The sequence below is a fragment of the Phacochoerus africanus genome, chromosome 1 (assembly GCF_016906955.1).
Source record: "Phacochoerus africanus isolate WHEZ1 chromosome 1, ROS_Pafr_v1, whole genome shotgun sequence".
Lineage (NCBI taxonomy): Eukaryota > Metazoa > Chordata > Mammalia > Artiodactyla > Suidae > Phacochoerus > Phacochoerus africanus.
The window spans coordinates 153291565-153532212 of record NC_062544.1 but is presented as its reverse complement, the minus strand read 5'-3'; the positions used below and the strand labels follow the sequence as shown (position 1 = coordinate 153532212).

Sequence of the window (240648 nt, the reverse complement as noted above, 5' to 3'; positions counted from 1 at the left end):
CATGGTGTTGTTATCCCAAAGTGGTGTACCTACAGTGGGACTACCTGTACTCCTTTTGGTCTCCCAGGGATGCCCCATGTGGAGGACTTACTTCCACTCATCATAATCTCCAGCAGCCTGCTCAGATCACCTTGAAAATAGGTAATGGTGATGGAAAATTTTTAAAAAATTTAAAAAAAAGGAGTTCCCGTCGTGGCGCAGTGGTTAACGAATCCGACTAGGAACCATGAGGTTGCGGGTTCCGTCCCTGCCCTTGCTCAGTGGGTTAACGATCCGGTGTTGCCGTGAGCTGTGGTGTAGGTTGCAGACGCGGCTCGGATCCCGCGTTGCTGTGGCTCTGGCGTAGGCCGGTGGCTACCGTTCCGATTCCACCCCTAGCCTGGGAACCTCCATATGCCGCGGGAGCGGCCCAAGAAATAGCAACAACAACAACAACAACAACAATAACAACAACAACAAAAGACAAAAAAAATAAAAAATAAAAAATAAATAGATATGGTGGAATTCCCATTGTGGCTCAGTGGGTTAAGAAGCCGACTAGTTTCCTTGAGGATTTGGGTTCAATCCCTGGTGTGGTGTTAGGCAAGCGGCTATGTAGTTCATAGATGCCCCTGGATCCCATGCTGCTGTTGTGGAGTCTGGTGTAAGCCGGAAGCTGCAGCTCCAATTCCATCCCTAGCCTGGGAACTTCCATATGCCGCAGGTGGGGCCCTAAAAAGAAAAAAGGGAAATAAAAATACATAAATAAAACCATTGTTAAGAAGGATGGCTATTTTTTTTAAGCTTATATCCCTGAAAATAAGAACTGCTGTTTCTTATCGCTATGCATTTTTAAAATAAATTTCCTAGGTTGCTACCCCTCAGTCCCTACTGCATAGAATTCTGGAGGCACTCCCCCCCCCGCCCCCAAATTTAGGGCCGCACTAGGGGCATATGGAAGTTTCCAGAGTACAGGTTGAATGGGAATTGCAGCTGCCAGCCTACATCACAGCCACACTGGATCCTTAACCCGCTGAGTGGGGCTAGGGATTGAACCTGCATCTTCATGGATACTATCGGGTTCCTTACCACTAAGCCACAAGGGGAACTTCCTGGAGGCACTTCTAATAAAAGGAAGTCATCTCTGCCAGAACAGGAATCCTGTATCCATCATTTGGGTGGGTGGGTGGAGGATCTCAGCGCTAACTTGCTGACTGTGTGATTAACAGCCCCCTACAGCTGTGAGGAACTAATGAAACTGCAATAGACTGAGATCCTCAACCACAAAACCAGCAGGCATGGTCTGGGTCATCTCTTGACACCTCCCTCAGATTCCCTGTGCTTCTCCACATGGGCTTTCTCCCTGTGCCTCAGGTGTGTCAAACCCATTCCTGCCTTAAGGTCTTTGCATTTTCTGTTTACTCAGCCTAGATGTTCTTCCCTGTCTAGCAAATCTAGCTTTTTCTTATCAACCAGGCTTGGCTTAAATGTTACTTTTAGTGAAGTAACAAAAATAAAACAATTTAATAACAAATGTGATGTCCTTTAGTCAAGGGAAGTGTTTGTAGATTGGAAGTATGCAGTGCCTCACATGCAGTGATGCATTCTTCCAGACAGATGTTCGGGCAAGACTGAGTTTCACAAACCGTTAGAAGCAGCAACATGGTCATGCTGGGGTTGCATATCTGATCTTAGAAGGATCAAGGAACAAGGAAATAAGTATAGAGCCCAGAGTTGGCTTGGAATTTGGGGATTTCCTGACTTGATAGGCTATTTCTGGTCAAGAGGAGCATTTACAGGAAGACAAAAGTTCAGTTTGCTGCTGGGGCACCATGGCCAAGAGCATCTCTATCTTGGGTCTAGAAATTTATTTCAATATTTCTTAAAGAACGTTTTGCTCTCTATCCAAAACGAAGTAGTCACCAGATTCTATCGAATTGTATGTATTCTAGTTCCTTCATGACACAGTTATTGCTATTTGCAATTATCTTCTATAAATACTGGTTTACTTGTTTATTGCCTGTGCTCCCCTCCCCATCACCAACAGAAGAATGTGAGGAAGGGTCCTCTTCACTCTATTCACAGCTCTGTCTTCAGCGTCTGTCACTCACGGTGTCTGGCTCTTAATAGGCACACAGTATATTTTTACTGAATGAGTGAGCAATTCAGACACATCACAAATGAAGCATGTAAATGACCCTAATTTGCTTTCCCTCTTATCCCTTCATTGTGTAAGCCAGCTTGAACTGTGGTTTTTATTGCTTGCAATGAAAAGTATCTTAACAAATAAAAATATTTCAGGGTTATGATGTTAGGTGCAGAAAAATTCATGACTCATACTTTTCTTAATAGAGTACAAATTTTTTAAACATAAAATATCCTTTTTTGTCCTTGTTACTTCTTCGGCCCTTAAATTCTATTTTTCCAAATATCACTGTGGCCAAAACTACTTTCTTTTGATATTTGTATACATATTTTCCATCCTTTTATTTTCAACATATATTTGTCTTTTTTTCCCACTGATCTCTTGGGGCGGGATATAACCTCATTAATAATCACCTCTTATCCCTTATAAGTTCTTAATTAACTGAAGACAGATTCAAGAAATCAGATGATAGGGCCAAGAAAGTAGATTAGTGGTTGCCTTGGGCTGAGGAGCAGGGGAGAAAATGGAGAAGCTGGGGAGTGGGGGATAAGGGTCACAGGATTTATCTTGAGGATAAAAATGTTTAAAATTTCTGGTGATTGAGGCACAACTCTGTGAATATACTAAAAGTTTTTGAATTCATAAGACTTTCATACTTTAAATTCATACCTTCAATGGGTGCACTGAATGCCATGTGAATTATAATTTAAATAGTTGTTAAAGAAAGAAAATATGAATAAAATGATTAGAAAACTATAAAATAGAACTGAGATATGTGAAGTATTGTTGCCAAAACATATTTATATATAAAACACTATATATAACATAAATTATTATATACAAATATTATATATAATTATTGTACTTAATACTATATAATTAACGCTATAAATATATTTCTATGTATACACACATGTGTCTATGAATAAGAAAATTTCCTGAAATATGGCACAATAGGTAAAGAGGCAGAAAATATGATAGATAATAAACCAAAAAATCAGTCCATGAGGTTGAAATGTCTGTCCAGTAGGAGTGTCAAAAATACAGAAGAAAAGGGATAAAAATAGGAATATAATAGTAAGAGCAGGAGACAATGTCCCAGAACTGAATTGTGTGAGACTTCGGTCCAGAATGGCCCTTCAATGGATCAAAAAGAATCATCTGTCAACAGCACAAAATTTCAGAATATCGTAATAGAAACATCATATGAGCTCCAAAAAAGGTGGGTGCAGGGAGGTGTATTTGGCAACACTAGGTGCTAGGAGGAAAAGGAACGTGGCCCCTAAATTTGAGAGGAACATTAATTTTGGACAAAGACCTCTAAACAAGCCAATGTTTAAAGGCAAAATAAAGATGTTTTAGACTTGGAAGGACTCATGAAGTCGACCTTGCAGAGAGCACTTCTCAGAACATTATCTGAGGCTTCCCTCACTCACAAATGAGTTGCTGATCCTTGAGAAAATGCTCCAGGAGGACAAGGAGAGTCCATCCTAGGAGGTTAGTGAAAGGAAGCCTTGTGTGAAGCCAGCCAGTCGTCTTACAGAGCTGACATCTTTCAAAGAGAAAGACGTCTCTTTGACGTGGTTTGGTTCAAAGAGAAGGAGGAAATGTCCAAAAGAAAACCAGAGACTTTGAAGCAGCCCCTCATGCTGCTGCAGAAGGCTCAGCAGTCCAGTTTGTAAAGATGCGTAGTAGGAGGCTGCTTTCCTGACACGGAGCCCCAGGGGCAGAGGGCAGGGGGAATGACCCACAGAGACACAGCTACTCCTTTGGGTGACCTTGAGCAAGTTCAGGAAGGGCAGAAGAATAAACCAAGCCTGTGGGCGGGTCAGTTAGCCCTTGCTGCATAACGATCCCCAGATGTAGTCCCTTCGGATGACCTGTAGCGGGGCTTAGGATCCGAAGGGCAGATCTGCTTTCCTGAGCTGGGATCTATAGGGTTTGTCAGCTGTGAGTCAGCAGATGACCTCCTCACTGATCTCAGTGGGGCTTCCTAGCAGGTCTGGAGACAGCTGGAAAAGCCCAGCTGACTCATCCTATAGTAGCCTGCCTAGTCCAGAGATCCCAGAGAGACAGGAGGCATGCCTCCTGGGGCCTCATCTTGGAACCAGAACACCTTCACTTCTGCCACACTCTGTGGACAAAAGGGCCAGCGGGAAACACACACTCATGTCTTGATGGGAGGGGCACCATCACAGCAGTGAGGACGTGTGCACAGGGAGGGGTGAAAAAAACGGGGCTACTTCTGAGGACAGTCTACACAGAGAAAGAAAATAAGGATTTGGGGGAGGGGTGGGCAGAAAGGGGTCTCTCTTCCTAGAGGGGCTCTCTGGGCCCTGAGCATGGATGGGGCATCTCCCAGATCAGAACTCCTGGCGTTCAAGGGAGCTGAGACGACACAGCAGGTGTTTGCTCCCTGTCTCCCACTCCTAGAGAAGCCTTTGGTCAGACCCAGTGTGGCTCCCCAGAGCTAAGGCAGCCAGCAGGACTCAGATCACCCTGGAGCAAAGACTCCCTCTCCAGAACACATGGAGGCAGCAGAGGGTCAGGCTGAGGCTCCATGGGGAAGGAAGAGCAGCCCCCTCCCTCGGAGTTGATCTTTCCAGAAAGCGGCCAGGGAGGGTCTTGAGGGTAATGGAAATGCCTGTTCAGGCGGAAACTTAAAATTATGCAGCTGCTCCCAGTCCCTGAGTGGAGACCCCAAGTCACTTGGGAACAGAGTTTGCCTTACTATCTTCTGAGTTACCTTAAGTTATATAAATGGAAGTCAGGCCGGCAGGTCAAATATAGATATATATAGATACAGTTTTTTGGTTTTTTGTTTGTTTTGAGAAAGGGTGTAAACAGAGTTTCTTTGGCTTGGAAAATTCCTACCCCTCCAAAGTGTGCTGGGACGGTGGCAGATGCGCACCAGCCTGCCAGGAAAAGGGGGTTGGGGACTGAGCTCCCTAAGGTCCCTGGGGAAAGAGTGGCCACGGCTCTGGAGGGTAATTCTCTCCGGAGTAGAGCAGAGTCTGCTGGTGGGCGGTCGCCCAGCCCACCTCTCGGCAGGGCGGCCCTTCCTGCACTGGGGCGGGAGGGGTCGGCCTGGATCTGGAGGGGTCGGGGGTGGAAGGGGAAGGCGGCGCTGTCTCTGCACAGCCCTTGCGACTCTTGAACAGGTCAGGCGGCCTCAACAGAACCTCCATCAGTGAGAGAAAGGCGGGAACCCAAGTGGACGCCAGAAAAGAGCTGCGCTCCCTGTGGTCCGTTCCTACGCAGGCTACGCAGGCCCTCCTTCAGCCTGCATTCAGTTCCCTGGGCCTCCAAGCACTTGCGGGGACCTTCCGCGCGGCCCGCCCCGCATCACTTCCCCAGCGGCCACTAGGTGGCAGTGGCCGCCAGGGGAGCGGGCTGCGCAGGTCGCTTCCTCTCTGGGCACCTGTGCTCACCTGGGCGTCTCCCGCCCTCTAGGGGGCGGCCCCCAGCAGAATGTATCCGCGCTCAGCGATCCTCGCTCCGGGTTGGATTTTGGGAATGGTATGAGCACGCTGCGTGAAGCGCAGAGAGTGAAGGAGCTGACGATGGCTCCGAGAGCACATCCTTTCTGCTGTCTTGGCTGCTTTCCAGCTGTGAGATACCAAATGTCACCCCGTTTCCCTAGAGGGATCTCAGGGATGTGACCAGGAAGTGACAGAGCTGGCTGTGTTCTGCGGAGGGCTCACTGACCCCTCTTTTCCTTCTCCTCCCAGGGACTGGTAATGGCCTTCCAAAATTGGAGACACTCTGGCCTCTGATTTGGTACCTATTTACTGGCAGGAATAATTTCACTTAAGAGAAGGCATTTTATTGTTCAACCATAGAGGTGTGGTCTGCCGGCTAAAGATGCAGAGTAATAGTTACTGGAGATCTGACTGGTTTCTAGCGTCTAATTTTGGAGGCCAGTAATTAATTGCTGGTTTTTAGATTCATGGTGATTTTACTTCTATATTTTCCTCTCTTGCAGCATTATTTGTGCTTCTTGTCTGGTGATGGGCGAGAATTTCCTGAAAGGAGGGGTTGGTGTGCTTCTCCCTGCCTTTGCCTTTCTTCTTTTTAACAGCTACAAGAATTAGTGTCTAAATAAAATCCACCAACAGGAATGCGTACATACTGCTGCTTTGTGACTCTGACAGATGGTAGTGACGGGCAGCAAGCCTGTAGAATAGAAAACCTATAAAACAAGCTCAAAGCACCTTTCCTTTGTCAAGTTGTGATGAAGGATATCCATACACTCAGGGAAGCAGACTCAACCAGCCAGGAAGAGCGGGTGGATTTCTTAGGTCTGGCAGACAGGATGTTTATAACACACACGAGACTGAAATTCTAAGTTGCAAAGACATCAGGGCTGGGCTTGGAGGAAGATCTTGGGTTTTCTCCATTTACGGAGTCTATGAATTTGATGCTATCCTGTGTTTATCCCAGCTTCAGAAAAACAGAAGATACAAACTTGAATCTTATGAAATGCAGAAAGGGGAATTCTCCCAGGTCCAATGAGTGGAATTTTGGGACTCATCCTGCAGGGGTGGGGCTGGGGCTAGAAGTTTCTGTCCATACCACCAAGAGCCTTTGGGCCAACCGTACTCATCCACACTCAAGTCCTCTAATAGCCAAGAAAGGCCAGCCACGAACTCTCAGCAGAGCACACAGGAGCCACCTGGGGCAGACTTCCTCACCTGCCTGCCACCTCCACCTGTGCCCATGCTGGGCTTTCCTCTCTTGGCCCCTTCTACAGATTGGCCAATTGATCTTATTTTCTTGGCTCAACCCTTGGACTTTGGAGGGATGTTCACATATTCTGGCTTCCCCTCCTCCTCTTTCTCCCCCTGGGGAGGACACTGCAACCTGGTTTGGGCTCCCAAGGCCCCACCAACAAATTCCCTAATGGGGCCCCCAAGCCAACCTATAAAGCAGGGGTCAGTGAGTTAACCGCTCTGGAGCAGTGGGAGGGGTTGGGGGGAGGGGAGAGAAAGGAGGATGGAAGGCAAGGGTCTGAAGTCTTGAAGGTGGCCTATTCCCATCAGACACAGCTGACATGAACCCTCTGATCAGTTTCCATTTCAGCATCAGAGTTGCTAACTGCTGAGATCCGTTTGCAAATCCGTGAGATGATGTGAAAATCTGAACAGGAGTACCAAGAGAGCCTTTCCACGGTGTTCTCTAAATAGTAACACCAGGGAAGAGTGAGGGATCAAATTTTATAGAGAAAACAGGACAGGAATTTTGAATAAGTGTAATTAATGGCTTCAGAGAGCTGCACTAGGAATTGCTTTTCTTAAAAAAAAAAAAAAAAAAAGAACGTTGGAGTTCCCATCATGGCTCAGTGGTTAACGAATCCGACTAGGAACCATGAGGTTGCGGGTTCGATTCCTGCCCTTGCTCAGTGGGTTAAGGATCCGGCGTTGCCGTGAGCTGTGGTGTAGGTTGCAGATGTGGCTCAGATCCTGCGTTGCTGTGGCTCTGGTGTAGACCAGTGGCTATAGCTCCAATTCAACCCCTAGCCTGGGAACCTCCATGTGCCGCAAGAGCGGCCCCCCCCCTCCCCCGCCAAAAAACAAAACGTTAAGAATTTGATTGCCAAATAGGAAAAACAAAAGCTCAATAGGTGGCCTGAAAAATGTAATACTCAACAGTTGTACAACAACAACAACAACAAAAATGTAATACTCACCTCATAGAAAACCTAAGTGAGGAATTATCATAAAAGTACAAAGAAATAGAAAGCATGAAATAAAAGGTACAGGGATGATAGAAAAATTGAAGGGGTTCCCGTTGTGGAGCAGTGGGTTAATGATTGAGTCTCTGTGGTGTTGCCAGTTCGATCTCCCACCTGCCTGGTGTTGCCACAGCTGTGGTGTAGGTCACAGATGTGGCTCAGATTTGATTCCCTGGCCCAGGAACTTCCATATGCCATGGTGAGGCCAAAAAAGGAAAAAAAGGAAAATTGTAAAAGATATCAAACAGGAGTTCTGGAAAGAGAGAATGAAGAGACTAGAAGGGAAGAGATTTTCTAAGACATGATAGAGGAAATTCTCCCCAAACTGAAGACATGCAGGAATGCTCAGAATGACAGGGCCCCTCAGGAGATCAATACAATAACAGAGCAAAACCTTCAAAGTGCTGAGGGGAAGTCACTTGGTGCCTCTAACTTTATATGGAGCCGAATTATTACACAGCTAGATATTTTCAGGCACACGAGAAGCCAAACAGTTAAAGCCCACAGACATTATATAAAGGCAAACCAATGCTAGGTGATGAGCTGTGGCAAGAAGAAAAGTCAACTTGTGCAAAGCAATAGAGTACACAAACGGTGATAAACCAAACAATCAAAGCAGTTTTTAAAGAGTAAATGAGTGTTGATTGCTTAAAGATAGAGATTTTAAATAACAATGTGGTATACCATTGGAAAACTGCTGATGGTGTCCTCAGCTAGCTGTTCACACCCACCCAGGCATGTACCCAAAAGGAGTGCTCATACCTTTTCCATCTGTCAGGTGTCAGAATGTTCAGGGCATCATGGTTCCCAAGCCCCACATATCAGGACCAACAGGTATGCTCATTGTGGGAGAGACCGCCTGTGGTACCATCAAAGAATGGAATATCATGCAGCACATGGACCACTTCCACAGGCTTCTGTGGGGAGGAGTCTCAGGGGCCTGACACTGAGCAAAATCCAGACACAAGGGACTAGATACTGTGATTTGAACACACAAAGTTGAGAGACTTTGCATACTGACTCATGGTGGAAGCCAGCACTGTAATTTACCTATAGACAGGATGATGGGAGGCTTGATACAGGCTTTTTGAGAACAGGCAGTGTGCTGCATTGTTCTGAGTCCTGTTTGCAGGGATATGTTCACCTAGGAAAATTCATCAATTTGTGCCCTTAGGATTTGGGCACATAAAAGTATATCTGTTACAGTTTATTTATTTATTTACTTATTTGGCCTCTCCATAGCATGTGGAGTTCCTGTGCCAGAGATCAGATCTGAGCCATAGTTATGACTTAAGTCACAGCTGCATAGCCATTATCCCAGGCTGGGGATTAAACCTGTATCCCAGCTCTCCTACGATGTTGTGCCACAGTAGGAACTCCTGTCTGTTATACTTAAATGAAAGCAATAAATAATCACAGAACAGAAATTTTAGGGAACTGGTAAATGGAGCAGAGGGAAGGAGGACTGTGTTGGTTGTCTGATGTTTTGTGGGGTAATTTAACCACAGATAATATTTTATAAATATAACCTTAAGCATTTTAAAAAGTGAAACTTTTTTTAAATTCATCTTTTATAACAAAATTAAGAAAGGGGGAAAGGGGAGTTCCTGTTGTGGCTAAGGGGTTAGTGAGCCTGACTAGCAACAGTGAGGATGTGGGTTCTATCCCTGGCCTCACTCAGTGGGTTAAGGATTGGGGGTTGCTGTCAGCTGTAGTGTAGGTTGTAGATGTGGCTTGGACTGAGCATTGCTGTGGCTCTGTCTTAGGCCAGCTGCCACAGTTCTGATTGGACTCCTAGCCTGGGAACCTCCATACGCCGTGGGTACAGCCCAAAGACAAAAAGACCAAATAAATAAATAAATAAATAAAAAGAAAGAGGGGAAAGAAACAACTAAAAAGCATAATACACAAAAGAAAAAACAGTGGAACAAACAATTCTAATAACATCAGTTATCACAATAGATGTGAATGGGTTAAATTAATTAACTAAAAGAAAAAACTCTAATTGAATAAAAGTACAAACTATGTGAAACATATCTAAAAGAAACAATCCAGGAGAAATGAAAGTGAAGGAAAGAAAACGATAATAAAACAAAAAAGATGGTATTAGTAAATTAAGAAATGGAATTCAAGGTCAAAGCATTTAAAAATAAAAGAAAGGGATATGTCATGCTGAAGAAAGGGAACAGTCCACAAGGAAACTAATGATCATTTTACTGCACTTAAAGCACAACGTCAAAATAAACAGAGCAGAAAGCCAACAGAACTACAAATAGGAAAAAATCAGATCCTCTATAATAGTGTGCAATTTTGACAAAACTCTCATAGAAATAAGTAAAAAGAGGATCTAAATAAACCAAGTAATGAGCTTCACCTAATTACCCTTCTGCTCAACTGACAGATTACATATTCTTTTAACCACAAATAGAATATCCTGAAAACAGACCTGTGTGAGGCCATAAAGGAAATCTTAATAAAGTTCAAAAGCTGTTGTTATTTAGGCCGATGGAAAGGCAATAAAATAGTTAACAAAAAATGTTCATAACTCTTGAATTAAAGGGAAAATAAAAATATGTAATGTATGAACCATTTATTTCTGAATGACCATACATGTACCATATCACAGAATCTGTTTTTCTGCCATAGCAATACTCAAAGGAAAAAACATGACTTAAATGCATTATTAGAAAACAAAAAAGATTGAAAATTAATTAAACTTGCAAATCAAGAAATTATTTTAAAGAGTTTTTAAAAATCCAAAAAAGTGTAATGGTGGCTTTAGTACGAAAGTAGAAATGAAATACAAACAAAAACAATGCAGTTGGTCAATGAAATAGATGTTTCATGAGAGAAAAGAAGACAGGCTCAGGAAAACAAAGCTATATGCTGTTTTCATAAACACAGATGCAAAACACCTAAATAAACTGCCATATAGAACAGAAACCCAGGGCCACAGAAATGGGGGGCCACCCATAAGGTCATGCTTGGGAATCATGCTGTCTTTGTTTCAATCTCAATGTATTTCCGTCCCTGTCTGCTTCCCCACCTCCACCCAACTCCCTCTCTCTAGGTCTGTGTATCCGCCAACTTCTCATCTTTTTGGACATTGTTCTAAATGTGTAAATATGGTGGGGGGAGATTTTTCGTCTTTTTATGGCTGCACCTGAGGTATACGGAAGTTCCCAGGCTAGGGGTCAAAATGGAGCCACAGCTGCCGGCCTACACCACGACCACAGCAACCTGGGATCTGAGCCGCGTGTTTGACCTACACCACAGCTCACAGCAACGCCAGATCCTAACCCAGTGAGCAAAGCCTGGGACTGAACCTGCGTCCTCATACATACCAGTCAGATCCTTTTCAGCTGAACCATGATGGGAACTCCCTCTTCGGAATATTTTTATTTGTGAATCTTTTGGCCTTTGTTCTCTAATTTGTTTTTTGTTTTTTTTTTAGGTTCACGTTTTTTGTTTCTTTGTGACTAGATATTTCGGTGAAAATGACTTTTTTTTATCACTTTGGTTTTTAATTTTTTTCTCTATTTCTCTCCCTTAATTGTTAAAAATATCAAAAATAAGCAAAAGTTATGTTTTCACTAACTCAATGTGTTCCTTCTTCTGAACTTTAAGTCATGATGAAAGGAATTTTTTTTTTTTTGTCTTTTTTCCATTTTCTTGGGCCACTCCCGTGGCATATGGAGGTTCCCAGGCTAGGGGTCGAATCGGAGCTGTAGCCACCAGCCTACGCCAGAGCCACAGCAACGCGGGATCCGAGCCACATCTGCAACCTACACCACAGCTCACGGCAACGCCAGATCCTTAACCCACTGAGCAAGGGCAGGGATCAAACCCGCAACCTCATGGTTCCTAGTCGGGTTCGTTAACCACTGTGCCACGACGAGAACTCTGAAAGGAATATTTTAAAGTACAATATATTAAATTAAGTTTTTATTTTTTAAAATTAGTAAATTCAGGGGAGTTCCTCTCATGGCTCAGTGGCTAGTGAACCTGACTGGCATCCATGGGGACTCAGGTTCAATCCCTGGCCTTGCTCAGTGGGTTAAGGATCCAGCATTGCCATGAGCTGTGGTATAGGCTACAAACGTGGCTCAGATCCCATGTTGTTGTGGTTGTGGTGTAGGCCGGCAGCTGTGGCTCCAATTTGACCCCTAGCCTGGGAACCTCCATACGCCGTGGATGCGGCCCTAAAAAAAGACAAAAGACAAAGAAAAAAAAATTAGCAAATTCAATTTGGCAATATACTCAGAGACATCTCAGGAATGCAAATATGTATCCAACTTTAGAAAAAAAATCTACCAGTTTAAATCACTGCTTTACTAGAACACAAGAAAGCCCCACAACTATGTTCATATAGAACACACTTTTGGAAATATTCAACATACATGCTGTCATGATCAAAAACAAAGCTTCTAGCAAATTAGGTTTTTTTCTTAATATGATAAAAGGCATTGGACCCCTACAGTAATCATCACCACTTGATAATGAAATAAAGAGACAATGTTACTACTATTGCGCTACTGAACCTTTTCACTGGCAATTCTAGCCGGTATTATATAATACAAGGGAAAATGTCATTAACACTGGAAAAAAGGAACAAAACTGAGATTATCTGCAGACCACACGATCATCTACCTAGAAAATTCTCAAGAGCATCAATTGGGAAACCAATAAGAGAGTTTAGCAGTGCAGCCAGATATAAGATCAGCATAGAAAAATCAATAGCTTAATTACATAGTAGCAAAAACCAATTAGAAAATGAAATGAAAAATGAACTCATTTTTAAAAGCAACAAATTCCATAAAATATCTAGAGAGAAACCTAATAAGAATGTCTACCTACTACATAAAGAAAGCTGCCAAAGTTTCCTGAACAGCCTTCAAGAGGCGTTGGCTATGGCAGTTCTCCCATAAATTAATCCATCAATCTAGCGGAGCTGCAGCTGAGGTCTCGGGAAGCCTGCTAATGGCTGTTGACAAGATGATTTCTTTCCCCAAGAAGGAAAATCTCCAGAGGTGGTCAAGAAAACTTGAGAAGAGAAAAACAGTAAGGACACTTTCCTTGTCAGATATCCAAATATCTGATAAAGCTATAGCAGTTAAATCAGTGGTGAGTTGCTATAAAGAACAGAGAAATAAACCTAGAAATGGACCATGTACATATGGAAGACAGGTTTTTGTTTGTTGCTTTTTAGGGCTGCACCCATAGCACATGGAAGTTCCTAGGCTAGGGGTCAAAGCAGAGCTACAGCTGCTGGACTATGCCACAGCCACAATGTGGGATCCGAGCCGAGTCTGCGACCTACACCATACCTCATGGCAATGCTGGATCCCTGACTCATTCAGCAAGGCTAGGGATTAAACCCACATCCTCATGGATACTAGTCAGATTTGTTTCCACTGTGCCACAACGGGAACTCCTGCAAGACAGGTTTTTTTATCATGAAGTTGATTTTAAAACATTTTTTTTTTTTTTTTTTGGCCATGCCTGTTTCATGTGGAAGTGCCTGGGCCAGGGACTGAACTCACACCACAGCAGTAACAACTGGATCATTAACCCACCGAGCTACAAGAGAATTCCATGACCACACGATCAGTAGCAAAAACAATAAGATATTCAATAAATGACAGCAGCTATCTGCATAAAAGTCTATCTAAATAACTGGCTATTTTATGAAAACATTCTATCCAGCATAACCCCATAGCATAATGAAAATAAACTACAAATGGTTTTAAAAGGTAAACACTTAAAAAACTGTTTACAATCTCAGTAGGAGGTATTCCTAATACATAAAATCTGCAAGCCGAAAAAGGGCATGGGTTAGATATTTGAGTGAAAAAAAATTAAACTTGTCAAAAAATGATCTACAGGTAATAAACAAGTGGTAGGTGGGAGAAATAGAGCACCTGCAAAAGACGAGTGACATGTGGACTACATACAAGCGCCTGCAAACCAATAGCAAAAGGACCCATGGCTCCTGCGGGGGGATCAGGGGGCATGCATGGGCTGTCCCCCCTTCCCCTGCTAACAGCAGCAAAAGGTAGAAAAGTGTTTGGCCAATCAGGTAACAAGGATCAGCAATGAACTCTCTGAGGAATCATGTCAATCTGTAGCTCTTATTACAGTGCAACGTTATTCCTTCAAGTCTGTGTGTACATCTTACAGAATTCATAAAACTCTGGAAGAGTCCTATGGGGGCGGGGGTGCAGCTGCAGCAGGTGCCAGGCTGGTTGTCCCATCAGGGTTGGGAGTGGGACTAGCAGGGTGCCCAGCCCCAGGCCAGGAGCCCCCTTTTCCCTCCTAGAAATGGGTTCTTCATCTGAGGTGTCTGGACCAGGGTTCAAACGCTGTCTCTGCCTCCTTCCAGCTGTGTGACCTCAGGCAAGTCAGGCACCCTGAGCCTCAATTTGGCAAGCTTCTGGGGATGAGGGGCAGCATAATAAGAACCAGTGATAACTGAGTGTTGCCTCTTTGCCAGGTGTCATTTGGGGTCCATGACAGGTATTAACTCAGGTAATCCCACGTCGGCCCTACAGGTAGGTACTGTGCTTAGGCCTGATTTACATATGGGAAAACTGAGACAGAGGGAGGCAAAGTAACTTGCTGGAGATCTCACAGCTGGGGCTGATATGAAGGTCATCACTTGTATTCATTTCTTGCAATGTGGAATAATTCACTCACTAGCAGGAGAAACATCCATTCACTCACTCAGATATCTTAGTATCTGCTCCATCCCAGGCCCCTCATTCATCCGTGATGAATGAGTAGACACCATTCCTCTTCTCCAAAGCTTTTATCTCAGGAAGCGCACATACTGTGGGTGGTACTGGTTGAGACCAACCATAAACAAATAACTAAGCACTAAATATCCAGGAATAATGTTCCTTTCAGGAGGAAGAAGATAAAACCTAGCAGTGAGAGTTGGGAAGGGTGGCCTGGATGGGTGAGGCGGGGAGGTGCATGACATCCCAGGGGAGTGGCAGGGCCAGGTCAAGTCTGCTGGCCCTGAAGCCCCTGAAGCCTGGTCTGGGGCCCACTGCCACCTTGCTATAGTTCCAAGGCCCACTGGGTCTTGTGGAGCCAACCTGTCTTCCCACTGAGATGGAGGCACCCACAGTGCTCACCCAAGGAACTGGGACAAAGGGCTATAGACCTCGGGCTCCAGGGTGCCCTCTCTGGCCTGTCCTGGGTGTTCTGCCCCTCAAGAAGCAGCCCTTCAGGCCAAACCTGAAGCGAAAACTCGGAGAAGCAGAAAAGAAACCAGGCTCTGGGGAAGCTTCTCCAACCTGCTGCTTGAGTAACGTGTGCTATGCAGTTAATCCTTCTTCTCCTGATGCTTTGCCCATACCAGGCGCTGCCTGGGTTCCGAAGAGCTGGTGGCCCAGCAGCGGCCATAGTGGCAGGAGCCGCCTCTCCTCTCCCAGCTCCCACATGCTCACAGGGCACTGCCCATGGCTGCCCCATCCTGAAGGAAGTGGGGCTGCTGGAGGGTCTTTGCAGACTTGGACTTCAAGCCTGGGGAACTGGTCTAAAGCAGCTGGGAACACCCTGCCCCCTCAGTTGGGGCCTGGCCCAGGGCAGGGTAACCCTGGGCTGCAGGAAAGATGGGCTTCTGGGAAAGACCACTTTGTGTGAGGGGGCACGACCTCATCAGCCCCTTCCTCCACAGTGGCGGGTGTGATGCCTGGAGCTGAGGATAACACCCCGATGCCAGAAGAGATGTTGCCAGCCTGCTGGGCAGATGGAGGGGAGGAGCCTCCATCCTTGCTGGACCCAGCCCCTCACTGTTGAGTCCCCACAGGGAGAAGCATGCACTCCACAGGTGGCAGGCCTGGGGGAGAGGGGAGCCCCTAAAAACACCCCAGGAGTGCTTTGTCAGCCCTGTCCCTCTTTGTGGACACTCAAGGCTTTGAGGGCCGGGCAGTGGCTCCCTCAAATCAGGTGGCACTGTCCACATGCAGAGAAGACTAGGTTTCAGGGATGGGCTTCCTCATCAACTGCCATGGTGACTCCAAAGATAGGGGGTGGAAAAGTGCCCCAGAGCACGGCTCAGACCCCTCCCCAGGCCCCAAGTCAAGAGTTCTCCCCTGTCTATGGCTTCTGGGGTGGAATGCTGTACCCAGCTTGGAAGGCTTCCAACCCCCTGACCCAACCAGCCTTTCTGGAGTTTTCCCACCACAGCCCATTCTCCTTCTGCCCTGGGCCCTGGCGCTTCCTTCCTAGTGCCACCGCCAGCCAACCGTTTTCTAAGGGGTCTCTACTGATGGTCCAACGATGGATTTGGGGGAAGTCAGTCTTGTCGGCTTCAACACACACACTTTTGTATGAAATGACCTTATCCAATTCAAAGCCACTGGTGGCTGAGGCTCACTTTAGTGATATTAAATACACAGAAAGGAAGAGAAGCTTCTACCACATAGGACAGAACACAATCTATCCATCTGCAACTTGTGACCATCACCCCTTCCCCAGTTTCCTCTTCCTACCAGTTTTCTGTCTTTCCTCCCTCCTTCGCTGAGCTGGCTCTGCCCCTATCCTGAACCTCTACCTCCCCAAACCCACACCCACACAACAAATGCCTCAATGCCAGCCTGAAGGGTACGAATGCCTGGAATGCAGCTGCTCTTATTCTTCAGGCCTCTAAGTGGTGGGAACAGGGGGCTGGAATCATGCCCGTCCTACAGATGAGGAGCCTGAGGCTCTGATGGGAAGAGTCACAGAAACCTCAGAGATGCCCCCCACACTAGGACCCCAGTCCTTCAACCACTCCTCCTAGTGTCCCAACCATCGGAGCTGTCCACACGAGTGTCACCCTTCTCAGTAGGGCTCCACTCCTCCCCAGTGGTCCCAAACTTCAGCCCAGGAGGAGTTAGTGTCAGCACACAGAGAGAGGGAAAAGGTAAGGTGAGTGAAGAGCAGCAACCACTTGCCTTCAAACGTACATCCATGCCAGCATTGCTGGGGGACAGTCTTAGTGCCAGGAAACACCTTCTTAAGGCAGAAGATCCATGGAACGTAGTTATTGCTTGGCTGAAGACGTGTGAATGTGGTATCACGATTCTGGTTCATAAGATGTCCCAATGCAATCTTTCAGCGTGTCAAGTTTGTTATTACCCGTACATCTTTCTTACGTGGACCTTCTCAGAAAACAGGGGATCAATGGGTGTTCACTTGACAGTTGCGCATGATGTCCCTAGTGCTTAGATGTTTTTCCTTTCTACTCGAAGACAGCACCTCCCAGCTCTTGCAAATGGGAGCGACCATTGGCCTGAACAGTTAGTGGATGTGAACACAAGTGACGGTCCTGGAGGCAGGAAAAGCTAAGGCTCACTTATCCTGCTGAGTTGGCCAAGGAAGCCACACATCCAGACATGCAGGTGAAGTAGGGAGCTTCTGGTGGCCAGGACAGCCATGTCCTACACCCACATTTTGCCTGAGTGACAAACACATTATGTTGTTAGCCCTCTACCCAAAGTATTTTCAACTTATTACTGAGATATAATATCCATACTGTAAAGTGCCTAGATGTTAAGTGTACAGCTTGGTGAGTATTGATAAATGTATAGATCATGTAACCACTATCCAAAGTTTTATCTCCCTGTCAATTTCATCCCCCTTCCCAGAAAAGTGTTTTTTGTAGTTCCCAGAAGACAAGTCTTGCACTTATTTGGCCAAATCTATTCCTACATGTTCCATCCTTCTTGATGCTATTTTAAGTGCAACTGTAGTAATTTCCTCTTTTCTATGTTCATGGTAAGGACGCAGAATCAGAACTGATTTTCATATATTGTTCTTATATCCTGCAACCTTGCTGAACTTATTAGCTCTATTGAGTGTGCATGTGAACTCCTTAGAATTTTCATGAATCAGATCATGTCATCCACAAATAGAGATTATTACTTCTTCCTTCCCAATCCTTTTTTCTTTTTGGCTGTGCTTGTGGCATGTAGAAGCTACTGGGCCAGGGCTTGAATCCCTCCCCACAGCAATGACAACACTGGATCCTTAACCCACTGCACAACAGAACGCCTCCTTTCCAATGTTTTATTTCATTTTCTTATCTAATTGCCCTGGCTAGAAACTCCAGTGCAATGATGAAGAGAAATTGCGAAAGCAGACATCCTTGACGTTTCCTTGATCTTACAGAAAAAGCTTCCTTTTGGCTTTTAACAAGGACAAAGTAAATTACTTTTCTACTCTGCCAGCCCTTTTCTTCTTCTAAAGAAAGTCACCTCACACAATTCCCTCTCCACTCACCTCCTATACTGGTTGCCAAGGTGTTGTTTCCAAAATAAAAAAAACAAACAAACCTTTCAATAATAATAGCTATCATGGAATGAGTTCAGAGTCTAAGCTCCCGGCAATTACTCCACATAACATTGGCACTACTCTTCTATCAGCAAACCAAGGGGCCCAGTCTAGAAAGAGGCAGAGCTCAGCTGTGCACCTCATCTCTGCTCTCTTCAGCACTGTGCTGTTGTCCAGGTACTGGATGGCTCAACAGCCATACAACCAGAGTGAGGTCACAAGGTTGCCTTCAGCTCCAAGGGAGAAGTGAACCTGGGGAGGGAAGTATTTTTCATTTCTTCAAGTGTAGGACTTTATTTCTTGTTCATTATTCTGAAATTTCAAGCCCACAGAACCAATGAAATAATATAATGGATTACCATATGTATTTTACCTAGATTCATCTATTGTTAACATTTTTCATGAATCATCTGAGTGTGTGTTGCAGACACTGACATTCCACCTCAATTAATTCCAAATGCATCTTCCAAGAATAAGAAATTAACATTAATTCAATAACATCACCTAGGACACCATTCCTTATCTAAAACTTTCCCAGTGATCTGAAGTACCTTTTTACAGTTTTGCTGTTGCTGTCATTATAATCCAGGATCTAATCAGGATTCACCTCTGTATCTGTTATGCTCTTTCACGTCTTTTAAACTTGTTAGGTTTTTCATGACATTAGGCTTCTGGAAGAGCCCAGGACCGCTGTGTTGTAGGCCTCACATTCTGGATTTGTCTGGTTGTTTCCTCATGTCTGGATTCAGGTCATGCATGTTGTGACAACACTCCAAAGGGGAAGCTGTGTGTCCCTTACATCTCTTGGGGAGGGACATCATGTCAAGTCCCACTCTTTGTGATGCTAAATTCAGCCATCTGGCTAAAGAGGTGACTTCCACATTGTCTCATTCTAACAGTTTTCTCTTTGTGATGGCTCAGAAATCTGTGGAGGACTTGGGGGTCCTGTGAATATCCTGTTTCCTGACCCCCTATCACTCAACAGCTTGTGGTACCATTAATAATTTCTGCTTGATTCAGGTAATTCACTGAGGATTGCAAAATGGCAATTTTTATCTCACAGTGATTTGCTGGCGTTCTTTTTTAAAGAGGTTCCCCCCCACCAATCTCTTCTTACACAGCCCATTTCTTTCAACAGATGGACTACTGGATTTTTTTTTTAAAAAAACGAACTGTTATAAGTTCAATTGGTCAAATTGCTATAGTGCTCGTAGTCCCAAGTTCGGCCAGTGGGAGCCTAGGCACAAATTTATCTAACCAGGCTCACTGATGAACTGGGTTCTGTTCTAAGGAAGGAGCCTGGGTATAGGGCAACAACAAGTGGGCCCATCACAACACCTCGCCTCCCTGAAGCCTGTTTCCAGGCCCTTAGACAGAGGAAATACTCTCTCAGGATGGTTTCCAGGGCAAAATGAATTGGTCGTGCCAGGTTGAGCCTGGCAACAGGTGCTCAAACCATGAATTTCTCTTCCCTTCCTTTCCTCACTACTGCCTTTATTAAAATCCTCACCTTTTGATTCATAATGTCACATTCTCTTCACCTGTTTGCACTTGAGTTTTCTCTGTGATGTAGGAATTCACAATTTACTGGGTGGTCATGACGTTTAGCTCTGCTGGGGTCGGTGTGCCCCCCACTTTCAGTCCTGTGGGAGTCCCATTCTCTCCCGGCATCTGCACGTGATGGGGGTGGGGGGCCACACAGCCTCAGCCTCACCTGTGGCTCAGACTCTTGTTTTACTCATTTAGTTCAGTGGTTACTTGCTTCATCATCTGACTCAGAAGTAAATCCATCCCTTTCCTCGTTTTTTATAACCCCCTTTTTCAGTCACAGGGTGTTGAGGAGACCTTGGAAAAGTGTGGAACGTGGTGGATGCTGAAAGTGTCCTTTTCAGGTTTTTCACCAGCCGGTGAGGCCATCTCCTGGCTGCCAAGAGCTCACATATGCCCTCTTCCCTGGGGAGCCACCCTGGGGTGCTAATGACCAAGTGCTGCGGGGGACAGAAGGCCAGCCCCTTGCCTCCCAGCAGGATCAATTCTGGACGTAATTTGTGCTCTGAGAGCCGTGGGGGTGACTTGAAGCCACCACCAGCTCTTGACATCTTCGCTTTCTCCTGAAGCATCCCCCCCATAAACCTCTTGCACCAGAATCCCCATCTCAGCCTCTGCTTATAGTGAAGAAACAGATGAAGGGATGGAGAGAGATTTGCAAATTAAAGTATCCTGAAGGAAACCAGCTGATGTCTTTGCTCATAACCCCCCTAGCGCCCCTACCCCACGTCCAAGGCCAAGCTGTGGTCATCTCGAAGCGTCTCTCTCTCTTCCACACTGTCCTCCTTACCCCTGCGTCCAAGTTCTAAAAGGCTCCAAATGATTCTTTTCTTGGAGCAGTCGGCTGTTTCCCAGTTCATGATCCCAACTCGGCCCCAGGCCCACTTTGGCGAATCAAAGCCAGTCGGCAGCTCAGAGAACAAATGGGCTTCGTTCAGGGCACGGCAGAGGGCAGGGCACTTCGTTCAGGGCACTCGGAGCCGCCTGAGTGTCCGTAAGCCTAGGACCACGCGCTGTCCTCCGTGGGCCTTTAGGAAGCACTGGGGCCGCTCCCCAGGCCCGCGGCTCTGCCCCTTCCGCTCTCCGGCCGCGCTGAACTGCTCCTCCCTCCGCCAAGCGGAGCCCTTCTTGCCGGGCCCCAGAGGCGGAGCTCCAGCTCCGAAGGTAAAGCAAGCGCCTCCCGCCAGCTTCTCGCCGGGCAGCGAGACGCCGCCGTTTTCCTCGGCGTCCAGAAGGCTCAACAGGCCGCTCGCCGACTGTTCACCATTCCCTCCATCCCGGGTGTCCTCGGCCGGTCAGCTCTCCCCGGCTGCTCCGCACGGTTTGCTGACGAACCTGCAGCGCCTCGGCCGGCTCGGCGCTGTCCTTTCCCCCTATGCCGGCTCGGCGCTGTCCTTTCCCCCTCTGCTCGGCGGGTCAGCAAGCCTCCCAACCCGCGGTCCGGCCACGCACAGTCCCGGCTCCTGCGCCTGGTCCAGCCGGCGCCGCCGCCAGACTACAACCGCCACAATGCCTTGCGGCCCGCCCGCGATTGGCTGAGCCCGGCGGCGGAGCCCAATAGGACGCTGCGTTGTTGGCAGGTGGCGCCGTACGGAAGCGCCGGCGCGCCAGAGCCGCCTCCCGCCATGGGCAGCGCGGAAAGCAGCGAGGGCCGCAGGGCGTCTTTCGGGATGGACGAGGAGGAGCGGGTCCGGGTGCTGCAGGGCATCCGGGTGAGCGGGCGGCCGGAGGGCGGGCGTGGAGGCGCCGGGCGTTCCTCGGCGGCGAGAGGGACGCGACCTGGGAGCGCGCCCGTAGGCTCGGCCGCTGCCAGGTGGGAGGAGGAGCGGACGCCGGGGCGGGGCCTGTTGTCGGGACCCGGATTCTATGCCCTCGCTGCCCGGGGACGCCACGCCTGTACGAGGACGACGAGCCGCTTACCTCTCCCACAGCTTCCCGTGCCAGTGCCCCCCTTCCCCTCTCCCGCCCCTGTTCACTGGCCTCAGGGCCTTCTTGCCCCTTGGGTTGCCGGTCTGTTGGGCACACGACCTCCGCACGAGCTGTGTCGGCTCGTGCGTTCTTGTGGGAGCTCAGATGTCACCTCAGTATCTTTCCCTGACCATTCAGTCTAAAGTGGCGGCCCCCCACTCCCATCCCCGCGGTTTCACAGTTGTTTTTGTCCGAGCGCTCATCACCATGAGAAATTTCTATTGATACTTGACTTTCCTGTTGTGTTTCCCGCTGCTGGGTAAGCTCCAAGGCTCTTGCCTGACTCCAGACCCTATCCCCAGAGTCTAGAGGAAGAATAAAAGCAGCTCACATCCGAGTGCTTAGTGGGGATCTTTTCATTTAATTCTCAACAGCCCTTTAGAAGTAGGATTCGGTTTGCTCATTTTATGGATTGAGGACCAGGCACTGAGGTACTTAGCCAAGGTCACCTGAGCAACAAGCTGGCGAGCTGGGTTCGAGCTCCGCTGACTCAGTGTCCTGTTGGTTCGGTGCCCTGCTTCCTGCATCTGTGCCTGGCACAAGGCTGGTGCTTTGTAAACCATTGCTAAATGATTAAATGGATGAACCCAGTGAAGCAGGTACGGAGCTTAGGTGAATTAGTTGATTATGGAGGTGGCTCAGAAAAGGACATTAGGAAGTCTGACTTCCAGATAGATGCTCATTAGTTGTGTGACCTGGGATGAACAACTTATCTTTTGAGTCTCAATCACCACATCTTTTAAAAAATGAGAGGAGGCTATAATAATTCCAGATGCAACCTAGGGTAAGACGATGTATGTGGACATGTTTAGGAAAAGTGCAGAGTGTTTGTGGGGGCCTCTTAGCGTAGCTTATTTAGTGCTTGCTAGGTGTTATCTAGTCTTGATCTGGCTCGTTGCAAAGACAGAATGAGGAGAAAATGTCTGTTGGAAGGTGAGAGGCAGTAGCTGAATCAGAATATAGAAAGGTTCTCTGGGTGCTGTCTGGGCCCTCTCCCACTGTTGTCACCTACATTGGGGAGTGTTGGAAAATTCAGTCAGTCACAGTTTTCTAAGGGGATGTCCCCTAAATTAAAGGAACATCATCTTTTTTTGGGTCTTATATCAGACGGGCATTTTGTTTCTAGGTCTTAGCAGTTCTGCAAAGACTGAATTCTCTTTTAAAATGGAGACTTAGGCTTAGCGACATTAAGGAACATGTCCAAGGTGTTACTTTTGGGACTTTAATCATTTGGGTACAAGAAACATCCTTTTCTCACTACTACAAGCCCCCTCCCATATGCAAGGCAATGTGAAGGTTGTGTAACAGCTCCTAGCTGTCCTGATAGGGTGCAGGTTCTATCAAGACTTAAAACAAGAGGGAGCTTTGGGGCAGACCCATCAGAGATTATAAGTGCCTTGTCCAGAGGCGTACAATTGGGGGCATGGCCCCATGCTATGAGAGCCCTTTGCTTTCTTCCTTCTCTTTCCTCTGTTCCTTCTGTCCACTCCTGACCCTGGCTTGAGAGAGGGAGACAAGAGAGAGGAGGTGATGGCAATTCAGAGTTGGTGTGAAGATTTTTCTGCAAAGTGGCTTGAGATTTGGGGAGTCCACCTTGCCTTAAAGCAAGCAAGTAAAAAATTACTGGACAAGATCATTGAATGAACCAAAGGAGAAGTTCATTTAATAGAAGGTAGATGCCACAACAGAGCATTTGCCTGCTACTTCAGAGAAGGTTACATTTTTTTTTTTCCTTCTAATGGCCGCACCTGTGGCATATGAAAGTTCCCAAGCAAGGGGTTGAGTTGGAGCTCCAACTTATACCACAGCCACAGCAACACTGGATCCCAGCTGCATCTGCCACCTACCTGCAGCTTGCAGCAAGGCTGGATCCTTGACCCACTCACTGAGTGAGGCCAAGGATTGAATCTGAATCTTCAGAGAGACAACATTGATCTCTTAACCTGCTGAGTCACAACAGGAGCTCCTTTTTTTTCCTTTTAGGTTAAATATTCTTAAAGGCCCCTTGTATGTCATCCCCTAGCCTGGAAAGTACTCTTAATTTCCTTAAAATTAAATGCCTTGCTAGTTTGCACACTTATTTGCATAAATTTACATATTTACTCCAAGATCTAATTCCGAGGAAGGTAAAAGAAATTTAAGTAATGCAAAATGCTGTGTTCAGCTCCATTGTTCAGAGCAAGCATGTGTGAAATACATAAAGATTTCACTTCAGCCAGTATGTTTAATCTCCAGTAAGAGATTATAGCACCTGGGTGTGACTGTCCTCTGCCCCACGTACAGCCGTCTTTGGTGATTCAGCTGGAGTCGGCTGCTTGTCAACATCCAGACTCCTTGCTGTTCTCCGTCCTTTGCCTTCCAACCGTTCAGCTCCCTCTGCTCTTCCCAAGTCACTTCCCGAGGCTGCTGCTTCAGCTGTGTCCTCAGGCTCATCACACGCTCAAGTCTACTCTGCCTTTGCTCGTCACTCCACTGAGGCATGTGTGGACCAATGCTGAGGGGAAGACCCAGGAAGAGGTAGTAGAATCAGTCCTCAGTGTGAGCACACTGAGGAGCCGTGTGTCCCAGCACTACATGTGGCTACCGCTTACTGCTGCCCCAGCAGTTCCTACTGTGACCTGGGCCTGGCCTTGCAGAGATGACGGCACAAACTACAGTGTCCTGCCCCCATGGAGACCTCAGCCCAGGAGTGGAAACTGACTGATAGAAAGAAAAGAGACAAGAATAAAACAGCACGAGGGAATGGAAGAGGTTGTGAAGAGTTATGCAGCTCCTTGCTCGAGGTGGGCTGGTGAGATGCTGCTGCTCTGTGGAGCTGAAGATGACCATGGGCCTGAGCCCAAGGAGAAGCCTGTCTCTTCTGGGCTGAGTGGTTTAAAGACAGCATCTCAGCTGGTCCCTAGGCTGACCTTGTGAGCTGTCATCCCCATCAGAGGCAAAGAAACAGCTTCAAGGAAGTGAAGCAACCTATTGGTCCCAGCAAGTTGGTGGTAGAGCTGGAAGCTCAGACTTTCCATCTCTGTAAGCCTGTGTCCTTGGCAGCCACTCGGAGCTTGGGGTGGTGGAGAAAGCTAGCCAGTAATGAGGTCCTGAGTGCCAGGCAGGGTTGTCTCTACATTGTCCTGGAGGCAACATTGTGGTTCTCTAATCCAGAATGGAGCATTGGAAAGATTTTAGCTGATGGCGACTTTTTCTCTCTCTTTTTTTTTTTTTTTGCTTTTCTGAGCTGCACTCATGGCACATGGAGGTCCCAGGCTAGGGGTCCAATCGGAGCTATAGCTTCCATCCTACACCAGAGCCACAGCAATATCAGGTCCGAGCCACGTCTGTGACCTGCACTACAGCTCACAGCAACGCCAGATCCTTAACCCACTGAGCAAGGCCAGGGATTGAACCCGCAACCTCATGGTTCCTAGTCCGATTTGTTTCCACTGAGCCATAACGGGAACTCTTTTTCCTTTTAAAAATGGCTTTATTGAAGTGTATTTTCCATATAAAATTCACCCATTTCAGTGATTTTTTTTTTAAAGCAAATTTAGAGTTGAGCAGCTGTCATCACAATGGGATTTTAGAACATTTACAAGGGCGCAGTGGTTAACGAATCCGACTAGGAACCATGAGGTTGCGGGTTCGGTCCCTGCCCTTGCTCAGTGGGTTAACGATCCAGCGTTGCCGTGAGCTGTGGTGTAGGTTGCAGACGCAGCTCGGATCCCGCATTGCTGTGGCTCTGGCGTAGGCCGGTGGCTTCAGGTCCGATTCCACCCCTAGCCTGGGAACCTCCATATGCCGCAGGAGCGGCCCAAGAAATAGCAAAAAGACAAAAAAAAAAAAAAAACATTTACAAGGCCTAAAAGGATCCCTTGTTGGTTTACAGTCACTCCCACTTCCAGCCCCAGTTTACCACTAATCCTTCTGTCTCTCTGTGTTGCCTTTTCCAGATATTTCATGTAAAGACATTGTGCATCTTTTACGTCTGGCTTCCTTTACTTAGTACAGTGTGCTTGGCACTGGTTCATCAAGGTTGTGGTGTGTATTAGTAGTTCCTTTTTATTGCTGAATAGCATCTCATTTATGGACAGTCTGCATTTTGTTTATGGAGTCAAACAAGGATGGAGTGTTTCTAGTTCTTGACTATTGCAAAGAATGCTGCTGTCAACATTTTCGTTCTTTTTTTTGTAGGTTGTCTCATTTCTCTTAGCTGGATACCTGAGAGTAAAATTGCTGGGTCATTCTGTTTATGAATTTGGTGACTTACTAGGTTTAACTTTTTAAGAAACTGTTGAATGTTTTCTAAAGTGGCTGAACCATTTTACATTCCTCCAGCAGTATGTAAGGGTTCCAGTTTCTCCATATCCTCATTAACCCTTGTTTTCGTCTTCTGGTTATAGCAGTTCTAGTGGGTGTGACATGTTACCTCACTGTGGTTTGAATTTGCATTCCCTAATAACTAATCATACTGAATGTTTCTTGTGTGCTTATTTGCCACCCACATATTTTCTTTGGTGAAATGTGTATTCAAATATTTTGCCTACTTTTAATACCTCTTAATAGGATTATTTGTCTTTATTATTGAGTTGGAAGATTTCTTCATGCTGCTTTACAAGCCCTTATCATATTATGATTTGCAAATATTTTCTCCCAATCTGTGGCTTTTGTCATTTTCTTCTTCCCCCCCCCCCCTTTTTTTTTTTAGGGCTGAACCCACAGCACATGGAAATTCCCAGGCTAGGGCTGAATGGGAGCTACAGCTGCCAGCTTACGCCACAGCCACAGCAACTCGGGATCCAAGCTGCGTCTGTGACCTACACCGAAGCTCACGACAATGCTGGATCCCTGACCCACTGAGCGAGGCCAAAGATTGAACCTGTATCCTCATGGGTACTAGTTGGATTCATTTCTGCTGCGCTACAACGGGAACTCCTTTTCATTTTCTTTCTTTTTTTTTTTTTCTCTTTTTGTTGTTGTTGTTGTTGTTGTTGTTATTGCTATTTCTTGGGCCGCTCCCGCGGCATATGGAGGTTCCCAGGCTAGGGGTTGAATCGGAGCTGTAGCCACCAGCCTACGCCAGAGCCACAGCAACTTGGGATCCGAGCCGCGTCTGCGACCTACACCACAGCTCACGGCAACGCCAGATCGTCAACCCACTGAGCAAGGCCAGGGACCGAACCCGCAACCTCATGGTTCCTAGTTGGATTCGTTAACCACTGCGCCATGACGGGAACTCCCTCCTTTTCATTTTCTTAATGCTGTCTTTGAAGTGCAAACATTTGTAATTTTGATGAAGTTTAATATATTAATTTTTTTAAGGATTGTGCTTTGGTATTATATTTCAGAAATCTATGCCAAACTAAAGGTTATTGAAATTTTCTCCATGGAGTTCCCATCGTGGCTCAGTGGTTAACGAATCCGACTAGGAACCATGAGGTTACAGGTTCAATCCCTGGCCTTGCTCAGTGGGTTAAGGATCCAGCGTTGCTGTGAGCTGTGGTATAGGTCGCAGACGTGGCTCGGATCCTGCGTTGCTGTGGCTATGGTGTAGGCCGGCAGCTACAGCTTCTATTAGACCCCTAGCTTGGGAACCTCCATATGCTGAGGGTGCGGCCTTAGAAAAGGCAAAAAGACAAAAAAAAAAGGGAAAATTTCTCCTATGCTTTCTTCTAAGAATTTTATGGTTTTGACTTTTATACTTAAGACTGTGATCCATTTTGAGTTTTTGTATATGACTTTATGTAAGGGTTGGCAAAGTTTTTCTGGAGATGACCAGTTGGTAAATATTTTCTGCTTTGCTGACCTGAGGTCTTTATCACTACTGCTCACCTCTGCCGTTTTAGGGTGAAAGTAGCCATAGACAATATGAATGGGTGTGGCTGTTTCGATAAATTTTATTTATAAAATCAAGTGTTAAGTTGGATTTGGCTTGAGTACTAGAGCTTGGTGAACTCTGGTTTAAATCCATCTTTTTTGTATGCAGTATTTTAATTTTTCCAATCTCCATTTTTGAGGAGACTATCCTTTTCCCATTTGAATTACCTTGGGACCTTGATGAACATTGGTTGACCGTGAACATAAGAGTTTATTTCTGGACTCCCAATTCTTTTGAGAATTCCATTGGTCTGTAGGCTATGTCTGTCTTTTTGCTAGTGCAACACTATCATGATGTTGTAGCTTTGTGGGAAATTTCAAAATTAGGAAGTATAAGGCTCTAATTTTGTTCTTTTTTTCAAGATTGTTTTGCTGTTTTATGTCCTTTTATACTTCCATGTACACTTTAGGATCAATTTGTCAGCTGTGAAAAAGCCTATTGGGATTTTGATGGGGTTTGTGTTGAATCTATAAGATTACCTTGGGGAGAATTGCCATTTTAACAATATGGAGTTTCCAATCTGAGAATATGAAATCTTTTCATTAATTTGGATCTTTTATTTAAAGTTTTTCCCAGCAATGTTTTTACTTTCAGTGTACAGGTCCTACAGTGAAAAAAAAATTATTCCAAATTATTTTCTTTCTGATGCTCTTATGAATGGAATTGTTTCCTTAATTTAATTTGTGGATTCTTCATTGCTAGCATGTGGAAATACAGTTGATTTTTGTATGTTGATCTTGTGTCTTGCAACCTTGCTGTACTCCTTTACTAGTTGTAGTATTTGTGTGTGTGTATTCCATAGGATTTTATGTAGGTAGGATCATGCTGTCTACAAAACGAAGACATTTTTACCTTTCCCTTTCTAGTCTGGATGCACCTTTTTTTCTTGCCTTATTGCATTGGGTAGAACCTCTTGTACAGTATTGAGCAGAAGTGGTGAGAGTACATGTCTTCGCCATGTTTCTGCACTTAGGGAGGACACTTGGTCTTCCACAACTGAGTGTATTAGCTGTAGGTTTTTCATAGATGCTCTTTATCAGAATGATGATTTTATTTATCAGTATTCTCCATCACCCCTTCCTCTCTGTCCTGTTTTTCTTTTGTAAGCTCTTGGAGTGCAGAGGCTTCTTTATTAGCCTCTGGATCATTAGTATGTGCATTTTGGATTGCACGCTCAGACTAGAGAATTGGTGATTGTTTTTTACCCAAGCTGGACAACTGCCGCGTGTGAATCTTACTCTTCTGCTTCTTACTCTTTCCAGGCTTTAACACAAACTTGCACCACATGCATGTGGCAGAATTCCTTTTTCACCTGCTGTTGCCCAGTGACGTGCTTCTTAAATGTCTCAGTGTGAACGTCAGCGCTTCTCATTCTGTAGCTTTATATCACAACGTTTGTCTTCACGTTGCTTAGGGTTAGTGTGGGGACCAGGGATCCCAGAGGACCTGGCCTGGAGCCCTGACTTGCACAGGGGTGTGTCTCTCTCCTTATACACAGGCCAGGCCAAGCTCAGGAGGTGTTTCCCAATGGGCTTGGTCATGAAACCTCCTCACTCTTTCCCAGCTCTGTGCTCTACCTGGCTGACCATTTGGCGTGTGCCATGGATGGGCCACAACAGGAAAAGCAGGAAGCCAGCCTGGTTCTCCCGGCTTTGCATTAAGCACACCGGTGCAACAGGGCATCACGTCCCCCAGTGCCACTCGGGTGCCGTTCCCAGGCTGGGCCCTTTCCTTGGTGCTCCCCAAACACTGCATCTTCTGGAGGTGAGGTATCTGGAAACCGTAGGGGCCAATCCTTCAGGGAAGCAGAGCACATGGTCCCTCCTCCTGGCCCATAGTTCCTGAGGGGAGGATGGTTCTTGGCTCCAGACAGATACTCTGTGAATGAGGGCGGATGCAGCAACGTCCTGGAGCATCTCTGAGCATCCTTTGAACCCCTGTTTGGTGGTGCTGCAGCATAACCAGTAATAGCATTAGCATGTGAGCGCTCATCCCTCCCCAAGGTGAAACTCCATGGTGGTACCACAGCTTCGCCCAGTACAGCACAGAGGATAACCCCAGCGTCCTCTCATTGTGTGGAGGCTTGTTGATTCTGTCCAGGACCCCTTGGCTTCCACCACCTGCTCTTTCCCGAGGCCCTGATTCCCAGGATCCCAACCATGTCTCTTCAGAGTGCTCCCTAGCTCAGCCCTCCTTCCCTTATGTACCATGCCTCGGCCATCTCTTTTTGTCTGGATTCTAAATACCCAGCCAGACCTGTCCCGACGCCACTGGCAGTGTCCCCTGCAAGTCTCCTGGGCACCTGTAGTCCAGTGCATCCTCTGGGCTCACTGTGCCCCCACTCCCACCTCTTGCTGCCTTCTTAGAAACCTTTCTTCCTTAAGTGCAGAGGGCCATCCAGACAGCCCTCATCCAGGAAGCTGGATCCCATGTGCCCTTTTTCTCTCCATATGAGGACAACTCTGAGCCTACCTTCCAGATTTTCTGTTTTACTGTCTCCTCTTTGCTCTCACTGAGTCTGTCTCAGTCAGGCCCACCCCAGCTTCCTTGACTGTCTGATAAATTGTTCTTTTCTCCCAACAGGCTTGCCTCCTACAAATCTGGTGCTAGGGTAATGTGTTTTTAAAAGGTAAACTTCACTTTTGTGTAGGTTTTGGGAAATGGTGATAAAATCCAGACAGTTCATTGGAGGTTCATAGGGAAAAAGGACACCTCCTTTCCGTGTCCAGCGACTTCGCTCTCAGGTGGCCCCCGCCAGCTTGTGGTGTCTATAACTATTCAGACTGAAGCCAGCAGTGTGACCCTTCACTTACCATCCTTATGTGCTTCTCCTAGCCTCTGGGTTAAATGCAGATTTCTTGGCCTCACTCCTGCGGCCCTCCGTATACCAGCACCACCTCTCCTGTCACTGCCTGCCCTGCAGGGGGGAATACACACTCCTGCTGTGCTACGTCTTGCTTCTGTGTGGTGATTCTGTCCCCTTTCTCTCTTTGCTTAGACCAGACTCCTCAGGGCCAGCTCAGTGTTCCCTTCACTGGTCACCCTCCTGGGTCCGGGCAGCTCTGCCCTGTACACACCTGGTGAGCAGGACTGCTGCTACTGATCTCTGGCCCCAGCACCTGAACTGGAACTGAACTTGGACAGAGGCTCCATGTTTCTTAAGGGAAACCACCAGCCCAAAAACTTTGTGGTATTAATTGATAACATTTAAAACTTGGAGGCTGTACATAAATTCAGTTGTTAGCTTTTTTGGGGGGTAATATGAAAGTCTCAGTGTTTCCATGTGGCAACATCTGCTGGATCTGCCAGGCAGCACCCCCCACCCCCCGCCTCCAGGGCTGTGCTCTCACCCTGCCACCACCTCATCCTTGCACTGCTTCTGTCTTGTTAGGCCCCCTGCCAGACCCAGGGCCTTGGTGTTTGCCAGGCTTTGTGGGGTCTCAGGGCTCTTCTGATCCAAACACTTGGATTTAAATCTGTGCACCTAATTTCATCTCACAGAAAACAGAAGAAACAGCCGACAGAATTTCCAAGGCAACGGCTACAGGCAAAGCGGAGGAGTCTTCTTAAGAGTCATAGAGTCTGGCAGTACCTCCCAGGCTGGGTGTCTGGGCACCAGGGGCCGCTGGCAGTCCTGACCCACCTGGGAGCTGCCTGGCGCTCAGCCTGCCCCGAAGGGGGAATAGGGGCTGCACGCCAGTCCTCAGAAGGTAGGTCCTTGGAGACGATGTGTAAGTGGCCACCAGGGACTTGGATGGGCTGCCTCTGCACCTCAGCCCTGCATCCCATGTGAGGACTGAGGATAGTCACCTGAAGGACATCAGAGCCCTCACTGATGTGGAGAATAATGCTCAGGAGCAGCGTCTCAGAAGTATCTGGATGAGGAGCACTCTTGGCCTGAAAAGGTGCTGTTTCCTAATTTAAGTGGCTGCCTGTTCTTGAATGCCTGTGTGCTCCCCTTCTCCCTCCCAGGGCTCAGTAAAGCACCACAGACGCAGGCAAGGCGATGTGCAGATCTTTTGTTTTGTTGAGTTGGCACTCCTCTGCACTGGTGACTTGTCCCCTTGCTGCCTGTTGCCACCTGCACTGTCCGTGTCACCACCTGCACTGTCCCATCAGCTGCCCAGCTTTGGCCCTAGTCTTGGTTCTGGCAGTTAGGACTCTGTAGTCTTGGGTGAGTTGTCACTTCCTGGCATTCAGTCTTTCATCTGTCCAGTGGGTGTGGGCTTGGCCAAGGTCCTGGCACGTGGAGGTGCTCGCAGGGCTGTCTTTAGCGCTGTCCTTACATGGGAGCCACTGGCCCTCTGCTGGGGTGAGTTACCCCCACAGCCAAGAGTGTGGGGAAGGTTCCTTCTCCCTCTGGTCTGCCTGGCGAGGCCCTGATTTCTTTGTCCGGATGCAGCTCCTGCCATTACCCCTGCCCATGTGCTGTGTGTGTTTGCCTGTGGAGCAGAGCTGCTGGGACAGACCCAGGACACGCACACACAGTGGTTCTGGGCTCGGCAAGGATGCACCCTCTCCAGCGAGCTGGGCTGTCATCTGCTCCTCATCCATTCCTTCCAGGCATCTTCTGGCAGAATGCATCTTATGTTTGCATGCCAGCTGTTCCCAGTTTCTCGTGGGTCCTTTCAGGCTGTCCTAGGCCTCCACAACAAGCTCACCTTCCCCTTTGGCTGTAGGAATGAGGTCACTGTGTGAACCATGCTGTAGACACACCTCATGCCTGCCAGCATGTCCGGGCAAATGCCATGTGTCTGGTCACTTCACCGTGTGGTCCTCTCTCCCCCCAGCATTCTCTGACTCCTGCCTCCGGGAGCTTTTCCCCTTTCTGGGCTTTGCCACCTGTTCTCTCGGCTCCTTACGGACTGCAGCTTCCTCTCTGTCATCATGAACAGAACCTCTGGCTCTCCTCGAGTGACCTTTCTCCATTGGGCTGGACCTCGGCTTCTCTGGGTGCTGCCCTTGCTGTGCTTGGGCCTTCTCTCTCTGGAAGCCCTCTGCCACCTCCTTCCTCGTCTGACCGCGGGCTCTCTGAGGACAACAGTGTCTCTGTCGTGTCTGCACTCTCCGCCCCCACTCCCCCAGAGTGGTTACGGTCCGGGCCTGCAGTCAGTGTTTACACAGTCCACGTGTTGAGTGATCCCTCCAGCATATCAGCATGCCAGGCACCCAGGACATGGCCAGAGCCTAGCAGGATCTCTGCTGCCCTGAGCTGTGTTCAGGGGAAGAGGGGCTGCAGGGTCACAACCTCACACGTAGGAGACACAGGAAGAGTCTTCTTCCATGGCTGAGTCCCTGGGACCTACATGGGGTTGCTGGGCTTCTAGTAGCCTCTGTTCTTGTCCCTTCATGGCCCTACCCGCCCATGATGCTAGTGGGGCTCCTCCCTTGCTCCTGTGCTGGGGTGGGTCAGGGAGCTGGCTTTGTTCCTTGGGAGAGGGGCTGGGTAGCCTGCCTGCAGCTGGTGGCCTGTGGCAAGCACAAGGCCTTCCTGCTGCTGTGGGGGGTGACAGTGTCCTGCTCCCTGGGCCTGGCAGGGCATGGCCGTGGTGGCTATGACTAGGACTTCCTCACTCCTGGCATTCCTGTGTCCAGAGATGGATGGATGAGGCCACTTGGGCTTTTAAAGCAGCCCCTTCTCCCAGCCTTTTGCTCCCGGGGCTGCGAGGTTTATAGGCTGGATGGCTGATGAGGAAAGCCTCTAATCCTGCTTTGGGACCATGCCCTGAACTCAGCTGCTCCTACCACCATGGCTCTCATGGGCCATGAGAGACAGAGGGAGGAGCCCTCATCTCTTTTCAGGCTCTGAGATATTGCCATGACTGGTGCAGGTGCCAGCCACCTGCACCTCGGTGGTGGCATGGAAGGTCCTTCTGTTCAGAGTCCCTGAGTTACTCCAGGCCTACATTTGAGCCATAGGACATCAGTGCCAGAGGGCACTTTGCCACGAGTCTGTCAGTTTCACTTTGGGTAGGTTGCAGAGCGGGAGGGAGGTTCTGCAGCTGCACGTGGAACCGAACCACCAGTTCCAGGGTCCTGGGCGCTGCCAGTCCTTGTTCTTGACTGGTCTCATGTTTTTGCATACCTAGGGTGTGCCTGGCGGGGGTGGGGGGAGGGGGCGTAGTGTCCTCTGTGTCCCATTTCACACGACCACTGACCTGACCATGCTGGTTTGATTGTGCTGGTTTGCTCTGTGGCCTTTGCTGTGCACAGCACCCCCTGCCCCAGCCTCGTCATCCTCATGACAGTGTGTACCATGAGTAACATCTGCCTCACAGGTGAGGACATTGCCTCCCAAGTGGAGTCCCCTGCCCAAGGTCGTGTGGCTAATAAGTGGCTTCGCTGGGACTCAAACCCAGGCCTGTGTGACACCAAGCACTGACTCCTGGGCAGCCTGTGAGCCCTGTTCCCCAAGTGGAGTGGGGAAGGTGGGTGAGGAGCCTGTGGGGCCCTGCAGCCAGGTGTGGGTGGGTGCCTCTGTCCTTGTGCTTCTCTGGAGTTGGCCCTCCACCTCCTGGCCACACAGGACTCTTCCTGGCCAACTCTGATGGCACAGTGACCTGGGCCTCTGGCACTGAGTTCCCAGGCCTGTGTGGCTCTGGGGGCCTCCATCCTGGTTCTGTTGGTGCGGGAAGCACTGCCCAGATGGTGTTTATTCTCGCGTGACTGCTGTGTGTGTATGTGTGTTTGTTGATTAAAAATATTACTTGCTTATTTTGTAGCAACATTAAAAAATATTTCAAATCTCTTCCTGCCGGCGAGAAGCTTGCCAATGTTTTCCTTACTTAGCCCCTCACTCACCAGGTGGAACAGCTCAGTCGATGCCCCTCTCCTCCTCCCTCACCATAGCTCCTCTGGCCCTTGGGTCACATTTGAGCTTCTGACCTCAGTCTGCCTCTGGCCTGGTCAGCAGGTCCACGTCTCTCACACTGGCCTCATACAGGCCTGGACAGGCCAGACCCAGGTCAACGTCTTCCCCTCCTCTTGGCCCTGACGTGAATGTGGCTGGGCCTCCTTGCTCATGGGTGGGAGTCTTGTATCAGTACCATCTCGGGGGGTGGGGGTCTTCCTGCAGCCACCCCGCGTGTGCTCATCCATGCAGGACTGCTGTATATTCTTCCTAGCACTTACCACTAACATGCTTCACAGAATTTTTTTTTTTTTTTTTGCTTTTTTAGGGCTGCACATTAGGCATATGGAAGCTCCCAAGCTAGGGGTCAAATCAGAGGTACAGCTGCCAGCCTGTACCACAGCCACAGCAATGTGGAATCTAGGACCTACGCCACAGCTTACAATAATGCTGGATCCTTAACCCCCTGAGTGAGGCCGGGGATTGAATCTGCATCCTGATGGAACTAGTCAGGCTCTTTACTGCTGAGCTACAACAGGAACTCCCGCTTCACAGATTAATAAGACACATTTTTGAAATGGAGATACCATATAATTGGTGGAAAACCCCCACCTCTTACCCTTTTGTAATCAGAACCCAGTCTCCCCCTCTACCAAGCTCAAGGCCACCAGTCAATTTTTTGTCTCGAGATTTGCATATTGTGGGTATCTCAAATGAGTGGACTTTTGTATCTGGCTTACTTCACTGAGCATGGTGCTTTCAGATTCTTCATTGTGTAGCCTGTGTCAGTGTTTCATTCCTTTTTATGGCTGATAATATTCCATTATTTTTATTTACCCGTCTGTCAGTTGATGGGCATTTGGATTGTTTGCACCTTTGGCTGTTATGGGTAATGCTGATGTGAACATTTATGTCCAAATCAGTGTGAATGTGTGTCTCCATGTCTCTTGAGTAGGTGCCTTGGAGTAGAATTGCTGGATCAGATGGTAACTCTGTGTTAAACTTTTGAGGAACTTCCAGACTGTTTTCCATGTGGCCGCACCATTTTTTTTGCCACCAGCAGTGTATGAGGGTTCTGACTTCTCTGTATATTTGCCAACACTTGTTACGGCACGACTTTTTAATTATAGACATTGTCTTGGATGGAAAGTGCTATCTCATTGTGGTTTGAGTTTGCATTTCTCTCATGATTAAAGCTATTGAGCATCTTTTCATGTCTTTGTTGGTCATTTGTATATCTTCTTTGGAGAAATGACTTCAAATCCTTTGCCCATTTTTAATTGGGTTATTTTTCTTTGTATTAATGAGTTGGAGTTGTTTACGTAGTCTAGTTACATATCCCTTTTCTGATGCAAATTTACAAATAGTTTTTCATTCTGTGGGTTGTCTTTTTGATTTGCTTGGTTGTGTTCTTTGATACAACACGTTTTAATTTTGATGAGGTTCAGTATATCTATATTTTCTTTGCTCGTATTGTTGGCGTCATATCTCCAAATTCACGGCCAAAGCCAAGTTCATAAAGATTTACTTCTGTGTTTTCTTCCAAGAGTTTCATTGTTTTAACTCCTACATTTAGGCCTTTTGAATTGGGTTTTGTATATGGTGTGTGGGAGGGTCTAGCCTTAATCTCCTGAGTGTGGATGTCCAGTTGTCCCAGCCCCGTCTGTTGAAGAGACCAGTCTTTCTCCATTAAATGGTTTTGGCACCTTGCCAGTCAGTCGACCACAGATACATAGGTTTATTTCTGGGCTCTCGGTTTTCCACTGCTGTGCATGCTTGGTCTCCTCTTGTCCTATAATCATAACTTAGCTACTTGATTTGTATAGTACTAGAAGGACCCTATTACTGTTGTTGTAAAAAGCAATAGTTGTGGAGTTCCCGTCGTGGCGCAGTGGTTAACGAATCCGACTGGGAACCATGAGGTTGCGGGTTCGGTCCCTGCCCTTGCTCAGTGGGTTGGGGATCCGGCGTTGCCGTGAGCTGTGGTGTAGGTTGTAGACGCGGCTTGGATCCCGCCTTGCTGTGGCTCTGGCGTAGGCCAGTGGCTACAGCTCCGATTCGACCCCTAGCCTGGGAGCCTCCATGTGCCGCAGATGCGGCCCACAGAAGTAGCAAAAAGACAAAGAAAAAAAAAAAGCAATAGTTGCTTAAAAAAATACTCAAACATTAAAACACAGAAGTGCTGAAAGGGAACATCTCGTGTATTCTCTGAGCAGATGTGTGCATTTAGGGGTGTGTGGGTGTGGACGTATTTGCACCGCAGTCTGCCTCTTTATAATTGTGCATCTCTTTTTTTTCCAAAACTGAGATACGCAAAGTAGTCTTGGTCTTGAAGGACTAAGCAGTAGTGCCCTTCTGTGACAGGTACACATGGCTTAGCTGTCCTTTCTCGAGGCTTCTGTGGTTCTTCATAGAAGATGTGCCGACTTTTCTCTAACCACGGCCTGCCCCTTTCTCTGCGCACACAGACACTCTCCTCTCCTGGGTACCTGGAGTGGAGCTGCTGATCAGGGGCTTGTCCTGAAGCCATTTTATTGTCTCCTCTCAGCTGTGGTTTATGATGCCTTGTGTGTAAATACTAACATAAACTCTTAGAGGTTTTTATTCTGGATTCATCCCTACTTGCTATTTCATTTCAGTAAACTGTTTTATGACACCCTCTTGCCTGTTTCACTTCCCCTACAAATGAAGGAACATTTGGGTTATCAGGCTTCACTAGGGGAGCAAAGGTGGGGGCAGTCAGGCCAGGTTGGATTTTCCGCTGTGAGGGTGAGGTGGTGGGGGGCTCCCAGGGGAGGGAGAGGTATTTAGGACCCATCAGGATGAGGCAGGTTGGATGTGGCAGAGGCATAGCTATTGTGACCCAGGCATGAAGGAGGGGGCAAATGAAACTTACCTTGGGAGGGGCCCAGAAGACCCTGTGGTGGAGGGACCTGGGCAGGGGGTGTCTGGGAAGGGTCAGACCTAGGCAGCTGGAGACCAGCTGGGGTGGGGGCTGGGGTGGGTACTGATGAGATGAATTTGGGGCAGTAAGACAAGGGAGAACCCAGGGTCCACCGAGTGTGAGTGGGTGGCAGGTGAAGCTGGAAGGCCAGCAGGGGCCAGGCTGTGCTCTGTGCAATCCGCCGGGGCCCCACCAGCCATGGCATTAACCTGGGAGGCAGTGAGTGGGCTGGCTTGAGGTTTCTGAGTAGAATTCCATCCTCTGTTGGGGTTGGTCCTTGAGAAAGTGGCTAGAGGGGATTCTCGCCTTCCAGAGGGTTCTATGATGTAACTTTCCCTCCATCCCCCCCCAGCTGTCTGAGAGTGTGGTGACCCGCATGAAGAACTCTAGCCAGTCTGCCAGAACAGGGCCGCCGGCTCCTCCACCTGCTGCCCTTGGCTCCTCCAGAGGCCTGGACACAGGTAGGAGGGCAGTGGTTCTGGGGTGGGGGTGGGGTTGGGAGGCTCCACATGCAGTGCTCAGAGCACTGACCTCATGTCCTAGGGTTCTGGACCGGCTCTTGGGTGGTTCACCCTGGGTTTCTGGGAGGGCCGTCACCTTGTGCCCCCCTCACCAGGCCCCCAAGCCTGCTGTTGCTGGAGCCAGGCTTGAAGCTCGCTTGTCCCTCCTGTGTCTGCCACCAGTGAAGGAGCCTCTGCTTTTCTCCAAGTAGCAAACACCAAGGCACAGAAACGGTTAAGAATGGGGAACTCAAGGTACAAAAATATTAAGACACTATGAACTAGGGAGGTCCTCAGACAGCCGATTAATAACTGCTATTTGTTGATGAGGATCTGGGTCTTATTGTCACCCATAACTGATGTGCCTGTTTTAAATCCAGGGGCTGGAGGAGCTTGCTCCTGACAGAGTTTCCTTCTCCACTCTTTGCAGACTGTAAAGTGTCCAGACCGGAGTGTGGCCGTGGCTGGCAGCCCTCAGGGGCGGAAGTGAGTCCCCTCAGGAGGTAAGCTGAGTGCCCACACGCTGTGGCTCTGCAGTCTGGCCCTGTGCTCCTCCCTCTCTGGGTCCCTATTCTTTGCCTAAAGCCTGGAGTGTTTGTGTCACACTTAGGGGGACACCAACCCTGTGGTTGAGGTGGAACTGGTTCTAGTGTGAAGATAAACACCCAGGGCTGTGGAGTTGGTTCAGTTGCAAAGCCAGGACTAGGTGGCTGAGTGGCCACACTCCTGGCTTGTGTGCATGTAGCCCTGTTTAGAGGACACCTCAAGGTCACCGTGGCTCCTCCACAGGCTGGCTGCAGGGTACAGATGACCTGCCACTGGTTTGGCCACAGCCCTGGAGGGCAGTTGACCTGGGGCTGCTCCCCGCTGTGGGGCTGGTGGCACAGCGGCCGAGGCAGAGGCCCCCCGAATACAGGACGTATCCCAATTCTGCTACCTGCTCGCTATGTGACCCTGGAATGTCCCCGTGAGTCTCCAGGCCTTGAAGAAGGCAGAGCTGAGCGCCCTCATTGGGTGTGGTCTTGGGGCTACATGTTATGCACAGCACTTAGCGCAGGACCCAGGCTGGTCTGAGGGATGGTGCCCATGGCCTGAAGGACCCATAGCTGGACGGCTCCCTCCACAGGTCAGCCAGGCCATGGCTCTTCTGTGGTTGTGGGTAAGACCCACCTTCTAAGCATGTCTACTCCCTAATCCCAAGAGGCCTTTCTGAAATACTTTTAAACATTTAAAAAATGTTCAGCTAGCACAAGCTAATTCAAGACTTGGGATATATGTAAAGAGGGGACATCACCATAGCTTTCTTATCTCTTTTTAATATTTGGGAGTATTGCTTTCAAATGCCTTCTTTCTTCTAGTTTAGGATTGTTTTTTCAGGATCATATAAAATTTTATATCTTGCTGTTTGTACCCAGTCTTATAATTATCTTCCACTTGTCACACCTGTTCATAAGGGTTTTCACTGCGGAAGGTGCTGTCCTTGGGTCCTCAGTGGAGCTAGCCCACAACACACCCAAGAGCATGTCTGGTGAGGACGCCATGCCTGTCACCTGCTCCTGGGCCGAACTGGTGCTGCCTATCTCACTGTGTGCAGATCTACACCCTAATCAGTAATACTCCTAAGACGACCTCAGTGCCAGTAACTTTTTTTCTCTTTAGAATGATTGTATAGGAGGAGTCAAAGCAGATGGGAGGGTAGGGACAAGAAGACAGTGAAGGTTCAAAGCCAAGGCTGCTGCTAAGCCTTCTTGCACCGGCAGAGTGGGGAGGTGGGCACTGAGCAGGGGCTGGAGTGGCGGGTCGAACTTCTCATTTGGCGTTTGGCTGTCTGATTCTTCACCTGGCTCCTGATCTCTTGTTCGAGAGTGTCACTGTCCCCTCACCTTGGGGACTGTCCCTCGTGCCTGAGCCTGGCTAGCTGGCCTGGGAGTCCCCAGCCCTCAGGTCCCAGGGCCTGGGTGGCTGAAGGGAGCATGCAGACCCTTCCTTGGCTGCTGTCTGCATCTGTTTCTCCCATCTCTTCTGGCACAGGTGTGAAGAGGAGCTGGCCACGGGTCAGGGCCAGCTGCCCCATGTGGCCGTGAGGGAGGGAGAGGCGGCCCTGCGGCGGGAGGAGATCAGTGTGGACCAGGAGAAGCAGAGGTCAGCCCGGATGGTGAGTGCGGGGGAAGAAGAGGCCAGTCCAGAGCCTGACCGGTCCCCAGCCCAGCTGCTTCTTTGCTGAGAGGGTATCTTTCCAGGGACTGGGGCGATAATTCCCGCAGCCTTGGCGCTTATCTGCTCTGCGGCTCTGGGCTGTGGTTCCCATCTCTGTGGGCCTCAGGTTTGTACATTAAGGGCTGGATGGTTGGCTGCTGGTTCCCAGAGCCTCGCAGTTCTAAGTTTTGCAGGAAGTGTCTGCCAGGAGGGTGTAGCGGGAGGACGCTGTGAGCTTCGGACATGTAGCACTCGAGAGGGAGAAGGGGGAGGAGGAAAGAGGTAATTTCAGAGGCAGGCAGCCTGGGTGCAGAGCCTCACTGCTCTCCCTGGGGGCCTGGGAGGCTGGCAATGGTTGTAGTGCTCATACATGGGCTTTCCTGTGTTTAGAGGGGCTGTGGCAGCTGGGGCCTGACAGCTGATTGCTGGTATAATTCTCTGTGCACTTAGCTGAGGGTCTTTCTGCTGTGGATATAGGCTGTTTCCCAGCCCAAGAAGTCATGGTCCCCCAGGGCTCATGGGGCCTGACAAGCCTCTGCTTGGGAAGGAGGAGGACTTTCCTCTCATGTCCCCTTGGCCTGGATGGCTCCAGGGTCCAAGGCCAGCTCTTAGCAGGGGGACCCTGGAGGCTCTATGACTGGAGCTGGGGCTCTTCTCTATCATGTTTGGGTGCCAGGGTGGGCATCTGGACAGAATTAGGACTGTCAGTGGCATCAATCCTGCCAATTCCATTGTGCGGGGGTGTCCCCACACATCCAGGGAATGCTCGGCACCAGCTGGGTGTTTGATGCTGTTCCCAGAGATGGCAGTACAGTCCACAGGTGGAGGGCTTTGTCCCACAAGGTTCCCCGATCTGACACTATGTACCTGGTGCCAGCACAGACCCCGCAGGCTGTGTCCCACAATGTCCCCACAAGGTTTCCCCTAGACACCCACCTCAAGTCCAGGTTGTCCTGGGTGCTTCTGACCTGGGGAGACCTCTGGGGCAGGGAGAAGCCAGGCGAGGACAGGCATTTAGTGGGGCAGGCAGCCAAACTCTGGCCCAGGACGTGAAGGGTTAATGGAAGTGGCACCTGGGACAGTGGTGGCCAGGACACCTCTGCCCTGCTGTTGCCTGCCCGGGAGATGCTGCCCCACCACCCAGGCTGCCCACCTGGAGGCTGTGCCTGGAGGGAGGAGCCTCCTCAAGGGGCAGGGCACCCATCTTGGGTTGGGTATGGGTTTCTTTACCCCAGGGGTAACTGACCCGAGCCCCCAGACGTCTGGATGGACATTTTCGCTGCTCCAGAGTTCTGAGGGCTGGTGGAGCCAGTGGCTGCCTCACTTTGGAAGCATTTGCTCTGACTTGCTGGGTGTCCGCTTTTTTCACTGTTTGGCATCTATTTCCTTGTACACTTTGCACCCTGTGCCTTTTGGGAGCTTGCCTGCCTCCTGATGCTCTGTGTCCCTGGGCAGGATCGCAGCTTTTGCTGTCCCTGCCGTAAAACAAGGTCTGGTTACAGGGCCTGGGGGCAGTCAGAGCCCGGCCCCCGGACTGACCGTCGTGACTGAAGGGAGGCCAGTTGGGAGGCCAGGCACCACCTTGCTCACCCCTGGTTGCCTTCTTTGGGGTTAGAGTGCCCGTTGATAACTCTGTGCAGCTTAGCTGCAGGCAGGGTTTGCTGCTGGGCCCACGGCAGGTGACAGGACCCGTCCCAGGCATCCGCAGGGCAGAGGTGTCCTGGCCACGGTGTCCCCTCTGTTGGGTCGGTGTGTTTGCAGCAGCTTTTAGTGGAAGCAGTTTCAAAATAGTTATTGGGAGAATTTAAATGAGGAAGAGGCAGGAGAAAGACCTGAGTGGAGCAGACAGGACTTTCCCTCCTTGCGGGCAGAGAGGGCATGCTTGCGGCCCAGGGAGTGCTGCCATCTTCATTGCCTCCTGCCCTAGCCTGGCGCCCGCCTGGGCCTTGCATCGCCGGCTCCCTCCTGCTGTGCTGAGTGCACCCTGACATTGCATGTGCGCTTGTTCTGACTCTTACCGTGTGGGTTTTCAGTTCTCTTCTGCGTGGAGCTTGTTATTGGGACAAGTTCATAAAACTAACGACAAGGAGAGGTAATAATTTTTATAAGCTACTTTTGATGACCAGAGCGTCCCCATTTCCTATCTAGCGCCAAAGCGAATGGGTTTTGAGTATTGAGGTGCATTCCTGCCATGTGTGGGCTGGGGGTCCTGGGTGTGGGGAGCTGTGGTGAGTGAGCTTCCTTCTGAGTTGGGAGCAAGTTTGGCATCCAGATCAAATGTCCCGGAGGGGAACATGGAGTGAGCTGTGGTTTCTTGGCTGAGTCTTCCAATGGCAGAGCTTTAAAGACCCCGTGGTTGGAGCAGTGAAGGCCTGGCAGAGTGTGGGATTTAGGACCTTGCCTGCTGGATTCCTGACACATGTTATTAGGAGTGTGAACCTGCTGTACCCCTGATAGGAAGCAAAAACCTCATCTCTTTCCTCTTCCAGTGAGTGCTTCTCTTATCACGTGATGTGTATGTGTTCTCTGTGCCACCAGACGTTAGGCGCTGGGTTAGTTGCTTGACGAATGTAAATCAGGCAGAGTTCTGTCCCCGAGAGGCTTTTCTCACAAGTGACTATACAGTGTTCAGGTTTCCTCCTGCCACGAGAGCCTGGAAGAGGGGTGACACGTGAGAGAAGCCTATCAGGAGGAGTGTGAGGGGGAGTGTGGGGGACCAGGCTGGTGTCCAGGGAGTGGTGGGGGCACAGGCGGGAGAGGCCCCTCCTACGGAGCCTGGGGGAGGGTTTCCCTGGTCCTCAGAGGAGACACTGTGAAGGGAGAGCACGGGGGTCCTGAGTCAGTCCTTGCAGAAACACTGGGCTAGACTCATGGCCCTGACCTTGGAGTTTGGGTGAGAAGGGCCTGGACCTGCAGGCCCAGAGCTAGCTCCTGGACTTGTGGGGGAGCCAGGGGCCCCACAGTGGGTCTTGGTCCTTTTTGCTGCTGGGCCCTGAGGGATGTGGCGTGTCCCATGGGTGACGTAGCTCCCACAGTCCTCAGGGCAAGGGCCGTGCTGTTGAAATGTGCTCTGGGTAACTCACAGCCCGTCCCGAGGCAGCTCCTGCCCACATGGACGCCTTTGTCAAACTCTTGGGCCTCAGAGGCAGGCAGGAGCCTTTTGGGGACAGCTAGGAAAGAGCTGGCTCTCTGCCGGAGGGGCCCTGGGAGAGCCTGGGCATTGGGGGACAGGGGATGATAAACTGTCACGAGCCAGCAGGGTGGCCAGGTGGCAGCACCAACCCCCAGCAGGGACCTGGGTTGTGTGACGCCCGGACCCTTGGTCTCTAGCCCATGCAATGTTGGAGACATGAGGCAGGAGCGGGAAGAAACCTTGTCCAGGTGGTTGGACTCCCCGGCCAGCCTGAGCACAGGGGAGAGGGGCTGCTGTGCCAGTGCCAGTGCTGCCCCTATTGCTGGATGCCCTGTGGGCACTTGTTTCCTCTCCAGCTGGCCAGCCCACCAAGGCCCTGTGCTGTGTCGCGTTTTTCACCAGCTAGAAGGTGAGGTGGGGGCAGAGTGCGAGCAGGATGAGGTGACCCCAGCAGAGTCTGGAGAGCCTGTGGCCTTTCTCTCTAAAGTGGCCACTGCTCTTGGACTTAAGGCGAGAAGCAGGGTTAGGGGTCCTGCTCCCAGTGGCTCCGGTGTGGGTTGAGAGACCTGCATTCAGTGCCCTCATGCCAACAGCTGGCACTCCAGGGCTTCAGAGCCAGGCCCTCTCCCAGGCTTGCTGGTGCCTGCCTCGCCTCCTGCCTGTGACCTGGGCCCTGTGCCTGTAGGGGCCAGAAGTCCTCTTGGCCTCTGACTCTCCAGCAGACAGTTGCTTTGGTTCCTTCCTGGTGTCAGTGCTTTTCATGAGCCTTGGTGGGCTGGCACATCTGTGGGAATGCCCGTGCGCCAGGCTGGGCTCCAGGGCTGGCGGTGGGCGGGTGTGGGGCTCTAGGGACAGCCTTCTGCTTCTGCTGCCAGCCTCAGTTAGGCTCCTGGGTCTCTGTGCCCCAGCATGCCTCGGGTGCTTTGGTTCCTTCCTGGTATCAGTGCTGTTCACAGGGCCTTGGTGGGCTGGCACATCTGCGGGAATGCCCATGCACCAGGCAGGGCTCCAGGGCTGGCAGTGGGTGGGTGTAGGGCTCTAGGGACAGCCTTCTGCTTCTGCTGCCAGCCTCAGTTAGGCTCCCAGGTCTCTGTGCCCCAGCATGCCTCGGGTCCTGGGCTACAGCCTCCCCTGGAAAAGCACAGCCATGGAGGGAGTCCTGGGTGTCTGTTGGTCAGTGGGGGGAGACCTGGGTGTGTGTTGGGCATTGGGCCAGAGGTGACATCTTGCTGTCCTCTTGTTTTGGGGCCTGGCTGAGAGGTTGGGCCTTTTGTCTTGAGTAGGTCTCCTGTTGGCATGGGGAGACCTAACTGTCCCTCATGCTGGCACCCAATGCTGGCAGCCCTGCTCTTCCCCATCTCCTCTCAGGGAGCAGTGCCCAGCACCCCTGCATTCCATGCAAGCCTTCTACCCAACCCATCTTGGCAGCAGTGTGCTTCCTTTTGCTGCCCCTGGAGTGGAGTTGGGTCAGCACCTGCCCACTTCTCTAGGATGCCTGCAGGGCTGGGGAGAGGGGATGGTGTGGGTTATTTTGTGTTTCTTTATGGTTGATTCACATAGTCTTTGGGGAGCTGCTGTTCTGCTTTCTCCTCTCTGTGGAAAAGGATCTCAGGTTTGTGACAAGCAGACTGTGTCTGCCGCTTGGGCAGATGCCATTGCTGGATCCTGCAGGGTAGGGAGGGGACAGGGGTTGTTGGGCTGACAGATGGCAGTGGGACGGGAGAAAGTCTCCCATCTCTCCCTCACCTGATCTGTGCAGGGGCCACACCAGGCCCCTCACTGTGGGCTTTTTTTTTTTTTTTTTTGTCTTTTTACAGCTGCACTCTTGGCATATGGATGTTACCAGGCTAGGGGTTGAATCAGAGCTACAGGTGCCTGCCCATGCCACAGCCACAGCAACGTGGGATCTGAGCCATGTCTGTGACCCACACCACAGCTCACAGCAACACCGGATACTTAACCCACTGTACAAGGCCAGGGATCGAACCTGTGTCCTCATGGATACTAATTGAAATCATTAATGCTGAGTCATGACAGGAACTCCACCTTGGGCATCTTGGTTAGAGTGACGTGTGCTCACCTGGAGGGTGACCGTATGGGAAGCCTAGGTGCAGTGGTTCAACCATGGGGTGTGTTTACTTCCATCACAAGTCGGCGGGGCCTGGTGTGGTAGGGGCAGTAGGTCCACACACCAGGAGGGCCCCTGGTCCTCCTCCCCCTCCATCCCCACAGCCTCCAAGCCAGTGGCTCTCCTCGTGGCTCCAGGGTGACTCCTGTGCCTGCAGGTACCATGTCAGTTTTCAGTTGGCCCAGAGCCTTTTCTGTTGTTTTCTGTGGGAGGGATGCCCTCCCCTGGGGTCTCCTCGGCAGAACTGGGCCACAGGGTGGCCCATAGCTGAAAGCAGAGCTATGTTGGTCATTTCAGCTGGGTACCTGACCACCCCTCAAACCAGGGTTATGCTAGTAAAGATGGGATGGGATGGGATGCTGGTCCGGTGGCGGGCTTGAATGAGCCCTGCTGTGGACCTGGGCACAGAGTCACAGGACCACTGCTGCCTCTGCTGGGAACATGGGGAGCTGTGGGATGGCAGAGCCTCCTGCGGTGGGACAGGGGAGGAGCACTCCTGGAGGTGGAGGTGGGAGTTGCTCTGCACCACACAGGGCAGAGGGCACACTGCACAGAGGGCAGGCGTGATGGCTGCCAGGTGTGCTAAGGTGGTGACTTCTTTCCCTGTCCTTTATTCTGCAGCAGAACTTCACGCCTTCGCCCTCCGAGCTTTTGGGGGCTTGGAGAGGAGGGGCTGTGTGCTTATCCATGCCCAGAAGGGGGTATTTTCCAGAGCCCTGGGCTCTGGGGACCCTGCGGAAGTCCCTTGCCTGCACTCTTGGTGTTTTGGTGGTGTCAGTGCACCCCACAGCCACTGGCAACCCCCCCCCCCCCACACACAGATTAGCCAGAGGGGTTTCTGGAGGATTCTGGTGCCCTGCAGTTTTCTATGACCAGGAGTTGGGGAGGGCTGCTAGAGGGCTGGCGAGTGGGTGACTGGTGAGGCCTTTCTCTGGTGCTCCTTGCTCCTGGGCCCTGGCCCTCTCTGCACCTCCCCTGACACCTGGCAGCTTCTCCACACGGCTGCTTCTGTCCTCTCCCCTCCTGTCCCTGGGCTGTTGGTGCTGGATAGCCTCTGTTCCTGGGGCTCGGGGTGGCGGGGAGCGGCTGGTGGGACACGGTCGCATCTTAGCTTGAACTGACCCACATGGGAAGTTCACGAGGAGCTGTGAGTACGTGGCAGGTGCTTCCTTGTCCCTTGTCCCCTGCTGTGGGCTGCCATCATCTTGGCGCCAGAGTGGAGGGTGCCCAGTCTCAGCACTGCTGCTGAGCTGCTCTGCCTCAAAACTCCTCTGTGTCCCTTGCACCCCTGTTGTGCACTCCACCTGTAGGCCACCCTCCTGTCCTCCTGGGAGCCATGCTCCAGTGAGACAGACGGACGTGAGAAGTGAACACTCAGTGGCTCACCGACTAGGGTGTGTGATGCTGCTGGTGGGCCAGGAGCTGGGGGACAGCAGGACCTTCTCTGGGGAGCCCTCCTGGGAGCCAAGGCCTGGAGGAGCCAGAGAAGGATGCTGGCCAGGGGCAGGGGTGTGACAGGAACTGAGAAATGGGCAGGGCTGGCTGCCAAGGGGCTTATGGGCCGTGTGGGGCATGTGGCTTGGAGGCAGGAGGGGCTTGGGAAGGTCTCAGGAGGTTCTGTGTGGGAAGTTGAGTCCAGAGAGCAGAGGCACCTGGGTCACAACGGGAAGGTGCCATGAGTCCTGCTGAGAGGCCATGGTGACCTGGACAAAGGACAGAGGCCGGTGGTGGGAGGGATCCAGAGGGAGGATGGGCCAGCAGGTGGGAGGAGGAAGCAGGGGTGTGTGCCCCCCTGGCCTCCCATCTGAGAGCTGGTGAGCTGTCATAGGTGGTCACAGCGTCCAGGAGGGTGGAGATGAGGATGTAAGGAGAGGCCCCCAGGTGCATCTGCCCCTCCGGGTAACAGTCTGGGGTGGTGTTAGTCCACAGTTCTCTCCTGGGAGAGGGCAGGGCCACCTAGTCCTCTCATGCCAGGACCTGGGTGCCCTCCTGGATGAGCCTTGTTGCCAGATGTGGCCTTGTGCAAGGGGCCCCACAGAGCCCCATCTTCTTGTGACGTCGCGACCTCTGCCCAGGGCCTGCTCTTCATAGGCGCTGGCGGGAGTATCCCTCCAACTCAGCATGTACAGATCGGCTATCTCCCCAGACCTGACTTCCGTCACTCACCACCGCCATGCTGTTGAGACGGCTTCATTCTGTGGGTCCAGCATGACCAGGGCAGATATGGTGCCAGCGGCTCTGCTCAGATGTTTGTGGAGCTATTTCTTGGAGCAGGGCTGTTCTTACAGAGCGCACAGTTTTTGACTTCCCCTTCCCAGTGGCCACTGGCTGTCCAGGCATCTGAGACCTCAGATGTGTACCTGTTGTTTGGATCTGTTGGGAGACTGGGGGGAGGCACGCAGCTCTTCCCAGGCCATCTGTGCCTTGGGTTCTGGCCAGGCCTCTCAGAGGGATGGTGTCTCCAGCGGTTCATTTGGAGTCAAAAGAGGGGATATCCCAGAGCTGGGGACTGCCTCTGGGAGATGGATCAGGACGAGGAGCAGGATAAGGTCAGGTCCAAGCTGGCCTGGCTGCTGGTGCTGGAGGCTCACTGGAGGGCCTGGCCCTGATTGAGCATGGTGGCCTCTGGGACGTGAGGCCCATATATTAGCCCCCCAGCTTCCTCACAGGCCTTCCCCTGAGGGAGGACCTACCAGCCTTAGTGCTCACTCCCTTTGCCATGAGCCTAAGCATCCTGCATTCTGGTTAAAGGCAGCCCATTAGCGCTGTCCCATCTGTCACCACAGAAAGTTCTGTGAGTAAGTGGGCAGCTGTCCTCCATGAAATTCCTGCAGAGACTCAAAACACCATTCAGGCTCCACCTTTGCCCTCTTACCCAGAAGATGCAGCTGACCCAGGGCAGCTGGTGCTCAGTGCTGGCCCCCGAGCCTCTGAGGGAGCAGAGTGCCGTGGGGGTGGTCTCTCTTCCTTGCCTCTGGTTTTCCCTGGACCCCAGGGCTGGGGAAGGGCTTGCGTGCACTGTCTTCAGTGGGGCCCTGCAGAGCTGTGGGCTGTGCCTGCCTCACCTGTTTCACCCTCCTAGACTCTCTCCCTTGGCCCCTGTCCCTGCCCCCTGGAGGAGATGGGCTCTCTGGCCAGAACAGTCTTGGGTTTTAGATTTCGGGGTGGAGAGTTTAGAGGTTTGGGTTGTGTCTAGCAGCTGGAATTGGAGGCTGTGGCCTGGCCTGGATGTAGGAGCCAGACTGCCTGGGACCTGTCCTTCATCCTGGCTGTTCTCCCTGGTGGTCACTTTATCTGTCATCGTCCCTCCCAGTAAAGGGGGACATTGGTTGTCCTGGTCCCTAGATTGTCTGTAGAGTCCTGAGAAAATCCCTGAAGGTGCTCAGGGGGTGCTTGGCACACGGCTGCCTCCACCACCCCTCACGCCCACCTGTCCTGCTGGCCCCGAAGCCTGGAGCAGAAGGATGGCAGCTGTGGCTGCTGCCCTTGGTAAAGGAGCCTCTTCCTGTCCTGCGAGTTGGGCCACGAGGTGGCAGTCCTGAGCCACTTGCTGGCCTGGAGAGGCCTGGGCAGGTGGGAGGCCCTTGCCCAGGACAAGTGCTGTTGAGGGGGGATCTAGCTGAGGGCTCCAGAGGCCCCTGACCTGCCTGACCTACTCCTGTCCCATCTCCCGCTGGGCAACCTAGGCTTTTACCTGTGTCTGTGCCACAGGCTTACCTTGGTGGTGCTGCCTGGGGCTGGTGCAGAGCCCGAGGGGCTGCCCAGTGGGATGGGGCGCCAGCTGCCTGGGTCAGGGCTCCCCTCTTCTGTGTATTCTCACCCATAAAGTCTCTGATGCTTGTGCAGGAAGATCCATGGGGTTAGATGAGAGATGGGAAGCATTGGGGTTTCCTGACAGGCTGGGCCCAGGCTCTCAGCCACAGGCTGCTGTGCTTTGGAGCAGGTTATGTTGCTGCTTTCCTTGCCAGGTTCTGAGGGCAAGGCCGGAGTCCGTGGATCCCTTCTGATTGGCAGGCGGGAGGGGAGATAGGGTTCCCAGGGGCTAGCGTACTGTCCCTCATCCTTGGGTCCCTTTGGAAAAACAGCAGATTCGGGCTTTGCTGTGGGTGGATGGACACCGCTGTTTGGGCAGCTGTGGGATTTGTCAGGGCCCAGAGAAAGTGGCTAACAGTGATGGCTGGAACGTCCCTGGCGAATAGCTGTCGGGTTTAAGGAACCTCAAGTTGGCTGACTTCCCTGGTCGGTTTTGCTGGAGGCAGAGGAGGAGGCCTTCTTGCAGGGTGCGTGTGTTCCGGGGAGGGGGTGCGTTCCCAAGCGTGCTGCAGCCCGCCCGCATGCCTGCCATAGCTGCGCCTTGCAGGCCATTGGCTGCCACTGTGGTGGGGTGTGTGTCGACACCAGTGGGCCTGGTGGAAGCAGCTTCCAGGAGAGCCTGCGGAGTCTCTGGGTGCTAGTGGGGCCTTGGTTTTCTTCTCCCAGGTGGAGATCAGCCCGCTCCCACCTCCCTTTGCCTTTCCCCTCTTTCTGGCTGACAGGCACCCTGCCCAGAGCCTTCATAGGCTACCTTTCCCCACCAGTGGGTGGAGGCAGGGGCTTGCATGCTGGTGCTTCAGGTGCCAGCCCTCCCAGACTAGGGCCACCTGGGAGATCAGTAGGGCAGCCGGGAGCTCCTTGGGGACACCTCCCTGAGGGGTAGGAGGCAGGGGTTGCTGCCCTGAAGGTGCTGTACAGATTTTAGGTGGAGAGTGCACAGTAGCAGCACCAGGGCGCTGGGTTTTAACCTCCGCTTATAGGTAAAGGCAGTCCGTGAAGTAGTCAGGGCAGATAGCGCGGTCTCTGAGTCATAGTCTGAACAGACCTAAGAGGGAGGTACTGAATTGTAGAAAAATGCAAAGCATCCCGTCTGTTACCTAAGCCAGTTGTGTGGCCTCTGTGAAGTGTCTCTGGGCGTTGGTGTTCCCATCTGGATCACGGGACAGAAGTGCCTTCTTCAGAGTGGTTGTGGGGCTGGAGTGACACGTTCCGGTGCTGTTCCCTCCTGGGGATGGAGCAGCACCCGGCCACAGGGAGTGTCCATACTGCCGTGCACGGTTGTGCCAGGGCACCCAGTGGCCCCCACCCTGGGCTGATCTCCTAGTAAGGTGCTGACTGTTGGTGGATGGGGAGCTGGGGCAAGGAGGCTGGCCTGTGCAGGGACATTCTCCCTGGGGTTTCCTCTAGTGCAGGCTGCTCACCTGCCCAAGTGCCAGTCCTGTGTGCCCACCCCACTGGTTCTCAGGGTGAATTGGTTTCTGCCTGTGTCAGTGCTTCCAGAGCCCCCAGGCCGCTCTCTTCAAGATGATGCACCTCACATGAGTTTTGTTTGAAGCCACCACAGCGTCCACCTTCCACCTTTTCTAGAAGGTCACGTTAGAAGAGGTGGAGGAGGGCACCTGCAGCCTTCTGGTCTTAGAGGCCATCCCTTGGAAGGGCCCCAGGTAAGCAGCTGGTGGCAGATGAGGACATGGCCACCAGGAGGAAGTAAGGCTGCTGCCAGTCTTCCTGGGTCTGGCCTCTTGTGGAGGAGGTAGGGAGGGGTCATATTCTAGACCCCTGGGGAAGGCAGTCTGCAGGGGGTCAGCGCCTTCACAGAGAAGGTGGAGGATGGCTTGTCGGGAACAGGTGGAGCGGGGCAGAGTTGAGGAGGGTCAGGGTCAGAAGAAGTTCTGGGGGGAGTGACTTGAGGCAGCTCTTGCAGTGTCTGTGCTGGCCAGTACACGGTGTCCTACCTCGGTAGCCAGAGATGTACACAGTGGATCTTTGGAGCTGGGAATAGGTTTCAAACCCATCTCGCTCAGTCCTATTGCTGAGTAGGGGTATGAGGCCCAGATGACGTCGCACTCCTGTCCAGAGACCTGAGCTGGTGTGCCTTCTGAACCCCTTGGCATGTGTCTCAGGCCCCCTTGGCCATGGGGTTGTCTCTGAGGCCCTGCTGCACACTGGCCTGGGGAGGCGTCTCTCACACGTTCTTTGAAATGTCGAGGTCTCACTGCGCTCCTCAGGGGTTCTGCACTGAATCTGGATTTGAGTTGCTGTAGCTCTTTTTTTGGCAGCCTGATTATTTAGGCCTGACAGGTAGGCACAACTGTCTCATGAAATGCAGATATATTTGTGTGGCTTGGGAGAAAAATGGAACATTCCCTTAGTTTAAAAAAAGAACACTGGTCATTCCTTTTATTCATAAACTCTGTTTTAAAATTTGTTGTCATTAAATATATGAAATGGAAACGAAGCATTACTTGGACCTTGTAGCTGTGAACTGCTCAGGTATTAGGTGCTGCGGTGCATCTGACAGGTGTGCACGCCCAGGTTGTGTGTTGCAGATGCCACGCCTCCTGATGCTGGGTCCTGAGCTGGGTGCTCCACCTGTGTCTCTCACCAGGCCCAGTCCTGTTTCACAGGCTTCAAGGGAGAGGGCTCCAGGTGATGTCCCTCCAGGCATGACCAGCCACCCTCTGCTTCACCCACCCTCTCCGTGCACTGGAATCTGGGGCAGGGGGTGGGAAGGGGAAGGGAAGAAGGGGGATGCAAAGGCAGCAGAAGCCTCTGTTAGTTCTGTTAAATACGCTTTCTTCTGAGAATCAATAGTTTTTGTAAAAGGAGGAAGATGAATGTGATTATATTGCTTCTCTTTGTCTGCAGAAGACCCTCTGGGCTGCTGGAGAACCAGCATCCTTGTGTGTTGTGTGTGGGGGGGTGGGGGTGGCACCTCTTTACCCTCATCCTTTTCTGTGAGGCCTCCTCCCACTGGGGTGTAAGTCTGCCGGCCATGGAGTTGGTGTCTCCCATTTCATTCGCGTTGTGTCCCCTTGGCAAACCCAGGGCCCTTCCATGCTTGTCAGGCATGCATGTAGGCTGGAAGGCCCAAAGTTGCTGTCTCTCCCTCTCATGACGTCGTACACTCCCCTGTCCCTGCAAGCACACTGCTGTCCCGTGCTTTCTGTGTTGGCACTGGGGCGCCTCATGGACGGGACAGAGTTCTGTTGACGGAAAAAAAAAAAAAAAAAAAGCCCAACCTATAAGGTGAGAGTTCTGTTTTATTGGGTGGACATTCTGAGGACTTAAGCGTGGGACACAGCATCTCAGATAAGGCTGAGATGGCTCTGAGGAGGCTGCGGGAGCAGAATATACAGGAGGTTTTGTAACAAAAGACTGGGTTAGCAGAGCATTGAAAGATCCCTGTTAATAAAAGAAAACCAGGTGTTTCAGGTTAAGGAATGAAACGCTTTTCTGAGTGTGGAAAGAGGCAAGTCAGGGCTCACTGACATCATTCCTGTGATGTGCAGCTCAGCTCTCTGGGGCCTGCATCCTGTCTTCCTACCCTGAGTCTCCTCAGGGGCCACTGTCAGGGTGGCTGCAGTGGCTGAGGGCTTGGCAGCAGGCAGGCTGTTTGTCTCCACCCGCGCCCCCTCAGGGCTCACTGTTGGGCAGCTGCAGCATCCCATGTTTGCTGATGTGAGCTCGCAGTTCCTACCCATGTAGAGCTGTGTTGGGTGGCAGGCACACAGCAGGCCCATGGAGAACAAGTCAGGTGGTGAGCATCTTGAAGCAAGCCAGGCTGGTGTAAGGAGCGGAGGGTAGGTGTGCTTTTCTCTTTTCACTGAGTCCTGTTCATGCAACACATTTTAAAGTTAAGTCAGTGCACTTCCTGAGTTGACATTCTTGTGGAGCCATTGCCTCTCCACAGTTTCAGAACAGGTTTGTCACCCCTGAGGGCCTGTCAGGGTGCTGTTTTGTATGGGGTAGTGATGTTCGAGAGCCAAGTAAGGAAGTGACCAGCGAATGTGGGGCTGGAGCTTTCCTGGTGGAGGAGCTGGAGAGTGGGGTGGAGAACTGGCCTGGGGAGCATGGGGACCAGCAGGGAGGACTGTGAGCTGGTCAGCCAAGTAGGGGAGTGCATGGTGGCCAGGCCGGTGGGCCTGTGAGGCCAGCACAGGAGATCATGTGCTGGGCATGCAACAGGCCCACTAGGTGCAGTGTCCTCCCCGTCTGCCTCCCTGGGCCTCGACTGATCAGAGCTCTTGTTTGTCTGAGTCTGGTAACCTGCTTGTGTCCTGTGAGGGGCAGCAGGGCTGTGTGACATGAGTGTTTCAGTGTCTTTCTAGGCCTGTAGGCTGGCTGGTGATTACGCATCTCCACCTCTTCCTCCTGTTTGTCTCCCCATGGATAACAGTCTCAAAAATCAAACAGCATGCGTGCTTTCCTTGATAAAATTGCAGGTTGTACTTTGCTTTAAGGAAACGCGATCTGACCTGTTTGGTGGAGGTCCAGGGAAAGAGACCTAAAATTAGCAGGGTTGGGGGGCAAGGAGGAATCAGGGCTGCTCTGTGAAGCCGGTCCTAACGGCGAGGGCTGCATGGATCGAGAGTAAATGGGGGGATGAACAGACTCCTTGACCTACCTCAGCCCTGACCAGGAGGGCTCCTCCGAGGTCCAGTGGGAAATGCTGCTCTTAGGCAGCCTGAGCCTCTTGGGGGATACTGTGAGCTGGCTCAAGCCAGAAGCCTCAGCTGGTTTTGAGAAAGGTTTCCATGGACGGGGCCTGGAAGCTGCAGGGACAGGTGAATGCTGACATTGAGGCTTACTTGGCCCCCTGTGGGTGGCCTGCTGCTGCCAGGAGTGAGCCCAGGGGTGTTGAGCTGGAGCACCGGGTTCATAGGAATTTGCAGGTGTCAGCATCTACTCTCACATAAAGAAGAGGAAGGAGTTGGAAGAGAAAGAGGGTCTGTGTGATCCCAAGAGAACAAATCTAAAGGCTGTGGTCTGTCCACAGCCCTCGGGCCTTCCCACTGTGCTTGCGTGAACCTCCCCTCAGGACTTGGGGGAATGCAGGTTGTTGGGAAGTTTTTGAGCTGGAATTCAGCACAGGCAGAACTCTTCCAAGCCCTCAGTGGTCCTGTTGGGAACTTAAGCTTGTCATCTGTAAAACAGGCCACCAGCAGCTGCTGCTCCATGTTGGTGGGGAGCTTGACAGTCTTGAGTAAAAGGCCCAGCTAAATAGAAGAGAGCCTTGGTGAATCGACGGGTCTGCCCACGCCCTTTGGCAGTGATGTCCCATGTCGCCTCCAGCCTGTAGCTGTCTGCTCTTTGTAGCTTGTGTAATGCCATTAACCACACCCCTTCCTTGTGCTACATGCCTGTGTTTAATTGTGTAAATGGCATCACAAATCACAGTGGTGTTGAACTGCATCTCATTTCTCAGAGTGAATCAGAGCATGTTCCCCTGTGTCTCAGTGACCATCCGTCCCGTGGGAGGTGGGTGCCATGCAGGGTGACAAGAAGGGTGTGGAAAGGCTCTCAGCAGTGACTTTTCTCTCTCTGCTCCAGATGTGGGGTTTGTGTCTCTATCAGGCCAGTTCACTGCTCATTCCTTCTTAGCAGGTGGCTTTTGTTCCCAAGTGCTCTTCAGGCCTGGGTTGGAAAGGAGGTGTATGTCTACTGGGGTGGGTAGCCAGCACGGTGTCCTACAGCGGCCACTGTGGGAGGGCTGCTTTGACCCTGGCTCAGCTCAGGACTGGTGTGTCTTCCGAGGAGTTTGACTAGTGTCAGTGATGTTATAGTTTAGGCTCCTTCTCTCTGGATCCATCTCCAGTAAAGGGGAGGGGCTGACCTCCCTCCGTGGACCCAGTGTTGTGATTCATGCTCCCTGCACCCTTTTCTCAGCCCTCCAGCTTACTTATGTCTTCCTGTCCTTCCTGCAGCCCAGGCCTGCTGGGCCCTGAGTCCCACCGTTTCTCTTTCAGTTCTTCTGGATGTATACCCGGAAAAGTGGGATTGCTGATCATATGGGAATTCTATTTTTAATATTGTGAGGCACTGCCATGCTGTTTTCTATAGCAGTGGTAGCATTTTATATTCTTACCAAGCAGAGTATGCGGGTTCCAATTTCTCTACTTCCTCACTAACATTTATTCTTTTCCGTTTCTGTTTTGTTTTTTATAGCCATCCCTGTAGTAGGTGTGAAGTGGTATTTTGTAGTTTTGACCTCATTTCTTTAATAACTAAGTATGTTAAGTATCTTTTAATGTACTTCTTGGGCATTTATATGTCTTCTTTGGAGAAATGTCTCCTTAGGTTCTTCTGCCCGTTTTAAATTTGGCTGCTTTTCATCATTGAGTTGTGGGAGTTCTTGCTATATTCTAGATACAAGTCCCTAATCAGGGGTATGATTTGTAAACATTTCCTTCCATTCAGTAGATTGTCCTTTCACTTCCTGATAATGTCCTCTGATACAAAACGTTTTTAATTTCAGTAAAGTCCAACTTTAATTTTTCTCTTGTTGCTCATGCTTTTAGTGTTGCATCTAAATTTATTTCCAACTAAAAAGTCATGAAGATTACCCCTCTGTTTTTGTCTAAGAATTTTATGGTCTTGATCACTGGTCCATTTTGAGTTAATTTTTTTATTGTATGAGGTAGGGGTCGAATTTCATCCTTTTGCAGGTGGATATCCAGCTGTGTCAGCACCACCTGTTGAAGGCACCATTCTTTCTCCATTGGATCATCTTTGCGCCCTTGTGCCAGGTCAATTGTCCACACACATATGGGGTTATTTCTGGACTTTCAGTTCTCTTCCATTGGCTTATGTCTCTCCTTATGCCAGTATCACACTGTTTTAATTATGGTAGCTTTGTAATAAGTCTTGAAATTGCAAAGTATGAATTTTTCACATTTGTTTTTCTTTTTCAGGGTTGTTTTGGCTATTCAGTTACTCCTGTAATTCCATATCATTTTATGGGTTGGTTTTCCATTAGCAGGAAAAAAAAAGATGTTGGAATTTTAAAAAATTAAAACTTTTTTTTTTTTTTTTTGCTTTTTAGGACCGTACTTGCGGCACATGGAAGTTTCCAGGCTAGGGGTTAAATTGGAGCTGCAGCTGATGGCTTGTGCCACAGCCACAGCAACACAGGATCTGAGCTGTGTCTGTGACCTACACCATAGCTCACAGCAATGCTGGATACTTAACCCACTGAGTGAGGCCAGGGATTGAACCTGCATCTTCGTGGATACCAGTCAGGTTTGTTACTGCTGAGCCACAATGTGAACTCCAAAAGATGCTGGAATTCTGATAAGGATTGTATTGAATCTGAAGACTGCTTTGGGTGGCTTGTTTGTTTCCTAATGCTGCTGTCACAAAGTACCACAAGCTAAGATGGCTTAAAAAAATAAACGAAAGTGTTCTCCGGACCATGTTCTGTCTGAAGAAGCTCAGAAAGAATCTGTTCCATGCCTTTCTCTTACCTTCTGGTGTTTGTTGGACATCTTTTTTTTTTAGGGCCACACCCACGGCATATGGAGGTTCCCAGGCTAGGGGTATAATCAGAGCTATACAATTGCCAGCCTGTGCCACAGCCACAGCAACTCGGGATCCTAGCTGAGTCTGCAACCTAAACCACAGCTTATGGCAATGCTGGATCTTTAACCCACTGAGCGAGGCCAGGGATTGAACCCGTAACCTCAGGGCTCCTAGTCAGATTTATTTCTGTAGCACTATGCTAGGAACTCCTGGACATCCTTAATGTTCCTTAGCTCGTAGCTACTTAACTTTAGTCTCTTTCTTCATCCTCACAGGACAGTCTTCCCTCTGTTTCCATCTTCTTGTAAGGACACCAGTCATATTGGATTTAGGACCCACCCTGATCCAATGTGACTTCATCTTAACTAGTTACATCTGAAAAGACACTTTTTCCAAATAAGTCTACATTCTAAAGTTCTGGTGGATATGAATTTCAGGAGGATACTATTGAAAAACTGTTAGTATTAACATCTTACTGATATTAATTCTTTCTAAACATGACCATGAAGTGCTTTTACATTTATCGAAGTCATTGAAATTTTTTTCAGCAGTATTTTGTAGTTTTCAGTGTACAAGTCTTTCATATCCTTGTTAAATTTATTCGTAGGTTTTTTATTCCTTTAAATGTGGTTGTAAATGAAATTGTTTTCTTAATTTTATTTTTGGATTATTCTTTGCTCGTATATAGGAATGCATCTGGTATTTCATTGTTGGTACTGTACCCTACAACTATGCTGAATTAATTTTTTAGTTCTAATAGCTTTAGAACTAAATACAGCTTTAGCTAACAGAACTAATAGCTAATAGAAGTATCCTCCTATTCCTAACTTTTCTGAGAATTTTTATTAGGAAGAAGTGTTGGATTTTGTCAAATGCCTTTTCTGTATCAACTCAGATGATTGTGTTTTTCCCCTTTGTTCTTTTAATGTGATGTATTATTTTGATTGATTTTCCTCATGTTGAACCAGCCTTGCATTCCTAGTATAAATCTATTTGGTCATGGTGTATAATTCGTATACTTTGATGTTGGGTTTGGCTTGCTAGTATTTTCTTGTGTATTTTGCCTCAATAATCATAAAGGATATTGGCCTGTTTTCTTTTTTTGTGATGATGTTTTCTGGCTTTGGTGTCAGAGTTATGCTGGCTCCATAGAATTAGTTAGGAAGTGTTTCTTCCTCTTCAGTTTTTTTTTTTTTTTTTTTTTTAAGAGTTTAAGAAGGATTAGAGTTAAATCTTCTCCTAATGTTTGGTAGAATTCACCCATGAAGCTATCTGATCCTCAACTTTTCTTTGTTGGAAGGTTTTGATTACTGACTTAATCTCTTTACTTGTGATAGGTCTTTTGAGTTGTTTTTTTTTTTTTTTTTTTTTTTTTTAAACTCAGTTTAAGCAGTTTGTGTGTTGCTAGGAATTTGTCCATTTCTTCCAGGTTACCTGATTTGTTGGCATACAATTGTTTATAATACTTTTTTTTAATCCTTTTTGTTTTTGTAGAATTATTCCCCACTTTCATTTCTTGTTTTAGTTATTTGTATCTACTTCCTTTTATTCTTTGCCAGTCTAGCAAAAAGTTTGTCAATTTTGTAATCTTTTCCAAGAACCACCCTTTAATTTAGTTGATTATTTTATTCTCTTCTGTTTTGTTTCTTCTATTTCTAATCTTTACTATCACCTTCTTCCTGTTAGCTTTGGTGTTAGTTGCTCTTTTATTTCTTATTCCTCAAGGTGTAAGCTTACATTATTGATTTGGGATCTTTATTCTATTTTAATGAAAGCATATATGCTATAATTTCTCTCTGAATACTACCCTCACTACATTTCATAAATTTTGGTGTGTTGTGTTTTTATCTTCATTCATATCAAAGTATTTTTTAATTTCCCTTCTGTTTTCTTCTTTGGCCCATTGGTTAAGATTGTGTTGTGTGTTTAATTTCCACATAACTGCACATTTTTCAGTTTTCCTTTTCTTGTTGATTTCTGGCTTAATTCCACTATGGTCAGAGAAGATACTTTCTATGATTTCAGTCTTTTATTTTGTTTTTTTGTTTTTGCTTTTTAGGGCTGCACCCACGGCATATGGAGATTCCCAGGCCAGGGATCGAATTGGAGCTACTGCTGCTGGCCTACAGCACAGCCACAGCAACATCAGATCTGAGCAGTATCTGCGACCTACACCACAGCTCACAGCAATGCCAGATCCTTAACCCACTGAGCGAGGCCAGGGATTGAACTCACGACTTCGTTGTTCCTAGTTGGATTTGTTTCCGCTGTGCCACAATAGGAACTCCTCAGTCTTTTAAAATGAGATTTGTTTTGTGGCCTAATATAAGGTCTATGGTGGAGTGTTCTATGTATGTCTCTAAGGTGCAATTGCTTTGTAGTGTTGTTCAAGCCCTCTATTTTCTTATTGATCTGCTGTCTAAATCATCTAGTTATGATTGAAAATATAACTATTGAAGTCTCCAACTATTATTGTAGATCTGTATATTTCTGTATTTCTCCCTTTTAGTCTGTTGACCTTTGCTTTATATACTTTAGGGCTCTGTTATTTGATGCTTTTTTTTTTTTTTTGGTTCTTAGGGCTGCACTTGCAGCATATGGAAGTTCCTGGGCTAGAGGTCCAATCAGAGCTGCAGCTGCCAGCCTATGCTACAGATGCCAAATCCAAGCTGTGTCTGTGACCTACACCACAGCTCATGGCAACACTGGATCCTTAACCCACTGAACAAGGCCAGGGATCAAAACTGCATCCTCTTGGATACTAGTTGGGTTCATTTCTGCTGAGCCACAGTGGGAACTCCTGATGCATATATGTTTTTAATTGCTCTATATTCTTGATGAATTGACTCTTTATCATTAATCCTCCATTGTTTCTTGTGACTATTTTTGACTTAAAGTTTATTTATTTTTGATTTATTATAGCAACCCAGCTCTTTTGCATATCACTTATTTTTTTCATTCTTTCAGTTTTCACTTATGTGTCTTTGGGTGTAAGGTAATTCTTTTGTAGACAGGATAGAGTTGGGCCATATTTTTCCTCTATTTTTGCCAGTGTTGGCCTGTTGATTGGCCTGTATGTTTACATGTAAGATAATTCCCTAGAAGAAGGAACTTAATTATGCCATTTTGCTCTTTGTCTTCTGTATGATTTATAGCTGTTTTTAACTCCCATTTCTTCCATTAGTTTTGTTTTTAGTTGATTTTTTATGTAGTGAACCATTTTGACTTCTTTCTCATTGCTTTTTGTAGTCATTCTTTATACATTTTCTTTGTTGTTACTATGGAGATTGCATTTAACATCCTAAATTTATAACAATCTAATTGAATTGATACCAACTTCAATAGCATGTATAAACCCTGCTCCTAGTTCATAGTGATGGAAGGTGGGACAGAGGTTACCGGGACCTATGGGAAAGAAAGAGGAGAAGTTATTGTTTAGTCAATATAGAGCTTTTCTTTGAGATGATGAAAAAGTTCTGGAAATAGGGTGATAGTATATCCCATTTTGAATATACTTATTGCCACTGAAACTTTGCACTTAAAACTGGTAGAACAGTAAATTTTGTTGTATATATTTTATTGCAATGAAAAGTTAAAAAATTGCTTCTATACAGCTCTATCCCCACTTTATATTATTATGGTCACAGTTATATTTTTATACATTGTGTATCCAATTACAGATTTATAATAATTATTTTTTACACATTTGCCTTTGAAATCACCTAGGAAGTAAAAAATAGTTACAGACCAGAAACCTGACAGTACTGGCTTTTATATTCGTACATGTATTTACCTTAACTGGAGGTGTTATTTCTTCATGCAGCTTCCAGTTATTCTTTAGCATCTCTTCACTGAAACCTGAGGGACTCCCTGCAGCATTTCTTGTGGGGCAAGTTAGTGATAATGAACTGGCTCAGATTTTGCTCATGTAGGAATGTCTTAATTTCTCCAGTTTTTTTCTTTTTGCCTCCCAGTGGCATATGGAGTTCTTCGGCCAGAGATCAGACCTGAACTGCAGTTGACCTATGCCAAAGCTGTGGCAATGTCAGATCCTTTAATCCATTCTTCCAGGCTGGGGATTGAACCTACATCCTGGCACTTCAAGAGATGCTGCCAATCTTGTTGTGCCACAGTGGGGACTCCTCTCCTTCATTTTTGAAGTATGTTTTTTCTTGGTTGAAAGGTTTTTTTCCCCCTTTCAATACTTTAAATGCGTCTTCCCATTGTCTTCTGGACTCCATGACTTCTCTAAGAAATCAGCTGTGAATCTTTTTGAGGATCCCTCGTGTATAACAAGTCACTTCTCTCACAGCATTCAAATTTTTCTCTTTGTTTGTTGCTTCAGTAGTTTGATTATGTATCTTTTTTTCCCCCACACTCATTGACTATGGAAGTTCCCAGGCCAGGGGTTGAATATGAGCCACAGCTGGAGCAATGCTGGATCTTTAACCCACTGCACCAGACTGGGGTTCAAACCCATGATGCCACAGAGACAACACTGGATCCTTAACCCACTGTACCATGGTGGGAATTCCCTGATTATAATATGTCTTGGTGTGGGTGTCTTTGAATTCATCATTCTTGAAACTTATTGAGGTTTTTTGAGCTTTTTGGATTTGTAAATTCATATATTTCATCAATTTGGGGGAGTTTTAGCCATTACTTTTTCAGATGTCCTTTCTCTCCTTTCTCTGTTTCTTCTCCTACTGAGACTCCAGTAATGCAAATGGTAGTGACCCACAGGCTCCTGAGGCTTTGTTCACTTTTCTTCCTTCCTCTCAGACTCAATAATTTCAGTTGTCCTATTGTCACACTTGCTGATTCTTTCTTCTACTTGCTCAGGTGTGCTGTTAAACCCTTTTAATAAATTTTCATTTCAACTACAGATTTTTGTTATAGTTGTTGCTTTTTAGGGCCCCACCTGCAGCATATGGAGGTTCTCAGGCTAGGGGTCAAATTGGAGCTACGGTTGACAGCCTACACCACAGCAATATGGGCTCTGAGCCATGTCTAGACCTACACCACAGCTCACAGCAACTACTGAGCCTGGCCAGGAATTGAACCCACATCCTCATGAATGCTAGTTGGATTTGTTTCCACTGACCATAATCGGAACTCCTGCTATAGAATTTTTGGTTGGTACTTTTATATAGTTCCTATATCTTTCATAGATATTCTCATTTTATTTATCTCATTTTCCTGATTTTCTTAGTTGTATGTCCATGTTTTCCTTTATCTCTTTGAACATTTTCAAATAAGTATTGTTTAGTAAGTCTGATGTCTGAGCTTTCTTGGGGACTGTTTCTATTGATTAATTTTGTTCCTTGAAAGGGCTATACTTTCTTGTTTCTTTGTATGCCTTTGAATTTTTGTTGAATACTGGACATTTGAATATGATAATATTATAACTTTGGAAAGCAGATTTTTCCTCTTTCCTGGGGTTTGCATTTTTTCTTTTTAAGTCCACAGTAATCCATTCGTTTAGTGACTTTTCCAAAGTATTTGTGCAAAGACTCTATTCCTTGTGTGTAGTTACTGAAATCTCTGTTCCATTAGCTTGTGTTCAGCTAATGTCTTCACAAAATTTTTCTTTAATTTAAACGAAGGGATTAAAACCAAAAGCCTTCCCCTTCCACAGTTCCTGGTCAGTCAGTGCCATTTCACATGACTATCTACAGCTTTCATTGAGTGGGGTTGCGTTTTCCAATCTAGACTTCAGGTCAGCTCATCAGGCACAAACTGCACATGTTCCCTTTAGAGGGGAAGGATCGGGGGGGAATGTCCTGTGTGAATCATTGTTTTTGTTGCTCAGCTCGAGGTGAAGTGGTTGGCCTGTGTTTGGGGCCATGTCATAGAAAAAACACTGATATTCAGCCCTAGACTTGTACTTGTGGGAGTAATGATACACACACGCTAAGATACAGGGTGGCCTGTGGTGGCTTACTGTCTGTGCACACAGGGCTGCCCCGTGCCTGCTCCATGTGGGTTCAATGTGGCCAGTCATGGCTGCCCTTTGGCAGAATCTCCAGCTCCTCCCTGGGCACTTGTGCTGTAAATGTGACACCTCCACCTTCCCTGAGAATGACCCCAGACCAGACAGCTCCTGTAAAGTGTATGCCCTGGATTTTCAGTGTGTTCTTAGAGCATGTCACCATCACATTTTCATCACTGCAGAGAAACACTCTGCCTGCCAGCAGGCCCTCAGCGGCCTGTCCTTGCACGTCTACCTTTTCCTGGTGTGTCTCCACATGGCCCTCATGTCTGGCTCATCATTTAGCCTCATGCTTTCTGAATGTGTCAGCATTTCATTCCTTTTTAATGCTAAATCAGCTCATCATGTGATTATGCCACATTTTATGTGCACTAATCATCACTGGACATTTGGGTGGTTTGCTTAGCTATCAGGGTAACTGACACACATTTGTGCACAGGTTCTTCTGTAGCCGTGTGTTTTCACTTCTCTTGAGTGTCTGTCTAGGGCTGGGATTGCTGGGTAGGAGGTCAGCTATGTGTTTGACCTTTTGAGGAATGGCCTTGTCTTCCCAGGTGGACGACTGTACCTTTTTACATCCCCTGGCAGCATAAGAGTGTCTGGTCTCCCCACACCTTCTCCAGCACTGGTTGTCATGCAGTTCTGAGAATAGCCGTCCTGGTGGGTGTGAAGTGGTACCTCACTGTGGTTTTGGTTTGCATTTTCTTAATGGCTACTGCTGTTGAATAGCTTTTCATGTGCTTATTAGCCATTTGTATGTCTTCCTTAGAGGAATGTCATATCATTTGTCCATTTTTAATTGGGTGATTTGTCTTCTTTATTGTCCAATTGTATGAGTTCTTTGTATATTGTTCTTTTTTTTTTTTTTTTTTGGCTGTGCCCACGGCATGTAGAAGTCCCAGACCCAGGATGGAACCTGCACCACTGCAGCAAGCCAGGCTGGATCCTTAACCTGCTGCACCACGACAAACTTTCCTTTATATATTCTGGGAAGTAATCTTTGATGAGATGTAGGATCTGCAGAATTTTTCTCCCATGTGTAGATGTCTTTTCACTTATTTTGAAGCACAAAATTTTTAATTTTGATGAGGTCCAGTTTATCTATTTTTTTTTCTTTGTTGTTTTTGATGTCACATCTAAGAAACCATCACCTAACCCAGGGAGCCAGGTATTTGCATCAGTGTTTCTTCTAAGAGTTTTATGATTTTAGCTCTTAGGTTCTGGGCTGTGCCCTACCTGGTAAGGAAGGAGTCTAACTCTGTTTTTCCCAGACAGAAGTCTGGGTGCCCAGTGGTCCCAGGACCGTTTGCTGAAAAGGTTGTTCTTTCCCTCATTGAATTGTCCTGGCATCTTGTTGAATGTAAAATATTCAGTTTTGCTGGGCATTTATCATTGGTTTCATAATAGATAAATGTGGGTATGAAGCATTCTCTGTTTATCTTACCTGTCCCACTAGGTTATAAACTCCTCAGGGCAAAAGAAGTCATGTCTTCTTTCTCTTTGCTTCCCTCTGTGTCCAGGCGGTGTCTGATGTACACTGACTCCGTGTGAGTCGGTGCGAGCAGCAGAGGCTAATCCCCGAATGTGGGGGGCAGCCCTGTCCAGCCAGAGCCCATGGCACCCAGGCTGAGGGAGAAGCACACAGGGACTGGGGTTTCCCTTTCAATTTTATTTTCACATTTGATTATTTAAAAAGCAAAGTCAGGGAGTTCCCGTCGTGGTGCAGTGGTTAACCAACCTGACCAGGAACCATGGGGTTGCAGGTTCGGTCCCTGGCCTTGCTCAGTGGGTTAAGGATCTGGCGTTGCCGTGAGCTGTGGTGTAGGTCGCAGATGTGGCTCGGATCCCACGTTGTTGTGGGTCTGGCATAGGCTGGCAGCTACAACTCCGATTAGACCCCTAGCCTGGGAACCTCCATATGCCTCAGGAATGGCCCTAGAAAAGGCAAAAAGACAAAAACATAAATAAATAAAATAAAATAAAATAAATAAATAAAAAGCAAAGTCAGTGTGCGGCTTGCACTGGTAAACATGGCTCTTCTTTTAAGGGCGTGTGCTGCCGGGTCCATCCCCCAGAGTCCACGGGGTCTCCTTGTTTCTGTGTTATGGCTTCTGTCCATGGCAGATGCTCATATTTCATGTTTTTGTGAGTTATGTGGAGTTTTAAGGCCAACTGAAGTGAAAAAGTGAAGGTAGATTATAAGAAAAACACTGAATATTAGGTGAAGCACAGATACTGCAGAAATTACCAGGAAGCCCTCAAATAAGGTAAGGAAACACCTTAGGGGTCACCCCTTTTATTTTTTTTATTTTTTCATTGGTAATTTTATTTTTCGATAATAATACATCATTGTCATGACTCAAAAGTCAAAAAGTACACAAGGCCCCTTCAGCCACTCCTCTGGCTGCCTGCCTCCCCATCTTGGGGTAGAATTTAGCAACTTATTATCCACTTGTCCAGAGGGCATTGCCAACTGCCAATAGAAAACAAAGGTTCCTCCTTACCCTTCACCTGGTTCCTTCTTGCCTTTGAGGGTCATCCTTGATCTGGGCTGGCTGGTTCGTGTGCGGTGGCCTCAAGGGCCACATGCTGGGACCCCTGTGGATGTTTCAGGCCTTTGGGTTCATGAGGTGCATGGGGAGCAGCCGCACAGGCCAGAGCGCTTGAGCAGGCTGCCATCCCGCACAGAACGTGGCAGCTTCTCGCAGCTTTTGGTCTTGGCCTCTGCCACGGTCTTGGTCACAGCCCAGGTCCTCGCTCCAGACTTTCTAGCAGGACGGTGCAAGAGTGCAGATCTCTGTGTTCATTCTGGCAGGACAGCTGTCCGGCTACTTAGGGATACGTCTCCTTTTGGACCTTGTGGCGCAGCCACCTCTGGGGTCTGGGACTAGAATCAGTGACTTTGGATGTGGTCTAAGGCAGTAGAACATGGTCCCTGAGGCTTTTCCTTCAGAGGTTCTTCCCCTGGAAGAGCATCCTTCGGGAGAGCCCCTTATCCATCTTCGCGTTACAGGAAACCAGAAATGCCTCTTCCTGGGTCCTTGGAGGCTCCCTGAGCGGCTGGGCCCAGTGGAGGGGGTCAAGACTGGACAGGGCCCCTGGAGTGGAAAGAGGGACCCACAGCCCAGTTCTTCTCCCTCTCTCCCCCTGCCCCCTCCCTCTCACCTCCTGCCGCCTCCCTCTCTCCTTGCCCCTGGGAGCTGAGCCTGGGACCAAGGAAAGGGCTTACTTGCCTTCTGCATGGAGGGGGGTGGCCCCTGGGAAGGTGGGGACTCAGAAGGCAGATGTGGATGCCCCACCGGGTCCAGGGTCACATGGACGCGGTCACACTCTCCTGTGTCTGGTCCTCCCATGGTTGTGCTGGGGCTCATGGAGTGAGTGGCTCCCGGCGAGACAGTGAACAAGCTGATGATTAATTGCCCTTTTTAAATTGTAATTATGTCACTCACCAGAACCCCTGCACATTAATTCCCGATTTACAGAGTGAGTAATTGAATAATGAAGGGGCTGCCTGTTTGCTGCACTCTATTCCTGCCCTTGCGTTTCTGCGATGCCAGCCTGCCTGTCTCTCTTGGTCTGTGGATGATGCCCTGGTGGTTCTGGTGTCTGTTCTGGCCTTCTGACTGTGGCTGCTGGCAGCACCTTTTGATGGCAGTGATGTCACCTGCTGTAGAGAAAGGACTAGCATTTCTGACTCCAACCTGAGGCTGCTTTTTATGAAGTTCTCTTCCAGCAACAAAAGCCTGCCTTGGCCAACTCAAGCAAGAGCGAGGATTGACTGGAAGGAGGCTGGGAGGATTTCAGCAGGCTCGTGGGGGCACAGGGAAAGGTGAAGGAGAGGCCTTGAAAGAGGGGCGGTGGGGTGGCGTCCTGCAGGACCTTGGGAGGGGATTGCTCTGCCCAACCAGGCCATCCCTTCACCCTCCAGCTGCTCAAATTCCTTGGCAGTGGAAGGTGGGGCCCTTTGGTTGGCTGTTCCCCCACCTGCCCCCATGCTCCTGCTCTTACCAGAGTGTGTTTGGTAAGAGGTACTGGGCAGGCCCGACCTAGGCCCTGGATATCACAGAAGAGTGTGCCCGTCTCGGGGCAAGGATCACACACCAGCCATGTGCCCCCACCAGCAGAGCTCTGCGTTCCTTGCACCTGGGCACCACTTTGCAAGTCCGCATGAGGCTCCACAGCGGGAAGCCATGTCCCTCAGGCTGGTGCTCTGGTGCCACAGTAACATCCTGCTGTGCATGGCACCAGGAGCTCCCCAGAGGGTGCATCACATTTTGGACTAGGAACATAAGAAGCTTGTGGATGTCCTTATACTGGCTGTGTACCTTTGGACACCTCTGTCCCCAGAACAGACCCATGCCCTATTTGGTCTGGTTTTTCCAGTGAAGACATGTGGTCTGAAGCCACACATACCTTTTCAGTCAACAGTTATCATTTGCGAGATGGTGGGCAGGGTGGAGTGTTGGCTGGGGCCATGGTCAGGGGTGCTGGTGGCCATGCACCTGGTGGTAGTGATCACCCTGCATGTTTAAAGTATTTACATTTTGAATCATTTGGGCTCATATGGAAGTTGCAGAACCAGAGTCCCCTATGTGCCACCTCCCACAGTGACACTTGTGCCCCCACAGTGGAGGGGTTCCCACCCTCAGCACAGTGACACTGGGGATTGGACGTGCCTGTGTTGGGGAGGGATCTGTCCTGTGCACTGTGTGGTGCTTAGCAACACCCCTGGCCTCTACCCATTACATGCCGTGGCACTCCCCCCAAGTGTGTCTAACAGTCGTCTCTAGATGTTACCCAAAGTTCCCAAATCACCCCAGTTGAAAATTGCTCTGTGTTAGCTTTCTGTTCCTGAAGTAACAAGTCACAAGGCACTTCCTGGCTGAAAACAGCGCTGTGGCTCTGTAGGCTGGACTCCGGCCTGTAGGCTGGCTTCTCTGCTCAGCCCCCTGGGCCGAAGTGGGATGCTTGCTGGAGGCCTGCGGGGTGGGTTGGGGTGGGGTCTGCTCCCAGGCTGTTGGCAGAGTCCAGCTCCTTCCTGCACTCCCCTCCCTCCCAGCCCTTCCTTCTCCACCATCAGTTGGTAAAGGGCTCAGGTGGTGATACTGGGACCAGTGGATGATCCAGGATAATCTCATCTGGCTCACAGTCTAGGGATCAGAGTGTAGCGTCTTAGACGCCTGTGTCCATGGCCACAGCACAGAGATGGCAGCTGCGAAGTCATATCACTGCAGTGGGACCTCAGCTCAGCTCAGACCTTGATCAGGTTCACCCATTTTCACGTGCACTCATTGTCCATTACCATAAACAGTCTTTTTTTTTTTTGGTCTTTCTTGGGCCGATCCCACGGCACATGGAGGTTCCCAGGCTAGGGGTCGAATTGGAGCTGTAGCCACCGGCCTACGCCAGAGCCACAGCAACACGCGATCCGAGCCGCGTCTGCAACCTACACCACAGCTCACGGCAACACCGGATCGTTAACCCACTGAGCAAGGGCAGGGACCGAACCCGCAACCTCATGGTTCCTAGTCGGATTCGTTAACCACTGCGCCACGACAGGAACTCCACCATAAACAGTCTTAAACAGTGTCATATCCTGTTTTTTGGTGTATATATCTGTCACATTTTTTCTATAGATATTTAACATGCACACGCACATTTCATGTCAACACCACCGTAGTCAAGGACACAGAACTGTCCCATTAACCCCAAATAAATCCCCTGCCTTCAACCCTGATCTTGCAGCCTTTGTCTCCTCTCTGTGGGCATAATTTTGTCATTTTGAGACTATTATGTAAGTGGAATCAGAGACTGGCTTTTTATTTCACTCAGTTGAATGCCCTTGAGATTCATCCAAACTGTCATGAGTCAATAATCTGGGTCTTTCTCTTATGGGTAGTGAGCCACTGTATGGATCTGTCAGGTTGTTTATGTTGACCTGTTTGGAAGACATGTGAGTTGTTTTTAGTTTTTGGCTGTAAACATGCACAGTTTTTTTTGTATAAACCTAACTCTCACTTTTCTATCATAAATACGCTGGAGGAGGGTTGCTGTGTCATATGCTGTGAGTCTGTTTAAGACATGGCCAAACTGTTTTCCAGAGCCCTATATGAGAATCCCTGTCATGGTTGGTACAGGCAGCACTTAGAGTATTCAGAATGAAAGAACGGCAGTATGTTAAGGTAATAGCTTTTTAGTGGCTGGGGAGGTTATTAGCTCACTGTGCTTTAATGTGCACTTCCCTAATCACCCATGATCTCGTGTATTTTTTCATGTGCCCTTTGGCATTTGTAGACCCTCTTTGGTGAAGTGTCTCTTCAGTTTGCTGGGTCCTTTGTATGTTGGGAGTGAAGCTCCTTTATTAGGCATGTGGTTTGCAAGTCTTTGCTCACAGCTCATGCCTCACCTTTACATTCTCTCACCAGGGTCTCTGCAGAACAAAAGCGTTCTTAACTTTGGTGAAGTCTAGTGTGTCAGGTTTTTTTCTTTTATGGATCATGCTCTTGATGTCATATTTAAGAACTCTTCACCTCACCCTAGGTCATGAAGATTTCTCTCCTGAATTTTCTTAAGGCAGTTCTTTTTTTGTTCCTTTTAAAGTTTATGGTTTTATGTTTTACATTTAGATCTAGAATCTGTTTTGAGTTCATTTTTTGTATAATGAATGAGGTTTAATCTGAGTTTTATTTCTTCTAACACTGTTGTCAAGACTCTTCTTTCTTTGTCAAATTGCTTTTGAACTGTAATCAGTCAGTTGGCCATGTTTGTATGGGTCTCTTTCTGGATGTTCTTCAGTTGTATTGACCTATCACCTGCCTGCACAACACAGTCTTGATCACTGTTGCTATAAGGGAAGGCTTAAATTTTGATACTTTGATGCCCTCAAATTTATTCTTCTTTTTCAGAAGCGTTGTAGCTCTCCATTTGCTTTGCCTTTCCATAGACATTTTAATTGGTGTGCCTATGTCTGCAAAAAGTTCTGCTGAGATTTTGATAGGAATTGCATTAAGCTTGTAGATTATTTTGGAGAGAGTGGGATTTTTAGTGTTGTCTTCCAAACTCATGGATGCAGTATGTCTCTTTAAATTTTAAAATCATCTTTGATGTATTTCATCAATGCCTGGAGGTCATACACATTTTGTGCCTAGTGGTTAAACTTCCTGTGGAGGGTTTTTATGTGTGTTGGGGAGGCAGTCGTAAATGATACTTTGTTTTAAATTTTGGTCTCTAGGTGTTCATTGCTAGTATTTAGAAGTAAGATGGATTTTCATGCGATAGCCTTGTATGTATCTTGTGACCTTGCTCACCTAGGAGTTGGGTTGTTGATTCCTTAGGTTTTTATGCTTAGGCACATCTGCAAATAGGCATAGCTTTTAAATTTCTTCTTTTTAATAATTATTTGCTTTTAATTTTTCTTACCTTAATGCATTATTTCAAGCTTCCAGGACTGTGATGAGTAGGGGTGGTGAGAGTGGTAGACCTCCTTGCCTTGTTCCTGATCTTTGGGGTAATGTATTCTTTCACCTTTCATTCTGATGCGAGCTGCAGATTTTTACAGATACTCCTCGTCAGGTTGAGGCAGTTCCCATTTATTCCTAGTTTGCTGAGAGTTTTTATGATGAATGGGTATTGAATTTTGTTGGATGTCTTTTCATCAGTTGATAAGACCATGCGTTTGCTTGTTTGTTTGTTTGGTCACGCCCTTGGCATGTGGAAGTTCCTAGACCAGGGATCATCGAACTAGTGCCACAATAGCCACCTAAGCTGCTGGAGTGACAATGCCAGATCTTTAACTCACTGAACCGCAAGAGAACTCCTCTTTAGACTTTTAGTGTGCTTCTTTAAATTGATTTTTTGACTGTTGAATTAGCATTGCATTTCTAGAATAAGCTCCACTTAGTCATGGTATGTGTGTGTGCACGCCCACATACATATGTACACACGTCCTGAATTCATTTAGCTAATAATATTTTGTTGAGAATTTTTGCATCTGTTTTTATCATCATTAGTTATTGATAAGTTTCCCTTCCTTCTCTCCCTTCATCCTTCCCTTCCTCCTCCCTCCGTTCCTCTCCCTGAGTACCACCCCCCTCTTCTAGTTTTACTATCAGGGTAATGCTGACTTCATAAAATGAGTTAGGAAGTATGGCTTTTATTTTCTGGAAAAGAATTTATACAGTTTGGTGATCTTTCTTTTTTCCAATATTTGGAACAATTTCCTAGTGAAACCGTTTAAGCTTGAGATTTCTTTTTCAAAGGGTTAGCTGTGATTTCAATTCTTTAATAGTTACCAAACTATTCAGATGGCCTATCTCATCTTGATGAATTTTGGTTGTTTGTAGTTTTTGAAGAATTGGTCCATTTCATCCAAGTTGTTGAATTTATGTGTCTGGAGTTGTTTGGAGTATTCTCTTATGCTCTTAATGTCTCAGGGGTCTGTAGTGCTAGCTCCTCTTTTGTTCTTGGTAGTTTGTCCTTCTCTTTTTTCCTTTATGGTTTTACTGGAGGTTTATCAACTTTATTAATCTTCTTAAACAACCAGCTTTTGGTTTGATGGTTTTTCAGTTTTTACTTCCATTGATTTCTGTTTTTATCTGTTTCTTTACATCTACTTGAGTTTATTTTATCTTTTTTTTTCTAGTTTCAAAATTAGAGCTGATTGTTGATTTGAAACCATTCTATTTTAATGTGAGCATTTATTTTTTTATGAATAGAAGGCTTTATTTTTTCTTGTTTTGTGAGCTAGTATTTCTTTTTTTCTTATTAAAGTATAGTTGATTCACATTGTTTCTTCAAGTTCTGTTGTACAGCAACATGACCCAATCACATACATTTACCTGTGCTGTACAGTAGGACCCCATTTTCCATCCATTCCAGTTTGCATCCATAAAACCCCCCAAATGCACATCCATCCCACTCCCTCCCCTTTCGCCCTGGGAACCCCAAGTCTGCTCTTCTTGGCCATGATCTTTTTCTGTTTTTTTAGATAGGATCATTTGTTCCATACTTTAGATTCCACAAATAAGTGATATTGCATGGTATTTGTGTTTTGCTTTCTGGCTTACTTCACTTAGTATAGAATCTCTAGTTCTATCCATGTTGCTGCATGGCTGAGTAATATTCCGTTGTATATATGTACCACATCTTCTTAATCTATTCCTCTGTAGATGGGCATTTAGGTTGGTTCCATGTCTTGGCTATTGTGAATAGTGCCACAATGAACATAGGGTTGCATGTGTCTTTTTTAAGGAAAGTTTTGTCCGGATGTATACTGAAGGGTGAGATTGCTGGGTCATATGGTAATTTTATATTTAGTTTTCTGAGGTACTTCCATACTGTTTTCCATAGTGGCTGTACCAATTTACATTCCCACCAACAGTGAAAGAGGGTGCCTTTTTCTCCACACCCTCTCCAGCATTTGCTATTTGCTAACTTTTAATGATGGCCATTCTGACTGGTGTGAGGTGGTACCTTACTGTAGTTTTGATTTGCATTTTTCTAATAATTAGTGATGTTGAGCATTTTTTCATATGCCTGTTGGCCATCTGAATGTCTCATTTGGAGAAATGTCTATTTAGGTCTTCTGCCCATTTTTCATTTGGGTTATTTGTTTTTTTGTTGTTGTTGAGTTGCATGAGTTGTTTGTATATTTTGGAGATTAGGCCCTTGTCTGTTGCATCATTGGCAAAGATTTTCTCCCATTCTGTGCATTATCTTTTCATTTTTTTTAATGGTTTCCTTTGCCATGCAAAAGCTTTTGAGTTTAATTAGGTCCCATTGGTTTATTTTTGTCTTTATTGTCATTATTCCAGGAGGTGGATCAAACAAGATGTTGCTGTGAGTTATGTCAAAGAGCGTTCTGCCTATGTTTTCCTCTAGGAGTTTTATAATATCTGTCCTTATATTTAGATCTTTAATCCATGTATGGTGTTAGTGTTCTACTTTCATTCTTTTGCATGTAGCTTTCCAGTTTTCCCAGCACCATTTATTGAAGAGACTTATATTTCCTCCACTGTATGATCTTACCTCGTTTGTCATAGATTAGTTGACCATAGGTGCATGGGTTTGTTCCTGGGCTTTCTATCCTGTTCCATGTATCTATATTTCTGTTTTTGTGCCAGTACCATATTGTTTTGATGAATGTAGCTTTGAGGTATTGTCTAAAGTCAGGAAGCTTGATTCTTCCATTTTTGTTTTCCTTTTTCAATCTTGCTTTGGCTATCCGGGGTCTCTTGTGTTTCCATACAAGTTTTAAAATATTCTGTTCTAGTTTTGTGAAGAATGTCTTTGGTAATTTAATAGGAATTGCATTGAATCTGTAGATTGCCTTGGATAGTATAGCTGTTTTGACAATATTGATTCTTCCAGTCCAAGAGCATGGTATATCTTTCCATCTGTTTGTGTCACCTTTGATTTCTTTCATCAGTGTTTTATAGTTCTCAGAGTACAGGTCTTTTGTCTCTTCAGGTAGGTTTATTCCTAGGTATTTATTCTTTTTGATGCGATTGTAAATGGGATAGTTTCTCTGATTTCTCTTTCTGATCTTTGATTATTAGTAGTAGAAATGCAGTTGATTTCTGTGTATTAATTTTGTAGCCTGCAACTTTTCCAAATTCATTGATGAGTTCTAACAGTTTTCTGATGCTGTCCTTAGGGTTTTCTAGGTATAGTATCATGTCATCTTCAGACAGTATAGTTTTTACCTCTTCTTTTCCGGTTTTTATCCCTTTTATTTCTTTTTCTTCTCTGATTGCTGTGGCTAGGACTTCCAAAACCATGTTGAATAATAGTGGTGAAAATGGACATCCTTGTCTTGTTCCTGATCTTAGCGGAAATGTTTTCAATTTTTCACCATTGAGAATGGTGTTAGTTGTGGGTTTTTCATATACTGTTTTTATTATGTTGAGGTAGGTTCTCTCTCTGCCCACTCTCTGGAGAGTTTTTAATCAGAAATGGGCGTTGAGTTTTGTTAAAAGCCTTTTCTGCATCCATTGAGATAATCATATGGTTTTTATTCTTCAGTTTGTGGATGTGGTATATCACATTGATTTGTGGATATTGAAGAATCCTTCCATCCCTGGGATAAATCCCGCTTGATCATGGTGTTTAATGTGAGCGTTTAGTGCTGTGTTACAAATTATCCCCAACACTTAATGGATTAAGAGCACATTTACTAATTCAGTTTCTGTGGTCAGGAATCTTGGTGCAGCTTAGCTGGTCCTGTGCTTCAGGGTCTCTCCCAAGGCTGTAGTTGAGGTGTTGGCCAGGACTGTGGGCATCCTAGGAATGGGCTAGAGGAGGACCCGCTTCTGAGCTCACTCCTGCAGGATCTGGTGCCCTCAGTTCCTGGCATGTGGCCTCTGCACTGGAGTGGTAGACAGCGTGGCAGCTTGCTTCAGGAGAGCAAGTGAGAGGGCAGAGCCCTGAGTGTCCCCATCTCTGATGACCTCCTCAGGAGCATCCTATTCCCCTGCTTTAGTTGTGTCCTCTTCCTTAGAAGCAAGTCCGTCAGTCCAGCCCACAGTGTCACAAGGGGACATCACATCACATAGCGGTGTGAACGTCAGAACACCGGGTGGTGTATTCACTTCCTACCTCCACCTCAGCTGCACCCCATAGGCTTAAGAAATATAGTGAAATATAAATTTATCCTGTTAACAGTTTTCGAGTGTATAATTCAGTGGCATTAGGTATGTTCGCCATGGGGTGTGCCCATCACCCCTGTCCATTGCTAGGTCTTATCATCGTTCTAGCAGAGGCTCTGTTCCCATTGAATAGTGACTGCCTATTCCTCCTGCTTGAGCCCCGGGCATCTCTCATCTGCTGTTATCTCTATGAAGTTGTATATTCTAGATACTCATAGAAGTGGAATTATACAGAATTTGTCCTTTTTGACTTACTTCATAAAGCATAATGTTTTCAGAGTTTGTCCATGTTGCAGCAAGTGTCTGAATTTCACTTTTTTAAAGGTTGAATGATATTCCATTGTATGTATAGACTACATTTCATTGATCATTTTACTGTTGGTGGACATTTGGGTTATTTCTACCTTTTGACTAACTGAATAATGCTGCTATGAACATTGGTATGAAAGTGTCTAAGTCCCTGCTCTCAGTTCTTCTGGGTGGATATCAGGAAGTGGAATTGCTGGGTCATATGGTAGTATTGTATTTAACCTTTTGAGGAAGCCCCAGGCTGTTTTCCATAGGTGTTATACCATTTTACATTCCCACCAGCAGTGCACAAGAGTTCCAATATCTTCATGTATCCCAAAGATTTTGATGTGTTATTTTATTTTTTATTTAGTTCTGTATAAAACTCCTTTTTGCCCCATGATTTTTTAGAAAGATGATGCTTAATTTTCAAGTTTTTGAAGATTTCCCTATTATCCTTTATTATTGAAATCTAATGTACTATGGTCAGAGAACCTATCTTGCATGGTCTCGGTTAATTTGAATTTGTAAGCTTTATTTTATGATCTAAAGAATGGTCTCTCTTGATGAAGCCTCCACATATGCTTGAAACTAATGTTTACACTTCTGTTACAAACGCCCTGTAAATTGTAAGTGGATCTGTTGGTTTGTGGCACTGTCAGTTCTTCTGTGTTGTTGCTCACTTCTGACTATGGTTGTGTCAGTTTCTGAGAGTTGCGTTGAGGCCCCCAACTACAATCCCAGAACTGCCCGTTTCTGTCCCCAGCTCTGTTGCTTCTACTTCAGCTGCTTTGGATCTCTGTTTGCACACAGCTGGCACTGTCATGCCTTCCTCCTGAATTGACCCTTTGATCGTTGTGTAATTACCACTCCATCTCTGGCAACATTCTTTACTCCGGAATCTCTTTGTTCAATATTGATATAGCCCATTCAGCTTTTTTTTGATTAGTATTTGCATGATATATCTTTTTCATACTTTAACTTTTAATCTACACAAACTGCTTTGCCATGCTAGCATATAGTTGGATCATTTAAAAAATCTGTTCTGACATTCTATTTTAATTGGTGTTTTGAGGTCATTTATATTTAATGTATTTAGTGATATATTAGGATTTAAATTTGTCATTTTATTATTAGTTTTTTTATTTGTACCCACTGGTTGATTTCTTTCTTTTTCTTTTCTTTTTTTTTCTTCTTCTTTTTTTTTTTTTCTTTTTAGGGCCACACCTGTGACATATGGAGGTTCACAGGCTAGGGTTTGAATTGGAGCTACAGCTGCCAGCCTACGCCACAGCCATGTGGGATCCAAGTGGCATCTGCGACCTTCACCACAGCTCACGGCAATGCCAGATCATTAACCCACTGAGCAAGGCCAGAGATTGAACCCATGTCCTCATGGTTCCTAGTTGGGTTTGCTTCCACTGCTCCATGACAGGAGCTCCTGGTTTTCGTTTATATGTTTTTCCTTTCCTGTCTTCTTGTTGGTCTCTTGAACATTTTATAGTATTTCATTTTAATTTATTTAAAGTATTTTTGAGTATATCTATTTTCTTTATTTTAGTGGCTTATTTATTTATTTATTTATTTTGTCTTTTGTTGTTGTTATTGTTGTTGTTGTTGTTGTTGCTATTTCTTGGGCCGCTCCCGCGGCATATGGAGGTTCCCAGGCTAGGGGTCGAATCGGAGCTGTTGCCACCGGCCTACGCCAGAGCCACAGCAACGCGGGATCCGAGCCGCGTCTGCAACTTAGACCACAGCTACGGCAACGCCGGATCGTTAACCCACTGAGCAAGGGCAGGGACCGAACCCGCGACCTCATGCTTCCTGGTTGGATTCATTAACCACTGCCCCACGACGGGAACTCCTATTTTAGTGGCTTCTCTATGGATTCTGTATACCTTCTTGACACAATCTACTGGTATCATCAACTTAGCACTTTAAGTGAAATATAGAAACCTTACCACATTTATGTACCTTTTCTCTCCCCCTTTAATGAAATAGTTCTTAAATATGGCTTGTGTTTATATTGAGAACCTCGTCAGTATTACAGTTGTTACTCTCAAATGTCAAACACCATTTTTAAACCCTAAGGGGAGAGGCATCCCATCCCTTTTACCCTTTCTGTTACTTTTTCTTCATTCTTCATGTTCCATGTTTCTCCCAACTTTTCCTCCCTTACTCCCTTTCTCTTTCTCTCTCTCTGTCAAACTTTTTCCTTTGATTGTTAAGAAAGTCCTGTAACAGAGCAGATGTGCTAAGGACAGATTCTTTGCATTTTCCTTTACTGATTAAGTCTGTTTCTCTTTATTCAGAAGTTATTTTGATGGGGGTTCTGGAGTAACAGCTTCTTCTCTCTCAGCATTTGGGAAACATGCCACCTCTTTCTGTCCCCGTGGTTTCTGGTGACAGATCTGCTCTTGCTTGAATCACGCTCCTGTAGATAACACATCCTCCATTGGTGGCTATTTTCAAGGTTGTTTCTTTGTCTTTTAGTCTTCAAAAATTTGGTCATGATTTGTCTAGGAGTGGCTTTCTTGACATTCACCCTGTTTGGGATCCATTCAACTTCAATTTGTAGGGTTTTTCTCTTCCAACTTAGGGAAGTTTTACTTATTTATTTATCTTTGTCTTTTGAGAGCCTCACCCACGGCACATGGAGGTTCCCAGGCTAGGGATCTAATCATTGCTACAGCTGCCGGCCTACTCCACAGCCATAGCAATGCCAGATCCGAGCTGCATCTGTGATCTACACCACAGCTCATGGCAATGCTGGATCCTTAACCCACTGAGTGAGGCCAGGGATTGAACCCGCAACCTCATGGATCCTAGTCAGATTCGTTTCCACTGCGCCACGACGGGAACTCCGACTTAGGGAAGTTTTCAATCACTATTTCTGCAAAGAGTTTTTTCTGAATCAGTGTTTTCCCATTTCTTTCAGGGACTCTAATGGTTCTTTGTACTTTGTGTGTTTTCCCCCAATTTTTGTCCTAAACCATATTTTAAAAATTAAAGTATATTTGATTTATAGTGTTGTGCCAGTTTCTGTTGTACACCAAAGTGACCCAGTTTTATATATATATACAAATACATTCATATACACACACACACACACACACACACATTCTTTTTCTCACATTATCTTCTATCATGGTCTGTCCCAAGTGATTGGATATATAGTTACCTGTGCTGTACAGTAGGACCTCATTGCTTATCCATTGTAAATGTAATAGTATCCAAACTTCCAGTCTATTCCACACCCTCCCACCTCCCCCTTGGCAACCGAAAGTCTATTCTCCATGTCTGTGAGTTTGTTTCTTTTCTGTAGATAGGTTTATTTGTTTCATATTTTAGATTCCAGGTGTAAGTGATATCATATGGTATTTTTCTTTCTCTTTCTGACTTACTTCACTTAGTAAGAGAATCTCTGGTTGCATCCATGTTGCTGCAAATGGCATTATTTCATTCTTGTTATGGCTGAGTAGTATTCCATTGTGTATATGTACCACATCTTCTTAACCCATTAATCTCTCCATGGACATTAGGCACTTCCATATCTTGGCTATTGTGAATAGTGTTGCAATGAACATTGGGGTGCATGTATATTTTTGGATGGCAGTTTTGTCTGGGTACATGGCCAGGAGTGGGATTGCTGGGTCATGTGGTAGTTCTATTTTTACATTTCTGAGGAACCTTCATACTGTTCCCCATAGAGGTTGCACCTATTTACAGTCCCACCCACAGTGTAGGAGGGTCCCCTTTTCTCCACACCCTATCCAGCATTTATTTGCTGAACTATATTTTTAACAGTTATAATTTTAAAACTTTTTCATGTGAAAGACATGAAAGGATAAAGTTTATAACGTCATTTATGAGAAGCTGAGGAGCCCAAGTGAGAAGCCCCACAAACACTGGAATTGAAAGTTTTCTGGTGAAATGTTCTGACCAGATTATCCTCCAGGGACCATGGCTCCCAGAGGTACAATCCCCCCAACATTTGGCTCTTACTTGTGAGGGGCCAGCCATTAGGGAATCATCGGACCCCATTGTAAGGCAGCATAAACACAAGACCAAAAAAAACATTCAGCCTCTGTAGCCCAAAACCAACAGTGCAGGGAGGAGGAGGAAGCCTTTTTTATAGTTAAAAAAATCCTCAGATCAGAGGAAGTATTGTATTTGTGAAATAAGAACAGGAGCTGTTAAAGAATAATACAAGGGCTCTTAGAAAATAAAAATATGATACGAGAAGTGAAAAATTCAGTGGAAGAACTAGAAAATGTAGTTGAGGCATATTCTTCTGGAAGTTAAAACAAAAGGACAAAGAGATGGAAAACGTGAGAGAGACGGGAAAATCAGAATCTTGGTTCAGGAGGTCAAACATCCAAATAATAGCAGTACCAGAAAGAGAAAACTGAATTCTTTATTCTCTTCAAAACTTCCCAGAGTTGAGGAACAAGTCTTCCAGATTTCGAGCCCATTTGGCCCCAGCCTGTTGGCTTTTGAGAACAATTCATTCCAGGTGTGACTTCATGAAATGCCAGAACATAAAGGGCCCCAGCTGACCTCCATTGTCCAGTGATGGGTGAATTATCTATTGCTACAAAATGAATTACTCCAGCACTTGGAGCAGGGAGCAGGGAGTGGCCAGCTTCTGGGTACAGCTGCAGCCAAGCAGCCTCAGCCTCAGCCTCGCCCTCCTGGCCCCGTGAGGCCAAAGCAGCAGCCCTTCGACCTCAAGGAGAGGTTGCAGCTGCCAGTACAACCTTGCTTATGGAAGCATACAGCCACCTCAGGACAGCTGTCTGCCACCCCGGTGGAGGACCTTCATGTCCCCTGCTTTCTGCCGGCTGAGCTTGGTCTCTGGTCTTGGGCCTTGGTGAGGGCCCCCACAGTGTGGGTTAGGGCGACAGCCATCCAGGTGTGGCGGGCAGACCCTCTTGCACGTGGCTCTTGGCAAGGTCGAGTCCTGGGGGACCGCAGGGCCTCACTGCCTGGTGTCCCCAGAAGGCGGGTCATTGCAGCCTTGTCAGCAGAGCAGTCAGTCTTCTGTGGCCTCCCCTTGGAAGGCACAGCCACAGCTTCTGCCACACCCTCTCTGCTGGAAGCCGGTCACTAGGGACAGCTCATGTGTGGGGAGGACGTTGCCCCTGCAAGGGCGTGGACTCCAGGGCTGGCATCCCTGGGCCACCTCACAAGGCTGCACAGGTCAAGGGGAGAAGAGTTTGTGTCAAAGGTTAAGAACCAGTGTCTTTAGACTACAGCAGTTCTGAAAGCTGCAAACAATGGAGCAGTGCCTTTATTTTTTAAATTTTAAAATTTAAACAAATTTTACTATTATTATTTTTATTCTTTTTATGGCTGCTCCTATAGCATATGGAAGTTCCCAGGCTAGGGGTTGAACGGGAGCTGCAGCTGCCGGCCTACACCACAGCCACAGCAACAATGGATCTGAGCTGTGTCTGCGACCTACACCACAGCTCACAGCAATGCTGGGTCCTTAACCCGCTGAATGAGGCCAGGGATGGAACCCACATCCTCACAGAGACAACATCACGTTCTTAATCCTTTGAGCCACAATGGGAACTCTGAGCAATGCCGTTATAATTCCAAAAATGAGGTAACATTTAATTCCAGAGAGATTGAAGTGAGATAGGAAAGGAAGTATGGCTTCTCCCTGTGACGCTGCTTACAGTGGGACTGTGAATACTAGATATTGGGCTGTGCATATGCTGTGATCCTCTTCCTTGGAGTGATGAGCCAGGGGATGCATGTGAGACCCAAGCTCCTAGTTCATCTTAGTAAGTCAGTGGATACAGGGTGGGGAGCCACAAATTGGACACAATTACTTGAAGAAACAGCTGAAATCATTGAGGTTGTCTTCGGGGAAGTGGAGCGAGGTGAGCCCAATGTAGACAGCCTGCATCTCTTATTTGATGCTGACAGAAACAAACTGTGAAATGGGTGGATCTGAGTGCACCGTGGTGCCCTGGCATAGGTTCCAGAATGTTAGATCCTGACCCAGTTGGCCAAACGGTGAGAATAGAGTTTGGCTGGTGAACTGGCGTCACAGTGACAGTGACGGGAGAGGTGTGGGCAGCGCCAGCTCCACAGGGGAGCCTTGGGTCTTGCCAAGTTCCCTTATTTTTCTAAGTCAGAAATATACAGTGTTTTATGTGAAACCTCCTAATTTTTAATGTTGTCAATTAATTGCTTTTGACTTTTGCTGACCAAACAGAACATGTCTACTGACAGAGTGGCTTTGCAGGCCCCATGCTGGTGGCCCATGTGGTTCTCCTGTGCCTTGGCCTCCCTCCACTCCTTCCCTGGCCCGACTTTGGCCCACATGCCAGCCACAGTGGACTGACCGGGCTGGCACAGCCTCTGCTCAGGAGGCTGCGGACAGGGTTGGACCAAGGACATTGTTCCTGAGAGGCCCTGTGCCCGAAGGCACAGGGAGTGAACAGTCTGCTGTTAGCCTCCTGCTCGAAGGGCTTTGTCCCATGGCTGACCCTTGTCATGGGGGGGGGGGCTGTGTCCTGCCAAGTGGGACAGGTGGGCAGCCATGCAGGGCCAGCGGGTTTCCCTCCCAGGTCTCTGCCAGGACACTGGTGTTTCATTGCCAGATCCCCCCATGGAGGTGGTTGGTGGAAGAGCAGAGCACGTGTATCAGTGGCAAAGTGCAGACCCCACATCAAGGGACCCGGGGTCACATCCTGGCCCTTCTCTGTCCCTGCAGACGTTATAGCGGCTCAGACACATCCTCTGGCCACTTTCCTGAGGAGCCCACATGCAGATGTGGGGACGCAGATTTTCTTTCCCCCCTTTCCCACCTCCGTGTGGCATAATCAGAGTCTCTCTTCCACATGTAGCTTTGAACTGGAGAGAAAAGATGTAACAAGTGTTCTTCACAGGATCCAAATTGGCAAGGTCATCTTGTTGTGGCTCCTTCTGTAGCTAAAATGTTTCCCAGTTTATTTTACGCCCTTTGAGCTGCATCCCATTTCTTGCCTGGACTTTATGATGGACCCTTTGTGGAGACTATTTTTTCTTTTGCTGGATGGGCACCTTTGGTGTGTTTGGTGCCTCATCCTAGAGGTTTTCTGTTGGAGGTGCCGCCTGTGGCTTATCTTCCTGCAGGAGTTCTGGGCCGCCCTGGAACCATGACCGTGGGGACATAATGCTTGCTTTGTGTACCATATAAGATGGAGAATTTGTGGGTATGAATCTTTTTTTAGGGAGTCAGTGTGTTGTTGTAGAAGGTATGGGATTTGGAATAAATAATTAGATGCACTTTTTTGTGTGATATCTCTTACCACTGGCCGCTGTGTGGCATCCTGGAGGTAGACACCCTCCCGCCCCCACCATCGTAAGTAGTGAGCTGATAAATCTTAATGTTTACAAGCTGTTCTGGGTTTTGGATTCAGATTGTCACCTTGCCTTCTGGTGGCTGTGTGACCTTGGGCAGGTCTGGGCCCTTCTCTGAGCCTTGGTGTACTCAGCCTGGGGATAGGGATGCTGTCCCTACCTGCTGCCTGTGCCAGGTTATTGTTAAGGGGTCAGATGAGGGTGTGATGGGGTCCATCACAGTCCACGTCAACAAACCACCTTGCTACTGTTGTACTAAAACATGCCAGGGCAGTTTTCCCCTTGAAGAAGACACAGAGATGGGAATGGTCACCTTACTTCAGGGAGTTTTCCTGAAGTTGCGGCTCCCTCTGCAACGTGATCTCCGGTGGGAGAAGCACTGAAGGCTGCAGCTCTGTCCACTCCCGACTCACCGCAGGCACCTCAGGAAACGCCTTAGTTTATGTTTTGTGAATGGAGACAGGAGGACTGCCTGGAGGAGGTGCCGCTCACCAGACCGCACATACTGCCTGGACCCCCGTCGGTTGGCCTGGTGCTGCTGATGCTCACCAGTCCCACTCCATTCCTCGAGCTGGCTTTGTGGGGCGGGAGGGTGTCTGCCACTAGGGAGCCAGCTGCAGAGTGGCCGATGAGTGCTGGACACCAGCTGCGGTGTGGCCAGGGCAGCTGCCAGAAGGCTGATCGTTTTAGATCCTCATCCAGATGGGGGAGTAAATGGGCAGAGTCCAGACCCAGCTCCCCTGTGGGGTCAGGATGGAGTCCCCAAGGGGCTAAGCCCTGGACAGATGTGGCTGATGTTGCCAGCTTGTTGCACCAAGAGCGCTGGCGGGTGGCTGTTCCTGTTTTGTGGTTCTGGGTTGAGGTATGTATTCCAGGGTCTGTTGCTGGCCTGACATCATAGGTGATAAGAGGGAAATGCAGGTAGGACGCTCTCTGGACCTAAGGGAACAGAGAGAAAGCCACAGGCTTGTTTTCCGAGTGTGGAGTGTGGGCTGGCCGCAGCTTATCCCCACCTCTCTGCCTCTTCAGGGGGTTTGTCTCTGCTGACTTCATGCCTCTCACCCAAGCCTGGGGACACCTTCAGTTTGGTGATGATGAGCTTTGGTGAAAACAGAAATTTAGTGACCTGAGCCTTTTATTGCAGGGTTATGTTTTCACTCCTGCCCGATTCCTAAATGCTGCTGCTCTGCAGTCCAGTCCCATTTTTATTCAGTGGATTCCCCCACCCCGCCTCCCATCCTCAGTGGAGTCAACTGGTCCCCGCCTGCCCACCCCCACAGGCTCCAGTGCTGCTGGAGGCCTGCCCAGCGTCCATCTCACCTGCTTCCAGGTACAAGTCCTTGACTTTCTCCTTGAAGCAGCCCTTGCCCCTCCCACTTGTAGCCCCCTCAGGCCCCTAGCCTCTGACTCTGACAGGGGCTCCTTGTTCTCTCAGTTCCCCCCTCCTCCTCCCCCAGGGTTACCTCCCAGAAGCTCGAGTTGGAGAACTCTGCTACTTTTGTCTAAACCACACACAGCTTCCCTGGACTCATGTGATGAGGTCCCAGCCTCGCAGCCTGATGCTTGGTTGCACCACTGCTGGCCTCCTCCAAGCTCCTACCCCTCTAGGAAGGGACTTGCACTCCCAGCAGAGGCCCTGCAGGCTTGCCCTGCTGCTCTGAAGGGAAGGAGGTGCTGTCCTTGTCTGCCTGGGAAGAGTGTCTGTGACGTGGCTCAGGCCTGCCCCAGCATTGGGTGGGGTAGCAGTGCTGGCATTCCTCACAGCAGAGGTGGCCCTCAAGCCAGCGGCATGTCTGGTAGGGGCAGCGGTAACCTTTAGGCAGGACCTGGCTTCTTGGCTGGGACCTTTAAGATGTGACTTGAGGGACTGGCGGTGGTCCTGAGCTCTGTCTCATGGAGGGAGGGAGCACAGGTGGCATCTGGCTTCACTGCCATGGCCCTGCCATGGCCCTGTCACCTGTTACCCACGGTCGGGCACGGAGCACCAGCTCTGGCCACCTTTGTGATGTCCTTACTTGCCTGTGTAGTGACTAAAAGCCAGAGGCAGCAGAGCCTGCAGAAGGCAGGTTTGATGTTTTCTCTTTGCAGTCAGGTACCTTGGGGTTTTGCCAGATAGATTTTCCTCTGGCTTTTTTTTTTTTTTTTTTTAAATGAAAAGCTTTCCTGGCAGATGTCGGAAAGCTACTTCTAGGGCACTGACAGTTACCAAAAAAAGGCCCTGGCTTCTTCTCCCTGTCAGCTGACTGCCATTCCACATCTGTGCCACCAGCCAGAGGGCCGCCAGCTGCGCAGCCAGGCTCCCAGCCCTCCTGCAGCTTCTGTCCCCTGCACCCCACGTGCTGGGGGCCACGGCCTGCTGTCAGCCCCAGTGCCCACGCAGTGCCCTATTGGAAGTACAGCCCATCTCTCTGGTCCCAGGTCAGCACCACCAGGAGGCCGTGGCACGTGCTGGGGATGGTCAGTCAGGCAGGGTGGGGATCCTGATGTGGCCGCGCTCCAGCCCCATCCTTGGGCCACTCACCTCTTAGGGGGACCTCCTCCAGCCTGGAAGGTCCCTGAAGGCCTGGGGAGCTGGGCCAGCAGAAGGTGGGGCTTCGGCATGATGGCACCTTTCCTGTGAGGAGGCTTCTCCCCTCTGAGTTTCTGCACATTTAGGAACCCTTTGCTGTGATGACCACAGACAAGCTGCTCCTGTTTCTCTGTGAGCAGGAGCAGATGCTGGCCTCCTGCGTGGCTCAGCCCTGCCCCACCAAGCACGTGCACATCCCCCGGAGACTCCTTATCAGTCTCACAGAGGTGACCGGTCTCCTTGGGGACAACCAGCCTGCCTTTCATTATGTTTATCACCTGCACTGGTTGTGACTCCATATTAAACATGTTTTCTAAGAGGGAATAAGTGAAGGCATATGAAGCGATAGCCTATCTGTATGGCCCAGTGTTCTCAAATACAAGTCACCATGGCAACCAGGTGGCCTTCACATCGCACCAGTTAGCAAGATGAACTCTCCTGCCCGCAGATGTGAGCAGATTGGCCACTGCTGCTCAGTGCTCCGTGCTGGCAGACCTCACGACTTGGAGCTTTCCTCAATGGGGAGGGGTCAGTGGATGGCAACCTGGCCCCAGCAACCCCCACATTTCCCTGTTGTCTGAATCCACTCCCTGTGACAACTGGCCTCCTGCAGTGGGCTCATGGCATTGCCTTTGGGCCTGAGAAAGCCTCGCTGAGCTGTACACGGGGGTGTCGGCCCACCTTGTCCCCGGGGAAGCTGGGCAGGTGTGAGGATAGATCTGGGAAATTCTGTTTAGCAGGTCGGCTTGCATCTGCTGCTGTAGTTCGAGGCAGCTCTGTTCTCTCTCAGTGGCCTCCCTTCCCGCTGGCTGTGCCTCTCTGTGAGGCCAGCCCTCTCTCTGAGCCTCCTACCCCTCCATCATGATGGGAAGGTGGGACTGAGGGCTCTGGGCTGCAGGCTCTGCCCAAGACATGCTGAGATCGGGAGTAGGACATGGGCCTGGATTCCAACAGCCTCTCAGAGGGTGTTCCCTGAGCCCATCTGAGAACAGCACGGCCAGGCCAGGTCCTGGGTGGCTTGGATTCCCTTGTCCATTGTCCCAGGGCAAAGCGCCAGGTCCTGGTGTACTCCTTGAGGGCAGTTCCAGCTTTGGTGGATGCTCCAAGGCTAGAGATCCTCAGCAGAGAGAAAGGCATGCTTACCCCTTGGGTCCTTCCCTCCCGTGAAGAGGAGAGAGCAACATCTGCACTGGGTACGTGGGACCCAGCAGCCCTGGGGTCCTGGCACAGGGAGCCCCTGGGTGCAGCTCAGGCTTGGCCACCAGGAGCATACAGCCATGCACTGCAGGATGGAAGGAGCCATTCCTGGCTGGTTGCCTGGGCTTCTTTCGTTACAAGCGACAGTGTGGCTTTGCAGAAAGGGCCAGCTTTGGAGACAGGCCTGGGTTCAGGTGCTGGCCCTGCCATTGCCAGCTGTGTTCTTGGGTGGTGGGCACCATAGGGACACCCTGTCCACACCCAGGACCCTTTCTCCAGGGAGCTGCCCTCCCTCTGCAGGAGGCCCTTACTTCCAATGAGTGTGCCATCTCTTATTGGGGCTCCCTGGCCGTAGAGATTGGTCAGGGTATTTTTAAAAGTACATGTTCTATTGAGATGTAACCAGAACTGCAGCACTTTTCAGCACACATTTTTATCCAGGTGTAATCGCACCTGGGGGAAGATGCCACTGACTTCTGTGTCACAGATGGCTCCCCTGACCCTCTGCTAGTCAGCGCTCCCCATGGTGACACCTCCGGCCTTGGCCCCATGGGTGGAGGTGCCCCTCCCGCACTTGAGCCCTCCTCTGCTCACGCTGTGTTGAGCAGGAATGTCCCCTCAGTGGCTGAGTGGTGTTTTGTTGTCTGCAGTGACCACAGCTGCTCGACCAGGTGCACGAAGGACGTTTGGCTGTGACGAGTGCCAAAGCACCCTTGTGCTTGTGGACATAGCGTTTGTTTCTGCTGCGTCTTTCTGTGAAGTGGAGTTCCCAGGCCACTTGCTCAGGTGCTTGTGTGGCTTTCCCTCCAGCAACATGCGAGGCTTCCTGGCTCTGCTCCTGGCCATCCTTTCTTCCATCAGTTGTTTTAATTTGAAGGCTTCTGCTGCGGAAGCACTGGTTGTAATTTGCACTTCCTGATGATCATTGAGGTTGAGTACTTTTCACATTTATTCATCATTTAGAAAAGCCCCTTTTGTGAAATGTCAGTTCACATTTTTTGCCCATTTAAAAAAAAATTGGGTTGTCTTTTTCTGTCACTTTGTAGGAGTTCTTTATATATTTTGAATCAAGTCCTTTGTTGAAAATGTATGATAGAAATACCTCCTTGCAGTCTGGGGCCTGCCTCTTCACTCTCTTAATAATCCCTTTTGCTACATCTCATTTGTCAAACATTTCTTTACATTTAATTCTTTTGTGTTTCCTGCTTCGAACATCTTTGCTTATACTAGGGTCATAAAGAGATCTTTCATTGTTTACTGTTCCCATCTAGAAGGACCTAAAAATTATGATATATTGTAGGTATAATTCACATATAAAATTCACTCTTTTAAAGCATACAGGTTATTGTTTTTAGTATATTCATAGAACTTTGCAGTCATCAGCGCTGATTCTAGAACATTTCATACCCCCAAACCATTACCATTAGCAGTAACTCCCTGTCTGTCCCAGCCCCACCCCCACTGATCTATTTTCTTTATCTGTGGATTTGCCTATTGTCTTGTGTAGGCAAGTAGAATCATATAATCTATGGTCTTTGTTTCTGGTTTCTTTAACTGAGCATAATGTTACAAAGGTCATCGATATTGTAGCATCAGTGTTTTATTCCTTTTTTATGGCCAAATAATATTCCATTGTATTGATGGGCCATATTTTATTTATCTATTCATCATTTGATGGCATTTGGGTTATTTCCAATGTCTGGTTGTTATAAATGATACTTATAAAAACATCATTAATGAGTTCTTATTGGATATACGCTTTTAACTCTCTTGTATTTTTATTACTTGGTAGAATTATTCATGTCTATGATAATTCTTACCTTTAACCTTTTGAGGCAGCACTAGACTGTTTTTCAAAGTGGCCAAATCATTTCACATTCTCCCCAGTGGTGTGAGTACTTCCATTGCTACTCCTGTCAACAATTGTTACTGTCTGTCCTTTTGACTCTGGCTATTACAGGGGTGTGTAGTGGCACCTCTTGTGGTTTTCTATTTGTATTTTGTATTTCCCTACTGATTTTGAGCATCTTTTCATGGCTTATTGGCCATTTGTACATCTTCTTTGAAAAACCATCTGTTTGGATCCTTTGCCCTTTTATCCATTCAGCCAGTCTAAATCTTTTGGTTGGGGCATTTAGTCCATTTACATTTAAGGTAATCATTGATATGTATGTTCTTATTGCCATTTTATTAACTGTTTTGGATTTGTTCTTGTTGCTCTTTTTTATTCCCTTCTCTTGTTCTCTCCTCTTGTGGTTTGATGACTATCCTTAGTGTTGTATTTGAGTCGATTTTTCCTATTTGTTTGTGTATCAATTGTAGATTTTTGGTTTGCAGTTACCCTGAAGTTTGGATATAGAAGAATTATTATATACGAGATTGTTTTACGTTGTTGGTCTCTTAATTGCAAGTGCATCTCCAGTGTCCTGCATTTGTATCCTCCTTTTCTCACGATTTCTGATTTTGGTGGCATAATTGTGCGTGGATGATTTTGTATCTTTACTGTACATATGCCTTTACTGGTGAGCCTTGTCATTTGTGGTATTTTTGTTTCTGGTTGCGGCCTTTTCTTTTCTGCCTAGAGAAGTTGCTTTAGTATTTGTTGTAAAGCTGGTTTAGTGTTGCTGAATTTGCTTAGCTTTTGCTTATCTGTAAAGCTTTTGATTTCTCTTCAAATCTGAATGAGAGCCTTGCTGAGTAAAGTAATCTTAGTTGGAGGTTTTTTCCTTTCATCATGTTAAGTATATCATGCCACTCCCTTCTGGCCTGCAGAGTTTCTGCTGAAAAATCTGTGGATAACCTTATTGGGGTTCCCGTGTATGTTATTTGTTTTTTTTCCCTAGCTGCTTTCAAGATTTTCTCTTTGTCTTTAATTTTGCTCAGGTTGATATGTGTCTCAGGGTGTTCCTCCTTGGGTTTATTTTATATGGTACTTGTTGCACTTCCTGGATTTGAGTGAGTGGTTCCTTTCCCATGTTAGGGAAGTTTTTGGCTATTATCTCTTGGAATATTTTTTCTGTCCCTTTCTCTCTCTTTTCTTCTGGCACCACTATAATATGGATGCTTGTGCATTTATTTTAATTTAATTTTATTTTTTGTCTTTTTGTCTTTTTATGGCCACTCCCACGGCTTATGGAAGTTCCCAGATTAGGGGTCTATTTGCAGCTGTAGCTGCCAGTCTACACCAGATCCGAGCTGCCTCTGCGATCTACACCATAGCTCATGGCAAGGCCAGATCCTTAACCCACTGAGTGAGACCAGGGATTGAACCCACAACCTCATGGTTCCTAGTTGGATCCATCTCCGCTGTGCCACAACGGGAACTCCAGATGTTGGTGCATTTAATGTTGTCCCAGAGTTCTCTGAAACTCTCTTCATTTCTTTTCAATCTTTTTTCTCTTTTCTGTTCCACATCAGTCATTTCCACTAGTCTGTCCTCCACCTAGCTTATTCGGTCTTCTGCCTTTTGTATTCTGCTATTGGTTGCTTCTAATGAATTTTTTATTTCCGTTTTTATATTTTGCATCTCTTATTGCTTAAGTTTTATATCATGTATTTCTTTGCTCAGTGTTTCCTGTAAATTATCCATCTTTGCCTCCAGTTTATTTCCAATGTCTTGCATCATCTTCAGCATCAACAGTCTAAAGTCTTTTTCCTGGAAGCTGAGACTCTCCTGATCACTTAGCTGATTTTCTGGGGGTTTTTCTTTTTCCCTTATCTGAGTTATAGTTCTCTGTCTTTTCATTTTTATAGGTTTTTGGTGTGTAGACCTTTTTGCAAACATAGAGTTGTAGCCTCTCTTACTTCTGGTTCTGCCCCCCTTGTGGCTGAAGTTGGTATGGGGGCTTAGCTGTAGGCTTCCTGATGGGAGGGACTGGTGCCTGCCCACTGGTAGGTGGGGCTGATTCCTGTCCCCTTGTGGGTGGGGCTTTGACTCTGGGTGAGATTAGAGGCGGCTGTGTGCCTGGGGGTGGTCTTTAGGCAGCCTCTTTACTGATGGGCGGGGCTGTGATCCCACCTGGATTGTTGTTTGGCCTAGGGGTGGGGCCAGATTTTCTCAAAATGGCCACCTCCAGAGGAACACATGCAGATGAGTATTCTCAAGAGCTTTGCCTCCAGTGCCCTTCCCCCACAACAAGCCACAGTCTCCCCCTGTTTTCCCAGGAAATCCTCTAAGAACTGCAGTCAGGTTTGACCCAGATTCCTATGGAGCCTTTGCTTTGCCCTGGCATCCAGTGCACATGAAAGTCTGTGTGCACCTTTCAAGAATGGGGTCTCCGTTTCCCCGAGTCCTGTGGAGCTCCTGCACACAAGCCCCACTGGCCTTCAATGCCAGATGCTCCAGTGGCTCTTTTTCCCAGTGCCAGATCCCGTGTTGGGACTTGACGTGGGTCTCAGAACTCTCACTCCTATAGGTGAGTCTCTGTGATATAGTTACTTTCCAGTCTTTGGGGCTTCCCACCCAAGAGGTTTGGGGTTGCTTATGTCATGTAATTGCCCCTCCTAGTTCTTGATGTGGCCCCCTCTTTGTCTTCTGGAGAAGGATATCTTTTTGGATGTTTCCAATCCATTTGGTTGATGATTGCTCAGCATTTGGTTGTAATTTTGTTGTTTTTATGAGAGAAGTTGGGCTCCAGTCCTTCTCTTCCCACTGCTTTGAATTTTCATGTACCTCCTTTGCCCTTTTAAAGAGAGGTCTTTTGACTTTTTATTTTTGAGTTGTAAGCATTCTTTACGTATTGTGTATTCAAGTCCCTTAGGAGATAAATGATCTGCGAATATTTTCACCCATTCTATGGGTATATTTCACTTTCTCAATTATGTTCTTAGAAACACAAAAGTTTTAATTTTAATGGCATTCAGTTGATCTATTTATTCTTTAGTTATTTGTGTTTTTGGTGTCATAGTTAAGAATCCATGGCTAAATTCAAAGTCACAAAGATTTATCTCTATGTTTTCTCATGTTTTTTATCTCTTAAATTTAAATCTCTGAACCTTCTAAAGTTTTTCTCTATGGTGTGAGGTAGGAGTCCACCTTCTTTCCTCTGCATGTGGAAGCCCTGTTGTATTAACATCATCTTTGAAAGACTCTTATTTCCCCATTATGCAGACTTGGCATCCTTGTTGAGGTCAGTTAACTATAAATATAACAGTTTATTTCTGGACTCTGAATTCCATTCCATTAATTTATATGTCTTTCCTCATGTCATTACCACACATCTCATTACTGAGCTTTGTGCTAAGTTTTGAAATCAAAAGGTAAGAATCCTCTACTTTTGTTCTTTTTCCTGACTCTTCTGACTCTTTGGGGTTCCTTGAGGTTCCTTATGAAGTTTAGGATCTATTTTTGTTTCTGCAAAAGCAAAGAGACAGCTGAGATTTAGATAGGAATAGAGCTGATACTGCGTTTTGGTTAAAAAAAAATCTTTCTCATTTAGGTCTGGAATCTCCTGTGAGTTAAATTTTGTTGAAGTCCTCAGGTAGAGGTGCATCTATTAGAAGACTGTGGTCAGCTACGGGTGCGGCTATTAGAAAGCTGTGGTCAGGTGGGTGTGTCCACATAAGGCTGTTTCCCCTCCTGGCTGCAGGAGGCCATCTGTCCCCAGTCAGCTGGCTCCTGGTGCCACCTGTTTTTGGACGCTGTTCAGTTCAGTGTTTTTTTCCTTGAGCCAGTAATACTTTGAATTATGGTATGTTTATAGTGGGTCTGATCATCTTCTGTATTTAATCCCCAGTTTTGTTCTTTTCAAGATTATTTGGCTTTTCTATGTTCTTTGCATGTCTATCAGTTTTTGAATCTGTTTTTCAGATTAACATTTGCAGATCAATTTGGAGAGAATTGAAACATTCACCTTCATGAGTCCTCCTTCGGTCTCTCCCCTCCCCCATCTCTCTCTATGTGTATCTCTGTGTTTAGGCCTCCTCAGCAATGTCTCATAGATTTCTGTGTAGTGATCTTAGATCTTTTTTGTTAGATTTATTCCTGGGTGTTTGATATTGTTGGATGCTAATGAAAATGGTATTACTTTTCGTTTATTTTTTTATTTTTTACTAGTATATAGAAATACAGTTACTTTTTATATATTGACCTTGAATCTTGCAACTTTGATGCATTCACTTATTAGTTCACATATTGCTGTGTAGTTTCCTTAGGTTTTCTATATACAGTTGTATCACCTGAGTGTCATGGCTATTTAACTTTTTCCTTTCCAGTTCAAAGATTGGAATTTAAAAAAACTTCACGTGTTTTTTTTCCTTGTTGCACTGGCTAGACCTCCAGTACAATTTAGAATAGAAATTATTATTCTGGGTGGCATTCTCTCAGTGCGGGGAGGATCAGTATTTCACCACTCACTGTGATGTTAGTGCAGTGTTTCATAGACACTCTTTGTCGGATCTCTGGGCTCAGTTGCTGAGTTTCATCATGAATGTGTATTGAATTTTATCAGATACCTTTCTGAATCTGCTCATGCCCCTGTGTTTTCCCCCTGTGTTACATCAGTGTGGTGAGTTATAATTGAGTATTTTAAAGTGAAGATTACTGAGGTGTAATTTATGTTTGGTAACCTTGTCCTTGTTATGGCCACAGCCTCCACTTCCACTCTGGGGCCAGTTTGTGCAGAAGAGCCTGGATGGGGTCCAGCTGATGACTGAGGACAGGGGAAGCCTGGAGTTCTTGGGAGTCTGTGGGTAGGAAACCTGGACCCAGGGGATTGGCTTCCTGGAGGAAGTGAGATGAGACTTGAGGAGTGGGCAGGGTGGCGGGAGGGAGGCACACTGGGAGAGGGGAGATAGGGTGGGGCAGGTGAGACTGGGGTGAGCAGGAAGCATGTTAAAAGCCATTTTCAGGACATTTGTGGACTTCATTCTATGGACCTATGGCTATACTAAAGGCCTTGATGCAGGGAAGCAGCGTGTCAGCTGTGTTTTGTGGCAGATGATCCTTCCTTGTGGCTGGTGAGGCCTGTCCCCAGGGAGGCCGATGGTGGGGCAGCTCCAGGTGGCTGTGGTGCCAGAGGCGGCCAGAGCCAGACAGTGGGCGAGAGGTACAGGGTGGCCTCAGGCCTTTTGGAAGAAAGCCATGGCCACTGTGAGTGAGTTGGGGGGGCCTGGGGTGGGAAGGTTGCTGTGGTCCCTGACTGCCTATCCCCCACCCTGGATCCATAGCAGCCCTGGGGCATCTTGGGGCCATGGTTGCAAACACCACCTTACATCAGTGGCTGGAGGTGCTCATCCTCTAGCCCTCTCTTGGCTACAGAGCCCCTTCTTTGCTTCTCAGGTGCCTTCTTTCCACTCTGTCCTCCTCGCCTCAGCCTTTGGTCTGTCCTGCCAGGCCCCCCACCCCTTTCCAGGCTGGGCCCAAGCCTTTTATCTTCGGCCTTCAGTGCTCGTGGTTTCCTAGGAAACATCATCTGGGAACCCTCTCAGCTCCTGGCTGCACAGTAGGGTCTCCATGGAGGCGCCCAGGATCCCCAAAACTGGGAGGTTGGTGTCTTCTTCCTTCACTGCCAAGCTCAGTCAGTAGCCTGACTGTTTATGTGTTTATTCTCTTCCCTAACTCTGCCCCAGGGAGGTCCCTGGCCCGTAACGGGCTGGGTGAGGTGGCTGTGGCTCTGTAAACATCCATGGTGGGGGCAGCAGCTTCACCTGAAGGCCCTACATGCTGCTCCCTGTGCTTGGTATCCCCTGGTGCAGGGCAGGACGAGACCTGTGCAGCCTGGGAGAGAGGGAGGGATGTATGCTGGGCGTGGAGCTCCCAGGAACCCAAAGCCCAGAGCTCATGTAATGGCCAAGACTATGCAGCCAGCGCCCAGGCTGCCCCCTGCCTGATGTGGGAGATCTGCCATCCTACAGCTCAGCGGGGCTTGAGAGCAGGATCAGTCTCTGCACAGACCCCTTTGGAGCCGGCGAGCAGGGAGTCAGGCCTCCTTCCTCCTGGAAGTTGTTCCCAAGTTGGCCACCTCATCCTCCCTCCTCAGCCTTAGACAGCAGGACACCTCTCTCCAGCCCCGGAGACGATAGGCTTGTTCCTTAGACCTGCGGTCAGAACCATCTGAGTGCCAAGTGGAGGCCAGTGACCTGGGGCTCCTGCCATGGCAGGTGGCTGGGGCAGTGATGTGGTTCCCTCTGCAGGCTCCCCAGAGAGACACGGTTCCCAGCTGCCTGGAAGTGGACAGGGGCAGGGCCTCCCCAAATGCCCACTTGGGGAGAACACATCCTTGCCAGGAGGGCTTCTGCCACCATCCCAGAGCCTCCTGCTGACCCTTCGGCCTGAGAGGTTTCTTGTCGCTGCCTCTGTCCTTGTCATTTCTAGCTTAGGGCCTGACCACCACTTCAGCTCTTGGCTGCCCGCTAGGGCCAAGGGCAAAACAGTGGTCTGTGTGTGGGCTCAGGTTCCCACCGTGTTGGTGCTGGCCCCTGGGGTCTTTGCTGTCGGAGCTGCTTGTCCATGTCTCTTGGCTGCTGTGCTCCCTGCTATCAACTGGGGTCCTTTGGTTGGAGTCTACAGGGCCCAGTTCTGGCCCTAAAGTGTGTTAGAAGGATACTTGTGGCCCGAGACTTGTAGCTCTGGAATCTGGACGGGACAGGGCACCAGCCATTTCCCCTCTGGCCCTTCCCCAGGTTGTCCGTGGGCCGTGTAGGTCTCTCTGAGAAGAGAGCACCTTCAGTTTGGGAGGAAGCTGGCCATTTGAATGACCCTGACCACCTGCCCGTGCCCTGCATGCACACCCAGGCACACACCTTCAGCTCGGAGCTGAGTGGCTCTTCAGTTCAGCGGCTGCAGGGAGCTGGCCATTCCCTTCAGGGTTGGGGTGCACTCTGCAGGTTTGGGGCTGGCAGGGCCCCTGTTGGGACAGCTTGCCTGCTTCCTGACCTGGGTGCTGGAACCTTCTGGTTCTTCACAGGAACTTGATACCTCTCTTAAGGATAGGAGATTTGCTCTATCAAAGATAGGCCTCTGCGTGTTTGTTCAGAGCAGTAGTTTGCACAGCAGCAGCTTTGTTAGGGTAACCGGTGGGGCCTGACCAGTGGTATCTCTCTGAGCGGTAGTGTGGGGAGGCCAGGGGGCATGGCTTCTGGACTAGAGGAGCCCAAGCTCCAGCCCCGGCTCTGCCATGGAGCAGCCGTGGGCACTCAGGGTCCTCCTTGGCCTCTTGCATGGATGGTGGCAGTGACTGGGGTGAGCTCTTTATTGCAGAGCAAGCAGGTGACCTTCGGGAGATTCTTGAAGATTCCGTGTCATGCTGGAGCCTCAGTTACACTGATAACGTGACTTTGTGAATTCAGCTCTGCAGAGGTGTGCTTTTTGCCTCCCTGCTGGGTCCCTTCCAGAGGGACGGAAGGGACTCAGGACCTCTCCTGCGAAGCACTGATATCCACAGGCAGGGGTGGATAGTGTAACAGTAATTAGAACAACTCTGAGCTGTGTGTAAGTGCAGCGGGGGTACACGCGGGTGAAGGGGCTGATTGGGCAGTGAGGGAAGAAAAGACTGTCCAGTCCGGTCTTGATTGCAACTGTAGAAACCAGCTCCAGCCTCTGTGAGCAAGGAGGGGTCCCCAGAGGGAGGCTGGGGACACCGATGAGTCATGCCTGCCCCACCTGGAGACAGGACAATGGCCTCCAGATGCAATGGGCTGGGCTGGACCTCGAGGAAGGCAGAGTGTGTGGGCAGAGCCTTGGAGAACCTGCCAGGCTGGCAGCAGGATGCAGAAGAGGAGGTGTTTCTGGCAAAGGACATAGGAGCCAGAAGCAAATGCTGGGTGAACCTGGTGCCTGCAGAGTGGGCAGCATTTTGAGTAGTTGAGATGAGGTCAGAGGAGAGCAGTCCTTTGGTGCTGCATCCCCACAACCCCATGAGGTGTCCCTGGCAGGGTACAAGCAGGCTTCTGGACAACCTGCACCATCAGAGGCCACCAGGGTCCCAGTGGGCAGTGCCATGGGGCTCTACGCCTGCTCCAGGGCACTGTCCTCACATCCTTGGCATCTCAGCCCTGGTTGCGGGAGCCAACAGGTGGTAGGACAGTGCCGCACAGAGCCCAGGTCTCCTGGCCCACCTGCCCGCTGGTGGTCAGGATGTGACCAGGGCCACCATGGTTTCAGACTCCCTCACTGTTAGCACAGCCACCCATCACAATGGGAAAGGGGTTCTGGAGGCCTCAGCGCCTGGAGTCTCGACTCTAGGCTGCCGGCTCTGCCCAGCATGTGGTTCCTCTGCCCAGCGTGTGGTTCCTCTGGCCTGAGCCAGGCCATTCGGGGCCTGTCCTATGCAACAGCCATGGCACAGCTCATGTAGTGTCTATGCTGCGTCCCTGAGCGCACACCTGCAGCTGTGAGAAGCAGCTCTGCCGACTCTGGCTTATTACAAGTGGCGCCTGTTACCCTGCCTCGTCCACAGGCAGGCCTTTTATTCTCCATCATTGCTTTGGAAAAGGTATTCACTGGAAGGTGGCAGATTATTTCCTCTGTGAGCCGCTCCTCCTGCCTCTTTGCAGCTGTCACCTCGCAGCCTAGCCTGAGTGCCTGCCCGCCAGTCCCCACGCGGGAACAGAGATAATCAGGCCTTCACTCGCACAGCAGCCTTCCAGCTTGCTTTTATGAACTGGATTCAGAAAGTAAGCAAGTCAGATCGTATCACTGTCCTGCCTGAAGCTCTCCAGTGCTTCCTCCCGCTGAGCCTGTCAGCATGTGAGATTGTGGCCTCCGCAGAGGCCCCCTCTGTCCCCAACACCCTGCCCCCATCCTCACAGCCCTTCAAATGGCCCGCATCCCACTTGTCAGGTCAGCACTCTGTCGCCCGAGTGTGCTGTTCTCTGGGAGGCTCTGCGGAAGCAGGAAGGTGGGGAGCAGTGGAGCCAGAGCAGGGGGTGGCGGAGGCCGTGGCCACAGCCTCAGAGCTCTGTCTGGGAGTGAGGACTTGGACTGGGCCGGCCTCAAGTGGAGCTGCCATCCTCGCTGGGTTAAGGCCTCATTTTCCGAAATGTTTTTAGGTAAAAGCCCCAGTTTTCTATATGTTGGCAACCTATTAAATGAAGAATTAAACCAAATCCACCCGCCTAACAGCTCCGAGTAGGCCATGTAGTTCCCAGCCATGAATGAATGGGCTCTCCCTCCCCCTACTCCTTTCTTTCCTCCTCCCTCTCCCCTGCCTCCCCCCGTACATTTGGCAGGGGCTCCTAGGCCCTCCCTTGCAAAGCTGAGGGTCCTTAGTGCCTTGTGACAAGATGGGCACTGTGGCCCAGCAGCCCCCCAACCCCCAGCCAGCTTTTCCCCAGGAACTGGACTGGTTCCCCCCCACACACAGCCAGGCTTCCTTTTGAACAGTTACAGACCTGACCGCTCCTGGCTCGGAGCCGGCTTGCGAGCTGCAGGAGTACTGTCCTGGCTTCTTCATCCTTCTGCCTGGGACCCGCCCCTGCTAGGCCTCTGTTACTCTGGAAGCCACTTACTCCTGCCACGTCCTGGCTGTGTGCTCTGATGACTTAATTACTCTGCCTTGTCGTGTTTGCCTTGGAAGTGGGTTTAATCCTTTTGGCCTCACCAGGTGGTGGTGTGAGTTACTGTGGGTAAATGGCCACTGCTGCTTTTACTGCTTGTCCTCGTCTCTGATGCCTGTCCTGTTCTAACCGGGCTGGTACCTCCCACCCTGAATCTGGCACAGATAGAGGAAGTGAGGGTGCAGAACGCAGGCTGAGAGGCTCACACCCGAGGACACATGGGGACAGTCCCCGTCTGGGGGCACGGGGGAGCATGTGAAGCCCTCCTCTCGGGGAGGAGGGCAGTGAGTGGAGTTGGGGAAGGAGGGGGCTGCGTTCCCTGCAGACTGGGCACACCTGCTGCAGGGCAGAATGGCAACCCCAGAGGGACCACAGCTTGGAGCCAGCACCTGCCCCATCCAGAGTCTTGTGCCAGTCTTTGTCAGAACCAGAATTTGAGCCCAGGGCTTTGAGGCATCAGAGCAAGCTCTTTTCATAAAGGTTTGCACCCTTTCCGCCCCCAGATCCACTTCTCATAACATCATTATCATCATTTTATTTTTTCAGCAGATGTTTACTGTGTGGTACTGGGGACAAAGCAGCAGACACAGCCTGATCCCCAGCCTCCAGGAGCTTCTAGTCCTCAAGGGGGCAAGCTGGTGGACATGCACCTCCATGTGCACATGCATACACACATGTGTACACATGTCTCAAGTCGGCACCTGGCAGCACTCATACCACAGGGGCTGTGTGAATGTGTGTCGCTGTGTAGCAGAGGTGACACGTGTGCCATCACAGTATCAACACACAGCTTTCCATTTGCAGGCCAGAAGCCTGGGGGTATCACTGGGCCTCCCTCCCCCTGTAGGGAATAGGCAGGGCTGGGTCCCTTTCCCCTTCAGGTCCCATCCTCATCTCTGACCTGGTGGCTGCATCTCTCCAGCCCCAAGTCGTATTTTTCTTTTCTTTTTTTTTTTGTCTTTTGTTGTTGTTGTTGCTATTTCTTGGGCCGCTCCCGCGGCATATGGAGGTTCCCAGGCTAGGGGTTGAATCGGAACGGTAGCCACCGGCCTACGCCAGAGCCACAGCAACTCGGGATCCGAGCCGCGTCTGCAACCTACACCACAGCTCACGGCAACACCGGATCGTTAACCCACTGAGCAAGGGCAGGGACGGAACCCGCAACCTCATGGTTCCTAGTCGGATTCGTTAACCACTGCGCCACGACGGGAACTCCTTTTTTTTTTTTTTGTCTTTTGTTGTTGTTGCTATTTCTTGTATTTTTCTTAATAATTTGATAGCTTTATTTCAGTGTAATTGGTTTCCTTTGTGATCCTAAGCATTTTTAACCTCTTTATTGATATATAATCCGCATATCATAAAATCACCCATTTGAAGTGTGAATTAAGATGTTTTTAGTACATTCACTGAGTTGCACAACTGTCACCATGGTCCCAACTTAGAACATTTCCAGCCCCTGGAAAAGAAACACTGTGTCCTGGGAGTCAGTCCACATTCTCCCCACTTGCAGCCCCTGGAGACCCTGGTCTGTCACCTCTGGGTCTCAGGGCCTGTCCTGTGTCATGTGGAGGGAGTCATGTCATGTGTGTCCTTCCGTGTCCAGCTTCTCCCACTTAGCACATGTTGACAAGGTCCACCCACATAGTTGTGTCAGTCCTGCAGTCACCTTTCTGCCTGAGTCTCGTCTGCTGTGTGGACAGACCACATTAAAAACCTGCCTGTCCAGTGATGGGCATTTAGGGCTGGGTCCAGGGGAAACGGGCAGTGGTTGCCAGTGGACACAGTCTCATTTGGGATGATGATGGTTGCACAGTGTAGCGAATGCACCAGAAACCATTGAATTGTGGATTTCAGAAGGGTGACCTGTACAGTATGTGCGTCAGTAGAAGGACCCAAATGCATTTTTGGAAAGGAGGCTCCTGTGACAGTTGGTGTGGACAGATGTGGGCATAACAAGGGGAGTGGTGCTGACACGTGGCCCCCCGGGGAGGGGACCTGACATGGAGCCCTCTGTTATCCACGGTGCTTATGGATACATACATTTTCTTTTCTGGTTGAATGTTTAGTAACAACACTTTTACCATCGCGATAATCATTTTTGGCTGCCGCTTATTTATTTATTTATTTTTAACTTCAGTGGACCAGATACTGCACTTAATGCTTTATGGGCATAACCTCGTGGACTTCACTCCAGCCTCCTGAGCCATGGGTGCCATCAGTGCCCCTGTATAGACCATGCCCTTGTACAGACTGGAAACAGAGGCCTAGAGAAATTGTGCTTGGACCCATGTCCCAGGTGGGAAATCCAGGTCTTTCTACTCTATAGCCTGCCCTCTTAACCCCACTCTGTACCATCTTTGAAAATTAGAGGGCATTACCACTCAGCCCAAGGAAGGGCTGTGGGGAGCACATTAGACCCATCACGGACCCCGCCGTGTGTCTGCAGACCCCACCGGATCTGTCGGTGTGGTCTGCTGCCTTGTCTGCAGCATAACATGTGACGGGGCTTGGTGGAGCTATGTAAGCATGGGTCCATCCCAAACGTGTACTTCAGAATCTGTGTTGTGTCCAAACCCAGTGGTTCAGAGGCACTTTAAATGTTTGGGAAGTTCTGTTATAAAATGTGTTCTTAGAGCATTGTGACTGGCCAGTGATTTTACATTTTCCAAGCCTGCAGGTCAGGGGATGGTGACCTGGTTCCACGTGTTGCGAGATGGGTGGTTGTGGTGTGTTCACACTCCACGCTGCATGGCCTGGAGCATGTCACTGCCTCTGAGTCTTATTTTATTCACACATGAAATGAGGAGCTCTTTGTCTTAGTTTTTAAAAAATAAAGCACTTAAGACCTTACCTTACCTCTCAGATACTTCATTTGCTATGTCACTTTGTTTTTTTTTGGTGTAGAACTTTCATTTGTATAATTTTGAAATTTCTATTATTGTTTTCTCTTAGCCTGTATGTTATGTTAGAAGGCATATTACCAAACCTGTTTTTAACTTTCTTATAATTTAATTACACTTTCATCAGAGAAGTGATCTGTTTGCCATTGATACATTGAGGTTTGTTCAGTTATTTTTGTGGGTGTGACCTGAAAAGGAGGTAGATATGCTAGAAATATGTTTATTAGATCACTCTTGTTAATTTTAGTATCTAGATCTCCGAAATCATTATTAATGTTTTCTCTTCAATCTGAGGAGATAAGCATTCAATATTTTACTAATAAGCATAATAATCTGCAGATTTTTCTATACAGTGCTTCACCAAATTAAGGAAATTTCCTTCTGTTACTGGTTTACTAGAAGTTTGTTTTTTTAAAAATAAATGGATGTTGTATTTCATCAAATGCTTTTCCTACATTGAAATTATATGATTTTCCTCCTTTTATTTGAAGTTATATGATTTTCCTCTATTATAAAACGTTTCCTTAGCGGCATCATGATTTGAAATTATATGATTTAAAATTATGATTTTCCTCCTTTTATTTCTTAATGTGGTATATTGATTGATTTTTTTTATATGTTAAAGCAAACCTTGCACTCCTGGCATAAACCCCACTTGCACATAGGGTGTTATCTTTTAGAAACATTGGTGGAATTGATTTGCTAATTGTTTTGTTAAGGATTTTGACATGTTTTTCCTTCGTGATATTGGTCTGTAAATTACCCTAGTCTGGTTTGCTATTAGAGTTAAAATCTCCTCATAAAGTGAAGTCCTTTCCTTCTCTGTTTGCTGAAAGAGTTTGCTTAGAAGTGGTGTGGTTTCTTCTTTAAATTTTGATAAAATTAATCAGTGAAGGCACCTGTGCAACAAAATTCTTTGGGATAAGATGGTTGGTTGGTTTGTTTGCTTGCTTTTTATGGCTCCACCCACAGCATAAGGAAGTTCCCGATTGGAGCTACAGGTGCTGGCCACAGCAATGCCACAGCCACAGCAATGCAGGATCCGAGCCTCATCTGCAACCTATACCACAGTTCACGGCAACACCAGATCCCCAACGCACTGAGCAAGGCCAGGGATTGAATCATATCCTTGCGGATGCTAGTTGGATTTCTTTCCACTGCACCATGACGGGAGCTCCTGTTAATTTGTGTTTGATTTATTTTGGTTTATAAATCAGGGAAAATTATGAACTGTAAACCTATCATCATTGGCACACAGCTTGTACATTTCTGTTGCATCATTTGTCACTTGAACTAATTGGCTGATTGCTTAAACTTCTTGGATCTGTGGGTTTATACTTCTTTTTTTTTCTCTTTTGTCTTTTTAGGGCTGTACCCCAGGTGTATGGAGGTTCACAGGCTAGGGACTGAATTGGAGCTACAGGTGCTGACCTACACCACAGCCACAGCAATGCCAGGTCCGAGCCATGTCTGTGACCTACACCGCAGCTCATGGCAACACTGGATCCTTAACCCACTGAGTGAGGCCAGGGCTCAAACCTGTGTCCTCGTGGATACTAGTCAGATTCATTTCTGCTGAGCCTTGATGAGAATTCCTGTACTTTTTAACACATCTAGAAATTTTCATTCAGTGTTCTTAAAATATTCAAATATTTTTCCACTACCACCTTCTCCCCCAGGATTCCAACTCTACACATTACAGATGACATTGAAATTGTTCTTTGGGTCGTTGATATCACAGTTACCATCTCAGCCTTTCGCTTCAAATAGTTTACATTTCAGTTCTCAGAATTGTATCTGGTTCTTTTTAGTAGTTTCCATTTATCCATCATGTCCACACTTACCTTTAAATCTTTGAATATATTTATAATAGCTGTTTTAAAGTCCTCATCTGCTAATTCTATCATCTCTGTCACTTGCACATTTCTTTTTAAGGACTACTTTTCCTCCCAGTTAGGAGTCATGGATTATCTAATAATATGTTTAATTTGTAAACGTCTGAGGATTTTCTAGGTGTCTTACTAATTCCTAATTTAATACTTTTTTGGTCATAGAAGATATTTTGTATGATTTCATGTGTTATTGTTTCCTGTAGCCCAGGATGTAGTCTATCTTCATGACTATTCCATGTTCACTCAGGGAGAAAGTATGTCTGCAGCTGTTTCTTGGGGTTTTCTGTAAACACCAGTTAGGTCCTGTTGGATCTGAATACTCTTCATATCTTCCATGTTGTTGTTTTTTCAATTATTCTGTCACTATTTTGAGAGATATTAAAGTCTTCGACTATGGTTGTGGATTTACAATGTTCTTCAGTCTGTCAGATGTGTTTTATGCATTTGGGGTTTTTATTATTAGGTGCATACATGTTTAAAATTTTTATTTCCTCCTGAAGAGCTGTCTCTTTTATAATTATGAAGTACCCTTCTTTCTATCTGATGATATTTTTTGTCTCGAATTCTCCTTTATTTGACATTAATATAGCTACACTAGCTTTCTTATACTCAGTGTGCATGGCATATCTTTTCCCTGTTTCAAAAAACCTATCTGCGTCTTTATGTGTAAAATGCTTCTTTTAGCCATGCCCACAGCATGCAGAAGTTCCTGAGCCAGGGATTGAACCCGCGCCACAGCACTAACCCAAGCCACAGCAGTGATCACACTGAGTCCTTAAGTGCTACGCCACTAGGGAACTCTTAAAATGTATTTTTATTGATAGCATATAGTTAGTGTTTGGTCTTTTCATTGGGGTGTATGTGGTAGACAGAGTAATGGCCTCCCAAAGATGTCCACCTCTTGGTCATCATGGGGTCAGGGCCATGTGGGGCCCGGGCAACCACTGGACACAGAAAAACATGAGGAAATAGACTCTGCTCCAGAGCTTCCAGGATGCAGCCCTACCAACACTGCTATTTTAGCCAAATAAGAACCACCTGGGACTTCTGACCTCAAGGCTGTCAGGGAAGATTGTTGATTTAAGCCACTATGTTTTTGGTAAATTCTTACAAAGCAATAGGAAACTAATACAGGCGTTAAGTCTGTTTATGTTTAATATTATTATTAGTATGATTGCATATAAGTTGACCATCTTGATATTTCATTTGTTTGTTACATCCGTTCTTTGTTCCTCTGTTACTACTTTCTTGCAGTTTTTTTTTTTTAAAGGGAGAGTGTGGAGATGAATTAGTATATTTTACAATTTCAGTTTCTTTCCTCTGCTGACTTAAAAACTTTTTTTTTTTTCTTTTTAGGGCTGCAGCTGCAGCAAATGGAAGTTCCCAGGCTAGAGGTCGAATTGGAGCTGCAGCTACCGGCCTACACCAAAGCCACAGCCACGGCCACCTTGGATCCAAGTGAGTCTGCAACCTAGCAGTGCATGGCAACACCAGATCTTTAACCCATTGAGCAAGGCCAGGGATTGAACTTACATCCTCATGGATACTTGTCAGGTTTGTTACTGCTGAGACACAACAGGAACTCCTTAAAGTTTTTTTTTATTAAAGTATAATTGATTTACAGTGTTGTGCCAATGTCTGCTGTATAGCAGAGTGACCCACTCACACACATATATACATTCTTTTTTAATATTCTTTTCCATCATGTCCTAACCCAGGAGATTGGTTTGGATATGTGCTATACAGTAGGACCTCATTACCCATCCATTCTTTTTTTTTTTTTTTGTCTTTTTTGCCATTTCTTGGGCCACTCCCAAGGCATATGGAGGTTCCCAGGCTAGGGGTCGAATCGGAGCTGTAGCCACCAGCCTACACCAGAGCCACAGGAATGCGGGATCCGAGCCGCGTCTGCGACCTACACCACAGCTCACGGCAACGCTGGATCCTTAACCCACTGAGCAAGGGCAGGGATCAAACCCGCAACCTCATGGTTCTTAGTCGGATTCATTAACTACTGCGCCACGAGGGGAACTCCTACCCATCCATTCTAAATGTAATAGTTTGCATCTACTAACTCCAAACTCCTAGTCCCTGCCACTCCCTCCTTCTCCCCCTTGGCAACTACAGGTCTGCTCTCCATGTCTGTGAGGCGGTTTCTGTTTTGTAGTTGTGTTCATTTGTGCCGTATTTTAGATTCCACATATAAGTAATATCATATGGCATTTGTCTTTCTCTTTCTGACTTACTTCACTTAGTATGTAGCATCCATGTTGCTACAAATGGCATTATTGCACTTTTTATGGCTGAGGAGTATTCCATCATGTGTATGTACTACATCTTCTTAATCCATTCATCTGTTGATGGACATTTAGGTTGTTTCCATGGCTTGGCTATTGTGAATAGTGCTGTTGTGAACATACAGGTGCATATATCTTTTTGAGTGAAAGTTTTGTCCAGATATATGCCCAACAGTGGGATTGCTGGATCATGTGGTAATTCTACATTTAGTTTTTTGAGGAACCTCCATACTGTTCGCCATAGTGGCTGCACCAATTTACATTCTCACCAACAGTGTGGGAGGGTTTCCTTTTCTTCACACCCTTTCCAGTATTTGTTATTTGGGGACTTATTAATGATGGCCATTCTGATTCTGAGTGGTGTGTCTCCTGACTTTTTGGTTGTTGTCGTTCAACTCTTTTTTTTTTCCCATTTTTTTAGAAGTTTTATTGAGGTATGGTTGATTTACATTGTTGTGATCTACTGACATTTAATTCTGCCCTTTTCGTTAATTTTTTAGTAGTTGTTCTAGAAATTATTGTAAAAAAATTTATGACAGTCTGTGCTCAAAAAGTATCCTGTTATTTCAGGAATTATTTAAGAATGTCACAAAAAACCCTGCTTGGGATTTTTCTGAGCATCTCAGATTTGTCATTTGTTGTCCTGGTTAATACTGGAAAATTCTTGGCCTTTACCTCTTCATTCTTTTGCCCATATTTCTCTTCTTCTACTAGGACTTCAATTAAATGTGTGCTATATCACTTGATACCATTCATTTTTCATGATTTATCTCTTTGTGTTTCATTTTGGATAATTTCTAATTGTTTCCAAGGTCATTGATTCTTTTCTTTGTCCAGTCTAATAAACCCATGATTGCAAGCATCTCCACTTGATTCTATTCTGTAGTTTGGGTGGTGTCAGTGAAAGTGGTGAAAGCACTGCTGAAAACCCCCTTTTTCATAAAAGTAATGAAAATGGTCAGAGTCTATTTTTTCAGGACTGAAAATAAACCAAAGGCCTGTAAGCATCCAGGAGCATTTGTTCAGAAAAGTGGGTGAATCTCAGTAAGGACAGAGAGCTTCGCAGCATTTCAGACTGTCTTCTTCCTCTCCTCGTCTCCCCAGCTGAGCAGGTATCCAGCGGCCTGGCACCTGCTGCACAGGGCAGGCAAGGATTGGAACCCTGCACAGCCCCATTCCCAGAGGATCATCACGCCTTTTCCTATCTGGAGGACCCCACTTGCAAAGCTGACTGTATAGAAGTTGTCGATTTTAACAGCAGCGATTCCCCCAGGGGCATTTGCCATAAACCATCAGAGGCCATTGTTGAACACCTGGATGCCTGACAAGGTGGAGGGCAGTTTGGGGCAAATAGTGGGACAGCCCAAATACTTGGAAAGAAAAGCTAGAGGAAAGAGGAACAAAGGAGTCTTTGAAAAGCTCCATTTTCCTTGGAAGCTGGAGGCCACATGTTATGTAGGACTGTGCACAGGGAGATCTCAAGGACTCCACCCTGTCAAAGGCCAGAGTCAGAGAACCTTGAAAGCAGCAGGAGAGAAACGACCTTTCCTCTCCAGGACCCTTGGTGGCATTGGCGGCTGGTTTCTCCTCATGAAGAGTGAGGGCCTCAGAGTGTCTGTGTCGCAGGGCATGCTCCATGGCTTCTCCACACCGCCCACCCTTTCCTGCAAGACTCTCTAACATGTTCATTGTGGCCGCTTTAACACCTGGACCACTGTTGAATCTGGCTCAATGGAGAATTTCCTCTTTATGGTACATCTTTATCTTCTTGTGTGTTTAAGTTTTTGATTGAATGCTGAACCTTTTGCATAAACAGAACAGAACAGTGGGTATTGCAGTATCTGTTTATGTCAGTGAAGGGTTTTCTGTTGTTCTTTGAGATCCTTAGTTTGGGGGACTGGGTCTCTTATAAGTGGCATATAGTTAGATTTCCTTTTTTTTTTCTTTTATCCAAAGTGGTGATCTTTTTCTTTTAAGGATGAGATTATTGAGTTTGTGTTTTTTATTAGTTATCTATTGCCAAGTAACAAGTTATGAAGTAAGTGGTTTAAAACAATAACCATATATAACCTCACGTGATCTGTAGGTCTGAGACTGGCCTGCCTTGACCCAGTGCCTCTCTGCCCCTGGTCTCTCTCTTGTGGGCTGCAGTAAGGGTGTAGCCGGGGCTGAGGTCTCCAGTGATGGCTCCGCAAGGACAGGGGTGGGAGTGAGACATGGATCTCCCATATCCACGGCCCTCTTGGGCCTTGGCCAGAGGCCCCTCAGCTCTGTGCTGTGTGGGTGTCTCCAGAGCACAGAGGGCAGCTTGTTCCTGGGTGTGGACGAGCAGGAGGGAGCCAGCCAGACAGCACGATCTTTGCTCCTGGAAAGTACCTCCTGCCATCGCTCATCAGGGATCCATGGGGACATTGCAGGAGCTGCAGCTCCTCCCTCCTTCTCCTCCCACCCCTTCCCACCTCGTCTGTTACCACGTCCATCCCATGTCCTCCCCCCCTGCCTGCTCTGCGTCTTCCCAGTGTCCACTAGGCTCTGGACTTGGGTCTGTGCTCTGCCCTAGCCTTTCCCAGCTCCCCTGTCACCTGCGTCCATATCTCCCATTGCAACATTTGGGAAAAATCTCTGTGCTGCGTCCCAGTTGCCTAATTTCCCCCTACTGCCCTCAGCTCAGGGCTTGTCTTATCCATTTTATTCCTTGTTTTGAAGGAATTTAAATTCATAATAGTTACCTGTTTGAGGGCTTGCCTGTTTTAGGTTCATAACTTTTTAAAAATCAGTTCATTTATCTTGTTGTGTACCTTAAACTGACATGCTTAAAATCCTTTCTCAATTGGAAAACTGGACACTGGCTGAATATTTGATGATGTTCAGGAATTCATTTTTTTCAGTAGGCAATACAAAACTGTGTTTCCTAAACTGTGGTTCTGTTTAGGAAAGTAAAAGTCCTTGTCTCTTAGAGAAATATATTGAAGTTTGTACAGATAAAATGATCTGCTATGAGAGAGTTAGGGGTAGGGAGGGCTGGACACTATAGTGGAAACAAGATTTCCTTCAGTTTATATATAATTTTGAAGCTTAGTGATGACCATCTGGGTTTTAAAACATATTATTATAAAATTTCATATTTTAAAACATTGTTTCATATGTATTTTACTATTTCTGTAACATCTGAGTTTAATATTATTTTTGTATAATGCAACATTTTTGCATAAGGAAGGTTTTAAAGGTCCCCTGTTGTGACGTCCCATCTCAGGATTTTGTGTGGAGTGACTCTGCACCACCTGCTGGCTGACAGCCTTTCTAAGCTGATACGTCCTGTGCATTTGGGGTTTGGTTCACAAACCTGTTTTGAGTAGAAGGTTTGGTTTTGGTCTTGCTTTGCTTTGGTTTTTTTTTTTTTTTTTTTTTCTGTCTTTTTGCCATTTCTTGGGCCGCTCCTGCGGCATATGGAGGTTCCTAGGCTAGGGGTCAAATCGGAGCTGTAGCTGCTGGCCTACACCAGGGCCACAGCAATGCGGGATCCGAGCCGCGTCTCTGACCTACACTACAGCTCACGGCAATGCCGGATCCTTAACCCACTGAGCAAGGGCAGGGTTCCTAGTCGGATTCATTAACCACTGCGCCATGATGGGAACTCCTCTCTGTCATTTTCTTGTCTCCCTGCCAAGCATTTCTCTAGTGGCCTACACCTGCCCCAGGGCTGGGTGTGACCGTGGCCATGCTCTCTGAGGCCTGTCCCCTGCCGCTGTGGCCTGGGGTCTGAGGGGATGGAGCTGTAGCCTCTGGGCTGGTCAAGGGGTTGGCACCATGTGCCCTTTCCACAGCCCCCGAGCATCACCTCCTATCTGCCATGGTTGATGGAGTTCAGTGAGCCCCAGGGGTGACTGAGCAGGCAGGGGGCTGAGAGACTTCCAAGGGGTCTCTCCCAGCGTATGGCGTCCTTTCTCAGACACTGCTCTGGGCGCTGCATGTCCCCATGGCTGTGAAAGGCCTCACAGGCCTCTTGTCTGCTTGGGGAGTTTGGCCTGGACCTTAGCTCTGCCTCCATCCCTGTCCCTCATTGCAGGGACACAAGCCTCTGCCCGAGGAGGTACCCTGGGCAGGCGCATGGGCAGGAAGGTGGTGGTGGCCTGGGAGGAGTCTGTCTCCTCCTGCCCACTGGCCCTGTGAGCGGCAGTTTGTTTTCAGATGCCATCCACAGGGGCCAGGCCAGAGCTCTACAGGAGGCAGAGCACAGCCTGCCCAGGGCCCTGCCACTCAACGCAGAGCTGGTGCACAGCCCCTGCCAGCGATCTGGTGCCCTGAGCCTAGGCTGTCCCTTGGGCACTTGCTGGGGTTCCTGCCTGGGAATGGGGCTTTCAGAGCCTGCCTTGTCCTGCCCAGCACTTGTGAACAGTTCAGGCCCATGTGCTGACCCCTTGCCCTTGCCTGGTCTTGTGTGCTTGGGGTCGAGAGCACTAGTGACCCACACACCGGGGCCGGTCCCTGAGTGCTTGGTCTTGGCTGGGCCACTGGCGAGAAGAGCGTGTGACACCCTCCCAAGCATCAGGCCAGCCTACCTGCTCTGGGGCAGAGGCAGGTGTGGGCCCCGAAACAGGGTGGTTCCAAGGGACTCTGGGGACAGGGGCCTCCCGCAAGGAGAATGCATGTCCCTGTTTTGCTCTCTGTCCCTTTTGGGGACTGCCTCAGCCCAACCCTTCCCCTGGGGCTACCCTCTGGCCCCACACACAGCTGCGGGTGGGAGTTGTCTGGGCACACGGCAATGAGCTGGCACTCAGGGTCAGGGACTCATGTCAGGTCCCGTAGTGGGTTAAAGTGGGGGCTCAGCCCTAGGTCTGCTGGCTCAGCCCCACAGGCTTCTGTGACCTGGAGGGGCCACATTTGTTCCTGTTAGGAGGCCAAGGGGCAGCTGTCCCTCCAGGTTCTGATAATCCTTTCCCTTCAGCTCCCTGACCCTGGAGGTAGGAGAAGGCCTCTGGGCGTCCCTGCAACTCAGAGCCCAGAGCACGAGTCGCCGGGGCTCAGTGCCAGAGGATGGTGTGGGCTTCCAGGGGCTGTGGCCTCTGTGCCATGTTGTAGTGGTCCCCCCCCCCACCAACTTCAGAGCCTGTGGGGAGCACTCAAACCCGCTGTGCCCACACTTGCCCTCATCAGGAGCTTGCTGTCTGCACAGTGTCCCGCGGTCTCCTCCCTGGATGGCTAACGAGGGCTCTGCTCTCTCCCCAGGCCAGGGAGCTGGAAAGCCGAGAGGCAGAGCTGAGACGCCGTGACGCCTTCTACAAGGAGCAGCTGGGGGGCCTGGAGAGGAAGGTAAGTGACTCTGTTCCTGGGGTGCGGGGTGGAAGAGCTTGTCCCCTTCCCTGTCCCCGTCCCTGGAGATACACATGTCAGCACAGGCCTGCTGCGGAGGAGGCAGCCATGGCATGAAGCCTCATGATCTGAACAAAACCTGTGTCACGGGTTTTCTCCTCTCTCTCCTTCTGGGGATGAGCCTTTCAGGCAAAAGATTCAGGGACACATCACACCCTTTGCAAGCCTGCAGCAACGCCTGAAAATCCATCTGGTAACTTGCTTACTGCACGGGTGCCTTAATTTGTTGATCATGAAAGAGTCTTCCAAGAAAAGGCTTAAAATGTGTGTTGGGGGGAAGTCAAGACACACGGTTCTCCCATCTAGAGCTGTTCAGGTGCCGGGCTCGCCTGTCACAGGTTTGAGCTTTGGAGCCAACTGTGTGCCAAGACCTGATTCCTGGCTCATACCCTGGAGGGTAGCAGCGAGGACAGGGATGGGGGGCTCCCCCTCCGTGCACCGGGGAGGACCACCCCCCTGTGCCCTGCGGTCCTGGGGGACACCGGGGTGTGAGGTGTGCAGAGCTAGCCCTGCAGCAGCACTGCTCCCTGGAGTAGCTTCCTGTCCTGGCTGCTAATGCCATAATGACAAGGACTGTGACCTGTGCCCTGCGAATGGGAAGCGAGCCCACCAACCGCAGCTCTGATGCAGCTGTAAGAGTGTCCTGTGGCCGTGTGTGGCTGACTGTGTCCCTTTGTTTCCCGCTCTGGGCCTGGCTCCTGGGACCATGTGCCCCTGTGCATTTGGGGTGGGGAGCAGTGGCCTCACAGCACATTAAGGAAGCTTCAGAGGAGGTGTGGAAACAGTCTCCTCTCTGTCACTTAAACACCAGTGTTTTGGTCCCTGGAGTGGGGGGTTGAAAGGGCAGAGTGGCCCAAGCACAGGCCTGGCGGGCTTTTGCCAGGGACAGTCTTGCTTCTGTAATGGCTGGGGCAACAGAGACTCTTTTCTAGTAGTCATTGCTATTGTGTTTTTATATAAATTCTGCCTCATTTGTTAAAACGCTCAGACCTTAACATTTTCAGCTTCTGTGCACATGGTTTCAGGGCCTTCCCCACCCCCTCTGCCCCATTTCTTTCTAAGCTTAGAAATTGATGATGGAAACCTGTTTGGAGCAGACTTAGAACAGCTACCAAATCATCCTCATCCTTGACGCCCCAGCAGCTGGGAGCTGGTCCCTGTGGAGGAGGTTTGGGTGGGGGCACCGAGGCCCTTCTGCCCCAAGGGCTGCCTGGATCCAGGCACATGTCAGGCACCGAAGGGCAGGAGAGGCCACGGAGTCCAGACCTGTTTTCAGGGGAGGGGACTTCTTGACCTTCTGTGCCCTCCACTACCGTCCTTGAGAGCTGGAAGCAGGTTCTCTCAGTGCGTGTGTGTCACGATCTTGCTGCGTACAGTTCCTCACACCCAGACCATCAGGTCCGAGTGAGGAGGGCAGTGAGCTGCTGGGTTCACGGAGACTCGCTAGAGTCTCAGGCCGGGAAGCAGAGCCTAGTGTGATGTCCACACCAGGGTCCCGCCTCATGTGCTCAGGGAGCAAGTTCCCATCACGTGTCCAGTGGAGGGGCTGCCTGGGAGCTGTGGGCCCCAAGGGTGGTGTTTCAGATGTGCTCCCACGCACTGCAGCAGGTCACATGGCCAGGCCGCCTTAAGAATCTGTTGTCCAGGGTCCCTGAAGCTGTTGGAGCCATGTCCCAGGCCCTTGAATCCTGGGGCCCTCGAGCCTGTGCCCATCGGGGTGTTTCACTAGCAGAGAAAGATCCATGAGGCCTCACAAACGAGGCCCAGGCCAGCACCGGGGAGTGCGGATGCCCAACAGCCCTTCCACACGCCCTAGCATGGAGCCCGATCAGAACGGGGAAGATGGCTGGGGGCTGCAGGTGTGTGTATGTCCTGTCCTTGGCCTGGGTGTTGCCTCCGCAGGTCCCACAGCAAGGATTCAGCAGTTGATCTGGGGCAGTTTGTCCTCTTCTGTCGGAATGTCATAGGACTGCTGGCCACTCTGCCTTCATTGCCCCCAGGTCCCCGGGCTGTGTCCCAGTGCTCGTCACCGTGTCCTAGCTGTGAGTTCAGCGTCCTCTGGGCCTGACTCCTTGGGGTGACTGGCTGGGGACGTGGGGTCTGCAGGGAGCAGTGCTCGGTGAACCTTTGTAGGAGTATCAGAGAGGGTTGTGAGCAGGGGAGGTGGGCTCCCAGGTGGCAGCTGTGTTTGGGCATGAGCTTGAGGTAGGGACCTCAGGGCAGGGGGCTGTGGGGTGACGTGCCAGTGCAGCTGGCTTGGATTGTGGGCCTCCCTCTGGGATGCTGCTGAGACCTCTTGAAGGGCTACAGCTGGAGAGAGTTGAGCAAGAACGTCGAGAAGAACAATGGTGCCCCTAAGCAAAAGCAGACGTGCATGAAGCTGCACGTGGGCGAGAGGACGCCTATGGGGAGGCGCCCACGTGCTGGTCACTGCAGTCGCTACAACTGCACGAGCAACTACTACATGCAAGGCTCCTTTACATCCCCGTGGTCCCTGCAGCTGCCCCTTCAGATGAAGCCCTGGCTGGTGGCGCCGCATGTTGCTTAACCCCGGACTTTCCAGGGCACGAGGTCCCTGCCAGGTGTGCAGGCTGGAGAGCGCAGAGTCAAGAAAGACCTCTGAGGTGCGCTTTGCAGGGCAGGTGGGCACCTGGACGGAGCCTTTCCAGGGTCACATTGGAGACCGAAGCTGGGCGTGTGCGGAGTTAGGGTCGCAGTGAACCAGGGAAGTTCCATCAGAGAGAGCAGAGCCGGGGCAGGGGTCAAGGGGGACTAGCTGAGCGTGTTGATGGCAGGAGAATCCCTAGCATCTCTGGGAGGAGCTGATGAAATCAGGGCCCAAAGGGGGTGGAGGGCTGCTTGCCCAAAGGCCCCTCTGGCTGGGGAAGGCGTCCCCGACCCCCCTTGGCCTCTCTCCATGAGCTCTGCCACACTTGTTGCGGGAAGCCTCTTTCTGGAGCCCATCAGTGATTCCTCATGGTGTCAGGACAGGACTGACATTCAGTGCCTGGCCTCAGGGCTCTGTGATCCAGCCCTGCCTGTGTGTTTAGCCTCTCCAGCCACTCCTCTGGCATTGGGACACCCTGGAGGGCTTCTCCAACCCCTCCTACTGCCCCTTTTTTGCAGGGTTGCCACCCAGCCCTCTTGGTTTTTTGCCCAGGGCGAGCACAGTGTCTGACTAGCATCACAGGTTGGCCAGTCCAGACAGAGGACAGTGCAGCGTAGCAGGGCAGAGGGAGACAGGGTCCTGGCTGTGTGCCACCAGCAGGGAGCCAGGGCCTCACAGCCCTGAAGCTTCCCTGGTGCCTGGCTTTCTGGCATGACCCAGAGTCTGCTTGGAGCTTGCCTGGCACTGCAGCAGCATTGTCTTTTTTATTTTTAAAATTTTATTTATTTTCTTTTTGTGGCTGCATGTGTGGCATATGGAAGTTACCAGGCCAGGGATTGAATCAGAGTTTCATCTTCCAACCTACACCACAGCCACAGCAATGCCAGATCTGAACCGCATCTGTGACCTACACCACAGCTCATGGCAATGCTGGATCCTTAACCCACTGAGAGAGGCCAGAGATCAAACCCACATCCTCACAGAGACAATCTTAGGTTCTTAACCCACAGAGCCAATGGGAACTCCTGCACTGCCTTTTAAAATTGCAGATACTGATTTCTTAAGTCATACCATTCACAGTAGAGAAAACAAAAATGCAGATCAACCCAAAGAATAAAATAAAATTTTGTCCAACTAGCCCCCACTAGAGGTGGCCATTGCTAACACCCCGGTGGACAGTGTCCAGGCCTGGTCCTGCTGTGATTTCGGGCATGTTGTAACATTTGCAGAGGTGGGGCCCTAGCCCCTCGTGTGGTCAGCACCCTCGTAGAAACACTTTTTGCTGTGTCCCTGTCACTGGTGACAGAAGTGGGGGCTGATCAGCCTGACTTGCGTTCCATCTCGGGCCACTCTGGTTTCTAGGGACTCGGATGATAGAATCTGGTCAGGGTGAAGCTGGCAATGTCCCTGAGATTTGGCAAAAATGTGCCTTTTTATCCGAGTTGGGTCTCCGCCCTTTTCAGGCTCCTGGGTAGTGGCTGAGAGGTCAGGAGCTTTCTCTTTGCCCTAGGCTGACCGAGCACCTTCTCCCTGGTGTGTGCCTGTCCTTGTCTCTGTCGCTTCTTATCCACTTTTAAAGCCCTGTCTTTGTTCCCAGTATTTTCTGGCAGCTCAGTGTGAGGGGCCTTGACCCTTCCTGCCAGGTTCCCCAAGCCGAGCCACCCCTTGCTGGTCCCACCACCCTGTGACCTCACTGCACTACCAGAGGTGTGACTCTGTGAAGTCCCCTCTAGCTCCCTGAGACCCCATAGAGCAGGAACCGTCAAGGGTTTTGCCTCTGAAGCAGAGGGCAGATCTGTGCCCTTCCTGGGAGATGCCTCTGCAGGGCTCTGGGGCTGGCTGACCATCCTGGGCTCTTGTTAAGGTCTATTGTGGTTGTATTTGTCAGCAGTGTGTTTTAAAGACCTTCCTGCTTACACTGTCTTCCTTTTGTGGAGCTGCCATTCTGACAGGCTATCTTCCCCATCAGTGGATGCTTGGTGATATCTGGGGACATGCCGGCTGGCTTATTTGGGAATGGTATTGTCTGGTGTCTCATGGGTGGGGCTCAGGGATGCAGCTCCAGGTCCTGGTGCCCAGGGAAGCCCCAGAACCAGCCCTGTCAGGCACAGAATGTTGGAGGCCCCATGCAGGAGGTTCTGGCTTCATGGTCCCCAGGTACCTGCTCAGAACTGCAGATCCCTCTGGAATGTCTGAGTCCAGCAGGGCCATGGACCTGTGTTTCTGTGGGTGCTCTCTGGGCTCTGCCATCTGAGAGATGCTGTGCTGGCCTTGGTACTGAGCACTGAGCTGGAGTTCCCAGCCTCTTGTCTGGGCAGACAGGCCCCAGGTCCCGGTCCTGAGCACTGGGAGCACTGAGGCCACATGGCACTTCCTCTCCAGGAGGACTTCAGTCTAGTTCCAGTTTCTGGGGGGAGCCTGGGCTTCACCTCTCTCCCTACAGCCTGGGGGCAGCGATGCCTCGAGCAGCCAGCTGTCTTTCCACAGGTCTATGCCCTCAGGGTCTGAGGCCACCCGCTGTCCTGGGCAGCAGCTGACAAGGCACCCCGGCCCCAGGTGCACCATGTGTCTCCAACAGCTATTTCCTGTCATCTGGAGCCTGGGGCAGCAGTGTATCCGGGAGACCTGACAATGGTCAGGAGACCATGTCCAAGGTCTGCTCCCTGCCTTGCTGCTGTCACGGGTGGCGTTGGCAGGAGAGGGTCCACATAGACAAGGTGCCCAGGGCCTGGCCTTCCCTGGCACTGCTGGTTTGGGGCTGGTTCAGGGCTGGTTCAGGTTGGGCAGCCAAAGGTGCCTAATCCACAAGCACTGGGCCTGGCTGGTGTGCAGTGATAAGGCCACCTGGGTGTCCTGGCTGCTCCGCCAGGCTCTGTCAGTCCCCTGCCACTGGCACCACTGAGCATGTGGGGAGGCCACTCACACTGGCTTTAAGGTGACCAGGCATAGTTTCCGTGGTCAGGTGTCCAAGAGCAGGCACCTGGCCGGAGGCTTTGTCTGCCCTCACATGGGCCCGTCCATGGATGTGGCCATTCTTATCAGACCTCGGGGACCACAAGTAGCTTGCATGAGGCCACAGCCTCCTAAGTGGTGGATGTGGGATTTCCACCTAGGGCTGGCTGACTTCAGAGCCTCAGCCCTTCGCTGGTGAAGCTGTGACAAATTTATCTTGTTAAAGGGAAGGCAGATGTGTTTCAGGGGTGGAAATGACACAGGGCCCTGCCTATCCTGTGTCCAGCTGCGTCCTCTTTGACAGTCCAATACCACGTCCATGCTCGGGGGTGCTTGTCAAGGAGCCTCCCTCAGGGCGGCTGGGGAACTCAGTGCCCTGGTTTGCGTTGCACCTGCTGTAGGTGGAGGGTTTACCTGTTCCTTGTCCCGCCCTCGGGATGGGTGACAGTGGTCACAGTGGTCACAGTTCATGCAACCTGGAGGAGCCTTGGGACTGAGAGTGGTCGTTGGTTCAGGAAAACGGCATCACCGAGTCAGGGCAGGGCTGGTGGAGAGGCCGAAAGTGCAGGAGGGCCTGGCAGGCTGAGGAGGAGATGAAGGGATCAGAGAGTGGTGTGGGGCTGCCTGCAAAGGGGGGCTGCTCTCCATGTGGCTGTTGTCCCGGGAAGCATTCCATGCACTCGTCCCCCAGCTGGAAACCTCAGGTTCAGGGGCTCTTTTCCCTCTTGTCCTACTGTCTCACTCTCTCAGTCCATTCTCACACTTTCCAAAGGTTAAAAAATGCCCCCTCCTCTGCATCCCCACCACCCATCATCTTTCACCCAGGCAGGCATCACCCCTCAAGGTCTCCTGGCCTTTTAGTGGCCATCCCTCTGTCCCCGTCTAGGTGTCTCATTGCTCACCTGTGCTTCCTCGTCCTGCCCTGGGCTTACTTGGTCAGGCCCTGCCTGCCCTGCAGACTTGGCCCCGCCATTTCCCGCCCTTGCATCCTCCTGTCCCAGTGCAGTGTTCCTGCCCTGTGTTGGCCTCCACACCCTGACTGAACATTGGTCAGCCTCCCGCCCCAGCTTGAGCTCCAGGTCAGGAAGTGATTCTTAACCGTCACAGCACTGAATATTCAGAATCCATGGCAGAAAAAAGGGGGGAGAAGGGTCCTCTGTGGACAGCAACCCCCATACAGGCCCCTTCAGAGCACAGGCCTTCCTGCTCCCACCCCGTCAGCAGCAGCTCAGGCTCATCCCCAGATACCGTGCCTGGGGCCGTGTGGGCAGCTGTGCACTGCCTGGAAAGCCAGGCCGGGGCTATCCTGGTCTCGCAGGCCAGTGATGACGCAGGGAGGGTATGGTCTTTAAGGACTTCCAGGCTCTCGGACACCCTGTGCCATTTTAAACAAACTAGGGTCAGTTTGGAGGGGTCTGGTCACCCTAGAATCCCACAGTCCCGGGTCCTAAACTCAGACACAGGGAGGCAGGGTTATTTACCTGAGTTAAACAGCTCAGGAAAGGCCTTCATATCCTACTTGCAACACTTCAGAGTGTGAGGAACTCTGGCCCGTGAGTCTCTGTGAGGACTGTCTGCCTGGACATGGAGGACGCTGCTTCCTGCTGTGCGCCTGGGAGGAGTTCAGGGTGTTCTGGCTCTTGTTCAGGTGGTCAAACCCGGCAGGCACTGTGGACGCTCTCGTGGCCTCTTGGTAACGAGGAGACGGTAGTGCAGCACCTGGTTGTTGGTTACTGTCTGGTGGCTCTGCCTAGAAGAGCGGTGCCCCCAGGCACCTACAGGTGCTGGACGATCATCAACCCTGCACCCACTCCTCCACTGATGCCCCTCATGTGTGTCATCCGCCTGACAGCCCATGAGCCGTGCCTTCAGGCTCCCACCCACCCAGGACCCAGAGTGCATGGCTGGCCTTGGGGGGCGTGGGAAGGAGCCTGGTGAGCCCAGATGATAGAGGGGCAGCAGAAAGGATGTAGAGTCTACTGAGAAGCTGCTGAGCTGAGCTGTCAAGATGGGGGCTGAGGACAAGGTGGCTGATTCCCCACCAGGCACCTAAAGGAGTGTGGCCAAGTGCAGCTGTGGATACTTGCTTTATCCGTAGCATTGCTGAGAACATCTTGCTTCCCTTGTGAGCACGTGACCTAGGCACAAAGCACCATCCAGGGCGTCATACCTGCTGTGACCACTGTGTGCTGCAGGGGCCTTGTGGGGTGGGTTCACCTCACAGCCATGTCCGACAGGTGCGGCTGCCCATTAGCACAGTTCGCCTCACAGCTGACTTTGACAGGTGCGACTGCCCGATTAGCACAGGTCATCTCACAGCCATCTCCAGTAGGTGCCAACTGTCCCATTAGTGTAGGTCACCTCACAGCCGACTCTGACAGGGGTGACTGTCCCATTAAGGCAGCACCCTGTCTCTTCTGATCTGCTTGGATGTATTAATGATGGAAAGGAGAGTAAAACTTCTGGGGACAGTCTGAGAACACCTGAGTCAATAGAACTTAAAGATGGAAAACAGACAGGTGATGACTCAACAGATTGCAGGGCTGAGCAGCATGAAGGAGTGCATGTAAATGGACTCAGAGAGGCGTGTGGAGAGGTTCGAAAGGAGAGACGTGCAGGTGACGAAGATTTTAAGTTGCTAGGCTGTGAATGACTAACTGCTGACTGAGATTCTAAAGCCAAAAGCATGCCTCCGCTAAAATGAGAAGAAAAGGCAGGAGTGAATGAATCTCCTTAGTTTTCAAAAGAAACTCAGGAAGGATAAACCAAAAACTAATGAGATTTTTCTCTACAGGTGGGAGTAGAAATGGACTGGGAATACAAGGAGAGTGTTCTGAGTATATTTTTCATAAATAGTTTGACTTTTGAACCATGTTAGTGTCTTGCTTATTCAAAATTTAAATCAACAAAGATGGGGTAACAAATCTATACAAACAGAAATAAATGAGCCTCGCTGTCTACCAGACAGATGCCACCCCACAGAGAGGGAACTTCCACCCAGGAAGATGGCTTGACTTCCCTCTCTCTGCTGCTTCCCACATGTGCAGCCCCGAAGCCTGGAAATGAGTGGAGTGACAACCGTAGGACTCGGAGAGGAAAGATGAGGGGCTAGCCAGGGACCCTGGGTTGGAGGAGTGGCCCAGGGGCTCCCAGTGACAGAAAGCCACCCAGGGCTGGTCTCCAGCCCCCAAACTAGTGTCAGAGGGCTGCCAGGAAGGCTCATAGTCCTCCAAATTGAGAGGGAGCCCCGCCAGCCGCATTGGGGATCAGGTGAGAGCCACCCTGACAGCTGGCCCCAACAAGTGTTCTTCCCCCTGCAGGCCAGAGACTACCTGCCCCACCCTCCTGCCAGGACCATACATGGCTCAACAGCACAATGAGGGCCTGGGGGTCTCCATAACAGGACGGGGGCAGCCAGGGAACACTGGCCTGGGAAGTGCTCCTTGTCCTATGGACTGGCAGTCCCACCCGGAGACATCAGTGACCTGCTGGGTGTCCTACCACAGTCATTGGAGCAGTGCTTTTTATGTCCTGTGAGTCAGAGACTCCCATCCCCCCCTGGAGACACCAAGGGGGCTGGCACTGGTAGGAGGGACCCCAGACAAGTGGCTGGCAGAGAAATGCAGTCCAGAGGGCACTTTCTGCCTCCTCTGCATCCCCCAGAGTCAGCAGAAGCCCCAGTCCCTCAGGGATCCAAGTGAACCACAGCAGTGCAGGAAAGCTCTGATTCCAGATGCTGAGAAAATCCCAGAGGAATCCACAGCTGGGCTCACAATCACACAGCTTCCAAAGACTAAGGAACACTTGAAAGCAATCAGAGGGAACCAGTGTGTTAGTTGCAAGGTCACACTGATTTGAATGGTGCTGGAATCTCATCTAAAATCATGGAGGCCAGAAGGAAGTGGTGTGTTTTCCAAGTCCTAAAAGCAAAAGTCTGTTGACTGTGAGTTTACACCCAGCAAAACTATCCTTTAGAGGTGAGGGGGAAATAAAGACACTCTCAGATTACAGAGAGCTAAGAGAATTTGTTGCTAGCCAATGTACCTATATAAGTTCTTCAAATAGAGAGAAAATGATAAATAATTTAGGAACAAGGGAGAATGCAAAAATGCAGATAAACGCAACAGATTATCCTCCTTCATATGAATTTTAAAAACCGTATTTGATGGTTGAAACAAAAAATAGAACATCATATGATGTGAGGCAAATGCATATATAGAAAATGCTCAAAGCAGACTTTAAAAGGTAGAGAGGATGGAGGGATCTAAGTGGAACTAAGGGGGGACACTTGACCCTGAGGGGTTAAATGTCAGCACCAGCAGGTCATGGTACATCACACACACACATATTGTAATACTCAGTACAGCCACTGAGAAAATTCAATCAAGTGGTGTACTCCAGCACACACTTAATAAATCAGCGCAGTATCCTATGAAATGTTTAATTCACAGGAAGGCAAGAAAAGAGAGGTGGAGAATGAGGAACAGAGGAACAAACAGAAAATGTGTAATGTACCAGTAATCACCTTAAAGGTAAATGCTCTCATGATACCAATTAACAGGCAGAGATTGCCAGAGAATGTTAACACACACACACACACACACACACATACACATACACACACACACACACAGTCTGTAAGAAACAGTTCAAATACTGTGACAAAGATTGAAAGTAAAAGGGTGAAAAAAAAGATATATCATGTAAACACTGATCCAGAAAAATGTAGGAGTGCTTATATTAATATCAGATAAAATGCTTCAGGGCAAAGACAATTACTAAAAACAAGGAAGGACATTACATGATGATAAAAGAATCAGTCCACCAAGAAGACATAGCAATCCTAAATGCATAGCGCTGAGGAAGAGGATCTTAAATACATGAAGCAAAAACTTGGAGCAGAAAGGAGAACTATGCAAATCTAAAATAATAGTTGGGGGACCTCAGCAACTGATAGAAGTGCTAGACAGAAAATTGTCGAGGGTCTAAATGCCACAACCAACCAGCTGGGTCTAACTGCTGTGTAAAGGGCACACCAACAGCGGCAGAATACAGAATTTTTAAGCACTTGTGGAACCAACATAGCCTATAACCTGGGCCATAAAACTAATCTTAACAAATTTAAAAGAATGGATATCAAAATATGTGTGATACAGCATAAGCAGGGTTGAAAAAAATTTATTGCAGTGAATGTTTACATTAGAAAAGAGATTGTTTGTTTGTTTGTTTGTTTATTTTTGTTAGTTCCTGTTGTGGCTCAGCAGTAATGAACCTGACTAATATCTATGAGGGTGCAGGTTCAATCCCTGGCCTCGCTCAGTGGGTAAAGGATCCAGCATTGCCGTGAGCTGTGGTGTAGGTCATAGATGTGGCTTGGATCCCATGTTTCTGTGGCTGTGGTGTAGGCCAGCAGCTGTAGCTCCAATTAGACCTGTAGCCCAGGAATTTGCATATGCTGCACATGTAGCCCTAAAAAGCGGAAAAAAAGAGAGAGAGAGAAAAAAGAGGGAAAGTTTCAAATTAAAGTTTCTACCTCAGGAAATTGGAAAAAGAAGAGCAAAATAAGTCCAAAGCAATCAGAAGGAAGGAAATAATAAAGATAAGAATAAAAAATATAATTCTTACAGGAAAACACTAGAGAGAATTAATGAAACAAAATGCCGGCTCTTGGAACAATTAATAAACTTGATAGACTGACAGAGGCATGGACAAGACACACATGGCCCATCACCAGTGAGGCAAGCTGTGTCCCTGCAGATCCCGTGGCCACTGGAAGATAATGAAGTGACAGCAACCACTTTCCCCTCGTAAACTCCATGACAGATGAAATGGGCCAGTCCTTCAAAAACCACAAACTACCAAAACTTGACCAAGATGAAACTGATAAACGGAGTAGTCCTGTTACCATGAAAGGAATGGATTTCATGACTGTAATATTCCAGGAGAAGGTCTCTAGGTCCAAATGGTTTCTGCAGCGATTTCTACCAAACAGTTAAGAATTAGGTCCAATTTTACACCATCTCTTCTAGAAAAATGAGCTTAGGTTAAACTCCCCCAACTCATTTTATGAGGCCATTTTGACCTTGTGTGACAATCTATGTTACCAAACCAGACAAAAAACTAGAGACCAACTAGTTCTGTCATGAACTGACACACAAAAATCCTCAACAAAATATCTGCAAACCAAGTTCAGCAATGGATGAAAAGAATTACACACCATGTATATATAGAGGGATTTATTTTGAGTGTGCAAGCCTGGGTCATTGTTTGCAATCAATGAAATCCTCTTATTAGCTAACGGAAGAATCATACAATCCTCTCAATTGATACATAAAAGTATTTGACACAAGTTGACACCCATCCATGAAAATCAGGACTGGGGGGAACTACCTTCACTTGCTAAAGACTGGTCCCACAACCCCAGGTGACAGCAGAGGCAGTGGGGAAACCCTTGGGAACAAGGTGGCTGTCCTTACTCTCACATCATGCGAGGCTGGAGCTGTCTCCAGGGAGATACTAGCCTCTCTTCACTGGAACAAGAAGAGATGAAAACTTACGGGGTGCAAAGGAGAAAGTCAAACTGTCCTGTTTGCATATGATGTGGTCATCTACATGGGTAACCTAAGGAATTCAAAAAAAAGGAAAACCCTAGGACTAATGAAGGCATTTAGCAAGGTCACCAGACACAAGATCAACACACGAAAATCAATTGCATTACAAATTGCTCTGTACTGACAACATCTGGAACTGAGATTAAAACCACCAAAGCAAGATCCTTGAAAGGAAAAAAATGCCACAGTGGACCTCATCAAAATTAAAAACTTTTTTTTTCTATGAAAGGCCTTCTGAGGAGGATGAAAAGAGGAGCTACAAACAGGGAAGAAATATTTTCAAAGTGCACACCAGACAAAGGCCTGGTACCTGGAATGTAGAGAATACTCGCACAGCTCACAGCAAAATAAATAAATAAATGAAGCAATTAGGAAAATGAACCAAGGGGGTATACAGATGGTAGATAAGCACTTGAAAAGACATTCACCATCATTAGCCACCGGATATGCAAATGAGACCTACAGGCAGCTATGCCTGGGCACCTAGTGGGCCAGCTGCCACCCTTTGTGGAAAAGTATGGAGGGTTGACGAGATAACAAGGGTGTGCAGGCCTGTGCAGGACAGAGCAGTGGCCTGCAAGGCCCCGAGCAGAATTCAGAACACCTCACCTGCACTGCGCTGTGACTAAGGGCAGAAATGGATTATAATGCTTGGGAGTCCAGAGAGAATCTAAAGTCAAACTGATATGAAAGTATGTAGAAACCAAAGGGGAAAGGAAAACTGTACAGAAGAACAACGGTGAATAAATATGAGAGGACCATAGCCAGTGGCTCTCTTGCGGCAGCTAGAGTGGCAGTCCAGGCAGAGACCATGACCTTTGGGAAGCAGGGTGCTTTGCTGTCACAGCATCACTCCTCAGGGAATGTACTCATTGTCCAGGCAGGTCCGGTCACACCTGTACTTTCCTCCACAGCTAATCACCGTGACATGAAGTGGTCACATAGAGCCGTTTATTAGGATTGCTGTCTGAGAGTCTAGCTCAGGGCATGGGAGCAGCTGGCCTCTGCACCAAGTCAGGGCCTTGTCTGGGAAGATGTGGAGGCCGGGTGACCAGCTGGCTGGGGCTGGAACCATGTAGAACCCACCTCCATCATTGACCCTGGCTCTCCTGGGACTCACCTGGACTGTTGGCTGGAACATTCATGTGTCCCCTTGCTGCGGGCTCCTCCAGGCTTCCTCCCAGCATGGCAGCTGGGTCTCAGGGAGCGGGGCACCAGTTCACTCCAAAGCTGCACGATGGCCCCAAAAGAGTCATGGAATCCCACTGGGGTGGGAGTGTGTGAGGCTGGGCTCCTCTGGAAGATGCTGCTGCCTCAACTCCCTTTCCTCAGCCTGGGACATGCTGAGAGGTTGTACCACCTGTGTCCTCTCTTTACCAAGACTTCCCACCAGATCTAATGAGAAGATGGGTTCAGATTGCGGGCCATTCTCTGGAACAGCTGTCCTGGAGTCTTCAAAACACTAGCGCTCTGAAAGGCCAGAGCGGTGGGAACAGTTCAGCCAGAGGGAGAAGCCCCATCAGCCAAGCCCCAGTGACCATGACTGAGCCCCAGGACGGGACATTGCAGGGATGTGATGTTCAGCAGATTCTTCTGCAAGCTGCGTAGCTTTGAATGTCTTCAAAACCAGAACGTGGGGCTGCAGGAAGCCTGCACTGCTTTCTGGCCTGAGTAGTGAAAATAAGCTTTCCAGGAAGATGGAAGGAAATAGGAAGTTAAAAAGTGGAAGAAGAGAAAGAAAAGGTGGCCCCAAGGCTGCTCTCTGTAGCAGGGTTGAAGTTTCTTCAGGTGCAAAACATGACCCTTTCAGCAGAGCAGCCTGAGCAGGGTGTAAAGGGAGGGACTTTCAAGGGTGGCAAGGAGCAGATGGCATCTTCCAGGAGGGCAGCCCTCTAGGAGGCAGTGAAGGGCATAAGCCTGGACCACCAGGCCGTGTTTGCAGCTGCTCCTGCACCTTGCAGCCCTGTGGCCTCATACCTTCCTTGTTCCTGTGGGGAAGGAGGGCCTTGGGGCCTGCCCTGGGCTCCCATCCCAAGCTCACCACCCTGGTGCTGTCCCAGACATGTGGTTGTTGGGGGGATGAGAACTGCTCCGGGAGCTCATGCCGGTCCCCAAGCCCTACCAGCTGCTGGGCTGGGTCACCAGCTGGCCCTCAGAACCCAGAGCTAGTGCAGGGCACTGCTAGCCACAGCCCTGGGGCCAGGTGATTCAGCTCCGGGGATCCTGCTGCCTCGGAGTGGAGTGGGGGCCTCCATAAACGCTGACCCTGCCTCAGCAGTCCAGTTTTTGGTAGTAATAGTGGTTGCTCCTGTTCCTTCAGCACCTGCTGCTGCTGCCAAGAGTGACAACTGGGAGCTGTCGCCCCATCCCACCCCAGGCAGAGCAAACATCCCATCTGACCTTGATGGCCCTGGACCCCCAAGAGTGGCTGCTGTGTGCTGCTTGGGACCAGACTATCTTCTTAAATGTTTAAATGTATCTGGTTTATTTATGTATTTATTTAATTTATTCTTAGTCTTCTTGGTCGCTCTGAGACCCTCTCTTACTTGTAGTCCTGACTCCCACCCCTGCCTTTGATCACAGCTCAGCACCACCTGACTCCAAGTCTGTTTTATTTATAAGTTTGTGCTTATTAGCTGTCTCTACATGTGTTGAGCTCTATTTGCGGATATGAAGATAGAACCTTTTAAAAAAACACCTTTCACAGCCCCCAAACATTAGGCTTCTGTTAGAACCTGTGTGGATTTCCTTGGTGTTGGGACATTTTCTATTTGCCTTTGCACAGCCTGGAGAGCAAACACACACCATGGCCACAGGTGTATTTTCTCTTCTACTCTCACTTATAGTGTACGCGTCTCAGCTCGTCAGGGTATTCATTTTGTACAGGAGCAAATTCCTCATTTGAATCTGTTCCTGCCTTTTGTGTCGAGCATCTGGACTAAGCCTTTGGTGGACAAGGCTCTGGGCAGACGTGCCTGGACACATCCAGCTCCAAGGCTCGTTGTCTGCAGAGCAAACAGCTTGAACTGTGTAAAAGCACTTGGGGGCTGGCATACAGTAGGTGCTCATCACAGGCAACATCCTTCTCCTGTCGATGATGTCACAACCTTCAAGAAGACATTCTTTTTCCCAAGAGTCTTTCGCGACTTTAGTAAACACTTAGCAAGAACCTTAGTGTACTTATATTGACATGAATTAGTAACTTTTGCAGTTCAGGAAGGATTGTTCTAACTTGGGTAGTAATTTTTCTTCCTGTACTTGGAGCTTTACTGTCCCCACAAAGCCTGCTGTCCACCAACATTTTGAAACTGCTCTAACATTGGAAGTTGGAGTCATAGGCGGTGACACGCCCTGAAGGAACTCTGTTAAGGACAAACAAAAGGAGGCTTGCTGTGTCCTCCGAGAGCACTAAAGTCCCATGGCTGTGTCCTAGCCTGAGGGGTGACCTACTCTGTGCCCACAGTGCTCAGTGGCCATGAACATGGCTCCAGCAGATTTGCAGCCCCCACCCAGCTGCCTGCCTGAGCGCTTGTGAACCCCTCTCACCCTTGGAGCAGGGCATTCCTGCACCCTCCTCTCTGCTTCCATCTCCTTCCCAAGGCTTCTTTGGAGCCGAGGGCTGTGCATGTCAGAAGCATCCTTTATGGGAAGAAGCCTGTTGTTGCACCCTCCTGGGCCCTGACACTTCCATCTCGTTGTCTTGGGTGACGTCCTGCTGACCTAAAGGCCTTCCTTTCCCCCGACAGCTCTCACTGCCTGGTTGTCTCTCCAGCCGGTCAGGCTTTAGTTGAGGGAGCACGTAACCCTTGGCTCTTGCTGATGGAAGTTTGCACCTCTGCTCTGCACAGTGAGGAGTTGTGTCCCCTGTCTGACCTGGGGACTGTGCTGGCCTCCCCTGGTGAGTGCGAGTGGGCCCAGAGCGAGGTCCGGGCTCAGGCGGTGCATAACGGCCATCTGTCTGCAAGCTGCTTGATAAGTGCAGTGACAGGCGGGTTGCCAGAGGGTGGGGCTGAGTCTGTAGGGTGGTCTCTCTGGGGACAGACACTGAGCTTCCCCAGGGGAGGGGCTTTGGAGCCAGTCTCTGGGGTCGGGGGCCCTCTGGTTGCCCTTCCAGCAGAGGGAAGAAGAAGTGGCTCCTGGGCAGCCCTGCTCTGAGTCTGGGGGAGCCACCCCAACACAAGGACATCACAGCACCAGGATTGGTGACTACCTCTGGGGGTGTCCCACGTGCAGAGATGGACACCAACAGGGGTGGGGGCCACCCCGAGGGAGCTGATGCGCCTTCGAGATTTAGTTGGGAAGGATCTTGGTAGACTGGACACCAGGTGAGGCCTTTGTCCTATGAGAAGCATGAGGCGATGCCAGGCGTGGAACTGGTGCTCTCTGCTCGTTTACTTGCCTAACTCAGAGTCACATGTGCATGGGGTGACACTTGTAAGACAACGTAAAACTGGCACTTCCTTTTTGCCCCCCCCCCCCCTTCTCCTTCATCAGAGAGGAGCCACTGGAAAGCCCCATGGACCATCCAGGGGCTCCCTGTGTCCAGGCTTCACCGCATGGTCACGCCACATGGCCCTGCAGCTTACTTTCTTCACCTTAATGACAGGTCTGCCCGTGTATAAACCTTTTTCTTCCCAGCTAATGGCTGATACTTGCTTAGCTAACATCAGATTCTTCAAGCAGAAAGGACCTCCAAACCAATGTGACCTCAATGCCTCACCACAGTGAGGAACCTGCTAGGTGAGGCGACTGGATGGAGGGCACAGCGAGTCAGTGCAAGGGACAGTGTCCCCCAGCCTGTCTGATGGGTGGTTCCCCGAAGGGCTGGGTGTCATGGTGACCACGCGCAGTGACTACTCCTGGCTGTTGCAGTCCTCAGGCATCAGCCTGTGTCCTTTGCTTTGGGCTGTTGGTAGCAGGGGAGGTGGAGGAACAAGCCCTCGGGCTGGAGAGAGGGAAGGGGGCCCCTGAGTACATGAGATGTTGAATGGAAATGTCACCTGGGTGGTGGACGTGTGCTGCACTCCATGTGCTGTTCTCTGTGTACTGCAGAGGCCCTTGCCGAGCAGCAGGCAGCTGCCCTCCATCTGGGCAGTGATTGGGTCCTTGGTGTCTGTGGGCATCAATTCAGAGCTTGATGCAGGAAGCTGCCCCTCCTCCAGACCCCAAAACCTGCCCTTTGCTGTGTTTGCCACCCGTGGCCCCTAGCTCCTGCCTCACCATGTTGGGAGGTGGGAAGGGCCTTCCCAGGGCACCAAGGGCTGCACACCTGTCCTCACACTTCAGAGGGCTCAGAACCAGGATCTCTTGCTTCTGAGGTGCCTAGGAGCCGCACAGGTACTGCACTGAGTTTCTGGTTCCCAGGTGAGAGCTAGAAGGCCTTTACAAACCTGCTGCAGCTTGTCTCCAGGGTGCGTGTTCCCAGGGGATGTGTCCCATGGGGTGTCCCAGGGTGTGTTTCCAGGGGGTGTGTCCCCCCAGACTGTGTGTCCCCAGGGTGCGTGTCCCCAGGCCCCAGAATGCATGTCCCCAGGGTGTGTGCCCCAAGGGGCATCTCCCCCAGGGGTTGTGTCCCCAGAGTGCCTGTCCCCGGGGGTTTCCCCAGGATGTGCGTCCCCCAGGGTGTATGTCCCCCAGGGTGTGTCCCCAGGGTGTGTGTCCCCAGGGCTGCCCACTCACTGCCCAGCAGTAGGATGTGGGACCACAGATGAAGAAGCACACATCTTCCTGGAGCATAATTTTACATGAAGCTCCTGGAGGGAGAAATGCCATTTTTATGTGACAGCAAATGCTGACATGATGGGATAGCATGGGAATTTCAGGTTAGTCTTGAGGTGGCTTCAGAGTCTTTACCCCCTTCCCTGCCACAGGCACCTCTATGTTCATACCCTTGGCTGGGGATGTGTGTGTCTCTCTCTGCTGTTGGCACACTGCTGAGAAGTGTCCTGGTCAGAATAGTAGGTTTTCTCAAGCAGGTGGAAGCTTCTCTTAGGCGGAAAGCATGGTGTTGGCAGAGCCTAGGCGCCCCCCCCCCCGTGTCTGCCCCCCTGCCCACCCCCAGCCCTGCAGGGATCTCCCCTGGCCCTGACCCTGACCCACCCCAACCACGCCTCCTGCATTTCCTCCACTGCCAACTGCCACTTGCTTCTCTGCTTGTTCCCAGGAGAATCTGACTGGCCCATCGTCCTTTCACACCCACGAGGCATTCAGGGCCATTTGGTACAAAACCTGTTCCCTCAGGTCACCCTTCTGGAGTATGAGGTTCTGACCCAGAACGGGAGCCAGTCGGCGAGTGTGGTGGCTTCTCCTGGCCTTGCTGGGCCCTCTCTGAGTGAGGAGCAGCATCTGCTTTCTTAATATCCCTGGGGAGGGGCGGCAGTGGTAACTATCCCATAGCCCAGCCACCACCACAGATGGTCCCTCAGTACGAGTTTGACCAGCACAGACCCCAGTGCACGGTCATGGAGGATGGGACAGGGCTGGGGGTGCAGCCCGGGAAGGGGGCTCCTCTTCCAGCTAAGTATCACCAGGCATCACTAGGGCGGCAGGCCTTGACTTGGCCTCTCCCTGCTCTTCCCTTTAGGCCCCTCCCCTCTGCCCCCAGGGCCTGGGGCGTCCAGCAGACCTGGGTCCGTGTCCTCTCCTGCTCCCTGGCTCTGGGTCCCCAGGCACAACCTCTCCCCTGGGTCTGTTTTCTCACCTGGAGAGAATGAATGAGATGCTCTGCAGTTGGTCTGGAAACCTCTGGCCATTGAACTGTCTTCACTCTGTGCCCCAAGGGCTTGGAGGTGCTCCTTGCCCTCCCTGGGGAAGTGTCTTAGTGTAGCCCGGATGCCCAGAATAGAAGCCTTCCGGCGGGCAGTCCTGCTATGTGTGGGTGAGTCTTGACCTCCATGACCCTCGGTCTCTTTGTCTGTGGAGGATGGACACCAAAACCCTGGTGCAGGCTTCCTGTAAGGATGAACCCATGGAGTGCGCTCTCCCCGTTGGCCTTGCGGTGCTGCCTTCTCAGGTACTGTCAGTCTCAGCTGTAGGCCCCACGCAAGGTCCCGTCCCTGTCCCCCAGACTTGCTCAGTCTGTCTGCAAGCAGCCTCTGCTTGGCACAGGGATGCCTAGGAAACATTTGCTTGTTCTGAGGCTGTGCCTTATTCCTTTCTGGGGCCCCTCATCCCTTGAGAGAAGCCCCATTGACAGGTCACTGGTTTATGGGCACCAAACACCTGGCTTGCCCGCTGAATGCACACCCTACCCACGTGAGGGAGCAGTGCCATCATCTCCACCACAGGGGCAGCCTGCCCAGTGCCCCATGCTAGCTCTGCTTACTCGATGCCCTAGATAACCCTCTGGACCTGCCACCCTGCGCTACACTCAGGCATCTTCCTGCTGCAGTGTCCAGGGATGGGATGGGATGGCAGCTGCAGGGTTTTTAATCCTCCTGTTTTAATTTGTAATTGTGGGCACAGAGAGGGTCTGGGTGTCAGCTTTAGCACATCCGTGCTTCTCTTTGAAGCTGGGAATGGGGGCCCTGTCTTGAACACCCAGCAGACCAGGTGGAGGCACAGGGTCCAGCAATGATGACCCTGGAGCCCCCTATTCAGGAACAGGCTCCCGTGTGCTACTGTGAAGGCAGAAACAGCCCATTGTCATGAGGATAGCCAGCCCTTAGGACTCGGAGTGGCCCCTCGGCCCTGCCAAGGTTTGGGGGTGTTGGGACCCTTGGGGGCATTGCCTGGTGTGTGGCCACATTCCCAAAAGGCAGCTTGGAGCTGGAGGTGCTGTGTCACCCTTGGGGGCTGGCACTGGTTTCTGCAACACGTTTCGTGCATGCCCCTTAGGCACCTCTGCTCAGGCTGGCGGCATCTGCATTCCCCTGAGGTGAGTGTCCAGGTGGTGACCTTGGGGCCCCTTCTGCATCCTAGTACAGCTTTCTCTCAGCCCCCACATTATTTTCTCATGTAACCCTTTTCCTAAATAGAGGCCACAATAAGTGGACTCTTGGTGGCAGGTGACAAAAACACAATCCAAATGCTCAATTTAAAAAAGAGATGGGGAGTTCCCATCATGGCGTAGCAGGAATGAATCCAACTAACATCCATGAGAATGTGGGTTCGATCCCTGGCCTTGCTCAGTGGGTCGGGGATCCGGCGTTGCCGTGAGCTGTGGTGTAGGTTGCAGATGCAGCTCAGATCCCACATTGCTGTGACTGTGGCTGTGGCATAGGCTGACGGCTGTAGCTCTGATTTGACCCCTAGCCTTAACTTCCATATGCTGCAGGTGCCACTGAAAAAGAAAAGAAGAGAGAGAAAGAGAGAAGGGGAGGGGAGAGTGGCACACGAGTGACAGTTGGGGTAGTCTTCCATGAAGCCCTGAGACCCCCCAGCCCCACTTCCTTGGGCTCCACATGCGGCTGTGGGCAAGCCTCAGGTGTCCATCAGTGCAGCACCCATGGGATGAATGAGCCCACGCTCTCTGGAGTGGATGCAGAGCTGCTCTGCCCGACCACCGGAGTGAGAGGCTGGGCTCAGCCACAGTCACCAGCAGTGTCCCCTGAGCCTCGGCCATCTGGAGAGGGGAGGGTAGTGGCCACACTGGCCAAGGTCTTGGCTGCCTGTCTCTCAGGGCGGTGACGTTTCCTCACCTGGGGTGCACTTGCTCTGCTATGATAAGTGATGCATGCAGGTCTTGGGGTGCCCAGGGGTGGGTCCACCAGGGGCTGGGGGCTGGGAGCAGAGCTCCCGACAGGACTCCCTCCCAGTCAGTGTTGGAGCAGCAGCGGGCCTGGAGCCGGGGGACAGCTGGCATGAAGGAGGCCCAGCACATGGGACACACCCCAGGCCCCTGAAGGAGCCCAGAGGGGGACCCACTGGGCCCTAAATCTTCAGGGAAGAAGAGGTTTTCCAGAGTGTACCCCACAACTGGCCCACCTCCCCAGCAAACCTGTCACTGGATTGACATCACTCTGCCTTGGGGATACTTTGCTGACACTTTTGTGGCTCCTGTGAGCCCTTTTAAAGAGTGGTTTCTCATTCAGCACATCCTTCTCGGCTGCCTATCCTGAGCATGGTCCTGGCTCAGGAGGCAGAGGCAGACAGCTGGTCCCCCCACAGGGACTCTGCAGACCCCAGTTGTCCTGCTTCTCCCCCACATCCTGATCCACAGAGGGTCACCCTGCTCACCCCACCTGCTGCCCAGCACCTGCCCCCAGCTGAACCCAAACTTCCCCACCTTCCTTTTCTTTCTTACCTTTTTTTCTCCACTTAAGTCTGAATTGCAGTTTAACCCTCATAGCCGATTCCCTCATTGGTGGGAATGCAAAGCCATCAGCCACATGTTCATTATGGCCCATGCCAGGTCCTCCCCTGCATGGCTGCCCTTGTCCCTGCAGAGTCCCTTCCAGGAGGTCCCACACTGACAGGTCCCACTCTGCTGCCCTGCTGTTCATGAGGAGGCCAGGTGGAGGCCGAGTGACAAAGCAGGGCTTCACCTCAGGGTTTCCCTGACCTGGGACAGAGAGCCCCATCTTGGGTACTCGTGGGAACCCTGGGAATGTCTTTAAAATCCCGACGCCTGGACCCCCACCCCGGGCCACCCAGCAGTCATGTGCCTGCAGGGCTCCCAGTGGGGTTTCCAGGTGTGAGAACTTGGGGACAGAGGAGGACAATAGAGCTGAGGTAGCAGGATCTAGCCCGGGGTACCAGGATCTGAGGAAGGGCCCTGGATCTGCACACCTGTGCTCCCCAGGTGTCACACATCCCTGACCCTGCCTTTTACTGGTTGGGCCACCTGTGCCACATGCCTTGGCCTGAGCAGGTGCAGGTGAGACTTTAGGCTCCAGGGAACAAGGTTCTGGAAACAGTGCATCAAGCCTGTAGCTGCTGCCCAGAGGTCCTTGGGTCACAGGGCAGAGCCTCGATGCTGAGGACCCCTAGGATGTGGACTCAGAGCTTCCCTGAACAGCACTCGAGAGAGGACACCTGAATGCCTCTGTGCTCTTGGGTCACCATCAGACTGGCATTCCCTCCACCGAGGAGTCCCAGTGCCAAGCAATCATCAGACTTTTACTCTCTGGCCCTTTGTTGCAGAGAATCAGGGAGTCACAGCTGATATAGCTGAGTGAGACTGATTTTACTTAGGATCGCTCTACCAGTAAGTCACAAAGATAGAGTTAAAATTCATGTCTTTTGATTTTTTTAATTTCTTTTTCTTTTCTACTGTGCTCTGCATTTTGTTTTCAAACTAATTAAATATTCATTTAGCCAAATATGTTTTTGCAAATGTAAAAACCCACCAACTAGCACACAAGGCCTGGCTGGCTGCCAGCTTTTGTGTGAGAGCATTTATGCCGCCCAGTGGCCTGGCTACCTTCTACCATCGCCGAGTTGGCCCTGTCCTCTGCCCTCTGAGCAATGCCCTCAGACCTTGATCCCAACTGGGCCCGCGTCACAGGGCATACAGCCTGCTGGTGAAGGCCGTGCAGTCTGCCAGCCCTGTAGTCTTGAGGGTCAGTGGCCTCCTAGGAAACCCGGGGCTGCAGGCCTGTGGCCTTGGGGGCAGCCTCAGTCCTTCCCAGCTCAGGGCCCAGGAACTCACAGAGGCGGGTCTTCTAACCCAGCCACACTTCTGTGAAAAGCACCTCTCAGGTGATGGTCAGCACTGACCCAGGGTGAAGTGTCCCGTGTAGTCAGGACGAGTGGACCCCGTGTTACATGGACTTCGTGCTGTGCAGTGTGTGTCTGTGTATATCACGTGTAGACCCCCAAGACTCTTTTTTCGCTTCCTTGCGAGGGGAGAGTGGTAACCCCACCACACACACAGCAGCATGCTGACGTGTAAGGAGGCCCACCCAGGCCTGCAGGATACCCCGGGTCTGAGAGCTGACTCCAAGCCTTGGCTCCCGGACATGACCAGCAGGAAGTGATGGATAGGAGTGGGGTGGGTATCTTCCTGACTTTTCACAAATGCAAATACTTGCCCAGAGTCTCACCTAAAGCCAACATCACACACCCTAATGGGCAGTTCACACCTTAGCAAGGTTCAGGTAGTGGCCAGTCAGGTGTGTTAGGAAACAGGACATGGACGCATGCCCAGCCAGTGAGGGGTGCTGGCCGGGAGGAGGGGAGGAGGTCGGCTCCAGGAGGCTAAGCCAGGGACCAGAAGCCTCCCAGGCAGAGGTCTTGGCTGCCTTGGGCTGGAGGTGATGCCAGCAGCGCTCGCAAAAAGAGGGAGCAGAGCCAGTTTGAGATGTGCGGTCCCAGTGAGCTGGGGCCGTCCTGTCTGTTCTCCAGGTCAGACAGCTAACCTGTAGCTCGCAGCCCAGGTCAGGGGCTGGGTGGGGGTGCAGGCCCTGGAGGCTCCAGGGGGGTGGGGTGGGTGCAGAGAACCAAGAGGTAGATGGCAGAGCAGTGACGCTGCCCAGGGAGAGGACGCTGTTTTTGGGAGTCACAGCTTGAATCAGTTTCCCAGGTGGGTGGGGGGGAGCTGGCAGAGGGGATGATGCAGGGACAGCTGGAGCCTCGTAGGTCACGCCCCTGCAGGTGAAGTGCAGAGCCTGCCTGCCGGGGCACCAGGGTCATGGATGACGAGGCTGCAGAGCCGCATGGGGAGACAGCAGCCTGGGGAGAGTGTGGTGGACAGTGAAGACGGAACAAAGGAGAGGGTTTGGGAGCTGGGGCCACGGGGGCAGAGGTACTGCGTTTGGCTCCATCATGATGGGGGCCCAGGAGGAAAAACACCCTGACTGCCCAGGACAGGGCAGGAATGAGGGAACCAGAGCCGCTGTGTGAGGGCCGGTTCTGGACACAGAGTCTGGCAGAAGAAGAGAGGGAATCACTGGTGGTCAGAGCTCTGATGAGGCCCCATGGGAATCTGTTTTCAACTAAGACTCTAGTAGTTGATGTACCAAAACCATACAATCCATGCATAGACCCCAGCTGGCCCCTGGTCCCGGCCTCCGGACCCTCACGGTGTGTTTCCTGCCGTCCCCAGCAATCTTATTCTCCTTGTTCCCTACTGCAGATGACCCAGCAGCCCTCACCCAGGCCCCCCGGTCCCCCGTAGCCTCTTTGCTGTGCTGCAGCTAGTGATCCCTCCAGAATGGACATCAGACCATATTGTCCCCTGACCAGACCCTCTAAAGGGCTCTGCCAAGACCTTGGCCAGTTCCAGACATGCTCATGCTTCTCCAAGAACACTCTAGGGTGGTCCCAGCTGGAACCTCCGTCAATATTGTTTCCCTCCTCACATCCTTTGCCCCACACAGTGGCCTTCCTGGTGCTACAGCCCCCCTCCCCTTGGCTACCCCTGCTGTGTAGTTTTGACACTGGTTCCTGAATTATTTTTCCGTAAGCAGGCTGATAGCTCTGTGAAGGCCAACACGGCAGCACTCTTGTTTGCTGCTGTAAACAGTAGGCACTCATAAATGGGAAGAAACAAAGGAGCTCTGGCCTGCTGCTCACGGCCTCCTCAGAGCCCCAAAGACAACCTGAAGCTGCCGTGGGACCCAGGGCCAGTGGGGCGGGCAAAAGCACCCTGGCCCCGGCGGAGATGCCTGTGCTCATGTCCAGCCACAGCCTCTGTGGTCACCGAGGTCAAGAAGCGGTCATCTGCCTACTGCAGGGACTTAGGGCTGGGAAGCAGCAGTCCTGGAGAATGAATGGCCAGGGCAGCAGACCTGGGATTTCAGAAATTAGAAGCTGTGAGGGAGGCTCACCTGAGGTTGGAGCCTGAGTTCCTGGTGGGTCTTCTGGGCTCAGGGGCAGCCATGGCAGGTGGTTTGGATTATTCAGGCTTGGAGTCTGAACACAGTGCTGATGGTGTATGGGTGAGAACTGAGGGTGCCAGGATGTGATGGGAGGGGCTGGAAGCAGAGCCTGCCCAGTGGAAGGAAGCAGGACCCAGGGAGGGCCAGACAGGGATGAGGAAGGGAGCCGAAGTCAGGACAGGAGAATGGTCAATGGATTAGAGGGCAGGAATGTGAGGTGGTGGGTGGTGTGGAAAGAGCATCACAGGTGGGACCATGGGGGCTGGAGGCAGCATCCCAGGCTGTGGAAAGAAGGAACTGAGGGATTCCAGGTGGACATTGCTAAGGGCAAGCAGTGGGGGAACGAGTGTGGTCTCTGCCCCCAGCCTGGGCAAGTGCCAGAGCAGGTCTGGAAAAGAGGGTCCTCTCAGCTGATAGCAAAGTGGGGCATAATGGGTTAGCTTCATCTGGTCATTTTTAGCAGTAGCAGTGGCTGATAGGATAGTGCTGGGGGGTGAGGGGGAGCTGTGGTGGAGGTGGGGTCTGGTGTCAGGAGTGTCTGGGGAAGGGGCTGGCACCCAGTGGGGGAAAGGCAAAGTCTTTGACCTGGCTTCATGAAGATCGGAGAACCAGCTGTTCAGCCCCTCAACAAAACTTAATTTCCATCTGTGTCACTGACTTCACATCCAAGGATTTAAAATTTTTGTGTTGACTCTTTGGACTTTTTACAAAAGATATGTTTTTTCTTCTTTGTGTTTTTATTATTCCATGTCAGATTCTCCAAATGCCCTTGCGTTGCTGGAGCCTGGAGAGCATTTGGTAATTAGGTGCTGAGTTTCTCAGGTCTCCCAGTGGCAGGGTCCCGGGTCTCCACTTCTCACTCTGCTCCCTGCAGACGCTGGGATTCCTTGAGCCCCAGCCCCTGCAGCTGCACTGATTTTGCTGGAACTCTTCCTGCTCTGGGCATCTGGAGTCCCAGGCTTCACATTCATCTATACATAACCACGCATCTGCTGTGAGCCTGGCCCCAGTGGCCCTCAGTGTGTTGAAGGCTTTGCTGGGGGCAGCGAGCACAGCTGATAGACAGGCTTTGGGTCCCATCTTTGCATCCTTTGTCCATCTGCAGAGGGAGCATCACTCTGGGCCTGAAGGGCCAGTCCGTTGGCTGATCTGGCCACAACACCTGGCCTGGGGGTCCCACTGAACCCCATGTCCCTACTCAGTGATACAGTGCTTGTGGCCATGAGGCAGAGCCAGGAACTCTCCCAAGAGTTAGTGAAATGCTCTCACTGGGGGAAGGTCCAAGTTCCTGATCCTCACGTGGCCCCTGCAGGCCCTGAGCCAGGCCCTTCTGCTCTGTGTTCCCTGCCTGGTCTCCCAGCTCCAGGCAGGACCACATCCCAATCCTGAGCCTCTTTTCTCAGCACTCCTGGTGGGCCCACTCTGTGCCCAGCACCACCAGCAGCCCTGGGGACATATGGGGTGAGCTTACCTCCTCTCTTTGCATTTCCCCAGCTCTCATCCAAATCCGTTTCTTGGCTGACATGCATTCGGGTGTTAAGTTCTTAAAACATTTATTGTTTGCTCTGTACGAGGCTTGCGCTGAGCATTTTACATGCACTGTCTCAGTGGGCCTCCAGCAATTTCCGTAGAGAAGCCAGGGAGGCAGGCACCGACCCAGCTGCAGAGCCGCCCTCGATTCACACCTATTACTCACTGTGTGGTGACCTCTTGCCCGATCCTGGATGCTTGTACGCCTTAGTCCTGTCTTTCCTGCCAGACACAAATGCAGCACAGACTGTCCTGGGGTGCCCAGTGCTTGCTACTAGGGTGCCAAGCCTGAACGCGTCTCCCTCCAGGCTGTCAGACTGGGCTCTGCCTGAGGCCCATCCTGGTTGCGGTGGGGGCGGCCTGACCTGGCCCCCCTTCTCAGTCTCCATCCCTTATCCGCGCTCTCTTCTCATCTGGAGACTCCAGACCCTTGGAGAAATCAGACAGGCTGAGATCTGGAAACTGCTTGGGAAGTGATTGAAGAAACCAGTGACTGCTGAGCCCCGCAGAGACGGCACTCCCCCCTTCTTCCTCATGTAGTTAATGTTTAATGGCAGCTTTAATTAACAGAGATCAGGTCTTCTGGCTTCAGCTCATGGGGAACAGCTGAAGGGGCAGGAGGGACGGCTGTCATGGGGGGAGGGCCCCGGAATTGGGTCTGAATCTGAAATTGCTGGTGCCAGTAAGCACAGGGCAGGGACTGGGGCGGCACTGTGTCTGCACAGCCACCACCTTTCCTTGAAGGTAAAGCCTAGTTCAGTCCCCTTACTACCACCAGGGTGCAGTCTCACAGGCTGCGGTTGGGACCCAGTACTTAGCAGGTCTTGGAGTGAGGGTGGGCGGTCCCCCGTCCTTCCAGAAGCCCTACCACCATCCCCATGGAGGCTGCAGAGGCCTTGCTCTTACTGACTGAGGGCTCAGGGCCCTCCAGAACCCTGGGAGGGCCTGGGGACACAGGAGCTGCTCCTTCCCATGGCCTACACCCACCTCCCTGTGGTGGCAGCAGTGGGGGCACTGGCATTGGGGGCATTGGGGGCACTGAGGTTCAGTCCTGCTTAGCAGACTAGATGGCAAGAAGGGCTTTTCCCTGAGTCAACCTGAGACAATAGAGGAAGCTGCGTTGGGGTTTTCATAGCCACTTCTTGGCCTGCAGGCACTTACTGTGACAAACCAACTGGAGTGCAGCATGTCCTGTGACAGACCTAGCTGACTGCACTCGGGCTGAGGTCACAGTTGACTTGGCTGCTGACTGAGTTCACCCAGGCTGAGTATGAGGAGGTGCAGGGTCAGAGTCCCATCTGGGCTGTGGGTGCTCCCCTGGAATGGGACGTGGTGCCAGGAGGGGACAATAGGGCTGGTGGCTTCAGTGGTGCCAGGTCACGTGAGTGCGTGGCTGTCCTGGGAGCTGGCCCCTCCGGTGCCCGCCGGCTAGAAGACAGTGCTTGAGGGAAGAAGTGACCCCCAGAACAGACAGCATGTGTGGAAGAGAGTTATGTGTGGGCCCGTTGAGGACCTCCTGACTGCCTCCCCAGGCAGGAGTGCTGAGATGGAGTTGGAATATTCTGGCTGGAGCATAAGGGCCCCAGAGAGACGGACTGGGTGGCCTGGAGTCAGCACATCCGTGTGGGGCTGGCGCAGCCTGGCCAGTAGGAAGGTGGTATTTATTCCACACCTCTTGTGCTGGTATCTGCAGTTCCCGCTGCCATCATAGGGGTGTCAGCTGTCTCCCTGGGTCAGAGGTGAGCAGCTGTGCTGGGGAGAGTCTGGGGGTGGGGGCTGCAGTGGATTCATCCCAGGGCAGCCCAGAACAGAATTCCTGCCCCTGATGGGCCCAGCTGCCATCAGAACACTCTTCCATGGCCCTCCCAGTGGCTCTCCCAGGAGGCTGTGATACCAGGATAGGACTGAGGGCCTGGCCTCCCCAGTTTATGTTTCGCCTTCGATGCCCTGCGAGTACTTCAGGGAGGTGCTCCCTCCCCTGCCTTGGTTACCTTCCTTGCAGACAAATGACAGGGTCTGTTGGGTACACAGTTGCCCTGGATGGCTCTGATTTGGACACCTGTCACCTTTTCTGGGTGAGCACAGGGGTCTCTGTGACTGCGGGGGTTTCTCACCTGTCTCGTGGTGCTTGCAGGGATGACTGGCCTGTGCCATGGGAGTACCTGACACCAGCGGCCTGGATTTGCCATCTGTAGAACAGCTGTGGGAGGTGCAGAAGCCCCACGGGGCATGGGGGATGGGCACCACCAGGCTTCCTCTGGGTGGTTTCATTCTTGAGACTGCGTCCTCTACTGTGGGTCTGCTTGTGAGCCTCCCAGGGTCCTGCCAGGAGCTTGTGTCGGGAGGGCAAGTGTGTTCATGTTGGCCTCATCAGAGAATGTGGAGTGCTGTATGCTGGGTGCTGGGCTTGGGTGACCTGGAGCCACTCGCCTTGGGGCACAAAGATGAAGTGACTAAGCAGGGGGGTGGTGCCTTTCCCAGGACTCTAGCCCAGTTCCATCCTCCTGCCATCCCCACACTGCCCCAGCCCTCTGCACACACGGGGTGACCTTAGAAGGTAGGAGGTGTGGGCCTCTGGGACTGCCCTGCAGTGCTAGTGAGGATGGGGTCCTGGCCCTGCTGTCTGCTGTGTGACCTTGGACAAGTTGCTTCACATCTCTAAGCAGGAGTCCACCTATGAAATGGGGTTGTGCCAGATGGAGGCTCAGCAGACCTTTTCTTTAAAAATGGCAATATCTGGGAGTTCCCGTCGTGGCGCAGTGGTTAACGAATCCGACTAGGAACCATGAGGTTGCGGGTTCGGTCCCTGCCCTTGCTCAGTGAGTTAACGATCCGGCGTTGCCGTGAGGTGTGGTGTAGGTTGCAGACGCGGCTCGGATCCCGAGTTGCTGTGGCTCTGGCGTAGGCCGGTGGCTACAGCTCCGATTCAACCCCTAGCCTGGGAACCTCCATATGCCGCGGGAGCGGCCCAAGAAATAGCAACAACAACAACAACAACAAAAAGACAAAAAGACAAAAAAAAAAAAAGGCAATATCTTAGGCTGTGTGGGCCACAGACTCTGGGGATACCATTGTAGGTGAAAGCAGCTGCAGAGGCATGTTAACCAATCATGGGTGTGGCTGTGTGCCCACTTTGTTTACCAGGTGGGGGGGATGCTGGGCCTTGCTCATGGCTGGGGTGCAGTCCCTGAAGCAGGGGGCCCACGTGTCCTTCTCAGCATCCTGCCGAGGCTTCTTAGCATCCTGCCACTGTGGCTGGTCCACCGGGAGCTGCACCCTCCTTGGATACTGGTGGGAAATTAGCATCTGTGGATTCTGCAGGCTTGCCTGGGGGTATGGGGGGCGCCGGAGAGGAGTTCCTGCCCGTCTGGTAACAAGTTCTGTTTTCTCTTTGTAGAACATGGAGACATACAGACTGTCTTCACAGCAGTTCCACGAGGCAGCCTCAAAAGTGGAGGGCACGATCAAGTAAGGCCTCCCCCTCCCTGGGCTTAGCCTGTGTTTGTGAGAACTCCCACCACCGCAGCCTGATTCCAAGCTTCTGGGGGAGCACAGATGACCACGTGGTGGCTCCCCTGGGTCCCAGCCGCCCCAGCCACCTGTAATTGGCCAGGAACAGACCCGCCCTGTGCCACCATGGCCAGGGCTCAGGGCAGAGCCACTCTAGGCCGTGTCCTGTGAGCTGGGTCCTCTGTGTGCACATGTCTCTGGGGACCTGAAGACCCTCATAAATCAGCGGGCCCCACACCCTGCTCCCAAGGCTGAATGGGGTGACTCCCCAGGAAATCAGCCACAGTGCAAAGGGGGCTGGATCTGCCTGGAGGAAAGGCGACAGGGAGGTTTGTGGGACAGGGTGATGGTGAAAGCTATGTGGGCAGCCAGGAGGGGCACACTCAGCCCAGACCTGGTGCACAGGGTGCCTGGGTGCTAGGGAAATGATACGGGTCGTGGTAGAACCGCCTGAAGAATGGGTGTGGGGAGGAGAACTCTGTCCTGCTGGTGAGTCCTGGAGCGGTGGCAGCCTCAGGGGGAGGACTCTCCCACCTCCCAGGGGGTGCAAGGTGAACCCCGAGGATGGACTGTTCCAACTGCCCTCATTTACTGTTGGGGGTTCTGCTTTGCAGACTGAGAACAGAGGCTAGAGAGGTGGGCCTCTCCCTTACCTGTCCACAGTCACACCTGGATGTGCAGGCTGGGGCCAAGCTGAGCTCAGCTTCAGGGCCTTGCTATTTGTCTTGGTGCTTTTACCATCTGTGAGGCCCCGCTAGATGTAGGCAGGTGGCAGGATGGAGTCAGGGACCTCAGTTGTGTGTCTCACTGGCTCTGTGCACTTGGCACCTCACTTGGCCTTGGAATTTCCTTGTCTGTGAGTGATGTCCACGGGGAAAGTGGACCCAGGACATCAGAAGCTGCTGCCGGTACTCGTGTAAGTGTCATTAACAGTGGTGGTTATTTATTTAATCACCACCTTTATCACACCTAGCTTGGTGTAGCATGGATCAGATTTAATACATAAATTGAGTTTACTAAGAGAGTTTTTTCCCAAGTGGAGCAAAGGGGAAGCAGAGTTAGAAACGGTTTAGCTTAAACCCTGGGGCAAGGACAGAGTCCTCGGTAGGGAGAGTTCTTGATTTGAAGATGATTGTCATTGTCGCAGGTGCTGCAGAAAGAGCTGCAGCCACTGACAGCAGTCATATTGGAGAGTTTTCTTTCAAGACGTGGCGCATCTTTGGTGGTTGACCAGTTGCCTATGTGTTTTCACACACTGACACAGAGCACCTGCATCTACCAGGCACTGTCCTGGTGACAAGACAACAAACAGAACAGCTTCCTTTTCTGCCATCAAGGCACAGCATTTGGAGGGTGACAAACCACACTTTAATGTTAATTACACAAAAAACAATTGCCCAGACATTGGCTGATTACAGTCATGAGCTGTGAAAGACTGTGAGTAAAGAAGCTCACTCTGAGGCTCTGACCCAGACCTGGGTGGGCATTGTAGGGGCAGGGATGAGCAGGTGCAAAGGCCCTGGAAAAGAAGTGATGGCCTATTCAAGGAACTGACCTGCTGCTTGGGTGGTGTGGCCGGAGCGAGCAAGTGAGAAGTGGCCAGACCACAAAGACTCTGGTGGAGTTAGAGATTTTACTTGCATCCTAAAAGCAGTGAAATACCATTTCAGCTTCTTTCTTTCCTAATATACTCATTCAGGGTAGCAGTTTCTCCATAAACACAGCATTAGCTACCCTACAGCTTTTGATATAAAATTCAGTTCAAGTTTTGGAGTTCCTGTCGTGACTCAGTGGTTAATGAATCCGACTAGGAACCATGAGGTTGTGGGTTCCGTCCCTGGCCTTGCTCAGTGGGTTAAGGACCCTGCGTCGCCTTGAGCTGTGGTGTACGTCACAGACGCGGCTCGGATCTGGTGTTGCTGTGTCTCTGGCATAGGCCAGCGGCTACAGCTTGCAATTAGACCCCTAGCCTGGGAGCCTCCATATGCCATGGGAGTGGCCCTAGAAAAGGCAAAAAGACAAAAACAAAAAAAGCCGAAAAACAAATTTCTTTTGATTTCTTCTTTGACTTACAGGTTATTTCAAAATATATTGTGTAATTTCCAAACTAATTTTCCAGCTACCTTCTGAATCATTGGCTTCTGGTTTTGCTCTTCAGTTAGAGAAAACCCTCGCGGTCCTTTCCAGCCCAGTGGGGAGATGGGTTCTGCGCATTCAGGGCAGTGGTGTTGCACTCCTGTGTCTGTTGTGTGTCTGTCCCTCAGACTACGTTGCTGACCTGGTTGGTCTCTAAGATGGCCACCACATGGGTTTATGGGTTCTTTCTGGGATTGCTTCCTTCTCACTGAAGAGCTTCTTTAGTGTTCCTTTTAGCGTGGTTTGCTAGTTACAGATCTATTTTCAGTTATCTGGAAATGTCTTCACCTGCAGTTTGAAAGAATATAGCAATCCTTTCCTTTGTATTTTCCATATAGTCCTCACATTCCACGATACCTGTCCTTGGGCTTGTTCACATAGCCCTCACATATGATACCTGTTTTTACCTGGAGAAGTCAACATTGTTGGTGTTGTCACACTTTTGTGGTAGTTTCCTTTTTTCTCTGATTTTCAGATTTTCTCTGTCTGGTTTTACTCTGGTGTGCCCAAATTTATATTTTCTTTCTTTTTTCCTGCTTTGAGTTCATGCCTTGGGGTTTGACATCCTTTTGTTAGCTTTAGAAATTTTTCAGCCATTTCATCTCCAAATAAAATGCTACCTGCCCATCTTATCTTACATTCTCTCAGGAATTTCAGCTACATGTCTTTCTGTGTCCCATATGTCTCCATGCTCTTTTTTTTTGGGGGGGGTTGTCACTGTTTCTTCATCTCTATGCTGTAACCCACATGTCTTCTCATTGTCTTTTCACTTCACTAATCCTCTCTTTAATGTGTCACCTGCTGTAAACCTCTGTTTATTGAATTCTGAGTTTATTGCATTTCTTTCAATTCTGCCCTAGATTCTGCTGAGATTCTGATTTTTGCCATCTAAATTCTTGAACATATTAATTATAATTACTTTGAAGTCATCTGCAGGTCTGCTTCTATTGTCTGTTTTTTCTCTTTGTCCTATTTCTTTGTGTACCTGGTAGTTCTTGATCAAACGCCAGACATTGTAGCGAAAGTCAGAGGCTCTCCCAGAGGCACTTGCCCTCTTCATTGATGGTGTTGCAGGAGGGCGGTTCACCATAACCCTGACAGACTGAGCTGACTGTGCCCTGCCTGCAGTTTGGGTGGGGCTTGGGCCATCTCTGACCTGTCCTGGGCTCTTCTTTCTTGGTGAGTTCTGAAACCCTTTATTTGCTTCCTTAACTCTTTGAATCCCCTGAAAATTCCACTCTGCCTTTTAGTGGCTTTTTACTTAGGTTCTTAGTTCCTTGAATTGAGGCTTCTTGAGCTCAAGGATCTGAAGAATGCTTTAAAAGAGGAAAAAAGCACTGAGTTTGGCTTACTAAGTTTTAACTACCTTCTCCCTGGAGTCCTGATCTTTCAATTCCAGCTGCCTGCCCAGCTGCCATACTCAGTGTTGTATCTCTTGTTAGAAATCTCCTGAGAGATTTCCAGAAGCCCTGCTGGCTTCTCTGCCTTTTAGCAGAAGTTGTTTGCCCAGGACCACGTATTGGCAAAAACTCTGGGGGACAGGGGAGCGTGGCTCCAGGAATGAACACTCACTTCTACATTTTCTTCTTGTCATAACCTTGGCCCTTGAGTCCTACAAACGGATTTTTAAATCCATCTCGTAAAGGTTTTTCTCAGAGGATAATGCAGCTGTTCCAGCAGGAATCCCTGTTCCTGGGATTCCTGGCTTCACTTCAAGCAGGTCGAGGGAAGGTGCTCAGACACCAGGCCTTGGCAGCTTCAGACACTGGTGGATGGATGACCCTCCTAACATGAGCCTGCCAAGCTTTCTGGAGGCTGCCAAGCCCAGGGTGTTCATAGGGCCTGGAGACCCCTGAGGGTCAGTGAGCTCTGCCTTGTACCTGAGGAGAAACATAGGTGGCGAGGCTGACATCCAGAGCTTGGGTTCTTGTTTTGGGCGAGTCCTGTTGTTGGGGCAGAAGGAGTTGGCAGGGTATGTACACACCCATGTGCGCAGATGCACACATGCACACACACACACACCTGCTGCCTCAAAGCTGAGCAGAAGGCAGAATCGCTTAGATTCCCTGAAGGAAGAGAGTAAGGCCCTGGGGACGTCCTGCCTTCTCGTCACTCCTCTTTTGATGACAGCCTGTGTCCTCTTCCCTGGGGGTTCGTTCTGAGCCTCCCTGTCAGGAAATGTGTATGGCCCTGGCCCCACGGAGAGCAGACTTCAAAGAGGTGAGAACAATTGACCGTTTCCTGGAACTGAGTCATTGTGTGCCGAGGACTGTGACTAGAGGGGCTGGTGAGCAAGGATGTGCCGGCCTGGCCTGCCTCACCTGGGGCTGGGCTCCCTTGAGCCCTGTTTTGCGTGTATTAGGAACCTCGTGACAGAGCACTGATCACCTAGTAAGACAGTGGTTGTGTGTTTGAACCTAAGTGGTCTGTAGCCCAGATGGCACTCACATTAGCCTAAGTTCAAAGCATGTTTCTCTCTCTCACTTCCTTACCAACCCGTGTAAAAGAGCATTTTCTCTTTAGGAATTTACCCAAACATGTGGTTTAAACTGGTACAGCTGGCTCTTTGAGAGGTTAAAAGTCAAAGCCCATTTAAGAATTCCTTTGCCAAATCAAAATGCAGGTAATCTGTTTCTTTAAGGAAACAGGTGACCAACTGGCTGTCACCCAGTGCAGCTGCTGTGCTGGGACCTGCATGGTTCAGTGTCCCTCATAAGAGATGCTTTTCCCTGGATGGGGAAATAGGCCAGTGCCCCTGTTTCTGTTGGGCCTCCCTGAAGACTCCTCTGGACACACAGTGGGGCTGCCAGGGGTCCAGTTCAGGTTCAGTGGTGTCCAGAGATGGCCTTTTCCCCTGTGTTGAGGCGTCCCCTCTCACAGATGTCAGCAGGGAGTTGCCTATATGTTGGTGAGCTGAGTGGCTGCTCTGCCCATTTCAGCCGTGTGTGTGTGTGTGTGTGTGTGTGTGTGTGTGTGTGTACATGTGTGTGTCTGTGGTTCTTTCCAGATGCAAGCCCTGTGTGGCTTATTGCCCCACCTAGCACAGCTCCAGTGTACACCAGTGTGAGCAGATTCCTGCCTTTGCAGCAGGAGAAGCACAGCTGTTGGGGGGAGCAGGTCCGTGGGGGCAGAGGTCTGGGTGGGGAGTTGCCGGGCGTGGGCTCCCAGGCAAAAGTGAGGTGGTGGGGCTGCTGCTTGCCTCTACCCCTCTTGCGCCCTGGCAGATGCTGACCCTAGGACTCCATGCCTCACCCTGGCCACTGGGGCCAGCTCCCTCCTTGAATTGGCATTTGAGGGGAAACCTACTCGCCACCCCCACTCAGCCCAGTTTCCAATCTGAGACTCTGCTCAGTTCCAACTTGAGAACATGGAGACTGTGGAGTTTTTAATCTTGTATGGCCCATTTGCCTGGAACACTCTTCCCTATGTTTTTCTTACAGATCATGCTCACCTTTTTTTTTTTTTGCCTCTTTCTTGAGCCACTTCTGCAGCATATGGAGGTTCCCAGGCTAGGGGTCGAATTGGAGCTGTAGCTGCCGGCCTTCGCCAGAGACACAGCAACACGGGATCTGAGCCGCGTCTGCAACCTACACCACAGCTCATGGCAACGCCGGGTCCTTAACCCACTGAGTAAGGGCAGGGACCGAACCCACAACCTCATGGTTCCTAGTCGGATTCGTTAACCACTAAGCCACGATGGGAACTCCAATGCTCACTTTTCAAAACCAACCTCAGTATCTTCTGCTCACTGTCTGTCCTCCCAGGGGTCAGTGCCATGCACCAGCATTCTCTGCATCCCCCCTGTCCAGCCCATCCAGGACTGAGCTATGCCAGGTGGGCCCATGAGCTTCTGCCTGTTCTGTGGACACCGGGGGAGAGATGTCAAAAGAGATGATGAACCGTTTAGGCACCGCCTCCCTCGAGGGAGGCCCTGCAGCAGTAGTGGGGCCATGTGGGCCAAACTTTGAGGTTCAGCAGGGGGGAGTGCCACCTGGCGGGCACTGCATCACGTGGCAGAACTGCTCTGAGATACACTTCTCTTGCTCCTGAAGGTATTTTCAAGGGCATCATGAGTTCTTTTTTAAGCACATAATAAGCACTCAATAAACAAGAGTGAGTTGGAGTTAGAAAGACTGGAGTGCAGTAGGTGAAGGAGGGCCCAGTCCGAGGTGCAGAGTGACTCTGACTCGCTCCACAGAGAGGGAAGGCCCTTGGCCCCTGGCCCCCACCTGGGGCCGCACCCTGGAGAACCTCACATATGGGTGGGTGCCCTGGGAGGGGGCGGCGCAGCCTCACCAGCTGTGCAGGGAGGTGGGGGCCAGCGTGAGCCATCTGACTCTGGAATAGCAAACGACGACTAGAAGGGGACTCCCGAGTTCTGCATGTTGGCTCCAAAAATCCACAGGACATCTCCTTGCAGGGGGGGTGGGAGGGTGAGTGCGTCGTGGCTCAGCTGTGCGCCAGCACCCATGCTGCCCCCTCTCTGCTCCGTGGTTTCCGTACATGTAGACAAGTCTGGAAGGATGCACTCAAGATGGAAACAGCCTCCTGGGCAGTTCCGGGCATTCAGGATGTGACTCAAAGGGCTGTGGCTTTCTCTGCTGTAGTTTTGATTCTGTAAGAGTGTATGTACTTATATAACTAGTGTTATTAAAAATTAATAAGGATGAAAAGACACTATTATGAGAGAAGCAGTGATGATAACTTGGGGCCAGGAAGTCCGATCCTCAGGCTGGCAGCGACAGGGACCACATAGAGGCAAGAGCTAGCCTTACGTGTCTATGAGTGTGTGTGAGTGCTTGCAAATGCATGTGAGTGTGAGGGAGGTGTGTAAATGTGTGCACATCCATGTGTCAGTATGTGGGGAGGTACGTATGCCTGCCTATGTCCAGGACCATATCTGTGTGTGCACGTGTGTCTGTGTTCACATGTGTACACAGGTGAGGGTGCTGCTTTCTGGTCAAGGCCTGGCCCCTGACTCACCTGCTGCCCTTTGCTTGGGAGCCTCCCTTGTGCACAGAGGCTATTGGATGGGTCTGTGGCTCCATGGTCAGAAGAAATGCCACGTGACATATGATTCTGAGTAAAGCTGGAGTGGACATGGCAGCTCCTGGGCCAGGAGGCTGGGGGTCTGGGGAGAGTGGGCTCCTCCCCATCCAGGCCCCCACCTGCATCAGGAGGGCCCAGCACCCATGTGGGTCTGGCAGGTGCATCTGGAGGTTCCGAGTGGAACAGAGATGCAACCTCGCTGAGCAGAGGAAGTGTAGGGAGCTACAGGCTGACCATTCTGTTGCTTGGTGCTCTCAGGAGATGCTGTCTGCCCTGGGGTGGGGGGGGACAGGATCCTTGAACTGCCGCTTGAAAGTCTGAGTCGGCTCCAGAGAGGGACTTCCTGACTCACAGCAGCACAGCCGAGGGCAGGCAGGCTGTGGCCCTCACCTTCCTTTGGGGGTGCTGGGGGCAGAGCGGCGTGGGGCTTGTGATGGGTGCCCCCTGGGCATAGGCAGCAGGCCTGCTCCTCTGCATCAGCATCTGGCCTCCCCCGGCAGGTGGGCAGCTGGCACCAAGTTTCTCCCAGAAAGTCTCCATAAGGCCTGCCCTTGACTGGCATGGGGTAGAAAGCACCCCCTTCAGTGACTCACCCAAGGGGCCACCACCCGTGAGTGAGGGGGACAGTGGTGTTCACCGCACAGGATCCCTGTTCCTGTAGTGTTATTACCATTGCTTCTCTTTAACGACGGGATTAGATGTTGCTGAGCGGAGCCTCTCTCGAGGCTGGCATCTGTGTGCCAGTGCGCACACAGGCCTCCCAAATTCAGGGGCCGGGTCACTCCAGAGGTGCCACTTCTGCCCAGCACCACACTCTCCCAGGCGTCAGGCTTCTATGGTTCTGCAGCCAGGAGCCCTATCCTGCTGACCTGTGTCGCGGGTCTGGACTGGCACACTCGCTCTGTATTTGGTGGGTGGAAGCTGTACCAGTGTGTGGATGCTGCCTGCTGGGCAGAGGCCATGGGGCTTCATGAGTGAAATCGACTGAAGGGGGCCACGTGAGCACGCTTGGATGTGCTGGGGAGAAGCAGGTGTTGGGGGGAGGAGAGGCTCAGGTACGGCTGGAAGGGCAGCCTGATCCCCGGGGGGGAAGGTTCTGCCCTGAGTGGGAAAGAACTTGGAATTCGTCCCACAGGCAGTGGCAAGCCATAAAAAAGCTTTTAAGTGTGGAGTTAATACGATCAGGTTTGTGTTTTAGGAAGATAGCTGGAAGCATCTGGGAGGTGGGCGGCTAAGTTGGAGGCGGGAAGCCACTCCAGACCCACTGCAGCTCCGCAGGCGGGTGACTCACAAGTTCAGCAAACCAGGAGGCCCCTACATGGGAGCTGGGCCAGCTGGGCATATGGGCAGTGGGGGCTTCGGGGAGCAGAACTGAGTGACAAGGGGCCCTGCATGCCCGGGCCCCCTTAGGAGGATTGGGGGCCTGTCTGAGGACAGGTGGGCTCAGAGCTTGTCCTGGCACCTGTAGCCCCAGCCGACCCCAAGGCCCACCTCCGCCACTGGTACCTTTTACTGCTCCAGTGCTCAGGACTCAGGAAACTGGGCTTGGAGATTAGCCCTGTTAATCCCTCTCCTTAACAAACACAAGACATGCTTCATCCCAGCTCTGTTAACAGACTTGTTCTGTGAGCAAAGCCACTGTCCCCCAGAGCTCTGTCCTTTATGCCACTCTTGTTTTCTTTGGAGGGTTACCTGTAGATCAGCTTCTGGGGTTGAATATTATCGGTGGAGAAATCTTCCCTGTTTAATCAGTAAATGGTTCCCACTGATTGTTCTTGAACTTCAGTTTCTTTCTCTAAGCCTGTTACCTCCTGGTTCTGCTTTCTGAGAGAAAGCTGTGCTCTGGGTCCTGTGTTGTCATTCCTGCCCCCATGATGGGCCTTGTGCCCAGGAGGCAGCCCTGACGGGGGGTCAGGACGACCGAGCACTGAAGAGCTCTGGCTCTGGCCCCACAGACCTTGCATCCTGTCCCTTGGTAGCAACAAGGGCGAAAGCTTTGCTGACCTCGTGAGGCTGCACTGTCTCTGGGAACTGGGTGCTTCAGGCCCAAGTGGGGCTGCAGGAAGGTTGGTCTCTGTAGCTTCTGTGGGCCCGTTCACACAAGTGTAGAGCTTACATGTCAGGACCCCAACAGTCTCCAGGCCTAGGGAGGGAAGGCTGAGGCTCCGAATCATGGGGGGGTCTCCACCCACCGCCCAGGAGCTCTCTGTCCAGAAGACAAGAAGGCGCATACCTGGGACAGGCCGGCCATGTGCTCACCCATGGCGGTAGGTTCAGGCTGGGGTGGGCCCTAAGGACCCTCAGTTGCGTCCCTGGTGTGGTTGACCCAGGTGAGTCAGGAGCATGAGTCTATGGTCCCAAAGTATAGCCTCTGTGCCCTCAGCTGTGGTTTCTAGGGTCTCTTTATTTTTTTTTAATTTATTTTTTTTTTTTTGTCTTTTTTAGGCCTGCACCCATGGCATATGGAGGCTCCCATGCTAGGGGTCCAATCGGAACTGTAGCTGCAGGCCTACACCACAGCCACAGTAACATGGGATCTGAGCCATGTCTGCGACCTACCACACAGCTCACGGCAACGCCGGATCCTTAACCCCACTGAGCGAGGCCAGGGATTGAATCTGTGTCCTCACAGATACTAGTCAGATTCGTTTCCACTGAGCCACAACGGAAACTTCTTTTTAAATTTTTTTTTGGGGGGAGTGTCTTTTTTAGGGTAGGGTCTCTTTAGAGTATCCCCAAACCATTACTTCTGCTCTCACCCCTGCCCCACCTGACACACACACATGCACATGAGGTGAGGCTCTGAGCCCCTGCCTGGGGCATCCATGAAACCATGCAGCCCCAGGCTCCTCTGACCAGCCTCAGACATAGGCAGGGTCTTCCCAGCTCCACCCAGCTGGCTCGCGGTGACCACGCTCACCACACCACCCATGTGGCCCTGCTGCAGACCCAGCTGGGAGGCATCCAGGGCTGTCTCTGCCCCAATGTTCTAGAGGCCATGGAGGAGCCTTGCATGGCAGTCCTTGGGTGTCTGTCGGGAATGTCTGTGTCCCTTACATGTTCCTTCTCCTGTCCTCCCAGCCCAGGGCCTGGAGCCTGGCTGCCAGGGGGTACTAGCATGGCCACCACCCCCCTCACCTGGGCACCAGGTTCATGGGCAGCCCCTTAACCGGCCACAGCATCGTCCTAGCTCAGGGTCCACCGTCTGGTCAGCTGGACCCCGCTGACCATTGGTGTGATGCTCCCTGCAAACTCACCTCCATGCGGCATGCTAGGTGCTCTGTTTGGATTGGGTCCAGTCCTTGTATTTATTTGGGGTAGACTCAGGGCCTGTCTGTGGGCTGGTGGTCCCCATGTGTGGATTCTGTCATCTACACAGTCCACATCCCTCCTAGTTGGACCTGTGCACACTTCCCAAGCCAATGGATGTGTGGGGGCACGGGGTGCAGATGGAGCTGACGCCAACGCTGGCCTCCAGCACGCTGGCCAGTGAGTCAGCCAGATCCTGACATGCTTCCTCATTAGTCCTCCTTTTCCCCGGGTTGGACCAGGAAGGCCGAGGCAGATCTGGCAAGTCCCCATCAGAGGGAAGAGAGGTGTGGGGTTCGTCCTATCCTGCCTGTCACCCCCACCCCCCGGCACAGCCCCCACTCCTTTCAGAGTCTTGCAGGCTCTGGGCTCTGCCTGTCTGGATGCTCCTGCTGGAGACCATGTAGTTCTGTCCCTGGTTCTCCAGTATTCTGCACAGGTTGTAGGCATTGGCCTAGTGGCCCGGCCCTTGTGGCCTCAGTGTTCTGGCTGCAGGGACTAATGAGCCAAGTCCCCCTGCCACCTCCCTGCCTGTGAACACCTCCTGTGCTTTCCTTGGGGCGTCTGTTTCATCTTCTGGGATCTGGTCGCGTACTGAAGAGACTCAGTCTTTGAAACAAAAGAGTGGAATCCTCCTTGTGTCTTGCTTGTGACACCACACTTGGCCAGAGAGTCCCTTCTCTCAGCCAGGGTCCTCTTGCAGGTCAAAGGGGTGGCTATCCATTTTCTTTTCTTTTTTTCCTTGGCTGCCCCCCCTGGCATATCAAAATTCCCAGGCCAGAGATCCAGTCCGAACTGGAGCTGGGACCTATGCCACAGCTGCAGCAACGCTGGATCCTTAGTCCACTGCCTTGGGCCAGAGATTGAACCCGCACATCCATGGAGACAAGCCGGATCATTGACCCGCTGCACCATAGCAGGTGCTAGGGTGACCATCCAGTGCTCACAGGGTTGTGTGAGGCCCAAGGGAGCTGGCCTGTCCCTTCCCGCCCTCTCCTGTCTCTGCAGCCACAGCTCCTGTGCTGGGGAAGCAAACAGGCCAACCCATGATATCCCCTCTAAAGCCCCACAGCCCGGGCACCAAGAACGGCTTCCTGCCCCCCGTCTGCACGTCCCACACAGGCAGGACGCCTCGGGCTCACACATGATCTCATGTCATCTGCTGTGCTCAGGTGGTGCTTTTACTTGGGTCTTGGTTCCAGTGGCAGGATGGCAGCATTGGCATGAAGCAGAGGGTCTGGTCTCACTGTGATGTCCCTCCCTCTGTGGCTCTCCCCTCCCTCCAGTGACTGGACACTAAGACCCAACACAGCCTGTGCCACTGACCACTCAGGCAATCTAAAACCAGGTAGGCGCTCCTGGGCAGCCTGCCCGTCCACTAATCCAGCCTCACCATGGCTCATGCTTAGGCCCAGCCTCTTAGGGTGACCCGTCCCTAAGGTCCAGGCTGACGGCCCAGACAGGACAGTACCCCGCGGTGAGACAAGGTGCGGCCACCTCTGGTTGCCTGGCTGGAGGGTGGAGGGCAGGAACCGTGGTGACAAAAGGTTCTTTGCTTTCAGGGTTTGTTACATACAGATTCTGTACATCAGCTCAAAACCATGGGCAGCTTAGTCCCATTGCTTGTCTAAGAAAAGGCCACCAGTCTGGTTGCAGCTATAACAGGAATGTTACATGTAGACAGGATGGTGGTAATGACAAAGCTTGCTGCTAGTCGTGCGCATAAAATTCATGCCACTTTCCACATGGTCAAAAGGAGTAGTGAAGCTGTATTTATTTCTTCAAAAGTAGCAGCACCCCTCTTGAGGAATTAGGAAAAATTATGAAGGGAGTTGTGCAGCATGGTCAGTCCCTACTGTGGGTCAGGCCGAACTGCTTAGGATGGCACATACATTTCCAGATGGCGGAGCAGTGCGGGGTGGGGAGGGGACAGCTGTGCTGCTTTTGCTGGGGCTGACATGGCAGAAGTGGCTGGTTCTTGGCCCAGGAGTCCACATGGATTCCATGTGGGGCAGGCCGTGGCAACTCCTATACTGTCTGTGTGCATATGCACTGGGTCTCTGCAGTGGGTCACACATGGCACTACGAATGGTGAAGCCATCCTGGGCTTCACCAGATGGACAGCTTCTCCTTTGAGGGTCCTGCTCATGCTCCTGCAGGCAGCGGGATGGGGGCCTGGCACTCGTCTGATGCATCCTGCATCCTGGGCGTCTTGACTGTGTCATCTTGCTCACTGTCCTTGTTCTGCATGCGGTAAAGTGGAGAGTCGTGCCATGAATGGGCCTCCTAAGGGGATGGTGGTAATGAGCAGGAGCACCATGTCACCTGGGTCCAGCCCCTGCCAGTGCTCCTGGGCCTCCTGAAGGGGCGAGTGCCCAAGCCTTCGGGAGTGCCAGCCCTCGAGTGACGGGAGCAGACACGTTTCAGCACAAGGGCCCTAGAAGCAGTGCATTTGGTCTGTGAACAGAAATCCTTGCCTGGTTGATTACCCTTAACCCCGAGTGCAGGGGGAGGCTCATCTCTGCCCCATTTCATGCAGCTCTCAGCCTCTTATACCAGCCTGTCTCTCGTGTGCACAGCGGGGTGGGTGCATGTGCCAGGGGACAGGGTGGAAAGTGCCTTGGCTGGTGACAGCTGTGGCTATGACAGCGCAGAAGGCGGGAGCTGTGTCCTCATAGACCTGGGTGACAGGGGGATAAAGTGGGGTCCCCCAACCATCCGGCTGATCTTTGTGCACATTTCCTTTGACTCCGAGAATAAATTGATTTCTGTTTGAGGATTTTCAGAGATAAGCAGGCCTTTATTTCACCTAATTCAACAAAGATTAGCTCCTGCTTTGTTCAGGAGCCCTCGACTCTGACTTCTCGCACCCCCGTCTCCACCTCTGTAACTGCATGTGTGCTGTGTGCTAATAACACTGTAAGTGATGGACTTTGAAAATCCATGCAGACCCGGAATGCCAGATTTGGTGTCTGCACATTGTTTGATTTGCTATTTACTGTTGTGCCTTGAAGTCATCAGTAATTGCAATATCCAGATGGTTACGTATCACTACAATTTTCAAAATCAAAGGTAGTTTTGTCATCTGATTAGAAGAATAGTACATAAGTGTTAAAAAAACAAAAAAACAAAAAGCACCCAAATGATGCAGAAAAAAATTAAGTTTTTTTTTTTTTTTTTAAAGCCCAAATCTCCCCATGCTTAGTCTTGGTGAAGTTGTCATGAGTCACGGGCATGGACACACAGTTGGACGTCAGGACCCTGGGCTCATGGAGACACGCCTCACCCCCTCATCCGTGTTCTGTGGACCATGCCTATGTCAGTAATGCAGACTTACACGTTCATTTTTTATTTTTTTTCGTCTTTTTGTCTTTGTTGTTGTTGTTGTTGTTGCTATTTCTTGGGCCGCTCCCGCGGCATATGGAGGTTCCCAGGCTAGGGGTTGAATCGGAGCTGCAGCCACCGGCCTACGCCAGAGCCACAGCAACTTGGGATCCGAGCCGCATCTGCAACCTACACCACACCTCACGGCAACGCCGGATCGTTAACCCACTGAGCAACGGCAGGGACCGAACCCGCAACCTCATGGTTCCTAGTCGGATTCGTTAACCACTGCACCACGACGGGAACTCCTACACGTTCATTTTTAATAACCACGTCGTTATTCCTTAGAATCAGAATTTATGTAATTGATCACTTATTGATGAATCTGGGAGAGTTTTCTGATTTCCTTACCAATGTAATGACAACTACGACAAACAGCTTTATGTGACATTGTGCACTTGTTTAAATCCTTCTGGAGGGATTTGTTGGGTCAAAGGACACACACGGGTTTACATTTTTCCTGCTGGCTCTCCAAAACAGTGCAGGGTCTATAGCAGTTTTCACTCGACAATGATTCTGGATGGTGTCCATCTTCCCAAGCCCATACATGATTTTAACAATATTTCTAAAATTTTTTTTTTGCTAATCTCAAAACCAAAACCAAACAAGAAAAACCTTTTACTTTCAAAACCCCTCGTGAGTTCCTGTTGTGGCTTAGTAGGCCAAGGACCTGACATTGTCTCTGTGAGGATGTGGGTTAGGGTTAGGATTAGGGGCCTCGCTCAGTGGGTTAAGGATCCAGTGTTGTTGCCCGCGGCAGTGTAGGTCACAGATGCAGCTCAAATCCTGTGTTGCTACAGCTGTGGTGCGGGCCTGTGGCTGCAGCTCCAATATGACTCCTAGCCTGGGAACTTCCTATGTTGCAGGCCCTGAAAAGGAAAAAAAAAAAAAAAAAGAAAGAAGAAAATCCCTCGTTTCTTCTGGTATCAGTGAGGTTAAACCTTTTCAGAAATTATAGACCGTTTGGATTTCTTTTTTTGTGAATGATTGACTTAAGGCCTTTGCTCTTTATTCCTTATTAGTCCTTTTTAAAAGGTCTTTGTGTAATGGTGTTGTTAATCTTTTATTTTTTTGTAACTTTTTTTAGTTTAATTTTTGCCCTTGGGAAGTTGATTTGGGGATAGGGACCTGGTGTATTTTTGTCGTGGTTCATTTTCCTGTTTGTGACTCAGGTTATATCATGAAGGTCTTCCTTCCCCCACACCTGTGTTTTTAGGACTAGCATTTCTCTGACTTATCCCCTAACATTAAGTCATGCTCCAGGACGCCCCACTGCGTTTCTCAGGCGCAGGAAGTAAAGTACAGATCCACGTTTGTTCCCCCTTTGTCCGTTACCAACAATGGTGTAAGAGTCCACCCAGTCATGGTTCATGTCCTTGGGTCTATTTCTAGACTCTTTCCCGGGGCCAATCCTGCATGTTTTAAACGTGTATAAAACAAACTGTGCAGCTGTAGTTATTTAAAATATTAAATATCCAGCAGAGCAAGTTCTTCTACCTTGGTGATCTTCTTCCAGGTTATCTTTCAGATGAATGTAGAATCAATTTGTCCAGCTTCCCCTTCCCTAATCCCAGCTGGAAAAAAAAAAAGAAAAAAAGGAAAATCTGGTGGGCTCTTTTTTGGGATAAATATATCCTTTTGAATACATACAGTCCTCCTAAATTGCCAGCCTTGTGTTTTATTTTGAAATCCTTTCAAAGCTATAGGGAGGTCATGGGAATGCACAAAGAGCTCTTGCCTTAACCCAGGTTCACAGTCGTGCACGTCAGAGTCTGAGCCCTTACTTCCTCCACTAAACAGAAAGGCTGTCTTTTCCTCACATGGTGACCTTTTGACCTGAAGATTTCCATTCCACTGGGTATGTCCTGGGACTGTCCTCTGTGACTGTACACAGCCCTTGTGGTCAGGAAACCCTGCCTGACTCAGCCACAGCCTGCAGGCACATCCTATGCTGCCTGGTTTGTGCTGCGTCTGTGTGGCCATGAGTCTCCTTCTTTTGGGACCTTGCTTGGTCTTTCTGTCTCCCATGACTTTGACAGTCTTAAAGGGTACAGGCCTCTCCCTCTGAAGGGTGACCCAGCCTGGGTCTGCCCGATGTTTCCTCATGGCCAGACTTAGGCCATGTGCTCTTGGCAGGAAGGTTCCTGGCACGTCCCATCCCCCACTGGGGATGTGGACCGTGACCCAGTCACACTGGTGTGTACCAGGTCACTGTTCCACAGGCTGCATCCCCGTGTTTGATCCATTCTGTGGGAGGTACTCCAGGGTGCCAGGGTCCTGACCCCTTCAGCCCCTGCCTCCAGAAACAGCCGTCCCCTGAATCAGCCACCATGGTCAGGGTCGCCGCAGCGATTATTTATTTCCACTGTTTCTTCTATATTTAAGAATCGATTTGAGGGAAGGTGTCCCTTCTCCTCCACTTAAGTGTCACTTTGTTGATGTTCCTCACTGGGTTTTAATAAATACCCTCATTTATGTTGATGTCTAGGATCTGGCCCCTTAGACAGACTCTTCTGCGCTTTTGACACATGGCTTCATGCTCTGAGCGGTCTTTACTCTCTGGAACATGTGTTCTGGCCCCAAGTGCTGGAATCAGCTCTGTCTCCAAGGAGCCCTGTTCTGTTTGCCAGAGAATGGTGTTTAGAAACCAAGATCTGACACTGGGTGTGCTTGCTGCTGCTGGGGTGTCACTGTTTCCACATACTCCTGGTGAATGGAGCTGGGAACACGTGTGCACATGCACAGGCATGCGTGTTTACATGTGTGAGTTCACATACACTGGTGCATGCATCTGTTGTGTATATAAAGTTCATACCACTTCCTCTGAGTCAAGTCCAGTGCTAGGGTTCTTGTAGCTTCTCAGGTTTAGATTTCCCTGCTTGGACAGTGGGAGGCCTGGCTCCCATTACCCTCAGCAACTGTGTGCTCACAGCTGTCATTGAACTTTCCTGCTAATTGTGACCCCCACCCCCAGTTGCAGAGGCATAGCCCCCTTCCTCCAGCTTCTCCTCCTGGGAGGCCTGGGAGAGGTGTCTATCCTCGTGCTTCATCCTTGGTGACTGGGGGCTGACAGGAGTTAGGACATGGGGCACAGCCCCACTGACTGCTGCACGGCCTTGGGGTGACTGCATGCTGCTGCCTCCTGGCTTTGGCTTGCTCATCTTGGGTCAGCTGACATTGGGGTCCCACTGAACTCTAGGGACCACAGCAGACTCATCCTGTTGAGGGGTCAGTCCTGGTTCAAAGCTTCCATGAGACATGAGGAGGAGGCTGGCCATCCTGGGTGCTTCCTGCACAAAGGCCACAGTCCCTTCTGGCCCTTAGGGACAGGTGACACCCTGAGGGACCCCTTTGGGGTGCAGCCCACATAGTGACTCAGCCCTAGGGCCAGGGGCACCCCTCAGAGTACCCTTGGTCAACCACAGAAAGGCCTTTGTGGTTTCTGAATGTGTAGGGGAGAACAGTTGAGGGTGGGAGGACCTGAAAATGGCCTCATCCAGCTCTATGCTAATCTTGTTTCTTCACTAAGATTAAGTTAGATTCATTGAGGAAACAGTTCTGCAGTTTGAAGGGCAGTGAGGAAAGTGATGCAGGGGTGGGTGGAGGAGGTAGAGTCTTGGGCTGGGGGCGGGTGATGGGTAGGGCTTCATGAAGAGCCTGAGTTAGTGGACTCAGGGGATGGGGGAGGAGACCTCAAGGAGGCAGTTCCTATGGTGGCAGGAGGCCTGTGCAGGCTGGACATGAGGGCCAGCCAGCAGCAGTGGAGGCTCCTGAGGCCAGGCCAGGTGCCTGGGGTCATGGCTAGAAGGCCTTCAGGAGGAGCAGCTAGGCCTGCTCACATCACCAGCAGGTGTTTCTGCCTGAGATTCACTGGATGGCATCTGGTGCAACCCTGCCCCTGTCCTTGTGTCACCTGTCAGGGGACAGCCCCTCACCAGAGCACATCACACCCACCCCAAACCTATCTGGGATGGAATTGCCAGTTATCCCACATGGATGCTTGGGGGCCGAGCCACCTAGTCCTGCGAGGTGAACAGGCTACCAGGCGCATGTGACCTGCCCTGCCCCAGAGGGAGACTTCTTGGTTTGTTCCTTTCCAGTTGGGGTTGAACCCCTGGGTGCTAGTGACCCATTGCCCGAGTGTGAGGGGGCTCTCCCAGGGGGCGCGGTCTCCCTCTGCTGGTCCACCCTGTGAGCTCGGCATCTGTAAGGCCCCAGGAAGCAGAGGTGGGAGGCTGTTCCTGCCCATGAGGCACTCCCAGCCCAGCAGGGCTGCTCCCACAGGTCTGGCCCCAGCAGCTGGGTGCCCTCATGGGCAGTGGGCAGTGCCAGCATCTCAGGGTGAGCAACACTGCCACACAGAGGTGCCACAGTTGATGGGGACACTTTGCTCCGGTCGGAGCTATGGGGGGCGGTGGGGGGCATGGGGACTGGCAGCGAGCTCATGCCAGAACCACAGCCCACACCCCCACCATGGACTTGTGGTGGCTGTGTGATGGGTGGAGCAGGGGAGGGTGAAGCTCCATGGGCACCAGGAGGCAGTGGAGAGGGTGTGGAGGAGAGGCCCCAAGGCGCTGCTGCCCCCTGTGTTCTGGGCATGGAGATATGACATTAGTGGGGGCTGGCCCAGCCCTGAGTGACGAAGAGGTTGGGGAGCTGCCACTCAAGGTGGGGGTGGGCCTGGAGGACCGCAAACCCTGAGCTGCTCCACTGTCTCTACCTCCCACTTCTTTTCCCCCAACATGGCTCCACAGGGGCTCAGCCAGGCCAAGGTGTTGTCTGGTGGGTGAGTGACTCCGGTGAAGCCTCTTCATGGACCCAAGGGTCTTCACTGCATGGCCAGGCAGCCACCCCCAGATTTTAGCTGCATCTTTCGGTGGCTGACCCCATCCCCCCAACAGCTGTGTGGCCAAGGCACTGCTGGCCTCTCTGTGGACCTCATGCCTATTGCACAGCGGTGCTACCTCTGTCTGGCCTGCAGAGAGCGGCCAGCACCAACGTTCCAAGGGTGGTGCGCCCCACTGTGTCCTGCAGCTTCTGATGTGCACCAGGGATGGGCTCCTCAGACACCGTGTGTGCCTCCCCCCGCTCCTGCCCTGCCCTTGCCACCTGTCTGCCAGGCCTCAAGGGCCCGCAGGGCATGTGGTGGCCCCTCCACTGTCACAGCGTTCATATCTCCCAGATGCGCCTCCTTCAAGGCTGTGGCTTTACTAGGGCCCAGTGGCCTGGATGCCACCTGGGAGCTGGCCCTGCCTCTAGGCCTGTAGATGTTGGCCAGGTCCCTGGGGCCATCCCCAGGCTCTGTCTCTTGGTGGTCTGGCCTTGGTGAGAACTTGCTTGAGAGCCCGTCCCTGGGCTGCAGGTGTGTGGCAGGGCCTGCACAGCTATCCCTATGGAAAGGCTTTGCAAGAGGAGGGGGCGCAGCAGGCTGGGAGGGCAGAGCAGGACAGAGGCTGGTATCCAGTGAGGGCTGGCGGCTTGTGTGCAGAGGGAAACATGTCATGAGGCCTTTCTGGGCTGGGCCTGGGTTCTGGGAGACTTGAGCCCAGTCCAGCTGAAGCAGAGGGCGGGCAGCCCCGCGTGCAGTTCTGCAGGAGAGCCTGGGCCAGGGCACCTGTATCTTCAGGCTCGGAGAGCCCCCAGGTGTGTCGCAGGGAGTCGGGGGAGGCAGACAGGAGTATACCAGCAGGCAAGTGACGTTGCCCAGGGCACAGGGCCTTGTGTGTGTGTTGGGGGCCTGGGTCATGGGGGTCCTCAGGCGTCACTGCTGCTGCTCCCTGCCCTGGTGCCCAGGGAGCCATCCTGAGAGCATCCTGCCCAAGCAGAGCCCCTGGGGCCCCAGCCACCAAGGGACCACAAGGACCAGTGCCAGAAGACTTTTTAGCCCAGTGGACCTGGGGTGGCCCTTCTTAGACACCCAAGACCCCCAGAGACCCTGCTGCCTCCTTGGCCCATGTCTGTCCCACACACCTGGTGACTTGGGAGGCTCCTGGGAGGATGCATGCTTCCCCTGCTGCTTTTTCACAAAGGATCCTAGTCAAGAGCAGCCTGTGTGTGCATGCAAGTGTGTGAGTGTGTGCATGTGTGTTGCGTGTGTCTGTGTGAGTGTGCTCGAGCGTGTGCATACAAGTGAGCATGTGTGAGCGCAAGCACATGTGTTGCGTGTGCATGTGAGTATATGTGTGCGTGTGAGCATGAGCTTGTGTGAGTGTGTTACGTGTGTCCGTGTGTGCATGCAGATGTGCGTGTGTCTATGCACAGGCTTGTGCGAGTGTGTGCGTGGGAGTGTATTGCATGTGTCCATGTGTGTGTGTAAGCATATGTGTATGTGCGATGCTGTCCCAGGGAGGAATCCAGCTTGTGCTTTGTTTCCTTGGGAACAGAGCTCTGCTGGGCCTGGGCTCCTGAACAGCTACCTCCTGGGGGGGCCATGGAGGCCAGCATGGGGCGGGCTGGTGGACGATGTGTCTTTGTCCCCCACCCCCGGCTGAATGGCACATGGTTGGTAGAGGCCAGTTAAGCAAGTTCTTAATAAGCAGCTGGTCTCGTCAGCACCTCAGCCTGGCCGGGGCTAAACTAGAGCCTGTCCGGCAGCGAGATTGGACCTGACAGAGATGGATGCTCAGCCTGCTGGGACCCCCCCCCCTCCAGCTGTAATAAAAAGCCTGCTCCGTGTATTCACCCCCTGCTGGTACTCCTCAGAAATTAAGTGTCAGGAGGATGTCTAATAGCCCGGTTCCACACCAGGCCAATATTATCAGATGGATGTCAGCAGTGATAACAGGAGAAGGGTAAGTTGATGAGATTTCCTTTATTAAATAAGAGAGCACACAGAGGGTCTGAGTGCACAAGGGCATCCCGCCCAGGCCTAGCGCAGCTGGGCTTGTGTGGGAGGTCCTGTCCCCGTGAGCTCAGGGGCGGCCCCCCACCCGCCAGGCTCCCATGAGGCCTCTTCCTTCCCACCCCCACCACCCTGCTCCACAGTGGCCAGCCGACATCTCCCCGCTCTCCCATGGACCCCACCTACCACCCCCTGGTCTCCACTTCCAGTCCACAAACTTCTGGCTCTGTTGGGAGCCTGAATACCATTCGTACCCATGGTTGTTTCTTTCTTGGAGTTTTTTTTTTTAGAATTTTCCAAAACTGGAATGGAGCTAAAATGAATGCAGTGTGGAGAGCAGGGGCTGTGGAGCCAGACAACCAGGCTTTAAAATGGCTCCATCCCACTGCTGTGTGGCCTTGGGCAAGTCACCTAACACCTCTGATGCTAGGAACCCCACCTGCAGGGCCTGGCAGATGCTGGTCCCCAGAACGACCTGGACCTCAGGCCTGGCACACTTTCCACCCGTGTTGCTTGCCGGAGCCAGGTACACCTGTGTCGCTCCCCCTACCCCCAGCCCAGATCTCTCTCCCTTGGAGCTCTCCAGGCCTGGGGGTGGAGTGTGGTCAGTCCTGTCCCCCGGGGGCAGAGGTCAGATGCTGCACAGACCAAGAGCCCAGCATGCAGCTGCCATGGCCGAGGCCCCTCAGTCACAAGATGCAGGTTTCTCTCTGTTAGAAGGTGACTAGTGACCCATTTACCTCCTACCACTTCCCTGCAGGGCCGACTGTATACATTTCCCAGGGCTGCGGTGACCAGAAACTGAACCCAGGCACCTGACCGCAGGATAGGCTCTGCCTGAAGTTGGAGGGGCCCTGGGCTTTGTCCGGCCTCTGTGTTGCTAGAAGGTTTGGTGTCCTTGGCTTATAGATGCAGCACCACAGCTTTTCCTCCATTGCCACATGGCTTATCCCTGAGTCTGTGTCTCGCCTTCTCTTAGAAGGACACAGTCATATTGGTTTAGGGGCCTCGCTGCCTGATGACCTCATCCTAATTGTATTTGCCTCAACCCTGTTTCCAACTGAGGGCCCCTTCTGAGGTTCCAAGAAGGGCATGCATTTCATGGGGAGACAGTCCTCCCCGCTGACCTTCCCGTGTGTTGCAGGTAGCTCTCAGCCATCACCTACACCACTCACCACAGACATCCAGCCTGAGGTGACACAAGCTGAGCGTCTCGGCTTCACTATACAAGAGCTGAAAACAGCCCCCGGACGCAGGCTAGTTCCGATGGTGGGAGGTTCCTTTCCCCTCCGGGCCATGCTTGCCTGCGATCTCAGCCCTGTCCCCTCCACAGGCCCACGAGGCTGATGTGGACCACCTCCCGGTGCTCTTGCTGCGTGACCTGGTGCACGGTGGGTGAGCATGTGCACACACATGGCAGTCTAGGCCACGCCTGGTCACGTGTTCTTACCCATGTGGAGCCTGGGCCTCTGAGCTCTGAATGGGGACAGACGGGCAGACATGTTGGAACCCAGTGGTGTGTGTGCCATAGAGGGGGGACCTTGGGCTTTGTGTCTTCAGGGGTGGGGAGCAAGGCCAGAGAGAGGGATGGACACAGATAGGAGGATCCCCTGGGTCCCCAAGCCATGTCCTGGTTGTCCCCTTGAAGTGTCTGTGCCTGGGGAGTAGGAAAGAGGCCAAGAGCGCAGCAACCTCCAGAGGCCTGAGACTCAGCTGGGGGGCGGGGGTTGGGGGGACACAGTGAGGAGAATCACTCAGTCAGCCCAGACAAGGGACAGCAGTTCCAGGTGTGTAGGGGCTGCTTGGGGCCCTGGGAACACTGGGCAGTTGTCTGAGAGTGGCTGATCGGTGGTGAGGGCACAGGTCACTGTGTCTCTGAGTCACTGAGTCTGCATTTGTCCTGGTGATGAAGTGAAGGAGTGCCTAGCACAGGGCCAGTGAGCTGCAACCACCCAAGAAATGGGTTTTTAACTGGCTTGCAGTTGGGACTCTACACTGCTTTACATTCTAGAGAAATCACTGACTGCTGCGGGAAGGGTGGGTGGGAGGCAGGGAGGCTGTCATAACAGTGGAAACGGGATGGCGGGGCTTCTGTGGGCTGTGGGGACATCAGGGACCACTCGCCCAAGTTACGGGGTGCAGAGGAGAAGTGAGGTGGGGCCAGGGCCACAGGGTCCTGGGGTCTGGCACAGAGCTGTGCAGAGAGAGGTGCCCTCAGGCAGAGCTCGTGGTGTGTCGGGGAGTGGGGCTGGCAGTCAGAGTCAGAACAGGGCCTCCCAGCCTCCAGGGCCCAGGGCTCTGATGGCCGCCCTGAGCCAGACAAGCCTGAAGGGACTGGCCTGGCCCAGGGTGGGTGGGAACAGAGCCCCATCTAGAAGAAAGGTAGGGGTGACATCTAGAAGGGGGGACACCTAGAAGGGAGGAGGGGACACCTAGAAAGAAGGAGAATGGACACCTGGGGGGGCATCTAGAAAGGAGGAGGGGGGGACACCTGGAAGGATGGGAAGGACACCTACAGTGATTCGTGGTATCTAACTAGGTGGGTGGCTAGTCACTGGGACCGCCTCTCCAGCACAGACACTAAGTAGGGGATGAGGTCCTTGGCACTTGATGGTGACCTCAGTGAGGAGATGTGATGTGGGGGTAACAAGTTTGGGCGGTAAGCTCAGACCTGGGGTCGAGGCATCTTGAGCTTGATGGTGCCTATGGCTGGATGGATGGGGGATTGGCTATAGCTGGAGAGATTCCAGGTCAGCAGAAAGGGCTGCCCAGAGCCCAGGGTCTTTCCCAAGGAGAGGGAAGAGGCATCTTTTGCCCAAAGTGGGTGGTGAGGTTTTGGTCCCTCTCATGGTGTTCCTGGCAGTGGAAGCAACAGGACTTGCACTGCCCGAGCGGCAGGGGCAGCATTGGAGCCCTAGGGCCGTTCTCCCCTCAGCCTGGGTGGTGGGCTGGGTGGTGCCCTGGCAAAGAGAGGACCACATTTACTCCGGGCTCATTGCGCCTTCTTCCGATACCCTTTATTGTAACTCATTCTGGAAATCTGTCATTTCTCCCGGTGGGTAGAGCTTAGTCACGGGCAGCATGGGGCTGGTGGTGCCCATTCCCAGAGGCCATCCGGGCATCACAGCCTCTGACCTGTAAGAGACCTCACTCTCCGCAGTGCCTACCATGGCTGAGGTCCTTGGAGGTGTGAAGCAGGCAGGTAGGAAGCCGTGTTCCTGAACACGTGTGACACCATGGGACAGTGATTCTGCTGAAGGAGGCCCTGCAGGTGTTGAGAACCGACTCTACAGCTGGCCCCAGGCTGCATGATGCCCTGGGCCCTCGTCCCTGCCCAGCCCTGACCTTAGAGGAAAGTGGCAGAGCCTGAGCCACACCCTGGGTTTATCTGCCCCTCAAACCTGTGTGCTTCTCTGTTGGCCCACGGGGCACCCGCTCAGGGGTCAGCTTGCTCTTCAGAGAAGGGTCCCCGCTGTGGGTGCCTTAAGCTTCCCAGGAAAGAGCCCTGGGCTGGGAGGCGCAGACAGATGCAGCCACCTCCAGCCCATGTCTAGGCACAGCCACAGAGCCTCCTGCCCTCACTCTCATCCAGAGAGTGCCACCCATCCCACCCCACCCCTGGCCCCATCCCACCATCTCAGCCCATCCTGCCAAGGAGTTAAGGCCAGCGAGGGCAGCTGACCTCTGACTGCCAACCTTCACCCCACCCCCACCCCCAGATGGAGACCTTAACAGCCCTCCAGTGGGGGAGCAGGCCGTCTCCATCCCTGGAAAGGTCCATACCACAGTACAGTCTGTGTCTGAGGAGCAGCTGTCGAGACTGAAGGCTTGTAAAGCCCAGGCTGCTCCGAGTGCAGTGGGCAGGGGCCGTGGCCTGGCAAGGTGGGCTGTGCTTGGTAGGTGCACCTGCTACTGTACACGGCCGTGCTCTCCCTGCCTGTCCATTCATGGCTGCTTGGTGGGCAAACAGGTGAAATTTCTTCCAGTTGACATTTTCCTGCCCTCCTGTCCCCTCATGTTGTTTCTGACAAATCCCAGAGAAGAGGGGCCTCAAAGGCCCAGAAGTGCCCCTGGTGTGATAGATGGATTACTTTAAGCCCAGTTTTTCCTGAACTGGGAGCTGGCTGGGTGTTCCGTAAAGTTGGCCCCCAGAATACACAGGGCCAGGGACCTGGAGGCAGGAGAGGGGACAGGGAGCGGGATGAGTCGTAGAGCTGCTGCTCTGCCTCTTTCCAGGCAGCAGGTTCGTCTCTGCCATCTTAGGTTGGCCAGTGGGAAAGGGGGGAAGCTGACGTATGTCAGCCAGCAGGCCCGAGGATGAAGCCACCCCACAGGGGCCGTGGGGGGAAAGGAAGTGCCACCTGCAGACTTGCAGGAGAGACAGTTAAATACTGAGCGCCTCGTCCTCCATTCCTGGTGCTGACCGAAGTCCTGACTAGGGACATGGTTGGTTTGAGTTGTCTGCAAACAGTACCTGCTACAAGCCTGGAGTTCCAAAACAGAGGTCCAGGCAGGGGCTGTCACTCTGCAGTGATGGGAGCATATCTGTGTGCACAAGGCAGGGTCCTTTCCCCCCTCCCCACTGTGCCTGAGAGCAGGAGGGCCATGTGGGGACCACGACTAGGCTGTGGCTCAGGGGTTCCTGCATGGACCTGCCAGGAACCATGGAAACCCTGTGAATGAGTGAATGCTGGAGCCTCTGCCTCCTAGTGTGACCTGGGCCAGCCACTTACCTGGCCTCTGCTGCCCTGTGTGTGTGTGTCATATGTGCATGTGTTGTGTGTGTGAGTGTGGTGCATGAGTGTGTGGTGTGTGTGGTGTGTGAGCATGAGTGAGGGTGAGTGTGTGTGTTGTGTATGTGTGTGTGTGTTGTGTGTGAGTGTGTTGGGGGGTGAGAGATGGCACCCCTGCCTGGAGCTGCAAGGAGCAGGAGCCTGAACATGTCAACATGTGAGCAGTGGAGTATGAACGCATGTGTGCATATGTGTGCATGACTTTGGGTGTGAGTGTATAGGTATTTGCACATGTGTTAATGTGTGCATATGTGTGTGGGGGCTGTGTGTGCCGAAGCGTGTCTGAGGAATGGGATGGAGGCAGTGGGAGAGGCGTCATTCAGGAAGGACACGCCGGTGACCAACTTGAGAATAATCTTTGTTTCACTTTTTTGTATTTGCTTCATATTTTTAGGAAGAGAACATAATTTTTTCATGAATATGTTTAGAGCCTAGATTTAGGTTCTAAACCTACTTTGATAAACAAAGAAAGAAAAAAATAGTACATCCCTCCAAAATGCTGCGGGATTATCTCCAGGAACTGAAAATCTTAGTTCTTTTTTAGGCATTCTACAGTTTTCCAGTTGTCTCTCTGGTGCCTGTATTAGTTTCAAAATCAGAAGAACAGCTTTTGGAAGGAGAGAGCCACCTTGAGTGTAATCCTGTGGTCACAGGAGCCTCCACCTGGGTCAGAGGCCTGCTGGAGACAGTGGGCAGGCGGGCAGGAAGGCAGGGATCCTAGCTGGCCACCTTGGCTCCCTCTCTGAGGGGGCCTGGAGCCGGTGGCCTCCATGCTGGCCCTTCTTTCCTCGCCCACTGGGCCAGCCTGGCCACCTCTCTCTGTCCGTAGGCCCCGCAGACTGGAGCCCGTGTGCTCAGGGCTGCAGGACCAGATCCTCCGCTGCTACCGCGACCACCTGCAGGAGGTGCTGCTGTGCTCCGACCTGGTCAAGGCTTACCAACACTGTGTGAGCGCTGCCCACAAGGTAAGGTCAACATTCTGACCTCCCCCTGCCTTGTGCTCCGGGACCTCGAGTGGGAAGGGGTGCTGGCCCCCAGGCTGGGTCACATCAGGCCCTGGCATCTGTCTGTCTGGGCAGCCTCCTAGTTAAGGGCATGTGCAGGCCACCTGGCCCTTAGCTCTGGGCAGTGGGGGGAGGCCCATGTGCAGGGCAGGAGTCACGCAAGGGGCAGAGGATAGCTCACTGCCCACCCTCTCCTGTGCTGACGCAAAGGGGCCCAGCCTGTGTGAGTGTGGGAGGGTGTCACGCGGTCCCAGGTCCTGCACACTCCTCAGCCTTCCTGTCATGGAGCAGGAGGCAAGCTCAGAGGTGTGGCGCCAGGTAGCCCTTGGCCTGGTCTGGTGGAGTCTCTGCTGCACAGCCCAGCCTCACCAGAGCCATCTATACTTCTCTGACCCTCAGGCTGGGGCTCTGCCCATGTACACGCCCAGGGCACTAGGTGGGCCTGGAGCCTGGTTGGGAGGCCAGGGTTCCTCTGGGTCCTGGAACATGCATGGAAAGCTGTGCTGGAAAGGCACTGCCACTGTCCCTGTAGTGCTTTGGCCCATGGAACGTGGACAACCCTCCCCAGCCTCTTCCTACCTACAAGGGCTTTGTGAGGGCACAGAAATCCTTTCCCTTCCAGGAACGGGCAGAGGGCAGCACCAAGCCCCTGCCCGCCACACACTTAACTTGAAAGGAAGGACCTGGGGCTCAGTACTACGGCTCCCCAGCTTCCCTCAGACCCCCCCACCCCAGCCCCTCCTGGTCCCTCTGTCTCTTGGTCCAGGCCCCTGCCCCCTGCAAAGTCTGACTTTAGCAAACAAAATCACCAATATGTCTTCACTGCACAAGGCAAGAGCAGGATTAGAGGAGGCAGGGGGCATGTCACTCTAGTGTCCGCAGCTCCAGCACGTCTGCCCAGGTGCCCTGCACCCCTGTGCTGCAGACAGAGTTCCTTCTGGGAGGGCCTCACCTCCCAGACACATATGCAGTCACCCGAGGTGCAGCCAGTGCTGACGAGGCTCCCACAGCTTCTGCCAGCCTCACCGCAAGAGGCTCCAGCCTTAGGGGTCCCTAAAAGTCATTTGCTCCTGAACGGCCAGGGAGTGGCCCGAGTGGGAGGTACCTCCTGGGGCTGCTGGGCCAACTCCAACCCCGTGTGGCACCCTCCAGGCCCAGGGACACGCTGTCGTGGGGCATGGGGATGGCGCCCCATAGCAGTCCTGCCTGCCTGCAAGGGCTCTCTAGCGCTTTGGCTGGGAAGGCTGAGGAAGCCAGGAGAGCAGGGCCAGGGCAGAGGTGGAAGCAGGTTGTGGCCCGCACGGGCACTAGTCTCAGAGGTGAAGGGACCCAGTCGCAGCCTCAGTCCCACCGGGGAGGACCATGTCCATTAAATGGTGGTGCCCACAGGACAGCCAGGAGCTCAGCCCTCGTGGGGCAGAGCTGGGGGTGCATGGAAGAGGCCCCATGCTGAACCCTGTCCTCCTTTGTAGGGTTGATGAGCAGCCTCCCTCCCGGCCTGGTGGTGACTTGGAGCCCTGAAGAGAGGCCAGTGTGGGACCACAGTCCACAGACCCTCCTACCCCTCACTGCAGCATGTCCTACTGGGCACCTCCGATGTCCCTGTGCTTGAGAAATAGCGTGTGCGTGTGTGCCTGTCCACAGACAAATAAAGCAGACGTCTCTGAGTCTAGTCACCCTCTGGGCTGCTGGCTGGTCACTGCTGCCTTCTCCGTGCATAGCCCCAAGCTGGTCCCGCCATCAGGCTGTTGCTCTAAGGGGCACCCACTGCAGAGGAGGCTGTGCAGGCCCCTAACTGCCTCTATAGCAGAAGCTTCCTGATGGGCTGAGCTCTGCGTCCAAAGCCAGGGGATGGTGCTGGGAAAGCCAGGGTCTGGGAACCCAGACGGGGACTGGGGTTGGGGCACAGGCCATGCATAGCTGGGCATTGCCAAGAGAAAATGGGCCAGCAGGGCAGGGTGCTGGGGGGTCTCCAGCTGGGGGGGGGGTCCTCTGAGTGATGTCACCCTGGCCTTGGGGGAGATGGGCTCAACTGGGGCCAGAGGGGAGCATTGCAGACCTACCGTCATGATGGACCCTCAAGGAGCTGGGGCAGGTCAGGGGACAGAGCTGGCCAAGCCTTAGGCTGGAATTGGCAGGGCCAAGATTTGAGTGGGTGAGGGGAGTGTGGGGGAACTTTCAGATGTTTGGCTTGAGTGCCGGTGGTTCCATAGACCGAGCAAGGGATATGGGTCAAGAAGGGCAGGTGACAGATGGGCTGGGATGAACTATGCCCACCTACAAGTCCTTGACCCTCAGCAGGATCCCCCGCTGAGGCACCCTGACCACCCCGGCTACACCCACCAGCCCAGTGCCATGTGCAGCTTGTGATCCACTGGCCACTTGGTCACTTGGCGGGTGACCTTACATTTTCTGCTGAAGTTTCTGGAGAGCTCTGTGCCCTCTTGGGCTCAGATCATACCACTTGACTCAGGCTTTGCAGCCCAAGCTCCACTCATCACCCAGTCCTCTCACGTGGAGCTCAGGTGGGGCTGAGTCTTGGCAGCACCTAGGTGCCTGGGTAGGTGGCGTCATAACTGTATCTGCTGGCTGTATGTTGGCCAAGGAGATTCCCCACCCAGAGGTCCTGGTCATCGTCCAGCTTCCAGAGCACACCAGGAGATGGTCAGAAACACACTGCAGTCAGGTGGGTGATGGGTTGCACGAGTGTATCCCCAACTAGGGGATGGCCCTCTGTGAGGTCAGCCGGGGGGGGGGTGTCACAGGTCACTGGCTTTTTGACCCTAAGTGACTTCAGAACCAACATTCAGCCAGAAACTGCTTAGGCCCCTCTGAGACACCCTTAGGAGCCTGTGGCGTCAGGGCCTTGACTACCTTCTGAGTCCTGTCCTGGGCTGCGGTGTGCAGCTCGCAGGGCACTGGCCACGCCTACCACCTGCCAGCTTCTTACACCGTCCCAGTGATGGGGTCCAAGGCTCTCAGGATTGTCCCTCTGGGGGGGCCATTTTATGGGTGCCCACGGGCAGTGTGGCGAGGTCCAGGGTGGCTTCCAATGGAGCCCCGGGCAGCATTCCCTGCTTCCCATCTATGGAAGGGAGACAGTCACATGGGGGGGGGGCTATGTCCAGGTGAGTGCTCAGCAAGTGTGACAGCAGGGCATCCAGCTGGGCTGCATCCAGTTACCACCCAGTGGTGGGGGTGGTCCAAAGGCTGGGCTCCCCTCCCCACACCTGGAGCAGCCCAGCTTGGCCCTCGCCCTCTGCTCTCTCCCCTTACGAGCACAGTCAGTCCCTGACGAATGTCCTGCAGGCTCATGTCTCCCTAATCCTACACTTGTCTCCACATCCTAGAACTTGGGTCAGTGCCCCAATCCTGTGTCCCAGCAAGAAAGCTGACCTTGATGTCCGTTGTGGCCAGGCCCTCGGGAGGCTTGTGTGGGGCTGGAGGGCTGAGCCGGACCTGGCTTACCATAGTGTCTATAATAGCTGCAACACTGGAAACAACCCAAATGCCCAACAGCGGGGATGCGCTCCGTCCATCGACAGCCACTGACACACGATTCAGCGTGGAGCTCGTGAATCCATTTAGGAAATAAGTTGTGTTAGCTGCCTGAGCCATTCTCTTTACATGAGAAAAACAAAAAGCACAAGGCCAGCATGGTGCACACCAGAACGCTTCAGTGCTTTTCTCTGGGAGATAGGATTATGGTGTGTTTTGTTTTGGGTTTTTATAATTACCTGTGTTTTCTATTGTTCTAAACTGACCAGAACATTTTTTTTTACAGCCCCCCGGCTTGAAGCTCCCAACACACATGGCAATGCATACGCTGCCTCTGCTGCCGGACTGGGGTCTGCGCTGGCCTCTCTTCCAGCTGGCTCCCAGGCCCGGCAGTGACCCCTTGGAAGAGTCTGGCTCTCGTTGGATGGGGAGCTGCCTGCCTGCTAAGGGGCAACAGGGCATGAAGCCTGAGGAGGAAACGTTGGGGGACTGTAGCAGGAGGGTCTCTAAGTACTCAAATTTTACAACAAACAGTGGCAGCAAATTCCACATATGTAGTCAAGGCTCTGGGACTGGCAATGCATCACTGAGCAAGTGGGAAACCAGCCATATAGAGGGTTACACAAGGGGAGAAATGTGGGCCAGGTGACCAGGAGTGGGGGCCTCACTGCCTGTGAGGCAGCACACAACTGCACCTGCTGCCTGACTTCCCACCCCCAGACCAGGAGCTGCCTCCTATCCCTGGCCCAGGAAGCAGCATGGCCAGGTCCAGGTCTCTCTTAAGGGAGACAATTTCACTTCGTACATGGTAACCTGCCTCATTAAGTGTAATGGACTGGTTATTCCCATTAAATAAACATCAACTAATTATGAAAAACATATTTTCTGAGGTTTGGCTATGGAATGGATATTCAGCCTCAAAACACACTTGGCAATGAGGTGGGATATAGACCACAGCAGGGAGGGCTGGTGGAGCCTTGGAAGTAGGGGGGCTCCCCAACCCCACCCTCTTCCTCCCTGGGGCTCAGTGAGCTCCCAGAATGTCAGGACCCTGCAGCACAAGTGACAGTCCCTGCTCAAATTTACAACTGAGAAGAGCTCTGGCTCACGTAAGAGAAAAGTGCAGAATGAAGCTTCAGGCATGGCTGGATCAAGGAGCTTAGGCATGGTGATTGGGACTTGGCTGCTCTCCTTCCATCTCAGTCCTGCTCTCTGAGGGGGTTATGGGCAGACAATAAACTGCTCCAGAGCTGGCAGAAAAATGTCAGGAACCTCTTAGGGGAGGCCAGTCAACATGAAAAAAATGCTCCACATCCTTGTGACTCATCAAGGAACTGCAAGTAAAGCCACAGAGAAATTCCCCTCCAATGGCCAGGGTTATGCAGACAGATGGCGCAGGTGTGGGCACCTGTCCAAGTCGACACTCGACACCTGACTCCGTGGTGATCAGCAGGTCTCCTGCTGGGTCGACACCACAAAGATGCCCGTGGGCCCAGGTGGGCCCAAGGGGACGTTTGCACAGCTGCACTCCTACCAGCCATGGTATTGAAACCACCCAGATGTCCCCAGATGATGCAAAGGTATCTTGTTTATCCTCACTGAGTGAGCACTGCTTGACAATGGAAAAGTACAAACTGGAGCTCTCAGAACTTCCCGGACACTCCCTAGGCACCTTGGGTGAGAGAACCCCGGTGGAGAGACTTCACATTTCCTAACAAGTTACCACCAACCTGGAAGCTCGAAGCCATGGCTCCGTGTCCAGGAGCCCGGGCACAGCCCAGCTGGTCCACCGCTTATGGACCCTAAGTCTGCCATCAGGGTTGGCCGGGCTGAGCTCCCCTCCCAGGCTTGGGGCTGCGGAACCTGAAGGTCAGACCTCCTTGGGCCTTTCAGAGAAGCAAGTTAGTGAATGTCTTACTGAATTAAGCAAAGCTAGGTTTTCATGAACCTGGTCCTATCCACTGTTTATGTCTCGTGTCTACTCTGACTGGCTGTTAAATATTTTGAATGTTACCTTTAGTGTTTGTCCCCGAAAAAGCCCTGCCTGCTCTGGAGGGGGTTTCCAGTGACTGGAGCTTGAGTCGGTTAGCATGTTCAGGTCCCAGCCCCTCACCAGCCCCTCTCTGATGCCCCCTCCCCCTCACAGAGCTTGTGCCCAGAATGCGGGTGCTTCTTGGCTGACCATGGTTCTACCTGCCTAGGATACAGGAGAGATGGGCTGGTCTTGTCTGCTCCTTGCACACTCCCTACCGTAGACCCTTTGACACCCCTACGTGGAAGAGACCCAGGCCCAGAAACGGTAACTTCCAGTCTGAGGTGCAGTGCAGGGCTGCTGCTGCTGCTGACCAGGTGGTGGGCTGGTGTGTCAGGCAAGCTTCCCAGCAGAGGCGCCTGGCTGGGGCTGTAGGCAAGGTCAGCAGAGTGACCTCATGGGGACGGGAGCAACATCACATGCAGAGCTCATGGTAGATGAGGGAAATCACAGATTCCCTATGACTAAGCTGGGGTAGGGGCCCAGCAGGCTCAGCCTGTTCCCTGGGGGCCCTTCTCTGTGCCACAGTTCCTCTCCATGAGAGGGGAAGGCCACAGCCCCCACCCCGTGGGTGGGGTTGGGTTGGGGTTGAGCAAGGCAGATTGAGAGAGCTCCCTGCCAGGAGGCGCCCACATGTTTCTCTGACCCTCACAGTGACCCTGGGGGCAGTGCCATCTGCCCCTCGACCCAGAAAAGGCTCTGAGTGGAGCCTGGGGAGGGGCTGGGAACCTTGTTTCTGCCTCTGAAGCCTGTGCGCTTCTGGACAAAGACCCCCGCATGAAGCCATTCCCAGGGGAGGGTTTTCCCTGAGAGGGAAAGGGGAAACGTGGATTGCTGAGCGCCTCCCCAGAAATTCCAACTTCCCTCTGTGTCTGTGCCCTCCCTGGCATGTGTCACATCTGCGGAGGAGACACAGGGGCAGCCCCAAGGTCCTGCCTGCCCTGCACCCTCTAATTCCCCCCAGAAACCCTGCAAGGTCCCATGTGCTGCCTTGAAGCTGGTGGAGCCCAGGGAGATTTGCCGGGCAGCACCCATGGCAATCCACACCACAAGCCCGCCATGTCCTAGTCACCAGAGAGACCCCTGCCTCCCAGGCCCCCCCGGGTGACAGGTAATTAGCAGCTTGGAAACCCCAGGACTGACTCTGCAGGATGGGACTGGCCTGTGGTTTATGTCAGAGTCAGGAGTGTCCCCAAAGAGGTGACGGGAGCTCCAGGTCTGGGGAGACTGAGGGGTGGTCAGGAGGGACTCCGGGCATGCCCAGGACCCCCAAGGTGGCCTCTGCTGTCCAACCTGCACAGCCGCAGAGCCATGGGGCCCAGCCCTGTCCCCAGAGGGAGTGCCAGCAGTGCAGCCAGGCCTGGGGGAGAACAGCAGCAGCACTTCTTAACCTTCCTGTTGTGAAGCAATTGCCATCCATAATGACAGCAGCCTCACAGAAGCTGTGAGGGTTGCATGAAGAGGTGCCCTCTCCCGGGCTCCCCGGAGGTCACACCCAGGTGCGCAGAAGTGAGGATGCCGGCATCAATGTGAGGTGTGTGTTCCATTCTGTCCCTTACCATGAATGGGCGGCTGTCACAGTCACCGCAATGGAGACACAGAATCGTGCCTCCCCCCCCCCCCAGGAACTACATCTGTTCCTGAACCCCAAGACGTTGTTCTGTGGGTGATGGGAATGCCTCTGGATTGAGTGTCCTTGGGTCCTTGACCATGCAGGGCTGTCCTTGGCTTTGGCACTGTGTCCCCATGTGGCTGTCCCAGGTCCCTATCACCTTGCTGAGGCCCCAGGCGGCTGTGAGGCGCTGGGGAGCTTTGTGAGGTCCCAATGCTCCGTCCACTGTGGCCCCAGGGCCCTCTGCCCCGGCTTTCTTCTGGGGGCAAGACTCCCGCTCGCCATTCCTCCTGGGTCCTCCTGGGTCCTGCTGACAAAATCTCTTGCTTCTCCTTCCCAGAGAACATCTTGCCTCCACTGTCCCTCGCTTCTTGGTATTTTCACAAAGTTGAAGAATTCGTGGTTGGTGGTTTTGGTTCGGCCTCCGTGGTTTCCATCCAGAGGTTCCCGTGGTTCACGCTGTGCCCATGAAGCCTGGGAACTGTCTGCTGCTGCTTCCAAAGGGTCCAACTTGGGTTTTCAGGCATTGGAGGAGCTGGGTCTGGGCCTCGGTTTCTTTGAGTTTATTCCTCTGGGGCTGACTCCATTCCTTGGGTCTGTGGGTTTCTGTCTTGTGCACCATTTGGGAATTCCTCTGCCCTTATGCCTCTGACCCCTCTCCAGTCCAGCCCCTGGCCTCTCCTCCCAGGGGGCGCCTGCGAGGACACAGACCTCTGGTTCCCTGTCCCCGGGCTCCCCAAGATGTGGCTCTTCCCCCTCTTTTTGCTATCAGGTTGGGTCATTCCTGCTGCTCTGCCTTCAAGTTCACACCTCTTTCTCTATGCTCTGCTGTGGAGCCATCTTTGGAGCTTTTTGTAATGATTATTGTATTTAAAAAAAATTCTAAGATATTCATTTTGTTCTTTGAACTCAATATCCTTGCCATGATGTCCTGTATTTTCATTTGTTCCAAGCGTGTTCCTGACTACTGGTAGGAGCATCTTCTGTGTCCTTGTCAGCTGATTCCAACATCTGTGTCACCTGCATGTTGGTGTCTGCTGGCCCTGTGCTCCCAGATGGGGTGGGGAGCTTCCTGCTGCCTATTCTGATGGTGGCTCTGGATGGGGTCCTGCATGTTTGGGGCTGGGTCTGAGATCCTTGGCTGCAGCTCAACCTGGGGTTTGCAGCTGGCCTCCTTTGACCCCGCATGGGTGGACAAACAGGGGGCTGCCTGTTACTTTTGGGTGGGGGTTGAGCTTCCGGCTTCAGCCCAGGTAGTTTAGCACAGTGAGAAGGTCTAGGCAGCTTTCCAGAACCCACGTGTCTATTCCTGGGGCTGCAGGGTATACAGGCCAGGGGGCCCCACAGAGTGGGGTGCTCTCCCAGAGGTCACAGCCCTGCAGTGGGCTCCCATTCTTAGGGACCTCATCTGTGACCTGACTGTGGGAGCCAGGTGGAGCCATAGGTTGCCACCTGCAAACTTGCTGGCCAGGCTCTGCTCGAAGGTATATCTTGTTCTCTCAACTCCCACCTGAGAGCACATCCATGGTCTTCACAGGCAGGTGCCCTGCAGCTCACAGCTGGGCCCTGGGTCCAGCCTGGCTCCAGCCTGGCTCACAGTTTATATCCGTGCCCCACCTGGCCCCTGAAGTCACCTGAGTTGGCAGCTCTAGGACAAGGTGAGGCTGAGCCCTCCAGGGCAAGTGTGTGTGGAACAGGGTGGGGGGTTGGGGGGCAAGGGCTTTGCTTCTGTATCATCTACAAAACACAGTGCAGATTGTGACCTGGCTGTGTCCCCAGGGTTGGGGACTTTGAACCCAGAGTGGTCACCACTGGCATAGAGTCAGACGGGAAGCCCAAAGAGGGCTCGAGGGTGGGGAGGGAGCAGAAGCCAAGGAGGCTTCCTGGAGGAGGAGATGGGAAGCTTGGGCTTTGTGAGATAAAAGGTGGCAGTGGCACTCCTGGTCAAGGGCATGGAGTGGGGATAGCCTGAGGTGTGGAAGCATCTTTGGAGCAAGAACACTGGTCACCTGAGTGAGAAGGTAGGTGGGGGCCAGCTGGCACCACGGGGTCCTGGGCACCCTGCCTGCCTGGCTTTGGGCCTTCTTGAAAACACCTGCACTTGTATTTTTTCTTGGGGACCCATTCCCCGAAGCTACCCCCTGGCTCTGGAGAGCTCCCTGTCCCAGCCTGCCCACAGTCAAGTTCCAGTGCTTGGCCCATGATCCAGCCCACTTTGTGAGCATTCTGGGAATTTTCCTGGACTTGTTGGGCAAGAAGCACCTGGAGCTGCCGAGGCCATGAGGCACAGAGGCCGATGTGGCCATGAACTGAGCTCGGGCCAGCAGAGCCACAGGTGGGGAGAGAGGGACATGCTCCCCTGCTGCTTCCCTGCCGGCCTGGGGCTTGGATCCAGTGAGGCTCCTCCTACAACCACAGGGCCCACCTGGTGGGGTGGGTTGGGGTGGGCCTCCCTCCGGAGTGCCCGCACCTGTGCTGAGCCCCATGCCCGCTTTGGGGGACCAAGCCGAAGGCCTGAGTGTGGGAACCACTCTGTGCACACCCCTCCATCGGCATCACCACCTCACTGATCCTCTTTCCACCAGCGGCCAGACAGTCTTCCCAGAATGCAGTGGGGACAGCCTTGCTCGCAGGTCAAGGCTGGCAGCACCAAACCCCACAAGGCAATGAGTGCAATGAGCCAGGACATGGATGCTCAGGGCTGGCTGCCCAGGGAAGGGCCCAGTGGCTGTCCTCCCTCCTCTCTCAGACCCTTACTGCATGGCAGGGAAAGCTGACCAGGAGCCAGTGACCAGGGAGGCCTGCACATCCTGAAGCAGGTGGTGAAGGGAGTGGGGGTGAAGGAGAGGCAGGAGGCAGGGCCACCCCAGCTTTGAGCCCAGGGGTGGGGATCAATGGCCACCCCCAGGGGGCTGGGGTGCCTGCCCTCTGCTCCCCCAAGCCCTCTCCTCGCCCATCAGTGGTGAGGTTTTGCCCCTAGTGGGAGAGGTGCCTGAGTCCACTTCTGCACAAAGTCGAGTCACAGACATGCAGAAGCGAGGCAGGAACACTGGAGGTTTGGACAGGCCCTCCTTCCCCAAAACCCCCTGTTAGGTCTATTCTGTTTCTAGGAACCCTGAGCTGCAAGGGCAACAGAAGTGAAACCCATACAGGAAACCCAAGGAGGAAGAGCCCAGCGGCCGGTGACTCACTTCCCTCCATGTGAGGTGGGATGCAGAGCCCTTGAGCCACAGTGCCTGTGAACCCCGGCTCTGCACCCCCTCCCACCTGCATCCATCCAGACCCCCCAGCTCTGGACCCCCTCCCCACCTGCACCTGGCCAGCCTCCCTGGGGTACAAGGACTCACTGCAGGGCTCTTCAGAGCAACAATAATTTGCCATTTTTTGCTCCAACCAACTGCATGTTGGGGTCTCCGCCCTGTGTCCCTGTTGGATTGTGGCCTTTCCTTGTTGATTCTTGGGAATTTCTTCTATGTCTTTTGTCAAGTGTATGTGTTGCAAATGTCTTTTCCTAAATTTTGGGTTATTTTGATACTTCCTCTTGTAACATATTTTATTGGAGTTAGTTGATTTGCAATGTTGTATTAGTTTCAGGTGTATCCTCTTGTAACGTTTAATGAACAAAAATAACCAATCTGAAGGTAATCAAATGGCCCATGTTCTCCATTCTTTACTTTTGATGCCTAGCTGGAGAACTCCTTTCCTGGCCACGTTCACAGTCTGCTCTGCCGTCTTCCAAAAGCCTGCTAGCCTTTATCCCTCATTCGGGCCTGCCGCACCTGGAGTTGATGTCCTGTGTGGTGCTGAGCATTACCTGAGTAGACTTCCTTCCTGGAGCGGATGGAAGGTCATGGGAGCAGGAGCGAGGGATGTAGTGGGATGGAGGGAAGTGATGTGATCGGGAATAAATTTTCAGAGAGAATCCACAGGGCCAGGGGAGGTGGGGGCTTCTGGTTGGGCAGCTTCAGGACAAGAGGATGCCAAGTTGGCCCATAGCCTAGGGAGATGGGGGCCTGCACCTCAAAGCAGAGGCCCCGGCTCCTAGGGAGTGTTGAGCAGTGTGAGAAGGATCTTGAGTGGTTCCTTCCTTGGTGGCCTCACCAAGGACAGGTGGGGACAGGACTGGAGAATGTAGAGAGCAGGGATTGGCATTTTCTCAGGCCAGCTGTGGTTGTCACAGTCATGCCTCCTCACTGCAGCTCTGCCACAGGATTTCCAATGGCCATCTTTGGGATGGGAAAAGCGAGGCTCTGAAACAGGTGGGACTTGCCGTGTTAACCAGTCAGGTGAGTGGGCTCAGGATCCAAGGGGAAGGAAGGACCCTGGGTCTCATGGGCCCTGAGTGTGTGTGTGTGTGTGTGTGTGTGTGTGTGTGTGTGTGTGTGTGTGTGTGTTTTGTAGCGAGGGTCAGCTTCCCAGCCCTGCTATCAACCTGCTGGGAACTTGGGTCAGTCACCTCCCCTCCCCCGACTCTTTTTACACATCATTGCTGAGCCAGGTAGGGCCAGGACTACCTTAGTGCGGGTTGAATGAAATAGTAGAAAGAACTTTTGAAGAAGTTGCTTGCCTTCCTTCTGGGACACGCAAATTGAAGCCACAATGAAAAGCCAGTGCATCCCAGCAGATGGGCAAAGACTCAAAACAGAGTTAGGACTGGGAGAGCAGGGACCCTCCCACACCACAGCTGGTTATGTAAATTAAAGCCCGGTGGTCACTGAAGGAGACTGTTGGGCTATGTGCCAAAAATACACGTACACATCCCTGAGCAGCCCAGCGCCTGCACAAGACGACCACTCAGCTCCAGGCGCGGCCCCAAGGGGGGCGGAGTCGGTCCGCAGAAGAGGGTCAGCACACCTGCCAGGGCCAGGGCCACAGAGCAGAGCGAAAGGCCCGTCTGCCTGTGAGCCACTCGGCCGCTGGGCCCTCACCGCGCAGACCTCACCACGACCGCAGATGAACACAATGTCCCGACAAGCCGGGCACACCGGGAGCGTGGAGAAGTGGCCGGCCCCACAGGAAATGGGGACGATCAGCTCAGACACCAGGACACGGCTGCACAGGGCAGGACAGGGCTACCCCGGGTCTGCCGAGGTCCCTCCCCTGCGGGTCCCCGCCCGGATCGTCGCATGTCCCGCGGCCTCCCCACGCCCCAGCTCGTCCTCACACAAGACCCCAGCCCTTTGGCTGCTTCTGCCGCCTCGCCTCCTCTCGGCCCCGCGCGCCCGCGGCTTCTCGGCGCCGCACCTTTCGGCGGTTCTCCCTGGACCTAGTGCGCCCCTCGCCCGCCGGCTCGGCCCCATGACCGCCTGCCCAGTGCGTCCCACGCCCGGCCCTAAGCCCAGCCCTCCGGCCTCTTCCTGGACCCCCTGAGCATCCCTGGCACGGACTGCCGTCCTCGGCCGCAGGCGCATCGGGGGCCGGGCTCCAGGGCAGCTCCTGGTGGCGGCGTCGCCCTTTGAAGCCAGCAGTGGGCCAGGGCGGGCGGCGAGGACGGAGCGCCCCCTGGAGGCAGCTGCCAACTCCGCCCCGCGCGGGCCCCGCCCCCGCGCAGGCCCCGCCCTGCCCCGGCCCGCTCGGGCGACGCATGCGCGCGGCGCTCCGCGGGCGGCGAGAGCGAGGCCGGTCCGCATCCGCGCGGCTGGCGCTCCATTCATGCTGGGCAGCGGCGGCGGCCACGCAGCGGAGCCCGGGCGCGGCGGCCTCGGCCTGGGCGGCCTGCGCGGCTTCGGCGGCCCCGCGGCGGGGCGGGGCGGGCGGCAGCGCGGGCAGCGGGCGGCGATGGCTGGCGGCGGGCGCGCCCCGGGGAAGCCCGTGAGTAGGGGCGCAACTTTCCCCGTGGCGGGGCGGGCGGGGGTCCATTGGGGTCCGGTGGGGGTCTCGCAGGGGTCTGGGCACGGGACAGCCTTGGGCCGAGGTCCAGGCGTGGGACGGCCTCCGCAGGGTTGCGGCCGGGCGGGGGGCGCGCGGGGGGCTGCGGCGCGCGTAGCCGCGCCCCCGCGTGTCCGCGGCCCCGCGTGTCCCTGCGGCTCTGGCCCGGTTCACGCGTGTCCGGGCGCGGCCGCAGCTCAGGCGCCGAGCCTGCGCGTCCCCGCCAGGCCAGGATGGGACCCTGCCTGCCGCGCTCCCGGGGCCGCGCCGCCTCCACCGGGCCGGGCGGGGAGAAAGTTCGCGGCGGACCCGCCGGGAGGGCCCTGCGGCCGGGCCAGGCCGGCGGACCACGCTGGATCTCCGGCGCCGGCAGGCCCGCGGGGCCGGAGTGGGCGCCGGTCCGCCCAGGCCCGCAGGCCCGCGTCGGCTGGGAGGGGCGGTGCGCCAGCCGTGAGCAGGGCCTCCTCGCTGCCCCGCGCGGGGCCTCTCCAGGGTCAGCCGCTTCTCGCGGCCACTCCGAGGGCTCCTGCGCGGCCCCGGGCCTGGTGGGCAGTGGGGGTGGCGGCGGGGGGGAGCGATCGAGCGGCCTCAGGGAGGGGAACGTGGCTCCGGGAACCCCCTCCCGCTTTGAGACCCCATGGCAGCTCGGGAAGGGGGCAAGAGGGGCTCCGGTGGCTGCTTAGAGCCTGAAGCTGCCCCTGGCTCCTCTGTGGGGTGTTGGGGCCACGCCCCTTGAAAGAAAGGGGTGTGTGTGTTGGGGGACGTGGACCGATCCTCTACCCCTGAGTCTGGGCTCTGGCGGTGCGGCCCTCGGCACTGCTCCACCTCCTTGGAGCCCAGGCCAGTTCTCTGGGTTTGCCGGGGGTGGGGCTGCGCCTTTGCTTCTCTAGCTGGGAGCATGCCCCAGGTCCCTTGGCGCCCTGCTGGTTTGGGGTGTGCTGGAGAGACCAGGTGTTGTGCCAGGCCTCCCGGAGTCTGCCCTGTCCGCGCCAGAGGTGGACGCGGAAATCAGTGATTCCCTTCAGGGCCAGGCAGCAAGTCAGCCTGGGAAGGCCTGGGAAGGGCATTCGGCAGAGGCCTGGTGAGCCCAGGTGTGACTGAGGTGGGTGCTTGGGGGTGGGGGGTGGGGGCTGTGGACAAAGCAGATAGCCCTTTGCTGGCGCCTGGTGGGTGGTGTAGCCCCTCCCCACCTCCAAGGTCCTTGAGTCTAGAGCATCTGGCCTGGAGGAACTGGCCTCAGGGAAGGCCCGGTGCAGGCACTTTTTCTGAGGAGCAGGACTCCATTGCCCCCAGATCCTAGTCCCACATGATGCCTGGAGGGGGAGCAGGTGGTTCGGACCACCTCCTGGGGCCTCTGTTGGGGAAGGAGGGGTGACAGGCACACCTTGTCCCTGATTGCTGACAGGGTACCACTGGGTAGGACAGCTGTGTCCTCCTCTCCCACACCCCAACCTATGCAAGCCCCACAGGATCCAGGGCTGGGGGTGCACAGGCTGGGGGCTGTCTCTCTTTGAAGAGGCCTCTGAGGGCCTTTGTTTCTCAGGGCGAGGGGTGGTGGTAGCTGCCGGGGCGGAGAGGGGAAGAGGGAAGGGGCTGCCACTCTCTACACTCTGCTGGATGGCTGACCCGTCCTGTGCAGAAGTGAAGCCTGCCGTATCCTAGCCCCTCTCCCTGCTCTCCTCTGGTGGGGACACCAGTCTGGTTCTGATGGATTGGGCTGGCCCAGCCCACTTCCCATGCTGGTGCTGCAGTCACTCCTGCTCCCCTCTGCATGTCCAACAGCTACCACCTCTGGCCTCAGCTCTTGCTGCTCTGCACCCCAGATGCCCCTCCCCGTCCTCCTAGAGCAGGTGGATGCCTCCCAGACCAGGCCCATGCTGTTCCCTCCCAGCCCAGAGCTCGCATCTGTTGGTGCTCCCCTCCCCCAGCCCAGCATGGGCCTCCCCAGCAGAGGCTTTGGAATGAATGCATTTTTTCCCTGGGCAGACCGGAGGCCTGTGGGAGTCCAGGTCTCTGTAGGAGTGTTCATAACTAGCGGGGTGACCTTGGGTCCATCCAAGCCCCGGCCCCGTTCCTCTTCAATGGGGGAAGTCAACCAAAAGTCTTCACTGGCCTCTGTGAGGTGGAGGTCCCAGGACCTAGCCCTGGGCTCTGGTCCCCCTTTCCTGGTACAGCCCCACGCCCCTAGCTGGCCTTTCAGGCAGGGCAGCTCTGTTGGGGGAGGGGGAGTGGGCCCTGGGCCAGGCTGGAGTTTGGATGGGGCTTTTTCAGCTGGGTTTCTCCTGTTTAATAAAAAAAGTAGGGCCCGTAATTTCATTAAGACGTGTATAATTATCCGGAGGAGGGGAGAGCCCAACCCCTGGTAATTGCAGGCCTGCTTTGAACTGATAAATGGTGAGTGATTCATGCTTTCTTTGGAGTTCTCAGTGCTCAGCCGAGGCCCCACTGCCACCCTGTCCTCTAGCTCCTGCTCTGCCTTGGGATCCTGAGCTGGGGGCAGGGGCTGGGGCTCCTCTGCCTGCTGCCTGGGAGGTCCCAGCAGCCATAGTTTGGGGGGATTCTGGGCGGGGATCCTCAAGGAAGGCAGCTGACAGCCTGCTGGGAGGGTCCTGGGGCAGCAAGCCTGGTTCCCTGGCTGTGGGCTGCTGAGTGTCAGTCTCTCCAGCAGTGCTGTGGGTTTTTAGGGGCGGAGGGTGTGTGGGAAGTGAGGACAGGGTGAAGGAGCAGGTCCCGTTCTGCCCGGTACACAGTTTTTTTGGTCTGTTCATTCATTCACGAGTGCTGGTCCTGGGGCCAGCCTCCAGGATTCAGCTGGAAAGTGTAGAGCCGGGCCCTTGCTCTCACGGAACTCCCTTTCCCGTTCTGGTGGGGAATGTCTGGGAACAATATGTCATGCAACCTTTAGCAAGTTCAGAGCCACCACTTAACGGGGTGACTGACAGGAGGAGCGACTGCTGCCTTTGGCCAGTGTCAGGAGGCAGCAGAGGCCTCAGGGCAGTGGCCAGGGAGGCCAGAGGGGCCCTGTGCCACAGGGGCACACATGGAGGCCCAGGTGCCTCTCCATCCAGCCCCAGCTTCCCCACCTATAAAATGAAGGTGTGTGCAGCACCCCATTTCCATCCAGGGGTGGAGGCTCCCACATCTGGGGATGTGACCAGCCATGGCCCCTGCTGCACTGAGAGGGCATCCCAACCTTCCCCCTTTCTTTGGGGAAAGCAGTTGTGGGCCTTACCTAGCAGACATGGGGAAACCGAGGGTGGGGAAGAGGAGTGACCCTGTTGCGGCCACGTGGCTGCAGAGCAGTGGAGCCTATGATTAACCTGGTGTCTGACTGCCAGCTCCTGGGCTATAGGGAGATGAGACTATTTGAGAAGTGGGGCCTGGCAGGATTAGGGGCTGGTGACCTCAGCATGGGGTTGGCTGGGGTAGGGATGGCGTGTGGGAGATGCACCCGGCCTGGTTCCTGGAGAAGTCCTCAGAGGGCTGGGTGGGGGCTGGGCCGAGGTCAGCCAGGGAGTGGCCCCAGGGTTGATACGCATAGCCCGAGAGGCCTGCATTAGGGCTGCCCAAGGCCTGCAGGGGGCAGAAAGTCTGTCACCCTCCAGGGAACTCAGCTGGAAGGTCTTGCTCCCCGGGTGAGGGGAGGCTTTGGGTCAGGAGGTGATGGCTTCCAGGTTTGGGTGTTCGTGGGGCTTCTAATCTAGACCCTGATCCTTGGTCATCCACCTCCCTGCTCTGGGTCCATCTCTCTCCTCCTCTGCCTGGCCATGGTGGCCCAGGCAGCGGTGAAGTGTGTGCAGCCAGGTTGGTGTCCTGTACTACCCACTAGGGTTATAGGCTTTGTTTAGCTGTATGTAGGGCTCCCGGCCACAGGGGTGCCTTCTTTGCACTGACTTTTCCTGGTGGATCAGTCATGCCCTCAATGTGGGAAGTTGCGGCAGAGAAGGGGCGCACGTGTGCATGTACCTGTGTCCCCCAGTGGGCAAGGGCTGTGTGCACTCATGTGCCTTGTGTCCTGTTCTCCCCGCAGGGCTGAGGCCCCGGCCCCGTGATGCATGTACCCACAGGACCTGAGCGCCTTGGCCCCGGGACCCAGTCCATCATGCCACTGGCATCTCTGAGCCCTCGGGCACCACTGCCACTGCTGCTCTTGCTGCTGCTGGGGGGCACACCCCGGGCAGGCGGGGGTCCACAGCCCCCTTTCCGCACCTTCACGGCCAGCGACTGGGCCCTCACCCACCTGGTGGTCCATGAGCAGACGGGTGAGGTGTATGTGGGTGCTGTGAACCGCATCTACAAGCTGTCAGGGAATCTGACGCTGCTGCGTGCGCACGTGACAGGCCCCGTGGAAGACAACGAGAAGTGCTACCCGCCGCCCAGCGTGCAGTCCTGCCCGCACGGCCTGGGCAGCACCGACAATGTCAACAAGCTGCTGCTGCTGGATCAGGCCGCCAACCGCCTGCTGGCCTGCGGCAGTGCCTCACAGGGCATCTGCCAGTTCCTGAGGTTGGACGACCTCTTCAAGCTGGGTGAGCCGCACCACCGCAAGGAGCACTACCTGTCGGGTGTGCGCGAGCCGGGCAGCATGGCAGGCGTGCTGATCGCCGGGCCGCCAGGCCAGGCACAGGCCAAGCTCTTTGTGGGCACGCCCATTGATGGCAAGTCTGAGTACTTCCCCACGCTGTCCAGCCGGCGGCTCATGGCCAATGAGGAGGACGCCGAAATGTTCGGCTTCGTGTACCAGGACGAGTTCGTGTCCTCGCAGCTCAAGATCCCCTCAGACACGCTGTCCAAGTTCCCAGCCTTCGACATCTACTACGTGTATAGCTTCCGCAGCGAGCACTTCGTTTACTACCTCACCCTGCAGCTGGACACGCAGCTCACCTCGCCTGACGCTGCCGGCGAGCACTTCTTCACGTCCAAGATCGTGCGGCTGTGCGTGGACGACCCCAAGTTCTACTCCTATGTCGAGTTCCCCATCGGCTGTGAGCAGGCAGGAGTGGAGTACCGCCTTGTGCAGGATGCCTACCTGAGCCGGCCTGGTCGCGCCCTGGCCCGCCAGCTGGGCCTGGCTGAGGATGAGGACGTGCTGTTCACCGTGTTCGCCCAGGGCCAGAAGAACCGTGTGAAGCCGCCCCGGGAGTCAGTGCTGTGCCTCTTCACACTCAGGGCCATCAAGGAGAAGATCAAGGAGCGCATCCAGTCCTGCTACCGTGGGGAGGGCAAGCTCTCGCTGCCCTGGCTGCTCAACAAGGAGCTGGGCTGCATCAACTCGGTGAGTGGCCCCGCCATCCATGTGTGGGCTGGGTCCGCTCCGTGAGCAGCCCCACCATCCACACACAGGCTGGGTCAACTCTGTGAGCAGCCCCACCATCCACACATGGGTTGGGTCAGCTTGGTGAGTGGCCCTGCTGTCCACGCATGCTCCTGCCCCTGGGGCAGTGGTCCTATGTTAGCTACTACTGTTGGCCCATCTCCCAGGCTTGGGGCTGTACCCGAGCTGTCAGCCACAGAGCCTACTCCCAGGCTGTGGCTGTGCTGCTCCCTTCAAAGACAGGGTGATGTGACCGTGTCCATGAGTCCACAAGCCCCTGGGGACATTGGACGAAGCACTGACCTGGTGTTGTTCTGGGTGCTTGCTGGCCCGGTCTTGTGTCCATTTCACAGATGAGGTTGCTGAGGGGTGGGGTGACTTGCCCAAGGTAGGTGGCCAGCAAGAGGAAAACTAGGGCCAGACCACGGTCAGGTGGACACCAGAGGTCGTCTCTCCTCAGTGATGTTGAGAGGCTCTGCCTACCCTCGCCCTAGGTGCATGGCCATGCCCCTGCCCACACGTGGGAGCTGGTGACACCAGGCCTGACCTGGGAGCAGCCTGAGTGCACAGAGGCTGCTCTTAAAAGCCGGCAGCCCATTTCTAAGCCCTGATGGGGCCAGCTGCCTTGGGGGAGTTTCTTGCACAACCGCAGGCCATGGGATGCACTGTTCTCCGAGGAAGACCCTGGGCTCAGAGGGGTTGAGGGTCTTGTTCAGGGTCCCTGGGTAGGACCTCCAAGCCAGGCCTCAGCCCCTGTACTCCTGCTGCCCTGGCCGTACTGTGGCCCAAGGAAAGCCCAGCTGCCCTCTGGCCTCAGTTTTTCTACCTTTGCCCTGGGAGCGACACTGGTTTGTCCTCACAGCAGGGGGGTGGCCCTTCTTTCTTGTGTCTGCTGCTGCACAGTGGGGGCCCTGTCACAGCAGGGCCGCCCTCCGCACCAAGGCTGCAGATGCATGAGTCTGATGCACAGTGAGGCGTTCAGTCTTCCTTGTTCAGCTAGAGAAACTGAGGCTTGAAAGGGCAGTGCTTGCTGATGTCACCATGCCCACATCCACTGCCTCCTCACCTTCTCACGGGTCCCTCTTCTTTCCCCTCAGCCCCCAGCCCCAACCCTGCCTCCCCTGCTCCATTTGCAAACCTCAGACCCTAGCCTGCTGCAGGGCCCGCCCAGACCCCGCCTCACCCGCCTCTCCGGAACCTCATGCTATTGATCGCTTCCTGTGCCCGCAGTCGCATTCTCTCAGCTGGCCCCTCCCTTTGTCTTTTAGGTCTGACCCCTGCTCCAGTCCCGAATAAACTGTCCTGTGTCCCACCAGCCCCTGGGCCTGTCCATGTGGCCATCACTGTGCGGTGGACCTTCCCCTCCCCCCCACCCCAGCTACGTCCTTGCCCACTCCCCCTCAAGGTGGTCTTCCTGGTGGGTGCGAGATGTGGGACCCACCCTGAGCTCCTGCTCCTGGGCCTCAGGTGGTGTCCAGGGCCTTGGTTTTCCTGTCTGTCGAATGGGTCTAGGAAGTCCTGCACCCCCAGGTCTGGATGGGCTGCCCCCAGGTCATAGTCTCCCCCCCCCCCACCCCCTGGTGTGGCCTGCGCAGGCCCCTTGAATGTGCCCTGGGCTCCCGCCCTGGTAGTGGAGAGGACCAGAGCCGGCTGTGTAACCCCCCAAGAAGGCACCTGGGCCTCACCCTCCTCCCCCCACAGCCCCTGCAGATTGACGATGACTTCTGTGGGCAAGACTTCAACCAGCCACTGGGTGGCACAGTCACCATCGAGGGTACGCCCCTGTTCGTGGACAAGGATGATGGCCTGACCGCCGTGGCCGCCTACGACTATCGGGGCCGCACTGTGGTGTTCGTGGGCACACGCAGCGGCCGCATCCGCAAGGTCAGCAGGGCAGGGGCGGAGCTGGGAGTCGAGCTGGCCTCGCTCTGGGGCGATTGGTGTGTATACAGTGGGGATGATCGCCTCCCATCTCACCCTCTTTGGGGGCTGCTTCTGCCTCTGGCCCCTGTCGAGGCCCTGGCTGGGCATCAGAGGCCTGACGGTGGAGCCCCTCGGGCCGGGAGCAGCTGGCCCTGCTCTCTGAAATCGCACAGTGAACTCCTGGGAAGGTTGTGTGCAGAGCGGGGGCAGGGCAGGCCTGTGAGGCTCCCTCTTTTCCTGGGATCCAGTGTCTGCTGAGGCAGTGCTCTGCCCTGGAGCACGGCCCCCAACCACATGAGACAGCAAGGCCAAGGGCAGGGCAATGGACTGGTGTGAGAGCCTCCGCGTGCTCTAGAGCTGGGGCAGTTTGTGAGCCCCTGCGGGTACGAGGTGGGTTGAGGGGGCAGGGCCCATCCCACGTTTGTAGGTCTCTTTCCCCGAGAAGCTGCGCAGAGCCGGGCTGGGCTGGACAGGGAGGGCTTTCTGGGGAGGCAACAGGCAGTGGGTCAGCAGCAACTTGGTGGGTGTGGACCAGATCAGGGAGGGTCTGCTGTGGGGGAAGTTCCTTGAGCGACAGTAGGGTGGGGGGCCTGGAAGCTCCCGAGGGTCAGCGCAGGGCGGGGCTGGTAGATGAAATAACAGCTGTCCTGAGGCTGCTGCTGACACAGCTCCCCGCCTGGCGTGCGCCCGTGGGTGGGGGCTGGGCCCCAGGCCAGCGAAGGCCTTGCCTGCTCTCAGCTCTGGTGCCAGAGAAAGTGGGAAGTGCCTCCTGTCTCTGCCAGGTCAGGTGTCCTCAGTGTCATGTCCCACTGCCCCCCCCCCAGCTCTGTGATTCTGGGGAAGGGCCCTCCCTAGCCTTGGCATTCCTATCTGGGAAATGGGCCTGAAGTGTGGGCTCTGGGCTGGGGTGGCCATGAGGCAGTGGGGCCATTGGGATGGTGGCTGGCCAGCTCTGGCCCCCGCCACCCTCTGGATCAGCGTCTGTGCCCTCAGCCTGTCCTTGGTGTGACCTCACCCCCACCCTGGGTCAGGCACTGCCTGGGCCCTGGGTGTTACCTGCTCCCCTTCCAGGTCTGGGCCTCCCCCCAGCACACATGCTCTCTGCCTGCTGCCCTGGGGCTGGGGAAGCAGGGAAGAGCTGTGGACCCGTGGAGGTGTGTCACTGAGTTGTGCCTGGCAGGGGCCTATCCCACTGTAGCAAGACCCTTCTCGGGTGTGGCCGCCAGTGAAGCCTCTTGGAGACATTGCCACAGGGCCTCAAGCCTGTCACCCAGCAGAAGGGCAGGCTCCTGGGGCTGGGAGCAGCCCTCTTGCTGGCTGCCAGGCTGGGTAGCTGGCCAGGCATCGTCCTCACCCATAGGCCACTCCACGAGGTGCTGAGAACAGGTCAGTCTAGCCCTGTCTCCAACTGCTGCCTTTCAGCCTCATCCCCACGTTACTGTCCCTGACCCACCAAGGGGACACTGAGGCTGAGTGGGGACCATGGAGGAGGCCTGAGCTCTCTGGGAGAAGGGGCTACATCGGGAGTAAGGAGGCCATGGCTGAGGGCCCCTCGTCCTCTCTGCCCCTCGCCTCTACCTGCCTCCCTGGCTCCATCACCCCTACACTGGGGCTGGGCACAGGTGCCCTCTGGGGTGTGTGGGGTCAGCCATGCCCAGGGCCACTGGCTGGTAGCAGCAGTCTGCGAGTCAGGGTGTCGACCCGGCTGGTTTTGAGCCCTCCCCCAGAGGGTGCCTCCCAAGCCCCTTCCACCCACAGGGAGGGTCCAGGGAAGCTGTTGTAGGGTGTTTGTAGGTTTTGTCAGAATGGCTGCATTCCGGTGGTTCCAGCCCTCACACCCCCAGCTGCGTGCCCGGGAGTGCCATCCAGCCTCTTTGCTTGCTGCGTGGTGGCAGTGCTGGGGCCTCGTAGCAGCCCCTTGTCCATGTGACGTGGAAACCGAGGTGCACTGGGGGCAGTGGCACATGTCCAGGGCCTCCCTCCCTTCTCTGGGGTCCCTGGAGGAAAGGAGGTGGGACCCCTACTTTGGCCACCTCTCTCCTGCTTTGAGGAATCTGGGGGCTGTCAGGGCAGCCCCTCCTTCTAGAAACCTGAGTGGCTGGCCGCATGCAGGGTCTTCCTTCCCATAGTCCAAAGCATCAGCTGGGGTGGGGGTGTTCCGGGGCCCAGCCCCATGCCCCCTCCCTGCTGCTGCCTAGCTACCTCTCCAGGGGCTCTGGGGCCTTTGAGGGGGCTGGGCCCTCTGGCTCCCTCTCCAGGATTTAGATCCAGGCCCTTCCTACCCTGAAGGCTGTATCTCCTTACCCCTTTGCTCTCTGTGCCCTGTGTGTGGGGCCCTGGGAACTCCCACCTACCTTAGACCCTGGGGTAGGCTGTTGGCACCACACCCTATCTTACCCACGCCTGGTCTGCCCTGAGCTTTAAACAGCGACTAGAGCTCTAGGGACGTGGCTGGCTCTGGGCCACCTCCAGGCGGTGCTGTGTAAAATTGTAGCCGATTAATTTAAGAGCTGCCAACTTGAGCGGCTGAGGGCTGGCTGGGGTGCCCTCTGCCTGCCACCTCCTGGGATGACACCCCCAGACCCCATCCCTGCACATACCCTCCTGTCCTCCCCGCCCCTGTGGCCTCCAGGGGTGCCGGGGCCCCAGCAGGAGTTCCCAAGGGCGGCCCCTGGCCCAAGCCCTCGAGTCGACCCAGGTGCCCGTGGCGGGTGGGGCATAGGCCCTGGACTCCTGGCAGGGGTTGCCTGCCCAGCCCCTCCCTAGCTGGTGGCATCCTCAAAGCAATTGTTGGAAGTGGGCCCTACCCCTGGGCCTGGCGAGGGTACCTGTCCTGTGCTTGCTGCGGGGCTTGGGCTGGGCTCAGGGACATAGCCCTGTGTGATCACAGCCCTGTGGCTTGGCGGCTGTGCCAGGCAGAAAAGCAGCCCTGTCTGCCTGAGCAGCCGGTTTTTCGAGAGAATCTGAAAGTCTGTCTTTTGTGTGAGCTCTCTTGATTGTTAAGTGTTGGCAACTAACTTGTCTTGAAAAAGCATCAGAGGCTAGCCTAAGCATGCTGTGGACCACCAGGCAGTGGCTGGGGACCTGGGCTGGGGCATCTGCAGCCTGCCTGTGTGGTGAGGAGAGACCACAGACTATGGCTACAGTGCTGTCCCCAGCATGTGCCTGGCCATTGTCCCATTGGGCATCAATGCTCTGTGTAGTTGCTGAGCCTCTGCCATGTGCTGTCTTGAGCCTGGGACAGCTCTTACCCTTCAGGGCTTCCGTCTCTAGAAGCTTCTCTTTGAAAAATGGCAGCCCTCCCCCACCCCGCCCCAGGATTCTGAGACTCAGTGGTGCCCCCAAGAGCCAAGTGGAGCAGCTGTGGCAGGCTGCTGCCCCTGCTGATCCCTGCTTAGTGCATCCAGTGGGGGCCCTGTGCCCCAAAGCTCAGGTCTTTGTAGGAGGTGAGGGGGCCCTTTAGGATGGTGTGCTGACCTCACAAGAGATGTTGCAGGACCAGGCCCCCAGGCCCAAACCTGCACCCCAGGAGGCTCACCTCCTATGTCTGAACCATGTCAGTTTCCCGCAACATGTCCTCCAGGCCTGTGGAGGCTCCAAAAGGTGGCCTGCTAGTCATGGCTGAGACCTAAGCCCAGGGCCAGGCGGGGGAGGGGGCAGGATGGTCCCCGGTGTCATGCGTGTGGCTGGCCTGTGTCTGGCGTCCACTCTGGAGGAGATGCACCCACAGGAAAGCACAGGGCCTGAGGCCTGAGAGCACGGCTGGCACCCACCCCTCCCAGGGGTCCCTGTGCTGGCGGCCTGCCATGCTTTGGGCTGGCTGTGGCATTGCCACCTGGCACATCTCCTGAATTCTCTACCCAGCCCCCACAAGCCTCACCTGTGCTGTGTGGCAGCTGTGGATGCCCCGTCCTGTGTTGTGTGCTCTAGACACTCACATGACTGTTTCATTCTGGGCGGATGTGATGTTGTTTCTCTGTTTCGAGGACCAGGTGTGGGACATGTGGCAGCACCTGGTGGGGGTTGTGGGGGTGGTAGATCAGTGGTCAGCATGCAGCCCTGCTGGTGGCTGGTTGTTGGGTCCCTCTGCCACCCCTGCCCCCAGGAGTGGTTGGTGAGGAGTGGAGGTATCCCAGCTGCCTGCTTCCTGCTGTCTCAGTTGTGCCTGTGGGGTCCCACCAGGGGCAGGGGTTCTTAGAGCCTGGAGGTGGTTGTGGCATGGTGCCCCGCGATGTCTCTGTGTCCTGGGAACATGTGCTGTGGTCTTTCTGGTTCCCGTGGGTGTGGCTGGCTACGGGCAATTACCCTGTGGGCCCCTTGTCCCAGAGCTGGTGCTGCCTGAGAGCACGTGGGGTGGTGGCTGGTGGCGGGCTGAGCTACCCACAAGTGTGCACAGGGTCCTGCCCCAGGCCTGCCTTCCTGCAGGGTCTGGCCAGTCAGGCTTAGTCCTAGTATCAGCACCAGGGCAACTTTGATGAGAATGAAGCCCTGCCAGGAAGGGTCTTCTAGGGGGAGAGAACAGTAGGGTCAAAGCTCAGAGGTGCCCTAGTGCTGCTGGGAACTGAGCAGTGCCAGAGGGGGTCAGGGGCTGGGGGCTCTTCCTGTACGTGGCGGACAGTTCACTGGCAACCCTGTGGTGGTCAGCAGAGGCTCAGAGATCTGGCCTGGGGACAAAGAGCTAGAGGGTAATAGTGGTTTCGCGAAAGTGGAGGGGCAGGGACAGCTGCTTGTGCGGGTTGGGTAGAGAGGTGAGCAGGTCTTGGGTTTGAGGCAAGGACATCTGGCCAGACGGTCACTGCCACCTGCTGCAGCACCCCTGGCTGGATGGAACGCTGCTTAAATCTCCAGCTGCAGGGGTGCCCTGGCCATGTCACTGGCCATGTCACTGGCATGTGGTGGAAGGCTGTGCTTCTCTGCTGCCTCCTGGTCCAGCTTTGTGCATCCTCCGTAGCAGTGGGACAGATCCCTTAGGACGGCTGGAACCTTCTGTTCCCCTCCTATTAGGAACTGTGAGCTTCATCCTTGCAGCCCTGTGTGTCAGTTGCCAGGTGGCAGCTGAGGAAACTAAGAGTCAGAGAAGACCACTGCTTGCGTTGGTTGTTCCTTGCCTATGTCTTTCTGTGTTTTGAGGGTTGAGAATAGGAGAGATGAGATTCCTGTGACCTCGTTACCCGCCCCCCTTTACCAGGTGTGTCTGGCCCAATTATAACCTGTAGGGCTCCTGGAAATTGTGTTTTAATTACTTAATGACTGCCAAGAGGAAATTGCTAATTGCGTTTTCAGTATCAAATTCCTCCTGGCCTTTCCAAGAACAGACCCAGGAAGGGGCCTGGAACCTGCCCTCAACTGGAGAAGGGGGCAGCCTGTGGGCCCATGAGGGCTGACGGGCCTGGGAGCTGGTTCCGTAGGGGCCTAAGCTGAGCGGCGCTGGCCAGGAAGGAGAGGAGGCCGGGCCGTACAGCCCTTGGGCCTGGGAGGAGAGGGCAGTGGGGGCTCCTTCTACAAGGTGCCCCCCAGGCAGGACCACCCCGCCTCCTGGCTGCTGGGAGCGATTCGCTGCTTATACCCACAGGAGGAAGGTGTGCCTGTGAAGTCCCTGCCCTGGCAGCTCGCTCCCGTCCTCTGTCTGTCCCTCAACCCCCATCTAGAGACCAGGAGTCAGCTCCACCAGTGTGCCCCCACTTTGCAGAGAGGCCCACAGGTGCTGCCTGGGGGTGGACAGAACAAGGAACTCACCCTTCCCCATTTGGGCCAAGCTCGGCAGCCCCCTGCCTCCGGGCGGCTAGGGCGCGTGCCGGCCTTGGCAAGCAGCCTGGATGGCCCAGACATCCTCCCCGGCCCCCCCACCCGCCCTTGGCCCAGAGAATGGACCCTTTGTTGGCTCTGGACTGGACGGACAGCTGACCTGGCCGAGCCGTCAGCTGCCTGCCTGCAGCAGTTGGCCAGGGCCTCTCAGTGATGGATGTGGGGGCAGCCGGCCGAGCCATCCTAGGGCTTGGGCCTCCAGGGCCAGGGGCTGCTTTCTGATGGGTCCTTTTGCAGGGTCTCTGTCCAGTGTGTCCAGGGCCTCAGGGTCCTTCTGGTCTGGGGATATATAGGGTTGAACCTGATCCTGGGCCTATCTGTGGGAGGAGGCAGCCCATGGGGTGGTAGGTGCCTGGCCCAGCCCCTCCCTGGGGGCTCTTGACAGACCTTGTGATTCAGCTCAGAACCCAGGGGACTCCCCCATGTACAGAGGGACAGGGACAGTCCTGGTGGAGAAGCAGGCAGGGTCAGAGCCAGGCTGGGTGGGTTTTTTGGGAGGTGGCACTTAAGCCATCTGGGTGGAGGGGGGGGTCCTTCACTGCAGTGAAGTGGGGGGGACGGTGAGAGGGGACAGGACAGGATGGGTTTGGGCAGGTTGGAGGGAGGGGCTTCAGCCCATGGTGGGAAGTTGCAGAGGTCTTGGGGGGAGGTTTACAGAGGACAGAGGTGACAACTGGAGGTCAGGGAAGGTACCAGGGGAGGCTCTGCAGGCCCAGTTGCCCAGGTAGGTGGCCCTTGAGTGACAGCTGTGGGCCAGGGTGTGGTGTCAGCATGCGCACTGCCAGCCGTGGTGTGTCCTGCTGTCCTGCCATCCACCTGGCTGTGTGCCTGCCCTGCATGCTCCCTCTCCCCAGAATGCCCTCCCTGCTGCATCCCTTCTCCCACATTTGGAGCTGACTCCGCGTCCCCAGGTGCAGCTGGCCTGGGTCCAGGGCCCTGGTAGGTCCTTGTGGGCCTCAGTTTACCTCCCTGTACTCCACAGGCCCTGCAGCCTGAAAACCAGCTGAGGCACACAACAGGCAGGGTTGGAGGACTGGCCAAAAGCCCCCAACTGTCCCATGCTTGCAGGCGGGGGTCCTGCTGAGCTTGGACCGTGGCTGTTCAGCACATAGCTGAGGCATGTCCACGCACTGGCCCATGGGCCATGCCTCCCCAGCGCCCCCTTGCTCTGTGTCCTCCAGCAACGGGGGAGCCCTGCACATGTAAGCACTGGGGGCTGCCCAGAGCTGGGCAGGTGGGTGGTAGATGGGTGCATGGCAGATGGACAGCTGGACAAGCATGCTTCCTGCTGCAGCTGTCAGGAGCCACCTGTTGGGGGCATCGGCATGTGGGGGCCTGGGGGCAGGGCTGTTCCAGAGACGGGCTGGCCCGCCTCCCCCACCCTCCTCCCCAGGCTCTTGCCTGCTGTGCCTCAGAGCTTGGGTGCCCTGGGTGTGACCTTCCCTGCAACCCCTTGTCCCCTGCTCAGGGGTGGAGGGGTGCACCTTGATGTGATGCCATGCCCCAGTCCTTAGCCATGAGTGGCGAGCAGTCAGGACCCACCACGGGGCCCTGGTGATCTGGATGGGAGAGGCTAGAGCCCAGGAATGTCTTTTGAGTGCCCTCTGCACCAGGCCAGGGCTGTGGTCAGCGCAGCATCCCAGGAGTCCCCAAGGTGGGGCAGAGTCAGGCCTGGGTGGCTACAGGAGGGGCCTGAGGGAGGACGTGGAGGGCCCTGATCTGGGTCATTCTGGTGGAGACTGGGTCTGGAGCTCTGGGCCCACACTGGTGCCTTCACCTGCGTCTAGGCCTCCCTGCCCTCTGGCTGTCCTGTCCCCATTCTCTGGCCATGGGCCAGGCTGGCCTTGCCGGGCCTCTGTGGCTGGCTCTTGGGGTTTGGTGACTGCTGGGGGGCCTTGGCCACCCAGGCCTACCTGTAACACCTGCTTGGGCATGTAGTTCCCAGAGTGGCTCGTGTGTGGAGAGAGGTGCCCCTCATGCCTGCTCCCCAGAGAGGGACACCGAGGCAGTGTCCACAGCTGGAATGTGTCCGAGCCAGGCCCGGGCCCAGGCAGTGTGGGTACCGAGGCCAGACTCCTGGCTTCTAGGGCCTGGCCGGCAATGGAGCTGACTGTGGGTCCCCTGTGAGAACGGGCAGGCTTAATGGGTGCAGGTTGGGGGTCCTGGCCAGGCCCTCACCTAGTGCCTCCTCTGCCCCGAGGTCGGGCACCGGAAGCCATTGGGGCAGCAATAGTCCCAGCGCGGGGCCGCCTTCCCGACCCGCTCTGGACACAGCTCTTCCGGGTCTGGTTTGACTTAAGCCTGCCTGCCTGGCTGGGAGGCAGCTGAGCGGATGTGGGGGGTGGCCACGGGCTTTCAGGAATGCGGCCCTCCCCCTCTCTCTCCCCCTCCCGCAGCCTGCAGCCTCTGGCCTGGACACAGTGCCCTCCCTGGCTGCCGCCCTCTCTGACTCCTCCTGGAGCTGGCCCCGCAGCCCACCCTGGCCAGTCAGACCTGCCCCTGTCAGCTTGGAGTGCAAAGGAGGGGTGCTAGGCTGAGCACCTCCATAGTGGAGGAGGAGGTGGGCTGGCTGCTCCATGGCTGCCAGTGGGGGCGGGCCTGAGCCAGGCGCCCCACCCTGTGCCCTGGGAGCCTGCCCGGCGCCGCCCCACGAGCCCCATCTCAGAAAGCTCCTGGGTCTCTCTGTTAATTAAATACATTTGTTTGGTAAAAGCAACTAAAAATACTTGCAGCATTGCGAGCTGTGGGGAAGAGCTGGCTAATTAACGCCCCGGCTGCTTTGGGATTCAGAGCATATTTGCATGCCTGTGAGATGCCCGCCCCCTGCTTTGGTGCTGGGGGGGTCCCCCAGAACCTGACCCCTCGCTCCGCCCCCACCCTGAGGCCCCTGCTTCACTCTCAGCCTCCCTGGGCACCCTGTGTCCCCAGACTGTGATGCTGGCCCTGGGCTCCTGTTGCCTTTGCCTTGGGAAGGGCTGTGCAGCTGAGATGGGAGGGTGGTTGTTTTCTCCAGCCCTCAGAGACTCCCACCCATGGGCTGTGGTGTCTGTCACATGGGGAAGGGGCTGGACCAGGACCAGGCTGCAGGCCACAGTGGGTCCTACACTGGCTTCTTGGGTTGGGTGGCTGGGGAGGGGCTCCAGGCTCTGCCCTCAATTGGAGGTGGGCCAGGGCAGCCTTACCTGGGCCTCCTGTCTCAGATCCTCGTGGACCTGGCGAACCCAGGAGGCCGGCCAGCTCTGGCCTACGAGAGCGTGGTGGCCCAAGAGGGCAACCCCATCCTGCGTGACCTGGTTCTCAGCCCAGACCGCCAGTACCTCTACGCCATGACGGAGAAGCAGGTGGGTGCCGCCCTGCAGAGGCAAGCTCGGGCCTGCCCTCGGGGAGCTGGGTGTGGCCACCCTTGGCCCTCAATGTCCAGGCTGCCTCCAGATCTTCCCAGGCTGGTCTGGGGTTCCCACCACCTCTTTGAGAGAGAGATTTTTCAGGGTAGAGGTGTGGGAGTTTTGGGGTGCACCTGGGCCCCGAGTCATCAGGCTGTGGCCTGGCCAGCTCATCAAGACCATGTGCTGTTTCCAGTCTAGCATGCTTGGAGCCGGCCTCTGCCCTTCAGCTCCCCCTGGTGACCCTGTGGGGGGTAGAGGGGCTCCCTTCCTTCTTGGTGGTTCCCACTTTTCCTTTGCCCCTGTCTTGCTGTCAGGCCATTCACGCCTTGGGATGTCAGGGCTGAATAGGCAGGGCTGGGTAAGTGGCCCACCTGCCTCTGTGCTGGGGGCTGGAGCCTAAGAGCCTGTGGTTCCCTTGGGATGCTTGGATGCAGAGTGGAGGAACTGGCCAGAATTGTCAGCTGCACTGACTCCCTGGAGACAGCCCCAGTCTGTTTAGCCTGACTCAGCCAAGCCAGGGTCACCCAAGACTGGCCCTTGGGTAGACCAAGCAGGAGGAAGGCCCAGCATGGGGCTCCCCTGGATGTGTTTGAGGAGGTGGGGGCAGGCCCAGTGGGGCCTGATACTGAGGCCCCTCCTCCAGGTGACCCGCGTGCCTGTGGAAAGCTGTGTGCAGTACACGTCCTGTGAGCTGTGCCTGGGGTCACGGGACCCCCACTGCGGCTGGTGTGTCCTGCACAGCATGTGAGTCTGGGCAGGGTGTTGTTGGGGGAGGGTCTAGGCGGCCTCACTGTAATCCTGGGGGTCCTATCTCCCTCCCAAGTTCCTCTGGGTCTGGTTTGGTGGTTGGTGTCCTGTGACCTGCCAGTGATAGAAGCCCAGCTCCCCTATTAGGACGGGGTGCGGGGTGGCTCAGGGCTGTCCTGCCCCTGCCCCAGCTGGTCCCATGTCTATGCCTGCAGCTGCTCACGTCAGGATGCCTGTGAGCGGGCGGACGAGCCCCAGCGCTTCGCCGCGGACCTGCTACAGTGTGTGCAATTGGCTGTGCAGCCACGCAATGTGTCTGTCACTATGTCCCAGGTTCCGGTGAGCATGGTGGCCCGGGAATGGGCAGGATGTTGGGGGACGGGCCCCTGCTCACCGTCCCTCCTGCCCCTGCCCAGCTCGTGCTGCAGGCCTGGAATGTGCCTGACCTCTCGGCTGGAGTCAACTGCTCCTTTGAGGACTTCACCGAATCCGAGGGCATCCTGGAGGACGGCCGGATCCACTGCCGCTCCCCCTCTGCACGGGAGGTGGCGCCCATCACGCGGGGCCAGGGTAAGGCCACAGGGCGGGGGGCCTCCTGGAGGAGGTGGTTGTTGGGACAGCAAGGGGGGGGCCACCTGGTGAGGGGTGAGGGCAGGGGAGGCATTGCAGGCCCAGGACCGCCGGGTGGGTGGGCACAGGGGACTGCAGGGCTCCTGGGTTAGGTGGCCCTCGGGGCCTTGATGACAGGGCCTTTGCTGCTGCTGCAGGAGACCAGCGGGTGGTCAAGCTGTACCTGAAGTCCAAGGAGACGGGCAAGAAGTTTGCGTCTGTGGACTTCGTCTTCTACAACTGCAGCGTCCACCAGTCGTGAGTGTCCCTGGCCTCCTGCACGGTGTGCCATGGGCAGCATATGGCCAGGGCAGGAGGAGCCAGCAAGGACAGGCCCTGGGGGAGTCCTGGGGCTGGCGGTCAGAGTGCAGTTGGTTACCACATGGAACATCTCTCAGGCTGCCTCATATGAGAGTAGGCCAGGGCACCAGACTGAGTCAGGGAGCATGGGAGACACCAACTGCCAGTTGGGCCCTCGGCACTTGCTGCCCAGGGCAGGACTGGCCCAGGTCCTCTCTGGAAGTGTGGGAGCTCACCCTAGGCCTCTGGTCTTCTGCCAGCCCACCAGCCACAGAGGAAGAGCAGGGGAGCTGAGGCCCTACTGTGTGTCCCACAGGGTCCAGGGCCCCAGGCCTGGAGGGCACCCAGCCCAGGAGTGTCCACCTCAGAGCTGCGAGCCTAGTTTCTCAGTTGTGTCTTTGTGGATTAACTTGCAGGCTGATGCCCTCCTGGCCCTTGGTGAGGCATCCACTGTGGGCCTGGTGTCATTGTCACCAGGGTCTGGCCTCCCTGTGTGTGACAGGCTGGGATCTTTGAGGCAGGGTCTGCCTTCCAGAGTTTTGGAGGGTTGGAGCGTTTCTATAGAGGCAGGATGGTGGCAGGTGACATGGAGCCACAGGGATGGTGGGGCATGGGACTCTGTGACCCATCCAGGTCCTGGGGATGTGTCGGAACAAATCAGGCTCTTAACCGGGCCAGCCTGCCTTCTGGTCACAGAGGCAACGTCCAGCCTGTGGCCCCTGTTCAGCACTTCCATGTACATCTTAGTTTATTAGAATAAGGTGAGATTTAAAATGTGCTTCTTAACTGCATTAATGCATTCCCAGTGCTGATGGTCACATGTGTCTTGACCCCGGCTTTAGACGTGTGCATCTTTAGAAGGTGCTATTGGCTGGCATTGGGGTGGGCAGCAGGCCATGGAGGGAGGAGGAGGGGAGCACTGGTGGGTAGCAGTAGAGCAGCTCTGAGCAGCCCATGTAAAGGCCCTGGGGCAGCTCCAGGAACAGCAGGGGAGCTTCAGGCTCACTGCCCTCTCCCTGCAGCTGTCTGTCCTGCGTCAACGGCTCCTTCCCCTGCCACTGGTGCAAGTACCGCCACGTGTGCACGCACAATGCCGCCGACTGTGCCTTCCTGGAGGGCCGCGTCAATGTGTCTGAGGTGAGGAGGCACAGCAGAGCTGGGTGTTGCTGGAGGGTGGGGGGGGTGCCCCAGAAGGTCTTAGGGGACGCTCTCAAGGGCTGTTACAGCCTCAGGCCAGCCAGTGGCATTGGCTGGTGGTCACTGCTTGGGGGCTACAGACCAAAAGATCATCCAAGGGTGCTGGGGGCAGGGACTGTCCACCCAGGGCAGTGGGAGCCTGGAGCATGAGTGTCTGGTTGGGTCCTCATGGGCGTGGGAACTTGGCGACTGGTTGCTGGTGGAGGCCTTTGCGGGCTGTGTGTTGATTGAGGTTAATTAGGTAGTAATTGTTTCAGAGCCGAGTGGGCATTGACTTTATTACCAGCAGCCGGTCTAAAAACCAGCATGGGTTGACCCAGGGCATGCCAGGCATGGGCGGGGGCCTGGCTGCCCATGTCCAGCCTTCAGATGCAGAGCCGGGACTTGAAGCCAGGGCCTTGCTTTTGCGGCAGACACCACACCTGCTGGCTGGGAGGGGCAGGGGGCTGTCAGTCCCAGCAGCCATGGGTGCCTGGGGGCCACGGCTGGGGAGGACTTGCCTGGACAAAGGGGGCAGCGGGCACGCCCCCACCCCCCGGCAGAACCTTCCCTGCTGCCCCCACCATCTCTCTGTGGGCCTCTGTTTTTCCGCTCCATGGTGACAATGCACACCACCCGACAAGTGGGAGGTGGGCTGAAAGCAGACGGGGGCTGGAGGTAGTATGGGAGTGGCAGGTCAGGGAGCTTGCCCAGGTGTCTTGGTTGGGCAGGCAGGAGCAGGGGCTTCTTAGGCTGCTGAGTAGGTGGCATGCAGGGACCACAGCAGTGACCAGGTTGAGGCAGGGCATGAGAGGCGGGGGCCCAGTCCTTGTTGGCCCACTTCTGACCCTCTGCCTCCCTGAGCCATCCTTTCAGAGGAAATCACCCTGTAGGTATAGACCCTCCCCAAGCTGGTCTCTGCCGGGGTTGGGGGCAGGTGTAGACCGTCCTCGAGCTGCCTGTGCCAGGGTGGGGGGAGATATAGACCCTCCCTGAGCTGCCTGTGCTGGCATGGCTGGGCACTGGGGGCTGGGGCTTGTTTGGGGATGGACTTACTGCACAGGCGCTCCCTCTCAGCTCCAAGTGGCATGGGGATGTCCCTAAGAAGTGTGACTCCCCCAGCGCCTCCCAGCCTCTGGTATAGGTTTGGTTGCCCTGGACAACCCCTCCTCAGTGCTTGCTCACTCGGTGAGGTCTTGGGTCCCAGTGACAGCGTCTTCCTGCCTGTGATGGGACAGAGCCCTGTGCTCCCATATCTGCTCAGTCAGCTTCAAAGAGGTGCTGGTGCTGGCTGGGTGGCCTGGTGGGTCCCACTTGGGGAGCAGAGCCCACCCTTGGAGGTGACCCACACCCAGATTGGACTTTCTGCCCAAGTCCAGCCTCTCCAGGATGGGGAGGGGGCATTTCACACAAGGGTTATGTGTTGGGTCCAAAGCTGGTCGTCGTGCTGTCCACAGAGGGTGTTCTTCAGGCTCCTCCTGGGTCTGTGTGAGTCAAGGGCTCTGGGCAAAGCCTGAGATGTGTTATAGAACCAGAGTCCTGGCCCTGGTTCACTTGTAGATCCAGACCTCCTCAGACGAGGGGAGGCTGAGGCCCCCAAGGCAGGGCCTCTGTGACCACATCCCTTGCCTGCTCCTGCTGCCTCCATCTCAGCCCAGTCTGAGGCCACTCAGAGTTCAGGGTCAGGCCCCAGCTCACGCATCTCTGTGGCCGAGGTCACGAGGTGCCAAGGCCTGGCTGCAGCGAGGCCGTAGCCTACTGGGGACACAGAGCCTGTGCCCTGAGACCCATGAGAAGACAGGCCCTGGCCTCCAGCAGAGGTGGTGTCAGTGCAGAGGAAGGTGTGAGGCGGGGGATGGTGGGCACAGGGCCCTGGTGGCCAGGACATGTCAGGGCTGTGGAGAGACCCCAACAACAGGGGTCCCTGGCTTGGGGGCCAGTGTAGGTGCCCTTGCAGATGGCCAGGGCAGTGCTGGCTTCGGTGTGGCCACCTGCATTCTGGCAATGGCCTCTAGGGCTGCAGCCTGAGCTTAGTGGCGTGCCAGGTGCAGTGGCCATTGCCTGCTCCTGGCCAGTGGAGATGGGCACCCCGCAAGCCTAGTGGACAGTCTGCCAGGCCTGCCCAGGGTCCAAGGAACCCTGAGGCCTTGGCAGAGCCAGCCCGGCTGTCTTGGAAGATGCCATGGGGCTTCTGGATCACAGCCTGTTTTCAGCATCTCTATTTAAAGCTCACTTCGCAGCGTTCCTGTGGGCCATCTCCTGCACAGCCGTTTAGCCCTGCTGCAAGGAAGCCGGGCCATTGCATCAGTTATTGTTGCTGAAATGCTGGCCCTGGGGGCCTGGCTGTTTTTCTGTTCGCTCTGGCTATTTTTACCTGCTCCCCAGGCCCTCAGCTGAGACCTCACGCCTGCTTTGCCTCAAGGGCTTTGAAGCTGCAGCCAGATGGGAACCTTCTGGTGGGTCCTAGGACCCTGAGCAGGCCCCTCTGCCCCCAAGAGCGCCTGCCTGGGTCACAGTGTGTAGCTGTCACTGCTGTCCTCAGTCCGTCCGCCAGTGTGTGCAGTGGGCGCAGTGATGCTCACCCCGAAGAAGCTCAGGCCTCTAGCCTGGGCTCAGCCGAAGCCGTGTTGCCCCCAGGATTGCCCGCAGATCCTGCCCTCCACCCAGATCTATGTGCCAGCGGGTGTGGTGAAGCCCATCACCCTGGCTGCTCGGAATCTGCCACAGCCACAGTCGGGCCAGCGTGGGTACGAGTGCCTGTTCCACACCCCAGGGAGCCCGGCCCGTGTCGCTGCCCTGCGCTTCAACAGCTCAAGCCTGCAGTGCCAGAACTCGTCGGTGAGCCCATGGGGGGCGGGGGCTGGCAGCCTCAGGACCTGGTTTCTGCCTCAGCACAAGGGCCATGGGTGGTCAGGTCTGCCTCCCCTGTTCAGAGGGCACTTTGGCCCCCAGGCCACACCACATCCCTCTGCTGTCCCAGGGACCACGCCCAAGCCACCCAGATGTTTGGAGGGATTTGGCTTTGCCTGGGGTCTTTGGGACGTGGTGAGGTGGCCAGGTTGAGGATGCGCCATCTCTGGGGGCTGTGGTCAGGGTGACAGAACCAGCCCTTGGCTCCTCGAGGCATGCATGCTGTGCCCAGACATAGAAGCCATGCACGGCAGCCACTGTGTTCACATGGCAGCAGGTGAGCCAAGGAGCAGCCAAATTCGGAGCCTCAGTCCTTGACTTGAAAGGTCGCCCTTTCAAGTCCCGAGAATTCAGTACTGGTCTTTGCAGGCCCAGATCTTCTCTACTGGGCAAGGGAGAGAGCCACCTTGGTGGCCCTGAGGCCACCTCTAGACCTGCTCTCGCCAGCTGTGACTGCTGGCAAACTTTGGTCTCCATATGTGTTTGGGAGCAGTGGACGTCAGGCTGGCTGAGGCCCTGAGTGGTGGGTGGTACCTGTGGGCTATGTGTAAGACCTCCTAGGACCTTAGAGAGGGGATTGGGGGTCAGAGGTCTGGCTCCATTCCAGGCACTGTGGCCTCCTCTGTCCTGGCAGGTCAGCTGCTGGGCCCTAGACTCCCCCGAGCCTCCTCCCTGTCTGCCCAGGCCTGCTTTCTCTCCTCCCTCAGATACCGCCTCCGTCGGCCACGCCCTCCACCTGCATCTCCCACTGGCTCCCTGCACGGCTGCCTCCACCCCTCCTTCCTTTCCATGTGCCCCATACTCTGTGCGTCTGCCTCTCTGCTTCTCCCCCTTCCTTCTCCATCTTCTGTCACTTGTCCCTACACTCCTTACCCCCTCCCCAGGCCCACATTTATCTTTCCTGCAGCTCTGTGTAAAGGGAGTATCAGGGGATTTGATAGGATCCAGTTAAATTCCTGTGGAGAAGGTGATGAATTGCTTCCGGCTGGAGAGCAAGTCTTCAGCTGCGGGAAGTGGGACACAGCTGGGCAACCAGGTCTGGGCTCCCAGGGGAGGGCTGAGTCCCCGAGCCCAGCCTGGCCTGGGGGCGGGGGCAGCCAGGGTGTGGGGGACGCACATCCAAGACCTTGGTATGGTCCCCCAGGAGGGATTGTTGGGCTGGTTCAGAGATGAGGAGCAAGTTCATGAGCATCCCTGGCACGTGTCCATGGGGTGGGAGCAGCTGGGGCCTGCTTCCTGGGGCATTTACCTTTGAGGGTCTGCCTCGTGGCTGGTGGTGGGCGGGGACCAACGCCACCAGAAGCCTATGTGTGCAGAGGGGAAGCCAGAGGGATGTGGCAGCAGGCGCTTGGCCCCATCGGCCGACCTGCAAGCGGGCGGCTCCAGATCAGAAATGCCAGTCTCTCTAGGCAGAGCCCCCAGACCCCAGCCTGCAAGCCCCAACCACCCTGCCCCAGGTCTGGTCCCTGAGGTGGCCATGAGGGACGCAAGCAAGCTCTGACACCTAGAGCATGGCCTGACTGCCCTTCCCCACCGCAGTACTCCTACGAGGGCAATGATGTCAGTGACCTGCCCGTGAACCTGTCTGTGGTGTGGAATGGCCACTTCGTCATTGACAACCCGCAAAACATCCAGGGTGAGCCAGGTGGGGTGGCCCTGGGGTCAGGGACGAGGGTGGGTGGCACTATGGGGGGCGGAGGCTGACAGCATCCCCCCTCTGCATCCACAGCCCACCTGTACAAGTGCCCGGCGCTGCGGGAGAGCTGCGGCCTCTGCCTCAAGGCCGACCCTCGCTTTGAGTGCGGCTGGTGTGTGGCCGAGCGCCGCTGCTCCCTGCGCCCCCACTGTCCTGCAGACTTTCCCGCTGCCTGGATGCATGCGCGCCATGGCAGCAGCCGCTGCGCGGACCCCAAGATCTTCAAGGTAGGCAAGCCCCAACCTTGATCCTCAGGCAGGGGCTCAGACACCTGGCTGCCCCCCACCCACCCCAACCTCTTCCTCCCCGCAGCTGTCCCCTGAGACAGGCCCACGGCAGGGCGGCACACGGCTCACCATCACGGGCGAGAACCTAGGGCTGCGCTTTGAGGACGTGCGGCTGGGTGTGCGCGTGGGCAAGGTGCTATGCAGCCCTGTGGAGAGCGAGTACATCAGTGCTGAACAGTGAGTGCAGCCAGTGAGCGGGCAGAGAGGCAGGGAGGCCCGCCAGATGCCGCCAGCCACTGAGGTCCCTGTGTCTACAGGATCGTCTGTGAGATCGGAGATGCCAGCACCGTCCGGGCCCATGACGCCCTGGTGGAGGTTTGCGTGCGGGACTGCTCCCCCCACTACCGGGCCCTGTCGCCCAAACGCTTCACCTTTGTGGTAAGCCTGCCCCACCCAGCCCTCCCCTTCCCTGTGGGGGCCAAAGGCAACCTCTTCCCCGGGGCCTGGCTTCAAGTCTCCTGTGCTGCTTGTGGGCAGCATCTGAGACCTGGTGAGCACAGGCCTGGGCCCAGCCAGAGGTGCTGGCGTTTGCCAGGAGCTCCAGCCATTTCCTTCTTCCCTAGACTCCAACTTTCTACCGTGTGAGCCCTGCCCGCGGGCCCCTTTCGGGGGGCACCTGGATTGGCATCGAGGGTAGCCACCTGAACGCAGGCAGTGACGTGGCTGTGTCTGTTGGCGGCCGGCCCTGCTCATTCTCCTGGTACGGGGTGTGCACAGAATGGGGACCCCAGGCCTGGGCTGTCTTCCCTGGGTGGGGGTTGGTTCAGATGGCTCAGTGCCCCTTCCTGTTGCCTAGGAAACAAGGGGGGCTGTGGAGAGCCTGGCTGGGGTGATCACTATGGAAACCCAGAGGCGGAGAAAGTTACCATGGAGACAGGCTACCTCCAGAGTGGGCAGAGCAGGGTGGGCGGGGCTGGGTGGGCGGGACCTGGCTCTGAGGGGCCGACACAGCCACCCTGTCCTGGGTTGATTCCTTGGGAACACAAGGAGCATTTAAAAATTTTTAAAGAGAGGAAAAGGAAGTCTTAACAAAGCCTGGAGCCCTGAAGTGGATAATTTTAGATTAGGGATGATAATGGAGCGGGCCTTTAAATATTTTCCTGCGGTAATTACCCGTTATCAGACTAATTATTGGTGTTTGCAGCCTGCCGTGAGCAGGCTTGGCGGCTGCGGGGCTTCCTGGCTATGGTGAAGGAGCTGATAGGACGGGAGCAGGTGCAGGCGGTGACCGGATGGTTGTCCGTTGGGGGTGGCTGACCTGGTGCCCCCACTTCTGGCCAGCTCATGTTGCCAGCTCAGGGCCCAGACCCAGGATTAGCCCACTTTCAGGTCAGGGGACCATGTGGGGGACATGGACATCACTCAGTGTATCTGAATTTGGTGCTGAGTATTGTGCTCGTTGTGCTCCAGCCCTGGGAGGATGCTGAAGCCATGGGCTCTGTCCTGCCATCCTTGCCTGGGCGACCGATGGGGCTACTGCAGGATTGCATTGAGCCTTATGGAGCCCTTTCCTGCCAGGCAGGCTGGGCTCTTGCAGGTCAGGGCATGGACAGGCTTGCCAGCTGACACTGTGGAGGAGGCAGGCAGGAGGTCAGCTGGAGAGCAAGCTTAGGATGCAGGACCTGCTCCTTAGCTAGGGAGGCAGCTTTGAGAGCCTGGATGCCTTTTAGGCAGTGTGGAGGGAGAGGCCAGTTTGGGGCCCAGGTGGAGGGGCTGACCAGGAAGGTGGCCCTAACAGTCGTTAGCCACCTGGAGGCAGGTCTTGCTATGGCCTCTGTCACAGGCTGGCAGGTGGGGCCAGGGAGGTCTGGTAACTTGCCCCCAGCCATCCGTGGTGGAGCCTCGACTCTTAGCCACGTCGGAGGTGAGCTCTGGCACTTGCATGCTCACTCCCACTGGCCCCTCCAGGAGGAATTCCCGGGAGATCCGGTGCCTGACACCCCCCGGGCAGAGCCCTGGCAGTGCCCCCATCGTCATCAATATCAACCGTGCTCAGCTTACCAATCCTGAGGTCAAGTACAACTACACAGAGGACCCCACTATCCTGAAGATTGATCCCGAGTGGAGCATCAACAGGTAGGGGTGCTACCTGGGCCCCACCACCCCTTCCTGAGCCATCAAGGACCAGCACCAAGCATGGGACCCCTGTACCAGGCTCCCCACTTCCTCTCATGTGGTCCTTCCACCAAAACTGGTGCAGAGAGGTCCTAACCTGCTTGCTGTCTCTGGGCCTAGGCGGGAGCGGGCAGAGGGTCCCCGAAGTTCAACCCTTAACTCCTACCTCCCTCATCTTTTAGTGGAGGGACCCTCCTAACAGTCACAGGCACTAATCTGGCCACTGTCCGTGAACCCCGCATCCGGGCCAAGTATGGAGGCGTCGAGAGGGAGAACGTGAGTCCTTGCTGGGCCTTGCTCCCCACAGCTCATGGTAGCCTCCCTGGAGGTCCCAGGGAGGGAGGTTGACCCCGCCCCGCCAGCAGGGGCCCTGCTTGCTAGTGCCTGGCTGGGCGCAGATCAGCCAGCCTAGTGTCCTCGTCCTGTATCCCCAGAGCTGCCTGGTGTACAACGACACCACCATGGTGTGCCGGGCCCCATCGGTGGACAACCCCGCCCGCAGCCCGCCTGAGCTGGGGGAGCGGCCCGACGAGCTGGGCTTCGTCATGGACGACGTGCGTGCCCTGCTCGTGCTCAACACCTCATCTTTCCTCTACTACCCGGACCCTGTGTTGGAGCCACTCAGCCCCACGGGCCTTCTGGAGCTGAAACCCAGCTCCCCCCTCATCCTCAAGGTGGCTGCTGCAGTGGGTGGGGCTGGTACAGGCTGGCGTGGGACCACGGGATGGTGTGGGGCCGGCGGTCGGGGGGGTGTGGGGAGGGGATGGCATGGGGATGATATGGGAACTGGCAGTGGGCTCATCCCTGTCCTGCCCCCACAGGGCCGCAACCTCCTGCCACCAGCACCTGGCAACTCCCGGCTCAACTATACAGTGCTCATCGGCTCCACGCCCTGTGCCCTCACCGTTTCAGAGACTCAGCTGCTCTGCGAGTCACCCAACCTCACCGGGCAGCACAAGGTCACGGTGCGTCCACGTGCCCTGGTCACCTCTGGCCTCCTGGGTCTCGCACAGGGCATTCCCAGCTCTGAGAGAACTTTGCTCTCGCCTCCTGCCAGAGGGAACCCAGCCCTGGTTCCCCTAGCGGGCGTGGCATCTACCCTGGGTGCCTGTGTCCCACCTCGCCAAGCCCTCGGGTGGGTCTTGGGGGGACCCTGGAGCTGTGACTAGGCGTGGCACCTCCTGAGCAGTCTGCACCTCCAGGTCCGGGCCGGTGGCTTCGAGTTCTCGCCAGGGGTGCTGCAGGTGTACTCGGACAGCTTGCTGACGCTGCCCGCCATTGTGGGCATCGGTGGGGGCGGGGGCCTCCTACTGCTGGTCATCGTGGCTGTGCTCATCGCCTATAAGCGCAAATCACGGGACGCTGACCGCACCCTCAAGCGCCTGCAGCTCCAGATGGACAACCTGGAATCCCGTGTGGCCCTTGAGTGCAAGGAAGGTCTGTGAGGGCTGGGGGTTGGGGAGTGGGTGGCTCACCAAGCCTGCTGCTCCTGCTGAGCTGGGCCCACCCACCTGATCACGTTCCTGACAGCCTCACAGTGCCAGGCTTAGCCCAGGGAGGTGGGCAGGGGCCTTGTCCAGGGGCTTTCGTGGGGTGTCACTCGAAACACAGGTTCTGGCCGGAGAGCCCCCCATCATTTGTGTTCCAGCTTGACTGTAGAACCCCAGACGGGCACACAACATTTTTGTGCCTTGATTTTTCAGTCTGTGGGATGGGCCTGTGACCAGGTGTGGGGACTGTGTGCCAGTCCACCATCTGCAGTGTGCTGGCATGGGCTGTTCTGCCTGGCGCCAGGTGATGCACTGAGGTGGGGACCTGTCTTCAACCCCTTTGCACACCTGACCTCGGCTTGGGCTGCCTCTGTCGAGCTCTGGGGTTGGGGAGTGGGAATCAATCAGCTTGGGCCACTGCAGCAAGGAGGCGTCATGGGATGCCTGTGCAGGGCAGTCAGGGCACAGCTGAGCCAAGTTCTCAGCTCCATCCACAGGAACCCCTTCATCCCTGGCTCCCTCTCCTGTGGTGGCAGGATGGCCACAGTGTTCAGGCTCAGTTTCCCAGAGTAGATGCTGGCACTGAGCACATGGCTGCTGTGGGACCGCTGGGTGGGCATTAAATGATGGATGCTGAGGCCAGGGCCTTGGGCACGCTGGAGAGTCCAGCTCCCGTGTGCCCGTGTGGGCACCGGGCAGCAAGCTGGTTGTTTGTGCTGGTTGCTGATCAGCCTGGCTAGCTTTTCTGGCTGTTGTGAGACAGTGTCTTAGGGCTGGCCGTGGCCCTCTCTACGCGAGCCCCCATTTGTATGTGCTTCTTGAAGCCCCATCTGGGCTGGGGGTTGTCACCAGGGGTGAATGGAGCAGTGCCACAGTGACTGGAGGTCTTGGCTGTGTCAGGGGTGGGAGTAACCTGGAATGTTTTGCAGATGTTAGCGGACGCTGGTGACACTGGGGCCAGGGAATGGGAGCTTCCTAACCAGGGATGAAGGCAGGGAGCTGGGTGGGATTGGAAGCCTCAACAGGGCCCTTGTGCCTAATGAACTTAGTGCTAGGTGGTCGTTAACTGTGCTGGACAGGTATCTGGTTGGCCCGGGACCCTGGCCCATCGCCCATCTTAAAACTGGGTCTGCATCCCGGGCGCCCCCTGAGTCCCAGGCAGGTGTTGGGGGCTGGGTGGCTGGAGGGGCTCTTCAGGGGGAGAGGGCTCTCCCTGGGCAAGGACAACCATCTGCCCGTCCTGCTGGGCTGAACCTCAGTGCCTGCATCTTGTAGAACATGTGCCCCCAGGGCTGGCCGGGTGCAGGTAACTAGATGGCATGCCCTCAGGCCACTGTAGGACCACCCCTCATGGCTCTGGAATGTTCTTTGGGGCCTGCCCGCCTCTCTCCCTTCCTTCTGAATGTGCAGTCACCCCAAGGGGACAGGCATGTAGGGGGCCTGCTGGCTGAGCCTCGAGGGTGTGCTCACCCAGTGGCTGTCTCTTTTTCCCAGGTGTCCCAGAGGAGGAGGGGAGGGGGCACCGGCTTTCTATGCCCCTGGAGTCTCTGCCATCTTGAATAACTTTGTAGCAGCGGCAGAGGGCCACCCCCTGTGTGAGGACTGGGGAAACAGGCCCAGGCAGGCTGAGATCCCTTTAAGTCATTAGTGGGTGGCAGAGCCGGGGCCTGAGCCAGGCCCTGAGTGTGGAAGGGCTGGGGCCTCAGGGACCCAGGAACCTGCCTTGACCACTCATCTGCCCACAGCCTTTGCAGAGCTGCAGACAGACATCCATGAGCTGACCAATGACCTGGATGGCGCAGGCATCCCCTTCCTCGACTACCGGACGTATGCCATGCGTGTGCTTTTCCCTGGGATTGAGGACCACCCGGTGCTCAAGGAGATGGAGGTGGGCTGCTGGCTGGGTCCTTAGGGTGGCCTGAGCCTGCTTAGAGGGTTGCTGGGAGGCTCCAAGGGGGTCTGTGCTGGTACAGCAGGGAGGGGGCCAGGCTCCTTGCAGCAAACTTTAGCCTGGGCTTCTGGAGCCCACCTGTAGCCTGCCCAATCTGTATACTGGGAGGTTCTGGGGGTCGAGCTTCATCAGTCAGAGGTTGCTGCCATGCGTGTTGGGAGGCACATGTGCTCAGCTGGGGTTTGTGTGGCAGATGGTGTGGGACCACGGAGCTGTCACCCAGGGCTCCCCAGTGGCTGGCCGGGAGCCCAGCCCCAACTCTGAACCGGCAGGGGGCTGGACAAGCCTGCTACCTTGTGTCCTCCAGGCAGAAGTGTCCCCTTGGATGTAGGGGAACCCCCTATGTGGCATTGTGAGTGGGGTGCACCCTCTTGAGCTACAGCCCAGCAAGCCTTCCTGTCACCCTGGTTGGACCCAGGGAGCCTTGGGCTGCTCACTATCCCATTTGGTAAGACAGCAGCCATGTTGGGGGCTCCCCATCCACCGTCGTGTGTGTCTCCCAGTGTTGCCATCTACTGCATTGGGTTCTTAGCGGTGACTGTTTCTATCTGGGACCTGGCACCCATCCTGCCTGGGCTGGGAGCCTGTGTCTCTCCTGCCCTGACAAGCCTCAGTGCAGATCAAGCAGAGCCCTGGAGCCAGCCACACCTGCATTCCACTGTCTTTTCCACCTCTGTGCTGGGTGGCCCCAGCAAGCCACTCCCCTCCCTGGACCTCATTGTTCTCTGAGAAGTGGAGAGGGTGGTGTTTCTGCATCGGTGCTGGTTGTGAGGGATCACAGACCTCTCAGTGGTTCCCATTAGACATGTCACACTTCCTCTGAGCTGCCAGAGCCAGGCCACCCTCGTGCTGCACCCCTACCACACGGCTATACCCAGGTTTCTGCCCGTGGTGGGCTTCTCAGGCAGCTGCCAATGCACGTCCATCCTGCTAGGACAGTTGGGGCTCTGGGACCTGTTAGGCAACATGCCACCCGCCCCCAGGGCTGCCCAGGTGCGTGGGGCCTGGACAGCTCCTGGGCTGGTACACCCCTGAGATCTGAGCAGGCCCACATCCCCCCCAGGTGCAGGCCAATGTGGAGAAGTCGTTGACACTGTTCGGGCAGCTGCTGACCAAGAAGCACTTCCTGCTGACCTTCATCCGCACCCTGGAGGCCCAGCGCAGCTTCTCCATGCGCGACCGTGGCAACGTGGCCTCACTCATCATGACGGCCCTGCAGGGCGAGATGGAGTATGCAACGGGCGTGCTCAAGCAGTTGCTGTCCGACCTCATCGAGAAGAACCTGGAGAGCAAGAACCACCCCAAGCTGCTGCTGCGGCGGTAAGCTCTCCCTGCACCCCGCTGCCCTGGGGCCCCTCTTGCCTCACCTGCCCCTCCACTCTGACCACAGCCTGCCCCCATGCCCATGCCCCTGCAACAGGGCGCCTGCCAGCCTGGCCCAGGTGCTATAGAGGCAGTTCTGAGAACCTGCCCCTGGACATGCCTCTAGGGGACCCCACGGCACCAGGCCTGAGTCCTCATGATCAGATACCTGCTCCAAGGTCCAAGCCCGACCTTTGGCCCTGGAGAGGTAGTGGTGGGGTGTGATGTGGGTGGGCCTGATGTTGGGACTTACACCGCCCCGTCCATGTTCTGTCCCCAGGACTGAGTCGGTGGCAGAGAAGATGCTGACTAACTGGTTCACCTTCCTTCTGTACAAGTTCCTCAAGGTGAGCGGGCCGGAGCCTGGCTGGGAGGGACACAGGAAGCCAGAGGCTCAAGAACCTCGGTGTGACCCTCCCCACCTCACCCTGGGCCTGGCCAGTCCTCTTTCAGCCTTCAACGTAGGGATGGATGCCCACTCTGAAGATGGTCCCATGGCCACATGTGGCTGAGCTGGCGTGTGGATCCAGGCCCCAGTGGGTCTGTGTGGTGCCCATGGCCCAGACCTGAGGTCAGAGGGGACCCCCTGGCACTGGGCCAGCCTGAGGAGGCACCTAGGGGCTTCTCTCAGCCCCGTTGTGAGGAGAGGCAGCTCCCTGGGCTTCCTCTGCCATTCGTTGCCCAGACAATTCCCCGTGCAGGCCCGGGGGGCCCACCCCAGAGGTAGGCCTGGGAGCCAGGCTGTGCTCTGAGTTGGGTGTGGCCTTTGGGCGGCTAGACGGGGTGAAGGTGCACTTGGTTGGGGCCCTGAGCAGCTTAATGGGTCACCTGCACTTTGGGACCAGGAGGTCCTTGGACTCAGATGTCTGTCTGGCTTGCCTTAAAAAAACCTGAATGAATGCTTAATTCTTACAAGAGAGCCCCTGGGTCTGATCTTTTCTGTGGTGGCTTTGTGAAGGAGTTAGCAGACAGAGCAAAGGCCCTGAGGTGCCCACAGGTGGGTATGAGCTCAGGACTGAAATGATGCTCAGTGGCGATAACGCCATTCAGAGCCTCATGTTTCCTGTGAAGGTGCAGTGGTTCGCAGCCCACGTGCTGTGCTTGCCAGGTCATCTGTGCAAACCTGGTGGAGGGCATGGGCAGCCAGGCTCAAGCTCCATCATGGTTGCATCTGTCCCTCTCATTCGGGCCCTGCACACCCAGTGTGACCCATGCACTCTACGAACCTGGTCGGGCGTGGGTTGGTGTAGGCCAGCGTGTAGCTGGTGTGGGCGTCACAGGCAGAGGCTGAGGGTCCTGTGGGCTTGGGCATTTCCAGCAGGACAGGCAGGTAGTGGATGGAGGGAGGAGGCTAGAGGCCAGAGGGAGCAGGATGGAAGGAAGCCTGGAGGGGAGGGCAGTGCTGGGAGCCCTGCGGAGCTGACCCCTGGCCCATGTTGTCCTTGGCGGGGGGTCCTGGCTGAGAGGCTGAGTGGGGTCAGCTATGCACTCACTGCAGGGGAGGAAACTCGAGGAGCAGGTTGATGGCCCTGCTGCACAGCTATGCACACCAGCTTGGGGGCCTGACACTGGCCCCTGACTGCTTTGTGCCACGGACTGTGCAAGTGTGCGTGCATGTGTGTGTGTTTTATGTTTACATGAAATAGAGTGGAGAGAACAAGAATCCCAGATACTCTGTCCCATTCCCTCCCCCATGGAGTGGTCCCTTGTCACCACTGGTGCGGGCATACTGACATCAGCATCGCCTGGGGCCGTGGTTGACATTGAGCTCATGCCTGGTGTTGTGCTTTCAGTATGTTTGGATGAGCATGTACTGTCACGTATCTGTTACTATACTGTCACACAGAAGGTTGTCACTGCCCTAAAAACCCCCTGTGCTCGCCATTCTTTCCTCCTTCCCCAAGCAAACACCTGAGTTCACTGTCTCCGTGGCTCTGCCTTTCCCAGAATGTCCTAAGTTGGGATCACACAGCGTGTATCCTTTTCAGGCTGGCTTCTGTTCCTAGTAACGTGCATTTAAGGCCTCCCCCCCCACCCCAAGTCTCCTCATGGCCTGATGGCTCCTTTCTTTTTAGTGTGCGCGAGCTATTTTTACACAACCCAGATTTTTTTCTTCATTCTTTGCTGTCTTTAGAAAAAAACATTTAACCAGGAAAGTGATCAGTACTCATTTTAGCACCCCCGAACAACAGAGGTGAGCCTCTCCGCAAGTTCTGGAGGAAGTGACCATCTATTGAGCTGTGCGACTTCCCAGGCTGGTTTCTGAACTGAAGCAAATGTCTATAAAGGAGTGTGCCTGTGACATTAGGAAGAAATCCTAGTACCTTTTCTTCATTGTGAGGGTCTTCTCTTTAGTGCCACATGTCTCTCACTATGGCCATCCGTGCAGCTCAGGATGCAGGCAGGTGTCCCATTCTCTAACCGCTGTGTAACGTTGCTGAATTACGGGTGTCAGCTGGTGCGTGACTGGTGGATGTCAGGGGAGGTTGACTTCTGGACAGCCCTGCAGCTGCATCCAGGCCAGTGATCTTTGCTCCCCTGTTAATGCTCTGGTGGGTTTCAGAAGAGACCGTGATCACACTTATCTTTCCTCCAAATGTGTTGTCATGGGAGAGCCTTGCCTGCCCAGGCAGCAGACAGCACCTGCCATGTCAGCCTTTCTGTGCTTGTCAGCTGCGAAATGTTTTGGCAGCTGGGTGCTTTCGTCTGTTTCTTTAATAAGTCGGCGTCTTTTATGTGTTTGACCAGCCTCTTTATTTTGGTAACTTTTTTTTTTTCTCATTTTCTAAAGTTTTATTGACATACAGTTGATTTACAAGGTCAGCCACTTTTTACTTCGAATTGTCTGTTTTTACATTTTGCTCGTTTTGGTGGGGGGGTATTTCTTTCAGTAGATGAAGAGAATTTTTAAAACAAAAGTTTTCTGTCTTCAGTAGCTTCTGTGTTATACTGTTAGCACATGGTGTGAGGTAGGGATCTCATTTGTTTTTGTTTTTTGTTTTTGTTTTTAACCCAAATGGAGAAGCCCTTGTCCTAACATCATTTATCAAATGGCCTATACTCGAACTTTCACTTGGAAATTCATAGGCAGTTTCCACATATTTCTTCCAGCTGGGACGAGCAGTGCTGAGGCCTCCTCACTGCAGGAACCAGGCCCAGCAAGGGTTGGGCTGAGTTCTGGGGTCTCCTGTGTCCAGGAGGGAGAGGGTCAGTCCTGTTGGCTGGGCCAGGTGCACAGCCCACTCAGCCTGCACTTCCTATGAGGACACGTGTTTTCTAAGGACCTGCTGCTGTAAAGGAGATCGATCTGGGCTCGAATTCTGGTTTCTTTTTATTTGCTGTGTGATCATGGCCTGTAACCTTACCTGTGCCCTTCTGAGCTGCTTCCTTCCTCCAAGAGGAGCCCACCCCTGGCTCCTTTCTCATGGCCTTTGCAGGAGGAAAGCAGCTGGCATTGGCCCTGGCTCTCCTTGCATTCTCTGCTTCCCCACCAGCCCCACTGGCCCCAACCTGGCTGACCCAAGGCCGGTTTGCAGGTGAGACAGTCTCACAGGTGCCGTGTCTTTGGAAGGTCTTGGGATGCCCTGCGCCCACTGCTGTCCTTGACAGCTGTCTCTTTAATGACCACAGATACTAACAAGCAACCAGAGCATCTGGTTACCGGGTGGGGGCGCTGTCTGTGGGCCCTGGGGTCAGGGAGCTGGCCAGGCCGCCTGCTGGAGCCACACTTGCTCCTGAGCTCCCTGGGGTGGCCAAGGCAGGAAGTACCTGTGCCTGGCTCAGGGGGGACTGACCAGTGCAGGGCACACGGTGGCTTGGGCACTGTGGTCAAGGCAGCCCTCAGTGGGCAGGACATGGGCACTGTTCCAACAGCTCTTTTCATTCACAGCGTGTGTTGTTCAGCGTTTGTCTGTAGGGCCCCGGCACACGCAGGCTCTGTGCTGGTCACTGGGGGTGGAACGGCAACCCAGACATGCCCTGGCCTTTATGCAGCTTCCACTCCAGAGGGGAGATGGCAGAAAAACAAACAAGATCCTTTAAGAGGGCTCAGAGATGGGTTCCCAGCAGCCTTGGCCCAGGGTCACCCCAGAGGGCCTTTCTGACAAAAGGATGTCTGGTGGAGTCTGGAAGGGCCAGTGAAGACGCGAGGGAGAGCGTTCTGGTTGTAGGGTAGCAGATGCAAAGGCAGTGGGGAGTAGTAGGTGCCCTCGTGGCTGCAATGTTGAGGGGCCATGCAATTGAGGGGCCAATGGAGATGGGCAGAATAGACCTTCTCCAAGTGTCCTGGTGGCCACCCTGCTAGCATCCTGCCCTGAGCGGTGTGATGTGTTGGATCTGCTCTCGAGTTGGGGAAGGGAGGGAGGAGCAGCCCTCTCCTGCAGGGGCTCCCAGCCCAGTGGGCCCTCGACATCTGACAGTTTGTGGTGGCTCAGGCCATGGCAGCAGGACAGGAGTTGAGGTCTTGTCCGTGTGCAGCACTGGCTGCCTTAGGTGGGCTCCAGGAGTGAGGCGGCTGGGGCAGTGGTCCTTGTGAGGCCTGAGCTGAGGCGTGGGGTCGGGGGGCTTCAGGTGGGCTGGCCAGCCTTGGCCCCCGGCTCCCCTGCTGAGACATCCTTCACAGTTTTCATACCCGTCCTCCTGGGGGTTGGGGACATGGCTCGGATCGTCAGTGTCAAAAAATGAGACACATGAACACGGGGAGATCTCGACAAGGCTCTTTACTTCTGCAGAAGGGCGCAGATACTCCAAAAAGCGCACGCACCCAACAAAGGACCCTCCCTTATTTATCCCTAACACAAGTGATGTCCCTCTCCCCTTCCCATAGGTCAGGTCAGGGCGCACATTATTCCTGGTTGGCTAATTTGAAACAAATTGTTACTGGCAGAAGAGGGAAGTGGGTGGTCGCAGGAGGGCGAGGGGGGTTTCAGGAAGGAGAACAGGAGCAAAATGGAGTAACCAAGATTTCCTTTGATAGAAAAGACATTATGTTACTTTCCACAATTGTCTCACGTGGGCTTGGGAACCAGGGTTTTCGAGTTTGGAAGTGTCACCTTTCTGCTTGGAGGGCCAGTGCAGACACACAGAGGCCAGGGCAGGGGTTGGGTACAACTGGGGTGCCCTGGCTACAGCCTGACGCTGCCTGCCACCTGCAGGAGTGCGCGGGGGAGCCTCTCTTTATGCTCTACTGCGCCATCAAGCAGCAGATGGAGAAGGGCCCCATCGATGCCATCACGGGTGAGGCGCGCTACTCCCTGAGCGAGGACAAGCTCATCCGGCAGCAGATCGACTACAAGACACTGGTGAGCACCACCCACACTGACCCTGCCTGCCTGCCCCTGGGGAGGTGGAGAGGTGGGGGGCTGATGCCGTGCCCCTCCCACCTGCAGACCCTGAACTGCGTGAATCCTGAGAACGAGAATGCGCCTGAGGTGCCGGTGAAGGGGCTGAACTGCGACACAGTGACGCAAGTCAAGGAGAAGCTTCTGGATGCTGTGTACAAGGGTGTCCCCTACTCTCAGAGGCCCAAGGCCGGGGACATGGACCTGGGTGAGCCCGGGAGAGGCATCCTGGCTGGGGGGAAGGGGCCGGGTTCCGTGTGGAGGCTGCAGGTAACACACGAGCTTGGCCAGGGAAGTCCAGGCACTGGGCACTGGTCTGGTGGATCTGAGGGGAGGTGGAGGCGGGTGGGTCTTGGTGGAGGCCACTGGCCCCAGGAGAGGCAGGGGTAGGGTTCCCATGAGCATTAGGGAGTGGCCGGGCCTTTGGAGCTGAGGGCTCTCAGGCTCGTGAGCCGGTCATGGGGATCACCTGCTGACCAAGGGAGGCCAGGGGAGGAGAGCAGGCCTGGACCTGGCAACCCCTTGGTGATTGAGGCTGGGGCTGAAGGCCTTGAGCACCAGGCCAAGCAGTTGGGCAAGAGCTCTGGAAGGCAGGACAGACCACGCAGGGTCGGGCCACCTGGGGTGGGCAGGCAGATGGAGGGCCACAGGGGTTTTGCACGGGGGGGCGGGGGGGGGGGGGGGGGCTGCCAAGGTTGGGTGCAGGTAGAGGGCTGCCAGAGGGCCCAGGGCAGCAGCGGGGGTGCCTGGCTTCTGCACTGAGCTAGATGGGAGCTGTCCTGCAGGGAGCGGGAAGGGCCCTTCACTCAGTGCCTCCTGGGTGCCTGTGACCCCGGGGGCCTGTCCAGATGGAGGGAAGAGAGAGCAGGGTGGCACTTGCCAGCGGCCCCACCACTCCAGCACTCCCCTCCCCCTCAGAGTGGCGCCAGGGTCGCATGGCCCGCATCATCCTGCAGGACGAGGACGTCACCACCAAGATAGATAATGACTGGAAGAGGCTCAACACACTGGCCCACTACCAGGTGACCCTCGACCCATGGCCACAGCTCAGGCCTCTCTTCCCACAGGGCTTGGGCATCCAGACCGGTGGTGGGGGCCGAGAGCTCCAGGAGGAAAGGGGTGGGGTCACACGTGTGATCATCTGGGCCTGTGGGTGGCCCCAGGGGAGGCTGAGGCCCAGGTGAGAGACTGGGCCCAGGTGGTAGGTCACGCATCCCCGGCCCTCTGCTCACAGGTGACTGACGGGTCCTCGGTGGCCTTAGTGCCCAAGCAGACGTCCGCCTACAACATCTCCAACTCGTCCACCTTCACCAAGTCCCTCAGCAGATACGGTGAGGCTGGTTGGGTAGCAGGCAGGCCCTCCATCTGGAGGACCTGGCCTGGGGCACTGCAGGAGGGGGTGCTGGGCTGTGGCCTGTGCCTGGGACCCTTAGCCTTTCCCAGATAGCAAGTTCCCCAACCGCGTCTGTAGTGCCAGGCCCTGGCACCACTGTCGCCATGGCCCAGGGAGGGGGCTGAGGGCCCCAGTTTCCACATGAGGAGACTGAGGCTCAGACTGGGCAGCTGCTTGGCCCAAGGCCCCAGGTGGGCATGAGTGCTGGATGCTGCAGCTGACGGGCATGGTGCCCGCAGAGAGCATGCTCCGCACGGCCAGCAGCCCGGACAGCCTGCGCTCCCGCACGCCCATGATCACGCCCGACCTGGAGAGTGGCACGAAGTTGTGGCACCTGGTCAAGAACCACGACCACCTGGACCAGCGTGAGGGCGACCGTGGCAGCAAGATGGTCTCAGAGATCTACCTGACTCGGCTGCTGGCCACCAAGGTGGGTGGGTGGGCTGGCCGGGGCGGGCCACGAGGGTCAGGTCTTGGGGCCAGGGTAGTGCCTACAGTTGTGACCCCTTGTCTGCAGGGCACGCTGCAGAAGTTCGTGGACGACCTCTTCGAGACCATCTTCAGCACTGCACACCGGGGCTCTGCCCTGCCACTGGCCATCAAATACATGTTCGACTTCCTGGATGAGCAGGCTGACCAGCACCAGATACATGACGCAGATGTGCGCCACACCTGGAAGAGCAACTGGTACCTGCGGGGGCTGGGGCAGGCTCAGGGTGGGAGGTGCAGCAGGTGAAGTGGGAGGTTGCAGTGCTGCTGGAGTCTGTCTTCCGGGGGCCGCAGTGAGGCTGAAGGCCGGTCCCTCTGAGTGGGCCTTCCTGACTCACCTGCTGGGGGGCTTCCACGGCCCTAACGAGTGCTACTCCCTCGGATGTGTGTGTGTGTCTCTGGCTGTGCACGGCTATGTGTAGGTGTGGGCTTCTGCATGAGAACAGCCTCAGTGGGCCAGGCCTGTGCTGGCAGACACTCCTGGGGCTCCCCACCCCCAAGTGGTCAGCAGCTTCCCTCTAGGGCAGCAGCTACTGCCTGGTCTGGCTTTCTTGTCCAGAGCTGCCTGCCTTTCTCAGAAGGGTCTGCCTGGTCCTCCCAAGCTCTGCCTTTGGCCTCTGGCCTCTTCCTCCTGTTCCCTGTGGTGTCCTCCCCCACCCCAGCACTCTGCCCTCTAATGCCGTGCCCCCAGCCTGGGATGCAGCCCAAGTCTTACTGCTCTGCCTGTGCTGCCCCAGACCTTGGACCACGGGGCACCCAGGAGGCAGCCTCGTGCAGATAGCACTGTCAAAGGAAACTTGCTGTGATTTTGAGAGTTATAGGCTTGTGCTATCCGTGTCAGGCACGTTTGACACAATTGGTACAGCCAAGGACCCAAGTGTTAAACTTTGATTTAAATGTACACCCGCATGTAGCCAGTAGCTGTCGAAGCCCAGCTGGTGGGGTGGCATCTGGGGTCCCAAGGCCAGCTGTCTGGGGCTGGGTCTCCTTAGCCCTTCCTGGTCTCATTACCAAGACTCATCTGGGCAGAAGCGGGCGGGCACCAGGCCTGGAGACTGTGGCCGGGCCCAGGGACCCACAGGTGTGCACACTTCGTTCCATGACCATGGGGAGAGCTGGGCAGCAGGGCACGACCCTCACTTAGAGCCCAGCTCCTTGGGCCTATCTCCCAGTCTGTGTGGAAATCCACAGTCACTGTGACGGCGAGAGCCGAAGTCTGTGAGGCCACCGGCTGGCCCTTCCCCCACCGCCATAAGGGCTGCCGTCTGACCATGCACCCATCTGCCTGCAGCCTACCCCTGCGCTTTTGGGTGAACGTGATCAAGAACCCGCAGTTTGTGTTCGACATCCACAAGAGCAGCATCACAGATGCCTGCCTGTCAGTGGTGGCCCAGACCTTCATGGACTCCTGCTCCACATCCGAGCACAAGCTGGGCAAGGACTCGCCCTCCAACAAGTTGCTCTACGCCAAGGACATCCCCAATTACAAGAGCTGGGTGGAGAGGTGGGGGCGGGGGTTGGGGGTTGGGGGGTGGGGGGGGGTGGGGGCCGGGGCCCAGCTCACACACCTGCCCGCCCTACTGCAGGTACTACGCTGACATTGCCAAGATGCCTGCCATCAGCGACCAGGACATGAGTGCGTACCTGGCCGAGCAGTCACGGCTACACCTGAGCCAGTTCAACAGCATGAGTGCCCTGCACGAGATCTACTCTTACATCAGCAAGTACAAAGATGAGGTGAGCACGCTGTCCATGCCAGCCTCACCCAGCAGGCTCCCTCCTCCGCCCGGGCTGGCTGACAGCGTGGGCGACCCTCCAGGGCAGGGCAGGGTAGGGCATGGGCCACCCTCGACCTTCTGCATCTTTCTGCTGCTGGAGCAAGGCATGCGTGGAGCTGGGCCTTCCTGAGATGCTGGGGACAAAGGGCTGTCTTGGGCTACACTGGATGGTGTACCTAGGGCTAGAGAGTAGGACGACCTGGCTGCAGAGCTGTGGAGGCCACGAGGCTGCATCTGAGTGCCCAGGGCTGGGGGAGGTTAGGTAGAGGCAGGGCTGGCACTGTGTGTGCTGGTTTCAGGGGACTTGTGCTCTTCCCGAGGGACACCGAGCCTGACTGCTAGGTGCAGGGGAGGCAGGGCGGGGGGGGGCAGGGGCTGTCTCCAGACTACCATGCTGGGAGAGGGGCCAGGACTTGCTGGTCTAACCATGGGGCCCGACTCCAGACTGTGACTGACTGAGCAGGAGGTGAGAAGGCTGCAGGAAGCACATCAGGAGTCAGCTTGAACTTTTGTGCGAGTTTGTGCGGATGGAGCTCTGAGCTCAGGACGTGGGGGCCACAGCTAAGCAGGAGGACCCTCAGCTGAGGTTCCAGGAAGCAGCCCAGGCCTGAGTCCAGAGCAGGCAAGGGCATGGGCCAAGCCCCAGGACCCACAGACAGAGGCAGTAGGGGCATGGGAAGCGGGGCCCAGGAGGACGGGCAGGGACCTGGTTTTTCCTTGGGCCTCTGCTGAGGGGCACAGAGACATGGGCAGTGGGAGGGGATGGAAGCAGACGGGCAGCAGACAGGAGCGTGGGGGAGCAGACAGTATGGGGACCCTAGGGTGCTGGGCCAGGCCCTGGGGGTCTCTGTCCCATTGGACAGTTGGGCACACTGTGCAGAGGGCACATGGGGGGCTGGTAGTGACAGAGCTCTGTCTGGAATGGTGTTGGGGTCATGAAGGCAGACTGGATTACCTGGGGACCTGGGGTCTTGGGTCCAGGCTCAAAACCCAGGCCGCTCAGCTGAGAGTGGAAGGGGCAAACCTGCCCTCTTCCTGGGAGCCCCACCAGCCGGGGTACTGCTTGTGAGGCCTGTCCTGATGCCCCTACCTGACCCCGTAGATCCTGACGGCCCTGGAGAAGGATGAGCAGGCCCGGCGGCAGCGGCTCCGGAGCAAGTTGGAGCAGGTGGTGGACACCATGGCCTTGAGCAGCTGAGCCACTGGCCATGATTGCCCGGCCAGCGGGAGTTGAGTGAGAGGTCCCTCGGGGGTGGCCTCTGTCTGGCGGCCAGAGCTGGGAGGTGCACGGAGGCAGCCTTGCCCCAGCTGTGGCAGGTGCTGTGCCCTGGGGACCAGGTGTGCAGTCCTGGTCCCTCTGGCCTTCCCTGACCCCTTCCTACCCATGGGGGTCCTTGCTCTTAATTGGTGTGGATGAGAGTTGCTGTAGCACCTCCACACCAGAGCTGCTTGCCACAGGGCTAGGAAGCCCAGCTGTGACCAGGGGCCTTCTCGGAACAACAGGCTGACTGCCGTGACCCCTCTGGGAGGGAGAGGCTGGGCTGCCAAGGCCAGGAGGGCCAGGCCCAGGGGCTGGGAGGGGGTCGGCTGTGCCCGGCTTCCTGAGCAGTCTGAGGGCTGAGGAAGGCTGAATGCCTGGGACCCAGCCAAGGTGGGCCCGAGTCAGTCTGGCCATCGCCACCCACCTGCCACGCCGGCTCCCCCATGTTTGCCGCTGCACCGCCGCCACCATCCTCCGATTCACCGCGTGCTCTCCGCGGCCGAGGCCAGAGCGCCGTGATGACCTCGCCCAGAGAGAGGCCCCCGGCTCCCTCCTATGGAGGGGCTGCAGGACAGCTCCATGCAGGGCCCATGTGACTTCCGGAAGGACTCGGATCCCATTCTGTCCTCAGGGCTGTGCCTCTGGGAGCCACTGGGCCTGGGGCTCCGGGCCATGAGTGCACGTTCCCTTTATTTATTCCCCCACCCCTGGGCTGAGCTCCCGGCTGTGGATGCCTCAGGGGCAGCCCTGGTCACCCTCCCCCTCCCTCTACCCCCCACCTTTCAACGGCTTCCAGTCTGGCCCCTCAACAGCGTGTCACCCCTTGGAGCGCAGGACATCTGGGGACGATGCTCGTGTTTTATGGGAACAAGGGGGTCTTGCTGTACTCTGCTTGGACAGCCTGAGTTGAGGGGGGGCCTCGGACCATACCCTCTGGCCTGGCGGGAGCAGGACGCAGTGACCAGAGGGCCTGAAGTTGGCTCTGCCCACCCTGCCCTCGGCGAGCGAGAGAACACATTTTAATTAAAACCTGTACATATATATACATATATATATATGTGGCTCTAGCCTCAGTCTCCAGCCCCAGTGGGGTCCTGTACAGTAAACTGGAGGAGGAGAAATTTTACAATTTAGAATAAGAAAATTAAGGCAGCGGGAAAGTGATACCAAACGTCGTGGAGAAAGTTTCCGCAGCTTCCCCGCGTGGAGCCCCACCCCAGGCCTCCTGTTTTTGTTTTGACGTGAGAAGGAGAGAACTTCTCAGCCCGAGAGCTTCGCGGACGAGGGCCGAGGATTCCTGCATGACTGTGCTAGCGTTTAGTCTGACTTGATCTTTTTAAAACTGCAAGTGTTGAATACTAGAGGTTGTTAGGCCCTTTTTTCATGTTTTTTAATTAATCAGTCACTTGTGAAGACAGTGGCCCGTCCCCTTTTCAATTCACTTTTTGACGGTACTAGATTCCCGTGGACTTTAAGGGACAGCTAACTGTGGCCACCCCACACCCCCCCAGGCAGCGCCAGTCAGACCGCGCACCCTAATCAGTTTAGGAGCTGCTCCCTCGCGGGAGGAGGGGGTGAACTCCACCACCTCCTGACTCAGGAAGCTCCTGGAATGGGGTGCAGGGTCCCTGGACCCCATGAGAACTGAGCAGGGCTCAGGCCTCCTGCCACAATGGGCGTCCAGCTGGAGCTCAGGCAGGATGGGCGCTGGCCTGGGTGTGAGTCACCCCCGCGCCGCCCCCCCCCCCCCGAGTCTTCCCTGAGGCTGCTTCTGATTGAAGCCCCTGTTCTTCCAGCCCCACCCGGTCTGGGGCGCCCCTTGCCCCTGAGCCGCCCTCTTCAGAATCCAGTTCCAAGGTCTCTTCCTAGCACCACCCCTTCCCTGGCCCCTGTGCCCACCCTGTGGTCAGCTGGCTGGGCGGTGGTGACATAGGGGGAGGGGCCTGCCGGCACGTGGCCTCGTGAAGCATGCACACGTGTCAGGTGCAAGCACTTTAGCACTGTCTGTTTACACACGAGCTGACCACTGACCTAAGCCTGCCGTCCACCCAGCAGCACCGCTGCACCGCCCTTCCCCGGGGACTGCAGTCAGGCTGAGTCCTGGCTCCGTGGTGCCCCGGCCCCCACTGTCACCTCTGCACCCTCCAGCCAGGCTCTCCGACCCCAAGCTCCAGCTCTGGCCTGAGGATGGCAGGAGCCGGGGATTGGAGCCCTGCTCTGTGCAGGGAGGTTGGTTTGGTTGCCCCGAAGACCCCCTGCAGCCCCAGGACTGGGGGGCCTGGGCCATGGCGCAGGGCGCTATGCCAGGACACCCACCCACCCCAGACACTGCTGCTACCGCCCACCTCACCCGCACACGTCTCAGGAGTGCCAGGGCGGCTCAGCCTCGGAGTGGGAGCCTGGCCTCTCCATATACCTCGAGCTTGCCCGTACTCTCTGGCCCTGGCCACCGCCTCCCTGCTTCCCAACCCCGGGGCCCATGGAAGGGGGGCTGCAGTGCCAAGACAGGCCCAGCGTCACCCTACCCACCCTGGTTTACCCCTGCTGAGCGAGCCTCCGCCTGGTTCTTCCCAGTTCTGGAGCTGAGGGCTCACACCGTTGGTGCTATACAAGCTAGTATAGATATATTTAGAGAGAGAGAGCTATTTTTAAGACGAAGCCCACAATTAGCTGTCCTTTAACGCCGCAGGGCCCCCACCCAAAAGAAGAGCAATCGCTCAGGGGCCAGAGCTGCCCCTCGGCCACTGCCTCTCCCAGGGGCGCTTTGGCTGACGGCACTCGGCCCACAGGTTGTGTAAATACACGGTTATTTCCTATTTTACTGTCTCAGATTTAGTACTTGTAAATACACACACATTAAGGAGAGAGTAAACATTTTTGCTAAAGCTCACGCCTCTGGGTCTTCCTTGCTGGGGAGTCTGGGGTGGGGCTGTGAGGCCAGCAGGCCTATGAGTACATCCCCGCCTCCACCCTCAGAGCAGTGTTCCCGCATTGCTGGGGCACCTGCCCTCGGCCTGGCTGGGCCTTGATGCCCACGGTTCTGGCTGCCGGGTCTCCGCAGGACTGCAGATGCTGTCCAGTGTGGTATCCATCCTCGCAGAGTTCCTGTGTGCTGGGCCCTGGGGGCACGGGGAACCACCAGCTGAAACTGAGGCACAGGGCTTTGTGTCAGCCAGACAGTCCTGTCGTCCTGGCGCCACACACGGTGTCCTCAACTTCCCTAACTGTTCTGCCTCAGATGAGAGCAGTGCAGATGCAGATAGAGGGTCTGGGGTATCCTGGGCAACATGGTCCCAGGTCCCATCTGAGCAGCAGGGCTGGAGCTGCATGTCCTAGACTTCTCGGCGGGAGCACCCCGTTGGGAGCCTTGTAGCCAAGGAACCTGTTTTGGGAAATCCTGGCCTTTCCTACACAGGCCTGTCATTCATCCTGTGAGTTCTGACACATGGTTTCTTGGCAGAGAAGGTATTGGTGCTTCCTTTCTTGGGGGGTGGCTGTGGGCTGTTGCTTCTGGGGCCCAACAGGCGAGTGTTCCTGCCCGGAGGCGTGGCCATCAGGTGATGACTGGGAGAGGCAGGCCTATGTCTGGAGGAGACAGGTGTCACCGACCCAAAGGGCCACTGCACACCTGCATGTACCTGACTTCTAGGCAGTGACAGTGACAAGAACCAGTGTGGACCTCACGGCGTCCCAGACAGCAAGCTGAGGGGCTATAAGTTTCTTGCAGGACTGAAAGCCGGCCCCCATGCCAGGAGGGGGGTCCCCAGAAAAGCCGGGTGGCGTTGCCTGCCTTCCTGCAGCATCTCCACTCCAAGGGCTCTGACGGGCCCATAAATTGTCACCTTTGCCTCCTGCTGCACAGGGGCCGCCCTCACAGCCAGCATACAGGCGGCCAGTGAAGCACCAGGCTCCATTACCAAGAAAGAGTCAGTGTAATCAGCGTGAAATTGCATCGGAAACAAATTTAGCAAACATGGTCCCGTTTGGGGTGTGACGTGGCCTGTTCCCATTGCTCTGTCCCCACAGCTTTCCAGCACAATCAGCCCTGCCTCAATTACCCTCGTTAGGCTGCCGAGGGCCCAGCCCTGCTAGCCTGCCAGCAGCTGATTGTCCCTGAGCGCACGCAATCAGCGCTCACCATGATCAAGTGTGATTATGCAGGGACCGTGGTGTGGGAGGGGGCGGGTGCCTCGCATTGCCACGCACGTGGGCTCAGCCAGCATGTTAGCCATCGGCTGTCAATACTGGGCCAGCCAGCTGTCAGCAGGGCACTGGGTGGGGGTGTCTGGGCAGCAGGGGGTGAGGCCAGCTGACAATCCAGCACGTTAGGCTGAGACTGTTGTGTGCCAAACACAAGCACTGGTGATGGGGTGGTGGACGGAGCACAACCCTAAGCAAGGGTAAAATAATAGGCAAAGCTAAGACAGTGCCCAGGCAACTGTGGGGCGGCATGCGTTGGCAGCCAGCTGGGCAGACAGGGAGGGCCGTCTGGGGAGGGGCAGCAGCGTGCAGACCAAGAGGGAACGACCTGAGCAGGGCAACCTCTGCTGCTTGAGGACCAGTGAGCAGAGGCCAGGTGGTCAGCATGTGAAACCACGCATGGTCCACGAAGGGAGGGGCCAAAGGCCCCAAGAGGAGCAGAGTCTGTTCCAGTCTCCTTGAGAGCAGGGAAGTTGGGCCCCAACTCACATTTGGAGGGCCCCTGGCCGCTACATTCCTTTGGGGCCCTCCTGGAGGCCCCGAGGCCATTCAGGCAATATTTCTTTTTTTTTTTTTTTGGTCTTTCCTGTGGCATGTGGAGTTTCCCAGGCTAGGGGTCTAATCGGAGCTGTAAACACCGGCCTACACCACAGCCACGGCAACGCCAGATCCAAGCCGCATCTGCGACCTGTACCACAGCTCACAGCATCGCTGGATACTTAACCCACTGAGCAAGGCCAGGGATTGAACCCACAACCTCATGGTTCCTAGTTGGATTTGTTAACCACTGAGCCACAATGGGAACTCCAGGCAATATTTCTTCATGGCACGTGTGGTCTGTCTGAAAAGGGGCCTCGGGACTCGTTCTGACCATTGAAGCGACCATGGAAGAGGCTTGGGTCACATATGGGCTGGGCATCTAGCTCCTGGTGTGAGGGTTCCATGGAGTAGAGCTGCCAGTTGATCTGTGCGAGGCACATGGCACAAGCTTTTGCAGGACACAGACATTGGGGGAACTGTTACTACAGCACAGTCCAGAACATGCTGATATATGCTTGGAGCATTCAGTATACAAGAGGACCTGGGGACAAAAGGTGAGATGTGCCACTGGCCCACGGACACAGAGCTGTCAGCGATGGGGCCAGGATTCAAGCCCAGACTGTCCAGCAGCTCACTGGAGTCTAATTACTTATTTTGAGAAACTGGCTTTTTGGGCATCATTGCTGCATCCAGCTGAGGACCACCCTGAGCATGTGTTCCCTCTTGGTCTGCATGCTGCTGCCCCTCTCCAGGAGAAATGACAGACTCTCAACCTCAACTTGCTGAGCAATGAAAGAGACCTGGTTGGCTCCTGCAATATGAAGTCCAAGGGTATATCTGGTTTCAGACATGGCTTGATCCAGGGGATCCATGAGGTCACGAGGAATCTGCCTTTCTCCTTTGTCCTCCATACAGGTTTTCTTCTCAGGTAGGCTCTTCCCAAGTCAGGGGCACCATAGCTGCCAGCAGCTCAAGGCTAACCAGCTTAACAGCCATGGTGTTAAAAAAGCTCCATTGGTGCACACATATCCGATAAGGATTTCATTGTCCAACTTTTGGGCACATGTCTGTTTGAACCAATCATTCTGGCCCAGAGAATAAGGTGCTCTTGCTGGCTGGATCCAGGTCATATGGCCAGTAGGAGGAGTCAGTCCATTTGCCCTGAGGGTTTTGCAAATTACCCAGAGCTGTGCCTGCACACATGAGGAGTCTCACGTGTGCACGGGATTCTTGGAGTGGGGGTTGTCGGGGGTGCAGAGGGCATCTCTGTGATTACCCAGTCCCTTCTTGGTGGCCTCTAATTAATTGCTGACTACCTACTTGAAACTCACGTAAAATGCCTGAGTCCTGTGTACCACCCAGCTTGTGTTGCCTGAGTGACCTTGGCGATGGGGAGGTCCAGCCCAGCACTACCCACTATGCAGGTGAGCTCTGCCAGGTGAGGCGGGGCCAGGCTTCGGAATGACAGGGAGGCAATTCCACATCTCTGGCCATGAGGGTGGATTGACCCCAAGCTGATCCCTAACCTGGAAGGTTCTGTCACAACAGGCTGGAGTGAGCACCTGCAGGGCTTGAGATGGGTGTGGGGGGACCTACAACAGCCTGAGCAATACCATCTCTCCCCACCCCACCCCCAGCTCATTCACTCACGTCCACACCACCAACTGCTACCCATCCAACTCCAGTACCTCGCCCCATTCCCCACCCCACTTCCTCTCTGGCCCCCCAGATCCATCCCCAGGTCCAGCCACATTAGGTGGAGACACGGTCACAAAGAGTTTGGGCTCACAGGGGTCAGTGACATGTGAAGAGATGCAGCCACCGAGGAAAGCAGTGCAGTGGGTCCTTAAAAGTTCAACAGAGCTGCCATAGGCCCCAGCAATCTGACTTCTGGGTGTATATAGGACAGGCCTGAAAGCAGGTGCTCCAGGAGATTTCTGTACACCCGTGTTCACTGCAGCCGGGAGATGGAAGCAACACAGAGGATAAACAAATGGTGATAAACACACACAAGGGACTGTGATGCAGCCTTCAACAGGAAGGAGGTTCTGACACCTGCTATAACGTGGATGAAACTTGAAGACACTGTGTTCATTACTGCCACTGAACTGTGCATAAAAAATGCTTAAAATGGCAAATTTCATGTTCTGTGTATCTTTCCACCTGGCTTTCACTGTGGGTGGGGGAGGGCCACAGAATGTTCCGGAGAAGGACAGCCCCACCCTTTCCTTGAGGCTTGCTTGTCTCATCTACCCCACCGGCTGCAGGGAGAGTGGCCCCATGGCTCCCACCTCTGGCCTCGTCTCACTGCCCTCTCAGGGGGAGGTGCTGCTTACAACCCCCAAAGCAGAACGTTTCACCTTCTCGCCCCAGACCCTACCTGCCAGTCGTCCAGTCCCAAGGCCCAACGCCAGGTCCTTCTCGAGGGCGGATGCTCCTACTCCATTGGGGGTTCTGTCTATGGCCAAGTCTGTCCCCTGACCTGGGCTCTGGGCAGCTCTAAGGCCTCCCCTGGTAGCCTGGCCGACAGGAGGAGCCCAGCTCCCAGAAAGAACCCCCAAAGCCCATCTCAAACACCTCCCTATTTTTAATGGATAAACATTTTCACCTATATAACCCCATTAATATCTGCATATTCGAATCACAATTGTCTCAAAACTGCCTTTTCACAGGTGCTTTGTTGAACAAGACACCCTTGGCCTTGTGTCCTCCTCAACATAGGCCCTTGGTCTGAGGCTCTGAGGTCGGGTGCCCGGCCTGTAGGACTGGGCCGGCACCACCAGGCTGGTGGCGGTTTGGTGGCCCAGCCGGTCCTGGCGCCACCCCTGGCATTTCACTCCCTTGTCCTTCCAGCTCCCTCAAAACTTCCTCTAGACACACATTTCCCTTTTCAACTTGAAGACTGTATTTAAGAGGGAACTTATGAGGAATTCCCATTGTGGCACAGTGGAAACAAATCCGACTGGTATCCATGAGGATGTGGGTTCGAACCTTGGCCTCACTCAGTGGGTTAAGGATCTGGCGTTGCTGTGGTGTTAGCCACATATGTGGCTTAGATCCTGCATTGCTGTGGCTGTGGTGTAGACTGGCAGCTGTGGCTCCAATTGGACCCCTGGCCTGGGAACTTCCATATACCTTGAGTAAAAGGAAAAAAAAGAAAAGAGGGAATTCATGGCACTGTAGTGAGTGGAAGACAGTATCACCTGCCTGCCACAGTAGAAAGTGACTGTAAAACAATGAAAGTAAAAATGTGAAATTCTAACATCAAGCAGTTGCCAGCAGGAAGGTACACATGCTGGCCGGGGTTGGGGACACTGGCCAATCCTCTGGCCATCCCGCACTCACGGACCCCAGCCTGCGCTTCCGCTTCCCCTCCCTTTCTGCCTTCCTGGCAGGAGCCGTAACCAGCACCCGTTACCCTCCAGCCTGTGCCCCAACAACGCTTTGGCAGGATCCTCAGCTCACCCTGTCTGTCCAGTCTGTCTCCCGCAAACCCACTCAGGCAAGGCCTGCACAGCTGGCTGCCTGCTTGGCAGTGAGCCCTTCCTCCCTGGTTTCTGCCCCAATATCAACCTGACACCCAAGCATGGGCTTGGATGGCTGAGTGGGTTGTGTGCCTCTGCCTGGTATGTGACCCTCCTGAAAGGGCACGGGTGGGTACAGAGCAGTTTTTACTTCTAGAAAAAGCCAGGAGGTCTTCTTTTCTCTTGCTGGAGTAAATTACTCCAAAACCCTCTCTAAGACTCAAATTCCTCCCCAGGGATTGGAATGCAGGCAAGCAGGGGTCTTCCTGGCAGGGAGGGTCTGGTACTAGGTACCCTGAGACTGCAGGGGTCTCTGTGGGCCTCAGCTGCATGTCTGTCAGGTGGGAGAACAACTCCTTTATGCCCTGCGTGCAGGTCTGTGCAGTGTGTGCAAACAGCGGGTGTGTCTGAGCCCCTCGAGGTGTTTTCATCCCTGGATACCTTGCTACCTGGAGAGTGAGACCAACTGGAGCCAAGGAATTCCCTCCCTAACCCACCCTCCAGGTGAGACTGTGCATGGAAAGGGGGTCTGAAATCCCCGAGGTGGCCTCATGCAGCACAAGCCACCACCATCCAGGGAGGAACAAGCCAAGTTCCCATGCAGAGAGGACAGGTGCGGGGCTGGGGGCTGGGTGAGCAAGGCCCCACCTCATGGTGGGATTCGGGAGAAGGCGAGGAAGGGGCAGGACGAAGGTCTGAGGGACAGTGACCTGCTTTATGAGGCTGGCCCAGGGCAGAGAGGTGCTGAGGGGGCGGCAGCACAGGAAGACGAGGCTGCTGGGGGTGGGGGTGGGGTGTGTAGGGGAGAGCAGCCTCACCACAGAGGAGCCACACCTGCCCCAAAGCCAGGTGGTCAGCTAGGACCAGAGGCATGTAGGATCAGAGCTGCTCCCACACAACTCCAGGAAGACCTGTGCTCACTGTAGTCTAAGCTGAGGGCCCCCTGTGGGGTTGTAGAGTGCACAACCTGTAGAGCTGCACAAGGCGGCCCTGAGTGGGTGAGACACTCCCATCAGAGGCCAACAGCGGGACAGGCCTCCTGGTACTAGTGTCAGCTTTCCTCTGCCCCCAACACCATTTAGGGAGGCAGAGCCTGTTAGCGAGTTGAACTGTGACCTGGACTCAATCTTTAAATACCTCTAGATTGAGAGATTTGCTTCTCAGTTGGGCAGAAGCTGGGGGCCGAGATGAGATAAACTCCTGGCAACTAAGAAGCTGCTTTGGAACTGAGTTTGCTTTCAACCCCAGAGGCTGCACTGAGCTGGGATGCAGGTGTTGGGCTCTGCCTGCAGCCAGTCCTTGGTCTTGGGAACTGCCCTGCCCCCCATCAGGGGGTGTGCCAGTAGAGATGCCACGCCCCTTGGGCACATGACCCCAGCTGGCCAATCAGACCCTCCCTTCATTTTGGCTCAACAACCTGATCAGGATCAAGTTTTTTCCCTGAAACTGTTGAAAAGAGCGAATGCTCCTTTAGGTGGGGTGTCTGGGGACGGGGGACTGGGGGCAGGGGGGCGGGTTCAAATTCATGAACTTGTGTAAGTGACGCCAGCTCAGCAATGTGGAGCCGGGAGATGAGACAGAGAAGAATTAAAGTCCTGGGGTCAGGCCCCCTATAGACAGGCTCTACTGTGGCCTTCATTTACATTAGCCAGCAAATTCTTTTCTGGCTTTTCTCAAATCCATCTGCCACGTGCGATTTGGGAGTATAGCCACACACCACTCCACACTCTGCCATTGGTCGTGCGGGAACGTGAGACTGGTGGCCTGAGTCAGACTGCTGTGGCTGTAAAACACACATCTTGTAAAACATTGCATTAAAATTGTCTCTACTGACCACATGTTGAAATGGTAATATGTTGGAGAGTCAGGGTTAAATAAGACGTTATTAGATTAACTTGTACATGTTCCATTAAAAATTTTAATTATGGCCACTAGAAAATTTAAAATTACGTTTCTGACTCACATTCTATTTCCATTGGACAGGGCGGGACCAGAACAATTTCTTAGGGTGGTGTGTGTGTCTGTGTGTGTGTCTTAACAACGGTTTCTGAGGAGAGTGATTTCTGCCAATCAGTGGGGTTTCTGGTTTTCTAGACTGTAGTGGATCTTGGCAAGTTTTTTGGGGAAAGAACTGGGGATGAGAGGAAATTACAATTTTTCTCCTAAGTAGCTTTGCTGAGCTGTAGGTCGAATACCAGACAGCTCACCACTTAGAATGTGCAGCTCACCACAGAACGTGTTTATTCACACAGTTGTAGAACCACCACTACAAGGCCTTTTAGAACACGCTCATCAGCCCGGAGGAGCCCCCACACCCTTCAGCTTCCACTTCCTGCATTTCTCCCCACCCCCAGCCCCACTAATCTACTCTCTGTCCCACAGAACTGCCTGTTCTGGACATTTCATATGAACACAGTTACACAACATGTGGCCTTTTGTGTCTGGTTTCTTTCCCACTGTGTGACATAGTCTGGGTTCGGCTCTGTGGTAGCCTGTGTCAGTGCTTCTTTCCTTTTTAATCACTGAGCCAACAATACTGATGTGTGGACCCAATACCCTTCATCCAACAATACTGATGTGTGGACCGCGTATTCTTCATCCGTTTAGAGCTGAAGGACATCTAAGTTGTTCCCAGTTCTAGACTTAGGAACAATGCTGCTGTGGGCCGTTTGTGCTCAAGTTTCATGTGCATATATGTTTTCATTCTCCTAGGTATGTACCTAGGAGTGGAATTGCTGTATCATATGGTCCAGCAATCTATGATTAATTATTTAAGGGACCTCCACACTGCTTTCCAGAGTGGCTGTACATTTTCCATCCCACAATCTGACCCCATTCCTCACATTCTCGCCAACACTAGTTACTGTCTGCCTTTTTGATCACAGCCATCCTGGTGTGAAATGCTATCTCTTGTGGTTTTGACTTGCATTTCCCTGATGGCTAGTGACACTGAGCATCTTTGCATGTGTTTATTGACCACTCACTGGCTATATATTTTCTTTAGAGAAACACCTATTCAGATCCTTTGCCCATTTTTTTTTAATTTTTTTATTACTTAATGAATTTTATTACATAATTTTTTAAGGGAGGTGCTGTACCTACTTTTTTTTTTTTTTTTTTCTGGTCTTTTGTCTTTGTTGTTGCTATTTCTTGGGCCGCTCCCACAGCATATGGAGGTTCCCAGGCTAGGGGTGGAATCGGAGCTGTAGCCACCGGCCTACGCCAGAGCCACAGCAACGCTGGATCCCAGCCGCGTCTGCAACCTACACCACAGCTCACGGCAACGCCGGATCATTAACCCACTGAGCAAGGGCAGGGACCGAACCCGCAACCTCATGGTTCCCAGTCGGATTCGTTAACCACTGCGCCACGACGGAAACTCCCCCTTTGCCCATTTTTAAATTAGGTTGTCTTTTTATTATTAAGTTGTAAGTGTTCTCCATTTAACATAGTCCATGATCAGAGACATTATTTGCAAAAAAAATTTCTCCCATTCTGTGAGTTGTCTTTTCACTTTTTTGATATGTTTTAAATGCTTAGCTTTTGATTTAAAAAAATGGGAGGAGTTCCCATTGTGGCTCAGCAGTATCCATGAGGATGTGAGTTCGGTCCCTGGCCTCGCTCAATGGGTTAAGGATCTGGTGTTGTCATGAACCATGGTGTAGGTCGCAGATGCGGCTCAGATCCCGCTTTGCTGTGGCTGTGTCGTAGGCTGGCAGCTGCAGCTCCAGCTTGACCCCTAGCCTGGGAACCTCTATATGCCTCAGGCAAGGCCCTTAAAATAAAAAAAGAAAACAAAAGAATGGGAATGTGATATTAGGTTCAGGAGGGAAGGATGGAACCCAGGAAACATCAAATAGTCAGGGTGGTGCCTGGGAAAGAAAGAGGACAATGAACTCTGAGAAACAGAGTACTGAGTGCAAGCTCCTTCAAAGCTGGTCACTTGGTGGTAAACTCTGTTTCTTTAAAAAAATTTAAAACTGTGGTAATTTACATCTAACAAATTTACCATCTTAACATTTTTAAGTGGCATTTAGTACATTAAGTGCAGTGGCATTAAGCACATTCACACTGTCATGCAACCATCACCATCATCTTGAGAATATTTTCATCTTCCCAAACTGAAACTCTGTCCCCATTAACACTAATTGATGCCCCCAACCCCCTGGCCCCACCATCTATTTTCTGTCTCTATGACTATGACTGCTTTAGGGACCTCATACAAGTGGATCATACAGTGTATGTCTTTTTCTTACTGACTTATTTCACGGAGCATAGTGTTCTCAAGGTTCATCCATGTTGTCACATAAGCCAGATTTTCTTTCCTCTGTAAATTTGAGTAACAGTCCATCATGAGGGAGTTGCTGTCGTGGCTCAGTGGTTCACGAACCCAACTAGTATCATGAGGATGTGGGTTCAATCCCTGGCCTCACTCAGTGGGTTAAGGATCTGGCATTGCTGTGGCTGTGGCGTAGGCCAGTGGCTACAGCTCTAATTTGACCCCTAGCCTGGGAACCTCCATATGTTGTGGACAAAAAAAAATATTCCATCATGAGTATGGACCACACTTTTTTTTTAACCCGCTCATCTGTGGTGGAACACTTGGGGTACTTCTACCTCTTGGCTGTTGTGAATAATGCTGCTGTGAACACTGGGTGTGCAAATATCTCTTCCAGACCCTGTTTTCACTTCTTTTGGGTGTGTACCCAGAAGTGGAATTGTTATATCATGTGGTAATTTTATGTTTAATTTTTTGAGGAACTGCCATACTGTTTTCCGCAGTAGCTGCACCATTTTACCTTCCCACCTGTAATGCATTAGGGTTCTTATTTCTCCACATCCTTGCCAACACTTGCTATTTTCTGTTTTCTTTTTCCTTCTGACAGTAGTCATTGTAACAAGGTGGCATCTCCTTGTGGTTTCAATTTGCATTTCCCTAATGATAGTGATGTTGAATATCTTTCCCTTTGCTTATTTCCATTTGTCTGTCTTGGAGAAACATCTCTTCAAATCCTTTGCTCATTTTTAAATTGGATTGTTTGGTTTTTTCTTGTTGAGTTCTAGGAGTTCTCTATATATTCTGGATATTCATCTCTTATCAATACGTGACTTGTAAACATTACCTCACATTCTCTGAGTTGCCTGTTAACGCTGTTGATACTGTCTTTTGATACACAACAAACTTAATTTTCATGAGGCCCAAGTCTATTTTTTCTTTTGTTGCCTGTGAAAAGAAAAATACTGTTGTGACTTCTCTGAAATTATCTTTATTTCATCCTCTTTGAAAGACAGTTTCAGCAGGTACACAATTGTGTTGAGTAATTTTCTCCCGTTGTTAGGTCCTCCATCATTCCTCTTAAGAAGTTGACTGTCTTTCCTCAAGGTGATCTGCATTATTTGCTGTTTTAGGATCTGCTGTCCATCTTTGGTGCTGTGCACTTTCCATCCCATGCTTTTTTGATCCTCACATCACAGTTGTGGCAGAATGTTCTGGAGGTTGACACTTCCTTCCAGAGGCCCTACCCAGAGGCTGTTTCTCGGCCTTTCCAGGGATGGTGCTGGGGCTCTTTTCAGCAATTTCCAGAGAAAGGTATGGAACACGGGGGAGTGTGGGTATTGAGGCTTCACTCCAGACCACACTGCTCTGAGCTGCACTTTGCCTTTGTCTGAGTCCCAACCCAAGGCCCTTGATGAATGTTGGAGGGGGGAGCCTACATCCCCCCAGCTCTTTCCAATTCTTTACTCCTTCCTAATAACCCCTTACTCATGGAGTGTTGTAGGGAGGCCAGCCCATGGATCCCAGCTGTTTCCATGCGAGAGCTGATCCAGGGCATAGAATATGCTCCACGACTGTCACTGCTCCAGTACCAGCCTCTGATGGTTCCTTACAAACCACCAGGGATCCTCCCTGGCCTTTTCAACAGTCCCCTTCTCTGCCTGCAGCCCCTGACCCCACACCTGCTATCAGGGGCATCTGCCAGAGCAGCTGTGGCCAAGAGTGACGGAGAGTTTAACTCCCTACTGGTTGAGACTGGGTCTCTGCCTCCACCCACTGAGGTGGTCGGGCAGCTAGGGGTCCTGCTCGGACACCAGTGAGAAGAGCGAGAAGCCCCGGCACTCCCTCATGGAGGGTAACTCTGGCTGAGGAAGCAGCCGCTCGGCAGCAGAGCCACTCCACTGTGGGATGAGTTCCCAGCATGCCCGGTAAAGCCCATTCAGCCTCTCAGGTGGGGGTCCTTGAAGGCTGATAGGCAGTGCTCTTGACTTTGGATTCCTGCCCGTTGAGATACTTCCCATAGCAACTGACTCTCAGAACACCTCCCACAGGGAGGCTGGATTGAATCAGGAGAAAGAAAGCCCAGGGCTCTGTGTAGGGGGGCTCACAGACCCTCCTGGATGGCCTGCCCTGGCATGGGGTCCTGGGTTATGACCACTGGGTTCTAGAAATTCAATAAACATTAAGTCCAGTCACTGTAAGGTTTGCTGGTCTGAATTCTCCATCCGTTTAATCAGGTGCCTCCTTCTCAGCAAGATCTATGAGCACCTTATTCAAACGGCTGCTTCCCCAGAACTGTCTCTTCTCTGCTCTGCTTTATTTTTCTCCATAGATCAGCATCACTGCACTTGTCTTGCTGATTGCCCAGAGAGGCTGGGACTTTGTCTGTCTGGGTCCCTGCTGGGTCTCCTGCATTGGGACCAGCACCTGGCACACAGTAGGCACTCAGGATATGTCTGTGGAATGAGTGATGCATGGAAGCCTGGGCTCTGTGCATGCACAGCCACACTTTGTCATGGACACCTCACTGCCTTCAGCCAGCGCATTGGCCTCTGTTTCTCCTGCAGACTAGCATACCTGCCCCCCTGTTCCAAGGGAACTAGCTGTGTCCACAGCCTGTTCCTAGGGCTCTGCAGGACCCCTTCAGGCAGATCTCCTCTCCCTGCACCTCACAGATATTGTGTTTTTACAAACTGAAGGTTTGTGGCAGCCCTGTGTGAAGCAAGTCTTTTGGTGCCATTTTTCCAATAACATTTGCTCACTTTGTGTCTTGTGTCACATTTCGGTAATTCTTGTGATATTTCAAACTCTCCACCAGCAAAAAAAATTATGACATGCAGAAGGCTCATATGATGGCTAGCATTTAGCAAGAAAGAATTTTTTAATTAAGGCAAGTACATTATTGTTTTAGACACGACATTAATGTACACTTAATAGGCTACAGGGTAGTGTAAACATGACTTCTATATGCCCTGGGAAACCAACAATTCACGTGACTCTATTTACTAAGAGTTCCGCTATATTGAAGTGGTCTGGAACTGAACGTACAGTGTCTCTAAGGTAGCCTAATGTTGGTCGTGGTCAATGATTTCTCCTCCACCACACCCTGACGCAGAACCTCTGGGCTTTGTAGAAATCAGTGCCCTCCCCACTAAGGGCCCCCCTCCAAGACTATGGCCCCTGCTTTGTTCTGGGTCCATACTTCACCAACCCACGTGAAGCTTCCAGGCTTCCAGGGTAGATTGATGGCAAACGTATCCCTCCTCCCTCTATGCTGCAGGGTAGCATCCTTCTTCCCACCCATAGAGTCTGGGCTGGCCCGTAAAATGTGGCTGAAATTTTGGTGTGCCAGTTCCAAGGCAGGCCTCAGGGGCTTTGCCATGGTCACTTTCTCCCGTACCACAGGAGCAAACCTAGGCCAACCTGCTGGCGAAGGACCATGTGGAAGAGAGGCCAGCTGTCCCGGCCAAGGCCACCCAAAGCCTCCCAAGACCAGCCTGCAGCCAGCTGACCCCAAACAGTTGGCCTGCAGGCCTGTGAGCAATAATTAGCGCTTGTGATTTTAAGCCACAGTTTGGAGTGGTTTGTTAAGTGTAAGGTTGCCAGATAAAACACAGGACTCTTAGCTAAATTTGAATTTCAGAAAAACTACAAAAAATGTGTTGCTTATCTGAAATGCAAATTTAACTGGGCGTCCTGTGTTTTTATTTGCTAATTCTGGCAACCCTAAACAGCTGAACCGTGTCCCCCTCTAATCACGTGTTAAAGCCCTAACCCCCTCTACATTAGAATGGGGCTGTATTCCGAGACTGGGGGGCTTTAAAGAGATGATTAAGTTAAAATACGTTCATCTGTGTGGACCCTAATCCAATCTGACCAGTGTTCTTAGAAGAGGAGATCAGGACACAGATATGAACAGAGGGACGCCCACGTGAGGACGCAGTGAAGAAGACGGTCCCCATGCCCACGGCAGGGGCCTCTGGAGACACCAGCCCTGTGCACACCTGATCCCAGACGCCTCAAAGAGCCACGTCTGCTCCGCAGGGCTCCATATGGCAGCGCAGCTGACTCATGCGCAGGAACGGACTCAGCTGTGGGGGATGCCTTCTGGGGCAAGGGCTGCTCGGCCGCCCCACCCCCACCCTCTTACAGTCCCGTTCCCCACCCCACCCTGAGGGGCTGGGGGGCCTGCAGGGCCCAGGTGTCTGCTCATGCACACTCTTCCACAGCAGACCGCTAAGTGGCCAGTTCTGAGCTGGTCCAGAGAGGTAGCCATTTTCTGCTCACATTTGGACAGAGGACCCTAAAGGAAATCTACTGTTGTGCTAAGAGCTTGCCATGGAGCCCTTGGGGGGGGGTGCCGAGTGCGTCCCCAGGACTCCCCAGGCCCTGTGGCCCCTACATTTCAAGCTGGATGGCTACATGCTGTGGATACAACTGGACAATGAAAGCAGCTCTGGTGGTTTGAAATTGCTGGCTGCCTGGAGGACACACACAGCCTGCGCTCTGGCCTTGGGCCCCCCCCTCACGGCAGGCTCCTTTCTGGCCTCGGGGGTGTGACGCCTGATGGTCACCGCCCCTCCCCATGGCGAGGGCCTGGGTCTTGCAGTTCACACCTGACACATGACCCTGGTCAGGATCCGGGCCCCTCACTCACTGCCTGTGGGCGCTCCCTGGCCACCCTGGTTGTGACTGGATGTCCACTGTAGTTGTGATGCTCCGCTCGCCTCATTGTTCCAGGCTTCCTGCTGAGCCTGCCTGCCCACCTTGTGTGTAAGTGGACTTTCTGTCCTTGCAGATAAGGCTCAGAGCTCACAGAATCTTCCAGAGCCACAGAACAAACTGAATTACACAGAACCAAAACTCACAGAACTTTCCAGAGTCCATAAAGCTAACTCTGAATTAAATGGAACCAGAATGCACAGGACCTTCCATGGAGCAAACTCCAGATTTACACAGAACCTGAACGCACAGAACATTCCCACAGAACAAACTCTGAATAAAATGGAACCAGAACGCACAGAACCTTCCAGAGCCACAGAACAAACTGTGTCAGTGGAACCAGGACTCACCGAGCAGCTCTGAGCTCACAGAATCTTTTGGAGTCCACATGAGGTCCTTCCTCCGTGTCCACCTGTCCCCACAGCCAGGTGTACATGGGCGGCGTGGCTTCAGCTGAACGTTGCTAGGGTGCAGCCTCCAGGGAGTTGTGAAGAATCTGCACTTGACAAGCTTCCCGCCGCCTGTGGCTCTGTAAGCAAATCACTCCCAAACTCGGAGGCTAAAAGCAGAGACATTCATGGGCCCCCGCCACAGGTGTGGCTGGAGGGCACCACTCCTCGTCATAGTCCTTGCAGGGTGGCAGCTGGGCCCCCGCTCCATGGCACACAGAGCCAGGAGGCAGTCCAGTGCCTGCAGAGCCACCTGCGTCCTTACACGTGGTGGCCCCACACAGACCTGGAGGGACGACAGGCAGGATCCGGGCCCCAAGGCCGGCGCCCGAACAGTGACGCTGGAGATGCCCTCTCAGCCCGATGCCAGGGGAAGGTAAGCACCAGCTCTGGGGCTCTGCCCTCGGGCCGGTCGGAGGGAAGGTGGCCCAGGCTCGCTCTGTTCTCTTCCACCCTTCTGAAGGGCTGTGGTATGGCGACACACAAATTTGGTCTCTGTCCCTGTCCCAGCACAGAGTTCCTAACACCCAGAGCTCCCTACATTACGAAGGGTAAGGGCGTCTTCCTGTTACTGGAAGCACCTGCTCCCAGAAGGCTGGGGTCTGACGAGGGCATCTGTTCCCGCCTGATGTGGGGCTCAGCACGAGTGGACAGTAACAGAGTCACCTGTGCCTGCATGATGACGCTGCCCCTAGGCCCACAAGGGGGGGCTTCTGGGTGACCGCGTGGAGATGGGGAGCAGAGGGGTGCCTGGTAGGGTGCCAAGGCCCTGTGCCCTTCCCTGTTCAAGGACCAAAGCCAGCTGAGTACATCCCAGAGCTCTGTTGGCTTTATTTCTGATTCCTGCACGGGAATATAGTTGCTGCACAGGGAAGGACTTTTGTAGGCAGAGGGGTGGGAAGGAGGAAGGTACACAGGTGGTTATGACAATGTTGCCGTCCTTAGGGGGAGGCAGAGGCCTCACTCACTCTGGGCCAGTGGGTCCTGATGCTCTGTTTTTCTGGGGAAGCCGAGATTGTAGTTAAGTCTAAGTTTGGTGACGGGGGTTGGGGGTTAGCCTAAAGGGTTCCACTGGGGGCCTGGTGTCTGGTCTTGAACAACCCAGGCTTGCCCTGTGCATCTCCTCCCTCTGGCGGCTCTTGAACACCTCCTTTATAATAAACCCATAACCTCACAGGTGAAAAGTTGTGCTCTCTGAGCCATGCTAACAAGGTAATGAACCCGAGGAGGCTCGTGGGGGCCGCCCCTCCAAAGTGGAGGGACAGAAACACAGGTGACAACCTGGACCTGTGATGGAGGTGGGGGTGGGGGGGGCTTGTGGAGCTGAGCCCTGAACCTGACGATTCCTCCAGGTGGAGAGTGTTGGAACTGAGTCGAGCTGCAAGACCCCCAGCTGGTGCTGGAGAATCGTTCGGTGCTTTTATCAAAAACACTTGCATTAGAATTATCGGAATTGTAGAGAGGTTTAATTAAATTATTTTTGTTGCTTGTTTATTACCAAAAATATTTAAGGCTATGAATTTTCCTCTAAGGAATATTCTCTCTGATGTACTGTTTTAAGTATATCTGGATATTTTCAAATTTGGGTTTTGATTTCCTCTTTGAGCCAAATGCTGCTTAAGAGAGAGCTTTAAAATTTCCAGGCAAAGGCCTCCACATTAGTTATATCTCACTTTATTGAGTAGTGAATAGAGACTTTTTCTGCACTTATTTTTTACCATTGTAAAATGTTTGTCACTTACAAATTCAGATGGTAGCACATCAAGCTTAGAGCAAAGACCTTGCACCCTGCCCCACCCAGGCCCACCCCTGTGGCAGCTCTTTTCTGTCTTTTCAGATGTGCGTCCTTCTCGGTCTCAGGGTTTCAAGGACAGAACCACTGATTCTGGCATGGGAGTGCTAGGCATTGTCTTCTGGGGCCATCTTCACAGGACCAGGATGTATGACCCCCTTCATGTCCTGCCCCGAGGTCACATCCCAATGTCGCTTAAATCAAAGGCCCGTGTTTGCATTCCGTGGATTTGCCCCCAGCACAGTGAACCTGATCACATTACTTTCTTTTGCAGCTTCCCCTGGGATTGCCCTAGTGTTTGTTGGCTCAGTTACCATTACTGTTGTTATTATTTCAGTCCACCAGCTTGAACCTGCAGCCCCGCTGCCCTGGGTGTTTACCTGGCAGCCTCCGTGCTTGCCTTGGTCCCCGGTGCATCCCAGGTCTGGGGTCCCCATGCCACTCTCCCCAACTAGTGCCCTTGTGTCAACAAGTGCATTCTCTGGGGGTGGGGGGTGGGGGCTCCTTCATAAGTGTTGATGAGGAGGCAGACTTTTTGAGACCTCAGTGCCTGTAAATACTGTATTTCACACTTACGTTTTAAAATATATGTTTCCCATTTATCCTTGAAAATAGCTTGGCTGGAGGGTGAATTTCAGGTAGGAATTGTGCTGGGGATTGGC

At 53.1% G+C, this 240648-nt stretch overlaps 2 protein-coding genes across 5 annotated transcripts; both read left to right on the top strand.

Annotated features, from left to right (window-relative positions):
• Positions 1–21237: 21237 nt before the first annotated feature.
• CHCHD6 (coiled-coil-helix-coiled-coil-helix domain containing 6) lies at positions 21238–170517 on the top strand. 4 transcript variants are annotated; one of them, XM_047782607.1, is made up of 9 exons: positions 21405–21442; positions 31063–31271; positions 37708–37816; positions 38286–38358; positions 39887–40010; positions 109511–109594; positions 139514–139584; positions 165968–166103; positions 169927–170517. In XM_047782607.1, exons 3-9 carry the CDS (start codon positions 37732–37734, stop codon positions 170287–170289), a joined length of 936 nt encoding a protein of 311 aa, XP_047638563.1. In that variant the 5' UTR covers positions 21405–21442; positions 31063–31271; positions 37708–37731; the 3' UTR covers positions 170290–170517. The 4 variants fall into 4 exon arrangements, with proteins under 4 accessions (XP_047638555.1, XP_047638583.1, XP_047638563.1 ...); XM_047782599.1 differs by lacking the exon at positions 31063–31271 and having other exon boundaries at positions 21238–21442; XM_047782627.1 differs by lacking the exons at positions 31063–31271; positions 169927–170517 and adding an exon at positions 167615–167818 and having other exon boundaries at positions 21238–21442.
• An 8536-nt stretch (positions 170518–179053) lies between these two features.
• On the top strand, positions 179054–223368 carry PLXNA1 (plexin A1). The gene is made up of 32 exons (XM_047782586.1): positions 179054–179095; positions 183183–184427; positions 186168–186350; positions 195395–195535; positions 196224–196324; positions 196543–196666; positions 196744–196897; positions 197095–197194; positions 198259–198373; positions 201050–201250; positions 202862–202958; positions 203052–203245; positions 203331–203482; positions 203563–203683; positions 203869–204005; positions 205214–205381; positions 205603–205696; positions 205855–206094; positions 206242–206385; positions 206623–206857; positions 208656–208798; positions 209925–210181; positions 210504–210570; positions 215377–215523; positions 215611–215770; positions 216481–216584; positions 216797–216893; positions 217195–217385; positions 217473–217642; positions 218736–218948; positions 219031–219181; positions 220325–223368. The coding sequence occupies exons 2-32, from the start codon at positions 183204–183206 to the stop codon at positions 220418–220420; spliced, it is 5721 nt and encodes a 1906-aa protein (XP_047638542.1). The 5' UTR covers positions 179054–179095; positions 183183–183203; the 3' UTR covers positions 220421–223368.
• Positions 223369–240648: the final 17280 nt, after the last annotated feature.

Excerpts from the sequence above, each read along its gene's own strand:
- CHCHD6 (XM_047782599.1), top strand. The coding sequence starts at position 21,356 with ATGGGCAGCGCGGAAAGCAGCGAGGGCCGCAGGGCGTCTTTCGGGATG. Across the intron at positions 38,359-39,886 it reads GAAGTGAGTCCCCTCAGGAG|GTGTGAAGAGGAGCTGGCCA; the intron begins GTAAGCTGAGTG and ends CTTCTGGCACAG. Across the intron at positions 40,011-109,510 it reads AGCAGAGGTCAGCCCGGATG|GCCAGGGAGCTGGAAAGCCG; the intron begins GTGAGTGCGGGG and ends CTCTCTCCCCAG.
- PLXNA1 (XM_047782586.1), top strand. The coding sequence starts at position 183,204 with ATGCATGTACCCACAGGACCTGAGCGCCTTGGCCCCGGGACCCAGTCC. Across the intron at positions 196,667-196,743 it reads TCACTATGTCCCAGGTTCCG|CTCGTGCTGCAGGCCTGGAA; the intron begins GTGAGCATGGTG and ends GCCCCTGCCCAG. Across the intron at positions 206,095-206,241 it reads GCTCCCCCCTCATCCTCAAG|GGCCGCAACCTCCTGCCACC; the intron begins GTGGCTGCTGCA and ends CTGCCCCCACAG.